General features: G+C 45.3%; 4 protein-coding genes and 3 long non-coding RNA genes across 15 annotated transcripts; 2 read left to right on the forward strand and 5 right to left on the reverse strand.

Moving 5' to 3' along the window:
- Positions 1-2,917: 2,917 nt before the first annotated feature.
- Positions 2,918-5,155, reverse strand: LOC115614589. Its single transcript, XR_003993776.1, has 2 exons — positions 3,889-5,155; positions 2,918-3,418 (listed from the first exon to the last, which is right to left on the reverse strand). It is a non-coding gene; the product is annotated as an uncharacterized LOC115614589 (long non-coding RNA).
- On the reverse strand, positions 5,156-11,179 carry LOC115614588. The gene is made up of 4 exons (XR_003993775.1): positions 10,937-11,179; positions 9,557-9,907; positions 7,042-7,428; positions 5,156-5,553 (listed from the first exon to the last, which is right to left on the reverse strand). It is a non-coding gene; the product is annotated as an uncharacterized LOC115614588 (long non-coding RNA).
- Positions 11,180-19,406: 8,227 nt separating this feature from the next.
- On the forward strand, positions 19,407-28,528 carry CISH (cytokine inducible SH2 containing protein). The gene is made up of 3 exons (XM_030501354.1): positions 19,407-20,387; positions 24,722-24,948; positions 25,472-28,528. Exons 1-3 carry the CDS (start codon positions 20,341-20,343, stop codon positions 25,972-25,974), a joined length of 777 nt encoding a protein of 258 aa, XP_030357214.1. The 5' UTR covers positions 19,407-20,340; the 3' UTR covers positions 25,975-28,528.
- A 26,529-nt stretch (positions 28,529-55,057) lies between these two features.
- LOC115614289 lies at positions 55,058-76,536 on the reverse strand. Its single transcript, XR_003993675.1, has 4 exons — positions 76,523-76,536; positions 75,464-75,468; positions 57,603-57,611; positions 55,058-56,299 (listed from the first exon to the last, which is right to left on the reverse strand). It is a non-coding gene; the product is annotated as an uncharacterized LOC115614289 (long non-coding RNA).
- A 12,829-nt stretch (positions 76,537-89,365) lies between these two features.
- On the reverse strand, positions 89,366-121,776 carry HEMK1 (HemK methyltransferase family member 1). Of its 3 annotated transcripts, none has more exons than XM_030500944.1 (11): positions 121,561-121,776; positions 119,036-119,446; positions 118,467-118,558; positions 116,427-116,520; positions 101,811-101,963; positions 99,781-99,845; positions 96,362-96,411; positions 95,247-95,352; positions 94,158-94,253; positions 92,247-92,360; positions 89,366-91,910 (listed from the first exon to the last, which is right to left on the reverse strand). In XM_030500944.1, the coding sequence occupies exons 2-11, from the start codon at positions 119,282-119,284 to the stop codon at positions 91,874-91,876; spliced, it is 1,056 nt and encodes a 351-aa protein (XP_030356804.1). In that variant the 5' UTR covers positions 119,285-119,446; positions 121,561-121,776; the 3' UTR covers positions 89,366-91,873. The 3 variants fall into 3 exon arrangements, with proteins under 3 accessions (XP_030356804.1, XP_030356802.1, XP_030356805.1); XM_030500942.1 differs by having other exon boundaries at positions 121,273-121,724; XM_030500945.2 differs by lacking the exons at positions 119,036-119,446; positions 121,561-121,776 and adding an exon at positions 118,727-119,022.
- A 126-nt stretch (positions 121,777-121,902) lies between these two features.
- On the forward strand, positions 121,903-133,650 carry C11H3orf18 (chromosome 11 C3orf18 homolog). Its single transcript, XM_030500954.1, has 6 exons — positions 121,903-122,004; positions 125,525-125,622; positions 125,709-125,901; positions 127,305-127,330; positions 128,945-129,074; positions 130,986-133,650. The coding sequence occupies exons 2-6, from the start codon at positions 125,531-125,533 to the stop codon at positions 131,064-131,066; spliced, it is 522 nt and encodes a 173-aa protein (XP_030356814.1). The 5' UTR covers positions 121,903-122,004; positions 125,525-125,530; the 3' UTR covers positions 131,067-133,650.
- A 934-nt stretch (positions 133,651-134,584) lies between these two features.
- LOC115614290 (high mobility group protein HMGI-C-like) lies at positions 134,585-179,754 on the reverse strand. Of its 7 annotated transcripts, XM_030500950.1 has the most exons (6): positions 152,279-152,486; positions 144,677-144,887; positions 144,046-144,132; positions 143,535-143,582; positions 140,578-140,668; positions 134,585-137,384 (listed from the first exon to the last, which is right to left on the reverse strand). In XM_030500950.1, the coding sequence occupies exons 2-6, from the start codon at positions 144,764-144,766 to the stop codon at positions 137,299-137,301; spliced, it is 402 nt and encodes a 133-aa protein (XP_030356810.1). In that variant the 5' UTR covers positions 144,767-144,887; positions 152,279-152,486; the 3' UTR covers positions 134,585-137,298. The 7 variants fall into 7 exon arrangements, with proteins under 7 accessions (XP_030356810.1, XP_030356811.1, XP_030356812.1 ...); XM_030500951.1 differs by lacking the exon at positions 140,578-140,668; XM_030500952.1 differs by lacking the exons at positions 134,585-137,384; positions 140,578-140,668 and adding an exon at positions 143,044-143,455.
- Positions 179,755-253,595: the final 73,841 nt, after the last annotated feature.

Consider the following 253,595-nt stretch of genomic DNA (forward strand, 5'->3'; position numbering starts at 1 on the left):
AAAAAAGGATCTAAATATGAACAGCCATTGTGAAAAATCTATCTCACTTTATGTTTACACCCTAGTTCAGGCAAGAACAACTTGTCAGGAAGTCACACCCTTACATGAAACTATTATGCAAGCGATGGACATTACCCAGAGCCACAGCCATCTGCAAAGCTGAGCCCGAAGCTCCTCCTCCCTCTCCTTGTACATCCACAGCAGCAAGGTGTAAAATACACTTAACACAAGAGAGGCCTTCTGAAGATCAAAGTTTCATTATTTAGCCTGACAGGCTTGTAATTACAAGTTGTAACAACATTATCCAGAAGCAAATTTGTACAGTATATTGAAACTATGGATTTTTAACTTGGCAATACTCAGAGCAGTGCTGCTCTCTCTCAAGATCTTCAGAGCATTGCTATCATTCACCTCCTGATGCAATGAAATTCACAGGTTAACTATGGATGAGAAAATACTTTTAACCAATGCAATTTTCCAAGGTCAACAGGAGCAAGGCTTAGTTCCCATCCTCAGGGGATGAGTGCCTTGGCAAACCCATCCAAGCAGGTTTAATCAGAGCAGGTCTCACATTACTGGGCAAGGTAAAAGGACCGATCATTTTTCATGTTATCATTCATGAGCAGACATTGAAGATGTGTCAAAAAGAATGGTGCTCGACTCTCCTGTAGCACAGACTTACTGCCACAGGTTTTGTGTGTCTGCAAGTGCTATTTTGTTCACCAACAAACTCTTTGAAAAGCAGAGGACAGAGAAGCGCCCTTCAGAACAGAGTGCTTGAAAGAACAGGAAGCTTCTAAGCATCAAGGAACCATCAAGCCCTGTCACCCTCCCAAGTGTCAAATTTTGACTGTAAATTGATTGGAAAGGGAAGAGTAGAACAAAATGAAAGGCTTTTACTCTTCATAGAGACAATGGAGATGTTGTACTGTAGCGTGGCTGCAGCAAGGGCCTCCACCATGGCGAGGCAGCTGAGCCAGCAACTGCAGCCCCCTCCCCTCCCTACCTTCAGCACTGACATCTTTGGGGTTACAGCCCCGTTGCCTGGAAACCAGACTGCTCTGACAAAGCCACATTGACTACCAGCAACATGTGGGAAAGCGGAATAAGGCCCAGAGAGAAATTCATCCTTTACAAGAAAAAGAAATACATTATTGGTTAAAAATGAAGCAAGTAAAGAATAGAATTTGTCGTCATTAGAATTACAGGCAAGCACCACACTGGCAGCTACAACAGTGCTGAGTGTCAGGCCTTGTGGCACTGCAAATGGGATTTTAAGGACTCTTCACCCCTGAAATTCACAGTAGATTTGGTGCTAAGGAGCCCCACCAGGTGTGAGGCAGCTGCTCCCTACCCAGTTCTTAACTGCTCTCCTTTGAAAACAAAACTAAAACCCAGCCCCACCCCACTGTACAACAGAAACCAGGAGCAGCTACAAATCACTGCTCAAGAGCTTTCGTAAGGCTCACAGCTGATCCACACCTAGGCAAACCACAAGTCTCAACCTAAATTCCACCACTCAAGACAGTTCAGTGGGTGAAGAGCATGAGTCACTCCACACCCTGCCCTTTCTAGTTTAGGTATTTGAGTGGTGCTGTCCAAAACCATAAATCTAAAAAGTCTTTGTGAGCTCTCCCCTTACAATGGGCTTAATAAATCTGCCCTGAGCCCCAGCTGACTCAGATCCCAGGAGCTGCCTCAGGGCCTGTTCCTTGGAACGCCAGCGTAGTTAGGAGAGTATTCAAAGCAAAAAAAATAATCCTGGGAAAAAGCCCATGGAGAAGAGCCAGAGTTTGAACTGGCAAGACTGAAGATCTGCGAACAGTGCAAGTTTAATAAGATTGGCTCCTTAGCCAGAACATCTGAAATCACTCCTAAAGATGGCACATTCAGGGTGGTTTGTTTGGGGTTTTTTTTAAGTACATTCAGCAGCAAACTTTTCTAGAGGAAAAATTAGTTAATTTAATATTTGCTTTTTCTCTTAAAAAAGGCCATGAAAGCCCTGGTGCAAAATGCCATCTATTACAAAGCTTCAGGAACTAGAGGGCCATGCATGATTGACATGCTGAGGGAGAATTCTCTCCCCCTTCACTCCTGAGGTATTAAAATGCTGGAGTGTTACAGCTTAATCTCATTTACGGAGCTTTGAATCATCTTAAGTACTTAGGAAGTCTGTGTAAAATACCACAATCCACACAGTTTATACACTCTAATCTAGACAGACTGCACCACCAGCTTTCACTGGCGATGATGGAAAGGCATTCTCATGGTTTTCCAATGAAGCAAAGAGGTCATCTACAACACTGGCACCATCTCTGCCACTTCCCTTTCCATAAATGTGGCCACGTCTTCTCACAGTGTAAGAGCCACAACACAAATCCTTCTCGGAACTTCACTGTACCCAAAGCAATGAGGGGAGCTATGCAGACAGCCGTACTTCTGCTATTAGAGTATTACACGAGCCTATAGCCTGGTATTCTAAAGACAGATTTAACATGGAAAAACTCTGTAACAAGAAAACACGCACACCATATGAGAAATGAGAACTTCTCAGGGTCAAGCAAGTACCAAAATGTAGAACATAATTAAATAATAAATCAATGATTGCATCTTTTTTGTTGTTTAGAAAGAAAATAATCACTAGATACGGTTAACACAAAACAAGTCTTTATGTGCAAGAGATTCATCTATTAACTTACTCAAATTCACACTGGCTCTTCCTCCCAATGACAGTGACATCTTCCTTCTCTATGCATGAATTTATCACAGCATGAAGATAATCTCTTTCTTCTGTTGAGACTTAACTGGCAGCAAGATATCATGAGAAGTCATTTATTCTCAGACCAGGCTGCTACCACAGGCAGAGAAAAATACACTAAGGAAAAGAAAGATGTGTGTGAGCCATGATGTTCAGTTGTGGCCCCAATTCTTCCAAAATTTTGAAAGTTGCTATCAGGTTTTTCCAGTTTGAGCATCCCTCTCAATGGTATCACCACAAGTCAATGAGGCTGAAGTACACTTGTCCTGTAAATTAACTTTAAAATGCTTTAAATTATTGTTCCCTTGCACTAAAGCTGATTAGCAAAACCTAGTTATCTGTGAGGAGTCTCCCAGTTAGCACTAATCAGCGAGGTTTTACTTCAGTTAACTGGAATAGGAGCATTTAGATTCTAAGGGGAGGAGGGAGAGACAAAGAGAAGGGCTCTTCTAGTCCAGAGAGGATGTCACTCCATTAGTCCTGTCTGACCCACACGCACATATGTTCTCCCTTTAGCACCTTCCTCACAGCTGAAATAAGACACATATCTACAACACTTTCTCAGATCTTTGCAACTGAAGGCAGGGCAACACACCTTGATCTTCCCAAGCTTTGCTGCTACACAAGTCAGGGTATAACTTGTGCCAGCTTGCTCGTAGACTGCAAGGGAACACAGAAGGTACAAAGCAGCATCAACATAGGGTGTTTGGTTTTTTTTTCCGAGATGTCTTATTGCTTTATAACATTTGTCTTTCTGCTTGCACCTTTTAGGCTTCATGAAGTGCCACTGAACCTTGTTAGAATTTACTACACATGGTTTTATTATTTCAGACCAAGCCTGTCTTCTTTTTATCTTATTATTTATTTGATCTATTTCAAATCAGAAGACCAGTCAAGAATATCAGATCTTCAAAGTAAATTGATAAAGTCCACCGTTTTTAAGTTAACTGGTCTAGCTAACACTCTGGAAGATGCCATTCTGGTCCAAATACATACAAAGTGCTCAAAAGACTCAGGTCTGGAATGACTCACTGGTTTAAAAAGCAACTCTTATAGCAGTAGAAACGACCCACTTTTTAATCGACTGGATGTTATTTTAGGTGTTTTATGCATATTTACGTAATACTTACCAAGATTGGCAGTGAAGGATAAAATTCAAGGACCAGTCTCATGCTATCCATGTTTCAGGTACTCCTCCAGCCTCGGGGCTGCCATTTAACTAGGACTTTTCTGAACTCGTATTCATTCTACACCATATCTGGCTTTGATCTACAATACACGGCTCCTGGAGTTTATTACTCATACCCAGCTGCATTACTGACACTGAATGTACCGTAGCATGAGATAAACCAGTATAAATAGGCTACAGGAAACACAGTAGGTAAAAGGGAACTACAGAATACTTCACTAGAAAGTGCTCATTTCCTCCAGAAACATACAAGCACTCCACTAAAGCAAGAGCTCCTTCATCCAGCACAAAAGCTTGGGTCCCTTGAGTTCCCACCTCAGTTCTAGCTTAGTACAACATTATTCCTCCTTATTCTAAAGATGTTGAAATGTTTCATTCCTAATCTGGCATAATTTTCTTCTCTTCTAAAAATGTCATCTATAGCACCTAAGAAGATTGTTAATATTTCCTATTCTACAATCAATCATCAGCCTAAAATAACCTTCATTTTCACTGTATGCACTGCCTTCTCCATTGCTTCCTTCTTTTCCTTAAACACCATCTTATTTCAGGCAATAAACAGGGTATTTTACAAGTTAACAGCTATTTAAATAACTTACAAAACAAATACTTCGGACTGTACAGCCTCCCAGTTGTGAGCAATCATGACCTGACTTCAGGGTATACTAAATGAAAACAGACTATCCAGCAATTACCTTACATGATGTAGTATTATTTAATGTAACCAGAAACATTAAAGTTGAGTGAAAGGCAGAAATGTAGCTCTAGAGTAAATGAAATTAAGGTGATGAAGAATGACTACCTTTCTCCACAGTGACTCCACTTTGGAAAGCAGAACAACATTCTCTATATAATCCTATGTGTGCCTTCCAAGTAATTTCAGGACTTCTTTTTGCAAAATTTCTTTCTCTATTACCTGCTTTCCTTCCTTCTGATCACAAAGTTAGGTTAATACTCTTATGAATAATAGTAGAGCCTCCTACTCCATGATTAGAATTTGTATCATTCGCCAAATGTTCAATCAAATTCACCAATGTTAAATCTAAAAGGCAAAGAGCCTACTAATTTTTGTGTTTGCTTTTTGCTTTATTTAACATTTGGGCTTCACCTATTTGTCTTCTAATCAGCAAGTCACATACACTGTACTATTGGCACTCAGCAGCACAGGACGTTTTCCACGAGGCAGGTCATGGCCCAACTCATTCTAGAAGATAAAGCCTATGCGTAGCTGTTGCACTTTAAGACATCGGTTTGTGGTGGCCTTGGCAGTGCTGGGCTAATGGTTGGACTCCATGGTCCTAAAACTCTTTTCCAATCTAAATGATTCCGTGATTCTACAAACTAGCAGGCCCATTCATACATATTCCACCTTAACCTAGAAGTCTCAGATGCCTGGAAGGCAGCTGCAGTATAGGCACAGAGCTTAGGGGAGAAGTACTTTACACAGAGCTTAGGGGAGAAGTACTTTACAACTGCTACACTGTTATTCAGGAGAGTTTTCATACCAAAAGTACCAATGCACTCATAACCAGTGTACTTTGTTTTCCTGAAGTTCCAAGGGTCTTTGTTTTGCTGCTATGCCCAAATTGTCCTTCCTGTTCTTCTCCTGGAAAGAAGCAACATCTCTTTACTGCAGGTGAACAATGACGACAACATGTAACACTATTTTGACATTCTGAACCGTCCACCAAAGTCCTGAAGCTGCAGATGCAGAGAAGTCCCCATACCCCTGCAGAACACTCTCTAGCTCTCTTTTCTCAATCCCATTCTGAGTCCTTTCTATCATCTTTCACAAAAATTAAATAGGTCATCAAATACATTGGAATATTATTTTGACACCACTTAGCAGGAATTTGTGCCAAAAATAAAAAGAAGTGAGGGGATAAAGAAAGAAAGAACAAGAAAGTGTAGGTTGGGGGTTTTTTAATGGGAGGCAAATCCCAGGAGTTCACATTTATCCTCACAGGTAGTCAGCTATTTTGGTCTCCTCCTCTCCCTAAAAACAGGGAGAAGTGTGAAAAGCAGCAGAGAAGACTCAAGCAGATTAGAGTGTTAAAGGAGCGGAGGTTAAATTTTAGCCCCAAAAGGTAAAGTGAACAGAAGGGGGCAGGCTGGCAAAGAAGAGATAAAAATAGAGGAGTGACTAGACTTCACTTGACTGCTATTTCTGGATCAACTATGGGGAGAGATCCGAGAAGGTTTTCTATTTGTAAAAGAAAGAGAGACCAACACATAGCTGCCTTCTAGAAGGCCAGCCCTGCACAGCAGTTTTGTTTATGCTTCTACTTTTCTAAATCCCTGTGCTCTCACTATTTGGAAATGAGGCTGTTCAGCCAAAATGCCATTATGCATCTAAGTGAGCACCCAGATGAGATTTTCTGGAGCAGGACAGCAATGCGTGTGGCATTTCAATCTAAGGAAACAAAGCTGAGGGCACACCGGAAACACGTGTGGCAAATCACAATGCCAAGCAGAGCAAACTGAGCCACATAATACTTTGGGGGGGGTGGGGGGCGGCGGAGAACAACAACAAAGCCCTGCAGTATCTCTCAGAGGATGTCCTCTCTTTTCCCACTCTAAAATGATTAGTGACATTCTAACTGGTTCCAATTATGGACACAGACTAAAGAAGACAACAGGGACCTCCCGATTCCAGTATGTAGTGCTTGACTGACACATGGCTCTGGGGATGAATGTTTCTGCCTATTGGAGCCCTTTCCTCTTGAGTACCTCAGTTAAAATTCCTTCCATTGAGTAATTTCTATCCAGATCCTGGCTGTGCTGGCTTTGTTCCCATATAAAAGAAAACCTGCAGGCAGAAAGCAATGCCATCTGCCAAGTCAGAAGCTGCTTTAATGGACAAGTATGGTGTGAAGGGGAACAAACTATTAGGCTTTATCTTCAGCAGCAGGAGTTATGTTTTTCCTTTCCCAGGAGTAGGTTACAGTGAGCACGCTCACGCCTGAAGTAGTTGTCCACAAATATACATAGATATCAACGGATTCTGCACAAGCAGCATTGAGAGAATAAAATCCCATCCAGCATCCCCTTTTTTGTGTTAAACTTGCAATTCAATCTTTAAATTTCTCTTTACCCGTCATGCCAGCTGTTTTCTTCCTGCGACAGCTTCATCAGCCTCTACTTTCTACTCCTGTAAGTGAACAACAACCCTGCCATCACACCTAGGAAGTACAAGCAGTGGCAAGGCAGAAACACCAAGGCTCTACTGTCCCCTACGCAGAGAATTCTGCACTGAGGCTGTTTCTCAACATTCCTTTCCTAAATTTCTTATCCCTCTTCCGTAACTGTTTTGGCTGGATGGTTTGCTCTCAAATCTCATCTGGAGCAGGTCTGACTGGATGGTTTGCTCTGAAATCTCATCTGGAGCAGGTCTGGGATTTGTGCGGTACAGTTCAGGTTTCACAAGAAACAGCAGAAAAAATTCCTCTGAATATTCTCATCCTTGCAAATATCTCCAGGGCTAGGAAAAGATCTTTCTATTCTTGCCAATTAACCAAGCACAGTTTTTATCCTTCCTTGTTGGGTAATCTTCTCATTAGACCATCTTTGGAGAGAACAGTGGATTCTCTCTGGGCTGCTGGCAGTTTTACTTAATTGCATATTTAACTTTTTTATTCAGATCTTAAACGCATAATGATGAGAAATACATACATGCAAGCAGCAAACTATTCTCTGCCATTTAAACTCCCCAGAGAACTCATAAAAATCTCAGTATTTCTGTCCCTTTCAGAAGAAAAGCGCAGATATTCGAGAGCTGGGCAGGTGAAGATGACAAACACACATATAACAATTTCAGTGATATATTCGCCATCCCTAACAAAACTCCAGTTTGAGAATAGGGGTTACTTTGGTCCTTAATATGTATTAAAAGTTCTGAGAAAAGTCAGCCAACTCAACCAGTGCTAAACAGAAACTGGTATTAGAGGATCTGCTGCAGGTTCCTCCTCTCCACCAGGCAGAGGGCATTGTCAGGGCAAAGCAAAATTACCCCACTTCTCCCCCCAGACAGCTCTGAGCAACTAGTTAAGTATTTTATAGATGGTACTATCCATAGAGATTTATCTCCCATTTGATTCCAGAGCTACAGAATTTGCTCCGGAACACACTTGTTGCCACTGGATTGTGCTCTGGAGAAGCAACTTCATTTTAAAATGCTTCCAACCCTTATGACTGCAAAACCTTTGAAGTATGAACGGTCTATAATCAGCAACAAAGCCACTGAACTCTTCAAAACAGCAGAACAGCTTCAGTATTAACTATTACCCTTCATCACAGTATGCCAAGTATAGAAATTAATGTTGATAACACTTCAGACAGATCTGATTAATGGATCACCTCAGAGTTGTAAAAACCTGACATTCCCCCATGCAGGCACAAAACCCCAGTGGTTCCAGTCTGTTTGCCAAAACCTCCAGTATCCCCATGATAAACTTCTGTGAGTCAGCTACATGACGCCAATACAAAAACCAGTGTGATAAAGAAAATGAGTGCTGGGAACACGTGAATTAATCAGCATGTTACCATATTATAAGCTTTCCTAGTTCCTCTATTAAAAACCTATTCAAAACACAAACCTACCAGATATTTCCAGTTTGCTCCATCAAAGTTCAAAGGCTTTGCTGGGGATAGTTGTAGCCTGGTAAAGGTAAGACTTTACCCAGGTCCTGACAGACCTTTCAGCTGACCACTAGCAGATTGGTTCTGCTGTCAGCAAACATGGACTGTGAGGTTTAAGAAAAGGAAGGGTATCTGAAAGCCTTCTAGACATCCCAATTAATCAGACTAACACCAGCAAGGACTTGGTAACTTTCTTAAGTAATTCCCATGACAATTACTTCAGCTGGTTTTCAGTCTCACCATACAGAACCATTCTGGTCCTCATTTGAGCTGCCTTTTTTCTAATGATGTGGTTTAAAGGCATGAGGGAAGTCTTCAAGTTTAAAAGCTGCCGAGCAAAAGGCAGGTAAGCTTTATGTTCTCTAAAGAATGGTTATTGCCCCGTTTATTTAAGTGGCACTTATCACAATAAATATCTACTAAACTTCCTTGGCATACTGGTGTCATCAGTGCTTTGCCAGGTAATACCCTTCTGCAAATGGATCGCAAAAATAAAGAGAAGAATAAGCAAGTAAACAACTAGAAATGCCCCTTAAGAAAAGCCTTCAAAGGGAGGAAAGCCTGAAGACCAATGAGCATTTAAACGCTTCCCCATTTAGGACTATTTCATTGCACAAGATCCAAAATAGTATCCTTCCCAAGTATTGCATAATATGTTCATTCAAAATCTAGCAAGTTTTCTCACAGAACACACGACACTGTTCTCTCCCCCGCTTTTTTGTCTTTTAAGTATGAACACGAGAATTTCACAGCTGATAACATTCTTCTGGAAACTCACACAGAAAATTCTGGAAAAGACTCAAGTTTGAATTACAATGTTGTAAGTAATAGCAAACATCTCCGCATAGTCAAAGTCTTCAAGCAGCACTCTGTGAAATGTAAGCAACAGAACAAGTAGCTTTTACAGGGCTTTGGGAGTGAACTCTGGCCTCCAAACTATAAATAAAGAAGAAAAGAAAAAGCCTACATACCTTCAAAGCACATTTCTGGCCTGTCTCCTTGTTGAAACACTCGAGTACCTTGCCATTGATTCCTAACCCTAGTACCCGTTTGGAGAGTTTGTAGTCATCTGTAACTGCATGTTTTTTTATCTCTAGCTTGACATGGGCCTCTCCCCCAGGCAAGGATTTCACGCTGCTCTTGCTATCCACGTGACTCTCCGGCTGCAATTCCTGTTCACCTTCACTTTGTTCCATATCAGGGAAGAGTCTGAGATGACAGCGATCCCCAACAGATTCCCTGTAGGGTATCCTCAGCAGAGTCCCTCCTCTTAGGTGATCAAACCAAGTGCTTCAAACAGTCCATCTGCTGGCCATTTAGTCCTGAGTAAAAATGTAAATGACTATTAGTAACTGATGTCAAGTAACCGTTCTCACACCCAACTGCTTTTCTCTCTCCCTCTCTTAACAAGATGACCAGACGCTAGAGAGACCAAAAGTGGAGGTTCACCACAGGAAAGCATACTTGCTTTAGCTTTACAGACCAGTCACTCCCATTCCAGTACACACACATATGTATATATCTCAGTCTGAAGTTATACATTACTTCTTTTACTGCAACAAGTGCCTGTGCTGAGTCGTGGACTAAGGTCTCACTCAGCTATGCTCTGTACAACAGAACAAAGATAACCTCTGATTCGAGGAGCTTATAAACCTGCATCAACAGCTTGTTGCCTCAGCGTTTTAGGCAGAAACCTCCATGACAGCCCCTGCCTTATCCAGGTTACGCAAGAGAACCACAAATACCTGGGTTAAACCCAAGAAGGGCACTGCCTGGGCAGGCATCAGACCAGATGCTGGGCCAGCACTTACCAAATCTCCCTGCTCCACAGAGCGGGGGGCAGGTGCTGCTTTACTGAGGGGACCATCGAACCACCCAAGGAACTCGGGTATGTGGAAATGCAGTGGCGTGGCTCCCCGAGCCGAGGAGCTGCCGGACACCGCTGGGGACCTGAAGGCCCCGACCGCTCAGGACCGCAGCCCCGCGGCAGGAACCTCCGCCAGGCCCTCCGAGCCCCGTTAACACGGCTGAGCCACGAGCAGGCGAAGCGGCGCGGGGAGCCCGAGGCCGCTCCTCACGCCGGGGGGCTGCGGGGCCCGAGGCCTGCCCCGCACACCGCCGCCCCGGGCGGCGGAGCAGCTCCTTCAGCAAGGGGCGGCGGCGGGGCGGCTCCCTCAGCCCCCTCTCGGGGCGGCACAGGAGGGCGGGAAAGCCGCGAGGCGGGAAACCCTGAGGTGAGGTGAAGCGAGGCGAGGCGGGCCCCGCGGCGCGCAGGGGGAAGGCAGCGGCGGGGGACGGCCGGGGCGGTAACGGGGGGGCCCCACCGCCGGGCCCCGCCGGAGGACGGTTACCTGCCTGTGGCGGCGCAGCGCGGCCCCAGCCGAGGCTTCCCGGTGCGGAGTCCCGGAGGGCGGGGTCTGCCTGGGCCCGCCCCGGCGCCCTGGGCAGGTGCGCGCCGCCTCCCCCCCGCGCTGAGGGGAGCCCCCACCGAATCGATCCCATCCCGGGAGAACCTGGCGGCTCTCTCGGGCTCGGGCCAGATCGGGCCCCGGCGGGCTGAGGGGGGAGCGGGAGGCCCCGGCCGGAGCTGCCTCACCCGCGCGGCTGCGTGGGGCAGGACGGGCGGTGCCCGGGGCCGGACGAGCGGGCGGTGGGGAACGTGGTGGCTTTAAGGCACCGGCCACGTTATTCATTTACTGGGGGAAGCGGCCCTGCTAGAGGGGGAGCGGGGGGGACGGAGCTGCCTCGGCGGCTCCGGGCTTGTGCCGCAGCGCGCCCGCGCGGTGGCGGGGCGGGAGGCGAGGCCGGGCCGGGAGCACCGCGGGCGCCTTCCCCCTGCGATCCCTTTAGGAGCAGGAAAGCACCGGCACGTTCCCTCCGAAACCTGTTTCAGTGAGGCTGTTGCTATGGAGCAAAGCCTGGAGACTCGATAGTGGACACAGTGTGATCCTTCATGCACTACGGCTACCGAAATAGTCGGCGCTGTTATTAAGAGCGACCTTTTCTGCCAAATAAGCAGTCGGTATTTCTTGGAGCTTCTGGATGCACAGTCAGGATATTAAAAGTGATGGTTCCCACAGCAACTGTCGCTCCTCACTGGTGCACAGGGTGCAGCTACAGGGATGTGAAACGCTGAGTTTTTCCTACATGTGAAGATGAGTCATGCGTTGAAATGGAGCTGTGTTTGTATCACTGGAAAGAGCTTAAAGTTCACATGCTTTACAAGTTAAAAATACATTTGTCATTTTACATAACATACTGGCATCTGGAGTTCTAGTGGTTAGGAAAATAATTAAGAGGGCTAATGAGTCCTTTCTCCAAGGGATAAAAACTAGTTCAACTTAGCAGGATGCAGATCTGCAGCGTATCGCCACGTGATGTGATGCTACAGCTATTCTGCCTCAGGTTTCCTTCCAGGTGTTCAGCAGTTCACCTACTGGAGGGCATGGTCCCCTAATTCTGTTCACCTATTCTGGGCTAATCAAATCCCAGAGGAAAACAGCTATTTCCAGCCTTTCCTTCTCAGGTTTGGCTTCCAGCCTTCTTAGGCTTTGCACCACCTCCCACTGTGACATCTCAGAGAAATGTATACGTAACTGTAAGCTCCCAGGTTGCAAACCTTCAGTAACACTGTTCTGCAGTCAGCAGCTTGCTATTATTTCCCTTCCCACGGCTTCTGTCTGTACCTGCTGCTTTATTTGTCCTGGATGGTAATTTCCTTCTCTTTGCAAGAGGTAACTATAGCTCTCTAGCCAGCTCTCAGTCACTGGGGGCCAGACCCTTCAGAAAACTTCTCAATCTCTCAGCTCTCTTCTGTATTATATAATTTGAGAAATATACTCGCTCACACTGATGTGTAAGTCCCATTCCCACCCCACTTCTGATCTTTCCTTGTAACTCTTACACAGAAGTCTATGGCCGACCAAAGCAAGCAGAAGTTACAATGACTAGCACATTGGAGTTTAGCAGAAGGCAATTCATGGCCCTATTCTGGGAAATATTAAACACTGCAAAAAACTCCAAACACATGTCTACTCAAGGGGTTGCTATTTTTTACAGAGTGTGTCAGAAGCAAGGAATTTCATTAAGAAATTATGACTCTAACTATTACAAGAATGAGTTCCGACAAAATAAGCTTTGCCTAGAAAGAAAGGAGGAAAGATGAGAGAATGAGGCAGGATTCTTCTGTGTGAAGATACTTGGTTCTACATGTCTCAGTTACAGTCTCCCACTGAGGAGAGTTCAACTGGTAGGATACAAAACACATTTTTCGGGTCACTGCTGGAAACAGAACCTTCCTGAAAGCTGTGCTTGTTTGTGTACACTACTCAGCATTGTCTGTATATGCTCTTAGCAAAGTTCACTGTTTTACCAGGAACCCGTAATAAGTTTAAACAGGGCAAAGACCTTAAAATTCCAGTGTGAATCATGGTTAATAAGGCCTTACAGCAACCCTCTGCTAATTTCACCCACCATAAACTCTGAAAAAGTCTTTCCAGCACCAGCCCAAGGATCAAAAAGCCTCACCAGGATAACCACAGCTGAGGAACAAAGAGCAAATATATTCCCTTGCTTTCTGTGTTCAATTTTTGTCTTGGATAGGCTGTCCAAGCACAAGGCATATCTCTACCCCAGGCACAACACGACTATCATGTGCAGAAAATCTCTAAAACTGCTGACTGAGAGTATTTCTCAATATCTAAAAGTCTTTTCAACAGAGTGTTTTCACAAGTAACAAGACGCAATCTGATACTGTAACAGCCAAAACCATCCCGTGCTCCTGTGCTAAACTTCAGAATCTCTGCCACCGGACATCTCCCCTGATCATGCTCAGCTGATACTGGTTATTCAGAGTTACTCTGACCACGCTGGGCAGCCCCAAGGCAGTCTGGTTTGGGTGCTGCACCAGTGAAACGACTGCTACGGTGACCTGGTGTGGCATCGTAGGGGACTGGACCTGCAGACCTGTGCCAGGTATGTGCTCTGAAGTTCCCACACTTGTAAATCCTGGCCTTTGCAATCCACGCACAGCTTGTACAGAGCCGAGAACATTCCTTTGTGCAATGTCCTTCTCTTAAGCTGCTTAAGGTTTTATAATTTCTCTGACAAGCCTTGGGAAGGGCCAAGCGTGCTAGGCCCAGGGACACAGCTGGGAGTTAACATCTGGGTTAACCACTTAGCCCCAACACCTCTGGCATCCTGAAGGCAAGCAAGCGCCGTGCGGTCACCTTGGCCACAGCTGCCCCCCGGTCTGGCTCCAGGAGCATTTCCCACAATGTCTGCTTTAAATGCCAGTTTTACATCTCCCTGGGAATTCCATCTCATAAGATCAGAAACTTACATTGTGAGTCCTGCAGCTTCTCTCGTGCTTGTGGCGGGTTAAGCAGGGTTAGCATCCTTTGGACATACTGGTGGAGGCCACGCTGACAGGCCCACTGCGGCTGACTGAGCCAGGGGACATTCTGCATTGAAAAGAGGCTCTTTATTTACTGATGTTTGCTTTTTGAAGTTAAAAAAACCCCCAAACATGGCACTATTACAGGGTAACAGCCCACTATATCAAAAGTTCTTTCATCCTCACAAAAATCCCTAAAACTGTAAATTAAATATTAATCCTGTTTTTACCAAAAATTCCCACCAGCAACAAAACAAAGTAATTTCTTTCAAGAGTGAATTCAGTAGCTCAGCTATGCCTGCCTTGCCCCGAACTAGAAGAGTAGCTTATAGGAGAAAATAACCAAACAATAAGGCCATAATCTTGCAACAAGATTTGGGGCAGCAGCCCCTTTTCGCTAAGCTAGTGTGTTAACCCAGTGCAGCTTTGTATTTCAGCCAGCACTCTGTTCCTCATCTCACAGAATCCCAGACTGGTTTGGGTTGGAAAAGACCTTAAAGCTCATCCAGTTCCAACCCCCTGCCATGGGCAGGGACATCTTCCACTAGAGCAGGTTGCTCCAAGCCCCTGTGTCCAACCTGGCCTTGAACACTGCCAGGGATGGGGCAGCCACAGCATCCTTGGGCAGCCTGTTCCAGCACCTCACCACCCTCACAGTAAACAATTTCTTCCTTATATCCAACCTAAATCTCCCGTGTTCAAGTTTATAATGCACTGGAAATCACAGGTACTTGGTTTACACACAGAAAGCACTACTGTTGAAATACAGCAGGTTAATTTTGGCTATCCCACTGGCTACTGTCACTGCCTTTTGGCCATGCTGTAGCAATTCAACAACAGTAATATCTGGGATCAAAGACATTTCAGACTTTCAAATATTGCATTCCTTAACAAAAATGAAATATCTGAGTTTGCTGTCATCTGGAGAGCTAGGACAGCTGATGTCATCAAATGTTCTTTCAGGGATAGCATATTTTGGACGAGTAATACTTACTGGAATGCTACAGTTACCTAAGTTTATTTACACACAGAACTGATTTACATGGAGGTCAGTCCTTTGATATCAGTGTCTTGTGGAAATCAATATCAGCTACAATAACAAATTACCACCATCAGCTGAAAATATAACGACTTGTTTCTCTGAAACACTCCTTTCTCTGAGTAATAGCTATAATTTTTTTTCTGGTGTTATGAGAAATCCACTCTCTGGGATGTGTTATATAGATGCCACCAAAGAGAAAATCCTCTGTATTGTCAGGTTAAAGTGAGGACACAGCTCTGCCTGACTGGGAGGCTGCAATCAGACAAAGCTTATTAAATCTCTCAGGAAGTTCTTCAGAAACTGCATCTGTGATACTGAATGAAAGGAAGGGCAGCTCTACAGAACAATATTGTGATATGAGGGAGAAGAAAAGCTTCTTGTAGGATCTTTAGCGTAGTCTGTCATGTACACAGTGGTCTGAAAGAGAGACTATATACGTGTTTTTTCTCCTGCCTTTCAGTTCTGCTCTCAGACTTACCAAGTCAAGAAAGATAGGAAAAAAAAAAAGGAGAAAGAAAAGCCCAACAAGCCAGAAACTGAAATAGTTTCTATTACCCAAACAACTGGGAAAGCTCAACAGCAAACAGAGCAACCTCTTTGCTCTCCATGGCTGAGGTAACACCAGGCTTATAAAGTTCTTTCATGGGCAGCGATGTTTACCTGATGCTTTGTGATCATCAAACTAGAACAACTTCTTTTTTATTCTCAAACCCTCTGCCCTGACCTGGGATTATAACATGGTTTCTAGGAGGAATTACAAATTTTAGCTATGAACCACCTGCCAGTGAAGGAAAGGGAAGCCTCAAGAGTCTCACAATCTCGAGAGCATGTTCCTCAAGATCACTTCCTCCCTGTGACTCCCACATACTCACCAGGTATTTTCCATAGAAATACAGATGAGGATAGAACAGTTGCTTTTATAATCCTGGCCTCAGACACCTTATTACAGATACCTTGTCTTGCGTATCGAGAATGTTTTGGGAGGCTCCAATACCTGCTCCTCCACTAAGAGTTGCTGGGATGTCAGAGCAGAAGGAGCTCTGGGACACAGCTTATTTACAGAGGAAGTCAGACATTTCCATTTCAGCAGAGAGAGAGAAAAAAAAATGACAGGGGTTTTCATAGAAGTATCATAAATCAAAAGCATCACAAGTTTTCCAATCTGTCTACAGAAGATGGTGCTTAATTTTATGCTGCAGTGGAACACAAGAAATAGGTCTCTCATTTGAAAAATATCCTGCAGCTAGTGGTATGACAACAGTGTCTGACAGTCCTGAGTGGCCTTCCAGGCCTCTCAGGAATACAGTTTTTGCAGAAACACACCATTTGATAAGGCAGAAAAGTCCCTAACAGATAATCATCTTCTAGGCCACCACATGCCAGCAAGCCTAGGGATAACAAATACAGTGAGTTCCTTACAGGAACACCAAGGTACCTGTAGTCTGAAATGAAGCCCATTACTGTCCCACACTTCTCACGGAGCCAGCTCGGATGTGCCTGCCTCCATGGCACAGCTCACCCACACCCTGGAGACTTCTCCATTACTCCACACCAGGTTGGGAAATCAAAACCACAACACTAAGTTCATCACCCTCTTGTGTCTTGATGACAGAAATTGGTGTGCCCTGCTCAATAACGAGATGGCCCATCTAAACAAGGACAGGCACTTATTACTGTAACGTATGTTGGGTCGCATGCTACTCCCTACATTACCACACAGGTGAGGGTCAGAGATGGCTTATGGCCACACAGCAGCCAGAGAGGCCACTTTCAGTCTTTCATATACAAGCTTACAGCGACGGCAAATCTAGTCTTCGAGACAACTCTCGAGAGTTATGATTTTGGATGTCATTTTTCATTTTCACCAACTCTACAAGGTTGCAGGAATGCCCAGCTGAAGCAGTGTGACCTGCCCGCACTGGGAAGGGGACTCTGGCCGCCTGCCGTCTGAAACACACATTCATCAGTAGATGGTGCTGTTGTGTTAGCGAACTTCCCAAGGCACTACCCGGCTCTAGATTTCTGGATTTTCCTACCTCCCTGCCTTTATTGTGAGCTTTCTTTAATACCTTTCATAATAAAGCCTATCACTCAACAGCATTTCTTGTTACTGCCTCTGCAATGTTCTAATTCTTCAACACTGAACCCTGAAGAGCCAGTTAGACCAGTATAAACTGCATTTAAACAACCGATTTGTTGAAATAGCAGCAATTTATATTGGCTGTGCACAGGTAACCAACAGCACTAACCCTGGGGCACGGGCACATCGGGCACACTGCTCTGTTTCCTATTTAGGGCATTACCAGTGCATGAGGAATGCCAGCGAGGGGCAAAATGGTTAGGCAGAGCGATGAAGTGTTACTGAACACTCCTGACTTAAAACCCATCACTAATTCTGTAGATAAAATAGCCCAGGCATTAGCCTGAACATGGGTTTGGGCTGGGCGCCTAAGAAAGCTTCTAGTGAAACTGAAAGCTCCTTTCATTAATACTAACACCCAGCAGCTACTTCAATTTAATGGTCATCTTTCAGGGTCCTGTAGGACTCATGGAAAGAGCAGCACGGATCCAGTGACTGCAGGGGGAAACCACTGCATCGGAACGCAGTGCATACTGAGCAATGTAGGATGTGAACACCTACACTGCTTCCACGGAGGACAAATACAGAGCTGCTGACTGAGGCCCCCTTCGCATGTGGTGTTTCCACTGTAAGTTATTGGTGTGTTCCTGCTCCCGAGATACAAACGGCTACTTCACCCATAGCACAGAGCCCGCACACAAAGACTTTTCCAGAAGATCGCTAGAGGGAGCCTAATTCTAAACACAAAAGCAAGTAATTCTCCCTTCTCAATGTCTGCGCTGGGCTGCAGTGCTCCTGTCTTAGGCACACTACAGCTCTCATCTCTGTGTCCCCTCCAAGGCTAAGGACAAAACACCTTCTGAACACGCAGGTTAACTACAGCTTGCAGGAGGCAGCACCCACTTCCTGCTCTCTAGGCTAGCTCTCTTCACATCCATTGTGCTGCTGCACCACCAACACAAGGTTTTAAATCATGCTGAATTGAGATAGGAAGGAGCACCTGCATGCAGGCATCCCCCTGCAACCCTGAGCCAGGACTAAGCCTCTGAACGATCTTCCGACTGTTGTGCTTGCACAGAGCAGGTGAGGACTGAAATTCCTCTGCCAGCTCCTCACCTCTCCTGCGAATTTACCCGTATCCAGATGAAGCGTGAGCTGAAGTCAGCCTCAGGCTGAGAGGCAAACTGGTCACAGGGGCATGCCTGATGACATTCTCATCCCACTGGACAGCTCTTAGAGGACAGCACCTCTCTTTGGACAGCTTAGTACTGATATCAGCACTGCCCCTGATATAGTAAAGAACAGGAATGGAAGCCTGCAGAAGACTAAGCAGCAGTTAAATGAAACAGCAGGAGGCAAAGGCTGAGTCAGGAGCTGAACTTAGGCTTCCTCCTCTCAGTCTCATGTCCTGCCTGTGAGAGCATCCTCTAAACCTTGTCCTTACCATCACCTTCCCCTCCCCTCTGTTCCCATCCCATCCACTTTGGTTCTGAGCAGCACAACAATTAGTAACATTTCTAAGTATTCAATCTACTTCAGTGGAGGTGACAGACACTCCACTCTCACATTCTCTCTGCTCTCTAATATGTGAAGAGGTGGCAACTCATGGCAGGAAAAGAACAATCACACTTTTGTTACAAAGCATTTGAAAAGAAAAGGTTCGACAAGGCTAAAAGTAACTGGAATTCTTCCTCTTGGGTCACCCAGTTCGAACTTGACAATGACCTATAAAGGCAGGACAAACTGGTGGGGGTGGTGGAACCTTTCCCAGGAGACTGAAATCCAAATTCACAGGGAATTCCCAGATAACCAAGGCATGAAACCACCCTGTGCAGTGAGACAACCTCCCATGGAACCCCCATGTTTACCGGAGTGGGACCCAGTCCCTGTTTTCAGCCCCATGGCCACCACCTTCCCCAGCACCCAACTGTGCAAACGCTCCCATGATCCAAGAGGCACTGCGGGTGCGGGGGGATGCTGACTCGTGGGGAGACTGCTAAAATAAGCCGAAAAAATTACAAATAAACCCAGAAACAGCACAAATGGATAAAACCAGATGGGAGTGTGTAGAAATAAACACGTGTGAACAAGTGAACGCTACAAACGGGCTGCGGGGAGCGCGGAGCGGGGCCGGGCGGGCATCGCTAGTGGGTCCCCACCCCGGGTCCGAGCGCTCCCCGCCTCCCTCCGCGCTCCGCCCGGCCGATCCCGCGCATGCGGCGGGAGCCGCGGCACCGCCCATTGGCGGGCGGGGAAGGCAGCGGCGGCGCCCATTGGCGAGCGGGGAAGGTAGCGGCGGCGCCCATTGGCCCGCGAGCGGCGGCGGCGGCGCCCATTGGCAGCGCCCGCCGCGGCGGCCCCGCGTTCCTGGAAAGTTCTTGGAAATGGATCAAAGGCGTTTCCGCGAACACGCGCGGCGGCGGCCCCGCACGGCCGCGGCCCGCCCTGCCCGCCGCCTCCCGCCCCGCCGCGCTGCGCTGCCTGCCCCGGCCGGCGGCGCTGACAGCACCGCGGCCGCTACGGACACAGCTATTTATACCCTCTCCTTCTTTCCCTCCCCCCCGCCCCTTCCCGCGTGGTTGATATCGGAAGAGTGATGTGAATACAATGCGATTCCAGGAATCCCTCACTTCCTGGAACAGATTAAAAGGGGCGCACAAAAGATTACCGAGGAGGCTTTTTCTCTTTTTCTCCCCGCCGCGCCTCCCCACTCGGGCAGGCAGGGCCAACGCAGGGCGCTGCGCTCCCGCTCTCCTCCCCAGCACCCGGGGACACCTTATTTATTGCTATCTATTTATTGCTATTCCAGAGCGCTCTGGATGGTTTTTTAGTACCAGATTGCTCTGAAGGAAGATTAGTTCCTCTTTAAACATATGTAATTTCCCTTTTCTCTGGTTATTTTTTAAACTTTTTTTGCTGTCCTTCTGTGAAAAGCAGAACAAGAACACTTCATTTTCTGAAGCACAGAGGGAGAGGGCACACATTTTCCTGGCTGAAGTTGCTGAACACTCTGTGAAGCCTCTCTCGGACAGCCCGACTCGCCTCCAGCTTAGCTTTTTCTGTGGCTGAAGCACCCCCTTCAGTAGAAGGGGTTTGCCGGGGCTCTCCAGCCTTCTCTGACTGTGAGCTCCTAACTAGAGGCTGGGACTAGCTTGCTCTGTCCAGGAAGCAAAGAAAAACGAGACAAGAAGAGAAAAAGAGAAGAGGAGAAAGCATTTCCCACCTTCTTGAAGACTTAATGCTTTTCACTTGGTCCAGGAGTGACATGATCCTCTGTGTTCAGGGGTAAGATACTCTACAACCTTCTTTTAAATGCTGTGGTTTGATAATCGTAATTAGTGAGATTCCCAGGGATAGTTTTTCAGCTCGTGTGAGTTGCCATGTGTGATTGTAATGGAACAGCAATGGCTTACACTAGCCGAGTGCTGAGTTCTCTGCGTGTCCTGTGTATCAGCTCTTTAGATTCCATGGCTGAAATCATGGGACCATGAAGTATTCCTGATTTCTGCTGACAAGCTACATGGTATTCAAAGTCTCGGGGGAGTAAAAATCAGTAAAACCTTGGAGTGTGTTGTTCAGTGGTGTGTGTAATACCAGTGGGGACACCACCCCGGGACTGTAGGGCTTCTCATGTCCCGGCAGCGACAAACTGCTTACAGGGAAACACTTCCCCACAGTTCAGATGGTTTTGCCTATTTCTAAGTAAATATTTATGTTAAACTCATTAAGTTCATTTTCCTATTGCTTTTATGGGTAAGATTAAACATATGTACACATATACAGACCTACCCATACACAGCTTTCTGTAGAATGAAAGCTATGGGGGGCACATGTATGGTACACCACTTTGGGTTGGTAAAACAGGTAACGGTATCAGTGTCTGGTACTGGTGTGCTGGCACTTAGTGCCTCTGTGACCAGCTAAAGCCATCAACATGCATTAATACCTGGTCTGCAGGAATCGTTCAGCATTTTTACATACACTGCGTTATTTGGAAGGTGTCAGCATTTGTTTCAGCCTGAGCTGTAGCGTCAGCATTGCCCATGCGGGTTTTCCACAGAGGCAACGCATTTGCCTTGTCTGCTTTAAATGACTAAAGCATGGGGATTTTTCTGCTATTTCACCCCCAAATCTGCTCCACAGACACACAGAGCTCATGCTTACCAATACTTTCCTACTACTCAAGTGGGATTGTTTTCACCTGCATTTGCAGTCTGCTACTGCAGTTCCTATAGCCATGGCAAAGGGAATTCACGTTTCAACTTAGGCTTTGTGAAATCCTTATGTGAAGCTTTTCTCCAGGGTTAACATTCCAGAGCTACTGCTTCCCTTCACCCACTAAGGACTTGTTATGTAGCCCGACATGTAGATGGTTGTCTCTTAATATCTATTTTAATGATAACTTATTGCTCAGTTTTCACTATCCTATAGGATTTCATATACCCTGGGCTCCATGCTCTCCTCCTATTCAGACCGATCTCCCTTGGGAGTCTTGGGATGTGGCTGATGGAAGGGAGAGCAGCTCAACACACTTTTTCTTGTACTATTTGTACTGTGTTGCAAAGTTTAGCTTATCAGCAAAGTAACTGCAAAGCGAACACTAAATGCTATCAGACATATCTGATTCTCTTGAACTTTCTTGGCTTTCCAAGGCCTGTAGAAACACTCATTGCCAAAGCACAAGGAAGTTCATTTGCTGTTTCTCTCCAGACTCCACAGAGGCTACCAGCTAGACATGCTGTATTTTGTACATTTGTTTTCTTCTGCATTCAGTTGTTGTACTCACACTTTACTCTGCTCAGTCCTGATCCTCCACATCTCCCCTCTAGTTTCTTTCATATAAGCGCTCCTTATTTTCAAGTACTTACTGTGCCCCATTAAAGGGCTGACTTTTCACGCCAGCACACCTTTTTCAACTTGTCCTTATCCCAGCAAACTCTTCTTAACCCTCTTGCAAATGTAACTGTGTCAAAACTTGCAGTCTGCTGTTACTCACTGATCCCTCTACTCTCCTGTGCTCGGAGCTGCTCTGTTTGGCCACAGCAGCAGTTCTTCTGTCTTCAACCCACACACAAAGTTGTTTAGGACACTGTTGCCTCGCAGTCTATGAGAACTTCCAATCCCCCCTCCCTGTTCCACTACATGGGGTCTGGGCTCCTTCAGCTTCAGGTGGCAGAATAAGGCAGCAGAGAGGGAGCACAGTGGGAAAACTCATCTCAAGCACACAGGCTCTGCTTTGGAGATCCGCAGTGGCTCTACTAAACAAACCTACTGAGAAATTCACACAGTTGACGTGTCTTTTGGAGGACTCAACTGTGAGCTGGTCCAGCCCTTGAAATGAACAACTTTCTGCAATGAATCAGGAGTACGTTTCCCTGCGTAGCTTTGCTACCTCTTTCTTCCTTCCTGGGCTCTTAGCCAATTCCTAATTCCCTCTCAAAAGCAGGTGTATATAAAAAATAGTTCCATGCTAGGAAAAACAAGAAAAGTTTTCTTCCTGTTCAAAACCAAAGAGTAATGAGAAAAATTTTCCAGAAGAAAATAAGTACAGAGAGATTTGGAATTTGGACTGCAGTGTCCAAGTTGTGGAGAGCAAATGGGCGGTGAGCAGTGCAAGACTGATTTTACCTAACATTGATCACTGCCCTTTTCAGCTCAGTGACCAGTTGGCATAAGAACACACCTGAGGGAGAATGCTCTGCCAACAGACCCTCTTTGCACAGCACAAATTGTTCTATTAGGTTCAGTACAGGGAAGGATCTGGTTTATAGACCTCTTTGCTCAAAAAGGGGGGAAGTGGAGAATCAGGAATCTCCTTTCCCCAGGAAGGCAAGCAGCTAGATGCTTGAGCATGACATTAAGATGGAGATAACCAAATATCTTTAAAAATGCAGCCCTCAGCACCTACAAATGTAGCTCAGGTGGGACTTAAAGGAGAACTCAGAGGTTTCCCAACAGCAATATCCAGGTAGAAAAGTCTATTCAGATCTACTGTTCTGTGAAAGCCACTGATAACAGTCTATGTGATCAAGGGTGCCTGGGGAAGGGTCAGCAATCATTTTTATTAGCTTTGACTTCCTACCCATTAATAGCAACTAAGCAATGAACATCAAATCCCATGAACATCAAGTAGATATCCTGCTTCTGAAATGTGATTTGACATATGGAAAATAGGGTTTTGCCATGTACTGCATGGGCAAGAAATGTCTCTCTTTAGAGCCAATTTTGCCAGTGGTTTTAAAAAAACCTTACTCCAAAGCTACATAGTTCTATTAGAAATGTAGTCATGGAACTGATTGTAGCTCTCAATCACAAATCACTGGGAAGTCATTTTCAGGTTATCTCTTATCTACTTTTCCCCCAGATTCCTTCTTCCTGCTCCCCATCCCATACTTAGGACAGTGGGGTGTAGCTGTGATCAGGGGCACATCAGTTGACAACACATTTATGTATGTACCTGAAGTGTCACTCTTCACATAAAGCACAGAGAAGAAGGAAGATGAGAAAGGAAGTGCTTATGACTTCAGTCTCCTTCCACTTCTCAAGGATATGGGATGATGTGGCTGCTGTCTTTGCAATCACCATCAGCTCCAGTGGTGCTGTGATGGTCTCACATTGAGGACTCTGCTTCTCTCTGGAAACTCACCTATCTTACACTAAGTGTCTGAAAGAATGTCTCAAGCGAGTGCATGTGGGTGACACAACACAGGGCATGCAGCAGTACAGGGCACACAGAGGCAAAGAGCCTAGGAGAAAAGACAAACCAACAGTTTTGTTCAGGAGCTTGCCTGGGGATGAAAACTTCCCTGGCCCCCAGCATCTGCCCTGCCCCTGGAGCTCTGCTTTCCTTTAGAATCCTTCTGCTGCAGAGAAGGAGTACCTATGGCCCATGAGAGCTCCAGGTTCTGTGAAACTGCACTTCGATGCTGGATGGCTACTCTGACACTCTTTTTAGGCCACAGAGGGATTAACCTTCAGAGCAGCCCAGTCATGGCAGAACCTCCTCCTGCTGTAATCCTGCAGGGATTACAGTTGCACCGAGATCTCTGCCATGCAGCTGAATACAAGGGATTGTGTGGTGAACAGGCTTGGCTAAAACAAGAATTGCCATTATTCTTCTACAAGATCAGCTCACCTTGATTTCTAACAGACACATTTAGGATCAGGTCACCCTTGAGCAGGAATCGGGTAGGACAAACCTGAAGCTATTCTCAGTTCTGCTTCTAATTATATTACAGTAGATGACTAACAAATCCAGTGGCAGAAAAAGAAATGTTCCAGCATTGTCATGATGCAAGTGAAGCTGTAATGATGCTGTGAACTTTATTGCCTCTGAAACTACGCACTAAAAGGCAACATCTAAAAATATCAGGTTTAAAATCAACCTAAATTGCAAGATAGATCACCTTTTACAAGGCAGAAGAGGCCAACTCTCTCTCCCTGTTTCTAAGGGCTCATCTTTAGCTGTGTAATTTTCTTCCCCTTGCCTCTCTCTATTTGGAATGTTATCATATTGAGGATCTGCTTATAAAACATAACATATATGTAGCATGCACTGAACAGACACTGCCACCTATTTCAAGGCAAGGAAAAATAGCAGAGTATGCTCTTCCTTTCAGACCTCATCCTTTGCTGGCGGAGGAAAAGATCAGGAGACTCTCACTCAGGGGCCTTGCGGTGGAACTGTCAGAGCCCATCATGCAGCCTCTCCCAGTCATGGCCTTCCAGGAGGAATCTGCGCCTGCCTTTGCAGCACCAGTTCCAGACAGCAACCCACCTCAGACACGAGACCCTGAAGAAGACCTTCTCTGTATTGCAAAAACCTTCTCCTACCTTCGAGAATCTGGTAAGGCTCAGCTCACAAAGTCACGGGTCAGAAGGCTACAGGGAGCCAACTCTGCAGTCTGAGCTCCAGCAAGAATCTCCTGATCCCACTTCAGATAGGAACCTGGCTCTGTTACAGCCATGGCTGGCTCGTGGATGCAGCAAATGTATTTTCAGTCTCTACAAACTTGTATCCTGAAGTAATTTATTATTAGTATAAGCAAAAGCTTTGTCCTTTATAACTGAATCAGGATAAAGAATTGCAAAAAAAGCCTCTCTGTGTAAACTGTAGTAGCTGCAAGAGTAGCCATCCTCACTGCCAGCCCCAGCATAGCAATAACAAGCATAGGTAAGAAACCCTTAGAATGAAGGGTTCCAAGAACCCTAAGAACTAAGAGATGGTCTGTTTCTGAAGTTCTTACTGAAACTGGGCCTGGTTACTTACCAGGTTCTGAGCTCAGTAGGCTTCAAGGCTTCCCTAAATATAGTGCCAGTCCTTTAATACATTCTTTGCCTCACGAGTTCTTTCTCGGATGCATTTCCAGGTTGGTACTGGGGATCTATCACTGCCAGTGAGGCCAAGCAGCATCTCCAGAAGATGCCTGAGGGCACTTTCCTGGTACGGGACAGCACCCACCCCAGCTACCTGTTCACACTCTCTGTCAAGACAAACCGAGGTCCCACCAACGTGCGCATCGAATACACTGACAGCAAGTTCCGGCTAGACTCAAACTACTTGTCCAAGCCTCGCATCCTGGCCTTCCCAGATGTGGTCAGTCTTATCCAGCACTATGTCATGTCCTGCACAACGGAAAGCAAGAACGAGGCTCCTTACCCGCCTCCGTCTCCTCTACCTCCCCTGCAGAAAGAGATGGCAGCAGCTGCAGTACACTTGAAACTCATCCGGCCGCTCGGCCGCAAAGACAACATCCCCAGTCTCCAGCACCTCTGCCGGCTACAGATTAACAAGGCTACAGCCGACGTGGACCAGCTCCCTCTGCCCAGGCGGATGGGGGACTATTTGAAGCAATACCCTTTCCAACTCTGAAGCATGGCCATTACATCTCAGGCATGACAGACAGGGACAGAAGTAAGAGAACTTTGTGTCTTTGTCCCGCTGAAGCATGGCATCAGGTGGGCACAGTAAAGACCTGATTATCCGCAGAGACTGCATCAATCTTTCCTCTCCCTTTCTTTCTAAATCCATTCCAGCGCCAGGGAGGAGTTGGTTGTTTCAGTGAACAACGGGACACAATACGAGCTCTGAACCTCAGGCCACGCCGACAGTGGCTGTGAGAAAGTGCTGTAGGCATGGTCACACTACTTGAATTTCAGAGCTGCTGTGACACCGGCAATGTTAACATTGTTATTTTCACTATTTATTTCCATGGCAGTTTCTCTCCTCATGGTATTTTAAAAGCACCTTTTACTTTATTATTTTTTTGTTTCTTTTTCTTTTGTGGAATTACAGATAGAAGAAAGTCTCCCAGACAAATGACAGCCAAAAATCTGTGGGAATTTGGATTCACATTCAAATAGTACCTGTTTGAACCTGTCCCTGTAACAGGTTGCAGGAGTCCACATCCAAGTTCCCCCAGACTTCTGGGGTATGTGGGACTCAGACCCACCTCTGCAGAGGTAAAGAGTATTTTTTTTTCCCTTCCTTAGCTCCAGGGCACTGGGTATCATAACCTCAAAGCACACTGGTAGCTCCCAGAGATGCATTCTGCATCATAGGTTGTAGACAAGAGACTTCTCCAAGGAAGCCCTTCCTCCTTGAGAGCTCTAAGCAGAGATTCTCAATATTGAGCTTGAGCCAGGGAGCACTCATCCCATTTTCTTTTTCCTTCCATCTTTTCCATCTCCAAAGGAAGTTTGTGACAAAACATTTAGAAACAAGTAATCAGAACCCCAACTTTCTTATTTGCAGGCAGAGGGATTTGGTTTCAGAGCACTCTGCATTTGGCTTGTGTTTTCAAAGTGCTGTTTCCTGACATTGCCCTTGCCTCACAAGACATGGGAGAGGTTCAGAGACGGCTCTGCTGAGCTGCACCAGTGACACACACAGCTTCAGGATATTTATTTATTTATTTGGGGGGGTACCAGGTTAGAAGCACCTCAGCAGAAAGAGCTGTCCTTCCTCTCTGCTAGCACAACGCCACGCTGCAGTTGCTCTGCCTCTGCCAGCATTATTCATGAGTCACGCAGCTTCGATCAGAGCGAGGCTCTAGCACACACTGGAAATCACAATTCAACTTTTCTGTTTGCCCAGGTCCAGACCTCTCCACTCCCTTTCTCTGACCTGCATGTTGGTTATCCTTATTAGATTTTTTGCTCTGGGTTTACTTCTCACACCCCTGCAAACAAAGCACAATGGCTTTACCCTTTGGTGGGTAGGAGGGACAAACAGCAGATGGGATCTGCCCCAAACTAAGCATAGACCCAAGTGGCCCCCTCCTCTTAATTCGTTTGATCCCGTCGCCTTCCCAGCCTGTAGGAGCCAGTCCACACCATCAAGTGAGAGCACAGAAAGGAACAGAAAAGGTCTGCAGAAATTATTTTTCAGCTTCTTTTGCCCCTAAGGCCCCATAACTTGATCACACTTGAACCAATGTTAAGGATTCCTCATTCATTCCCCCCGGGACTGTCTCTCTGAGGCTCTGTAAATTAGAATAGACAAATCCCAGCTACACCTGAGGGTTGGAAGAGGAGTGGAAAAGGATGGGATGGTGACCCAGGAGACAAGCTCAAAAAATGGGTGCAATTTTTCCACCCTATCTTGAAGCTGCCCAAAGGGACAAGATGGCCTGATGTGCTTAGTCACTGTCCTTCTTTTTTCACCACATTTATACAAGTTTGTGCTCTTGCAAGTTTTGGTTTTGATACTTTGATGATTGACAGCGTGCATGTGTGATGTCAGGTTTGCTTTTTATTACATCCTTCCCCCTTGCCCCATATGGCAGTAACCGTGGGAAGGTACCGAATGAGAATGAAAACTTAGAAGTCAAAACAAAAAAGTGTTTTGGGTTTGTTTTGTTTTTTAATGATATAAACCATAAACCACTGAAAAGGCTTCCTCTTATCCTAACACCTCTATCTGCCTGAGGACACTGGGAACAAGAGAACCACAGCTCTTGAAGGAGCAGCAGTGATCTCAGGAAGCCCACATGGCTCAGCCACAGGCTTGCTGTCTACAGCATGTGAAAAATCAGCTTGAGAAAGGGCGAGTTGTTCAGCTCTCTGAAACTTGCTTCCTATTTCATCTGTTCTCTGCTGGGGTAATGAGGAAATCAAGCTTGCAGGTTTGGCTTCATTGCCCCAGGAGAGCCCAGCTAAAATGGGAGAAGCGTGTGAGGAGAATGAATGTCTGTTCCACCCCCAGCAGGATGATGAAGAGGCTGAGCTGTAAGCTCACATGGGCAGGGACCACCTCTGTTGTATGTTTGTTCCGCATCTAGCACAATGGGGTTCTCTAGGTGCTACTGCAATACCAAGAATAAACAATACAGTTACTCCAAAACCTCAGTTTCTTCTATCTTGAGACAGTTTGTTAAAAATCATTTGACTTGGATTTTAAATAAACATTTTAAATATATTTTAAAGCCACTCAATGTAAAAGTCTTTGGTAACATCCAAATGGATGAATTCATTTCCTACTCACAGAAATCCTCCCAAGGAAGACTGAGCAAACTCTTGACCATTTTTTGAAACAAGACACAAAAACCTTTAACAAAAAGAAAAGCCCTTCAGATACTGGGAGTTAACACCAGAATCATCATCACCAGTGTGGGCCCGGTTTCTACCACACACAGATGAGTGGTGGCAGACCACAAGTCCCAAGTCAATATGGGCTGAAGGAACATTCTTTAATGATGCAGAAAAACACAGCAATGGTTTTTGCCTCGCTTCTGCATGCCATAGAAAACCATTACAATCTAGGGGAGAGGAGACAGAACGTAACTGGAAGTTTGGCAACTTGTTTGGAGCAGGCTTCATGGTGGCCCCAAAGAAAAATTCTGCTCATGGTAAATGTTGAAAATTAAGTCCATAAGGAGTAGATCATGCCTTGGGTGGGAGACACACAGCATCAGCCTTGCCCCATGTGCTGCTGCTGGGCCCCAGTCTCCCCGTATTTGCAGTCTGGCCCAGCACCCCTTCCCCTCCTCATCACCTCATGCACCAGACACGCAGGTGGGGAAACCACCGGGAGCTGGATCCGCCCTATGGTGTCAGAGGCCACTTCATCCCTCCCACCTCTGTGAAACGCAAGGAATACCCTGAGGCAACCCTGCTCCATGGCTCCACTGGGGCCCCTTTGCACTCACTTCCCAGGGGAGATGCTCCTGCCACAGTGCTCCCATCCTGCCTGAAGCAAGTCACAGCGTGCTCTAAACCACTGGAAACACCAAAATAAGCTCACAAAACCAAAAAAATTCAAGTTCCTCTCTGTCCTTCTCCCTTTCCGAATCCCCTGGCTTCAAAGTTCAACATCCTGGTTGAAAGTGTTCCTAAAGCAGGTGCTGTCCTTCCTGTGCCAGTCATGGGGCAGGCATTCAGTAGCAAACATTGTTTCCACAACCTCATCAACCTGAGTCTGTGGGTAGATTTCCATTACACACCAACTAGGAAATGTTGGCAACGGAATAATCTGCTCAAGTTTAAGTTGTTAAACAAAAACAATCACATCCCTCTTGGGTTTAGCGGAAATGTGGAAAGCAAGCTAGACAGGGTAGAAACAAAACACAATAAAGTAAGTGGAAAAATGAAAACAAAAGGAAGGAAAAGCTGCATCCATCTTTGAAAGGGAACTTTGAAAACCCTGGAAAATACTGCAAAGAAAGATGCAGCATTTCTGACAGGTTATTATGTGATTTCTTAATTTCTTAGCTGGGCTAACTCTCCCCCCAGCTACATACATGAAACCCTACTGCTCTTTTCTACAGGCTGAAGGCAGACTCGATTGGCACGAGTCAAGTCAATACATAACTGCAGTCACACATGGTTTTACTGCATCACTGTTATCTTTACAACTCCCACTCCTGCATCTTCAGCACATTTTATTAAAGCAAACAGGCTCATGTTCCGAAAGCTCCTACGCTAAACCTCTGTGCAGACTGAGCTGATTTTTACAGTAGAGTTCCACATCTCTGGAAGCAGGAACATGCATGGAAATGTAGACTGACCTTTATCATCATTGAAAGAGAGCTGCCACACCTCTCCCAGTGACACCTGCGTAGTTTGCTGAGCCCATGCATGTGATTTGGTTGGATTCTCTCCTGCTTTGCAGTTTCTGACTACAGATAGAAGTATGGACATGGAGCCCTCACTGAGAGTGGAGGAAAAGCAGGCTGACAGGATAGGGAATAGAAGTCCCAGTCCATGACTGAAACCATGCTACCATGGCTCACTGCCACAGCACAAATACCCTGCAGCTTGCCAGGCACATATGGTAGCATTTTCTGTCTAAAATACTCAGCTTTCTGAAATGGCAACACAGGCAAGGGAAAAATAACCCGTTTATGTGCACATGTTCCTATCCTCTCCAACTTACTGAAATCTTACTCCTTTCTCCACATCCTCTCAAGTTAATAACTTCCCTAAGCCCAAGCCAGATGAACCAGCAAGAAATGAAGTGAATCAGCAGAGTGTGTTTAATTCTCTTACGACAGACGCTGTCAGGTGTTGCCAAGTATCCACCTACTCCATGGCATTTCTAGTCCAAATTCCATTGTCAGTCTAGCCTGCTACCTATGGAATTACGAAAATGAAAATCAGAATTAACTGGATACTGTATGTATGGTTCTTCTGTTCTGCTGGATCTCACGTTCGTATTTGTCAGAAGCCAGTTACCACAATCCCTTCCTGCCTCTCCTTGCTGACTGCTGAAGCACTTGCAATCCTCATGGAAATGCACTGTCCTCTTCCCCACCCCTGAACTCAGCAGCAGTCCAAAGGTCTGGAGCACGTGGTAAAGCAATATCCAGTAAAGAGGTGCCAGAGCAACTCGGGATGACAACTACCATCTTCCAACTCAGTTGCTACAGCATGGTCACAACATTATATCTCATTCAGTGAACCCCACCTATCATTCACAGGAGAAAATGAAAGATAAACCCACCAGACTAGGCAGCTCTACATGAAACAAACCAGCCAAAGGTAAAAATTAAGATTTTATTTAAAGAGATCTGCCCTGTCCTTGGGCAGAAACATTCATCCTTTTGCCTTTTTCTGTTCACGGCAACGTACCACTGAATTTGAAAGAGGGAGTACTAGGGAAGCCAGTCCTGCCACTATTGCCTAACGGCGCAATAGCAGAGAGGGCTTTGCAGTTGCTAAGCGCTTTGATAACACGTTCAGACTCCGACTCATTTCTTTTGAGACATGTCTATTTTCTGCCCACGCCCAGTCCTGCCTATTTATGTTTCTTATAATCACGGGTGCCAGGGAATGTGCACACGGGGAGGCACGGCTTTATCTGGAGGCTAACGCTGCCTCATGTGAACCCCATTTCCATGTTTTACTTCTGCTTCCTGAGAAACACAAGCGCGTGGCTTCTGCTACACCCTGCACAAACAAGTAACACAAGTGGCCCTCAGGAGCAGGCATAATGCTGCAACATCAATCCGACAGCCATCACCACCTCCGCTACACATCAAAAACCAGGTTTCAAGAATAACGACAAAGTGGGCCTAGGAATAAAATGAGAGTCTTTCAGTATTCACGTCATGTAGACTGATGAGTGCAAACAAACATACTCTTTCAAATTTTAGCAAGAACTAGGTTGTTTCGAGGTTTTTCTTTTCACCTTAAGAAAGATTATTTTGTTCAGAGGAAAAGGGTACTGGTAGGCAGGAGGTAGGCTAGATGGAAGAGAAATTATTTTAACAGCTTCACTGTCAGCCTGGGCATTAAACTTCAAAGGAAACTATGAAAAGTAAATAAAATATAATTTGGATTTTACATAATAACACAACAATTAATCTTAACGTAATAATGCAGAGGGCTTTTTAGATTGAGAAAGGAGAGGGAATGCAAAAAGATGAGACTCAATGAAAAAGGAAATTTTACTGCAAATCATTCGTGGCTTAGTCCTTGCAATTTCCTGTGGCAGTGGTCATGGTCACAGCTGGAGACAAGTTGTTGGGCTTGATGGCCACAGGTCAGCTCCACATAGAGCTGGTCTTGCATTCTGGCAAAATCATCATTTGAATGATTTAAATACAGAAGAGACCAGCCCCAGAGAAAGCAGCCTGCCCCAGCAGAGGAAAGCATCCAGTTGGATGTGCTCCCACCAGATACACCAACCTAGATTTGCAGAAAAGGGTTTCCCTTTGTGAACAGGAACTGCTCTCACCCTTTTGCTCTTCTTTCCCAGCCCTTATTGGGAAGGGTTTTCTCCTGAATGCCATTAAATACAGCGTAACTGCGCTCTGCAGCAGCTCAGATTTGAGTTGCAAAAATGAATATAATGTCAGGTTTTGTACAACTAGTTATTTTAAGAGAGCACAATCAAGGCAGGAAAGGCATTTACTCTAATGTACCCCTGTGCGACTGCAGTGACAATGAAAACTTGCAATAATACTGGCTACTGCAGTGTTAGATTGTTCAAACATATAATCAGAGACTTGGTATTTCTCAAAAACCTGCACTATAAATCTGCCAGATGGAAGGACAAAGGAAGAGCTGGTCAACCAAAACTCAGTGGCAGAGCTCAGCCGGGACCCGAGCTTCTTGGCCTCCAGCCTGGCAGCCTGCGTGACTCCATCATGTGATTGCCTTGATCTAGAAGATACACTGCAGCTTTTCCAATCGCGGCCATTGGAGAAGTGCTGCTCTTACAGAAACAGCCCTGCCCAGGAAACCTGCAAACCAAAATGGGCTGAATCCCATTCACTTCCCACTGAGTGTGGTGGGAATTCATTTATGCCACGGCTGAATTTGGTCCATTTCATAGTCCTAGTTTTACCGACAAGGATTTTATCCCTGGTATAATTCTGACATGAATTTGTCATTACAGGATAACGCAACACTGAAATGCAGCTTACTTAGAGCCTTCCTTCACACACTACCCTGCCAGCATGCATACACCATAGCCTGGACATGTCTTCCTTAAAAGCAAAAGAAAAGCTCATCATGCATTGTACAGTTAAGTTCTGGCTTTCCTTGAATTCACCTATAATATGCCTGTCAGAACATCTGCAATGCCACCTGGGGATGTAAACATTAGTCCACGGAAAACTGAGCAGACAAACCTGGATTGATCTCAGGCAACTCATTTCACGTTGGCTAAGAGAGAGCTCCCAGTGAGAACTCCCAAAAACCACAGATCTGGATTATATTTGTGAAAAAGCAACAGCAAGACCCAGTACCAAGCTCCAGGGACACGCTTCCCACCCAATTGTCCCTTGCTGCTTGTTCTTTATGGCCTCGCTCAATGCAAACCAGCAGAGAGATTTAATAGCTGATCAGAGACTGCCATAGCTTTTAATGTCAGGAGTGTCTCTTCCCTGGAACAGTTTGAAATGCAGTTTACAGAAGGCAGAGCTGTTTTTATACTTGTCAGAAGTTACCCAACTTGGCAACGACTCTTCCCATCATGCAAGTGTCATTGCAGTCATTGCCAAACACTGCAGAGGCAGAGTTCAAAACACTACCTCCAGGACTGTAAATATGTTGAAGAAACATGTTGCACAGTGCACATGTTATGTGTTTGCACTTGTCTGAAAGTGTTAAGTAGTAATAAAAGGTGTTGTTAAGATTCAAATGTGAATCTGAAAAAGCCTAAATCATGACCTAATATTATTGCCAGGGAACTTTTTGGAAAGTCTATGTAACTCTCTTTGAAAATACCTTCTTCTCTTCTAAGCCTTTGGATTTGGAATACTCCTTACATTCTTTTAAGATACTTTGCAACTTACCTCTCTTTAAATCCCTTCCCTCCAGTCCTGTGCTATGGAAGTCATCTTGGCTGGGAGGCGCTGGGCAATATTTTGGAAAGAATGTGTACAAAATGCACTGCAAGGCAAAAATCAGCTGGGGACGAGCAGTCCTCACATGGGGCCAACATAGAGACTGCCTATTACTCTTTTCTCTCCAAGAATATAGGAGATTGAAGGCTTCGCTTTGGCATGCAAAACGTCTTCTTGCCAATCAAACCCTTAGGAGCGGGGTTAATGTGACCTGCCAGGCTACTGACTCAGGGGTATTCACGAACAGCAGTTTCAAGCAAGAGTGTGCAAACAGAATGACCTCAGTGCCTCAGGATACTGAAAACTAGCTGGGAGGCAGAGTTTGGTCATTATGGTGGAGGGGAAAGCATTTTGGTACAGAAGTCTCTGATTCTGTCACAAAGTGAATAGCTGCACTTTCCACTTTCAATGTAGACCCCTCAGGTGACACAGACAGGACTGGTACACCACTCCTACAGCTACCTGTTACTCGATTCACTCCATCTCTCTTCATCCACACCGTTTTCCACCTGACATACTTGTGCACCCCCAGGCTGCATACAGCCTTCTAGCTTGGCTCTGGGTTAGGGGAAGAATTCCACTGTGCCTTGCCAGTCTGTGTGTTGGGCAGGGAGGAGGCCAGATCCACACACTCCCTAGTACGAGTCCCTCTTGTTCGGATGTGTCGAGCACAGAAGGTACCTGAAGACTACTATCTTTTACATCCCTTAGCTCTCCGCTGCCTGGCTGTACAACACAGCCTGTCCTACCTGAAAAGATGAGCCTTTTATACACAAACCAGCACAAATCAGGCACACAGCTGAAATCAAAGAAACTCATGTCAAGTCAGAGTGACATGGACTCGTGTAGTACATAAAAATGCCACATGCTGGCTTCTGTTGTTTCCTAACATAGAAGTGTATATGCAGGTTTTGACACAAAATATGCATTGAACATCATGTTGGTATTACTTCATATAAATCATGGTTTTGAAGGGAGGGTCCATCACAGCTACTGGAAGGGGAAATGCTCCACTCAGTCTTGGACGGGAAAAGAGACGAGTTCGGAAGGAGATGTGTCCAATCTACACCACTAGATAATCCCTGCCACATGTTATCCATCCAGTCCTCCTTGACTAATAATAAAAAAAAATATATTATCTTGCTTACACTTCTTACCCTGTTTGCAGGAGGCAACAAGCAGGATTTTGCATGTTTAGTTTGTTTTTTTCCTTTTGGCCTATTATTACTCTCATAATCACCTCCTTTGTCTCAGCTTTTCTTAGAGGAATTAGCTGATGGAAGAGCAATACATCTGTCAAAGAGCTTCTTAAACCAAGGACAACCCTTTTCCTGTGAGCCAAAGGAAGCATTCTCTTCTTATGCCTGGGTTAAGGGAAATACGTAACAGTCAAAGAAGTTGTTTCCTAATTATGTCTTCCCATTCCCCCAGCAGCAGCAGCCACCAGCATCCCTCTTTGGTGGAATTAAACCCCCAAAGACTTACAGCAAATACTGTATATGTGTTAGAGATCCGTGCACCTAGCATCATTAATTCTTACCAGAGCAGAAACAGAAAGCTCTCAGAATTCTCTCTGCAGTTATTGACAAAACAAATGACTTAACGAAAAGGAACACGTTACAGACACTGGTAGATTCCAGGTAGCCGGCTATCTCATGTAACAACCCAACAAATACTGGATGACATACCTAGCTGAGGTCAACACTCCTCACAGGGCTTACCTTGACCAGCTACAGAGATATAAATATTCCCTGTGCCTTGCTGTTCCACTGCGTTTGCCTTCTAAGATGGGCACTTCGAAAGATGGTATCAGAAGAAACCACAGTATAAAGGAATTATTTTTTTACTCCTGCCCTCAAACCTTCCTATGGCTGATACAATCAGTACAGCAATGCTGTTTCAGAAGCAATTGGTGATGAAAGCCTGCAAAAGGAAGCACTTCAAGTTATGTCAGGGAACACTGATTTTTACATGAATCTTTCATCTCACAGAGATGGCTTTTTGATGCAAAGGGAGATGAAGTCAAATGAGATGCACGTGTTATGGTATCAACCAAAGGAAATGGGGGAAGAACCAGGCCCTTCACCATCTCTGTCATTAGGCATTCATGCCAGCTGGAACCAGTGCCAAAGCAAGCACACAGCTCAGTATCACGAAAGACACCCCAGAATCATACGCACCTGTGTGTGTGCAGAAGAATGCTAGTCATGAAATACTGGTCACATAGGCTCTCTCCAGCTTCATCTTCCAACCCCAGTGTCTAAACCTCAGGATCAGTATGTATGCCAAGATAAGTGCTAAAAATCCACACGAAACGTGTTCTGAAGTCTTACTGCATGGACACAAATCTCGTAAGTCACTCCCTGTCCTGAAAGAATCATGGCTGTGATACTTTCTAACAGCAACAAGGAAAAGGATGGTGGTGCACAGGTACTAGCAAACCTATGAACAGTTACAGCAATGGAGTCAGTATAGCCAAATAGCAAAGACCCCAGCAATCTACATACAAAAGTCTCTGGAGTTTATTAATTTTTTAAATTGTTTGAATTTATGAACCCCAGCAACTTTTTTTTAGGGTTTTTCCCCCCTCCTTTCCCAGCTGAACGATGTGCATGTCCAGGGAACGTAAGGTGAACTGGAGGATAAAAGAAGTTTCTTCTTTTAGGCAGAAAGCTGTTGGGGCTTTGTGTGACCCTTCCATGGCCTCCAGTGGGGAGGCAGGAACTAAAAAGCTGAGGACACAAGGACTGAGTGTACATCTACACAATACTTAACACAAGTACCTGGGCGAGTGGAGTTTTCCTATCACTCCTCCTCTCTCTTCCCTGTACTGCTGATCCGCTTCCCCATCATTAGAAAATGTCTGAGTGATAAAAAATTATCAGTGGTGACCAACCTGACCTTGAGACACACAAAGGCAGCTACAAAATTCAGCAGCTGAGGACAAAGTGGGGCTATTAAACATACTTCAAACCCGACACAGTTACCAAGTAACAATTTGACATCTGTTTTAAAATGACAGCTCTCCCTGCAGAAAGTAGGTCATTCCTTCAATGTCAAATTTGAAACAGATCCACCATAGCTGTGTTTACTCAAACCAGCTATTCCAGCTATCAGGCAGCTCTTATTGCTATCTTCAGATAAAATTAATCCTGTGCACAACCCAATCCTCTGAACAGCCCAAGAGCAGAGGCTGTGTTCAAATCATTCCTTTATCCCCAGGGATGACACAGCACTGCATCAACGCTTCAGTCAGTGGATTTACAAGCGGTGGTGCAAAGGCTGCCTACGGGTGGCCTGGGGAGGTCCCCTGGGTGACGGGCACAGGGGACCATGCTGAGCTCGAGTCCCCCAGACTTTCTCCTGTGACCTAAAGCCGCAGCTCGAAGCCTTGCGCAGAGCCCCGGGCGACGCGCCCGGCTGGGAACCGCCGCAACGGGAGTGCCCTTTATGAACAATGGGCAGAAAGCCCGTCACCAAAGTGAACGCGGCTCTACCCAAGCCTGAAGAGTCTCCTGCAGTGCAATGTGAAAACAACCTCAAAAACAATTCTGGAGAAAGGATTCCGGCCAGCACACAAAGGGGTTGGTTCTCAGAGCTGCTGCCCCTGCTGGGGCCAAACAGATACAAGTAACCTTAACAAAAAGAAAGTCAGGCCCAAAGCTACTCTGTACAAAGGTGACTTTTTCTTGCCCTTTGCAATGTTGCCTCAAATCTGAGCAAGAACGGTTTGTAAGTGGCCCAACCTCCCTTCTTCCCAGTGCTGCCAGAGGACAGGCAAGTCCATCAGACTGGCAGGACGATAGAGGAAAGCACAATGACTTAACTAAATCTTTCCTCTTGTCCATAGGGCAATCAACCGCATAGCCCCATGCAGAGAAAAAACCCACATTTCCAGTCCAGGAAGTAAAGCTGTCTCTTGGGCTCCAAACCACATACAGGTCTCCCCTTGGTCCTTTCCCTCTCAAATGGAAAACACTCCAACTTCACCTCTCACCCAACAGCTCGCACCCCATGCTTTTATCGCTCTTGAACAGACAGAAGCACTCTGCTTGCTGGAGTGCTAAAGACAGCCCGCCCTTCCCCATCGTGGTGGTGGGTCAGTCAGCTCGCTGCTGACTGGGGTGAATCACAGTTCCTCTTTGAAAACTCACTCTAATTGAGCAGGAGCAGTGTAACATTCGAGTACCTGAACAGGTCTGACTCCCCATGTCAGCTAATAAGCTTTTCATGGAAAGTTGGATTCTGTTACTAATTACATCTAGCTACACCCTTCTGATGACAAACACCTATTCCACCCTGTGTTTGCTTGACAGATGACTAAGATGATTTGCTTGGAAAGAAACCAACTACAAAACAGCATTTCCCTCCTGCTGTCTTCATACACGTATCTGAGTAGTTTCATTTCCCTGTGCTGTTAAATGTCAAGTACTTCTGCTATGCATACGCTTATTTTTTTGAGTCTCCAAAGCAGATCAAAGGAGCTTGGAAAGATTTTTTTTTTACTGTAGACAACCTCCCCTGCTTGGAAAGGTACTTTCTGCCCCTTACTATGGTGCACTAATTTTTCGTAACCTATGGACGATACTTCAGGTTTGATTTTCCTCCCATGTTGTGGTGAATGCAGTGCAGCTCCTGGCTAAGTCACCCAAGCTGTGGAAGTGTGTGTGAAAGGGCAGTCCCACCCACTACGTGCAGTAGGGACTGCAGACAGCCCAGGGAAGGGCCTTGATGTGGGAATGGAGGAGCCAGTGGGGAAACTCATGTTACGGAGCTGCTCATGCATCCTGGGGTGGGAAATGAAAGCAGAGCTGTTTCTGTCTTTTCACTAGCCAAGAAGATGAGTTATATTTGCTGTGGTTGAGCAGGATCCAGCCACAGATCAAGCGTAACACCAACAGCAGCATGCCTCTTTCTTCTACTTAAACTCTGAAGAACCACCTCTGCAGGCAAGAAAACAATTTTAGATCTTGGTGCCAGCAGAGCCTGCAGTCTGAGGTGATGCTCGCCCTACACGACCAGAGTGGGAATAAAGCCTGAGTGGGTTGCTTGTCATGCCCAGAGCCTGGCAGAACCTGCAGGAGGGTGGCATAACCCTGCACCCACAGAATACCTCAAGTCCCCCATGGCTCTGGTCTCAGTTTCAGACACAAGGTAATTAAATCATTTCAGCAAGTTATTAAGTAATATAAAAATCGACCTCTTGAAAGACACCACGAGTACAAGGAGAGCAGCAAGCACACTGTAAATGCATGCACAGGCTTAGTGCACTCTGAGTTCCTGATAATGACAAGCTCTTGAACTCAAGGCAGTTGAAGCTGTAGGCTCCAAAGGTCTGCTGCCTTCCTGCTGTGCAGCACACAGCAATCAAGACTGCTCTCATGCAAAGCAGGTACATGCACTTTCCTACACAGCAGTCTCAGGCTGACAGCACCAAAGTGGGAGCACCTTCCCCTGCTTGCTCACATCTCAGGCTGCACCAAGGACACTGCTCTCTCCACTCACAGGCATCAAGCTGGGGTGGAAAGCAAGCCCCAGATCTTTCCTTTCCACCTCTATTTCCAGATTGTAGCATAGGCAGATTTTTCATTTAATATTAATTCCCTTAGGCCTCTGCTATAAGGACTGAAGTGGTATTTTTCCCTTCTTCTCTGAATGCCCTCAGACACTAGGCAAAAGGCATTTGGTTCAGATAAAAGAAGATAGAAGCTTTAAGTGACTCTCTAAATACCAGAACATGTGTGACAATAATGATCCAAAAAGATGAGAACAGGCCCTATTATCAGACCAGCTCAGAGGCACAAGCCAAGGAGAAGACCAGATCACAGCTATGAAATTTGCAGTTCATTTGGTTCTTTAAAAGCAGGGAGGCAAGTACAGTGCAAGTAAAATAGCGAAAGGGAAGGAAAACATTATACAGATGGGCATATGATCTAGAAATAAGAATCTATAGTGTAAATAAGGAGTGAACAAGTTATCTGCTGAGCTTCTGAGTCTCCAGGAACAAGAAGGATGCTGTTAGTACCCGCAGGTGCCCTGTGGCACACAGCAACATCAAGGAAGGACAGCCCAGTGCCTTTACCTGCACAGTGCTGCAGGGAGCATTCAGACCCTACCGACACAGGCTGTGACTGAAGCTCTGTGCAGCACTGTTGCTCCTTCCATTTCTCTATCAGTCTGCAAAAAGGAAACTAAATGAGCTCTTAAACCCATCAAGCCTCCGTCAGCCCTCCCCCAGACTGTCAGGTTTCTGTGGAAAGCCCATTGCTCCCCAGGGTCATTTTCATTGCACTTCAGCTCTTCCAGGAACTCAGACATGCTGACAGCAGTCCCTCCTCTGCCAGACACCCAATCAGAGCTCCGAGGGAGGCTTTTCTAAAGAAGCTCATTGCACATGTTTTATTAAAAAGAAAGAAAAAAAAAATAAATAAGTGCCACCCACTGCTTTGCTCTACGGGCAAATTCTGTGAAACAGAAAACCCAGAGGGTAAGATGCTAGACGCAGGATCAGCTGCAAATCGTGTTTCTAGAACCACACAATGCTGACGACGAACTTTCCCTGGTAGCTGGAATGGACCCAAGACCCATACCCGCCCTGCACCTTCCACCTTGCCAAAGGGGTGCCTGGGTTTGGGGATCGATGCCTGGAAAAGCGGTGAGGTGGCAGTTTTATGTGCTTTTCAGGGCGAGCGGTGGGGCAAAAAAATGACTCAGAATCCATCATGTGACAGGAACTGCTATTGACTACGCAAACCCATTGGCAGCGATTAGCACACCAAAGTGGTGGCAATAAGGCCAAGGACTCTGAGCACACACTCTGTATTTGTAGAGCTCCAGTTGCCCTCTCTGTGCTGTAATAACTCATAAACCAACCTATCTTCCTGCTGCACTGGGTTCCACAATCCCATCATTGCAAGGACCTAGAGCACTGCAAGGCTGGGAGAGTCATACCTTGATTACCTAAAATGTGGAAGGGGATATACAAGATGACCCCGTTCGATCCCACCTATACTCCCCCTACAACCCCACTCAGAAGTGAAAGGCTATCTCAGAATGGACCAGAGCACACATGGGGCTGAATGGGAAGGCACCCATCAGGCACTGGCCATGGTTTTATGAGCCTGAGGACACAGGGTCCCACAAGAACTATGGCGCTCTTGGGACCCAAGCCGGTATCATCATAGCCATGTACTGAATGGATGCAGGAGCTCAGATGAGCTCTGGTTTGAGCATCTCTGCAACCTGACTTGTTGCAGTACACAAACATCTCTCTGGACTTTAAAAAGCGACTATGTTGCTCACTGCTGTAGCTCATGGGTATGGATGCAGACAGGAAACAAGCTTCGAAACCTCTTACACATCATAGCTCTCACTGCAATGGCAAGATAAACAGAAATACAGCAACATAGCACAGTTATTTATAGCAATTGGCTTCTACAGATTTTCCATCTGAGGTTTTCTAAAGGCTTTATGAAAATGTGCCAGATTCAGCACAGGTGTAATTTTATCATGGCTAGAAATTATCCTTAATCCACGTATTAATGTACAAATCACTAAAGGATATGTAAGAATTACTCCATACACCTCTATCCTACAAAACAAAGACAACAATTCCTTACTAGGCAGCACCGCTGAACTCCAGTTTGGAACTGGAAGCCAGGAAGTGTTCACATGGAATTTAGGGAGGTGAAACACATTATCCATAAACATAGGCTGGACAGGATGTGAATATTATTGCTCGCTTTTTTACATTACACTGTCTTGGGCTCTTTGCCTAGAAGTTCACATCCCTCCCATGTGAACAGTGGATTTCCAGTGCTGTGCAAGGTGAAGAGCTCGTCAAGTGGAAGGATGAACAGAGTTGAGATGACATCTTCAATGTCTCCCTGATACCTTCTATTTATGGGATTAAATTCACACAAAGACTTGTGTAGCTGCCAGATTCATGAATTCTATTTAAATTCCTCCAGCAGTTGGAGCTAGAAAACAGCACTAGCAAATTCCTAATATTTCTGAGCAGGAAACACCCCAACTGGCCCCTTGCAGATGTAGTTGCCCTCCCCAGGAAGGCGTTGGAGCAGGGAAGGAGAGCTCAGTGCAGATGTTCTCACTGTAGCAGGTTATCCAGCTGCAAAGGCACCAGCCCACACTGCATGTGCTCTCCTGCTCTGGTCTGCAGGCAGCATAGCTATAGCTGGGGCACCAGCAGGTCCTCCTGCTGAAGTGAGTCGCTGCTGGTAGGGTGGAAATCCTGCAGACACCCCCTGTTTGCATCCAGGCAGTTTCAGAGGCTCAGTGTTTCCAGCTGTGGGGTGAGAGAGGGCTGCACTAGCTCGGGTTCAGCCTCTGCCTTGTGATCTGCTGTTATCACAGATGGTTTGCAGTCTTCAAGATGCTTAAACATCTCCTTTGGACTGCGAAGCACCAATGAAGACAACTGCTACTGCATTACTGCAGGATATTAGGTTGTTCGTAAACCTTTCCCCTCCCTCTGTTGCTCCAGCCTTCTCCCAGATAGTCTCATGCAATAGGAGAATAAACTAACAAGTGAGAAGGCAAACAAATAGGGAGAGATATGCAGTATCAGGAGGGAATTAATACACTGGTACTAGATCATGTTGCAACCATATGGCACTGTGAATACTTTTGGAGGCTTCCCACCCACTGCTGAGCAAGAAATCTGCACAGGCTTCCCCCAAAATCCACCCAAGAATCAGTTTGCAGGGAAAAGCCTCTTCCAATGATAGTGCTAATTTCAGATTGGACAGATGCCTCCCATGGCTAACAGAACAGGGAGTCTCACCCTTCTTAGACCACCACAAAGAGACTGGGACAGTTTTTAAACCTTATTCTACGACTCTTCCCGCTACTTTCCAGTTGCTCCAAACTCTCTGCTGCCAGCCCGCAGGTTCCATGGAGCCCAGCAAGCAGGATTTTCCACTGCAACTCTTGGCATGCCAACGTGGCACAGAGAACACCCGAGAGGAGAAAGGGCAAAAGCTGTTTTGCTCAAGGAGCCAAAATAGCATCTGGTACAGCTCAGTTAACCACAGTGCCATGGCTAGCCAGGCCAAGCTGCAGAGGATGCAGCCATGCTCAGATTCCCAATTCCAGGCATTGCTCATCACTTGCAAGGAAACTTGCTCAGACAGGAAATAATGATGCATTTAATGCCTGGAAGAGAGGGGGCTCTTCTGGCAGGACAAAGGAAGCATTATAGATATATTGTATCTGTATGTTTGGGGCGTAGGACCTGTTTACCTTAGGTACCAGTTTCCCATAGGAAAAGCAAGCTGAACATCTTATCCTTCAGATTAGATAACAAGTTCATAAAAAGTTAACTCATTGACGGCTACTTTGAGGAATCACTGCACAGCTTGTTTGAAAGCTAAGAGATGGGAAAGATGAGACTTGTTTCACCTTTTGGAGATGCACATAATGGACAAGTTATGCCCCAACTTCAAACCATCCCTTTCCTAGAAAGAAAGTAAATACAAAATCCAAGAATGGCTGGATCAAAAATCATTCAAGACTTCCTAAGTGAAAATGATAACTGCTCTACTGACTCTATCAGAGCAATGGCAGCAAGAAGTTTCTGTCATCCAAAGCCCCCTCTACCTTGGCAGTAAGTAACATCTGAAATGCAGTTTCTATCCACTAAGCACTAGCTGCTGACATTGTGTATAACTGAGAGAATAATGACATGTGGCACCTGCACCTACTTAGGCCAGTTGCAGCAACAGAAAGAGAGAGAAGCCATAAGGATTTATCTTTTTTTAACCTGGTAGAGAAATTCTCCCTCAGCTCCATGCTGACTCTTTGCTGCAGCAAAGCAACAAGTCACAAAACCAAAAAGAAATCCTGTGTATTTTAAACATGTGCCCACATCCAAAAGAAGAGTATTTGGTGAAGGAGGGAAAAAATAAGAGACATGAAAGAAAAAGCTACGTACATTGTTCTAGCTACATTCAGTTACAGTGAAGACACCCTAAAAGGCCTGGGAGTAACTCCATAAGAGAGTTAAGCAAAGCATCTACAAACAACCCAAATATATTGCTCTCTTAGTACCTCAAGGACTTTGCACAGAAAGGTCACTAAAAAGAAACTGAACCTGTTAGGAGAAGAAAGAAGATTCCAGATGAAGAGTCTACAGGCAGCCTTTGAAAGATGGCTAAGTGTGTCCATCCTCATTCATCACAGCTTGCATCAACTACACACCAGCAGACCCTCGGGAGACCATGAAGAAGCTGTGACAAGTAATCACCCTCTAGTAAGCATTACCCTCCAGCCCAACAGGGAGGAGGCATCAGGTACAGGGAGATGGCTTGAGGGAGGGTGGACTCCGGAGGGCCTGGATTCAGGATTTGAGATGAGCACACGGAGTGCAGGACGACCCCCACACCACGGGCAGGGGGATGCTCTCAGTGCAGCCAGCAGAGCTGCTCCTGCCTGGGGCACCGCAAGATTCCCAAATTCCAGTTTGGCCACAGGGCACACACCCCTCCCAGCACCTTCCTTCTACACCCTCCCCATGGCAAGAGCCTGCCCACATCTTCACAGAGCACATGATGTTATTAAAGGGAGATTATCTCAGCACAGCACTGCAACCCTTTGTTATCTTTCTAGGAAAGAGCTAAGCCTTTTGATCTCCTACCAAAAACTAAAAAGCAAATTAAATGTTAATAAAACCTTAATAAAGAGCTACTCCTCTGCATTTTAATTAGCTGTTCATAGAAAGCAAATGCCTCTAACAGACTAAGAAAATGAAAGGCAAAAAAGGAAGTTGCTATGGCTTTGATGAAACAGCTATTCCAGCAGCATAATCCTGTGAATCCATTAAGGTCTTTTACATAAAAGGCAAGGACATCTGCCTCCTCCCAAACACGTGCATATGCTTCTTCCCAAACCAAGGGCATTATGTGAGATAAAAAGATTTTGCTAGCTCTTTCTGAAAGTTTCTCCACAATGGAAAAATACACAGGAAAAAAAAAACCCAACAAAAAATAGAGAAGAGGAAAGGCTCAAAAGCAGTATCAGAGCCTGATCAAACACTAGAAGCAGAATCACAATAAATACATGGGAAGAAAGAGGTCTGGAGGCTGACTGATGCCTTAGAAAGACATTAAATGTCAAAGCAAAGAAACAATCTGCTACAGTGTCTAGGGAAAAGCTGGTGGCATTAAATGAACAACCCCAGAAGACAATGCAGTCGCTGGCTGGAGCACAACATGACAGAGCTGCGGTTATCAGCTCGAGTCAAAAAAGAGCAGCAAAACTCAGGGTCAGAGTTGGAAGAGAGTTCACAGGACTTGTCCGAGAGGAGTGTGCAGAGTGATAATATCCCAATAACATTCATGGCACTGATTAGGTCAAGGCCTAAAGGACCCATCTGGTCTGGCCTAGGAGAAGGCCAGAAAACGTGACTCCTTGCCTCTGCGCTTTGAACAGCTCGCAGGGAGTTAGACCACTTCTTCCAGGAAAGCAGCCCTTCCATGTGTGCACTGCACGAACCCAGGCAGAGCAGGCACTATCTGCAGCCTGCAGCATTGCTACAGTGACTTATAAATGTATCTTGCAAGCCAATATTCAACTTCAACACTTCTTTTCCTCAAATCTCTGCTCATTTGAAGTCGACCCAGAGCAGCTCAGTAGCTGCACATATACTATGTATTTAAAGTCCAGCGCTGTGAGAAATTCACTCCTCCCAGGCTGCCAAGCAGCATGTGAAATCATTTTATCTTGTAAATGGACAGCAATAACAACATTAATTTGTCAGTGTCACACTGAGTATTTTCCTTAGAAGCTCTGCAGGGCTTGGGAGAAAAGTTCCCATCGCCTCCTGCTTTGGAAGGAGGGAACATGCAGCAGGCCTGAACCCGAAATAGGCGAATGACTGATGAGAGCCATGGCACTGGGAAGCACAAAGTGCAGCACAGAAGCACAAGCCAGGCTCAACCTCGATTTGCTGCTGCTTGTTTAATTTATTCAAGATCATGTGGTTGTGAGAGGTTTCAGGGTCTGGAAATCTGTCTGAGCTTCTGGCACCGTCTCCAACTCCTACCAAGGAGATGATGACTGATGGCGGGAAATTTTGACCTTTTAACTCCATATCCCTTTTCTAAATTCCTGTGGTCACTACTGGTATCTCCTGTGTAGCAAATTCTTTCTCTCCCCCACGAAGCCAAACAATTTACTGTAGTACAGTTCTAAGTGGGGCATAAATCTCCAGGCCCTTATGCCTCTGGTAATACTCCCAGCCCCATGGCATGACTCCAGATTTTCGCCCCCTGCCGCTGGGGAGCCCCAGGTCACTGGACGAGCTCTTTTGCCATCCTTGGAATAGCAGCGAGAATTCCCTGAAGCGTCCCGCGGGGCCCAGGGCCGCAGTTCCCGGAACTGGCGGCTGCTGACTCTGCTCAAGCTCTTCCTAGAACCGCCGGGCCTTCGCTCACCCCCCGGGCTGGGGGGGCTCCGTGAGAAGAGGGGCAAAGGAGGGGGAGGAAGGGTGACAGGGAAGGCGGCACGTTGCACAGACCCCTCAGCTCTCCAGGCATTCCCCTCTCCTTTCTCATGTGAATCCCAGGAGGATTATTTTTACCTTGTTTTTAAGCACCGGGGAGCATGGGGATGAGCCAAGCTGCAGGCTGTCTGCACTGTCAGCTGGCAGCAGCGGCTCCCACCTCTTCCCCTGCTCCCCTACCTGGTGCTACCTCCCTGCTCCTGCCATACCTTGGGTTTGCTTTCAGGAATTCCAGCTCCTGGGTTTGAAAACGACTCTGCTAGAGGTGGCAGCCATGGCTGGTATCACACTGAAATGCCTTTCCAAGCGTCAGCACACATTATACCAAGAAAAGTCAGCGGTAACAAATATAACCAGGAAGGAAATTTTCCACTCAGCGAAGTTTAAACTAGACTAAGCCTAACACTGGCACCCCACACTGGGAATGATGTCCATCACCAGCTCCCTGCACGTTGGCTGTGTACAAAGGCTGTATGGTACTGCAGTCGTGCCATCACACTTCTGACAGCGTGCTCATTTTATAGAACAGCTTTTCTACATCATGGCTTTTCCGAGCATTCGCATGGAGCCACCTCAGTTCCTAACTCTGCTCTAAGCAGCTGTGTGCGTAGCCCATTACACACCTAGCTATAGAATTCATTTCTAGGGAATAGATGTCTATAGGGTGAGCCAGACATGCCTGGGACCAATTTCTTTTCTTAGCTAATCACATGCAATTCCTCTTGCTTCAAGAAAACTGTGCCAAGGTGATGGAGAAAGAATTTGGCCTGCAGTCCAGCTTCCCCCAGCACAGCATGTAGCTGCAGACAGACAGCGTGTTCAGAAGGAAGCTCTCCGAGTACCTGGCTGAAAAATAACAGCCAGAAAACCCCAGAACACGGGGAATGAAAATTAGGAGCTGAAAGACGGTAAATAAATTGAACAGGTTTCCTTGCTCTGACAGCACACATTTTTCCTTCAATCATCTGCGCTGCAATGAAAGGTGATGATATTGCTCCATTTACAGAGTTTTTCCTGGCCTGTCCCCAAGGCCACAATACACTGTGTTTATTTGGTTTTCATAAGGTCAAAGAAACGTATTTGGGTAACACAGAAAGTTTACTATGGACTTTCACCTTCACGATCTTCAAGTGTGGCTGTTGCCATGAAAAATATTTACTGCTGTTTACATATACTGGGGGGGGGGGGCTTTTGGAAGAGAGAAGGATTTCAGTCTCACTCCACATCCTTCTCAACAGCTTCTTAAAAGATTATTTATTACACTCAAGAGGAAAAAGAAGAAAATGCCAAGATCTAGACTTTACAGTGTTCCCAGAGCACGCTCCTGGTCCTCTCGAGCCACCGATCAGAGACAAGGCACACCCAGGTTGTTGTTCACGCTGATCTCTGTGGAAGAACTCTAGCAATAAGTACTGTTATTATGGATCACATACCAGGGCTACTGTGTTCACACCCATGTTTCAGTAGGTAGACAGAAGCTGCAATGACCAAGTCATGTGCAACACTGCCTTTTCCATGGGACCCAAAAACCCACCGGCATGGCTTGTCAGCTTACTTTACATGGAAACCTCAACAGGATGTAACTTCATGGACTCACACTTACAAACTGCAGTTTGTAAAAACAGGCTATCAAGTACACACACTATGCAAAAGGCATCTGTCCTACTGTCCTTGACCCCAAACTCCATGGTCTATTTGGTGACAGTCCTTTTTCTGTTTGTAGTGGCTGCACAAACAGCCAGACATCAAGAGGATCAGAAGCCTGACAGTGGTCCACAACTTGGTCTCACTTTTCCAGAAGGAACAACTGCCAAGGAAACCATCCCTTCAACCCAAGCAGAGAATGATGGGCAAAACCCCACACTCCTGAGACACCCCCTGAGGTCAGAACATGCCGGATGGGGAAGGACATGAGCTGGTGCTGAAGTTCCACCAACACTGTCTCTGGACAAACCTGCACTGGCTTTGACCCAGCAGCACAATGACTACAGTGACCACACGGGAACGGAGAGTTTGACTTCCCTCTGATCCAAGTCTCTTTCTGACACAAAAAAGGAAGAAAAGACATCAGAAAATACATGCTGATGTTACCAGAGGCATCATCAAGCTGTCTTATGCTTACGTGGTTTTCAAGCTGCAGTCCTCAGAACATGGGGGGTTTCCATGGATTACTGCTAACATCCATGAAAGATGACTAATTAGAGGAAGCCTACTGTCCGGAGGACTTTCTGATGGAAAGGTTTTGAGTTACTCATGCCAGAACTGTTGACAACCAGGACCCTAAGTGATGAGCTGCAAACAGTTTCTCTGAGTCTTTGAATGCCTTGGGAGGGGAATAACAGGTGATGGTCTTCCTTCTCCTACCTACATACTGAGCTATATTCACTCCTTCCTAATTTAGCTCCTCCTGTTAAATACCAAGCAGCTTCCTTCAGTAATCATCTCTAAAACTGAGACTACAATACAACAGGTTCTAAACTGTTGGAGATGGCAGACAGGTGAAAAGGTTTAACCATGTTCTTAACTCCCTCTGACTGCACCAACATGATGCAAGCAGAAATCCCTTTTAGAGTGGCAGGAGAACAGCATCAGGTGAGCTGGGCAACAGCTTTAAGGACAATTCTCTGAGAAGGTGGCAGCTGGGCTGCCTCAGATCTACTACAATGTGTCCAGTAGTAACCTACCCGTTAAGTACTGACGTATTGCATGTGAGGTATAAATATGTAATACTTTTAATAAGCATACAGCTACACAGAAAACACCTTAAATCTGCTGTTTAAGTTACAGTTGCTGTAACTCAAGCTGCTATTAAGTTATAGACAATAGAGCAAAATTAACTCTTGCTTGGGCAAAGCAGGATTGGTAATTCTATTGATATAAGAGAAGATGCAGGAAGCACTCCCAGAAAACCATTTTTTCTATTTAGAAAACCGGCTATTTCTTATGCTTGCTCTTCACCCCAATTCCGCTAGCCAGAACAGTGCAGGTTTGAATCCCAGCAGCAAAATGTAAGAAAAACAAAGCAGATGTGATCCCACACTCCAGGCAACACAAAACCAAGTACGTAACCCTTCCTTCGTGTATCGGCCTCTTAATACAGCGTGTACCATCGCTGCTGCCAATTTGCACATGCAGCCGTACTCAAGTCTGAGAAATGGCTGTCCTTAATTCCTTCTCCACAGCTTTAATTGTGCCGCTGCTTTGTGTTGCCTATGACAGGACCACAGGGCTTCCACCTTTTCTCAGAGAATGGCTGATCGGCTGAACAAGATGTTCCTTCCTTTCTCCTTAGTTCTGGATGTACTGTTTTTGCAGCCATAAGGCCTAACTGCACAAACTAAAATTAATATTTAATCCTCAAGATGGTGTTGAAACTCACTCATTATTGCTACAGCATCAGAAACCTGCCTTTTACACTACATCTCATGTGATGGAGGTGTGAGAAAGGAAGCATTTATGAGAAAAGAGTAGGTCTGCAATAGACTTTAGGAGCCCTGAATTCCCGATGAGCCAGCAAAGACTTTGCCCCCAGCACAGAGGATGGAGCTGTGCCCTGCCAAGGACAGCAAGATGCTGTGAACATTCACTGAGGCCAAAGCACCCAGCCCCTGTCAAAAAAGCTCCCGCACATTTACGCACAACGTAAAGCTCAGGAAGGAGCAAACAGTCTGACATTAGCTGGAACCATGGAAATCAGTAACATACAGAACCAAACGAAAAACCACATCAATTCACGCACTTCTGCTGCTTTTTTTGCCTGTTTTATTCAGGCTATATTCCATTCACTCTCTTCCTTCACAGCTGCCGTTTTCACCCTTTTCACTTCCTGTATTATTTTTACTCTTTCTCCTCAGTTGATTTCTAGACTTCACAATTCCATCAGTTTCTTAATTCTTCTATCGCACATTCCCTCCCCATCTTACCCATTTTCCACAGAGGACTTCCAATATCCTTTATTTCCCCCTCAACTATTTGCCCTGTTTTCTTCTGGTCCCAACATAAATGCACAAACACATTCTAAACTAAAAAGGAACAGTCACTGCAAATGCAGTCAGTCATCTGCCTGATCTCATACCACTGCATGGTTAAAAATAAATGAATAAATAAACCAACAAAAAGCATCTTCCCCTTTCTTGCTGTTCTCCGTGCCTCTCCCTATTTCTTCTGGGTTCTCAGAGTTTGAGCACGAAACCCACTGAAAGTCTGCCCAAAGAAACACAGCCCATTGCTCAGTTAACTTCTTCAGCTACCACTAAGGTATCTGCTGCAACTTCCCAATAAACTACTTGTGTCACAGCCTCATCTCTTGAGCTTTAATTACTACACATCACATACTTCTGTCCAGCTAGCATAAAATGCAAAGCTATTCCAATCCTAACTATTCTATGATTTCCCATAGACCTGGTTTCCAAACAGGGTTTTGATTTTCCTTTATCAATACTCAGAAATTCTCTTACTTGCCCATTTTCATCTCCCAGCTACAACTATCATAGCTGGGCAGCCATACGATTTATCACCCCAATTTCCCCTCTACTGTGACAAACTGCAGTTCACCAGTGGGGTTGCTAGGACCAGGACTTGGGCTAAAACCCTTGAAAGCCTGACCCAAGCCAATTGCATCAATACTCAGCGATGGCAGCGTGCCTGTGCTAATTACTTCACTGCCAATCAGTTTATCAGAAGCACCCAGCCAGTGTGCTCATCTTTCAAGTCCTCTCCTGTCTCCAAGTGCTCCACCTTCCCTTCTCCACTGCTGAAACAGCTGGGTGGCACCTTCTCTTCTCACAGTGCAGTCTAAAGAGACAACAAAGGCTCTAAGTAACAGCATAAGCTCTAATGAAAATGCAATGTAAAACAAAGGAAGAAACCAAAGTATAAAGTGTTAAGATGCTTTAGATAGAGACCAGAGCATCTTTTCTGTTGCTCAATATGGAAACATTGAGCTAGTGCCTATCTGGAAGGGCAAAAGGCAGCTGGATCAGTGCAGTGTTGGAGAGCTGCATTCATTCTCCTCCCTTTCTTGGGAAGGCTGGGGAAATCCAACTAGATCCAAGAACTCTTTCTTCTCCATTAACTACCACCAGCCTTTTTTCAAGGCAGTCCCTCCCATCCTCCTTCCTGCGGTCACTTCAGCCAGCAGCCAGGCTCTTCCAGGAAATCAGACAAGTCAAGAACAGAATCACTCATCTGCCAACCACTGATCATACAGCAGGGGCAAGAGGTTGTAAGAGGAAACTCATTTTTTAAAAAGAAGCTTTTACTGTTTCTTAGGATCTGGCTTCTGTGTAGTATGACACATAAAGTAACTCTTACAACACATACACAGTGAGGAATTCAGATTAGGGAAGTACAGAGAGAAACAGACAGCTCTGAATCAAGATGAAAACTTGCAGATCCTCAAGTGAGTGTTGTAAGATGAGAGCAACAGGCTTGTACTAGGAACTGGAAGAAAAAAAATCATCCCCTTTTAAATGTTCCTATTTGAGAGGCTGCTGAACACTCAGTTCATAATATCTCCTTGATTTGAACATTTGAATTTGAAGTGGGAGGTGGGAGCAAACGACCGCCAACGCAGCAGAGCAACTCAGATCTCACCAGGGACCATCTTGAGTAACTGACTATGAATGGAAAAATGAACTCATGTATTTTAAAGGGGTGAATTTAATTCAAAAATCTCAAACCCAAAAAGAGCTATAAACTCTCACACCATTAATATCTCATAGACTTCCTGTTCATATTGCATGCATACAGAAAAAGAGTGGCAATGCACTTTCATGATCTTAAATCTCTGAAGGGTTAAATAAGAGCTGGTGAAAAGCCTGTTACTATAACAGCTTGAGCAGCAGTACTGCCTTGTGCTGTGTTGGGAATGCTTATTTACAGGTTGCTCCCTGTAGCTAACCTAAAGAACAAGTAATCAGGGATTATAACTCACAGGACTCAGACAAACTTGCATTTGATTTACTAAGCAAAGCTTTCCAAAGCTGGTCATGAAGTTCTGCTTCATCTCCTCCTGGGTCATATGCAGCCAAACACAGCTACACCTGAGAGTGCCTTTGCCATCCTGTGCACAGGCTGGGATTCAGCTCCTAAACTGTCAAAGGCTGCACAGTGTTCCTAAGTGCACAGAGGGCATATATGCACTGATCTGAACTGCAGAGCTAGGAAAGATGAACAGAACAGAAAATATGGGACAGTTTACTAAAGGTTTGGTCCATGACTCAACAGTTTGTAAAGTTTGCCCAGGAAAGCCTGGCAACCTGAAACTGATGTAAAAATAGTGCCTTTTTGAACAAATCCAGAGTCATGTAACCAATCCACTGAACTTCAGGTTGTTACCGCACTGTGTTGCGACACTTTGAAACTTCCCAGAACAAAGCTTTTATCCTCAGGACAGAGCCATTTGAAATGAATCTGCTGCTGCTAACAGAGTGAGCTCTATGTGCACACACACAGAGACCACTCCTCCTTCGCAGGCAGGAACGATCCTCACTTGAACATCTACACATACGCATGCAGCCCCACACAGAGCAAACTGCATGTTAGGCGCTTATTAAATTGCACCAGCAAGTGCTTCAGTAAGAGAAAGTTGCGGTCATAAACTCATCAAAGCAAAGCAACAAAACAAATATGCAGCGTAGCTCTTCGGGGAAGAGGGCAGGGAGAACAGGGAGCCTGCAGATTAGATTTTCCTGGGCGCTGATGACTTTATGGTAGAGACAGGTGAATTGAAACCTGACTAGGGTAACTTTAGCCAGAGAGAGTGAGATAGAAATAAACAATATAATTCCTGGAAAGAAGGGGTAGTAGCTGTCCCTCTGCCAAAGTGCACTCCAGTCCAGGGCCTATTAGCTGTGGATTCCTTTCTGTGCTCCACCTCCCAGTGTCAGGGCAACAGTCCCAGGTCTTGACGTCAAAGCTGCCTTTTGTTTGCTGCACAGACTTTCCCCTTCTCCAGGTTTAGGAGACTGAGACATGGAAGCAGCTGGGCAAAGGGCTCTGTTCTGGCCAGATCTGCAAGATCAACGCAAGCCTCCAAGGAAAGTCCTCTCCCCTTGTTACCAATTTCAACCTTTCCAGTGAAAAAAACATAAATTGGTTCAGTTTGTCTAAACTGTTTTACGTCTAAGCTGTCCTCTCGCTAACCTTTCCTGTGATTCGTGCCCTGTGTTTTATCTGTTGTGGTTTTATCTTGCATTATTTAGATTGCAAGAGCTGCCAAGCAAGGACTTTTTCCATAAGCATAAGACAAGAATGTAAAACTACTACTTTAACTCTTAGATATATGAAGAGAAAAATCTTCACAGAGACAGGGGATGAACTCCCAGCATTCCAGTATAGTACTTTGGAATATCAGAGGGGGGAAAGGAAGAATGGACCAGGTGCTATTATGAAATCCTTCCACCTCTCTGAGCGTGGGACAGCTAGAGCAAAGCTGGTTGTTTTCCAAAGTTAGCAGAGGAGCCTCTCCTCCGCTAGTCACATCCAAGCCATTCTCTACCCTTCAATCCACCCAACTCCCACACAAGCTACGCTGTGGGAGTACAGGGGAAGAGGGGCCTGTTAGGTCAGGCTTCTCCTCTGCCAATCCCAATAGGAATTCAACACTCTATCCTATAGCATTTTTTGTCTAAAGGCCAAAGATTGTACGTCAATCAAAGAGAGCAAAAAGAAATGGAAAAACACAGTCACACAACACACACAGGAACGGGCACAGTAATCAGCTGCTACGTATTTCCAAGAGGAGATGCCAGTCTTCTCACATGCTCAGTGTTAAGATCTGGTCACATGGGTAATCCCTCCTTTCAACAGTGATAAACCTGACACTCTCTGGGATATTCCACAACAAGCCCCTCCTATTCCCCTGCAGCTGAGACTCCCCAAACCATCTCCCTTTGCCCAAAGCAGAGGCCATTGCTCTTTCTCCTGTTCTCCAAACACAGGTGGGCTGCAGGCTCCCCTTTTCTCCCCTTCCGAAAGCTTAAAGCTGGGGAACCTTTGGCGTCTTTCCTTCTTTTAAGTCTCTAAAACCAGTACTTGACTGTGTGATTCTTGTATGAGTACAGTTGCTGGCTTCGCACACCTGTAACTGAGTGGAAAATACATGACTATTATCTCCTGGCTAAGGCAGAGGGACATCACTGCTGGGATGCAGCATTCCTGGGCTAGTAGTAGCTAACTAGATGAGCAGTGTATGCTCCTGCTGTGGAGGTGTGTGGGAGGGAGGGCAGGGGAAGAAAAAGAGGAAAGAAAGAAGAAAACCCCCTTCCTATCATCTCTACTGTCAGAGTAACAGAAAACTCTATGCTCTACCCACTCCAAAGCATTTCATCCCTTGTAAAGAGTTTATTTGTGAGGCAGAATACAAGTTGAGGCCTTGTATTCTGTGGGGCCTGATTGTCCCATCTCAGTGGGGCCCGGTTGTCCCATGACATCCTACTGACCTGTACAGAAAGCCAAACTTCCCAAGGAACTAACCCACATCCAGTTCCCTAGGACAATTTATTCACTAACTAGTGAGTAAATCTCTGTTCAACACCACACGCCCTGGGTAGGAGGGAAGGAGTCCCAAGGGGAGTCTCATACAGTCACACTTCCATCCCCTGTCTAGCAGCCAAACTACAAGCACGCAAATAAACACAGGAACCGGGTGTCACATTTACTCTCTTTTAAGCTCCTTCTAGTGTTTTCAGAGAAGTCATGCTAAAAAACACAGAAAGGCCTCTTCATTTTTATGTGTCCTCTAACAGCAGGGAGGAGACCCAAGCTAGCAGGTCAGTAGGATGTCTTTATATTACTGACTTAAAAGCGCACACGGGTGGTATCAGCGGCAGATGTCAGGAAGTCCGCCAGCTGCTCCAGTCTGATCTGGAGCTCTGCATGGGAGTGCTACACCAAACCCGGCTCTGACTTTCTATCAACGTGTCCTGGAAACACACGCTGCCAGTCAGGTTACTGCAAAGATAAGCAGCACCTTTTAGGCCTCATACGGATCCTTTTTCTCATATAAAGGCTTGACAAAATTGAGCCCTGGGGATGACTAGCAACTTGAACTTCATTTTACATCACACGGTGCACTCCAAAATTAGGCTGTGATGCAGAGAGAAAGAATGTTTCCAGGTATTGAAGAGACAGCTATTCCAGTAACTCAGCACTCTCCTCCCACTCCACTGAAGTAGGTGAGTGAGTGACACGAGCATTATTCCAAGTGCTCTGAACCCAGGAGTCAGATCTCAAGAAATCAAGAGACTGAAATGCTAGTAATAGAGGTGTCAGGGTGGAACGGTTGCATGTGGCTGGTTATTGGCCTTCAGACTGCTGATCCTTTAAAAGTCATATTTTCCAAGCTCTCCCTGTCACTACAACAGCTGAGAACTTTGTTAAAAATAAAATAAAATACAAAAAAAAAAATCATAGACCATCTCATCACAAGAGAGAATTACAAATCCGGAGCCAGAGGCATGAAGAAAACCAGTAAGTATGCAGAGAGCTAACAGCTACCAGAGCATCCCCCTGATGCTGCAGCCAGCTCTCAAAGAGCCAGCAGCAAGGCAAGCTCACCAGCATCGCCCAGATCATCTGCTTTGGGCAACCACCTGGGTCCTGGGGTAGGATTTGTGCCACAGCAGCTCTGCCCATTCCCAATGCCTACCCCTTCTCTCCGTTCCAGGCTCAGATGGTACAAGAACAAGCTGCCTATCCTAGGAAGGTGATCATTCATGTGCATGTAATTTGTAGATATATGATGGGGTGTTTGCAAGTCAAAAAATACAAACCAGCCATGGAACTGAAAACGTTCTGCTAGGTCCCTGCTGTCTTAGCTGGCCAAATAAAACTCTTACCACCTCCCCAGCACTGAGCAGTGAGTGGCTCTTGTGCACTGCCTGCTGAGCAGCGCTGCCTTCCACCCAAAGTCAGGAGAGACAGGGAGTATGAAACAGGCACTACCATGGCTTGGAGGCCACGGCTGCCCCAACTTCTCTGTCTCTGTCACTCTTTTTTGGCCTGTGATGTTGGTGCAGAGATCTAAGGAAACCTGGGAGGAAGTGAGTCAGGAAACCTGTATGTGTTTCAGGGGGAAGTATGACTCAGAGGGCCTGGTGCTCTCTGCTCCCTGGCACCCTGGAGGAGGTGATAAGATTGTGTAATCCCCGAGATAACTTGCTGCACATCCTAATTCTGCTGATCCTCCCAGGGGAGGGGTGCGTCTGCCGAGTACTGTACATTAGCTGATTTCTTAGAATAAACCGCGACAGCTCCCTGTGAGCTCATCGTGTGGGAGGGGGATGCTGGGCTCCCTGCCCGCGCCGGCAGCAGAACCGGCAGCTACAGAAGCACTGAATTTATCAGGAGCACAGCAAAGACCTGGCAAACCTCTTGTTTAGTCTATTTATTCTCTTTTCACAGACAGAGGGAAGGGACGTAAGTACTTGAAAGCTGCAGAGAAACCAGCTATAAAGCAGAGGGGAAGGCTTTCACAAAGAGAGAATTCGAGATAGAAGAGGACAAGTGTGGTGGCAATAGGAGGGGAAGAGACTGGTGAGGGGACAGTCGGGGAGAGCTCTATATAAGATACTGGGAGGAAAGAAGCCAAGAGTGCAGGCCAAGCATGGGGGCAGAGAGGACGAAGGAAAGATTGTAGGGAGAGTCACCTCAGAGTGATGAGGAAGGTACAGTGCAAACAAAATGCCCCTGGGATTGAGAGAACAAAGAAACGTTACAGTTAGGGAAAGAGGCCACCATTTGCTTTGAGTTCTCACTACACGCCAGAGCCAGAGTCGCCATTTCTGAGTCTGTGTGTAAAGGCTATTCCTAAAAAACAACCAGAGCCCTAAAGCAGGGGGGTGGAACATGACACAAAAATCACTCTTTTTCAGCCATACAGGATTGTCCCTATTTCCTCACCATGAATGCAGGGACAAGCAGCATTAGCACTCACAAGCTCAGCCCTTTGCCTGTGTCAGTACAGAACCTGGTGCACAAAGGTCTTAGGACATGAGCAGGCTTCTGGAAACTTCTGCTGTACAAGTAAAGCTCTCAGGCACCTCTGGGAGCTTGATGCCAACTGAACTTCCAAACTCCAACCCTCTGCTCCCCGGAGACAAAACCATGCCTTTGCAAACTAACTACTGACTGACCAAGGAGAGCAAGGAGGGCTCGCTGTCCTGGTGCAGGCATGGCCGGCACAAGGGCACACTGCTGCTACCTGTGGGCTTGCACAAAAACTTGCTCTGAAGTCAGAAGAGGCCCCAGCCTGTCCCAGCTCGCTGGTGTCAAAACCCACTAAGAAATCATGAACACAGCATGAGTTAGGGAAACCCAGGCCTTCTCAGAGACATAATCCACTCCCCAGAAGTATCACTTTCATAAGGGACTGTTCTGTGCTTCCAGGAGAGCTTCACACTCCACCACACAAGTAGGCTCTGGGGCTGCAGGGCCGCAGATGCTCTGCCCATCTGAAGTAGATCTCCCCTGTATTTCAAGCACTGTTTCAGAGTCCTAACCATGCACAATATGGCACTAAAAAATACTATACAGTCTTTCAACTGCAAATTGTTATGCTCTTTATGTTTGAGTTAGGAGGCAAAAGTGATCAAACCACCAGTTTCAGAGACTTTTACCCACAACTAAGGGACAGTGAAGATGCTGGTGAGACCCAGAAGACCTAAAGCCTATTTTCATTTCTTCCCCAACCTGTCAGCTATCCCAAGACAAACTGCTGTTCATCCTTGGGCTCCAGGTCCCTTTTCCCCCCTTTCTTTGCCTCGCTGGTATGGAATGCAAGTTTCCTGGGTGGTGGCTGCTGGACAGTATATGCCTGTAACATTAAATGCATCCCAAACTGCAAAATGCTGAGTAGTTCTGTAATGGAAATAATAATGAGTACTTTAAGGTTCAAGCTTGGTATTTCTAGGACAAATGTCACAGCTCATATGACCTAATGTCCCAGGGCTATTGAGCCTGGAAAGAAGAGCTGTGTATAGGAACTGCATGCAGGGAGCGGGCAACCAGGCAACCAACCCTACAGCTTCTGCGAACAAAAAGGTAACATTTTCTTGTAAAGCTCAAATCAAAGGAAATTCTTATTCCTCACCCATCAAAATTCAAGGCTGATGGAAAACCAATTTGGTGGAAATTTGTGGTTGTTATTATGGGTTCAGTGAGATCCTATGCTGTAATTCCTTATTTCGCTGTGATCAGAGTGTTACTCAGAAACAGGAGCATATTTTGTTCCTGTAGGCAGCATCTGTAAGGCCACAGTGCAAGGACCAAAACTATTGGTAAGACCACGGTGCAAGGACTGAAACTATTGATGTCCTGCTTTATAAGCATGTGTTAGTTTTTCTGCCCCATGCAAGCACTCGCCCACCTTGTGGGCACACTACAGTGATGAAGCTGTGTCCAGCCAAGCAGGTACTCCTGGATTTTTGTTTAAATGCTGCTTTGTGAGCAGGGCTCAGCTGCTGACACCTCCTCCTTACACAGGATGTCTGCACTCTTTTGCAGCAGCTCCATTTTCCCCTTTGAGTCTGTGCTGATAGCAAAGCATCAGGAGGAAGAGTTTATTTTTCTCGTTACTGTTTTTCAAGATGCTGCCTGGCTCAGATCAATTCCAAGAACTGAGGCAGTCAAACAAAAAACTTCTACAGTCTCATCAGCATCAGCACCATCACTGCTCTGGCACCTTCCCACGCTGCAGCAAGAATTTGCACAAACTGAAACGAGACCACACGCAACAGAAGGGCTGAGCAACGCACGCAGTGAGCTGCCCCAACAGCACCTCAGCACCCTGCAGGTACCGGGGGGGTGGGCAGCCTCCAGCACCGTGCTCTGACACTGCCCCAGAATGTGCTCATGCAGAAAAACCTCCCCACTGCTGTTTGTCCAGGCAGCTAACCAAACCACAGTGCTTCCTTGGCGGTGGCAGGGAGGAGGCAGGAGATAGGGCCGTTCACTCAGCTCCCTCCCAAGAGGCCAGAGTCTTGGACAGAATTCACACACCACAGCCTCTTCTCTGCTTTGCAGTACTACAGGTTGCTGAAGTGTGAAGCATGAAACTCGAACAGCAGCAAGGCAAGCTCAAGTGAGGAGTCTAAACCATTTTCAGGCACAGAGGGAAAGGAAGAGATATTCTCTCTCCCCTGAATAAAGCAAGCCAGAAACATTGAAAGAGAAAAACCTTTGGACTACTCATTTACAGCTATAATCGCATCCATGCAAATAGCAATAGAAATGCCCACATCTGCGATGTTCTGGTCACCTTAAACTGTTTTCTGGACCTTGTCAGATTCATCACAGGCACCAAACTTAGATAAATTTGACACTGGGGCTAACAGCTGTGACAGTCACAGCTGTGGAATAATAAGCTTTGAGTCAGCCTAAGAAAGAAGTAAATGAGCCAGTGCCTTTCCAATGATCCAGTAATAGCTTGTGTTTCCAGAGAGCTCTCTGCCTGGGGACCCACAGGCATTTATAAACCCTCACAACCCCCAGCTGAACCACAGTTATCAGTACATCCTATACTGCACAGGGGAAACCAAGGCACTGGAGAACAGCACTTGGTCCCAATCATGCAGCAAGGAACAGAATCCAAATGACAAGATTATAAACCACAAACTCCTCCTCCCTATCTGTAACGCAAATGCAGACCCTCACACAAGTAATTTCATTTAACTGACTGGAATTTACCGTACAGCAAGCATGGTCTTTATGTGGTTCTAAAAGCACATTATCAAACCTTTTGTGCACCAGTACCCAGCACCATCCTGTAATTACCCTCTCGAGGTATACCTTAATCAGGACAATTTGGAGGGATTCTGTGGCTGAGCAGTTCCTTGCACCCTAAAAGGCACTTTCTTTACTGAAATGTGGAGCCCAGGAGGACATTGGCCACTGCCTGGCTGAAGAGCTGCTCATGCTACAATTCTGATAGGCAAGGGGAAGAAATAGTAAATGAAAGAATAAATCTAGGAAACCTGAGTTACATCAGGGATACATTTGGCTGATGATGTGACATTGTATTTCAGAGCAGCTTCCAGGCACGTGGCCTCAGTGAAGGAAGAAAGCCGCTGTCCCTTTCTAAGAGAGCACATTCTGTAGCCTCTGTAGCCTGTCTTGGTGCAGTGAGGGTTAATCCAGGCTAGCGAACAAGGGGGATGAAGATCAGCTCATCTTTTCCATTCAAGCAGAGCCTGCTACAGAAAATGCTGGTTTCTAGATGCTCAGTGTCTCGGTGACTTCCAGGAACAGTGAGCTAAACTCAGCTGCTCTTCCCAGCACCAGCTGAGGGGGCAGCAGGGGATGGAACACAGCCCTGTTCTTGGAAGGCAGGAAAAAATAAGGCTCTGGCAGAGCTGTGCAAACTCTCCTCTCTCCCCTCCCCAAAAGCCTCTTTCAGCATCTCTAATTCCTCACAGTACAGCTGGGTTGGTTTTTCCTTTTATCAGATAAACATAAGAGCAACGCAAGAAAACTGCAGGCAATTCTTAAGCAGAGAGAGGTTAAGTTAATCTAATCAATAAATGATAAGCTCATCTCCATGAACTCCCACATGCCCCATGATTTTGCTCACTTTAGTGCATGACCTACTGTACTTCTTAACATTTTCTTGTTAGATAAACACAGAAAGCTATAGAACCATCCAGCTCATGGAAACTATTTTTGGCTGCTTTATCTCTATGCAATACAAATTCCAAGGGATGATTGGATATTTGGACTTCTCCCAGCCTGGCTGACTGTGAAGGGAGCAGACGGTAACCTCATTGCTATTCTTCTGTGGAAACAAACATCTTTTAGAGATGACAAGTATCTGGCTTGTAGGTACAGTACTCTGAATGAGATGCAGGGAAATAGAGCAGTCACCAGCTGCGAGGAGAGCCTCGAGGCACACACAAAAGGAAAATAGGAATCAGGCTGAGTTTGTTCCTCACAACCTGCCCTTGAAATACAAGGCAGCAGCACGGAGCTGTGAACAGAGGGAGAAATCCTGCTGCAGGCTGCAGCGTGGCTGGAGGAGAATTCACACCATCTTTTATACAGACTCAAGTCTCCTTGCAAGAAAATAAAAGAAAGCCTGTGACGTGTGTCCACAGGCCCCAGCTGAGCGCCCAGCAAACGGGCTCCCTTGCCAGGCATCTTGGCCAACAGGCCAGGAATGAATGGACCAGGCAGCAGCTCCGACTGACAACTGGTCACCCCAGGACAGGGCCACGGCTGCGACAGGCCCTGCAGGCGGAGCTGCTCCCCGAGATACACAGTAGCTGTTCAGCAGATAAGACGTCTGTCTCCAGCACAATCAGTCTCTCACCTAACACAAGTGCTCCATGCACTTCAAATGCTGTGCTTTTCTGTTTGTTGGATGGGTTTTTTCCACCTGCTGGACAGAAGGAAAATGCAGATCTGCATTTACACAGGACTCTGAAGCTCCCTGCAATGCCCATGTTTAGAAAACAAGCAGGCTTCATTGTTATCTTTCATGGATTTTGGGGCTATAAAACCAAAACCCAGCCAGGGAACAGCACAGAAAGCAATGTAGAGCCATCAGTGAACTACAGGTTGTTAAACATTTTCCACTTGCTGATTTCTAGGTTCTCGGACACCAGCTAAGACACTGAAGCACTCTGCTGTTCCTCTGGGACTTCTGAACTCCACCAGCATGACACACCATTTATCTCTGCCACCTTCAATTAGAAACAGGAAGCAAAGACTTGGGCACTAGGCTCATTTTTAGCTGTGTGAAACTGTGATGACCCAGCTACTTGCCTATAAATCAATGTAGATGTGCCGATTTACACTCTATGAGAAATAGGTTCATTAGCTAGAATTAAAAAGAGGCCCAAGCCACACAATTTAAATTCAAACAGTGCTCTTGAACACCCTGTTCAGCCCAGGAACTGGGATTTGCTTAGTGCCTTCCTATATTTAGCATACAGTAATGTAACTGAAGCAACAAAATTAGACCCGCAAATAGACTCATTTCTCAGTACTTAATCAAGGACCTTTTCCTAGAACTACAGAGGGCTGAAATTAAAAGAAAGGAATGTGTGGTAATCAGCCCCATGGAGGCAGGAGGAAACCACCATGAGTTTCAACTCCAAACACTCATCCTGGCCAGCTGAATAAACCCTTGTTCACATGAAATGTGGCTTCAGTGACCCAAGCTAGGGATTGCATGGAACACTTCAGAGAGCACAGCCCACGCACAAGAAATTACTGAGCAGATACAACTGTCATGGTCTGCAATTCACTGTACAATAATAATGCCCTTGAAGCCCTTATCCTTAATAGATGAAAGAAATGACCTGTCTGAAGTACCTCTGCAATAATGCTAACCTGTTTCTGTCAGTGGCTTTTATGAACAGCAACGGGTACAGAAAGCCGTGACTGAAAGGCTAATCCAGTGTATAAACTGCATACAACAGGCAGCAACAGTGCTGCAGCAGCACTTAACAAAGCAAGGAAAGAAGGCAGGAGTTTGGAGCTCGTGGCACTGCACTCAAATTCACTATTAATAGGTCTTACAAGATAAACTAGAAGAGTCCATTTTCTTCTTCTTAATCCTCTAATTTTTACTGGGGGCCTGAATAAGAGAATTACATTAAAAACAAATCTTTTTTTCTGTCACTAGCTTTCATATTACTATTAGGAAAATCTCTTCACATTCTAAGCTAAATGCTAGAAGAATAGGACAAAGAAAATATCCTGTAAGCAGAAACAGTCAGACATTTCAGAAGCGCTGAAATGCTTCAGAAACTGTCAAAGCTTGCAGCCGACAGTGAATGCAAGCAAGCATCATTTTTATGTATTTCTATAGTATCAGCACCTCAAGCCTCACAGTGCCAGTTAGGACATGCAAAGATATCAATGCAGAGCTAAGTCACAGGAAAGTCTTTTAAGATGTACTTTAGAGCTGTGTTTTCCAGCTTTAGCAATACCCTTGAAGAGGTCAGTTGTACCTCCCCATCTCTTCTGCTCATGCTGCCTGCAACTGTTCTGCAAACAGATGTAACAGCCTGTCATGCGCAGAGCGTGTCCCTAGAAATGTCCTCCAAACAGCTTCTGCCAAAGACATTTTAGGATTGAGTTTACTTCCCACATGTAGAAGCTACTGACTTCTCTTGGCAAAAGTCTCCTGTGTAACGTGGGATCTCCACTGGATCAAGAAGATGAGGTAGAAAGATTAAGAGCTCCCCTGCACTGCTTTCATATTCCCACCCCCTGCTATTGCAGGGGGCAGAAGGTGAGAACAGAGCAGGGAAAGTGAGAAAGTACAGAGAGAAATAGGACAAAGGAACCAGGTAACAGTAGCATAAACTTAAATCAGCCTTTGTGCCTTTGATTCACCTTGAGGCAAGACATGAGCAGGAAGGGCCCAGCCAGCTCTCCTTCATCACCTGCAGTGGAAAAGCAGCACTGGGCTCTAAAGCCGAATCTAAGAAACACTCACTTAAAGCTCCAGATACTCAGAATTGATTATGTAAAGCCACATCAGGGAAAGGGTTTCTTGTATGGTGCTGTTCAATGCAGGTCCACAAAACACTACAGCATAATAAAGCGTTCATAAATATTAATAATTCCATTTGTAGTTCCATTTCTAGTTCTGTTCCTTCCATTCATCTAATAATTAATACTGCTTTCACATCATCATTGCTGATACCAGCTTGATAGGAGGAACAAGAGATTAGGCAGAGAATCGTATTAGTGATGAATAATATCAAGTGCAAATTGGGAAGTGTAAGAGTGCACAAATGGACTGCCCTAACCCCTGCGCTAACCTCACAACACAAAAGCCTCGCTGATATCCACAGATACTGGCATTTCCGAGAAGAAATCATTTACTCTTAAATTACAAAACACTCACTGGAGACATAAGTACATTTGAAAAATACACGTCAAACGCAATTCAGGGAAACACACTCCAGTGTTTTAAGAAAAGCCAAGTTACCTTCCTAACCAAGGGAAGAGTGAGGAAATAGAAGCAGAATTACCACTTCTGCCATTGTGGTGAACCCATTTAAGCTGAGGACAGCAGAGCTGTACTAGAGGGTGAATGAGAAGTTGTGAGGCAAAGCCAGCGGGGGGGCAGGAGACTATACAGACATATAGATAATAAGTATCTCTTACCATATAACTCGAAGCAGAATCAGCATGTGAACTAGTTGAACACTTCACCCTTAGCCCTGCCTTCTTTTTCTGCCCAAAGGCTTGCTGTTCCTTTGAACAGGCTTTTCCTTACTGTTGCATGCTTTTGCAGCAAGGAGCTCAAATGCACCAGCTGGTAAGTGGCATTCGGGCATGTGCCTGTACCTTTGGGTTCCTGGGGCAACATCTCACACTTTTATGCTGCAATTTGTTAGGCAGGAGCAGTCTGGGCTTTCATATCTCATCCAGGCCTTGAGCCCACAGCAGGCAAACCCCCTTTAACATGTCCCTGTGGAGACACAGCCAGCACATAGAAAGACCTGCCTATAGTTCTTCTTATAAATCCTTTTTGGAGAAGGTGCAAAGGTGGAAAAATTCCCTCAGCTCCCAGGCGTGCTCTCTAGAGAGCATCCAGGCCCTGCAGATGGACAGGGCCATGGCATACACCAAAGCTCAACAGCAAGCACACCTTTTCTTTAGCAGGGAGGCTTGAAGCTGTACAGACCCCATGCTCCCTTCCCAGCCCATCAAAAGAGGAATTACAGTTTCAGCATCCCCACTATCATTCAGAACATTTCCAAAGGAAATCAATTCATAAGTTAAGCAGGAGCTTAACTCACCGGTGAACAGAATATCCAAGAATAACCACTGGGCTACCACCTCCCACTGCCACTTAATCCAAATTGATACTGCTTTGGGGGATGATGGCTTTGAAGCTCAGCCAGTTCACTTCCCCCTCAAACCAGCAGCACACTGTGACCTTTTTTTGACCCAGACCTTTTCATTTATTTTATATTTTGATTCAATGGCTCTGAACAACCTATTTCTAAAGAAGCTGAAGCGTCATTCTGGCCTGCAAGAGTCATGAGAGGCCTTAAATCCAGCAGGTACACAGAAGGATAATCCCCAACCCCAGAGCTTGTCCCTACAGCCACAGAGAAGGAAGGAGCCAGAGGAGAAGTTCGTCACTCTAAACTCCCCATATAATTGTTTTGCTTGACTAATCCCTTTTGGCATATTGAAACCCCAGCCAAAAACCCAGTGTCCTGGATTTCCCCAGTATTAAAAACTGCCATGTACAAACCACCTATCTTCTTAACACCGTCGCTGGGGCTCTTGTCTGCAAGTTATCTGAACATGTACTTTCTAAAAAGCTTATTACTAGTCAGTGTTTTATAATACTTTTTTCTTGAGGCCTAATAATTTAGAAATTAATTCATTATCTTCCTGTGATTCTAGCGTATTATTCTGCTGTCATCCAAAACAGATCAGAACTACTCACTAAATGCTTCTACTTATTTTCATCATCATTAACAATTGCACCATTTCCATTTCAAAGAGGCCTTACACAATTCTTTTTCTGTTTCAAGCAGGATGTTTAAATTCTCCCTCGTCCTTGAAGATAGCAGCCAAGGATAATTTTACATTTTCCTTTTCATTTCCAGTTTTCTGAACTCCATTTCTCATTTATATTAACTGCACCTCACTCTCCCTACCCTTCTACATTGCTTTTACTTTTCTGTTCCTAATACTCTCTTCACCACAGAACGATGATCAGCTTTCATAAAGATGCCTCTTTCCTGAGGGCAGAATCACAGTTCTTTTCATATAAGGCACTGTTCTTAAAGAATATCTGATTCTAATATTATTTTTTTTTTACTATAAATACTCCCCAAGCTTAACTGAAAAAGTCTTTCAACTTTGGGTAAATTACATGTCACATTATTAGCTGGGAAAGTCTTTTTATTTAGATTTATCTTCAATGAGGTAACAGTCATGCAGATACTCCCAGCTTCCAACCCAGCTTTGAAATCCTTTGCTCCCAGATGTGCTGGGTCTGTTACAACACTATCCAACGATTTCTTGCAAGTCACACAGCACATAAATCCTTCCACTCTGAGAGGCTGCACCTGCTGATTTGTGTAACCATCATGCACTTATCTTCTCTGGATGTGGATTCCTGGACTCCAATTGCACAACAGCCACTGAGTCAATGTGCCAGCAGGGACTTACACACACGTCCACCGCCACCACCAAATGAGAACTCTGCTCTCCTTGGCATGCAAAGCATCCTCCCACTGCTTTGACTGGGTGCTGGGCTTAGAGTTAGACCTTAGAAAATGTGCTTATAAAATGGGTGTGAGAGAAAGGGAAGAAAAATATTATGGTTGGAAAATAGCAGAGAGGGACAATGTAAGAACCTGAATTCTGCCCAGTGCTGATCATGATGCAGGCTGGCAGCTGGGGATTGAGACCCCACTTTGCCTGGGGGACTCCACTAAGGACAAAAGGAAAGGCAAGGGAAGAGACCATCAGTGAAAGGAGTAGAAATATCTCACTGGGTGTCTCTTTTGGGGCAGAACTCTCCTAGGTGGAGCCCAGAAGAGAAAAGAATGGAAAAGGGTCAGATGAACAACTGCATTTACAGAAAAGCTTTTAAATCCTAGGAGTGCAGATACCTCATGCTACCCAATAAGAAATTGTTGCTTTTAGCATTCAATTAAGTGTCTGGCTGAACTGCTCCCCCCAGCACTTTTACTGAACCATCCTGTGCAAAGCCAAACACAAACCCCCTCTGAGCTGCCAGCCCCAGCTGCACCAGATACCCCCAGTGGGCTGAAGCCAGGCCCATCAACCCTTCTAGCCAGGAACCCAGGGTGTTCACTAAATCTCACTAGGGGAACACTTCCAGCCCCAACCCAAACAGATACTTGCCTACACCTCTTGCTGATATTCCTAGGTTAGAGCCTGAAATGATTCTTCAAAGTTCTTCTTTGAAGAACTGCATTTTCTGGTCTTGGAGAAGGGTAGAAGGAAGTAGAAAAAAATCTGGGTTTGGAATCTCAGTGGGCAAATTAGTGGTTTCATCTTAAAGAAGTCCAGGCACTTGGTGTGTTCAGAACTAACCACAAATATTAGGGTAACTTAAAAATCACCCCCCAAATTGCCCAACAAGATCAATGCTACGATCCAGCCGAATCTTTACCCACATCTGACAGTTCCCAGGACTTCAAAGGGAAGTAAAGAACAAATAAACAAAAGTCTATTATGTATAATTAAGGGAGAGGTTCTTTTAAAGGCTTGTCTTGTGCTTGGACCTTGACTCTTCTGCTTTCTCCAGCCCCCTCTCTCCTATCTTGTCATTTTTTGCACAAGAATTCACAAAGACTGATCCTGAAGAATATAGCAAAGATGACAGAATACACCCAGTTGCTGAAAACTACCATGGAGAAGATTCAGGCTTAAAGGTAAAGACAATTGTCAGCAACTAAACAAAGGCTCTCAGCCTTTTCAGTACATGGCCAGGCACTAAGTGAGTGCTACAACCAGCACTAGAGCAATCCACTATGTCTGTCACAATGTAATTGAGGTTGGAAGGGACATCTGGGTTTCATTTAGTCCACCAATTTAGCTCAAAGCAGGGATAACCTCCAATGAGACCAGATTGCTCAGGACTTTATCCATATGAGTTCTGACACATCAGGTCTGCAATTAGTTAGGCTGCAAAAGAGGAGACATATACAAATAGACCAAATACTGGAACGAACTAACAAACTGTGGCATTTGCAAATGGGCTCTTCCCATTTGTAGAGTGAAAGTATTGCCACAAACCGGGACAACTGTTTAGCCACAGTTCTTGAAAGCCAAACTGGTGGTTACTCTGGGATGTGGAGAGCAGCCTGCCAGGAGGGAGAACAGCCAAGGGCTCCCTGATGACCTTTTGGCTTCCTTCAGTGGTTTGCAAATGTTACTCCACACTCACAGGCCATCCATGCAATAACAGAGTACCAAATAAAATTGAAATTTTATCTGTTCAATGCTACATACATCTGAGTTACAGAAACAGCACAAAGCCACTAAAGAGTTCTCAGATTAACATACTACACAATCACATTTCTTTTAAAACCTCCTCAGCTCCATCCTTTACTATACAAATGGAGAACTCTTCTAAACTCTGAGTCAATCTGCTGCTGTCCTTGACATGTTTGATTTTCAATAGTTTGTTACTGAAGAACTAAGTGGAGAAATAAACCCACATTTGGTGACGCTGCACTCTGACTCTGAACTATCAAAACCATGGATGCCAAGAGGTAAAACTTTCCTTTGCAATTTTAATTCCCTGCACTAATTACAGTATTAAGTACAGAAGAAGATAAAGCATCCAGTCCTCTCTACACATAATTACCCAGATAAGTTCTGTGGATGCTGTACACATTCACTTATACGCAAAGTACATCCTACAGCATGTATGGCCTGCCAGTGCTTCAGTTCAAACCTTCAAGTTCTTTTGGGATGTCATATAGCCTTATAAGTCATTAGAACATCAGTTTTCTCTGGATTGGTTGCCCACATTATCGAAGGTAACCTTAAAAGAATGAATAAAGAATATTGCACTACTCCACCTCTGGAAGCAAGGATCTACAAAGCATAGTACCCCATGAGAAGCTTTATGAAGAGTAAATAAGGTTTACTTCACCACAAAACATCTGAGCTATTCACCCTGTGCTGCTTTGAAGCTGCAGGTGTTCTTTTGAGAAGCCTGCTTTGCAATGCACCATTCTTCACTCAGGCACTGTCCTTGAGACCTTTCTCCTGTGCAGCAGAGGCTGTTAAAGAGGTCAGAGATCTGATGAGGATTATCTTGAAAGATCTGGCCTTACCCTGGGACAAGAGAGACAGACCTTCCTACTTTCATGCTTTACTAGATGTAACTGCTTGTCTGTATTTTATGAAGATATTGTCTTCACTGTAATCCCCTTTAAAGCTTGGAAAGGTGGAATACAGGCAAACAGAAAGCTGTTATGCCCTTTGCTTGAGAGCATTAGTGCCTGTCCACTGTTTTTATTTCAAGTCTGTGCTGGAGTCGGCTCACCTGTATATACTTAATAAAGCTGTTAAAGAACAAACCAGCCCTAGAAAATCAGGAAAGGGCAACGTGGCTTGATTTATTTTCAATGTTTTTTCACTCATCACTGTCTTTCCCACTTACCAGTTACATTTCACCCCAGCCTGTGCTGTTTTGATACCTCAGCAATTCATTTAATTCATTACTAATGCAATGCAGTTTACAAGGGATGCATTTCTGGCACTCAGTGGTTAGTGTCTCTCTGCAAGGGCCTGGCTTAAAATAATCTTATCTCAAGGGCTCTGTGTAAAACCCACAGAGGAACATCTCTCAACTGGATCCACCTGCTGCAGGGAAAGAAGCACTCTCCCAGAGAGAAGAGGTAAAGAGATCACCTCGATATGTTCATGAACACACATGCCAGTGGTTCCTAAGCTGTGGAACTGGAATCCCTGAAGGAGTAACTACCCAGGTCACAGGGAAGATACCTCCATGAGCACAGTTACAGCTGATGGAGATGGGGTCTTGTAAATCAAACTGCTCAAAGAGCAGCGTGGGTCTTGACTCAAGAAAGGGAGGATGGGTCCCTCTGGGAAAAAATATGGTAGCTTAAGGATTAGGAAAGTACACGATGGGAGGGTGCAAATGGGCGGCACACCTCCCTATAGGCATGGAACAGCACATATCCAGCAGCCACTGTCTCATGATCTGCCCTTGACTCCAGTACTGACAATGATGGCTGTTGCTAATACCTATGGCTGCTACTGCTACCACCTGTGCATTACCGCAACACAAACCTGGGAACCCCTGGCACAGGTTACAACCACAGGCTGAATTCCTCTTTGATACCACTTAAGCCAATATGAGTTCTGAGAAACTGTTGCCACATGTTCTCTCCATGACACACTGCTTAACGAGCAGCTCTTATTTTGTGGTGGCTTCAGTTTCAGAGTGATTTCAATGTTTGGTCCCATCTTCAATCCTTTGCAGCAGAGTAACTTGGAGCTGGGTAACTGTGTCAACACCAGTGGCTGTGAAGACAGCTATATGCTCGTGTAGCTACATATGAACAGAAACAATAGTACTCAGGGCTGTTCCTATCTACTGGAAACATTCACCTATGCAACAAAAAATCCATGAGGAATACTTACATCATCTGGGTGTCATTTAACTTCTTTTAGCTGACAGGAGTCTGTCTCAAAGTCCTAAAAATCCAACACCCCTCATCTCTGAGACTCTGATGACAGCCTGGCTTTAGCAAGCAGCACCACTCAGGTCAGGTTGGCTGGCTGACATGTTACCCATGATATATCCTTACTCACACTCCATAAGACGTGAAGGGCTGCTTTCACCACTAGTCAGATTCACCATAAAAATCACAAGGCATCTTCCCTTTCCCCTCACTGGCCATGGCATAGAATCAGAATGGTTTTGGTTGGAAGGGACCTTAAAGCTCATCCAACTCCAACCCCCTGCCACAGGCAGGGACACCTTCCACTAGAGCAGGTTGCTCCAAGCCCCTGTGTCCAACCTGGCCTTGAACATTGCCAGGGATGGGGCAGCCACAGCTTCTCTGGGACCCTGTGCCAGTGCCTCAGCACGCTCACAGGGAAGAATTTCTTCTTTACATTTAACCTAGATCTAGCCTCTTTCAGTTCAAAGTTATAGACCACAGAAGGAATGAAGCAATATTGACAGTGACCAGGGGATTCTGTGCTGTTGCCCACAGTAAAAAGCAGTCTTTGTGGGTAAGTTTTTCTAGCTCACACCCTGATCCTTCATCCAGGAGAAAGGCAATTAATTTGCGTTATGTCAGGTTCCCTTCTGTGCAGAGGAGGGAGTGATGAGAGAATGCTTGTGGTAGTGGGAAACCTCTCTGAGGAAACCAAAGAGCTTTTGTCCTTGTTTCAGGACCCTGTCTTGTTCTCTTCTGGCTAACTGGGTCTGATGAAGTTTGAGACATGCTGCAGAGTCTCCTACATACCAATGCTTTCAGGAAGGAAAAGTCTTAGAAGAAAAAGCCATTCATGAGAAAAGATGGGTTTTGTGGGTGCTTACTGAGCCACAGCACGTAGCCTTTACGGTATGTGACTATTTACTTCTGCTCTAGCTGTACTGTTAGCTCCCAGCAATGACAGCTACAGTCCTTTTTTTTCATATAAAAATCACTCAGTGTTAAATGAAATAAGTTTTAACTTGAACTGCTGACTTCCAAGAGGAGGAAGATTCTTTAAGCAGCATTCACTAACCAATCCCGAGAAGTCAGGCTAAAGCCAAAAGGCCCATTTCAGCTTGTCACCCATGGACCCATCCTGTTCCCATGGAGTCTGCAGCCTTGCGAGCTGCAGCTACTTCTAGAAGTTCTTCTCTTTATTTACTTCACTGTTTACCAGTCAGCCAACAGTATTACAGCTTAAACATATAAACTCCATCCTCAAATAAATATGCTTTCATTTTTTACCTTTACAGGTACACACAGAATTTGTTAAAAATTCAGAGCTTTTTGAGAAACTGGGAAACAGATTAATTAAATTCACTCAAAACCTCCCAGCCAATCACATATAAATGCTCTTAAATCTTTGTTTAAAACAATTACCCTTCAGTCAGATTGTTTTTTACCACTTATTGCTAATTCCTGGCTCCTCAGCCAACCGAACGCAACCAACAACTGCTGTTCAAGAGGTATTATAACACAGCACCAGTATATTGCGGGTTTTGTGATGCTTTGCTGCTGCCTTGAAATGTCCTGTGCACAGAAGTAGTGCTTTGGAAGGAACCTCTGTTTTATCCACATATCTTTATTTCATTGTGATACTGACCGGAAAAAACTCTGCGGGAAGCATGTTCACTAAATCCGATATAAGAAACATGGATGCAGAACAAAGCAAGAGACAACAGCCAAAGACAACTCCTGGGACACAGCATAAAGAGATGGGAAAACCTAGGACAGACCCCCCTCTTTCCTTGCATGGCATTCTCTTATTTTTAAGGCACTCCTGGGAGTCCCCTTCCAGCAAACCCCATCTCAGAGGGCAGCATGTAGGGCAGGAGCTGCGTACCAACTATACATCACATTAGAAACAGTCACAGCAATTTCCACCTGCACACACAGCTCACCCCAAGCGCTGCGTTTCATTTGTGAGCACCCCAAGGTATCTTTGGCCTGCTGGGTCCATCAGAATAGAAAAGGCATAAAAGAATGTCATTGTCTCCCCAGCACCACCGGTTTTACACTGTTACCACAGGGCACAAAGTACAACGCTAACGGTGTAATGCTATTAAAGCAGGGCAGTGACTTATCTGGGGTGAAATTCTGAGCTGAGAGAGGATTCTGCCCAGACTTGTGCATCACTTCAGCTACATTCATGTCATTGAAACTGGTTTAAAGAAAGCAAAGAAAAAAAAGGTAATCTCACTCTTTGGGAATATGTTCTTCCAGGAAAAAATGATTCACTAAACACATTGGACTTTTTTCCCCCCTTTAATTCAGCACAAGAGTACTATAAGCCCTTAATGCCTATATTGATCCAGCTAAATGCAGACATCTAACTGAAATTCTTAGAACAGGAGCTTCTTTAAGGGTCTTTAATGGAGACAGAAAGACACATTCTACTCAAACCTGCCCTACCATTTGCAATCCCCAGACTGCTCTGCTGGAAGATCCAGCATTTTTTAAGTTTGTAGGCTCATATTCTATGACTCTACCAAGTTTATTCTGCTGTCCCTTCAACCATCAGAGGCAAAGAGCTTGATCTACCTGGCCTGCTTGGAAAAAAATCTTTTTAAGCCTCTTTCTGCCCCTTTCTCCATGGCAGCTGAGCCCATTTTCAGCAGCTCATTGTTCAGGGCCTGCTTCTGCCTTTTCTAGACCTCATAAATGTCCCTGGACTGGGAGGTAGTGGGAACTCGGGTTGCAATTTGCTGTATGAGATGGACAATGGCTACTGCCCCATTCTGAAATCCAACATACTCTTTTCTTGCTTCTTCCTCAAAGTGGAAAGAATTAAACACTTGTTCTGGGTGAGGCAGCAGCTCCTGACCTTGCAGGAACCGGGAACTGTTGCCACACCAAAGCTGAGAACCTGCTGATGGGCTGTGAAGAAGGAGTTGCAATACTTCTGGAACCACATCCCAAACTTTCCCTTCCCCTTCACTCTGTCCCTGCTGTGCCTGATGAAATCCTAAGAGGATAAACTGTACTTGGCAGCTTCCCAAGCAGCGTGAAGAACAGGCTGCTCTGACTCAGAGCCGTGGTCCCGCTCGCTGGCACACTGAGACAAGCCGTGCGGTTCACTGGCAGGTCCAGCCGGTGCCTCCTGTGCTGTGGTGTCACTGAATGCTGCACGTTTATGGCCACCACCAAGGCCTTTGTGTGTGACACAGCTTCCCGAGGCAGCAGCAGGGCTCTGCTGTCTACTGCTGTGGAGGCTGATCAACCTCAATAAAGACTGGAGATGTTCTCCCCATTTGTATGAGCCCTGTAAGCCTCGCAGTGCAGGACTGCTCAGGCACTTGGCCTTTCCTTGTTTCCCTGTTCAATCCAGGTGCTGGTACAGGGCTCAGGCCACTGTTGGATCATTTGCTGGGGAAGAGTTTCACTCGTGGGCTTCAGGCACGACCACCACTGGCTATATAGCAGCCTGTAGCACAAAGAGGTACTTCCTTGGTAAAAAAATGGGATCTAACAACCTCATGGTTTTACATCTCAGTGCCTCTTTCAAGTATCAAGATTCAACCACCATCACGGCCATATGAGGATTATACATATTTTTGTGAGTGATACAAAGCACTGTTCCCTTACAGAGTACAAGATTGAGCCTGCCCACATTTATGGGGCCACAGTATTTAATCTGAAATAAGACAGGACAAAGCAGCTCAGAGGTCCCCACTTTATCAGAGATGTCTGAGATACTATTTGAAACCTGGGACCACACTCCTAAACAAAACATGCTTGTTCAAACCCAGCAACACCGTGCAAAGAAATGGCTGCTTAGATTGTCATTCCACTGCCACAGAAGGGAAACTGGTGTTTTGCCACACAATCCTGGGATGTCTTTACTTTCTCCTACAGATATTTTCCCTTTCCCAAAGCTTTCAGCACAGCTCATTTTCATGCTCCACTGTAAACTGGATCACTGTGTACCCTATACCATTCTTGTTACATAAAAGCTCTACTGAGCATATTATTATTTTACATATTACCTCTTCTCTTCTATATCTCTTATCAGATCACAAAGAATAGAGAGTTGATCTCAGCTATCAAATAAACACAAACGCCCACTGCAAGTCTGAACCAGGCTGAGGTACAGTTATTACAGATAAGCAGAGCTCTGAGAGATCCAAGCTGCCATAACCATCTTACAGTTCAGTGCAATGCATAACGTGCTGTTCAAACCACAAATTAGCAATTATAGGGAAAGAATTCAAGTAAAAAAAAAAAAAAAAATCAGAACTTTGCCTTAAAGAATGGCCTTTTTAATCAAATGTTTTCAATTCTGTGAAAAATACTTTTCTCTCCCAGCATTTTTAAGGACTATGGTTATTTTTCCACTTCCTGTGCAGAGCTACATAAAACCTTTTTTACATATATTAAACCCCAAACATTTCAGTTTTCAAAGGTAATCAGGGTTGGTCTTGCTCTCCTTTCTGAAGAAATAAGTGAACTGCATTTAAGTCTCATCTTTCAGACATACAAGTAAAGCTGGATTTGTTTCCTTTTAATGCACATGGAACAGTGAGACAAAACCAAAATGACCTTGTGCTGATATAGCTGTCTTGGGAAGCCCATGCTTTCACCTATGCTCAGTTTTAGAGAGAGAAGAATGCTAGGAAAGGGAGTACATTCACTTTTCAGAGAACTCTACAATTAACTGCTACACTGAAAATGAATATTAAGCATAATTCTCCACTTCCTCCTTCCTTGCTTGCATGGGAACAGTGCTAGCATTTGGAACAAACCAGCACAAAGTGAATACACCACCATTTTGTCAGCACACTGTTGCAGCCCCATCCCACCACCGTGCTGAGCAGAACCAACCAGTTTGCTTGGCCCTCCTGTCACGGTGCCTCTCTACCACCCTGTCACTGAGGAAAGGTCAAACAGATGAGAAATTAATCCATACCTACTTTGAGACACCTTTACTCTACCAGAGAAACATAAAGAAGCACTGCTGCAAACCAGACCTGTGCCCAAGCTGCTGCACATACTCAGGAGTCTCCTGATTTACATGTAGCTCCTGCCCGGCTATGAGTAACACCTGCATGAAGGGCAAGCATTTAGCAGGCCTCACAGCCCGGTGAAAAGGCCATTTGTCACAGATGCCCCAGTTATCAATCCAATCACTTAAATACTTCACAGATGTCATCCATCCCCAAGATGGACCAAGCTCAGCACAGAGCAGTGACAGAACCCAACAGACACGAGCTCAAGAACCAGAATATTTTCAAGGAATCTGGTCAATGTTTCTGTTGTCCCTTCAAAGACAATGAAAAAAATCCCAAACTATTTGATGTTCAACCTATGACACAACATGTAACATCATAAATACAGCTTAAAGATCCTTCTGCTAAAGTCACTGAAAAGCTTGATGTGAGCTGTCAACTTCCAATCTTCAAATAAGATGTCTCCTGGCAGAAGCAGGAGTTTGGAGACAAGCACCCACATGAGGTGGTGTGATCAGAGCACGGCATCCTCCAAACTCCCTTTGCAGAGATTTTATCAGAGCTGTCAAGACAGGCAGGTCATTAGTGACTTGGCACGAGTCACGCTTACCATTAACCCTCCCCCAGCAGTATTAGGATTTAAGGTAGAAAATTACAGGTGTGTAACAACCTGTTGGGTAACCAGGTCAATCTGCCTGATTGCACTTCAGGTACTTCCAACAGGTGCCAACGTGAATAGCTCAAGAATGGTGAAGGTGTAAGCACTTCAGAAAAGCAGTTACACCAAGAAGCATAACACCTGCATAGTAATGGATTAGAAGAGAAGCACCTCTGCATAAATATCACTGGGATATCTGCAGCTAAACTTAACTTTTACAGATGATGTCCTGTCTCTATATGATATCCCTTATCCTGATCCAGTGAAACGAAAGGCAAATGCCCCATCGCCTGCAGGGACTGTGTAGCACTGCACCTCTTGGTCAACAGCAGCCCAGAAGAGCCAGACCAAAAGGTGCCACACTGAGGATGGTGCAGTTCCTGATTTTGGTGGTTTTTCTCAGAGCATTACATCATGTTAGTTTGCTTCCTCAAGTGGATTTCCCCTCCAGAGTTCGGCACTACTGCCTTGAACAGTGACTTCAGCATCATAGAAACATCCCTTCCTCCTCCTCCCTGACTGTTCAGCTACTTTTAAGTCTAACCTTTGGGCAACAGACAGCACGGAATGCAGACTCACTTGCATTCAGATGTTAAAAAGAGGTGTCATTATCCATTATCCTAGATAGAGAAGTGGACACTAAACACTGTATCCACCTCAGCAGTTGGACCATTCTTCTCAGCTAGGCACTGAGCTCTGCATTAGAGTGCAGCAGCCTCCCCAGGAAGAGGGCAAGATTGGGGGAATCCACACTGCTAGCAGCCTTCTTCCTCATTTTATTAAGCCATCTTCTAATGCCATCTGCTCCTCTTTTTGATTTGCTGCATCCTCACAACGAGACTGCAAGCAGTGATTGAAATGAGCATTGGAGGCCCTCCACATCCAAAAGGGCCAAGATTTGTCCCCTCAGATATTTCTAGACAAAGTTTGATGACTGGTTATAATTGACATATTTCAAGAACAGGCTCACATTGCTTGAATCTGAACCAAGCCACAAGCATGTGCTGAGTTCCATCCTGCCACGCTCCCATCCACCATGGAGAAAGGTATTTCTAAAAGTCCCTCACAGCTGGCTTGTCTTCCAGAGAAGGTGGCAAGGTCCAGCCCATCTGGTGTTGGAATTCTGCAAAGCAGAAGCAGCACCAGGCTCCTAATGCCTTACAGATGATGGAAGAGCTTGTTTTAGTTCATAACCTTTTCCTTCATGACAGCAAGAAACCATCTCCGCTTGAGCAAACACGCTGCACCGGCACAAAGAATGACCCCAGCCTAACTGTGGAGACAGGAACGGCTGACAGGAGGATTGGACAGGAGATGGGGTGTCCTTGTATCAGAGCTGCACTAATGTCCTAAGTAAGACCACAAGCAGGGAATGTGACTTCCAGGATAAAGACCTGTCATTACTAAGTGCAGGGATTTTATCCTTTTAATGGAAAAATCTTGATAACCATCAATAGGAGCATTCAGATGACAGGGAAACTGTGGCTGGGTTTTTCAATACACCTTGTGCAACACACTCCAAACTCAACCAGTTTCTTCGATCTGAATTTATGAACACACTCTTTGGGATTGATGTACTCCACCCTTCACTACTTATTGTCAGGTGGAAGCTAGCGTAAGGAGAGCTGAACAGGTTCAGGAAACACCTCTTTGCAATGACCCCCCACCACCGGCACAAGTAAGCGGAAAGGCTGAAACTCAGCTTGAGGAGGGTGCTGAGTGTGTCATTCTGACAGGATAAGCAGGACTGTGCTCGGGTGTGGAAAAAGGACCCCCTGGTTAGGAAAAAAGGCCTTGAAATTTCTCTCAATCCAGCCATCTCTACTAACTGGCAAATACCATTCAACTTTCTTTTCTCATTGGAGAAGTCTGCTCTGGTTGTTCCATGCATGTCTGCTTCTCCTTCCAATTGAGCCAGGGGGTTGATGATACCCATTTACCAAGCACCTTTGCTTCATTTAAGCTATAAGTGAAAGAAGAGAAAGAATGGAGGAAAAAAGGAAAATAAATGGAAAATAAATGGGAAGAAATCCAGCAATCTGCTTTGACTATTCCCCATACAGACTATCCTCTACATTAAATTGACAGAAAGTACAAAAATTTCTGGAAGATCTCAGAAGGACATAAATTTATCAGTCAGAGTCTCCTGAGGTTTTCAACTTCCCAGTGAGCAGCATTTGTATTCACTTCCTCTATTTGCCAACAGAGAAGACTGTGAGCCAAAATGCCCCTATGTTGCTCAGGCAAACAACCTAAGACAGCTTAGAACAGAGGTACTCTTGTCAGATCTGAACAGGCATTGTTGGGACAATTGAAACAAAACTACAGAATAATAAGTCTCTAACTCAATTTTTCAGGTATTGCAGAAAAATAAAAGTGAAAGAAAATCCCTTTTTCCTGCAGACTACAGCTCTAGGTCCTGTGGCATCCAACCACAGCTTTTAACTTCTGGAAACCAGAGAGAAATTCAGACTTATCACAATGATATCTGGAACATTTAACACCCCAAATATTCAGAAGAGTGAGGTAATGTGGTAGGAATTATTCCATTAACAAATTCAGACCATTTAAAGTTGATGACCTTCAGCTGATAGAACAGCTCATTGTGCCAGTCACCTAGAAACTTGTCCTGACCATCAATCTTTATTTTTTTAATGTTGGAAGACAGTGCTGGGAAGTGTTATAGAGTAAGATTGCACTAATTTCCAGATAGGATATGTTAGAATGTAGTTTTGAGCAACTTGTTGTCTTCATTGATAGTAGGTAAGGCTAGGATTTAACCCTATCTCTCTTGATCTATCGGGTCATGGGGACAAACATCCCTCAAAGTCAATAGCAGCTGCAGGTCATGCATCCCTAAGGCCTGGCTTTAATCACACCATTTCTGTGCACCAGAAGAATATGAAACCAAGGTAGTGAAGCAGCATGAGCACAGACAGTTAACTTCACCACAAGCAGGCCAAATAGTCCAAAGGCCAAATGGTCCAAAGGCACTGAAAAGGAGTAAACTAAGAGCTGAAGCCTCTGTATAAGGACTGCAGGTGTCAAGTTGGACCAGCCTTGTTGTCCTTGCCAACTATTAGATCACACTGGTGTCAGTTCCTCATGATTTCCTCTCCCCGTACCAAAACTTGCTGCTGTTCCCATGATCACTTGAAACTGCAAGGACAGAAGGCTTTAATGAGCTGCAGCAAGAGAAGCTGGCAACTTCTGACAGACCTATGACTTCTCACATCATCAGTAAGAGCCTCCTCTGGGAAATGCAATTTCTATATTAACTTTGTCCCTCAATGCATTGACTCCATCGATTGATGGCAACTTCCCAATGCTCTGCTTAGTTTTCTGCCAAGTCAGGATTGAGCTGGGGGACAAATAAGTAAGGTCTATTAGTAAGAGAAAAAGGCTGCACAGAAAACCAAACTCAGCAGAGCTACACTATGGAGATTGCAGCAAAATTCAAAGCAGCAGCAGACTTTTTTCTTCACACGGGCAATAATGCTCATGTTTCCATGAATAAGAAGTAATCTCTTTGCCCCGAATGCTCCTGTCTGATTAGGAGCTGAAAAAATGATACATACTCTGCCTGCCCCACCAGACCTTCTTGCATTCCTCACATTTCTGTCCATGTGCATCTTCTGCTTAATGCTTGCTTCTTGCATTCTCCATCCCAGTTCCAAAGAATTGCCATTTCTGGGAATATCCTTCTGTGTATCACCATTAAGTTCTTATTTTAGCTGGATGGCTTTTTGCTTATCTATTTGCATTTCCCCCTCATTTTCTACCCTGAAAAGTTCAGCTTGTCCTATAGGCGAGTGTTCCTCAGTTCTGACCTGGAATAACACTGAAGTTTTGAAAACAATTTCAAGAAATGACTTCATTTTCCCTTAATCCAAAAATTTACCAACACAATTCCAAGCTTCCTGCAGCCAACAAGCTGGTTTGCAAAAGGATCCCAGCACCTCCTCTGACAAAGGCAGCTCTGAGAAACTTTGCTAACCTTCCTTCTACAATTTCATGTCAAAAGGCTCTCTTGGGAAGTCTCCAGCAAAATTGGAGGCATTCTTAAAATATGGCTTAAAACATATCCTAATATTTTATGAACAAGGAATTAGGAGCACAGAGACAAAGCTACTGCAGGTGCAACGTAGACCCATGCCAAAATGGAGCAGAAAAAGGCAGCAACTGGAAAGTAGAAAGGGAAGATTTAGCACAGAGTCCTACTGTGCAAGTTTTGGTTCTAAAAGATGCTGTGGAAAGGCCCTAAACTTACTCAATTTGGTGAAGTTCTGTTCTCAACCACCAGACACAGCCGAAGCTGGATATGTGCACAGCTCAGCTATCCTGAAACTCCCCATCTCTTGCAGCTGACGTGTAACTTTGCTGCTGAGTCTTAATTACAGCTGCTGACTGCTTCCACCTTCTGCTGCAACTTGCCCTCCTGCCTAGACTCTGGGTCAGGCTGTCTAGAGCATGCATAAAATAAAATGACAGTGTGTCAGAGATTTAATTTACTCTCCCTTCACTACTGCAGGCTCCTCAGGCTTCCTTACAAAGGTAGGTTTCCATTTTTCCCTTTGAGAGACTGCTCCAGAATCTCACTGCTCTGGTGGTTGAAAATCTAATTTCCAGGCTAAGTGTATTAATAGCAAATTTGTACCAATTTGTCCTTGTGCCAGCATTGATCTTTATTATAAAGACTTTTTCTTCCCCTCTAGTATTTATTTTGCAATGAAGTGTTTACAGAGAGACATCACATTCCTCCCTGTCTTTGTTTTGCTAGGCAAAACAAGCTCATCTCTTTCAGTTTTCTCTCATCTGCTAAGCTTTGTGTCCCTTTCTCATCCTCCCAGCCCTGCTCTGCACCTGCTCCTGCACGAGCCGTACACAGTGTTCTTGGCACACTCTTACATCTTGAGTTTAAACTTCCCTGTTTGTAGTGGGACTGTCCCCTTGAAACTACCCTGCAACCGTCTGAGCCCTGACACTTCTCCACCTGACACTTCTGGTGGAGAATCGCTGTCAAAGTTCCTCTGCTGCCTCCAGCAGCCTCCTCAGCACTGACCTGGATCATTCCCTCCTCTGTTCCTGCCTGCCAGCACCTCATGCACCTCATGCACATCATTCGCACCCTGGCTGAGGACACGCATGGTGTGAAGCTGGTGTCAGCACAGCCCTGCGCCCTCTGTGCTTCCCTAGGGCTTTCCCACACACACTGCAGGTACTGCTCCTTGACTTTAACACAACTCCCACAGAAGACTCCCATGATCCTGGGCCTCCTGGGTCCCCCTCCTTTGCTCTAGGTAGTTCTGAACATCACTGACTCACTGGCTTTCGACCCTGGATTAATACGGCTCAGACAGTGCTGACAGATGGACAGGGCCTCCCTTAGACCCTCAAATCTCTGTCCTACTTAGAAGTACAGCGCCCTTAACTAGACTCTGCAAGCTCTAAAATGCAGCCAAACCACTCCCTCAGAATGTCCAGATACACCCACTAAATTTTCCCTGCTGCCATGAACAATGGGAACATCATTTTCCTAACACGAGCCAGTTCTCCTCAGGCTTCCCTGCTAATGAAACACCAGTTCCCTGCTCATGGGCAAAATTCCTGCTGTCCTCATTACACTGGGGCTTCCCTGTAGCTTCTCATGTTGTAGAGGTAGCTGGGTGATGTCTCCCAGATGACAGCCTTCTGCTTAGCCTTTCAAAGATCTACTTTCAGCATAGAGCCAGACAGGGCAAAAAGGGCATACAAAACACCATGCAAGAACAAGCAAAGGCATTTTCATACTTGCATAAAGAATCAATTTGGACACAGCTAAACCCAGATCTTCACCCTAGGGAATAAAGAATTCTTCCATTTTCCAACCCTCAATCTAATTCTGTGAACTGGGGCAAGCAGGGACATCCGTTGTCTTGTGAAAATGAAATTCAGAGGAGCACACCCATGGGAACTTGTCCAGGGCTGTTTCAGTGAATGGCTCCTCAAAGCGCCCTCACGCCCTGCCCTCACGCACTGCTCCCAGGACCTTGCAGTAATACTGGCCTTAAGGTCACACAGCATAAATCAGTTCATGAAATCTGCTTGTCCTACACTAACTCAGAAACTGTCACTCATCTTCTTATCTTTGCATTTGCAACAAAGCTGTCAGCATCTTTATTTCTGACTTCAGGAGAGCTTAGTCCTCCCTGTTAAATCAGATAAGTTTCTTTCATTGATACTATTAAAAAGAAGGAAGTCTCTAAACCAGTGGGGTGGGATGAACATGGCAGCTATATCTTCTAAGGGCAGGCCGGATTTGGCAGCACACTGCTGACTCACGCTTCTCTGCTGGGATACTTCGCATCTTAGAACTACTGATGCCTGGGTTGTCTCCCAACCCCCATGAAAATACCCTACTTACAAATCCCATTGCCACCACAGCCATTGCCACAGCCCTCCACTGTGAATACTATTCCCAAATTGAACATGTTTGCTCAAAACAAACAAGCAAACTCCTCCTATGGTATCAGCTTGTTTTCTTTAACTATAGGGTATAGCAGCTGCATGGATTTAATGTAAGACTGACTAACTCTTCATCTGTTCTGTGAGCCACACTGGAATTTGTTTCCCCAATCCGTGGCTTCCCACCAGTGTCTGCAGTGATAAATGCTGAAAGCCAGCCGCAGGAACACCCTCCTCCACAAAGGCAGCAAAGGCCCACCCACCAGTCATCAAATCTCATGATTTGATCAAATCATGTCACGCACAGCATGACAGGAAAGGGAACTTTGGCTCTATTAATTCTGTGGCCTCCTGGTCATGCAAGCTATCTTCCCTGCTCAGGCCATCCCGGAGTTTCTTTGGAACTTCTTTGTGTTGTTTGTTTGGGCAGCACCTTGGAAAGGAGAAACAGGCATGACATTTGTCATTTCCTCTGCATGGAGGGAAGCCTCCATGGAAGGGGTCCAACAGAGAGAGCACACTGCCCTTTCCCTGTGTGAGGGGCAGGAAAGACAGCAGCTGTTTGACCAGCATGCTCCTGCCTCAGGATAAGGAGAATTATTTCACACCTGATGTGATGTGTTACAAGCAGCACAAAAGCAGCATGGGAGCCAGAGAAGGGCAGCTTGTGAGAAGAAGGAATTTTTAGGTCTCTCACTGTGGAGACTTGGGTTTAAGTCATAGTGAGAAACAACTTGGTCTTCTCTAGTCACAATGGAGCCTAACGAAGAGTGCCTTTGCTGGGACAGAAAGATAGCTAGTAGAAAAGCACCACCAAAACATCCTTTTGTCAAAAAACTTCTTTTAAGAACAGGTTGGGTGCAGCTTTGTTTCTGGCAGTTCAGAAGCTCTACTTCAAAACTTCCAAATTGTACATATTTTATCCTGGAGGTTTTTACCCCACATGCAGTGTCATTACCTTGCTCGAACATGACAGAAGCAGTGAAATATTTTATTACTTTTTAGATCATTAAGATGAATCACTACTTACTACAGATGAAATGTTACCTGCTTGTCTAGATGAAGGCATTCCTGGGTGTTGTAATGGCAGTGCCAGACTTTCATTACATTGCAAACAAGGAACTTCTTGATCTAGAGAGTAAGATAATATGTTTCAGTCATATTAAGCAGCAGCTGTTCTTACTGATTAAAAAAAGGAGGTGACTAACTACTGGGTTTTCTTACATTACATATATATATGTAATATAGGTCACATACTGTGACCTACTACCAGTCCTTCCTTAGCAAAGCAGCAGTAAGCATAAGCAGTGGAACTCAAAACAAGAATACAGAAATCCCAGAGTAAAACATTTCTAAAAGCCCAAACCTGGGACACAATGTCCTCATAAGAAATGTTAAAGATAAATTATTTCATTCTGATTAAAGGGGCGGGGGGGGTGGGGGTAAACACATGACACCAAACAGGCTTTACAGTGTCAGAGCTTCCCAGGAAATGGCAATTCTGAGTTAGGCTGATGCGCATTAATTCTGAGAAGCCTGAGCAGGATTTTTTGCTAGGGACAAAGTCCAAGAGGCTCAGGACAGAGGGAATTCTGCAGGGATCCACGGCACAAACACAGAGGTTATGGGAGGTCAGGCTCAGCTGGGTGTGAGAGCACGCCAGGGCTGAGCAAAGCTTCAGTGGAGGACTAAGGCACTGCCAGAGTAGAAGAGCAAGGGAAAAGGGGGTTGCTTTCACTCTTCTGCCTGCAGCAATGCAGCAGGTCAGACCTTGACAGGGAGAAGTGTCATGGTCCTGTGTGGAACATACACCACTATCCATCCATACATGGATGCTCGAGGCTCTAAGGGCAAGTGCCTGCACCTTCTCAAGGGGTGCTCAGGAAGAGGCACAGCATCCACCACGGATGGTGCCTCCTTTCCTGCTTTTCCAGAGCTGCATTAGCAGAGGAGGGTGCCAGCAAGCACCAACCACGGCAGGGACGGAGCTTCCAGCAGTTCTGTGATCAGGACACCAGCAACGGGCCACGGGGCATTCATCCGGATGCACTGATCTTTTCATTTTCGTGCTCATGACTCATGACCATTCCTGCTCATGACCTGCCCTGGCCTCAATCCTGGCCCTACTTAGTAACAAAATCACTTAATTACTAAATTAAATACTTAGTTTAATACTTGACTAATTTCATAAATTATCCAGCTCCCACGAGCTGCAAAGGCCACCTCTCCACAGACAAAAAATTCACTCTCAAAGTATTTATGCCCCTTTTCTTTCCCACACAGGCAATGATGGGTGGAAGAGCCAAAATAAATGAATAACTAACTACCTCTATAGTCTTGGCTTTATTGCTGGTCAATAGAGCACACAAAGAAGCCATGAAGTAGAACAGATGATATATTTGCTGGGCTTATGGAATTTACCGTGGAGTTTATTGCACAATTCAGGATCTGCATCACGTGTGTGTTGTGATGCTGAACAAAGGGCTACTATCTGCTGACACGAATGAGACAAAAAACTCACTGACCTGGAAGTTAAAAGTACAAAATCTACTTTCAGCCTGAGTGCCCACTGCCCATACACATTAAATGGAGAAGCCTTGTTTGAGCAAAGTATGAGTTTATTCTGCTCTTCTCAAGCAAAGAGAGCACATGCCAGTGCCATGACTCCCACCCCAACAAACCCCAGCAGCAGCAAAATCATGTGAAGGAGAATGCAAGAACTGCCTTTCAGATTAGGGTTTTTCAGTCACAAGGTTACTCCAAGTTATCTAGCATAGAGAAATTTATCAATGCAAGCCAACAACGTTGGCAGGGGGACAGTTACACAACAAGATACTGGCAGGGGAATAGAGTACTGAGAGCTTAGAGATGGAGCAACCTGTGAGAAAAGCTTCTAAGCACTATAGCAATACAAACACACCATGAGCTGCAAAGGCTCAGAGAAGGGCTCCAGAGAGGCGGCAAACTCAAAGTCAAAAGCTATGGCAAGAAGGTAACTCTAGGTAAGTGGCACAGCAATATGGAAAAGGATAAAAGATTTACCAGCTTAACAGCCTCCAGTCTCTGGAAAGGTTTAAATCAATGACTGGATGCTCGCTTCAAAGAACACAAACACCACATATCACCAAGTGAGCCAACATCAACCCAACTGGCGTGAGTGGGATGACTCCACTGAAGTCAAGAGAGCTGTAACAGCTTACTCTGGATTTACAGCTGGAACATCAAACCACTACACAAACCAAAGTAATTAATCATAAACCAAACGACAGGCCAGGAATTTTATAATAATTCAAGCCTTTTCCAACAACTCAAGGAATTGTGTTCACATTCTTGACAGTCTTGGATGAGTATTTCAAACAAACAGTGAGGATTTTGATGGCAGAAGCCACTCTTCTATCAGCATTGCTGGGTACTGCAGCTCTTGCAGCAGGTCAGGCTGCCAGGCACTCCACTGCACAGGCACTCTGCAGTCACACTGATGGGCACATCTCACTGTGCACATGCTATAGAGTACATACAAAACACAGGAGATGAGCTAACCATGGAGAAAGGAAGCAGCAGCAGCTAAAACTATAGGCAGCAGCAGCATAAAGTGGAAATCAAAATCTCCCATGTAAGAATTGTTGAAGACATCCCACTAGAAGCAGAGTTCTGCCTCCCATATACTCCTACCTAACTGTGCAGTTGGTGTTGATAGAAACTTGGGCAGTTGCATCCTTGTGACACACTGAGCAGTGCTCTGCTCCTGACCAACAAAGCTCCTCAGAGTCCTGTGACCTGTCCACTGTTGGTTGCCCATCGCCCGTGGTCCACCAGAAAGCCATCCACACTGGAGACGGGGCTCCACTCACTCTCTGAAGTACACACTTCAAGCAGAGATGCTTAGAGTTTGCCTCCTATATTTAAGTCCTCAGCTCCACACTTCTACTTGTTATTCCAGAGTGGCAAGCAGGAATGTGGCAGCACAGACCATCCCTCCGAAAACCTCAGCTTCATTTTAACACACCCTTTCTCAAGAAGCTTGTCTTCTCTAGATGAACTTCATGTAATGGTTTCTTCACCACTCCCTTCTTCCTCCACCACATCTGCCATTTGCTTAGGTCCAGGTCCTGCAGCATTTAGCAATGGCTGTGCCAGTAACACAAACTGAAAATTACCCTCATGTCATATGTCAAGGCCGAGACTCTCAAAACTGCACATTTCTCTGGTCACACTCCCCCAACCTTTCTTCATGCAAACAAGGAGGAATAACAGCAACTGCTTCCTACTTTCGAGGCCCTCTCATCCTCCCAAGTGACAGCTGGGATGCTTCACTATTTAAAGAAGCTGTAAAGGGAAGAACAAGTACAACTAGAGCTAGGTTGCCAGAACTGCCATTAAGAGCATTTGTGCTCTTCCTGTGACTCTGCCATGACTCTTTCTTTGCTGTGCCTCAGTTTGCCACCACACCTGTTGGCCCCAGATATTTAGATGGCAAACTCTTCTTGGCCATGCTGCAAATTCCAGCCCAGGAGCAGAGAATCCCTGCAACATCTACTGATGCTCCCTGCCATGGACAGGATGATTTCAGAACATCCCAGCTGTCACAAAAGAGAGGATGAAGTCTGAGGCTACTTATGTAGCCCTTTGAAGAAAGCTGAACCCAGAGCAAGTATTTAATGGGGGCAATGCCTCCTCCCCAGGCAGCAGTTTGTCCATGTGCAGGTCTTCTAAGGGTGCCTATCCTGTGGTAACCTTGCTCATGTAGCCATGGTTATCAGCATAACACTGTTGGGCAGCTGTGACTGAAATGACATGAGGATGCCCACTCTGCCCAAAATGCTAGGATGAGCACACAAGACACAGAAGAGTGACCATTCAGGTTTGCTGTGGAAGGGAGAAGATGAAGCAGATCTTTAGAGCTAGAAGCTGCCACTTAAAACAAAGCTACAGTTCTGACATCAACCACATAAAGGAGACAAACCATGGAGACCGCAACACGTGGCAGCACTTCTCTCCACCTGTCTGCTCCAGCAACATATTTGATGCTCATGCACTGTAAAAGCACCAGTCACGTTTTGAACAGGAGGCACCAGTGTCACCTGCAACACATCTGCAGCACAAGATCCCTTTACACCTCGCAAGCAGGGGGGGAATGATGTGCAAGTGGCCAACAGAACAAATCAATGTTGGTGTTCTTCCCTCAGAAATGAAACCTGGGAACAGACTGCCATGTGGAAGTTGCTGTAAGCAGAGAGTCAGCTATTCTCCACCTCAGGACAGAAGTAGCACTCAGCTTTCACAGCAGCAAGGAGGAGTAGGTACAAAGGATAACTTTCTAGAAGATAGAACAACAAAGCACCAGAACAGATTGCATGCAAAAGTCCTTATCGGCACTAGAAGCGTTTTAAATCACGCTGGGCAAACATTTGTCAGGAATGATGTAAACCAAGTTGATTCTTACTTGGACAGGGAAATCAGGCTAGATGACTGTCCAGTGCTCTTCCAACCTATTTGGATCTGTGGCCCTGTATCAAGGAACTGAGTGCTGGCCAGCAATCCACACAAATGCAGTCACCTGGGGACCCACAGATGTCCTGTGCCACCCCAGTGGAGTCACTCTATGTCTGTCGGTTCCTTGCCTGGGAAGGAATCTCGACCTCACAAGACCACAGGCTCTGCTGAGAGCACTGTGTTATAAACACGTTTCTTCAACTCTTAAGGCCCCTGAGAAAGCCCTTTTCACCCCACATCTTGGGTGAAAGACTGCAAACACAGATGGTATTTGCACTTCAGGGTGCTAACATGGAAATTACACCAGAATAAGAATGGTATCCATCTCTGTCCTCTAGTATACCAGGGATTGTCCAAAACCATGGACTAATGCAGCCCTAGGGGGACTTCAGGCTTCCCATTAACAGCATGAGGCACAACCCCAGTCCTGTGCCACAAGCTGTGAGGTTCCTGCACTGAAGCTCTGCTTTACTGGCACACGGCTAGAGGTTAAAGCCCCACTTTGCAGCTGTGTCTGCACTGAAGCCCTGTTGACTCGAGCTCTCTCACTGGGGGCTGCACCTTGCCACGCTCCTCGCACAGCGGGAAGTGGTGGCAGAACTGTTCTCCAGCGCAGACACAGCTAAGCTGGGACACAGCACCATCTGCAGGGCTCTGCCAAGGACCAAGCTCCTACCAGCTCCTCAGGGAAGGCCAGCGTTATCCTAGGAGACACTTCACACTCAGTAACTCTCCAAAACAGACACCTGAGCACACACACAACCACCCTCTTCAGGGTCCTAGAGCAAAACAAAGCCCTCCTCTGAAAGCATCACTTCAGGAAACAAATCGGTGTTTTGATACAGCTCCAAAGACCCGGTAAATTCCCAGAAAATCAAACGCATGTCAGATCCTAGATTACGTAAAGTGATGACTGAAGCACCAGCCTTGTGTGGCTCCAGGGAGCAGCCACGGGCTATGCCTCTGCAGAGAGCTCACATGCGCAGCACAGCGCTGGCGTCAGCCGAGACTCTGGCGCACAAGGACAGCACAGGCACGGCCCAGTGCTTCAGCAAGGGTCTGCCAGTGCCTGTGGTTCCTTCAAACCACCAGCTCCAAAAAGCTCTGCAGTGCTTCTGTACCAAAATTAGCCTGGGCCAATCTGCGTAAAGCACTGCAGAACACATTGTACTGCACCAGCGCATTCCCTCAGATGCGAGAATGACAAATAAATCCAGCCTCTGGGGAGGAAGGATAATTTGTCTCCTTTCTTTAGGAGAAGGTCAGCAGCACCATGTGATTTTCTGAGACATATAACCAGTGCACAACGCAAACCCACAGAAATGCAAGAGTTTTTATTACTGCTTCAGCTATAAATATAGGAATTTAACACTTGTCCTTCTGGATTAGACCAAGAGTCCGTCTCACAGGGAAAGTGGACTGCTCAGAGCTCGGACAAGTAATTGATGGTTCCCAGAAAAGGCACACTGCTTTCTGCAGCCCAGCCACCAAGAGGGACATCTAACTCCAGCCTGCTGTAGGGAATCAGCGTACCCCTTGAAGAATGCAACATGATGCTGTTTCACACTCTCACAAGACAGTAAATCACCCAGCAGAAGCTGTGCATGTTGTAGTTTCATACATAAACATTGCTAACACCCACAGGAAATCTGTGAACTCAGTTCTTCCAATCTCATTTTTAAATCAAGTCTGACAAACTGGGCTTAAAAAAAGACCCTAAGCTACTATTTAAAAAATAAACCCCTAAAAAACCCCAAACAAAACCCCCTTTTTGACTACAATTTGTACTCTCAGCTCTAACAGGCAAACCTGTCAGAAATCAGCTGTGCTGGAACTTTATTCCTAAACCTAGAATCAAGTGCATTTTAACTGAACTTGTTTTAGTTCTCTCCTCCCCTAGATTTCCTCCACCGTCTTTAACCAGGGCAGGTACTGCAGTCCAGAGAGGCTCATAACTTCAAGTAAAGAGTGTGTGGGACATGGGGAACTACTGGGGCTGGGGTGCACAGAGTGGTAGGGTGGGTGAAAGGCCACTGAACAGAGCTGTAAAAGCCCTGAGGGTGATGGGAAAGGATCCAGTCAGAGACCTGAGCACTGGTACATCAGACAGAGCTCGGGCATCTGTGGAAAAGCAGGGCCAATGTTCAAGAGTTAAAGAGCAAATGAAAGAGTGGGGAGTGTGAGTGTGGGGAAGGGACTAGATCTATCAGTGCTCATGTAAAGTCCTTTGAATCTGCTGCAGCCTCCCAAACAGATGCAGTTTGCTGATACATCTCCTACCCAGTATTTTGGCTACGTACTGCAGTTCAGCCTGGACAGAGCACCTGATAGCACCTCCCTGGCACATGCAGACTGCAGAGGTCACTGCCTGGACACTTCCACCCCTACCCACTGCTCACCTCCACTGGCCCAGCAACTGCTTCCATCCAGAGTGGTGAACCAGATCATTCCATTTACTTTCCTTCCTTCCCTGGCTAGCTATGGTGAGTAAGGGAACTTGTAACACTGGAAACAGCAGCAACAAGCAGCAGCTTGAATTTAATCCTGCCATTATCTATAATGTCATGATGTTGACTGTCCATTTCAGGGACTTCTCTCAGTGTTGCTTCAGGCAGCCCTACTCTTGAGTCATCCTTCCCAAAGAAACAGACCTCAGCTATTCCACCACTGTCAAGAGACTGGGTCCTACTCCAAACTCAGCTTGTTGTCAAATTCTGTACAAGTCATTTCACCTCCTGTTTCTCAACTTCTCCATCTACAAAACTGGAATAGTGATTCTGGACTCCCTTGTAAAGTCTGGTACTTAAAAGCCTTACATGGAAATTAGGCATCTCTATTACTATCAGAAGCAATGTGCAGGTGCCAGACGTTTACTCAGATCTGCCAGCATGTTTTAAAACGTAACTGCACAGCAACTCTTGTAAGAACACTGAGCTGAAGCACTATCTTTATTACAATGTTTTGACGGTTCCTGGCAGCATCCATCAAGTGTCAGGTGCTGTAGATTCAGGTGGTGTAACATGTGCACTGATCCTTCAATGACATGTCACTCAGCAGGACTGGGAAACAAAAGCTGCTTTGCTGTTGGAGATCTGCTCCAGAGCATCAGGACCCTGGAATAGAACTGAGTTTGAAATGTATAGGTTACTCGTGTCCTGTTATATCTGCAAATCCATGTGCCAATACAAAGCAGAGTTTGGACCTATCAATCATCCAATCTGGTCACACTCTACATAAATTTATTTCCAGGCAAAAAGACCCAACAAAAAAGTGAAGCTCTTTCTCGGTGAAATGGGTGATCTGACATGTTGCGAAGTTGGGTTTTTAATGAAATAGCTGGAGCTGTGAACTCTTCAACGAGTCACATTAGAGAGCAAACTAAAAAGCTTCACACAGTTCCCCAAGGAAAGTGAAACACTTCTACATGCTCTGTTGAACTTCTGCATCTCTGGATGAAGTCTGTATCAGGTCTGCCACTGCATGGAGAGGTCAATGCATTATCATAGAATGCCAAGGTGAAAGGGACCTCAAGGATCATCTGGTCCAACCTTTCTTGGTAAAGCACGACCTAGACTTAATGTCCCAGCACCCTGTCCAGCTGAATCTTCAAAGTGTCCAGCGCTGGATGAAGTGGAGTTTTGTTTTGCCACGCAGTTTCCAACAAGCTCTTCAGTAAAAAGCACACTGCAGGAAGAGTTATTTCTGGTACAGTTGTCACCTGCTTTGTTTTTGGATGTGCAGAAACCTAGGCCTGTGGGAAAAAGAATGACCAGAGCTTTTTTACTAGGGAGAACATGCCTCTACTTCCATCCTATAAAAGCAGCAATGATAATATCACCAGAGCTAGTTACCCCATCGGAAATGCTTACCTGCATCAGAATTTGTGACTCAGAAACACTTGCCAGGCTACCTCAGGACATGAGAAGGCAGAGATACTTGAAGGGACCCCCTGTTTTGTTCCAAGATTAGCCTCAGCTGTGGACTTTCTCTGGCTGAGTTCATTCAATACATCAGGGTGTGGGGACATGACGTACAAAGGACACAGTCCTATACTCGAAGCAAAAATCTGAAGGTAAAACAGACTTACTTGCCACAGAAGTCCTTGTGAATGGCACGGAGGACAAGTAGTAAATTGGGGTGTGCCTGTAGCCAGTTCTTCACCATATCTGGGTGTCTGGGATCAACTTCCAGAAACATGCTCCTGAAAGGACAAATTTGGGAGTAGAAAGTGGGGAGATAGATGCACATATTTAGGTTGCTAAACTGATAAAAATTAAGGTCTGTCTTTCTGGATGACTCCTACCAGCGTAAGAAAGGAGAGGGTCAGCAAACACACTGCAATCCACTAATCCTAAACCAGATCACAGCTGTCCACATAAGATGCAGATCCCAAGTGCCTCCTTCAGGGGGAGAAAGTGTTGATTTGGAGGGAATTCTCATGGTGCTCCTGGGTGTGAGCAGTTAAGCCTTTGTATGGAGATGGAAGGATCCCTTCTGAACCCCATGCAGAGATACCACCAGCTCTGTCTTCCTGAAGCCCCCAGAGATTTAAGGCCAGAATGGAGTTTTAGGATACAAATGCATCAACATTGAGCACTAGACTGGCAGCATGAAGTTCTGCTTTGTTCTAAGCAGGGTGACATTAAGTCCCAGCAGCAAGTCATAAAGTATAAGTTAGTACACACATTTTCCCACAGTAAACGTCTCCATAAGTCACTTACGAAAACACCATGGGCATTCAGACCTACACAAAGGACTGTGCACAAGAGAGTGCAGCAGGGATAAGGGAACTAATGAGACAAGCTCAGTTAGTGCACCAGGACTAGCCCTGGACACTTCAGGGCTAGTTCCATCTCTGCTGTAGCTGGACTTTATGACACTGGCCCATTTCTGAGCCTCCACTCCATGATGAGGCAGAACCGCTCTAGCTTACAGGCACGTGGAGACGATAGAACTGGTTACAGCCTGCGACAGCACAGCAAGATATAAGTCTAACAAGCAAAGAACAGAGGTCAAAGCCCCAACCATACTCTCTCCAGAGAATTCCTAAGAAGTCCCACACTGAATATTCCCTATAAATTCACCAAACTAACTATAAGCTGGGTGTGGATCTCATTCCTGACCTTAAAAAACTTCCACTCTTCAACAAGGGCTCCATCTCATAAAACAAGTTAAAAGGGAAGAGGAAAAAAAACCAACCCCATGAGACCAATCTCAGTTGCTGGGAAGTTCTGAAGAGCATCTTCTGCTCTCATGGTCATGCACAGCAGGAATTAATTCTCTTGCAAGCAGTATGCCTCTCAATATTCCTGTTCCTCTTCTCAAAAGAACAGATTTTCAATGACCTCTCTTATGCTGGTAAAATGTCAGGAATCTTTCAGCAGGATATGTGAATGCCCTGGCACAACAGACTTTTCAGTATCAGTATGTTGATCTTTAAGCACAAAATGGATCCCACATGACAGAGAACAGGAACAATCAGTCTTGAGTATCAGCCATGGAGAAATTTAACATTTAAAAAACTATCCCTGGCTGATCTTCTTTCTCCTGGATATTCAGCATTGTATCCTGGCACAATAACAAGTTTCCCCTAATTAAAGGGTGGGAGAGAAGTAGAAATCTACATCCATTCTCACAGAGTTCTATACTGCTTCTCTTTCAATCAGTTATTCTGCTTAGAAAGCTTCCATTGTTCTGCACTCCCTCTTTCTCTGCTGCTCTCTTTCATGTTCTTTTGTTGCTGCTTTGACCTTTAAAGATTCCCACTTCACTAATGACCATGAAACACCACCACTGGTCAAGGAAGGCTCCCTTTATTAACCAAATTCAAACTAATTTAGCTTATATATATATGACATTTTTAATACTGACATTATTAAATGGGACAGGGAGGGACATTTCTGCAACTCTTTTCCCTGTACCTTCCTGTTTGAAAAGAACACAGGAGTTGTAGAAGTGAATGGACAAAAGACAAATTCAAACAGGGAACAGTGCTTACCCAGAATCTTTCAGAAGAGAAGGAGCCAAAGCCAAAATTGTTTTGATGACTCTCATTCCATCATCTCCCCCATCCAGTGCACCAAGGTCCTCATAGCTGGGTGTGGGAATAAGAAGACATTAAGAGCAATTCATGTGGCATGAGGCACACCCCTGAGGATGCACTGCCTCACCTTCCATGGAGAAAGGTGCTCCAAACACACCTGAACTCCAGCACTCCGACAGCAGGTGACAGCACCCATTGCTTTTGTGTAAAATACAGGGAGTAAGAAGGCAGCTGCCACTAGGCTGAGAAACTCTACGCTGAGCACAAGGAGAAAACATCCCCTGAACTCTTCCTGAAAATTATAAGCCAACTGCAGCCAGGATCACACAGTTCCAACCTGTGGATCTGTTCTCTCTGGGCAAGCTGGACAGGGAGAGAGTGGGTTGTACAGCAAGGGATCACTTGCTTTATTCCAACCATGCCAACAACCAGGCTGGGCTGCCTTCTGACCCAGCAGAGCAAATTAGGATGCAGAAAGCTCAGCTTTCAGAATCTGCTCCGGTGCACATCTTGTACAGAGGTGGGTGCAGGCCCTTGTCCTGACATGCATGACAATCAATTCTGAGGAAGAACCAGCACACACAAAGCTGTTCCACACCCCAAAAAAGCTTATTCATGTTTGTGTGGGTTTGTTTGCTTAAGGCAATCATTGGGATGAGAATGGGTTGCAGTGTTTCCAGCCAAGCTTTTTTCCATCACAAAATGCTGCTCAGACTACTTGTATTTCCTTTCATAAACTCACACCAATTATTAAAAAAAAAAGCCTAGCAGGAAAAATATCCTGAACCAGCCTGGGATTGGGAGCCTGTAATTTCCAAGTGTGTGCTTTTTCCATTTTTCTAAGTATTTAAAAGGCTTTGGTATTGTTTCAGACCTGTAAGCAGTATCAAAGTAACACTGCATTATTACATACTACAGAAACACACCTACACTATGTACACGTATACTACATTTGCATGTTTCATGTGCAATTGTGTGTAGTGTAAGAAAACAGACAGAAAACCTGGCTTCATGGAACAGGAGAGGAAGAATCTCTTTGATTACCGGAGGATTTCCGCATCCAAGGAAGCCATGTCTTCATGGAAAACATACGGGGGGTTACTGACTATGAAGTCTACAGGGCCCCAGAGTAGCAGCTGCTTGGCAGAACCTGGAGAAGAAAATAATCACAACCAGCTCTTAACCACAGCAATCTCCCCTATAAGCTCACTGCCAAAATCCTACCCAGGAAACTGTCTCCAGACACATGCCCATGTGTATTTGGCTCTGCTTTTCTCTATCAGAATGTTACTCTATTTCTTTTGGGGATAGCCTGGCCTGCTCACTCTCCCACCTTGAATGCAAGAGTGATACAAAGCTAAGCACAGGCAAAGTTATCCTGTTTTCACATCACAGCCCCACTTAGCAGAACACGTTACAAATCACAGGATTTTGATGCTGGGGAGCTTTGTGCCCATCTGGATCTTAAGCAACAACTGGGACTTGAGAGAGCCCTCAAAGACGTAAGTGGCAGATTAGACTAGTTGTCAGGATGCTTTCCTCTCACCAGAGCTGCATAAGGACCTCTAATGAACAAAAGAGCCAGGCCCTCTCAGCAGTGCCAACCACCCAATGGCTTGCTCTTCCTCGAGCAGACAAGGCTCAGCTCGCTGTGCTCATGCTACTCTCTGGACTGACACATTCGAGCCCTGAATCAGACATCATGTAATATGTGAGTGTGGACCTGTCCTCAGGCCAGCCTCCTAGCTGGGTGTTTAATCTAAGCTAAATATCTGGGCTCCCTCTAACATCAATAGAGAGACAAGCACATACATGTTTATCTAAAGCATCCATGTCAGCAGGGAATGAATTACACTCTGTATACATTTGCCTCTCCCCAGTAACAGTAGAGAGTACCTGGACACAACCTTTAGACACCTAAAACCAGGAACCTTCTGATGTAGGCAGAGACTTCTCTCAGCTGAACATTTGGCCTGGAAATCTCTGAAGGGAAAAGCTTCACTGGCTCACTTCTTACTAACCTTTTTCTCCATTAACTCCAATACCCTTATGATGCCTGCATTCCAAAGGGATCCCCTTAGCTGTCTCTCATGCCTGCCTCCCCCAGCAAAGTAAAAAGGGAGAAAGACAAAGGGGATTATAACAGTGAAAAGAGTTACTGTATGAAACATCATGGTGCAGGACATGGATCCTCTCCTGGAGTTGCAGCCTGTAAAATTCCAGAAGCAAGAACAAAAGGAAAAATGATTAGGAGGAATGTTTGTGAGGGTTCATGAACAGCACATTCTATGAACAGTTCATTAAATGTCACATCTCTTATGTGATCCACGTATATCCTACCCCACTGACTGCAGCTGGATTCCTCTCAAGCCACAAGGGAAGTTTAGGATGTGCTCTTTGCACAAGGAACAAAATTAAAAGCAAAGAGTATGCTGTGCACCCACAGTGATTCCAGGGTGCAGCTTCTGTGCACGCAAAACATGCACGTATCACCCCTTGCCATACATACAGCAGTATTCCCCCACCCTGCTGCATAATAACTCCATCCCCAAGGCTTTCCCCAGGTAAGCTCATCATCTCTGGAAAAAACAAAATGAACCAAACCAACAAAAAACACCCAAACCCAAAACACCAAAACCCAAAAAACCCTGCAGCAAAATCACTTCCTTCAAATATGTAAAGTGGAGACAACATAGAATCATAGAATAGTTTGGGTTGGAAGGGATCTCCAAAGGTCATCTAGTCCATGCTCAAGTATGTCATATTCTCCAGCCTCCTTGATAACCTAGATCTTCACAGTGCTCTGGCAGCTGAGTGTATTTTCTAGGCATCTTTGGATCTCACCTCACATGCCGAAGTTAAGGTGATGAGATGTTTGCATGCTACTGGGAGGCCAGCACGAGTGCTGAGCCAGACACAGAGCTGTCCCCTTTAGGGACAGCTCATGCACAGTCTGTGCAGCATAACTTATTTCAAATGTACACTAGGATCTCTCCGATCCTAGTTTCTAACTTTCTTGTCCCTGACATCTCTGCGCACGTAAATGTGAAACGTGTTACGGTCAGTGCCTGTCACCTGCAGCCAGATGTCCCCAGGGTGCTCACACGAGCAGAATCCCTGGAGGTACTAGAAGACAAAAACACCTCTCCTTTGCCTGTGACAAGTGAGCAAGGAAGCATGCTGGCTTGCTGTTTTTAACAAACAGGTCCATAGAGACCTCAGTATTTCTTAGGGAGAAATCTTGGCCAGGATTCTCATCTCTCTCACTACACCAATCCAAGGCAGAACAGCCTTGACATTGCCCGACTGCCACTGCATGGTGCTTATGGTGCTCCAGTCTGTCCCAACCTGGCACAATCCATCCCCAGCTCCCAACTCACTACAGAATGTGCTCCCTGCAGGGAAAAATAGTTGACACAGTGATCACTTTTGGAATCTGAAGAAAAGCTCCCTTGATGCTCCTGGTACAGGAAAGAGGCGAGTCTGAAAGTAGCCTTGCTGCTTGGTAGCAGCCTGAGAGAGGTCACAGAAACAGAATGAGACAGCAAGGAAGGAACAGAACCTCTAGCTGCTCGGCTACATGGTCCACCCATTAAAATATCTTTATTTTCTCATCTGTTTTGCCTTTGGCTTTTTGAGCAATGTCAGAGGAAGCACTCTGCAAAGTCAGAAAGACAAGGCAGGTCAAAATCTGCCTTTGGAAAAAGACTCCAAGCCTTCCACAGAAGATGCCATTCCCAGACCAGCAACAGCACATTGTGGCTGAATTTGCACTGTCCCCTAGCTCCTGTCCTCAGTCGATGTCTACAGAAACCAAAACTGCCCAGCTCCTCCCAGCATGTTCTCTCCTCTCACCACAGCGGCAGTTTTCCTCCCAGCTATTCAGTGTAACAGCTCCGGGGTACCAGCAGAGTTCATAGAGCATGCTGTGACAAAGAAAACCTTTGTATACCTTTGTATACCAGGAGGGATTCCTGCATCTGTCTGCAGTGTGGCCAGACAGGCCATCTGTCACTGGGATTGTCCAGTGAGAGCAAGACTCACGTAAGCATCTGGAAAACACAGCTGTGAGAACACAGCTGGGATAAGTGGGTTCTGAAAGGAAGGCGCAAACCAAGTTGGCTTCAGTCAAAGAGTAACACAGCTTCTCCTACTGGCCTCTCTCCCAAGAGTACAGGGCATCGTGGCACAGACAAGATGACAACGATGCAATGAAAACATCCATGGAGAAATATGAGGTTCTTCGGCATGGCATTTACACTCCATCATCCACTCTTGAGCCAACAAACAACATTAACAAGCAAGATGATTTTTCCCAGATGCCAGAGCAACAATCTACCAAGGAAGCAAAGATCTGGGAAGCTTTTATTATATCTATGAAAACTTGCAACAGAGCTTGGTTTGACATTGACACATCAGAAGGAAATCTCTGCTCTCCATTCCCTGTAAGTGGACTAGGAGGCTAAGGGGAATAGTAAGGTGACAAGTTTGGGAAGGGCTTGTTCTTACACATCATTTCAGATTCACTTAAGAGCTGAGACTGAGTTACAAGAAGTGAAGAGATGCAGCTCAGTGCAGCCAGAAACAGAAGCAACCTGTGTCAGTAGCCCCAGTGCTGGCAGCAGCTTCGGAAAATAGGGTACATGGGCCCTGTGGCCAGAAATGTCAGTTAATGAGCACCACTTCAGCCTCAGCTGTGCTAGACTCCAGAGGAGGCAGCAACAGGTATTCTTTCTGAGACTGCTCTAATTAATGTCTAGGGCCCAGCAGTTACTGAGGACACGAATACATAGTATGTACCTTTCACAATGTCTACAAAGATTGGATCCTGGACTTTAAGGCACACAGAGATCCTAGCTCTGGGGCTTCCTATGTTAGTGACAGTCCAGAATAACCAGAGTTAAGAACCACGTGAGGGAGCAGAGCCACTAGGAAGGACAAGGTCAACCTATAGATACAGATCTGTCCTGACTTCAGGCACAAGATGTTTGATACAGCAGCTCTGAACATCCAGCCACAGCACAGGCCTCAGCAGCACCATTCTCACTAAACCCAAGGTGATGGTGCAAGGAGAATGCTGAGGGATACCACACTAGCACATCAGAGTAAAAGTGCTATTTGAGTTTGCAAGTTTGTATGTAGAGAAGCAATGCCAGAAACAAGCACAGCAATAATGATGAAGGGAGTCAGAGAGAGAAAGGTTCAGGCTATACTTGTCCTTAACCTCCTAAGTGACATACATTACTACCACCTGCTGCCTTGAGTTTCCCAAGGTCACAGAAAAGGGAAAGAGTAGTTACCATGCAATGCTTTGAAAACCCTTGGAAGACAGCCAGCCTGTAAGTACTATTGCTTTATTTAGGCTGCTGCCTTTGCAAAGCACATTCACAAGTCAAAGAATAGAACACTCAAGTAAACATAAGCTTTTTTCTTAATTCTTACACTTTAGATGTTCAACCAACTAAACAGTCTCTGGTTTCCAGTGGTGATAAACATGAACCACATGTCCAGATACTGAGGACTCTTGGTTTTTTTCAAACAACAGTTTACAAAATATGGGTAATATGTGGGTTTGTACCTATGTGCATTCTCCCTGGTGAGATCCACAGCAGCCTCCTCTTTATCCATGGCTATCACCCGGCTCTGGCACAGGAAAAAAACAAACCACCATCAGCAAGGTTCCTGGACAGACATGTTCTGCCAAAAAACACATGCAGGATAAAAACTGACAACTGGCTGTTCACTCCTGGCTCCTAAAAGGAACAGCTCATGAAGAACGCGTCTCAGTGCACTGAAGGGATCTCGAGTTGCTTCCAGTAAGGTGACAGAAGGCACTCTGCTACACTGCCAGCACCCTACCAAAACAGACAGGCTCCTGAGCAAACCAAAGCTGACAACAATGGAGGCACACAGGCTCACATCACCTGACATGTTCACAGCTCCTAGCAATGTGAGACTCAACACTGGCTAGTCTGGGTAGACGCAGATTAAAGGAAGATCTCTAATGCAGACAGAATCCCTTCCAGCATTAATACAACCACTTGGACAGAGGTTCTGGTATTTTCCATCTGTTACACAGACACCTTTTGTCTAGATACTCCACTGCAGTCCTTACACCACATTCACTGCATATATTGACTGCACATACCTGACTGTGTGTCAAGTGTTGGAGAGTCCTCTAGTGTTACTTAAGATATAGGACTACACAGTTAGAGATTGGTTTGACCTTCCATTCCACCTTGGGCTAAGTGCAGGCAAAGGTCTGACATGGTTTTGCTTTGCTTAATGTTTTTTAAACACAGATGTTGGTAAGTATTTACACGGAGAAAGCATGCTTAAAGAAACTACTTGTCATCTGGAGACGATGGTGTGACTGGCCATGATTCCTGAAGGGATTAATTTCACAGCTTGAGACTAACACCCACACACACGAAGCTGACCCTGAAGGTGAGGACACAGCTGACTCCATAAATGAAAGGTTGCTATTGTTTTCTCAGTACCCTTCTGCCAAATTCTGCCTCCAGCACCAAAGAGCTCACACGGAGTGTAAGCTCCGCTTAGCTGTCAGTGTGGTGACCACTAACTCTAATCAGTGAAGGCTCCTTATTTCTCTGGGCACAGCTGAGAAAGGACGGCTATCAGTAACAGGGAAAGACTGACACAGCTCTTTAACTTAACAGGCAAGGAAAAGAGCGTGAAGTGCAGCTCAGGAAATCAGAGTAATTACACTTCGAAGTCATGAAGCTCAAGTATTAACCTTATCATGTCACTGGGAGGAGGAACAAAGACATCAGCCTCTAATTTTTACACACCAAGTCTTTCATTTCTACAGGAGTAGGGGCTGGCCACAGCAATTCTATTCATGAGAACAAACTGACTGGTCTGCAATTCTGAGGAAAGGGGAATATTTTTCCCTTAACCACATGTGATGAGATCTTAGATCCACTTCTCTTTCTGCTTACCAACAGTACCTCAGTAAGCATGTTACATGACACAATAATCAGGACAAGAAAGGCTTTGGTCACCCAGATCTCAGTCCCCTTCCTGCTCTTTTCACTCTCTTCAAAAGGTGTGGGTTGTTATCAGGGAACAAAGAGTGGTTTGGCAGCATGCCATGTGCTTGTCATATCGATCCCAAGTACTGACACTTGTGTGGTAATCCCTTCCCTGTATTCATTTAGTCTTCAGTCTCCTAGAGACAAATCTTTTGATTCACAGCAGGGTGATTTTTAGAGATGACTGCCCCATAAATTTGACTAATAGAGTGCGTGCTCATGCCTCAGCCCCTCCTGTCCAAAGCCCAGAATATCCGCTTAAACCAACACCCACCAGTGCTTCAGGCTAGCGTGATTAATAGTGGGCTGTGCAGCTGGAGAATGAGCATGTTTGCTGCTTTCATTCTATGTCTCTGCTACTCCTGCAGACAGCTCCTAAATAACCCTCTCCTATCTAGCATGAACATATAAAGCCCGACTGTCAGAGACCTCAGCTGCCAAAGTCCCATCAAAACAAAGAAGTTTGTCTGTGAAGTCTCAATGACCACTTGGAGAGTGGGACTGTCCCATAACACAGACATGTATTGTACCATGAGCACTGAAAAAAGCTTACCTGTGGCAGTTTGCACAACAGACTCAGAGCAATTGCTCCAGAGCCACAGCCAATCTCCAGGATCACAGGATGAGCGGCAGAAACCGGGAAGCAGAGGCCTGAATTCTTCTCGTACTTCAGAGATTCTTCCTCCACAACTAGAGAGACGAGATCCTAACAGAATCAAACAAACAAAACTCTAAGGGAGCTGATTTGACTCACACCTTTGTGGTCTGAAGACCACAGTTTGAATTTCTTGACTCTGTAGCTCAATGGAATGTATTTTTGGTGCTAATATTTAAAACACAGATGGGAGCACTGGAACTGACATGCCAGAAGTCACTTAAGCTCCATCTCCCCTACAGGGTGCTTTGCTTAGTAACCAAATCCTCAGGATACAATTTCCCACAGATCCACTGAAATCTTCTAGCACTGTTGGGAAAAACAATAACCAAACAGCTGGAGCACATTATCCTCTGCAACACCATTTTATTTACTCCAAAATTCCAGCTTTCAGAACTTATAAGCTTCAAAATGTAAGATTTCTGCACTGTCTCAGTATGGTATGTAATCTGGAGGTAGAGGTACAGCTCCTAACAGCATCCAAAACAATAATCCAACCTACAGATGAAAAGCAAAGGCAATTAATTACTAAATGATCCAAATGAGCAGCTCCCTGCATGGATGTCAGATTGTGGACTCCTACCACATCTTGTTGATATAAAGTCACATGGAAAAGATTTTCATCCATGCTCCTGGATCCACACATCTCTGCCACCACTGCCTCCTCTCTCCCATCAATCTCCTCTTTTTAAAACCCTTCACAATGTCATATAAATTCCAACACAGCAGGAGAGGTACAAAGACACACAGTTCTATTGTTTGAAAATGAGTGACTAGCTACAAGAGAAAGCACACATGTGCCTCCCTCTGTCTGCAACATGAACTTCCCTTGCTATTCACTGCTGAAAACTAGTGGACAGAAACCTTATGAACTCCACGAGTGCATCAGCAGCTTCAGTAGGTGCTCACAACTCCCCACAATCCTTATGCTTTCATGGCACACCAGTACAGAAACAAGGCCTTACTGCCCAAGGCACTCCTACAGTGGCTGGGTTTTTGCTTGAGAGGTCTGCTCTTGGACCTCCTCTGTAAATCCAGAAATTTACAAAGAATAATTGGCTTGATTTTGCCAACAAATGAAAGACATTACCAGGAAAATCATCAACCTTCCATTTTTTACAAGGAATCTTGCATGTTCTTGGCATTAGCAGGAATACTTAGAGGCAACACGTCCTGGCAGGCAGGTCAGCTTCTCTTCAGTAAAGCCAGGGCCTTTTTCAGGAGCCAAAACCAGGCAGGTTTGTACATCAGGGCATAAGCCCTTCCTTAGATATACCACCCTAACTGGGGTGCAGTGTAATAGATGCCTTGGGCAAAGCTGTAGTTTTTGTGAAGATATTTGTTGCTGTTGGTGATCCTTCATGCTAGGCCAATTTGCATCCGTAGTAAGGAGGGAGGAAGGATGCAAACAGGTATGAAAATGAAGCTTTAGAGTAGATGAGCCTCAATGAAACATCCCTGGCAGCAGAGCACGAGCTGTTTTGTCAGTATTTTCTGAGATATTCCACAAGATATTAACTGCTTTTAAATATACTAAAGTGCTGTGCCCCTGCACGCAAGCACACACCCTGTGCTTAGAGAACAGAAGTGAAGTTTGTACTACTTCACAGCCTGGGATGGCATAGTTCAACATTGTCTGGGCCTTGCAAAGCCAAGCAACTTCCATTTTAATAGAACCCCTGCCTGTAGATTGCTCCTGCTGAAAGAGCCTGAAAGCATAAGTGAAAAGGAAAGGTTTGCTTTATTTGAAAGTGTAAACATTCTGTAGTTGTTCCAGTAACATTACTTCTTCTTCAGATCAGCTTTTCTGAGCCTTTGCCATTTCCAACTCGGCTGTGTTAGGCCTTGCTGCTTTTCCAGCAGGCTGGCTCTGCCAACAATAGTCCTTCCGGAGCCACTGGCTCCTTGGCTTTCTTCAGGCTCCCTTTCACAGCCACAGCCTTTTGGGGCCTTCAGGGGATTTTCAGCAACAAGCACCTTCAATTGTTTTCATTGTTTTCTCTTAAATCTTCTCCAGATGTTGAGCTGGGAAGAGCCAGAGATGTCCATGCCTTTGCTCACCACATACTCAATGTCAATAGACTTCATGCTTTCTCAGATTGTACTCTCTGCCTTCCACAGCTTTTGGTGCTCGCTCCTCAGCAATGAGCTCTCTGTACTCATACCCGAAAGCCCAAGAGGAGAAGGAACCCCGAGGCTGGAGGGTGCTATTCCAAGAGGCCTCTCTCAGAGGCGTGTCGTCACTGCAAAGTTCAGTGACTGATAGCTAAGGCAGCCTCAGGCAGGTGTGAGGAGCCACACTGCAGTGCACTACCCTGGTCACCACGTTGTTACTGGCACTGAGTTTTGCTAAAAGCCTCCAAAATCATATATTCCTTGTTGCTGCTCTGGGATTCCTTTCCTAGACAACTACGGAGGAAAACATTCTTACAGGCTCCCAACAGGACTGTGGGAAACCATTAGAGGACTGGACTATCAGTGCTCAGATAACATCAGGGAAAAATAAACACCTTATCTACCCACTTCAGTGCAAAATTGGCGTTTGCCTTTCAGCAAGCAGCTCCAGACAAAGCTGTATGAAAACACTTCTGCCCTGGAGACAGGCAGAGATTGTAACTGCAGCTGGTTTGGGGAAGCAGGTGCTGTGATTCCAAGACCACAGAAGAAAAGCCACCCAACAAAATCCTGCTCAGCTACTGAATCACTTTCTAAATCCCAGTCATTTCTGGTCACTTACAAACATTTCCAGGAAATCTGTACAGGAACTCCTCAGAACCATCTGTCTCCAGGGCTGATCACAGAGTAGCACAAGTTACTGATTACAAATGTCCAAATGTAACTTCCCTCCAGTAGAACTATTGTCACCATTGATTAACTTCCTTAAGGTTTACCATTAATAATTTCAAGCTTGGAGGTTTTAATGGAACTTCTACTTTAGACATTCCACAGTGAAAGTATTTTTTAGAATGTTCCTATTGAAATAGGACTGATTTCCATTTTTACCACATATTAAAAGAGGGATGCTGGTATTACTTAGGCTTTTGTATCCCACTTCCTCACTCCTTTGCCTTATTGCTTGGGCTATTTCATGTACTTCTTACTGAGGCAAAGGCTAGTTCTCTCATAATACACTTGTTTATCATAATAGTTCTTAATTAAAATAAATTAATGTGACAACCTAAGGAAACTACAGCCTTTTCCAGGTATTGGTATCTCACTACAACCAAAATGTTCAATAATTATGAAAATAAATGCATTTATTAAATAAATTCTCTTGGCAAACAAACCACAAGGTTTGTTCTACCTGGAAAATTAGGAAAATAAATTACTAGTACAGATTATTCAATGTTGAATTAAATTTGCAGTTATGCATTAAAAGCAAGAAGTAAAACCACACCCAAATGCACTAGAATAAGCCATTTTGTGATACCAGAGCCCTTAACTTACAGCTTTCACACAAAACCCCAATGTCCCCTGCATCTGCAGAAGAATCAGGATACCCCAGCAAGCATGATCCAGAGTACGTGCAGGTAGCTCACTGCCATGCCACTAGGTTTCCTTTTCAGAAGTCATGAACGATTAAGTTATCCAAAACTGATTCAAAACAGTATTCTGCAGATTATTCTCAGTATTTTTCATCTTTTAGTAAGCAATCCAGTCAAAATCTCCAAGATGTCACCACTTGAAACTGATAAATTGCAGCAGTTAACAGAACACAGCAGAACCACTTTCAAGTCTCATCTTGGGAGATGAAGTATTTCTGGCCATGCATTACAGTGTTCATACAAAGGCTACAAAATACCCTGCAGAGACATTCCCTACCTCTGGGCAAGAATCTGACTAGAACCACAGCTGGGGAGGAGCAATTGAGGCAGATGGTGCTCAGAAGAGATGCCAGTCCCAGACACAGAGAAACTGGGACAACAGCAGATGGCCAAAGGCTGTGGTCTTTGTGTAGGATACCCCACATCTTCTCAGACTGAGCAGATCCAGAGCACAAAAACCTGCTAATATAATGCCATCATTGCTAAAAGCCATCTTAACCATCAATTTGATCACCAGCTCTAAAGGTTAAAAATTCCATTGGGAAATAAAAGCACTTTGGCAACCAAAGGTAATTAATCTTTGGAATGTGTTAGGTAAATTCTCCACAATGTGGCACTCTAAACTGAATGGGCAGGTTGTCCAAAAGGGCTTACTGTCACCCACACCATTTACAGGATTCAACACATCCTTCACTACAGAAAAAGGCCACTTTGGATAAAATAGTGACTTGAAAATCACTGTGTCTTTATAGTCCCTAAAACCAGGAAAATGAGTTAACTCACTCAGGTGCCTTGTCCCTGCAACATGCTGAGCACTTCAGTACCTTTTAACACTTTTATCCTCACAACTCCCATCTTCCAGAGGAGCAGCAGTAAACCAGTGACTATCCCATACTCCTGAGGGACTACAGCAGAGCAAAGCACTGAACCCAATGCTCCAGAAGCCTCATCCAATGGCACCATTTTAGACTATAGGAACGGGTCCCACAGGCTCCAGTTAGGAACTGGCAGGTCTACAGCTGGGTGAGGGCAACTGACCTCCTGCCGAAAAACAGAAGTCACAAAGATCAGAACCAGATTCCCACATCATCTAAACAAACTGTTCTTGGCTGTGCTTGAATTGTCTTTTTGGTTTTATTGGTGTAGATAAAAATCTGTAAATATGAAAAAAAAAACCCCAAACCCAAAGCACTGCATTAAGGAGCAAGTAAAATCATAAATTAAAAAGCATCTTAGAAATATGATCCAGTTCCATATGTGCCCAGGGCATGTTAACCACTGGATAGGAGGAATGCTCAACTCTGGAGTTATTCAAATTCACATTACTGCTTACAGTCTGTGTCGTTATTGTCAGCAACAACACAACCTACACTGAAAATCCTGCTAACCAGTGCTACAGGTACTGGCAGACCTACTTCTATCCTGGAACCTGGTGTACACACATGTGGGTGTAAGTGTGGTATTTCTGTCGGAGTGGGGAAATGGAACATTTTGTAGATCTTTTCTCTCCCAGTCTCTGCAAGAAGCAACTCACCCCAGCAAAGATAGACTTGGAAAGAGTGGAGGGACTGAAAGGCAAACAGAACCAGAGAGAAACTAAAATCCTCTCTCTGCACATTTCATCCAACAGATGGGTGTACACAGATGCTCAAGCAGCTGGAAGGAAGAGCTAGAATCCACGACAAAGGTGAGCTCAGTAGCCACTGCTGTTCCTGGGACCAGATGTTATGTATGGTTAACACTGCTCCCCAGCCATCCACAGCTTGCAGGATTGCCATGTGCCCCTCCAGGGCACACCAGCAACTCCAGCCTGCTCCAGGGCCTTTTCGTCATCTGTTTCAGGCAGACAGCATGACAGTCAGGGCCGTAGGCTGGGCTTAAGAACTGGCCCAGCTCAGAGCTCTAATAACTTGTAGAGTTATTAGTGTGACTGAATCCCAATCTCTCTGCTTGTTGCAAACTCCCCTTGCACAGTGATAACCAACGAACCTCCCCTTCTAACCCATTTTAAGGATTTTGTGTGAATACTCAAGAGGATGTCAAGCACACCAGCCACCTCTGAAACCTGTGTGTTCATGAGGCTGGTAAGATAAGTGCAAAGTATCAGGAAGGGTTTTTGCATTGCACTGGGCTGGAGGTGATGCAGGCATCAAGTGATGGGTTTTCAGGGACCTACATTGTGTTGCTTAGAACAAAACATAGTGGGGAGAAGGTATTTAGACCCTCTATGTCTTTGCCAGAAGTGAATTTAGTAATCTACCAGGAAAAATGCAGGACATCCTTGGGAGGGAGAGGGATATCTAGTCCTGACTAGCAAAGGAAGAGCTTACAAAGACTAGAAGAGACCTATTAACTGCAGTTCCATATACAGGGGACACAAACAGTTACCCCCCATGCTACTTAATTTCAAGCACTCGGAGGTTCTCAAGCTTTTGTCTTTTAGCCAAGCCACTCACAGCCTGCTCTCACCTTGTGATTCCAGGAAGCCTTGCTTCATTGCCAGGTTCGCCCTGAGCTCATGCTGTCATTTATTTGGTTTCCCCCCCTCCCATCTTCTCTGTTGAGCGAAACACAGAACTTTGCAAACACCTCCAGCTTCCCATGAGCCTCTGCCTCACCCTTCCACCCACAACTCCTGGTCCCCAACCTCCCCCCCCCCAGCACACACTCATGTTCTGACAGGTTCTTGGTATTACCCCCCCTCCCTGCGGCCAGGTCTCTAGTTCGCTGTATTTCTTGGAACCACAGCTGCACAAAGAAAGCATGAGGACAGTGCCTGCCAGCACCCAAACCACAAGCTCCACAGCTGCGCGGCTCTAACCAGCAGACAGAACAAGGTCAGGCAGCTTTCAGCACCAAGACGGTTGGGACGAAACAGCAGAGATTCTTGGGGCTCAGTGGTGGCTGCAGAGCTGTGCAGAAGTCCAGAGTTGAGGCAATCACGTGCCACGGTCCAACAACAGTGAATGACCCATCTGACGTTTCTGTGATTAAAAGTACAAGGCTAAGAAAAACAAGAGGAGGGGAGGAATGGGAAAGGGTGGAGGTCACAAATTCACACTGCGCTCCCCAGAAGCACCCTTTCCTTGTTCCCTGCATGCACTGGGGAAAACGGGGAAGACAAGGTTCCAGGGGTACAAGCCAGGGTGGCAAGACGCTCTACTTCTCAGGTTAGCAAACAGGACAAGGAAAGCAAAAGACACACGAAAACCTAGGTAACCTCTCTGCTGGTACCCCTCTACTCTCGCACCCTTCCTGGGAATGTTTTACTTATTTGTGTGCTTTCCAGAAACTTCTGTTCTCAGAATCCAGGACTTTCCATAGAGCCTGATCTGATATTAACTGAATCACCCCACCCCTCCTGTTTGTCCACTTGGCTGCCAATCAGCACATGACAAAACACTGGGAAGCCAGGCTGGAAATGTAACTTCATGGCAATGGCCCTAGAAGATCACTGCCACATACCTTCCAAAACCAAGCCGTAAGCCAGCCCAGTGCTTAGTGGGCACGCAGGCTATGGCAGTTTTGTTCTGGGCTCTTCTGCCTCGCACCACAGTAGAGAAGAGAAAGTGTTGCACAAAGCCCATGAAACTCCCCCTATACACACAAAGCAGACCACCAGAGTAACTCCAGAAGGAGTCACTGATCCCGAAAGAAAAGGCAGCTTTAGCCAGAAGCAATGACAGACAAACAGGTAAAGGCATGTACTGAGCAAAGAGTTTGGCTTCTGTCACACAACTAGAGCAGCTCCTGAAGTGTCAGGGGCACATGTCAAGTGCTGTTTCATCTGCTGGAGGAGAGGCTGTGACAGCACCCAGAAATGACCGTACCAAAAGGCAGCAACCTTTACAACCCATACAGAGAATCATAGAATGGTTTGGGTTGGATGCTAGTGCCCAAGAGAAATTACCGCAGCTGTCACATCTAAACTTGACCATGGCCAAGAGGGACAAGAAGAGTGGACCAAAGGCGGTGTAAAACAGCGGTACCTCAGGTCTCCAGCACAAACCTCTCTCCAGAAGCAAGGCACCTTGTTTCTCTGCAGATACTGGGACTGATCACTGCCAGATACAGCATCTGGACAGATGCACTGGTCCAGCTCACTAATCCCTAGCTCCCAAATTCCAGTTACTTGGATATCTGAAAGAAGCTGGGGTAGGAAATGTAGTTTTACCCCCTGTTCATGTGGGAATCTGCTTGAGTCCTGTCCTTCCCATTACAGCCATTCTATACCTTGTTTTTCTCCAGTTCCTAGTCCTAAATCCTGCTCTCACTGCTGATGAGTTAAGCTACTCAGCTGAAACTCACAGAAATAGAGACACTCGTTGAATCGGAAAAAGGACATTAAAAAGCTAAAGACTTCCCAGAGCTCTTTTAGGGCCAAAAAAAAATGAATGGATTAACACCACAGAGATCTGTGAGATCGTACTAGGAAAGTCTATATACGTTAACCTGGGGAACAGGTTTGTGCATGGCTTAAATCAGCTGTTGCTTTCCCTGCTTTCAGCACAGATTTTAGCTTTAAATTTATGTTTTTGAATCTGTCCTGGAAATCACCAACTTTGAAGTAATCCTCTGCACTAGCACAGCCTTTTTTTCTCGCATAGGAAGCCAGGAGAAAGTACTGCCATAGTTCATCTTGGCCAGTTAGCCAGGAATAACCCTGTTACTTCCTTCATTTCCATTTGAACAAGAAGAAATCTGTCCTGGGGAAACATCCTGTCCTGATTTGAAAGTGGCCAGCAGCAGAATCCTGCTAAGCTCCTTCAGGAATTAATAACCCTCTCTGTTATAGATGTGCACCTTTTCTTCTGGCCTGCATTTACAGTGCGTGTTCTACACTTGTCTATGAAACCAAAGAGACTTCTGTTACCAATCTTCTCTAATTAACCCCTAAGATTGTCTTTGATGAGCTAAACAGTCTTTCACAACAAGGCAGATTGTTCCAGCTGTTAATCCACCTACTGGTTCTTCTCCAAACCTAGTTTTCCATTTCTTTCTCAACCAGTCAGTAGCAATTTAACTGGACATAATATTTTTGTGGCTATTCCACTACTGCAGTATACAGATTATTTAATCCTGCTACTTGTACTTGGCAACCCCGTTAATACACACCAGGATAACATTAGCCTGCTGAGCAGCCCATTGAAAACAGTTGCTTGTGGTCAGCCAATATCCATTAAAGCCCCAAATCTGCCTCTGAGCACTTCTGGCACTGAGAAGAGCTGCTTCTCTGGCTTCTGAGAAGCCCCTCGGCCACGAGGCACAGGCTGCACTATTTGTCTGTGCATATAGAATCCTGTTAAACACTTGTGCCTAGTTCAAAGGGCAATTCCAACTGCCCTGCAGCAGCAACAGACTCCCTTTGTCATTGCCATTCCCTGGCCTCTGTGCCACAGCCCACTTTCAGAAAATACGTTTTCCCCCAACAAACTGATACAGTATTGCCTCTCACACAGGCAAAATCTGATCCAGGTGAGGCCACAACAGCAACGCTCCAGCTTCGGCACATGTGTTAACAGCTACATTTTGCAAGTAGCAGTTCCTTTCTGATGTATTAAATAATGCCCCATTGCAGTTGTGTTCAATGTACTGTACAGGAGTCTATATATATTTTGAGAAAGGACCTTATGCTCCATACAAGACAGGGAACCATTATCCTTTTCATTTCCCAAAGCCAGTGACTCGGAAAGAGGCAGCTTCCTCTGAGGGCACAACAGGTCAGAGGCAAAATCATGAAAGAAAGGGCAATCTCGTGTCTCTGGATCAATGTCTGTACTCACTGAACACTGTGACCTTTTGCCCTTTCCAGAAAGTAACCACCTGTGGCAATGAAATTAGAGAAATGAAATCGCATTCTGCATCAAACCCTTCCTTTCAGCACCGATTAAAACAGGAAATGTGTACACTGCGTTGACATAAAGCACTAGAAAAAGGCCCCACCTTGCACTCTGTAGATTTGCATATATATGTCAGGAAGCCAAAAGCCTCCCTTCTCTGAGTGCTTGACCTCCTTGAAAGGTTAACGATTATGTTTAGCTAGAAGTGAGGTTAAACTTCATGAAAGCTTTCTCTGAGCAAATCTTTGACTAAAGTGCTTTCCTAGAACACCCCAGCACAATGACTGCCCTTCAGCTGACAGATGCAAGCACACAGCAATGGTTTATTGAGCACCTTATCAAGGGAAAGAAACAATCTATCTTGGGAAACAAGATAAAAGCTTGAAAATCATAGCTGGAAAAAGAATTAATTAGACAGCAACAGGACTACAAGTTACAAATGCTACAGAGAGCATCAATGGTTTACGTGTTATGCAGTAAGCAGTAAGGGCTTTCCTGTTCAGTGAGCAGGCAGCATCAGAAACACAGAAAATACTCTTCCCACTTACAACACAAAATTAGAAAGCTTCACTGTCGGATGATGTCGTGGAGGCATAATCAGACACAGATGACTCAAAAGAGGATTAAACAAATGAATGGAGGACAGATCCGTTAGTGATTATGAAGCATGATGGCCCCACATCCAGCTTTGGCTAAAGCCAGCCCTTAACTCCTGACTGTCAAAAGATGGGGAGGATCCTTCCATACCTATCTTTTCCCTTGTAATTTTGCTCCATCTGCTACAAGTCCCAGTCACACCCAGCACATTGAACTAGACTGAACTAGATCCCTAAAGCCTGACGCACTAAGTCTTTTTTCATGCTTTCACAGAAGTTTGCAGCCACGATCTGTTTTGCATGAATGACTACTAAAAACTGTTCAGAGTGGCACAGACTTGCCATTTCTCTCCCTGAGATGTCTCCCAGGCTAAACATTCATCCTCACCCTACAGTGTTCCCCTCACAGGACACAGCCACCACAACAAAGCCAAGACAGAAAAATTACATAGGGCCTGAGCTTGTGTTGAGATCACGACAGATCAAGGAGGTGTTACAGGGGACTCCTGGCTGGCCTGAGGGTCAGAGCGGATGGTGGGACTGTGACAAGCCTCCCAAGCAGAACTGGAGCTCTCCTCCCAGCAGCTTCCCTCCAGCAAAAACAAAACCTCAATGTCCAAGAACCTGTCTCTACCCACACAGTAGCTGCAAGGCATAAAAAATGACCATTTGTTTCCAATGAAGAAAATAAGCCTTCATTTGCTTTAAAACACGGCATCGGAGAGAGGAGGGGATCAGGAACACCAAAAATCCTATCCTAATTAACAGGAAATAGAGCCATCAGGAACTCCGCGAGCCTAAGCCTGGAGTGCCCTCTAGGGGTAACAGACTGGTGAGACCCCAAACTACCTCCTTCAGAAGAGTCCTGGACCAACCCAAACCTTTCCTTAATGAAGTCATGGTCAGGCTTCATTTAGCCTCTCTTTGCCTCGACAAAAAAGGAATTATGTATCGCTGAGTTCTCCTCTTTGTCCTATTTTTCCTCTGATCCACAAGGCTGATGCCTCAGTTTTAGAAGACCTTGCTTTGGGAAAAGAACTTTCTGTCCCATTAATACAGTGACTAAGCAATGCTGAGACAGGGATTCCTTGACATTACAATAAAAATCACATAACAAAGATAATTCACGAGGCTGAGCGCACTTCTAAACACCTCCCCAGTGGACAAGCCTTGGTCTGATGGGCACATGAGGAAAGCAGGCATGACACCGAGTTCCATAAGCCCTCACAAACCCACTGAGCACTTGCAGCAGTGAGTCCAAAGCTTTGCTCACAGAGCGCTGAGGTGACTGGGGGAAGGTGAGACTGAGGGCTGCTTACCAAAACTGTTTCTCAGCATGGCTGTGCTCACAGGAGTATCTATCAGTCCTGTGCACCAAGAAGTTATAAGTGAATGCAATCAGCTTTGTTATCCCACTCCCAGAGCTTGAACAGGAGTTGCAAGTTTCCTCATGTTGGCTGCCTGTCCCTCCCCACCTGGATTCCCACAGAGCAGAAGATCGAAGCCACATGTGCTGAAAAGATTTTCCCAGAGGAAGCAAACAGGAAAGGGCTCAGTTACCAGAGAGAACTTAATAGACTCCGAAGGGGCAAATTTCACACAGGGCAAAATTAAGCAGACAACTGAGCTTCTCTTTGCATGTGTGTCTCTGTCCCCAGGACTGAAACAATGCTGGTGGTTTATGTCATACTGTGTTTAACTTCATGCCATTACCAATGCGTCTGGGAGCAAGTCATAAACGTTCTGTTGTAAACAGAATAAAATGTGCACCATAAATACGGCTCCTCTTCTTTTCAGACCCAGAGTCAACAAGCAGCAGCATTTGCAGAAGCCACATAAATGTAAGTAGGAAGCAAATTTTGCAGCTGCTTGTGTATCTGCACTAACAAGTCAATTTAGGGAGCCACATTTACTCAGCCAAGGGCAAGCCAAGCCATGTGGCCTGTATGCGCAGTCACAGATAAGCAACTTGACCCTGGGCGACCAATGTTGATAATGAACTGCTTCCTAAAGAGCAAGGATTATTTACAGACATCAGCACTATTGGTTTTAAGAATGCTGCAGACAAATCCTAAATAAGAAGAGAGCAACAGATGCAACTAACTTCAATATTTTTGAAAGGAGCTATTTCCACTGCTGTTTTAAAGTCCAGTGAAGCCTGGAAAAATTACTCTGATGAAACAAAACACGGGCAAACTCCAATCCAAACACACCACACACAGCTTGTAAGCAGAGATGATCAACCATTCCTTGCTAGCAGAAGGAAAGGATCTGGACACCAACTCACTCTGTGCGACAGGTTACACACAGTACAGGGTTCCTGGAAGCAGCACAGGCCTAAAATAATGTCCTGCTAGGTGCTGCTCAATAGCTGGATGTTGTCCCTGTGCTCTTCTTGTCCAAGTAACCACCCCAGCACCACATCACAAGAAAACTCACAGTTGTCAATAGAGCTCCATTCCTGAGCCATCCTCAGAAACTCCTGGCCTTCAATAATAAATGTGCTAAAATGTGCCTTCATAGTAAGCACCGTGACACACCAAATGAAGTTTTCCCAGAGAGACAAGGTTTAGGTCAAGCTCCTTTATGCTACATTTTTGCATCAGGGTATGTTATGTGGTTTCAAACACCATGTGTTACACTGCACTGCATTTCAGCATGGGCCAGTGGAGATGCTTTTACCAAAATCATGCTTATGGGCACAATAAACAACATTTTCAAGCATTAGCCACCCGGCTTCCACTCCACAGGCCTTCCTTTGAAGCCTGGCACTGCATGGAGAGAACTAGAGCACAGCACCAGAGGAAGCCTTGCCAACAGATGTTCTGACTTGAAGAGCATGCACGTTCTCCCTTGTTTTAATGCTCACGTTGAATCCATGAATTAATGGGGAGTTAGAAGCTGGAAATAATACTCTCTTGAATCACCCCAAGCAGAAGTACTGTTCGCAATAACAAAGCTAACCATGGCTGGGCTCCAACTGGCAAAACTAATTCCTTAGAGTCTTATCTCCAAACTTAATCACCACAGAGTGATCACAGCGAGACACAACAGAGAGCTCACACCTTCTCTGGACACAAGTGTCACTATGACTTAGGGCCCAGCAGGCTCTCAGTGAGGTGCTGCTGATGCTCCGCATTACACCTAGGCTCTGGTTCTGAGTATTCTTGTACAGACCGAGATGAGAGGATGTCTAAATGTTGATTCCCACTAAATTGTCCAGAACCCTCTAATGGATTTTAGTAGCACCCTCTCCTTCAGAGGGCACAACGGAAGCAGAGGCTGTCTTTGCCTTTTGACTTTTGTGTAATAAAAGCTGTCAGATGAAGGATTCTGCAGACTGCATCCTCTCCAGTGAGCCACAGCTTTCTTCACACATTCCCAATACTATCTCATCCCAAAAAAAGCAAAGGCAGTCTTCCCATCTCAAAGCCCACTCAGTCCTTGACATCTCTCCTGATACTGTCAGTAGGGGACATTCTGTCTGAATGAGCCTTTTCATTCTTTTGACAGCATGAGCCCCTCCTTACAGACACCAGCACATTACAGCAGTCACCAAGCAGCAGGCAAAAGACTGAACAAATGGCTGGTAAGCTGTAACAGGTTGAAGCTTATGGGACTTCTAAAAGGACAAGCCATGGAGACCCCTTCATCTGCAGAAGTTAACACAGGCTCCAAAAGAAAAATTCTCAGAAGAAAACCAAACCAACCAAACAAAAACAAACTCACAAAAGCTAAAGCCTCCTGAGTCCTAGTAAACAGAAAGACTTCCTTGCTAGGATGGTCTGTGAGCTGAAAGTTTGGCTACTGTCTGAGAAAGCATCATCATGTAGTTCTTAAGAGTTTTCCCTAGCAGCAGGAACACTGGGGAAAACGGGAAAATGGACGTTTAGCACATACGGCTGCCCTTCACATTCTTACAACTGACATTCATATTTCATTCCACCCCAAGTCAGAACTCACCCTTCAGTTTCCAGCGTTTGTCTAGAAACCACTGTGGAGCCTTCAGACAGGTGGTAACTGCCCTGTCCTACCAGCCTGCACTGTTTTAGTCTCCACATGGACAAACAAGTTCTCTGGAGTCTGTTGCCATTTTCCAGTAGCAGCTTTCCACTACTGCAAGATTTTGCTAACAGCCTTTGGACAACTTTGAGATTCTTATCCTTGTACCAAAGTACTACACCACTGGGGATATAGCAGCATAGGTTTTGAACTTCCAGGAGTCATTACCACAGCAGAAATAAGGAAAGACAGCGAAGTCATGGAAAGAGAGCCACCAATGGAGATGGCTCTCTATGTAATTAAGTGATACACTAGCTTGCAATATCTCTTGTTCCGAGCCAGGAGGCAAAGTCCATCAGTTCCAAATCACAAGCTAAGAATCCCTCTCTATTCTACAAGTGGAGTGATCTGACCTCCTCATCACTACAACCTCACAATATACAGGATGCCTTCACAGCAATGCTATGATTGCACTGTATGATGCCATTCAGAGATTCAAGCCCACCCCCACCACGTTCCCCACATTCATACCTCTGTTTCAGGCCGAGGAATAAATACTGGGGGTCTCATCTTCAGAGTCAGGTCCTGAAAGTCCCACTCACCAAGTACGTACTGCACCGGCATTCTGTGGCAGGCAAAAGCAAGTGTGAACACTTCAGGACTACACCCCCTAACACAAGAAAAGCTCCCAATACCATGCTTAGCTCATTACTAACATGTCACCCTTCTGAGGGTGAGCACCTAGGCACCCCTAAGGCTCTCAACTGTGTGTGCAATGTGCATGTGCACTTTAAGGGAGTTCCATTTCTACAAAAGAGTTTGCTATCATGCACTGGACCTGGGAACTACAGGCCAGTCAGCCTCACCTCGATATTGGGGCAGGTGATGGAACTTGTCCTAGAGATTGTTTCCAAACATACTAAGTACAGGAAGGTGACTGGGAGTGGCCAGCAAAGGGGCAATCATTCCTGACTACCCGTTAGCCACCCATGACACAGTGACTAGCTCGGTGCATGAGGAAAGAATAATCAAAATTGTTTATCTGGATTTTCCTAAGGGTTTTGATATTGTCTCCCATAACATCCTCATATACAAGCTGATGAAGCAGGGACTAGGTAAATGAGGTGGGCTGAAAACTGATTGTACTGCAAGGCTTGAAGAGCTGTGTTCAGCAGCACGAAGTCCAGCTGAAGGCAGATCACTAGTGGAGTACCCCTGGGGTCAACAGTGGGGCCAATACAGCATAACATCTTCATTAATGACCTGCATAAAGGGACAGAGAGCACCCTTGGCACGTCTGCAGGTGACAGCAAATTGGGAGGAGTGGTCAATAGGCCAGATTGGGTGTGCTAGTTTTCAGGGGGACCTGAGGAGGCTGGAGAAATGGGCTGACAGGAATCTCATGAAATTCAGCAGAGAGTAATGTGAAGTCCTATAGTACAGGAGAGACGTGGACATACTGGAGTAAGGCCAACAAATGGTCATTAAGATGATTAAGGGATTGGAGCATCTGACATACAAGGAGAGAGACTGAGAGCTGGGACAGTTAAACCTTGAGAAGGGAAGGCTTGGGCTGGATGAGCAGGAGAAGGAAACCTCTTTCATAACCATATGTATCTGATAAGATGGAGCAAAGAAGACAGAGTCTGACTCTTCAGTGGTATCCAGTGAAAAGACAAGCAAAGGGCACAGGCTGAAATATAAGAAAATTTCATTTAAATCTACGAACTACTTCCCCTTTTTCTTTTTTTACATTGGGAGGGTGGTCAAACACTGGAACAAGCTGTCCAGAGATGCTGTAAAACACCTATCTCTGGTTATATCAAAAACCAAACTGGACACGGCTCTGAGCAACTTGCTCTATTTGATCCCAAGCAGGAGGCGATGGACTAGATTTCCAGAGGTCCTTGTCAACCTCCATGACTCCATGTCTTTATGAATTCTGGGGCCATGTTTTTAGCTGCTGTGAGGCACCATACCTCACTTCTTCATGGAGAACAGCAGAAATTTTTTGCAATCTTAAAAGCACTTAAGACACAGCAGCTTTCAAGCCTGATTCCAGGTAGCTCCTTTACAGAAAACCCATTTAATTTTTGCAGTAAGAGAACCCTTCCTTCACAGAGCAAGCAAATGGAGGCCAAATGGAGACCAAAACTACAGCAGCCTCTAAACACCGAGGAAATCCTGCTTCAAAGCCCAGAAAGGAAAGCACAGCAACCCCACAAACCAGTATAGGACTGGAAGCTGAAGACAGGAGGGGCCAGGGCTCAATTCTGTAAGCACAGAAGGGCTTAATGAAAATGTACCCAACTCAGAGTCAGTATTGCCAGTTTCCTGCTCCTCTGCAACATCCCTTAAACCCTGTTTGCTTCCAGACAGGACAGATGGGTAATTTGCTACCTGACAACAACAAATGCCCATCACTTGAGTCACCATGAGGACAAACACAGCATTGTTACTTGACATGTCAGCTGCTAATGGTCTTCTGCCTTCTCTCTGCTGCCATTCTTCTGGCTCATTAAGGCTGAAGGAAAACCCTCCAAAGGAATGACTGTAAGAGGATGCTCCTACCTTTCCAGTCGCTTGTTGCTCAGCTGCTGGATTTGCTCCTGCTGCGCTGCTGTAAGTGGAGTGTGGAGGATTTTGGAACTCAAGCTCTGAAACTGAAGACAAGGTCACATTAAAACCTGCCCACTGGTGCCACTAGGGCATCCTCTGCACCCTCCCAAGATCATCCCCCAGGGAGACTCAGTATTCTGACAAACACATGTCAGGGACTGTTAGAAACCACAAATGATTAGGCGAACCCATCCGCATGTTTAAAACCAAACCTGTACAACTGTTCCTCTGCTAGTTTTGTGGCTTAAAAGAATAAGTAAAATGAAGTAACATTGCACCAAGTAAGTCAGGGTACAGTGTGGGTGTGTATGCCATGGGTTACGTTCCATCTCTGCAAAAGAGGGCATTCAAGAGAACCCAAGTGTTCTATTGGCATAAATAAACCATGCCTCACCCTCTGTGCAATCTAAGGAAGGAAAAGTTGTTCTACTTCCTGTAAGAGATAAAGAAAGGTAAGGGATTCAAACAAAATGATGAAGTGAGAGGCACACACACACCATATTATTTTCCTATTACTTAACTGTTTTTGCTCCCAGGACAAATGACACAATATATTCACTGGATTCTCGTGCTTCAGGGATCCCATTTGTCTCAAACACCTTCTGCCAGTAGTTGACCACATCAGTGGCAGTCACGACCCCATGGTTTGCACTGCAGCTCTGCCTCAGGAATGACCACTTTGGAGTGAGGATTTGATTCCATCTCCCTGGCATGCACGGAGGTGAGAGACATGACAACCTCCTGAGCGGTGTGTGCGTGAGGCATCTCATTGTTGCAAAATCAGTTCCTGCCACCAGCTGATCCAGTCAGTGCTGAGGCTCACAGGACACTTAGTGCTACCACAAGCCACTGTGGCTGAGCACCAGCTGGACAGAGTCAGTGGATCTCCTCACAGCAGCATAAAAATGGCACTGGTTTGTGGTGCTTCTGGTCTAGAAAAAGAGACAGGAGAACAGCCTGAATCCCTCAGGCTAGCAATCACTGGTTCCCCTCTGACAAAATGCAGAGTGCTTGCTGTAATCCCAGCCCACAGGTACAAAACCATTACACCCTAAGAATAACAAAGGATTACCCCACCAAAAGACTCAGGTGACAGCTAACCAGCTCTGCTGCTGCAATCCAGTTCTATGCAGAGCTGCCCATCTCCACAGGCCAGAGATACAAGGAGGCCAGTCCGTGCCCCTGGCAGGGCAGAAGCGAGCGTGCCTACATACAGGCACAGTGCTCTGCGGGTCCTTGGTCCCAGAAACCCACAGACACACCAACCTTCAGCTCCAGCCCTTGGCTCTCCACCCCACAAGTGGATCATTCTGGTTCCCTGCAGGAAGACCTTAAGTCTCTCCTAGATTCTTTCTTTTATTCCTCTCTCTGTTCATCAACCACAAGTCCTGCCTTAGCAGGTTTGCCCACAGAAGACCTTGACTCCACGGGTCAAGGGTCTTCCACACTGTCACCATCCCCAGACAGCAGACAAGGGGCCACAACACCAAGGCTGAGCTGCTAAGAGCAGAGGAGAAAGAAAAACTCACAAGGTACAACTAGAGGAAAGGGAAACACTTGAAAGATACGAAGGCCAGTAAAGGCAAACCCTGCCAGAAAGAAGTCAGCCTCTTAAAGAATAGAACAGGCAGAGCCAGACAGAAGGAAAACAAACAAGATGACTGCAGGAGACAAAGGAGATGAAACTTTACAAAACAGCTGCTGCATATCACACTTGGAACTGTATGAGACAAACAAAACAACCATCCCACTTTTCTGCTGTGATCCATCAGAAATGAGGGCCTCTCTCCCTTCTGACTCACAGTCCGTGGGGCCACTGCGGCTTTCCCTGAGCAATCATTCCCATACCTCTATTGATGGCTGCTTTCTGTCACCCTCTCAGAAAAGCCACAACCCCCCCTCTTCCAATTCCTGCAGAAAACCACCACACAAACAACTAAACAGCCAGGCTGCTGCCCTGTAGGAGTGATGCTGCAGAGAGATCTGGGGGGCTGGGTCAGCTCCCACCTGGGCAGATGCCTGCACTCATCCCCTGCAGCAGCCCTGGACCATGCTGCATGGGACACATGCACAGGCAGCAGCGTGGGGCCTACCCTGCTCTTGCTGCACAGCAAGACAGTGGGAAGAGTCAGACCCTCCTTTGCGAAATCAAACCAGAGCCCAGAAAGACAGAAGAGGGCATACCCTGCAGTGAAGGTCTCAAGACTAGCTTATCTGCTACCTCCTGGCAAGGGGTGGGTGCTCAAAGAGCCTGAGGATTCCCTCCTTACCATCTTCAGTACCCCCCAGCAGAGATAAGCAGCCCCTATGAAAACTTGTCTTTATGTTATGCATAAGGAGCCTGACAGCTAGGCTTCACCCAAGCAGCACCCCACTCCAAAGCTCTGTTTTGGGGATACTACCAAAAGAGAAACACTAAAGGAATAAAATATTAACCATCAGTGTTAGTGAGGCAGCTAAATCTTTAATTTCCGACGGCTGGAACAATGCTGCCATGACTATCATTACTAATAAAGGAGACCAGCTACTGATGGGAGGTCCCTTGCATGCTACTCTTGGTGCAAATATGTGTTTGCACACAGGCACAGAATAGATGTTTTCCCACAGTTACGTGGTTTGGTCCCACTCAATGAAGCCCAACACAAACACTGGTGGCTGCTGAAAGGCTCAGCCTGTCCCACTCGGGCCCTGCCCCACGCTCCCTGTCCTGCTCGTAGCCTCAGGCAGGGTGTGGGGCCTGCACCGCACAAGCCGGTACCTTTGTTCCACGGGGTCAGTACTCAGCTGGGCCGGCCCCTCACACGGATCCTACGGCCCGTACCGGGATGGGGGAACGAGGCCCCACCTGCCGGCCAGGGAGCTGCCCATCCACGCCTCATTCCGGTGACCGAGCGGCTCTCGGGCGGTAAACGAGCCCCACAGAACACCGCCGGGACCGGAACCCGGCTTTCCTTCCAGATATCCCGGCTCTCCCTGCAGATACAACACCCTGACCAAGGCCAGGCAGCCCGCCTGGCATCGCGGCCCTGGGGCGGGGTCCCTTTACCTGGGCGGCGGCAGGCCCGGGGGCGCTCACAGGCGAGCGCGCCCGCACAGCGACGCCTCACCTCACGGCTACCGCCACCGGCAGGGCTGGAGGCGCAACCGGCTGCCCCTAGAAGCGGGGCCCCGCGCAGCCGCCTCCCGCACGGCGGCGGGGCTCAGGGACGGGGTGTGAGGGACGGACCGCGCAGTCCCGCCGCTCCCCGCGCGCTCCCGCAGCCGCCTCACCGCCTGCCCGCCGCCGCCGCGCGCATGACTGACAGGTGCATGAACCAACCGCGAGCCGAGCCCTGCGGGCGCCGACCAATCGCCTGTGGCGCCGAGCGGCGGGGCGGGGCCGCCGGGCGTGCGGCGGTGCGCGCGGAGCTGCGGGGCCCGGCCGCCCCCCTCCTCCCCCCACCGCCGGCGGCGCTCCGGGGGCACCGGACGCCTCAGCGGGGAGCGCTCAGTAAGTGCCGGCCCCGGTGGGCAGCGGCCGCCCGAGCGCGGCGCTGAAGCGCGGCTGCCTCCGGGGAGGGGCGCAGCGGAGGGCCGGGCCGCGGGCGGGGGCTGCCGCGGCCTCCCGGCGGCGGGGACCCCGGTCCCGTCCCTGTGCCGTTCGCCCCGGCGAGGCCCGCCCAGCCCCGGCCGGGCGAGGCGCAGCGCTGCGGGTGGCGGAGCCGCGGGCGCGGAGCGTGGCAGCAGCGCGGCGGGGAGCCGGCTGCGAGCCCCGGGGCCAGTCCGTCCCCGCCTGGGGAGCGCTGCGGAGCGGGAAGGGCCGTATAACCCGTTATCCGTCTAGAAACTTCCCCTGGGATGTGGAAGCATCCCCAGCCAGCCGCGGGCGGCACTGCCCCGACAGGGCTCCGGCTCCGCGTCCAGCCGTTGCTTGCGTTTCTGTCAGTGCGGAGCCGGAGGAGCGGGGACATTGCTTGGGGAGCGCCCCCTCGTCTGTGCCGGGGAGGGCTGGGACCGTGACACCTCTGGCAGCGGGAGGGCGGCGGCTGAGGTGCTCCGGGGCAGCGGGCACCCGCGGCTCGGGCTTCCCCTGCCCTGGAGACGGGTCAGCCCCACAGCAGGGCGAGGCGAAGCCACAAGTTCACACACTGGGAAGCCACATGCCATAGCCAATAGCAACCCGATGCTGCTCACGCTGCTGAATGACTAGAGACACTTCATCTCAGTGAAGTAATGCAGAAAAAATACTAGTTATTGTTTGCCTTCTTCATTCAGAGACCCTGTGACCCATCTTCATCCCTGTGACACAACCCTCTATTCCTGGCATACCCGAGAGGAAGCTGCAGCAGAGAGAGATTAAACCCAAGGCTCAGAAAAGCCAGCAGCCTCAAGCTAGTGCCTGACATCATGATCTGCATCTCAGAGGTGTCGGCCACCGCAGCACTTCCCAGAGACTGGTTTGGAAACGCTGGCTAGGAGAGAAACAAACATGCACTCCTTTCTGCCAGACCCAGCAGAGCCCAGCACAGAGCAGCCCTGGCTATGTGAGAAGCTCTGCTGGTGCTGGCAATGGAAGAATGCCAGCAGCAGCTGAGGATCTGGTTCCTCTTCTGTTCTATTTGTGCATGGACTATGCTGAACCTGCTAGCAATAGGTAGTAGCAGTCCCTGACCCTAGAGCATCCATCAGAGACTTGGGAGTGTGCCCAGCTTGCAGATCAAACTTCCAGCACCAGGATGACAACTGGGGAAGGAAGGTGGTGGGAAAGATCAACGATCCCCAGCCCTAGTGTTGTAAGCCATGGGCCCTGTGCCATACTTGCACTCAGCCTCCCCATCTTGCCCTCTGCAGCCAGGAGCAGAAGGGGCTTGGGAGCAGAAATACCCTCATCTGGACGTAGGACTGTTTGTCTAAACCATGTCCTTTCACACAGGACTGCTTTTAGAGCCAGGTCTCTATGCTTGGGAATCCATCAGCATGGACAGGAGCCCTCATTCCCACTTTGAACAGATTTTCTGCTGTCTAGTTCTACCCTAGCCTAACTTTATTCAGAGGAGCAACGCACAGCAGCTCAGCGTGTGGTCCATACAAAAGAGGTCTAACCCAAGGCTTGGTATCAGCTTCAACATCCAAGTTCCCGTGGTTTTCCAAAACTAACACCACATTAAGATGAAGGAGTAACCCATTTTGTTTCCATAATTCAGGAGCTGTTGAAGATCTAGAGCCATACTTTGCAAAGCCATTGGGCCTGCTTCACTCCTTTCACTTAGGCTCTTTTTCTACTTTTCAATTTCTTGGTTGTGGCTTTTTTAAAACTCTGAATTATTGTCATGGGAAGTTTCCCTGAATAGCACAAATCAATGATTCTCCCTGAGCAGCTGCTCCATCTGCCCAATACCTGCTCAACAGTTCCTTCCCTTTCCCTGCTGGCTTGCAGATCCTGCTGCTGTTGTGGCACTTGGATTTCAGATTTGCCATCTTTGTGCCTGAGTGTCTGTGAAACCCAAGCTCCACTGTGGTCAGAAATGGTCAGGGACATCCTGGTGCCACATGGTTTAAACTCAGCATGCGTGGTTTGGCAGTCAGTGGAGGACATGGTCCCTTTCAGCTGCAATGAACTCGGGTCTCAGGACAGTTGTTAGATGGGATCAGACCAAAACTGCTGTCTTCACGTTTCTCTTAGAAACTCCTGGGAGTTTAACAACTCCCCCAGCAACTCCTGTGAGACGGATGCTGCAGGTGTGCCGAGAGATTTACCTGCTCAGGGAGTTGCAGGATGAATGCTGTGCAAGTGGAGGTGGCTACTCGTGCTGCTGCCTGACCACAGCACGGGCTGGTGCTGTTTGCCCGGTGTGGTTTCTCTGCTGCAGTTGTTAGTGACACATGTTAATCACACTGCTTAACGCGGTTCTGGGCAGCAGTGAGGCGTCACGGTAATGGGAACTGCACAATAACCTCGCCTAGAATAGAAAAGAGCAGAGCAGAACAATGGCTCATGTCTCTTTGCAGGCACATCTTTTTCTATTCCGAGCTCATTAGCCCCTGTGTCCGGCTACATTCCAGTCCAGAGATGTAATGTCTGCTCAACTGCAGAGAAATTACCACAGGACTGCTACAGCAGTTCTCGGGGTTGGCACTGCTCTGGTCCAGAGGTAGCTGCATTTTCTTCTTCTGAGGAAGCAGTTGCTGAAGTGATGTTATATACAGTAGGTTTATAAACAAAGTTTTGCAACTAATTCCCACAGGATCATCTCATGGTGTTTTGCAATTCCTCATCATTTGCACAATAGAAGCATGAAGCAATTAAAGCCTTTCATGTTTTCAGCATGAATAGATCCATCAAATTTCACAACTCCAAACCAAAATTGGACTCATTTTAAAATTAATATTGATAATAAGCAGTGCATGACTAAGCTTGAGTGGGTGCCTTCATGGGGGACTTGAGAAATACTCCCTGCAACCCACTGCTTTAGGGAAGCTGCCTTTACAGAGTGCACGGGGTGAGGCACAGTGGGGCGATGGATAGTGCAGTGACTTACCAGTCACCAGTGACTACCACAACAGGCAAGTCCTACTTCGGATGTGATAAAAAGCATCCTGAGATACGGATGCTTCACACCCAAGTGCCATTTTATGGGATATGTTGCCACTGATAAGGGGATCTGTGTAACTTTCCAAAAATTAACAGCAAGAGTCAGAAGCAGGAAAACGCTGTATCTCCTGTGGTGGAGAGAGGCCTCCTGGCTCAGCCTGGAGCAGACCAAAGATGTGGGGTTCTGAGGCTGTCCCCACATATATCTGCCAAGTGCCTGCAAGGAGGCAGAGCTGAAGCAGTAAGGGGAGAACGCATCACTGACTTCAAGGAACGAGGCATGGCTTTGGGGGCTCTTAGCACCCCCGAAAAATCTTACTCTGAGTGGGCATCTGTGAACTGCTCTCAAAAATTGTACTAGTGCCTTGGGAAGCTTTGGAAAAAGTTCTGCCTGTCTCTAAGAGCTCTGCACTGTTCATTTGTTCTCATTCTTTCCTAGGTTCCTATGAAGAAAACCATCAGTGGTGATGCTACAGGACAGGTCTCACATGAGGGGCCTCGATACGAAGGGCAGCTCTCCGCTTCTGTAGCTGATGGGTGAGGACAACAGCTTGTTAAAAGGAGCTACCAAGAGCTGACAGGATGAGTTACAGCTCACCCTCTGTGCATGACTTGTATCACAGCACCACCACCACAGCCAGGCCAGACCCAGGGACTACTCTGGATGTGACTGTACCAGAAACAGCTACCATAAGCCCTGAGGCTACCAGTTTCAACAGCACCAAAATCCCAGATGTGGCAAGCACTGGACCCAGCCTGAGCACGATGCTGCTGTCCTTTGGGATCATTACTGTGATTGGGTTGGCTGTAGCTATGGTAAGAGAGCCCTACTAAGTATTTTGTGGTCTGTTGAGCGTGGAGGGTGGCAAGGGGGTTCTAGGACTGGGTTTGGGTTGAATAATTTATTTGCATACTGCTAAGGGTTCACTCAGAACTGCTGGGAACTGATTGTTCCTGAGATCCCTTTCTTTATAAGGCCTTTATCCAGTGCTTCTGTATTTCTGCACTCTCCTTGAGGTCTAATCCAAACGGGATGCTCAGCAGGCCTAGAGGAAGCCATATGTAGCACCAGTGTTTATTTTTAATAGCAATAGGAAGTTCAGTTAAAAGAACACAAAGCAAATTCTGTTCTGACTTAACTGGAACAGCTGCGTTGATTTAAACCTTGTCAACACTGGGGCCCTGCAAGAAAGTTCATGCAAATTAACTTTTAAAGCAGACTGTTGAAAACACTTATCTCCTCTATGGTCATGCCTTTTTTGAATTAAAACGCCTGGATTCATTTTATTTAGGCTCATTCTGGGCTGTATTTCCAAGGTTCTACTTGCTGGGTATTAGCAAAGTGCTTGAGGGTTTGTTGTGTAACTAAACCTGCCATTAATGCTGAGGCAGAAGCTTTCAGAAACTATAGTTCTGGGCCTGACACGGGCAATGCAAGTGCTGCATTTCTTCTTCTGACATATAACTACATCATTTACCTGCCAACAGAGAACAGAAGGTAGCAGCAAGCTCCCATTCCTCGTATGAGGAAGAGCTTCACTAATACAGCCATCAGAGGAGCCTACAGAGAGGGACTACTGCAACATTTCATTGCAGGCCCAAGGAGGAGTTATTCCAAAAGCCCTTAAGAACCTGGAAACATTATCCTGGAAATGGTCATAAGTTCCCAAGAGCAACATCCAGCGTTCGTAGTTCTCAGAACAAGGCTCTGGAGGCCAAAAGCCTCACTTTCTTCCCAGCACAGCCACTCTTACTGGCTGACACGAGGCAAGTCACTGAGCATGCCCTCTTTGCTTCTACCCTTCATGCTGGGGAGGGGGTTACAGCACTTCAGCACTGTAGGGAATTTACAGATGGAAATCACAAAGAGAAGGTTCTTCATCCACTCTTAAACTGCAACACGTGTCCTGCAGCCACCACAAATGTGCTGAGCTACACCTAATAATAATAATACTACACCTAATACTCTTACTACTACTAACACACCTAATAACAGGCCACTCGAGCACTTAGTGTCAGACATGGTGTGCCACCAAGCTTACACTGATGCGTATGGAATTTCAGTTTTGGTTGTCACTTCTCCCTTCCCCCGGTTCAGTGTGCAGTGACACCAGACTTGCTGCACCTCCCTTCAGTGTGCTCTGTGCCCAAAATTTCTCTTCCCAGATGTTGCCCATCCTAGTGGGGCTGTTGTAATGATGGTTTTCTTTCTCCTTCAGGTTCTGTATATCAGGAAGAGGAAGAGGTAAGTTACATCTGTTGTTGGCTGCAGGGAACTCAGTGCCCCTCAAAATCCAGAGAATTGGGAAGGAGACAGCGAGATGGGGAGAGTGTAAGGGATGGCTGACCAGGGAGTGTGTGAATGAGGCAGGGGTAGGGACACTGCACTCATGGTACTGACCCACCTTCTATCACCAAAGCTTCAAAGACTCCTCTGTAGCTTTGGAAAGGAAAACATGGATGAGCAGGAGGAGGTTAGGGATCCTGCAAACTCTTCATGCTTATCTATGGGATGCACTAAAACAGAGGGAAGGATCACAAGAATACAAAGAAACTGGGAACTCTGTCATGAGAGGTGCAGATCTCAGGTTTCAGCCATTCCCAGATCCCTGTGTTTCCCAACACCCTGGGCAATGACACTGGCCTTGCGAGGCTGACAGGCTGTTTAGCCTGTCACAGCAGCTGGCAGGAGCATAGTGCAGAGGTGCAGCTATCTACCCCAAAACTTAGTGTCTTGATTTCCTTGTTAAGCTACTGGCTAGAAATAGAGATGAGAGCAGCATGCGGGGAGACATGTCTTGATTCTTTTGTCTCTGACAGCAGAGACACTGGTGAAGAAGACCCATTAGATATGGTACCTTCTCCATGCTTGACTCCTGGTGCCAGGCCTGGCCTGGCCATGGACTTTTAAGAAGTGCTGCTGCCCACTGTAAAATTCCCAAGCCAGACTCTGAAGCCCAGGTCTGGGTACTGCCACAGGAGCAGCTAATGCTTGGCCTGTGAACACAGCACTGCTGGAGATAATGGTTGTATTGGCAAACCCATACAGAAGCAGGGAGGGAATGTGTCATCCTTACACTTGCCAAAATAGATATTTGTGGTGACACTGCCAGTAATTACTTGTGTGTTTCCCACCCCCAAAACTCAGCTACAGCCTAAGGCAGGGCTCAGTGTTTTCACAGGAGCATGCCCACCCATCCATCCTCCAGCTCTGAGCTGCCCAGTATTGAGGAAGACCCCATGGGGTAATAGTTTATAGCTCTGTCACTTGGAGCAGTGATACAAGAATAAGAACAGTCTGTCCATAAGCATCAGCCTCCTGTGAGAAGCTCTTTCCTGTTTTCTTTTTATTATTTTCTGTTCATTTTTATGTACTTCAGCCCCAGCATTAAAGTACTACTCTTAGGCCACTGGAACCAGAACGGGACTTCTACTGGTAGACTCAGCGTAACCTGGCAGGACTGGCTGCTGTGGGCAGGAGGACAGGGAGAAAAGTCACAAAATGCCTAGGCAGTATGTTCCACTGTCTTTGTGCCTCCACATAAAGCTTGATCTTTTAAGGTTTGCAGGAATTTAAATCCATGACTGATTCCTCTGTGCCTAATGCCTGCCAGCATAGATTAGTGCTGGCAATTAATCCCTGTAACTGCTCTCTGGGTATCTTCCACTCCTGCCAGCTGTGTGTAGTAGGTTCTTATCCTCATCCCTGCAGGACAGGACATGACACGACCCTTATCCAGCAAGAGCAGAATCCCTTTACAGCAGGAGAAACAGCCTGCAGGAAGCCTCAGCACTGGGCAGGGAAGGCAGCCTGAGCATGTGTCCTCAACCAAGCCTTTCCCTTCCCTCCCGCGGGCAGGTTGGAGAAGCTACGGCACCAGCTCATGCCCATGTACAACTTTGATCCCACTGAGGAACAGGATGAACTGGAGCAGGAGCTGCTGGAACACGGGCGAGATGCAGCATCTTCCCAGGCCTCGCAGAGCAAGGTAGGCAGCAGGGACCAGTGAGTCTGTTACTACAACCACCAGTCCCTGCACTGCTTTTGTTAGAGTCAAGGAGCTTTTTGTAGGGTTGTTGGGTAAAGAAATCATGTGAGACCTCAGGAGGACTTGTCCCATCTCTGCCAGCCCTGGAGATAGGGGGCTTGAGCATTTTGGAGTGCTTAGGATAGACTGAAGGGTTAGGCAACTAGGACAAAGAGCTTGAGGAGGCAAAGTGCTGGCTCTACTCAACTAGGCAAGAGAAAAGGGCAACTGCAGTAATTAAGAGTGAGTTTACTACAGTTTACCACCCAGGGCACCACAAGGGAGCAGTAGGATGAATGGCATTTTCTGGGAGATGGGGTTTCAATGCCCTCAAAGTATTGAGGTTCTCTTGTCCTGGCCCTGAAAAGCAAATAATTCCCACCCAGTTTTAAGGTATCCCAGCTTTGCCTAAAGATGCAAGTGTGTAACAAGGCCTTGCTGAGGGAAAGCCTGGAATCCTAACAACTAACTGTGCTGCAAGCCCTGAAGAACACAGTCAGAAAGCCTGTACATTATTGTGGCATGGCACATCTGGTCTTGCCAACACCTCCAGGCCAACATTGCTGGGCACAGAGCAGGCATGGCTCCGAAAGAGAAAAGGGAGGAGAATTCTCTCTTTAAATTTGGGAAGAGGGGAAGAAGACTGCTTTGACCACTTCTGAGCTTTCAAAATCATACAGCATGTTGAGAAATTATAAGGTCATTATTGACCACTGACTTACTACATTTGTGAGTTAGGAAGGAGCTTAATAACTTGGCCAGTTGTCCACATGGGTCTTTGACAAGAGACTATCTCCTTCCCCAGTGTACCAAGAGTTAGGAGAAATAGGGAAGAAGGGCTTCTTGCCATCGTTTGCAGCCAACTTCACAGTGTTTTCTGTTTCCTTTGTCGCCACCACCACACAAAAAGCCTTTCTGAAAGCCAGAGCCAGCAGGCGTGGTTGGAACAGGTATGTCTTTTAGCCAGTGATGCAGCCTCCCCTTAGAGTAGACATCTCTCCTTTCTTGAATTCTTCTCCAGCTGCTCCGTGTTGCCCGTGTCTTCCCTTGCTTTTCCAGTTCCAGGAGTTCTCCCAAACAGTTCTCAATTTCCCCACGCTTTATACCTTCAGATAATCTGTAGCAAGCTTAGTGTGGGCAGAAACAGAAAGAGGAGATAGTAAGTACAACTGTAATTATAAAATATTTACCTTAAGACATGCTTCCCAACGTGCTAAAGAACAGAAAGGAGATGTGTGTGTTGGAATATGAAAGTCAACATATTCCATACACTGGTCTGGGAAAGCAAGAAATACTGTTGTATAAAAGCAAAGGATCTTATCCTCCTGAGTAGCACATACTGGGAAAACATCAGATCCCTCTATTAGTACACACAGAGAATTTCCTTTCAGGACATAAAGGGAGAAATGACACAGCCAGAGTTAAACCTAGCACAGTAAAAGCAGATCCCTCCTATACAGGGACTGGCCAGCAGGATACCTTTGATCCCTCCAGAGCTTACTAATGCACTGCTTGGAAAGTCTCAAGTTTAAAGGCTTAACATAAGAGAGGGAGAGTCTAAAACAACAAAGTTCAGTCTATGGCATGTTTTCAGGCCTTCTTGGTGTTTCAAGTCTTTACCTTCTGCCTTGATATAAATAAACAGACCCAGTAATCCAGTGATGTGGGGATTTTGAACTGGCATGGGTGTGCTGACTTGCTCTCTGGCCTGTTGTATTTTCCCATCACAGCCTTGTTAACGCCACATTAGTCAGCCAGTCTCCCCTTAGCAGGGGCAGAATGTAGTTACAATCCTGCGCAGTGTGTGCCCAAGCACATGCACCTGAGCGAAGGCAGACTTGCTGGGTCTCATCTTTCACTGCTTCAATGCAGATTCTGCTGACAAGTCAAGGAGCCCTCCAGAGACCCAGCCGCCTTGTGTTCACAGACGTTGCCAATGCCATCAATGCATGAACAGTACCTGCCCCTGCCCTGGGACCCTGCTGAGACTGGGGAGGATGAAGCCAACAAACCAGTGACTTCCCACAAGCATGGCCGGTCCACTGAGCCCAGCCGGTCACCCCGTTGGTTTGTGTTACAGATGGGCACAAGCACTGGGAACTGTGGTCACTTGGGGAAACAAACCCTTTGTGATGGCACCAGTGATTTTTTGGTGTGTCTGTTACCACTAAAACGTCCTGAGCTGGTGCTGACTGATACCATCCACCAAGCTGCGTGCTTAGGAACAGTGCCTGCTTTGTTGTAGATTAACTTGTCAGAGCACATGGGTGCACTTTCTGGGTCAGGGAAGGAGGTGCATGTTTCAGAGAGTTTCCCTGTTGGTTTTGTGCCACCAGACCCCGAAGAAAGTAATGAATGAGCCTCTCTGTACAGTGAGCACAGCTTTGGCAGATCCTGGAGGGGTGACTGGTGGCAAAGCCCCTTTGAGCAAGGAGAGCTGACTCCCCTGGCTGAGAGCAATCAGAGGCACGCCACAGAAAACATACACCATGGGCTTATCCCCCTTGTGGCACGTTTGCTGCTGATAAATATGCACCCAGGATGATGCTGAAGTGTGGGGAAGTCACTAGCTTTAAGCACTGAAATGGTGAATATTTGGCTGATTACATCTTAACTGAGGAAGTGGCTGAATATCCCAAACTAGAGCTGCCACAGAGAGGAGAATTCACAGAGCTAGAGGCAGGGGGTGACCGTGTCTACATGACTTGCTGCTGCTGCTGCTGATCTAGAAATAATGGTGCTTGGGCCACAGAGAGGACTTGAGTAGAGCTGCGGTTCCAATACCATGTACCCCCTCCTGCTTTGGCTCAGGAAAGTCTCTATGGTGCAGAGTGATATCCAGAAAAAAAGATTAAGCCTTGAAATACTCTCTTTTAAATAAGGAAAAACATGCATTGACCCAACACCATAACAGCCCCATGTGTGCCCCCAGAGGTGACTGAACAACTGCTTCATGCTTTCTTACCTGCCAGGACCTGCAGCCAGAGCCTTCTCTTCTTCCTGCTGAAGGACACAGAGCTTTGTGTTAGCCCCTGCTGATGCAGAAGGTGAGACTAGGCAGGTAAGCCAGGAGTTCCCTGTAACCCTGAAGCATCTCTGCCTGTGTGTCCTTCAGGGCTGCAGGAAGGAGAGAGTGTAATGGGGTCTCTGGCCACCTTGGCATGGGGCCATCCTCTGCAGAGCCTTTGGTGGCCACCAGCCCCGCATGCTGCAGAGCAGGCCAGCAGAGCCTGCACACAAGCATCAGTGCCCAGCCATGCACTGATCACCCGAGTTTTTTGCAGTACATGCATTTGCCAGATCATATCCATCCACAGCACCCACAGGTGAAATCAGGGCAAGCCAGAATTTGAATGCAGATCTAAAAGGTAGACTTATGCAAGGAGACATTTCACTGAGTGGCAATTCAGGCATCATGTGCTTTGTTGCAAGTTTGGACCTGCCAGTTAGGTTTTGTTCTCCCAAATCTCGTTATTCCCCACTGTGATTTTGTTGGTTTCTTTTCCATATTTACTAAATGCAGACTTTTTCCTGGGCATGTGCCACTGACCCTGCAGTGCACAGTTCCTTTCCAGCCCTCCTTCCTTCACTGACACCTCATGGCAGTTTTAGAGGGTTAAGTGGCTTTTTCAGTATCCCTCTTTCCTTTTAAAAATCAGGGAGTTCTGGGAGCCTGTTAGGGCTCAGAATGTCATTACCTGTGGGAAAACAGCCCATCCTCCATACCCAGGGCTATCTGGCAGGAGGCACTCCAGGAATGCTGTTGGAAGGAAATCGTGTGGGTAAAAATACTCACTGTAATCTGGCTTAGAATTTGGACGCTATTGGTGGGTCTCCCCAGAGGTTATGTCTGTGTGACCAGCTGAGAAACACGTACTTCATCCCCACACACACACGCACACTTACCAGCTCCTCCAAGTGCTCGGTGACATCAGATGTCTCCCTTCAGCAGCTGGCATGTCGCTGCCTGTCACATTCCCACACTCTGCAGCAGGACAGGGATGCAAGCGGCACCAGGGGTGCGTGGCTGCCCTGAATCACAACGTTTCCCTTAGAACTCTTAGAATTGGAACTTCATTTGTGGTTTTCAACTCAATAAAAGACAAACGTCAGCTGAGCTGTTTCCTCAAACCAGCGGCCTACTTTGTGCTCTTTACCCAAGCCCATGTGCTGCACAGGCAGCTGCCAAGCAGTGCATCTGCCAGCTCAGGTGCAAACACTCGCACCTTGTTCCACGTTAATGCTCAGATGTATCTTGTATAACAAACACCTTCAGAGGAATTCTCTTGAAGCATTCTTCCTGTAATGCTAGGCTCGGTCCTGTGATGACTGCCCTTAGATTAAAGAAGTACAGATAATAAGACTAAAAGAATATTACGGGTATTTGCTTGCCTGGTACTGGAGTATTCTTTTAGTTCAGTAGCACCTCCTCTCACAGTTCTTGGAAGTATATATGTACAATTTTGCAGAAGCATTATGATGTAATTTAATTCAAGTGTTTTAAGCATTGAAATCTAATTAAATTATTTACATGAAATCTAGTGTGATTGTCTTTTTTGCCCCCCATCATTTTCATTTTCCACAGAAAACTGCTGGAGCGTATCCTCGGTACCTGTTGGTAATTTGTAAGCAGTGAATTCCCCCACTCTTTCAAAGACTGAAGTAAGTGTGTAAAACCTTGGAAGGACAAGCTCTTCGGGGTCAAGGTTTAGTGCTCCCCAGCATGGAACCTCAGAACTCTTCAGGAAGGCTTGATGCTTAGTGGAATAGTCAGGAAAGCAGGAGCTTCCAGCCTCGCAGATCCTGGGCATCCCCAGTGCAGAAAGACAAATTCCAACTTGTCTGTTTGCCATATAGCCCTTAACCAGCTGAATTCCTGGACAAACCAGGGGTTCATCAGCTTACCTCCAGCCCACAATAGCCTGCCCACACCGGAGTGAACACTTCAGGCAGTTTAATGATGATACTGTTGGTGTATTTCAGATATGCTTTGTGCCTTATATTCTGGCCCACAGACCCCAAACTTGGAACTGATTAGGAAAGCTGTCAGATTAACTGAAGAGGCTATGCCCAGGAACAGAATTAACTGTATGAAAAGCTAAATAGCTGTATGGCACACAGAACAACATGGGGCATAAACAGACTCAGCTGTGGAGGCTTCTGGATATACACATGAAGCAGAATAGGCTTGTGTTCCAATCGAGCCAGTTATGAGGTACTATAAGACATACAAGAGGATGGAATTAGGTACTAACATTTGGGCTTAAGGGCCTGTCTGTTTTCCTCCATGTGTTTTCCTCATGTTCATTACTCCTTGTTTTCACATAGATCGGTGGGTGCTTCTGAATGACCAAATTTTGGTTTAGAATCCCTAAGACACCAATTCAGATAAAGAGAAACTCACCTTGGCTGGTGATATACGTGTGCCGAGGTTGTTGCACATGAGGAGGAAAAGCAGAAGCCTGAGGTGCTACGTTTTATCCCTTTATTAAAAACAAACTCCAAGGCTAATTTGCAAGTTGCCAACGTACTTTATGCCTTCACCAAAACCATTTATGAGAATCTTCCAAACTTTGCTAGATAACAAACCTCCTTCACCTCCCATGTTTCGATCCAACTGTAATGACCTCTTACTTTCGACTAAGTCAGACCAAAACTGTCTGAGTTTAAAAACACTTGAAATGCATGTGCTTAGAGGTAGGATTTGCCTACACAGAGAAGGTAACTAACTATATGGGAAATAAAGAGTGTTTTATCATTTCAAAAAAGAAAGTCCAGGCAATCCAGTGTGAGATCCAGCTCTCTGAAGTTGGCTGCTATTCTGCCCACCTTTAACAGGCATTGACTTTCATTCGAAGTCTGCACAAACATGGAAGCTGAAGTTACAGATTGGGATTTTAACTACACACGGATTATCTCCTAATAGTGTGGAATTCTGCTTGTTCTCCTTGAAACTTCTATTTTTATGGAGACATGTTTTCTATTGTGGCTTCCCAACAGAGTATTCAGAGGTAGCAAAGACCATATATTTTAATTTTTAAGTACTTTGTATGCATGTCCCAGAGGATACAGCTGACCTAAAGCAAATGGATTTACTATCTGGTTGAGGCAGCTTCCACCCCTACTCCATGCCACCAGCTGAGAAAGCTCTGACTGGTGCCATAAGAAAAGCTTGAGTCTCTTACAGATGCAATTCCTAACCCATTTAGGAGAAGCTGAAGTTCCAGTCTCACACTGTAACAGCTCTTACTCTCAGGTAAGAGGGGTTAATTAAACGGGCAGTACAGCCTTGCAAGCAGGGTACTAAACCTGCCAATTCACCTGCAAATCAGGTAAAGAAGTTGGTAAAATAGCTTGGTCTGCCACTGGAGTGGCCTCTGAATGCAGACATGAGCTGCTGCTGAACTTGTGTGTTCACTGAGGAAGAGCAGCTCCGTAAGCTGAATTCAGAGGAGCACCACTTGGATCATCTCATGGAACCATCAACAGTTACAGATTTGTGTGCATGGTGTCCCACCTGGATTTATCCACACAGCAGGAGCAGGGCGTCAAACTCTTCCCATACCTGGCAGCACACCTCATCCTACAGCTTAAGATCTAGGTCAGTCCCTGTGATCTAATCCATTCAACCCTTGATTTCTCTTCTGTGTGGTAGAGGAGGCACAAAGGTTATCTGTGATGCTGTTTTCTGCTGAGACCACCAAACTCCATACACAAGAAACTACTGCTAGGACAAAATGGGCAGAGAATTAACAGGACCAGGACTCTCATCACTGCTAAACTGGGCAACCAGAAAAAATGACCTAGAGGGAAAATAACCTTTTTTTCTTATCATCTGTCTGCAATCAGCCCTTCCTCTGAAGTCTGCATACATTTTCTTGTGTTAAATAAATACCTGCTAAGGGAACAGACCTTTGATGAAAGGATAACAAATGAACTCAATATAAACTGCCATTTCAAGGGTTTCTGCTAGGCACTGCCATAAATTTAAAGCCAATTATGTTCTGTTGAAATATTTAACACTGTAAAGCTAGCCAATTTTACATCTTGTCAAATATAACTGAAATACCCACTTTGTCCCTTTAATAGGCAGGCAGAACATCGACAAGATGGAAAACACCACTGGGATTTCACTGCTTGCAACTGGATATTGGAAATATCCTCAACTCCTCAGAATTTAGCAAGATGAGCTCGGACACCAAAAGCACAAACCTGCACACAATGTGAGACTGAGAGCAGGCAGCTACAACCTCACACCACTGGCTGCTGCTGTCTCCCCAAACTAAACTGTATCACCAAGCTTTTATTTGCATAACTGCAACACTAGAGGACCCCACACACGTACCTTATAGACTGAAGATACAACTAATCTAAACCGAATCCTGAGGCTCTGCAAGGAAACAATCCTGTGTAAACTGGTTCTTTACAGACACGCCTCTGAAGTGGTGAAATCCAGTGGCTGCGACTAAGCTTGCCAGCACTGTGCACTTAGAGTTGCTATCACATTCAGGGGGAGTGCCACCAGGCTGAAAGGTAGTTATAGGAGATGGCCCTGAGTTGATAATGTTAAGATAAACATTTCAGAATCAATCCCCAAGACATGATGGTGGGAACTTTCCTCTAAAGCATCCAAGGGGTCAGCATACTGACCACCAGAGCAACAGCATTAAGCAGGCTGGAAATGCCATGAAGCTTTTTCTTTCAAACATAGTAAAGAGAGGACTCAAAAAACTGTCTTTCAGATGAAAACCCTGTACACAACTGTGTAAAACTTAGCTCTTGGGACTGCTCCATCAATCTGCCTGAGGTGGTATGATACAGAAGTTCAGCAATGAGCTGTGTAAATAGATTTCCATTACTGTATCTGCATTACTGAGTCAATGCCATCTTTCTGTTCAACTCTTGCTGTCCATGGCAGGCCAAGGCACCATGTTATCCAAGTATTTTTAAGAAAGATTAATATGCCTACAAAAGATATACTACAAACTGTGAAAGGCATCTCTCCAACAAGGTATTTGCCATTTCTTCCCCTGAGTCCCTGTTCGGATGTTTGAGGTAAGGCAGCAGGAAACAGGAGAGAAAGCTTGGCTGAAATTATCACAAAGGAAGAATCTGAAATATGACATTAAAAATCCTGTTTGCTTCCCAGTCCTCTGGCTTCAGCAAGGTGTGAACAGGTGGAATACTACTGAGCTGTGGCAGGGATGTTACTCAGAGATCTCCTAAGACCAGTAGTTTTGCCAGGCCTGGAACCCTCTTTTCCAGTGATGCCTAAAAGGAAAGATCATGGGAGAGAGAAAGTTAGAGCTCTGGCTCCAGGAGCCTACCTGCCCAAATGCCCCATTAGTGAGTCACTGCAAGGTTAAAAGGTGGCAAGGACCCACTCCCAAACAACCAAAGGTCTTAACAACATTCCCATTCTTGTACCAGCTCCAGGCTAAAACCCGACAGAATGGCTTCCCCGGCAGCAGGCCTCAGCATGAGGCTACTACTGACAGCCCAGAAGTTACACTGTGTGTGAAATTCCCTGGCCTCTGCTATGCAAACATACATGAGCAACCTCTGCTGTGAGCAGTTATGTATTTCCAAGTGCAACTCTCAATCCACACAAGACACAAAGTACCAGAAGTGCCTTACCCAATGTCATAAACATTGGGGAAGTAGAGGCACAGGAGGTCTGAAAACAGCAAGTGGGGGACATCACTGGCTACACAGGCTTGCTCTGACCTGCAGCTGGCCCCTTGCTTTCAGGAAAGCTGAGGTGATCATTGGGAGGTGACCCAGAGGGAACAAAGTGAGACAAAGGAGTTTGCAGCTGCTCCATCTCTCAAGATACTGAGAAGAATGTAGAGAAATAAAGAAATGCAGAAAGGAGCATGATCCCGAGGCTGCTCCTGGCTTTAGACTGAGTCTTAGAAACTTTGCCCTGAAACAAACTCTTTCTCTCTCATACCCATACTTTCTTAGCCAAACAAAGTTACTGAAAGAAACCAAGGCTGCTTTTGTGGCTTAGGAGGTATGGAATCAGCTTCATCGATCATTCAGTAGCGGTACTCATGGAAGAGAAGACACATACTTCTTTGCCCACACAAACAGAAAACTTTAATAACTGAGTTGTGATTGGCAGCATCTGCAGGCAGCAACCCAGTAAAGCCTGAACTGTTAACAAAGCCCTGCCTGGTCCTGGATAACCTAAAGTCACCATAACCAGTGCCTTGGGAAAAGCAGAGCAGGCTTTCTAGGTAAAGGCCATGGGAAAACATCAGTCAGCTTTAGAGCAGCTCTCTGCCCCATGGCAGGCTTGCAAGTCTTGCATATTTCTAGTTCAGTTCTCCCTGTTTCTTCATTTTTTCCATAATAGACTGATGGAGAAGCAGGGAGTCAGTCAGAGTTTATTTCAGCAATTCTTTCTTAATGTTGCAAACACACAACCCAGGGCAGAACTCTCTCTCAAAGCTGTACAGCATATGAGCTTCAGAACAAGCAAGCACCTGTATCCTCCCATGTCCTCTCTCTAGCACAGCACCTCAAAAATCCTCACCTGAAAGGAAAAAGCAAATTAACAAACCCCACGATGACCGGGGGGGGGTCTGTCTGTGCCTATAGCAAGAGATTAGTGTATGATTACAGACTCCTGCTAACAAATCTCAGCGCAGTAGCCTCCTGCGCAAGTAGCACAAAAGCTTGCAGGCATGTAATACCTTGCAAACAAGCCACAAGATCTACAGTTTCCAGTAACTCAGAACACTAAGTTTCCCCTTTCTCTTTTTACTCAGAAGTTTCTAAGACAGGATTATCACTCACTGCATCTCAAGCTTCTGAGCAAATAACTATTATGAATTTTTCAGAGGATTGCCAGGTTTCATTCTGCACATGTTTATCCCCCCTGATTTCCTGGCTGTTTTCTTTCCTTACAGAAGCACACGCCTTCCCCAGCAGCAGCCCCCTGCTCCATCCCTGGCACTAAGCGTGCAGACACGCAGTGGTTTGGGCTGCAGTATCATGTGCCTCACTGCTGTCTCCCACTGACCGCAGCATCCGCTTATCCTGTCACATCTGGTTCTACCTCATTGCAACAGGAGGGAAACATATTCCTCATGTCACCGCCCTAGGTCCCACTCAAACTGAAAGGAAAAAGAAAGTCCCCACACAGGCTGTGGTTTTGGGCGATGCTCAAGAGCAGTACCAAAAGGCAGGGACGGGGCCGGAGGTGAGCTCATCACCCGTGAGCCTGCGGCCGTGCCGATGTCACCTCACAACTCAGTGGCAGGAAGTGATAGGGGAGCAGGAGCCCGAGAGGAAACTGAGTTGAGCAGCTGAGGTTAACTGCTCTGGCACTGTATCATGTGGCTTTTCCAGGGACTTTCTAAGAACCTGAGGCTGGGTTTGGGTGCCCAGTGTCAGTTAGCTCGCTTCACACGCCACGCTCAACAGTGCTAACGGCTGCGGGATGAGGGAGCAGCTGTGCTGACCACATGGCAGAACAAGGCAACATCTGCCTCTCCTGGGTTGCTGGCCTCTTCCTCCTCAAGGGAAAACACTCAGTGAATAGCTTCCTATGATGCTCACTGAAGGTAGGACTCAGCTGCATGGAAGTTTTCCTGGCATCTACCACAGAAAGAGCCCTGAATGGATGCGCTGGACTTGGATTTGCACTTTCCCAGGGTTGTAGTGAGACTGGGGCTCTGGGTGGTACAGCTCTATGTTCCCACAACTCCAGCCCTGGCAGTGTTCAAGGTCAGGTTGGACAGAGCCTTGGGTGACATGGTGTAGTGTGAGGCATCCCTGCCCATGGCAGAGGGTTGGAAGTAGATGATCTTAAGGTCCTTTCCAACCCAAGCCAATGATTCTATGATAACAGTTATCTGGCCATCTCATCTCAGAGCAGCTTAGATAACTTTGCAGCCCTAAATAGAAACTTGCCAGTGTCATCATTCCCTGTGCTGCTGATGTTAGCAGCTGGATACTAGTGCAGAGAGCACTGCCCTGAGTACAAGCCAGGAAGGAGACAAGAAGACTATCATGGAGGCATGCTGGAGTTAATCCAGAATACTAGGGTGTTCCAAATGTCAAAGGATCATCAACTTTTTTCCTCAGGTAAAGTTAAGACATTTGTGATACATAGAAAATGAAAATAGCCTAACACAGCCAAACAATTTTGCTGAGCCTTACCTATAACAAGGAGCAGAATCTCAGATACATGACTTCCTGGAAAGACACAGATACTCTTCCCATTCCTCTTTTCTGCCTCCACTTCTGTTGAAGTAGTCAAAACCGAATTAGACGGAAGGAATGTGCTAACCCTCCTGTTAGAATGTGCCTGGAAGCCTTCCAAATTCTCTTGTGTCTGTAAAAGTTAACCAGAATGACTGCAGCCAGTGCTAGAGCTTTGTATTTGCTAGAGTGTGGTTTGCTAGGAGCATGGCTGCACAGTTTAGTCTTGTGTAATGATCTAACTTCAAACCTTGTGTGGCTGGCGCTGAGTTCAAATTCAAGCCACTGCTTCCCTGAGGACTTCCTTCCCGAGACACTCTTCCTTCGGCCACTAGTTGAGGCTACAAAGACAAACACCAAAAACAAACAACCCCCCCCAGATAAAATTAGGTATCAAAAGACAAAATTGCAAAGACACAAAGTAGATGGAAAGCAAAAAGCCTTTGATCAACGTTACTTAAATCGAATGGCACAGTCCTGAGAGCGTGTCCATTTGCCACCACTTCCTATAACCAACCATAGCCAAGAGCAAGCACCAGTGTGTCCACACACATTCATGAGCATCTCTGAATGTTGTCAGAATCCATAATAAGCCACCGTTAAGTCCCATAGACAAAGAGCCCCACACTTCGGGAAACACCTCCTCATTACGCAGCTGTGGAGAAAGATTTTCATCCTTGAGAACACTTTCTATATTTCAGGATATTTTCCTGTCCTGGACAACTAAACATTGACCATCAAAAATGAAAACCAAATGGCTGTTCTGTTTCTCCTGCTTTGGTTTTACCCCCAAAACACCCCTTGGCTGTTAAATTCATTTTGAACTGAAACATGAGAATGCTTCACTAACCAAAGTTAGAATGACACATAAAGAAAAAGCAGCCAGTGTTCAAAGAGTTTTAAATTCAATAAATTGGCATAAAGCAAAGATTTCTTTAAGGTTTTTTTTACAAATTATTCTGCAGCTCATTGTTTACAGTAACAAACACCCCAACTTCCAGCTGTGGCACACAACTGAATTACTTTAACCACAAACCCCCAAGCCTAACCCTAGAACTGCAGCTACTACAATCTGTTACAGAAGAGAATGGCTGGAAGAGTCTTTTCCAACCTCACTTGTAGCTTGTTACAGATGAGATGGCTATAAATTATTTCTAGTATGCTACAGGGCAAATCCCTGAGCACCCTGATCCAATTAGACCTGCTTTGAGCAGTGGTTTGAACTCCAGGATTTCCATTTAGGCCCTTTCAACCTAATTGATTCTAAACAAATAAAAAGCAGCAGCAAAGGTACACACACAGCTGAGGGACACCAGGCATTTGGTATCACTATTACTACATCCTGGGAGCTATCAGGATGCTCCAAACTCTTGTCTTGCTGCTTCTGCGTGGCATAAATGTCTCAAGGAAGTGCCAAGTGAATTTATAAGGAAGTGTTTTAAACAGATTGTTATAACAGAAAAATAACTTCCATGGAAAATGTTTTTTTTTTTTTTTTTAAATTGCACTTCCACCACCACCAACAAAAAGAGAATATAGGACAGAAAACTATCCCAGCTGGCTTTATTGCAGATGTTAGCTTCTGACAGCACCCCCATGGGTGTTTGTGCCCTAAAAGATGTCAGAGAGCACGTTCTCAGCACTGCCCGGCTGCCCCTATTTCCTTTCCCACTGCAGGAGCCTGTCTCCAGGAGGGAAGGGGGGTTTCTCTCTGCAGCCATGTCAAGCACACCAAATAGCTACAAAGCAGGGCTGAAGCCATCCCTTTGTCGCTATTACTGTCAGTTTAACCACAAACCAGCCCTACCAGCATCTAAACTGTCCCTTGCTCTGAAATCCTTTCTCAGATTTGTTCTGCATAGGATCCTCAGCTTTATATAGTATGTACTTCACTTCTTTTGGCTTTCCTGAACACCGTCCTTTATTCATGCCCTTCTAGGCCTCCTGCTTCGCTTTGAGATTTGTCAGCCCATGAACAGCACCAGCAGAACTCACTGGTAAGATGGTTTGGCCTCCAAGACACAGCAATTTCTGCTTCCGATGCTTTTCCATAGAGCTTGAGGATCTCAATTTGCAAAGCTGGTTGCTTTAAGTACTGGTAACATACCAGATGGCCTTACACAGTGTATTTAAATAACATACTATAAGTAGGCTTAGAAAAAGCAATGGCCTTCTAGCAAAAGCTAGGTGCTGAACTGGATTGTGACCTTCTCATCTGGATTTCAAAAGAAACAGCAATTGGACAGGTTTATGGAGTAGATCTTGCCTGGGAGATTCAGTTCTGCACTGGGTTTGCAGACAGATTCCCTGCACCACTATTCAATAAGTATTTGTATGCCAAGGTCACTGCCACTTCAGAGAAGTCTTCGAATCTCTCCCACGTCCTTGCACATCCTCCCTGATGAAGATTTCCTTCCAAGTCTCCTGTGTAGCCCTCACAGACTGCTCTATCCCTGCTGAACCAGACAGTGCCTCCTTTCATCACAAGCACTCCTGTGGCACTGCAGCTGTGGAACAAACCTGCGGATTCCTGCAGCAAGTGCACAGCTTGGGTTTGGTCTAGAATTTTTTGAGGTAACAGATACACAGTAAGTAATGGTTTGTGGCTGTTGTGGGATTTTTTAATCACTCCTAATAACAGATAACAGGCCATGAATTTTTCACAGGACTGAATATCCTTATTGATCAAAAGCTTTAATCTTTTTTTCACGCCTGAAATGTTCTATCTTCATTTATTGATTCTTACTAAGCCTTTGTTTGCTGCATAAAAGAGCCTCCTGCTGGCAGGACTCAAAGTTTCATCTCAACAAATTTCTTTCTTTGCTTAATTTTAAGTTTCTTCTTTTGAGACAAACTGACATGCTAAGCTATCACTTCAGTCTTTCAAGACCTCTGGGAAGACAACCCCTCTGTACAAGAAAGGATGGAATCTCTGGTCTGACATTCCAAGCCTGGGAAAGTGCTGTGGAAGACTACTAAATCTTTAGCTACGTACAGCAGCACTCTTGGGCTCTCAGAATTCTTCAGGAACTGAATTTGAGGGTGACTGGAAAGGCAGCCAGAGCTTCCCTGATGTGCTAGGTTTCCAGGCCAGTTCAGCTGAAAGAATGTCATTGCAGATGAAGAGCCTGAGAAGAGCAAACACAACTGAAAGTCTCCCAGGATCTGTGACTGGAGAAGAAGAAAAGGACTAAACCCTGTACTCACCCACTTGCGGGGCCTCCCTCTTGGCCTTTTCCCAGCAGAAGGTTCTACCTTTATTGAAAACAAAGGCAAAAAAACTATTTTCAGCTCTCATATTTACTGGGAACGGCGACTAATACACTGAACCTGGCCAAGGGGACCTTTGTGTAAAGTCCTTGTCAGACAAGCAGCAGCAAACACAAAAGCTGGGGACAGAAGACAGTTGAGGAGGAAGCGTCTGCCCGACTATGCTGGTTGTGATTATTTGGCAGCAGTGGAGGAGAAATGCTAGAAGGAAGCTGCTGAACAGGCAGTGGCAACACAGGAAGGTTGGGAGGTGAGTTAGGACTCATAAAACCCACAATAACTGGTTTACCCACAGTAGCAACTAAAGCTGAGCTGAGTTAGGGGCAACTTTCACTGCCTGTCTTTAAGCTAAGAGAAACCTCCCTGCTTATACCTCTAACAATGCTTCGAAGGAGGGACAGCCAGCTTCACTGTCCTCCATTAAAGAAAATAAGCCATTTACTCTTACCATTTGTCCAGACACAGTAGTCATTTTCTTGCTTCCTTTCGGCCTTCCTCGTGGTTTCTTCACTGGCAATGGTCCTACAGCCCCCTCCTGGGATAGAAGGAGAAAATCATTTAGGCAGGATGATCTCTGGAACAACTTAAAGCTTCTCATTTTAATGTGTGTTAGACTATCTTAAACCAATAATAGCACCCAGACCACTACCTGGTTGTCTCTGCTTTTCCAGCTGTGAAGTGCACTAGAAGGTGGACAGCAATATCCCTACCCCTTTGTCTTCTGGGCTGGGGAAACAAATTCCCAAAACTCTGACCATTGTGCCTGGAATGAGGAGAGAAAAGGTGTTGGCCTCCTCTGCTGTATCTAACTACTGGTGCAGAAACAGAGGGTGATGACACTTGAAAGTCTCCAGACTGCAAGAAAGATCTGGCTAGCTCCTCTCATGCCATTTCCTGGCCTGACACATTAGAAGCACCCCTGAAGCCAGGGGCTGAAATGCTCCAGGGTGCACTTACCACAGAACACCTTGGCTTCCCTTGCTCTTTGCTAGCAAGCTGCTTCCCAGGGCTGCCTGCAAATCCTATTGGACTGATGCCATAGCATCCTCAGGCAGCCTCTTAGGATGATGTGCCCTCACCTGTGGCTGCTTCTTTGGTCTTCCCCTCTTTCTCTTCAGGCCCTCAGTGAGGGTAGATGAACCAGGGTTCATGGGCCTCTCGTTGCTCATGTTGGCACTTCCCACAGTTTCCAGATGATAATCAAACAGGTTATTTTTCCATGGATGGGAAAGAAAACTTATCTCCTCTTTCTTTCCCTATGTTGTTATGGATTCTCCTCTACCTGTAAGACTGAAAAGATGAAAGAGAATCAGGCAAGACAGCTTGCTATTGTTTTTATCAGCTGGAAGAGCCTGGAACAGAGCACATATTTAGAAGCATAACCATGCTTTATAAACATTGACATTGTCTTTCATGGCATGTTCCTCAGCTTCCTGAGGCTGTTGGCCAAAGGAGCTGATTGTTCCAGGAGCTGAGCATGTTGGTACCTGCATCTACCCTTCCCCCCTTGTTGCCCAGTTTCACCTGAACTCAAATGTCTTCAGTTCTCTGAACTCCCCCCTTTGCAGGCTTCCTTTGCCTGAGGAGGAAGGAGGTGGGAGACAAAGTGCTGGTGGTGAGTTATAAATGCCCCATTCAAGGGTGAAGCTTCATTTGGAGCTCCTGTATCATCAGATACCAAACCTAATTCTGAGACCCAAATCCACAGCAAAGACAGCCTTATACCAGGATGCTTGAGAGAGCAAGTATTGGGGTACAAAGGGTACCTCATTGGGGTACAAAAATCTTTCAGAGGTGAATCTGGCTCTGGAGCTGCCCCTCAAGCATTTGTTCCTTATCACTGCTGTCTGGGGAGATGGCCTGACCCCATTTCAGAGCACTCAGCCTCTGGTTCTACATGAGGCTCACTGTTTCCTACAGGACAAGTTACCCAAACCTGAGTATTGCTTGGATCCTGAGCACTGGTTTGTCTACTGGAAGTTTTCTATGAGCAGACTTGCCAGTCAGTCTTCCCCCTGTCCCCAAGCTCAACTCAGCGCCTGCTGTGGTTGGAATGAGCCCTGATCTGACTTGTTTGCTCTAAGAAATCACCAAGATCATAAGCTGTTGAGGGTACATAGGAAACCAATGACTTTCCTTGCTTCTGCTTGAGGTTTCTCCTTTAGCATGTCTGCCAGAGAAGGTGGCAGTCTGATTGTGAGCCTTTACACCCCCTCATTCCAAAGCAGGAAGAGGAGGGAAGAGATCTTGACCTTGACTCAGCTGGCAGCTGAATCCCAGGCACATTAAGAGATGTGGGGCCATAGATCTTGCTGCATGTGAGGTTAACCTTAGCCAAGGATCTGAGATCAGCTCCCAGTCTGCTGATCTCGTTGAAAAAAGCACTTGCAGTCTCCCCAGACCTTGGCCCTTCCTTTTCCTCTTGCACAGCAGGGACAGCTCAAGATGAGAGGGGCTGAGGAGCCTGGCTGGGCAGAGGCCAGCAGTGCAGGCTGAATCCTCTTCTGTCAGTAATTCTTACCACAAAATAAATAGATGAGAATAGCATGGTTGGGAAAGCAACATCACTGTTTGCTTAGGGAAGCAGGAGCACATAGAGGAACAATGCATTTCTACCTTTCGTGCATTGCTGCCTTCTCATCTAGACGCTACAGGTGTAGTCAGCCTTGCCTTTAGAAGCTCTTCTACCTCCACCTGAGAAATGGCTTTTGCAGCTCTCTGCTCTGTTTTGTTTCTCCTTTCTCACTCGTTAGATGGAAGGTAATAACAGCGTGCTTAAACAGCTCTTTGTCCCATCAGTCTCCAGTGCTGCTGGGTCCCCAGGTCTCTCCAGCAGGCTCTACCTGAGGCAATAAGGGCACTATTGCAAGAGCACAGCTGCACCATGCAGAAGAGTGTGACTGCTTCTCCACATGAATGCTGGAGGGCAGAAGCTGGGTTCAGTTCCAGTTCATGCACGAGAACCCTAGCTAGTGAACTCCCTGGATGTCCCTCTGTGCACGCTGTTGGGACCCGGCTCACAGGTGCTGCTGCACACTTGGCTCTTCTATCAAAGCCTCTGATCAGAGGTTGATGCAAAGAGCAGAGCTCAGGTCTGTGAATTCAGGCTGCAGCTGGAAGGCAGACGGTTAGGAAAAAAACGTTTCTTTGTACTTGCAAGCCACGCACAGTTGTCACCAAGTCCCTGAGAGACAAATATGAAACACTTCTGCAGTCTCTTTCAGAGAAGAGCTGTGCTTTTAGAAACTGTTACCAGAGCTTTGTAGTTTGATCAGATGTTAAAGTTCCAAAGATGAGAGGGCTTTAACTGAACATAACAGAATCACAGAATGGTTTGGGTTGGAAGGGACCTTAAAGATCATCTAGTTCCAACCCCAACAGATATCCTGCCCTCTGGTCCAGCTACTGTTCTCTGTGTCTGCATTTACTGGTCAGAATCAGGGCTCAAACAGGCTGGTGCTGGCATCTGGGGCTGGCTGAGGCACGATGCAGTCACTGATACACATGGACCCTGGACTGCCTGAGGAGCAGAGAAGCCTTAGCGCCTCTTCCCAAAGGAAGTCTAGTCCAGCTCTGGCTCCTGCTGCACACATCTGCTGCTGGATCAGCCCGGAGTGCCGCAAAGGTGGATTGAAGCCCGTTGAGCCTGAGCCTCCTCTCAGCTCCCTGTGGAAAGGGAACAGACATTGCCATAGGAATGGACATGCGTGAAAGTGCTGTCCCAGCCAGGTCCCTGAGAAGAGATTAAAGCTGCTTTGACACAGCTTCTCCCTATGGATCACAGTAACGTGAAAGCACAGGCTCAGCACTTCTTGGAATTCAAATCCTAATGCTGATATGTGGAAAAGAGTTATGGAGGAAATACAAACATGTCCTTGAAAAGTATCATACCTGCATGTTTTTCCCTGTTTTGCCATGGTGATGGCTGAAGCATAGGGAATGGGATGAATGGTGGCCTATGACAAGTATTATCTAAGATAACATCTGATGTGGTTGTACCTGGGGGAGGCTGTGCAGATAGGAGGGCTGAGTTAAGTGTTTGTATTTTCTTTTTCAGTCTCAGATTGCACTATTTGCTTGGTCACTTCAGGCTGGGCACACAGAACCTGAGAATGTCACTGGCAGATGCAGCAAGAAAACTTCCAGCCTTCACTCCATATCCTAAGAAAACGTATCCACTGAAGGCATTGCTCTTAGTGACACAGCCTCTCTCCTGGGCTCACTGTAACTGAAACCTGCATTAAATCCAAATTTTGCATGTCACAGCATATAGAATTCATCTTCCCCCAGATGCAAAGAAAGTCAGATCTTGAACAATGATTGTTTTCTAAATCTTGCTAGACAGATACACTCTACAATGTCTTTCTATCTGGCAAGCTTTCTACAGCCAGGACTGCAGAGAAATGCACAGACTGCCAGGAGATAGGAGTGTCTTTGTACATCTCTCTTCCACCCTCCCATCGCCAAGCACATGCTTCTTGAAGCCTAGTGCAGAGAGGGAAAAAAAAAGCCACAAGCAAAGCTATACAAGCATCAGTCCTTAAGGCTTTTGTAAGCTTTACATGACTCAATGCAAGATACAAAGCAAAAGCACTCACTGCAATTCTACTTCAAATCCCTCAATGATAGTTTTAACATATATATAAAACCCAATCAATATTGAGTCCCAGAGTCACTGCACTCCCTGCTGGCAGTGGAGCCAGCAGGGCTCAATTCCAGTCCTATACACTGTCCACAAGGGCAAAAGATCTAAAAAACATGTCCAGTGCTTGTGGGCCTTAGATCACCTTTATGTGAGCCACACACAAAGCTTTGCAAATGATGCAGATAGGTGAATACATGGTTTTGGCAGAGACATCACCTAAATCTCCTGCCCCAAAAGCATTCCCAGGCTCCCGGCAGAGGACAGGGGATTCTCACAGTTTAACACTTTACACCTGACTTAAGTGCTAAGTTGTATAAAGCCAGTTCTTCCACCACACCAAATTCTCAGGAAAGAAAAGCTCCTCTGGGGCAGTGTAGTTGTAGTTTAACACAGGGTGTTGAATAGTGTTCCTGGGACTTTTCCCTTTCCACAGACCACAGAGGAAGCCTTGAGGTGAGCTTGCTGACTGGGGCAGGTAAATGGCAGAACCCCATCCAGTTTGTTTCCTCAGGGTAGTTAAGTTTGAGGCTATGTCCTCAGGAGAAATACAATATGACATAGGGATGTTTGAGACATCATCCTAAAACCCCCAAAACTGTGGGCATGATTCACAGTACATGCTGCCAGCAAATGATTGTCTAGCTGCAGTGCCCACGTACCAAACACAAAGCTCACAAAGCCTTTTCAAAGCATAATAGGAGTGTGATTGTGAGAGACCCTTCATTACAGCCTTAACTCTGCCGCTGTCTCTATTATAATAGGAAAAAATATCCACAAAGCACAACTCCCACTTATTAGCACGGTGCCATTGTTCTGCTGCCACATGTGACAAAGTAAACCCAGGGTAACTTCACTGATGTGAACATGGTCACTCCTCAGCCCCCTGTAAAAGAGGGAGTGGAAAAAATTGGCCTAAGCTCTGCATCAAGTGGAAGAGGATAAAAGACTTTGTTAGTCAAGACATCTAAAGAAGGGGCCTAAGAAGGCCAGGCAGAGAGAACCCTTTCATTCCAATAACTGTAGCATTAACGCTCTGCACTCGCACGATGAGAAATCACTTTCACCTTCTGAGAAATCAAACGTTCAGGTCTCCTCAGATCTCGCAGCAGATCAAGAAATAACACAGCTTGTTGTGGTTCCCCAGGGACTGTTCCACCAGAAAAGCAGGATAGCCAATGCTGGAATACCTCCCTTGGGAAAGCGCAGTGGTAGTAACACTCTGTCACCTTTTCTGCCAGATTTTTCTGTGAAATAAGGAACTTAGGGGCTACCAAATCAAGCTTGTGGCAGCAGCAGGTAACTGCCACAATTTCATAAAGCACATCTCAAAACCATAAATAACTTCTCTAAGTGATTTCCCTAACTACTTTGAGTAGCTAAGTCTAAGCCCAAGTCTGGTCTCATGCTTAAAAGTCTCCTAGTTCCTTGCCTGTTGTTTTTTTTCCAATGAGCAATTTACTGCCACTGGTGATGCAAGGACTCTGATGATGAAAGAACAAGAATCCCCCATCCTGCCCGGATGAACAAGCCAGGGTGTTCCCGTTTCTTGGGATGCAATTGTACCTCCTGATCATTTTGACTGTCATTCACACCCTTTCCAATCTGAGCTCAATACTTATGAACATGACAAGGATTCTTACTCTCAAAACTATTTTCATTGAAGGCAGCTTAACCTCTCACTTACCTGGGAAGCATGAGCGAAGCAACAGTTCAGTGGGAAAAATTCAGTTCCTGTGTAACATCAATAACAAGAGCTTCCAAAGTGATTCAACAGCAAATAATTCCACCACCTGCAGCATATCCTGACTGATAAAATACCCAGTTCAGAACACAGGAACTATTTAAGCTTACAGAGGACAAAAAAAATACAGGAACTATATGGGCTTCCATGCTCCACATAAGTGCTAGGGACCAGCTCAAGGCCTGAACAGGAACTTCTGTAGCTCTGCCAACTGAGTTACATTTCCAACTCTGTTGTAGAGTTCTCTGTAAGCCTAATGACAGCGCCTTCGTGTGTTTCAGTTCCCCTTCCACAACATGATGCGTAGTTCCCTGACTGCTGAGCTCTGCTGGTTATGGGGCTGAGGGAAGAACCTGAGTGAGACAGCAAGGTAGGTAGGTGGTACCAGCTGGTACAGGAGCTTTTGGACTAAAGACCTACCTTCCGACAGTGCTAGAAGCTTTTATACGTTAGAGACATGCACAGCTACATGGGAAAAAGACTGTTGATTCCTGAGTTTCAAGTAATGATGTAGACATGAATAGTTTCATATTTCCCAGATCCTGAGCACCCAATTTCAGCACAACATCAATATCTGCAAGAGCACTCTTGAACGAACCTACACCTGCCAACCTACTTCTCTTTGTCCAGATACCTGAGCCAGTTACTACTCTGAGGAATCCTGCTCTCTCTAATCCATACCACAACTAATCATGGAAATACCACCATGGCTCTGCTGTAGCGAGCCTAAAATATTCCCATTCCTTCCTCAGAAAGGTGATGCTTTGCACTTTCCTGTGGGATGAGTCAGGCCATATGTGTGGAGCCCTAGCTGCATGGAAGTCCTATTCATTTCTGTATGCACAGGACTTTCCCTGAAGGTTGCCACATACCTCCAAAGAGAAGGGCTCAACCTCAGTCCTACCTCAGTGCCATCAGCTTCCAAGCCCTGCCAAGGCCCCATGTTTCTTATGGTCAGTGCAGGCAAAGCAAAGGGGCAGTTAGCCATCCCAGGGAAGATGTGGGAAAGCACCACTGAATACCAAGACCAGGGAAGAAGAGGGGTCTGGAATCTGTTCCTGACTCTTATCTTGGGCAACTCATGTTGTCTTTCTGCATTTCACATTTTTTGCCTACAAGATTACGGAATAGCACTGGAAGTATTAACACTTGCACTCAACCTGGGGTGGAGGGACTGAGAATTAAGTCATTCCTATTTGTAGAGTAACGCTAAGGACCCTCAGCAGAGAACAGAGCAAGGCATTATAAGCAGGCTGCACCAGCAGCCTCCCCATGTTGTCATGTTCAGGAGCACAAAGGAGAGGCTGTCACAACTCAAGAAATACAGCCCAGGATTAGCCACATCCTGCTGAGCAGCACAACACACCCTCACTCTCTTCCCCCAGGAAGATGAAGGCTCATGGGACCCATTTGGCCAAAGGTGTAAGGTGGAGTTCCCTGCTCTGGGAACCTCGCACAGAGCGGCACTGGAGCATGAGTTGAGGTTCTCAGAGCTGCTGCACACTGCTGAACTGCACAGCACTTCTCACCCACTCCCAAACCAGAGCAGGTAAGGGATATGGGACCCATTTCACCATCTCTGTCCAAGGAAACTCAGGTATCAAATTCAGGACCCGAAGTCCTGAGGCCACTGCCTGAGGTCTTAGACACCCTTGCAGCACTTCTTCCCAAAGTATCAAGCCAGATCAGTGATACTTAATGCCTCTGTGTGGACTGCAGACTCCCTAGCATGACACACAAAGAGCCTGTTAAAATTCTCCCTTGGGGAACTTGCCCAAAGACCCAAAGGTTTGCTAAAGGATTCTTCCTTCTCTTGAAGTCCCTGTCCAGACACTTTCACCAAAAAGCAAGTTCCACAAGCACTGCAGAGTTAAATCAGTGGAGAAAAACCAACACTATTTACATGGAAATAAAAGGATAAGGAGAAATCTGTGGTTACTAAAACAAAAATCACAGTCAGCTCTCACTTCAGATAGCATCATGCCTTGCTCCTCTGTGGAATTACTGTCTTGTTCAGCCTAACTACTGGCATCTGCAAAACGCTGTCCACTTGCGCAAAACCAGGAAATGGCCCTCTGCGCTTCCTGGTGAGGATAGGCATTTGGCACCTGGCTCGGGGACACAGAAGACACTCAGTTTTGTGCCTTAACCTACTTCCAAACCAAGTCTTTCTCAATACCGAGACACAATTTATTAACCCCTGTGCCTTAATAAACACCAGCATCTTGCAGATGAGCTTTGCATATGCATTTCAAACACAGGCTTGCTAACGTGTAAAGAAAGGAACATGATTACCTGTTGAGAAGTTGGGCAGCGCCACTTGACCCGACTGCAGCAGACCCAGCAGTGAAGGCAGGAAAGGACAGAGGTACCCAGTTGCTGATCCTCTCTTTGCGGGAGGGAAGCCACTAACCGAAGTCTCTGCACACATTCATTTCAGGAGCCTTACAACGAGTCGAACTCTCTTTACTGCGCTCCCAGTTAGTAATATGGAAAGCAGCACGAGCACCGCCAGCGATCTCCTTCTGGTGGCAGTCCTGAGAACCGACAGCAAGTGAAACTGAGCTCACTTCAACCGCCTGGAATCTCACACTAAAGTGGCAACAACCAAAAGGAAGAAAAATCCCCAACCAGAGCACTTAAACCAGGCAGCTTGTACCATTGCCCTCCTTCCTAGAAATAAGGCCAGTTTCCAAATGTGAAATGAATGATCTGAATAAAGGGGACAGATCATTTCACGGACTTCCCGCTTTACGAATGCTAGAAAGAATCATGCTGACCCTGTTTCAGGAAAGAAAAAAAGACAAAACAAAGAAACCCCATATGGGTAACCCCAGGAAGGCTTGTGATGATGAAGTGGTTATTAATCCGAGTGCAAAATGCGCTCGGGGCATTTACTATAAGCCACAAATAAAAATGGGAAGCTGACTTCAGTTGAGCATAAACGTATTTCGAAAAAGGAGATGTTGCATGGCTCTAAGTTAGGTATGCTATATTAACTATGTGAACAACCATTAGAGCTGGCAAAAGTCCCCAGAAGCATTCTGCAAAGGAGAATGAAAACTTTTTACATGACCGACTTGATATATTTAAGACATGTATATTGGGGGGTTTTGGCACATCACCATTAGTAAAACCAGAGAGCTAAAATATCTCAATCTGTACCTGCAGAAAACCCATTACAGTATCTTAAAAGACAAAGTCTGAGACTTCTTTATGTCAGGTAGTGAACTGCTTACAGAGATAACACAACTGAGTAAACTGAAGGCATTTCTTTTTCCTCAGAGCTGCCCATATAAAAGATTTGCCACCACTTGACTTTCTCAGTAACATCCAAAAATGTCAGTAAAGCACCTAATTCACTTACTGCACTCTGGAAAACATTGGTCTCAACCTTATTAACATGGGAGTGATGATCTCCTGGTTAAAGATGTACATGGGGGCTCAGGAAATGTGGCCAGCTCTTGGGGCTGCCGTGTGCTTCCTCCGTGATCTCAGGAAAGTCACCTTTTTTTCTTCATACTCAGTTTCCCACATGCAAAGTGGAGATAACACACAAACCAGGTAACATCTTGCTTACTTAGACAATATTCTCTTTGGGAAGAGATATATTTTCCACCATATGATTACACAGGTGTTACGCAAAGTGGCTTAAGACTTTATTTGGAGCTCCTAACCACTAATAAAACAAAATCAACATGAAATGTTAAGAAAAGCCTCTGATCGTTTCTGCAACAATGTCTAATCCAACAATTAGAGTGTATGAATTCAAGTACCTGAAAATTATTATCTTTTAATCTAAATGCTTAAATATACCCACCATATCAAAACTCCTGCTGCCTCCTGTATCTATGGAAATACACAAACTTTTTTCTTTTTTTTAACATTAAAAATATTTTCATATTATTTTTTTAAATATCACTAGAAACAAAGCTGGATGCATGCTGGTGCAAACAGGCGAGAATCATAATGACTACGTCAGAACCTGAATTGTTGTGCTTTGCATGAAATGAAGAAATCTACACTTCATACGAATACTACCTGGCAAGGAAGTATTGACCTTAACTCTACAGCACTAAACCAGAGACAGGTGACTGCTGCAAGTGCTAAAGAACATTATTAATATTGTGGAAATTAAACTTCTAGTTAGGAAATGTCAGATATAAAAACGGCAAATGGAGTCCTATTTAATCTTTATTGGGCATATATTGGAGGATAGTGTCTTTAATTTAATATCCACACTTCATAATTTCATTAACATTTAAGGCCAAGAGATATGATTCGATCATTCTGTATATAAATGTCATTTCATTGTTATGCTTGGAATAAGCCCAAAACTTTTATACTTGATGGAAGCAGGAGTCTCAGAAAATCACGTGTTCTTGATTTAAAGACATCATGGGATGGAGAATGTACCACTGCCCTTGGACACGTGTTGTGGTGGTTAATCCCCTTTAGAAAGGGTGCCCAATTTACAATTTGATTTGTGTGCTTTCAGATTGCAGGTTCTTATCGTACTTTTCTCAGATAAGCACCCAGCCTACCTGCTCCCTACCTCCCCTGCTCGGTGATACTTTACACTGTTATCAAGCCCACTCACACTATTCTTCTAAAAAATTAAATAGACTGAGCTCCTTAAGTCTCACACTGTAAAGCTTTAAACAACAACAACAACAAAACAACCTCTCCTCATCTTCTAATACTAATACCTTTCAAGAGAGGTACCAAAGCAGCATTGCCCTACTTCAGTAGCTGACTTGACCCCCATTAAACCAGAGGTAAAATTAATTCCTCTTTTCCACTCCTGTGGCTTAATAGCCAAGGATCACAGGAGCCCTTTAAGAACATACCATGATTTTTAATACAGCATTCCCATTCACTTCACAAGCTGTCCCATCCAGTAAACATTGCTGTTTCTCTGTACCCTTTTGGCCAGTTCTTTACTGCTCTGTGCAACGCTTTTTCAGAAGGTAAAGTTACCTGTTCCTCCCTGGAGTTTACAACAGTGGTCCTTACCATCCTATTTAACTGCTTCACAAACATGAATTAACCAAGGGGTCCATTGCCACTCTATGGTGTGATAGTAGTTGTGTGTTTTGTGAGGAAGGGGAATTAAGATCAGTATCTTTAGACATCAATATCAAAGTAGGATGTTGTCAGCAGAACAGTTTAACCACGTGCTGATTCCACCCAGCTATGTACATGAGGATACTATCAAAGCTTCCCTTAGACAGACTGGTCCCTGTTCCCTCTACCCTGCATTCAAATCCCAGGATTTCTTCCCCTGGGCGGCCTCAACGCTAAGAGGCAAGCTCTGAAAGACAAAGGTTTGAGCTGCCTGTTTTCAGTGTACACCAAACCAGCAGAGTTCTGTGCTAAACGCAGTCTGGATCCTGGTTGTCAGATGCAGAACAGGACTGCCTCAACATTGTCTATCCTGCTTCTGTCCCCAGAACATCTCAGAGAGGCTGCTGTGGAGAAGAGTAGTTTCTGGCCAAGGGCTGAAGCCTGTTTATAATTGTACCTTTTGATGAAATTTCTCTTTTGGAGGTCCCATGATGAACAAGCATGGACTGGACCAATCAGCAGGAAAGCAGCAGCAGCCAAATCCAGAGGACAGGGGCCCTTCAAATTCCCTCTGCTTAGGGGGTGGTGGGGGGGTGGTGTGTCAAATTAGCAGGGTTTCCACTCCTGACTTGCTAAGATATTGATGTCCTGAGAGGGTTTTGTGTGTTTGCAGCAAGACTTGCCCTACACAAGGGCTACCTTGTGCTTGCAAGAATGAGTTTCCTACAGAAAACATGGAGATTTTACCACAATGCAGTGCAAGTCTCTGCCTGCATTCCTATTCCTTATCGTCACTCCTCCAGAAAGCAGACCGGTCACTGTAGCACCGTGCGATACACGTAGGCTAACGCCAACTGTAGATTCATTTGTGTATAATCCCTTTCTGTTAGACAGGTGTATACAAAGAGCTTCATTCACTGCTATCCTGATCTTGTCAGAACCTCTCATGTGCACAAACCTGTATCTCCTAAGTGTAATGAAAGCTACTTTCACAGCAATTGTTCTATACATGCTTATTATTCAGGCTGTATTAATGAATATTGCAACTGGAGATTAGGCTGAGATGTGATTTCCATTAGGTAAGAAACAGATTTGTCATGCTCTATTTTACCATTGTAATGGAAGTGTGCCCCATAATATTGTATTTTTTAATTCTCATATTATGCTCAACAGCAAATTGAACTCTCTCGATGATGCAGCATTACAAAATCTCACTTTGAGAAAGTCATGGACTTGCTGGAACGCCTCCAAAAATCAAAGGCTTAGAAAACATGGCCTGTGAGGAAAGACCGAGGAACTGGGTTGTTAAACCTAGAGATAGGAGAACAGAAAGGACATGATAATGGGTTTCAAATGCACAGAATAGTGCAGTATCGAGGAAAGTAATAATGTGTGGATGGGATAAAAAGTCAATTTAAATGCAGAAGGGAAAGTCAGGTTGAACATTAAGGAAAGTCTAATGACTTAATGGTCAGGACAGCAAGGTACTGGAATAAGCTACAAGTTTGTGGAGCCTCTTCCCGTGGAGAAGCTAAAAATGGGTCTCACACATGTGCTAGGATTGGTAATAAGGCTCCCCCTAGAAACAAAGTGTGTTTGGCAACTTCTTGGGCTGCCTGCCAGCTCTCTTTTCTGTGACATTAAGTTTCTAACTAGGTGCTGTTAAGTATGTTCATGCAGAACTGTATCTATCAAAAGGCCAGAATAGGCAATTCACAGGGACTAGAATTAATTTCTACTTGTTCTCCATGGCTGCAAAATCTCCTGAACTGGCTGGGTATTACTTTAGAGTCTTTGGAATCCAGCTGGTCCTACAGCTACAAAGCTTGTGATTCACAGTGGGGAACCTAAAGGATACTTCACTATTTCAGGCCCAAAATGCTGTCAATTAATTACCAGAGGTGGTAGAATTTGGTTCTTGCAATGAGAAGGATGAATCCTGGTGAAGCAACACCATAAACACTAGCACCTGGTAAGAAGGCTGACCCTTTATTACCTTTATAGTAGGAGTGAGTTACTGTTCCTGACAACGTGCAGACAAGGAAGGTGAGAACTGAGAATGAGAAGTGAAGAGGGAACAGCTTTGCTGCAGGCAAGAAAGGTGCAGCTAGAACTAGAAAGATCTCACGCCTTGCCCAGTACAGACATGCGGAGACATTGTGAGTGATGGCCTGGAGGTGGTCTCAAAGCATCTTTGTAACACAAAATGAACCTTCTCCCAGGAGATAGCTGAGTTTGAATGAGGACTAGATCCCAGTGGGAAAGTAAAAGCTGGATAATTCTCATCTGTGACCAGAGGCAATCAAGAGCATCAGCAGAGAGACCCATGGCAAGTAGTTCGTATCAGAGGACTATCCCCTAAGATGCAGAGCAGGAAACCTATGGCTGGGGAGCACAGACTGGCAGGTGTAGCAGGCAGCATCCCAAACACTGGGGGTTAGGTGTACATATGGAGGAAGATGTATGTTTTCATGGGAGACAGCTCAGGCCCGTGATTATTCATTAGGCTGCCATCCAAAGGAGTAGCACAGCAACACCACATAAAGGTGAAGTGTTGAAAGGAAATGCAGTAGGTCCTCATGAAGTGATATTTACAGCTTCCCAAGGCTTCTTTGCTGGCAAGAGGATTTTACTAGCATCCCAGCTGGAAGGTCCAAATTTCCGTAAGACAGAGACAGTGCAAGACAGACAAAATCTGTCTTTTCCACATCTGAATAAGGCCATTCTGAAGATTGCAGCATACATTTCAGGAAGGCTCTTGTAGTGATTGTGTCCTTATTCCAGTGTTCCTCTAGAAAGTTATCAGGTAGATGAAAGGCTGGTGTGTCCCCCAGCAAGAGAATCAGAGCAGTGTCCCAGATGCTATGTCAAGTAGATTCATGCTAAAGAAGCAACAACAGCAGTGCACACCATGCTCCCTTCCCTGATTTTGCAATGTGTATCCCATGTGCAGCTTCAAGACACCATCACTTGAATCCTTTTAGGTTTTGGAGGAGTGAAAGGGGGAAGCTCACATGCATTTCTAAATACTACCAAATTTCTTATGATCCAGCTGAAGAGCTCATGAAGTCAGGCTATTTTGGAAAGATGTCTGCGAAGAACCAATAAGCATGCTGATGGATTAGCTGCAGAGCCAGTGCCAGACTGACAGCATGGGTACAGCCTACAGGCTATGCCCCTGGCAAGGTGCTTCCTGCTTACTCTTTCCTTTTCTGTTCAACCTTACAACAAACAGCAGAGCTTTAGATAGAAGTGTTCCCTTTCCCAGAGCAGAACCAAAGCAAATTAGCCACAGCTAAAAGCATTGAAAATCAAGGACCAAGGGGTGAGACCTACTTAGTAAAGCCAAACGACCAGGTTATAAGGATGCCAGGACAGGCGACTGAGAAGACTTCAGTCTCAGTATGAGCACTGCGGGGTGCAGAATGCACGCTGGAATAGAGGAATGATCACAGTACCACCCCAACTCAGGTAGGAGAAAGCACAGCCCTAAGTCCCTGAACTTGTGTTGTCCATGCCTGAGACAATTTGCAACAGATTGTTTGGAGAAAACAGCAGGACATGGTATATTATCTGTATGTGTTCTGTCCTTACCCCTTTGCTATTCCTTGAGGAAAGACACGAGTTAACACACGACTGGAAAGAATACATTTTGCCTTACCTTTGTCAAAAGGCTATCGGGAGAGAGCAGGGAAGGAAAAAGAATAGATCAGCAAAATATAACTGCCTGAAGTGTTGCTTCTTTACCTGGCAGAACTCAAATCCTGGGGAGAAATCAGGAACACCTCCATTAACCTCAAAGAGTTGCTCTTTTAAACCCTCGGTGACAAGAATGACGTTTTCTGTGTCACCACACAGTGGCACTCTCCCCACACATTTCCCAGAGGTAAATCTGCAGGTTTTTTCCCCCCAGTTACCAAGTTACCTATGAGCATAAATGCCACTGAGCAGACAGGGTTTTCAGAAACTACTAGCGACTGAAACACATGCAATTTGGAACCGGCAGAGATAGTTAAACACCTGCTTTGACAGCACAAGGATTAGCTGATTGCAAGTTGTTAGAAACCAAACACTAGAAAAATCTGATTTAAAAATTGCTGGTAAACCTATTCTTAGGATCCTTTTGTTTGGTTTGTTTCCTCCCATCCTCTTATAGAATCATAGAACCTCTGCACACTTTACTTACACTTCAGCATTCTGGATTCACCATTTTGAGATCTCAGGTACTTTGTGCCACTTCTATCTTCCATAACTCTGGCAGCACCACTCTAAACTCTGGTAAAGCATTTATTCTTCATGGCTTCCCCAGAGGAAAAGCCCCAAGGGCTCCCAAGCAAACACACATTCACCATAACACCTCACTGCTAGACACACTTCACATGTGGATTTATTCAAGGTAAGAATAATGGTGTGTTGGTAGGACTGAAGCAGAGAAAGAGGACTAAGCAAGGGGAAGTAATGGAAAAGTAGGATGAGCCAGAAAAGAGCCATTCACACAGGCCTTCCTGATAGGTGTTGATTTTTCTCAAGTGCTAAATGTCCAGGGACAAACAAAAGCCCTCATCTTTATGACCTAAACATTACACACAGCTCACACAGAGGCAAGGTATCGGAGCTGATTCTGTAATGATGCACATAAAAGAGAACATGATGTTAAGAGTCTTGCTCAGCCCTCCTAACAGACCTTTGGATGGGGCCATGTGCTATTGCAGGTGGGAGCCGGCCTGGTGGTGATAAAATACCTGTCCACCCCAACGCTTTCCCTGAGCCCTTTAAGCCACACTCTGATTATCTGGGATTTGCAAAGAGCAATTCAGGTGTATTTAGCCTCCAGTAAGACAGGCTAAGGCTGAATATGCACATGCTCTGAAGTACACCTTGAGCCTGCCCCTTCCAACCTTCTCACTTTCCCACTTACCCAGCTTTTATGACAGGTCTTGTCTAAGATGACAGAGATGACAAAGGGGAGTCTATAGTAATGGAAAACACAGCAATAAAGCATGCAATACCTTCAAAGTACAATGGGAAGAGAGGTCTCCAGGAAGGGTCCTATCAATTTCTGGCTATTTCTGATCAGTCTTGTCGTGGTTTGAGCCCAGCCGGTAACTCAGAGCCACACAGCCGCTCGCTCACTCCCCCCCCCCGCCCCCCCCTTCTTCCTCCCCCTGCTCCCGGAGGGATGGGGAGGAGAATGGGGAGAATGTAACTCCCACGGGTTGAGATAAGAGCAGTCCCGCAACTAAGGTATAACACAAAACCACTACTGCTACCACCAATGATAATAACGATTAGTGAAATAACAAGGGGAGAGGATACAATTGCTCACCACCCGCCGACCGATACCCAGCCCGACCCGAGCAGTGATCTGGGCCTTCCGGGTAACTCCCCCCGGTTTATATACTGGGCATGACGTGCTGTGGTATGGAATACCCCTTTGGCTAGTTTGGGTCAGGTGTCCTGTCTCTGCTTCCTCCCGGCTTCCCCTCCTCCCTGGCAAAGCATGAGACTGAGAAAGTCCTTGGTTGGAATAAACATTACTTAGCAACAACTAAAAACATCGGTGTTATCAGCGTTGTTCCCAGGCTGAAAGTTAAAAAACACAGCACTGCACCAGCTACTAAGCAGGAGAAAAATGACTGCTATAGCTGAACCCAGGACAGTCTCCACCTTTCCAGCTGCCAGTTCAGATGAGCTGGGCTAGCTGCCAGTTACCCAAGCAGAAGAAACCCAGATGCCTAGAGAGATCAAAAGGATCATCATACATGTATGGCATAAACACTAGTGACAGTGACTCATCTGGGTGAGGAAACTCCCTCCATAGCCAAACCCTTGTCTGCAGGCTGGGCCAGAATAGTGAATCCATCACTTACCACATGGAATTTTACCTAGGAAGACTGTGTCTTCCCTTTTCAGAAAAGGGACTCAGGTAGGAAAGCAGTATTCCTTAGGGCAGGTGATTCCATTCTACATGAGAAAAATCACCCTAGAACATAAGAGTTAAGAACAGTCGTGATGGTTCAGGCCACAATTTTCTTTGGAAAACCCTTGTTCTTGCCTAGGGGAAGACAATCAACAGTCAGTCCCTATCCATGCTCTACCATCTTTGCTCTACTTCTCAGTCATGTCTCCTCCAAGTTGAAGACAACTTCTCATTCAATCCAATATACATGCCATTCTTGGCATTTTCCCATGTCTAGTATACTCCTTGAGGATTAAGAAAACAAAACCACATTTTGTATGTAAAGTGAAAGCATACTTTATTAAAAGAACCCCAAACAAACAAAAGCCCCAAAATAACCCAAAACGAAACACAGACACACCACCCAGAACACTGCAAGTGTTTCTGGTTTGTGTTTCTGGTTCGTTCTTTATTCCTTTCCCTTGGCAACATCCTTCCACTGGGATAACTTTTCTCTCATTTTCTCCTACCTTGTTTCCTATCTCTTTGCCAATTATTTATACATCATCTCAGGACCTTCTCTCCTAGGCAATGCTTGCTCAGGTTCCCAATAAGGTATTTCATAACTTTGCCAGAAGTCTTACAGAAGTCTAGTATGAGCTGTTTCACTCTTATCTACACACTTTTCAAAGAACTCCAAGAGATTTGCAAGACAAACCTCTTGCCTTTACAGAAATCACATTCACTTTTCCAAAACTCATTGTGTTTATCTCATTGTCAAATATATTTTTCTCTATTACAGCTCCTACTGGTTTATGTTCTATACATCCCAGGCTTACCACCAGCCTTCAGTTCCTGGAGCCTCCTGAAACCCTTTTTTACAAGATTGATGTTATATTTACCCATCCTCCATGCTTCAGGTGCCAAGAAATTTTTAAGAGAAATGTTACACGCTGCCTTCGGCAATGCAGCTATTTCATCCTTGAGTTCCTCAGGCCTCAGGTGGAACCTCCCAGCCCTGGCAATTTGTTAGCGTTCAATGCTGCTCAAATGTTGGATTCTGGACCCAAACCACGAATCTGTTTTGCCAACATATGTTCTGTGACAGAGTGGGGGAGCAAGAAGGTGCTATGGACACCCTCACCAAACAGCCAGGTGATAGAGCTCACAATGAAAGGTCTAGTGAGAGCCCCCCATACATCCTCCTACACAAACCCCTCTCGCATACCCTATGCAGCAGAGTGGACCTCGTTGCTAATGTATCACTGGCCACTGGACTCAAGAAATAACAGTGAAACTAACTGAGCACCACGGTCTCATGCTCCCACCATCACAGAGCAGTAACAGACACAAGAGGGACATGCTTTCAAGCAGTTTAATTGTCCATTCCTTTGGCCAAATGAAGCATTTTACTGGGTGCTTATCTTGGAACAGATGGGTATCACCGGATTAACCCTTCTAGCCTGACCAAAATCATGTCAGACAGAAGAGCCCTGGTGTGGTCTTTGCCAACCACCACACTGAGGTGCTAAGACAAATGGACTAAGGGAGCACATTTGGAAAAGAAAAGGAAGACAACAGAGGTTGGGTTTATGAAGCTTTCATATTATGAAAGGCTGAAAGAGGTGTCACTCACCGCAGAAATGTGATGAGAAGACTTCTATTTGCATACCAAGACAGTTGGGGCAGAAGTTGTGATGACAGATAGAGCTTTGTCTTCCTTATCCCTCCCTCACCACAGATACAGCAATCAGCACAGCCACCACCATAGGCAAATGCTACAAAGACAGCAAGTTACCTTTAAGCAGACATTTCATAAACAGGATGTGAAAGAAGGTTCATCCATGCCCCTGTAAGATTTCTCCATCTCCCATCCCTACCCTCATTCCCAGCATATGTTAAGAGTTCTCTGCAAATCTTCCCTTTCCCTTTTCACACCATGGGCTCTGGGCATTCTCTGTTCTTCCAAAGGAGTCTATTTACCCTATTTCTCTTCTCTGACACATAAACTTCACTTGTATCCCTTATTCCTTTGCCTAACCCCACTTTGTTCTCTCCGTGTTTCTTTACCAGGGCTTTCATTTTCTCTCTTACCAAGGACTTTGCATGCCCTGCATTTCATTTTATTTCATCTCACTGCCAGGACCACAACTGCTTCCTGTGCTGAGGAGCCTTGGCCTCTTTTCCCTCTTCTGATCTTGAAAAAACCAAACTATCAGTGGCTTTCTATCCAGATACCAGTCCTGAATATTACAACTGATCAGATTCACCATTCACTGGTACCTTGCCCCACATAGATAATACAGAGACAGGCATCGTCTTACTCTTTCACCCTGCTTCTTTAACGGCCAGATCAAAACCTCTAACAGTGTCACAGAAATGAAAATAAGGTTCCTTGAGATGTATTCATTAAGCAGGTGGTAGGTGTGTCCAGGATTTCAATGGCATGGGGTTTGAGAGACAGCCTTTGAATTTTGATAGCAGTGGTGCCATTTCAATCAAGGTAGAATTCAGATTCTACAGATATCAAAAACGTTCAGAAGAAAAAAGTAAAAGGAGCTAAAAGAACAATTCTGCAGAAAAATCAACCTATTTTGAAAGGCACCTCTATTTTGAAACATCATCTCAGCCAAAGCAGGAAATGGAGTCTTCAGTCTGTTATCCAGCTTTGGACCCTGCTATCACAGGAAGAAAGGAGAGGCCGAGGCATAAAGCACAAAGACACATGGAAGCTTGAAGTGCCCATGGATTGGTTGCAATACAGTGTTGAAATTCCGTAGCTCCAGGTTTGGAAAGTCTCATGCTAGCAACAAGACTGAATAAAAGAAACTAGTTTTGCAGACTTAGCTGGCTGTCTTGCAGACTGCTTGGAAGTTGAGGAAAGCTGGCAAACATGTCTCTCAAAGCAATCTGTTTTTCTTATAATTATCTCCTGTTCCCAGAGAGTTTCCTCAGGGTTTATTAGAAAGTTAATAGCATCTGCCTCTTTGGAATCAAGTTCAGCCCTTACTTCTGCAGTATTCACTTGGCTAATTGCTGCAGCTCTGAAAGCCTGATGTCTAGTATCCTGCAGGCCACCAGGAGACAGGGATGCCTTGCTTGAGGTAACCTGGATAGAGAGGTGATCAAAACAGGAAGGGACAGAGCAAACCTGACAGTGTGCACATGGGAGCCAGCTAAAATTTCAAACTCTCTTCTCAAGGACATCAGATGGACATCAGCCTTGGGATTCGTCTGCAGGGGAACAATTGGTTTTTCTTATGTGGCCCTCCATTCCTATAGCACACCTGTGACATGATATCCACCTCTTCATCTGCCTCTCATTCCAGATCCAAGACCTCCGCCCTCCCGCACAAAGCTACACCATCCCACCTTCTCTCACTGCTCCTACGTGTGCCCATCAGAGAGCCACAGCACGGGCACTTGCTGCAACTCCTCATTATAGCACAAAATTTTCCATTGCCCTTGCAGCCCTCATGGTTATTATACTCCCATCGCCTGGGCAAGTGAACTCAATCTTTGCTTTTCTGATTTTCTATTGTCTGTTTATTAGATGGACCCTTTGTGAACTCCACAGTTCACACTCTCCTGTGGTGCCAAGTGTAAAATTAATATTGACTAAAAAATCTGGGCACTTCTTTCTGGCCAGAGAGGAGACATTTGGTATTAATGGGAATGTTACAGTGTTTCACACCCACTGCCATCCTTCTGAAACCTCCAACTCTTGCAGCTCATTTCTAATTGCAGGCATTAACTCTTAATGGGCCTTGTCTGTTCCGGGTGGGTGGGTGCCTCCCTCAGCCAGCCCAGTGCTCACATGTGCTGGGCTGGCCGAGCATGCCCGGGTAGCCAGCAGAAGTGGTGGTGTATCAAGCAGCTGCATGGCTCTTCTGTTGCCTTCACATAGCTGCCAGGCAGGAAAAGCCATTGGCTCTCCCTCTTTCATGATGTCCTAAAAACCTAAAGAAGGTGAAGGTGTTTGGCTGAGAGCTCTGCTGGCACCGAAGGGACATAGCCCAAGCACCGCTTTCTATCATGCTGCTGGTGAGCTCCTAAGTTGAGCTGGCAGAAGAGTCTCAGAGCAAAGAGATCATTCTGTCTCCACGGCCTCAGTTCAGCTCCCTGGCTGAGAGGCAAGCAGCAGCGACTGAGGGTACAATTATGCCAACTGTGGTAGACACTGGGGTAAGTGGCCTACTTGGTTTACAGCTGAGACCATAAACTTTTTTGCTAAATATCACCAAACAGCCCCTAAAAAGACAGTAGTAACTTTTACTAGCTCTGAAATTACTGAGAGGAAAAATCCTGTCAGCTGAGCACATGCTACAACTCTTAGTGTGGACATCCATGCCAGAAAGCCCAGTTCCCATGCCTCCCTCCAGACATTGCTCTTTTCCACAGAGAAGTGCCAATATTTTCTAACTGGCACCACTGACCCAGCCCCACAGCATCTCATCACTCTTGTACACTTTGTGTAACAGTGCCACTGCTGTAAAATGCCACCTCTGGTGTGGCGTACACATTCACACACAGAAACACTGAAGAGCTGAGCTTACAGTGGTCTTCCCTACCGCATGCACGCTGCAAACCATGACACGCTGCAGCCAGATCAAGGGAGTATTAGGGAAACTGAGGCAATGCATTAACCCACCAGAGATAGAGACTCTTCTCTCACTCAGACTGACTGACTTAGGATCTCAGAGGTGCTGGAAATCAAGGTTTTGGTTTGGCGTACTTCCACAGGCAGTTACGGCTCAGTAATAGCTTGGGCTTTTCTACTGGTGGCTTGAAATTTCCCAAGGGGGTCAAGAAACACAGTCCAGGGAGGAAAAGAGCATTAGAGAGATGCTGAACATGCAACTACAATCTCAGGCAAAAGGAATCTTGCTCTTGCATTCCTTGCACACCCTAACCCTTTATAGCCTTGGTTTTTGCCAGCCCCTTAAACATATAAAGCAATTATACTGGCATAACACCCTTACCACTAGTACCTCTGTGCACTTGCACAGCAAGTATAAGAGGGGAGAGTTTACACTTTATTGTTATCACTTCAATTAGTGTGCCAATGTGAAACATTTGGGAAACACTGAGCCAACAACCACAACTGATGTTTTCCCAACTTCCATTAACTGTCCCAGCCCATGCCTGCTATGGAAGACTCCAGTATAACTGCTTTTACTTTCAAAAGGAAGATAATAGTGAATAAACTTTTATTCTCCAATAAAACTGAACAAATTAAAGAGGCCAGATGTACAAGTCTCTCCTGGTCACGTTAAGCACACTGTAGACTTCCAACCATGTTACAGATGGAGGAGTAGTGCGGTATTACTGCACGTGTGAGAGAACGGAGGCAACAGAGCACAGAGAAGTGCTTGTAACATCACATGCCACTGGATGACCAGGAACTGAGCTCCCACCTCCAGCCACGACAGATATAACAAAGAGTTCCCCTTTTTAAAAGGAAAGGACACGTGGTCTCTAATGCTTCACCTGTGGATACTTCAAATAATTGGATCTGGACAGATTAAAGGCAAATGGCAGTTGCTCAGATGAATATTAGTGTACTGTATGGAGCTACAAAAACGGCCAGAAGTACTTGATTTTCAGATTATACCAGCCGTAAAAAAAATATGGATCACAGAATGCTGTCAGGAGAGGACAGTGACTGCTTTCCAAATGAAGTGTCAGCTTATGGCAGCTCAGGCACTAGCAAATTGGTGAAGCTGATAAGCAGGGCAATGTGTAACGAACCCCCTTGCCCAGTACAGCTGAGCTGCAGGTGTACAACTGGATCTCAAGCGGAGCCAGCAGAAGGGTTTGCAGCAGCACAGATCCACATCGGATTCTGTCCTGCCCTCCCTGCAAAGGTGGAAAATCTCCAAGTACACGATTGGCTCAACTTTCCTCACACCACAGACAACAGTGAAGACCAACAGTGACAGGCTTTGAAATCCTCATCCTGCAGCTCACAGAAAGATCTATAATAGCGAAGGCACAGAGAGATAAAAGCCTTCATGCAGTATGAAGAATTTCACTTAACCAAAAATTAAAAAGCTCATCCTTTGAGAAAGACAGCAGGTTCTTCTTTCTCTGGAAAGATCCTAAGGAAATGGAAGAACATGCACTTCAAGCTCTCCATCTCATTAAGATAAACCAACCTAAGGGACGGATTCTTCTCTTGTGTGGCCCCATACAACCTGCCAAGTCATCTCAGCAACATGGTGGAAGATGGGGTGAGAACAGGCTGGTAGCACTTACCCAGAGTGCAGCCCCATGTGGTCTGAGCAGACCAGCTCTGCTGCACCCCTGACAAAGACCCTTCTATTGCCCTTCATCCCTGTGCTTCCAAATGCAAGGAAAGTGAAGCTTTGAGAAGACAGATCCAGCCCTTATGCTAGAAAAACATCTGTTAGTCTGCACATTAAATGTGTGAGTAGTCCCCAGCAATATTGAGCTAAGCACGAGTGGGTGATCGCAGGATCAGACAGTTTGTCTTGAAATGTAGCTTATGATACACTGATTCTCTATCTTCAGATGAAGGCAAAAAAGGTATGATGCTCCTTACCTCTGCTTGTGTGACTATTACTATTTAATAGTGCCAGCTGAAACTTCAGAATGTTTCATTTGCTGATACTTACCTCAGTCTTTCACGAAATGGCCACAACGACCATTATTATCGTGCCATTTGTCTAACAAAAATGTAAAAGGTGCATTTTACTTTGCAGTTATTTATGACTGTGACAAAAGTAAACTTCTTCAATAACCATTCAGTAATGATTAAGGCATGTTAGAGTTGAAAGCTCTAGATTACAATAACCTTTAAAAACAAATTGTTTTCCTTTGCATTGCTGCAGGGCAGAGTAAAGGTGGTTAAGGTACCTTAATTGCATTTCCACTCCTAGCATGTTTTTAAATCATGCTTGGACTACAATTCCAAAGGTTCTAAAGCTCCAGTTGGAGGGAGTTGGAGTCTGAACTTCAAAAAAGGGAAAACAAATAAAACCAACCAAGAAAACATACACATTTCCCAAAATGAAATCTCAGGCAATTCGGGTGCGTGTGACACTCAGCAATGATACGGTGCAAAGACAAAGGGGTTAACATCCACACAGCACAGCAAAGGATGGAGGAGCTTGGTTTGATCCAGAAAGCTACGAGAGAGCATCTAAGTGGTCCTGGCACAAAAATATTTCACCTTGGCAATCCTGCTTCCAGTCCTAAATGGTTCTTCTCTAGCTCAGGCACTTCTGCACCGCAACGCACAGCGCTGGCACTCCTCACTACACACCCACTCACGCTCCCCCCCCCCCCCCAAATCACCTACCAGCTAAAATCAAAACCCAGACATTGCAGGTGGTGTGGGCAGGGAGAAGGAGACACAGAGCAACGTGCTCCCCTGATCACTGCAGAGCTGTTGACACAGCAGGCTGGAGTCAGATCTGTTGAGTGCAGCCCTGAGTGACTCATTACAAAGTTTTAGCGTGTTAATTCAGAGGGCAGAAGTTAATCTGGATTCCACTGGCTGGAGGTAGATGACAGCATTTTTTTGTTCCTTAGATGGGAGTGGTTGCTTCAAGCACAGGGGCACTGTATTAGCAAGCCTGTTTCTCACCACAGCTTTAATAAGACGTATGAGAGTGCAGCGCTCACTCTCAATTTGTAGGAAGTGGTTTGAAAGCTGTTCTCTACCTCCCGGGCTCACGTGTGATGTGGCTGGGATTTACAACCTTGGTTAACTTCCGTAGGTTTTCCAATTTGCATCTATTTCCTGAAAGATTCAAGCCTAAGGAAAGTGGATGCTAATGTAGGAGCCTGTATTTGGATTGGTGAAGCAGATAATCCAAGATTAATTTCATCTGACAAAAGGAATCTATTATTACAGTGTCAAACCCCAGCGTGCTGCTAGTAGCTCTCAGCAAGACTGGGGATGCGACTCATGCACACAGGTGCTATTTGAAAGTGCCTGGGGAGATTGGAGTGATTCTGACAGGGGCAAAAGTCTCTCTGAAAGGAAGGGCTGAGAGCATCCTATCTCACCACCTGGCTTTTGGCTGGCTGGAACACTGAGCCTGTGTGTGGTACTGCAGCAACTATCAAACGTAAGACTATGCTGGCCACTGATAGGAGGTTGATTATAACCACAAAGGAGGAGTAATCCATCTCTAGCTTGGGTTTGAGGTTCTGTGTTTCACAGAACCACACACAAGGATCTGACAGGGAGACCCTATGCTCTGCATTTCGTACACTCCCTTACCATAGTATAAAGTGTGGCTTAAAAATAAGGTTTTGATGCTCATATAAACTATGGGCCATGCAGGACAACAGCAAATGGGTTCAACAGTCCTTTAGAAAACTATGGATTCCTCATCAAACGCAGAGGTCCATTCAAGGAATCAGCCACCTCATTCGGGTCCATCACCTCTGTTGCCCAACACTCATCTCCCATTACATCTTCGGCTTGAGAAGAGATGTTACTTGGCTTTAGCACTTATGTCAATACTAGCTGCCTCTCTGACACTCAGAAGTGGTTGCTAGTGTGATCTCTATTTCACTGAAGATGTTTTCTTTCATCTAGGCATATCCATGTGCTCATGCAAAGCCTTGAGCAATACTGCCATGGCCCTCAGTGCCACTCCTGTGTAAAGACAGTAATGCTGACCCCAAAGCCTCTGCAGAAACATCTCTGAGCTACCTCAGCTGGAGATGGACGCAGTAGATAAAAGAGCACCTGCACTTCCTATACCCTAGCTCACCTCACTGCAATATGGTTGTCATGGTTTAGGCCTGCTACAGCTGAACCCAGGACAATGGTCAGGATGGCCTCGCAGGGAACAAGGCTCTCCACAGCTCATGCAGCCCTGGAGAAGGGTTCCCAGTTCCTGATATAACACCCTTTATTACCTGACTGTTGGGAATTGGGTTGTCATCCAACCCCCACAGCATCAAGACTGATTTCTAGTTATTGCATGTTGATGACAGGGGAACACTGAACAACAAGAACTGGGGGAGAAAGACTTCTGGTAGCACACTTCGAGTGAGCAGTTTTTCCAGTCACCTTTGCCAACCAGATAACACTGGAGTGGTTCCTTATTCTTAAGATCAGCTCTCACGTACCACTGAGGTTTCTGAGCTGCACAGCAGCAGCAAACCCATTACCCAGAGGGGAGAACCCAGCAGAAAACATCCATAGAGAAGAAAAAGAGAAAGTATTCAGCGATAGGATGGAATTGTGGCCCCAATGGACTCACTAGATCTAAACTATGGAATAGGCAAGCTTCACAACTGGCTCTGCAACACCGGTTACCGGGTGCAGAAAATGGCTACCTCCTGGCATCATGCTGGGAAGATACTAGAACATATGCACCCATCCTTTAGCAAGAGAACTTGGGCAGGCCCAGAGGACACACCAGTATATACCAGTAGGATCCCCCAGTATAGGTGATCACTGGAAAAGCATTAATGCTATTTGTCACAGATTGTTATGGTCCATTAATCTTTAGCACCCTGATTCCTGCAAGCTCAAATATTTCAACCTTCAGAGTAACACAAAGCCTTCACACAACCTTGTGAGGGGTGGAAATGACACCTTTCCAACCTCTGTATGCAAACAGCTTACACACCGGAGCACAGGATTTATTCATACCCATCTCTGCATGAATAAATGCCAGATCTAAAGCAATTCATCTTTCAGACTATGGCAGAATGAGCTGGTTCAATGACCTGTTGGGGCAGCAACTGCCCCTTGATGGTTACAGTAAAAGCAAGTCCTGTCTGATCCATGCCCTGAAGATGATTTGAATTCCCCTTGCTTGCCTGAGAGAATACACAAAGTGATTACAGGGTTAAGCCATCTGTGTTGGGGTCCTAACTCCTCATATATGCCCCATGGTGCAGAAGAAACATGCCATGAGACATGACACTGTTCCTCCTGTCAAACTGCATCAGTCTCCTTGGAAGCAACAACTCCCCGTGACACATCACAACTGCATAAAGATGCAACACTACCAATATTGTAATGATCCCTAAGTCCCAAAATAAATCTTCAGCCTTTGTGCTGGAAGCAACAAAGACCAATGGAAAGAAAAAAAAACCCAAGGACCCTCCTTCACATTGTGGAGAAAGTGACAGCTCAGAAAACAAGCCCTGGGAGCCTTGGAGAGTACCCAGGAAAGGCTTTTAAAAATGACCCACAAAAAAAAAAAATCACCAGGGTCTGATAGAGATTCTCATCTCCCTGCATTTAGCTTTCATGTCATGTTAGCTCAACTCCCTGTCAAAACAAGTTCTGTTTTGCTGCTGTCAGCACAGTGGGCTTAACGTAGCTTAAGAAAAACATCTCACACTATTCTTCATACTTCATATATCATCTCCAACAAGGCAGATAGCAGAAAACAAGCTGCTACAGTACAGCTGATTATTGGTGATCATGTACACAGGCAGGCCCAATGATGGAAGAATACTACTAAATTTTGCTAAGATCTGGTTTTAGCTATGCAGAGAGGCAGTGAGCAACAACACAGGGGGAGACTTCAATGCAGGGAAACATTCAGATTATTAACTACAGAATCACAAACAACATTTTCAGCATTAACAACTGCACCAGAGAGCACCAGTCTGACAAGTTCCTCTCACATGGTACCTGTTGTTATGAGGCACTTTTACATGTAAGGATTATCTGCAGTAATTTAAAAGAAGAGTCAGAAGAGTTGAGATGGAACAGACGCTGAGAACAAGTACTGCTATTAAAAACATTAAAGCCAAATCTGTCATTTGGGCTTTTCCTTTCTCAAACAGTTCGGCTGCTAATCTAGTAGAGATTAAGTCATCCCATTCTTCTTAATTATCCCATTTTGGTGAACTCCATTCCTATAGATGGTATCTGTCTCTGCACATACAGTAATTTACGACAGCTACTGGCATCAGTCATAGAATGTTAAACAATTACCTACTTTGTTAATTGCAGGAAAGCAGACATTCTTCTAACAGCATGGCAATAAAAACTTGGGGGATACATCCCTGAAATAACTCATGTCAATTTACTAAAACATCAGCCATCTAATTTAGGAGAATCCCAGAAGATATGAAGACGATTTCCTGATACCAAGGTATTCCTGCCAGTGTTTCACTGGGAACATGTATCTGTTTTGTTTTGCATATCCACCCTGTGATAATACCTCCTCATCATTTTCCACTGTTATTCAAGAAGGATCCTTTACTGCTCTCAGCAGCCAGCATTATAGCCATCATCCTCTCTGCTGAGATTTGATGGTTCATTTCCTCTGCCCAGACTAACTTCAGATTGCCAGTATTGCCCTGCAGTTCTGTAACAAAAGTACATGCAAATATACTTATTTGTACTTAGAACAGATAATTCCTCGTCTCATAATTTCCTTACATAGCAAGCCAGTGGTGATAAAGCAGGTTTAAACCACAGCTTAACATTAAACACCGCTTCGTCTTCAAAGCTTCCATGCTAAATTCTTGGTCATTCCCAAAGACACGCTCCAAGTGGTCTTGCCCCACCCCTTGATGAACAAACCAAATGTAGAACTGAAGCTTATTTCTCACTGCTTAGTATGTAAAATGAAAAAGTATGACCTGGCTTGGAAGGGATATTCCATGTTTCTGGGTCCAGGCCCTGCTACTATTGGTACTCATGCCCTGTAATTGATCAGCAACATCCTAGACAATTAAGTTTTTCTCTCCACTGCTCCTACGGGAAGGGCGCTTCACAACCTCACTCTGATGGTCAGAAGCATTCTTCTCATTTGCATCCTCAATTTGTTGAGGACTGGGTTATACAGTCCTCTTACACTGGCATTTCCCTTCAGCGTCAATAACACATCTCCTTCCCCAGCACCTTTTCTTAGCAGACAGCTCTCCCAGATCCATCAGCCTTCTCTTGCTAGTTACACCGAGCCAAATTTTTAGTATCCGCTTACCAGAGAGGGTTTCTCTTCCCCTCCAAAGCAATTCCAGCAGATGTAGTTGTCTCCTCTGTCTCACCAGAATGACGCACCTCAGTACCCCACTGAGAAAACAGAGTTGGCACAACCAAGTTAAGGTAGGTGAGATCCGAGTGCTGCAAGTGCCTCTTGCAGGCAGGGGCCAAAGTACAGAAAACTGGTGAGCCCAAGTTCACCACAGCCTGTTTGGATGCAGCAGGAGGAAATCCACTTGAGTTACGGGACTGTGAACACAAGTGGCCCACACCAAGCAATACACTGCGCTTAAGTACTCATGTAGGCCCAGTTAGCAAAGCAAGCTAAGAATTTCTTAAGCATAGAAGCACTCCTTGCCCCCAAAGAGGCCATGTTCACAGAAGGGTGGGAAGAAGCAACTCCTCTTCTTCAATCACTCTCTAGCACCTCAATCCCATCTCTGCAGAAGTTCAGAACCACCTCAGATGTACCAAGACAGACCATTCCAGTGTTCCAGTTTATTGCGTGGTGACAAATAGCCAAGAAGGCAGTGGAAAGTATCCCTGCCCATGGCACAGGGGGTGGAACTAGATAATCTTGAAGGTCCCTTCCACCCAAACCGTTCTAGGTTTCTGTGAATAGGAAAGTAGTAAGATGGCTTCAGCACTGCCAACAACAGGGTACGTTCACCTCTTCAGAGGTGGGCGCCATTAAGACATAGAAACTCTAAGCAACCAACTCAAAACAGGACTGATCTGCCTGTACGGACAGCACAGCTAGTTGTCAGGGAATCCTCATTAAACTCCTTGTCACTTCACTGGACAGAGGTGATATGAGCTACCTGTCCTTCACACATGCTTGCTTCACCTCTTCTTTCATCCAGGTATTCATTAGGCCACAGAGGGGAGAAACCATTTCTTGTAGGATTCAGCACATGCACCTCACCTTCCTCTTGTAGGTTTTTCACCTTGCGTCATGTCACTGAGAAAAGCTGGCTATGAAACTGTTAAATGCAGCATGCTAAACACTGTCAACCTGTAAAATCCCACTGGGCAACTGCTGTACACACTTATCTCTGCAGCCAGGCTCTGCCATCTTGCTGGCTTAAAAGAAATGTTAATTTTTCCCTGTAGAATGTAGCTGGATTCAATCTCTATTCCTGCCCCTTTCCTCTCACTCATTCTATCACCAGCTTTTCTCCCTCTTCATTTGTAATCACATGCCTAAGGCTACAGCAACATCCTCGCAGAGCCTTGAGGCCAGACAGTCCAAAGCTCTCCTGAAGCCTCAGCAAGTTTCACCAGTTTCCACTGGAGTAGGGCAAGGAGTCAGGACTGTTCCTGCTGATTATGGCACCTCCCTTTCCCTTAAAACAAGCTGCCTCACTGCTAAAACCCATTTCACATGGAGATCAGCCCAGTCCCAGTATGGAACTCCAGACTAGAAAAACAGGGATCCTGAGCAGCCAGCAAGGACAGAACCTAGTGGGGCACCTTGTTGTCAGTATTAGCAAAGTGCCAGTGTTCCATCTTCTGCCCAGCTGAGCAATGTCAAGTGAGTGAGGGACAGAAAACACTTTTTGATTGAGCAGCATTTGCAACTCAAGCATTTCCTAGGCATAATTACTACTGTTGTCTGGATCATTCCAATTTTCTTGGAAAGCATGAGGCAGCAAACATCTCCAGAGTGACTGTTCGCATTAGGCAGCGGTGGTAACCGCACAGACCCTGTAGCAGAGTACTCTAAGAACAGCTTGTTTCCTTCTCCCCTACCTATCTTTCCAAAAGTCCCCATATCATCAATGATAAATACCTGCCTTCTGCTCTCCCTTGGTAACTAACCTCTTCCATTAGAAAGGAACAGAGACAGCAAGACAGGCTGTACTGCAAACCTTAACCCACATTTCAATCCTTTTCTTCACCTGCAGGTAGGGAAGGAGGTATGACCTTCTGCATCCTTAAAAAAGCTCACAACATTGCATGGGTGTCAGGAGAATATGGCAATAACCACAGGTGCCTAAAGTCACCCATGTTGCATGCAGCAAGCATCACGTCACATCACACTGAGTTCTTGCAGTCAGGCCCTTACACTTGGTCAGGCTTCGCAGTTCACACTGTGACAGACCCATCCTGAAAGAAGAATTTGGTACCAGACAGTAGCATAGCAATGTCTGTGTGGTCTTGCTGTAGTGTAACATCATTGCAATTCAGAATGCTACACCAAACAGCAAAGAAACAGCAATTAAGAGCTGGATGACAGGAAGCAGAAAGTTCGCACCTGCCACTAAGCCTTTCAGACCAAACTGAAATAACCCACTTGGATTTAATCTCTTCTTCCTAAAGACAAAGCCACGACTCATATGTTTCCAGTCTGCTGATGACAGACGGGTGATCTTGTCAGAGAGCCAAAGTCTTAAGTACAAAACTCCTGATTCCTGTTCCTAATTCTCTCTCACATTGTCTTAATCAAGTTGCCTCATCTTTGCTGCTCAGCTTTCCCTCCCTGGTGGGGTGGTGGTGGTTATACTTCACCAGGTTCTACTAGTCTCCATTCTTGCACTCTGGAATCCATCACTGCTACCAGAGAGTAACTTCTGGTTTATTCTTTAAAACACTGGAAGGAAGATAAATTAATACAGACACACAGAGAGAGTAAGCTGCTATCTAGGAAGCCATGTGAGTATTTCATCCTACTGCAGGAGGCAGGCAAGAGCACATGTACAGCATGAAAACCATGTTCTGGGTGTTCCTTACGTGTCAAAGCCACAAGGGTACCTGTGTTCTTGCTCATCATATAGAGCGGAATGATTCTGTCCCAGCTTTCAGCATTTCTTTTTAATTGCACTGGTACCATCTCCCACCCACCTGCAAACAGCTCCCCCCTGGTGCTCACAGTGGAGAGAGAAGACTGTCCCCGCCACGCTCTCTCCTAGGGAAGGTGGTCAAAGAGCTGCCAGTGCTGAGCATGTCACCAACACCCTCCATGGCCCAGGAAACAGAAACCCTGAGCAAGCCCAGCCCAATCCCTTGCTATGCTGGTTTTTTGACAGATGTGTCTGGAATCACTCCCTGCAGGGAGTGGGGATGTTGCTTATTCTCCTGCAAGCAACACTGAGAACTAAACAAGCAGAAATCAGAACTGCCTCCATTATACACAATACTGGTGTCCAGCAGTTGGACTGGAGCAGTCACCTGTGTTCAGCTTTTCCTGATGAGTTCTTACCTGATCTAGTAGGACAACGGCAACAAACTCTTTTGTTTCCCAATGTCAAACATTTTTTAAAGCATGGTTTTCTGTCCCAGTGACAGCTCAAATCTGTGCTTCTATCACTGCTGGCAGCAGCACCAGTTGCTCAGTATCGCTGCTCTTGAGAGCTTTTTAGATCCTGTCTACTTTCAAATTACAGTAGATATAAAATAATGCCCAGCTGCACACTAAACAGCCATTGCCAAAACTGAACCTTCCAGCAGGCAGCACTCTATCAGGCCGCAGACCAGCAAGGTTGGTCTCCTCTTAGCATTGTCCCTGCCTCTGTGCCATCCTTTCCCCTCCTAGCTTTCATCCAACACATCTATCTGATTAGAGTTTGCATTTTGGTTGTAGACAGTATATGCTGCCATACTGTAAGGACAAATGGTTTTATTTGTCAACTGCTATAGAACGGCTTGCTGCCATGCTACAGAGGTTCCAACAATCCTGAAGTGCCTTTTGCAGACTTTAGTTCATTGCCTTAATGGGAAGACAACACTGTTTGGGGTATCCATAACAGAAAGAAAATTATGGTGGGATGCATCAGAGTTGTGTAACACACTTGTTAGACCTTGTTTTCTCTTTCCAGGAACAGAATAATGCAACAGTTTGTATTTCTCCAGCTTGGAGTCTAACTGCATTTTGCAGAAACAGGCCATCCCCTGAGATGTCTGGCACTTCTACCACCAGCTGACCCTTTGCTCCCTGGGGAACGTTTGCAGAACAGTCTCAGGAGAGTTTGCTGCAGTTTCTGATGTGAAAACAACCTACCAGCAAGGACTCACTTCTGGCAGCTGAACTACACATGTTCACTTCCAAACACGGGTGCAACTTCAGACCTTTCATTGCAGTCAGGGCTATAAGGCTGTCTCAGCTCTCCACAAGCTTTTGGATGATGAACACAATGACATCTGTGCCACTTGTGGAGGGAAAAGTACAACAAAGGGAAAGCTCACAGTTGTAACACAGAAGGCTCTGCCCCTTATAAGCCCTGCAAAACTCTAATACCACATGGTGTGCTCCGGATTCTGAGTGGCCTCCAGACCAGACCTGGGAGGCATTAGGTGACAGGGTGAAGCAGATATTTCTTACAGGAAAAAAGATTCTCATTGTCACCACCATAACACTCTGCCAATCAGCAACATCAGACAGGAATGAACACCAGGAATTCCTGGCCTATGATCCTACTTCTTCTGCAGAAATCCATTAGTAAAGAGCACATACCTGAGGCACCCTTCCGGTATATACATGACATTGGAATGGACACAAGTTGTTTTGTGGATGCAAAGCCAATGTGTTTGTACATCCACTTCCTACACTTAGGTGTCAAGGTCTAACACATGCAGACAAACACAAGCACACACATTTTAAAAGCTGTTTCAAAACCCAAGTGTTTATGCAGCTGTGATCAAGTCACTTTAATTCCACCAGAGGAGAAGCGTGGCACAGCCATGTGATTGCAGTTTCCTTGGCTTAGCAAATTCCTGTGTGTCCGCTGGGCTGTGGCAACGTATTATTCACACTCCTTTAATTCAGCTCTAACACAGAACAGGACATTTTGGTTTAAATCACTGGGAAGGTAATAGCTCTTCATTCTGGTAGTTTAAACAAAGGCAGTTCACGGCTCAGTAAGGATAACATGCATGTGGTCATTCACTGCCCAAGCTGAACTTTATCTTGACCACTTGCAATTACACAGTCGTAGAGCACAGAATAATCTGTCTAGACTATAGGGAAGTACTACCTGTATATGAAGTTGCTTTCTTCTGAGTACAGCTCTGTTGCAAACACCTTCATGATTTTGTTTCAAACTATAAAACTGCCAGGGTTTATCAAAACCTTAGCACAAGGTCCAAGACCTCAGTGCAGAGAAGGGGGCCAGTAACCCACTCAGTAGCAAGCAATGCTTCAGACACATCCAGCTGATGCTGTTGGATGTCAGAGTATCCGGAGCCAAGCTATGGACTCCTACACTACATTAGGACTTTGGCTTGCTCGAGGCTGTTGTAGACACAAAGACCACCAACTGGAACAGTTTTGCCCACTTGGAAGCAAAAAAAATCCTACCTTTATCTCAGTGGTCAGTGTGAGTGCTTGGGAGCAATGCCAAGATAATATTTATCAGCCTGGCTGGAAGGTTTCTAGCTCAGCTGTGTAAGTTCACATCAGGGAGGTCACCCTGATACAGCAAGCAGCCAGCCTGGGAGTACTCAGCATGCTAACTCTCAGACTGTTTCATTTGTATTAGTTATTAGGCACACGTAGGAGAGTTTTGAAATGAGCTAACTTATGAACTGAACAGCTATCTGCTTGTGTGTACATGGCAGGCCAGGCCAGCAAAGAGAGGAATCAGACAATATACCTGCCACTAAATTGAGGCAATTCACCAGTGCCTGGTTATCCCCGTGCCAGGAGGTATTGCTAGCGATGGGTGAGAGAATCGCCACAGCAACAGATCTAGAGAAAGAGAAACTGAAAAGTGAGGAGTTCAGTCTCCAACTCACCTTCCTCTGGAAGCAGAACCACACTTAAAACACATTTCCAGCCTGGCTGTGCCAGTTTTAAAGACAGCACTGCAGGATAAAGAGCAGGGGTGGCTTTACACTTCAGCGAAGCAGCAGCTGTGCAGAAGGGCTGATGGGCAGGATGGCTGTGGACCCTCTGTATTCCACGGGAGTCTTGTATAACCCGAGAGGCTGCTGCTGAAGAAGAGACAGCATACATAAAGCCAGTGACTTCTGCTGCCAATGAGTGTGTGGAGGGAAGGCCTTTCCCAGAAGCTGCAGTGGACTTTTTGATTTTCATACTTCTTGCGACTAATCTCTGTCACTTGGCTGAGCCTCATCCACTGCCTCACTTCACCCAGCTCAGCTTTTTTCTTACACCCCACACTGCAAGAGCCACCCTGCATCACCCTTCTCCTTGGGTCAGCAGAATGCAGTTTTATCTGTACTGCCAACTAATCTCGAACCAAACTGCCAAAAAAGTTGCATGTGCTACCCAGACTGTTCAGTTCCAGGGAAGAAAGGCAATTTGGTTTAAATCTATTCCCTTTCACCTCAAGCTAGTGCCCCATTAGAGTAACAGAAAACTAATTACACATGAACAAGGTAAATAATACCAGCATAGCTGTCCCCGTAGCAGTCCTTGCTTTCTCCCACCTTGGTTATCACAAAGTGCTAACATAAGTGCAGTGTTCACCAGTGGCTCCAGATAGCTGAATCACTGCAGTTAGGACATGATTGAGCCAGAAGGGATGGGGTGGGAACGCTGTTATTCCCACATCCCACTAGTGTTATGTAGCTGGGAGCGAGCTACCTACACCCAGCTGTGCAGATATGGATCTCCAGCCTCTTCAGCACCCTGGTAAACTCATTCAAAAGTTATAGAAAAAATACAATTACAGTTAAAAATTAGCAAGTATTATACTATGCACAGCACTTGTCATTTTTCCTTCTGCTAGAACTGCACTCAGAACAGGCTGAGATGAACAGAACACATGTGGGTCAGTGCCTGCCTAACAAGGACAAGATCTCACCTGGGAACTTCCAGAGCTAAAGTAAACCCAGCAACCCATTACCTTGGCTCTAGCCTAGGCTGTTGACCTGGTATGTTCCCTGACATCACTTCACAACTGAAAGGAAAAAAAAAGGAGGGGATTAAAAATATGTCTTTGAACCTCTAAATCCCAGTTCTTCCTTCTAGTCCTCCCAAAAAACCAAGCCACTTGCTCAGGAACATCTCACCAACAATGGTCACAGTTTGAAAGCAAAAGGCCCTGACCATGATATCAGCCTCACTTTATAACCCAGCGCCATCCCCGCAGGAACCAATTGCTCCAGCAGGAGGCTGGAGGCAGCAGATAAGCCTTAGCTGGGTGATAGGGATCAGCTGCCCGGTTATCAAGGGAGTACAAAAAAAATCAAATAGATTTTGATTCAGTAGTTACAGCTTTTCATATATCCTGGGAAAAGAGAAGAGAAGGACCGGGGAGGGGGAAGGGGGAAAGAGGAGTCTTTTCCAGGGTGTTATGATGTCAGATCTTTTTAGCAATGAATTTCTAGGTTAAGCAGTTACTGAGACATGCGGCTGCAGAAAACTGCAGTCAGCGCAGGCGTCTGTAGGAGGAAGCTGAAAGTGGTGGAAGAAAGGCAAAGCATAGCACATCTGAGGGCTGCAGACCCTGCCTGAAGCAAGACACAGGATAGCAATGACAGTCACCCCCAACAGGCGCAGAAACAACGAACGGCAGCACCGTACCCTCAGAGCCACTACTCGCAGTATTACAACTCAGCCATGCGATTCAGGTGATAAGTTAACCTACTGCTTCTCCCAGATGTGACCCAAGCTTTGGGCTGCAATTCCAACCAAGTGTCCATTGGCCTCCATGCTCTATGTCCAGCTCTAATTCTTTGGCAGGAGCAGATCACCACCAGCATATTAGATCAGCAAACACCAACTGTGTTGCTGTTTTAAGTCCAGAGGCAGGCAGATGAAGATAACAGACTGGATTTCAGTGCCAGCAACAGAATAGGCAATGGGTGGCAACAGACAGCTAGGCAGAAAGCAGTAGACAGTGCAGCAGAAAGAAGATGATCCTTTGATTACATGAAATTTGACCCAGTAAGCTTGGGATTCAGGTATAAATCTGCTCTCAGCAAGGACAAGGGATTTACGTTTGTAAATCTCTGTATATTCAGCTAAATATTAGCACCTCTGGCATAAGCTTCCAGTCAGAAGTTTTGGAAGCTGCAGCCATTTCAGTCACGAGGAATCTTTCACATAGCATATGAAAAATATTCTTGAACACACAACGGCATGCAATTGGGCTTACAACCAAAACCTACAGGAATTTAAGTCAGAATTTTCCCTGGCATCACGGGATCAAGGGCACAAAGGCGGCCAGGCCACTGGATTCCTTTCTCCTGGCCCCTTGGCAAGTGCCAGCAGGATCTCACCTCTGCTGCTCAGCCCACAGAGCACTGTGCTGGCTGCACAGCACCTGGGGACAGCATCCAGCCCTGTGAGGACTGCACCAAGAACCAGTGGCATGTGGATCTCACGTGACTCAGTTAGGATCAAACAGGGAGACAGCATCTCCACTGTGCTGCGAGAGAGACTCATGGACCTCTCTTCCATCTTCAGTGAGCTACACGCTGTACCTGTACTCCTGTATCTACTTCCTAGCTCATCTCCACCCGTTAATTACTGTCACAACAGGAGAGTTTCTGGCCTGTCAAAGAATGGACTTTCTTATTAGGCAGAAAACCAGGAGGAGATAGCAGGCAGGACAACACACACAGAAACTCCCAGAGATGCTCTCTCCTTTCTGCATGGCACTGTCCATGGGTTTCCCTTGGTTGATGCACGACAGAAGGTGGAAAAGCTGCAGTAACTGGTACGGAGCTCCCAGTCTCCAGGTCTCCATCTAGCCCCTTAGGAGGGACTGAGGTCCATGGGGCTGGGATGCTGGCTGTATCAGTACCATCAGACATCTTATCTGACTCTTCCTGGCAGGGAACAGGGTGAGGAAACCAACTGCAAGGAGTCTGGATTGAACCCACCATTGGCCAGGGCATGCCATAGGGCAAAAGGGCTAGGTCTGGCAGGAGCTCCAAATTATTCTAGACTTCTCTGCATTAGCTGCTCCCAAGGACATCTCTAGTCCAATTTCAGATATATCTGCTACTGAAGCGAACCTTAACTCTGGCGTTGGTTGGTATCTTATATAAATCTGGCTTTTGAAATAACTGGTCCTCCCTGAATCAGCTGAGCAAGACCATGACATCCTTAGGCAGATAAAACTGCTCTTTTCAGTTAGGACCTGCTTCCTGGCAGCCTTTCCAGACTCAGATTTTAAGCACTTCCTATTGAACAAAACAGGTTATTTAAATGGAGAAAAAAAATGTAAAAGCAGAGCTCTCTCTGCAGCTCATTGTCTTTGGAAACACAGGACTGGAGGCTGCTGTCCCAGAAGACTGAGCTGCCCTTATCTGAGGCACTCTGTTAAAAGACTTGGAATCACTTATTAATTTAGTGAAAGCTCCTTAATTTTGATTCTTTGTCTGCATTAATTGATTTGCTATCAATAACCTGCATTGATTAGGCCTCCAGACCTGGCAGCTGCTGAAGATGAAGAGACAGAGACTCTTTCAGAGCAGGAGCTCAAAGCCTGAAATGATTAAAAAAGACAGCACCAAAACGGCTGATAAAGAAAAAAAGTGTCATTCTTCTTCCATGCGAGTATGAAACCATGTGCAGTTAACCCTTTTGTACCTAAAAATGTGCTCAGGTCTAAGGTATTTGTGTAACCTCAGATATCCATTAGATTCATTCCATTTTGCCATTTTAATTAAAATATTACTGATGCACTGAAATACCTGACAGGATGAGAGCTGAGGGAAGAAAATCTTACCTGCTTCAGCCACAAAGAGAGCTCAGGGAGGCTGGCCAAGTAGCACGCTCAGATCCCTTCCAGCAGATGGCAATGTAAAGACCAGTTGAGGAAGTCAGATTCAATTTGCAGCAGATCCAAACCAAATGCAACAGTAAAATTTAACAGTCATCATTTTGACAATAAAGTTTTGAGGGCTGAGAATGGATAGCTAGTCCAAGATGCCAGGAAACCATTAGCCAAAATAGCTATCTGTCAGAGAGGATGCTGTCACACAGCTCTGAGCTGTTCCTGGTTCAGTATCTACTTTGCATGAGCTGCAAGAGGGGCAGAAGGTATGGATGTCCACACGTGCTATTCCTCCAACAAGAAGGCGGCACTGCCTAGGGAGAGCTCTTAGGCCATCCAGGAAAGGATGTCTCAGGACATATACGAGGCATGACAGTTATAGCGGGAGCACCTCAGTTACCCTGTGTGCGTCTGCAGGGTGTGGGGGAAATCGCAGCCAGTGCACATGGGGTCTCGGGCGGCTTTGGCTGCTTCAGATTCCAGATCTCCAGCAATGGCTTGTTAAACAGCACAAGCCCAGGTATTCACTCTAACCCAGAATGTGAATAAATCCAGATGGCCATTGCCCACCAAAGCCACTTCACTGATCTTTGAGACATCCAACTACCATAAGAGCAAGGCAGTGTGGCTGGCACTTTTTTCACCCAAGCTGTGTTAACAGCTCTGATCACCACCCAGGTGTGACTGTGACAGTGCAATCCCTAACAGCACATCTTCCTCCACCTGCACGTTGTCCTCTCAGAACCCATTTCACTAGAAAAAACCCATGTCATTCCTCTTACAGTGTGTTCGGTGGCAGCACAGTGTGGATAAGGTACGGCACAAAGGAAGAGACAGTTTCTGCCCCGCAGAACAAGCTATCAGCTGCTGGTCCAGCAGAACCATGCTGGACGACTTTTCGAGAATCCTACAGAAATGCAATGTGAATTATAAGCCATAGTTGAAACATGCTCTGCCTGACAGCTTCCAGTTCTCATAGCTGAGCTTCTGCACAGGGAAACCAACACCAACACAAAATGTACTGAGCTTCTGCATTTCTGTTTTGACAACAGCATACAGCTACCAGTACTCTAAATCCCTTCCTATGCATTTCTGCCTCTCTTCCTTATGTGACTGTTTTTAATATCCCTCAGTCTGTCTAGCATATTTTGCTATTCCTTCCTCTCTTTTTCTCCCTGTATACATTACAGGTGGGCACTAAATATCACTCGTTTATTTACTGCATGTGTCATGCACACATCCAGAAATCCAAGAAAAATGGACAAAATTCCTAAGTTCTAGCTATACAAAATTTGTGGGAGAATAAGGAATTGAGTTGGCATCCCTGCTCTGGCCTTGCAGCACAAGGAGGGGTGAGCTCCTGAGTGCTCAGGCTCACAAGCAGCTCTGGAAATGGGGATTTAGCAGCTGCTTTCTTCAGGCACTCAGCCTCTGCCACAAAGCACTGTGTGCTGGGAAGGAGCCATCTTTCACATCCCAGGAGAACCAGCCCACTGAAATTAAAGATGCTGTATTTTCAAGAAGTCCCTTCCTTTTAGTATGGAAGCTATGTCAGCTTTTGTGTCCTCCACAGATTAAATGTGGATAATGGTTAGGACAGTTGAGCATTGGAATAGACTGCCCTGGGAAGTTGTGGAGTCTCCATCATTTGAATTTTTCTGAACGGGCTAAACAGTCATCTGTCAAAAAATGGTTTAAGTATTAGAAGTCCTGCCTTGGGGAGCAGAGGGAAAGGAAGAAATGACCTCCTAAGCTCTATTTCCTATTTCTGCATTTTAAATATCTCCCCATGGACTCTAGAAATTCTGCTTGCCCCCTTGGCTGACCACAGCACACCTTCTCGTAAGCCCTGGCGTTTCGTGTCTGTGTGTTACCAGAACTCCATTCTATAGTAAGGGTGGCCTTCTTCATGCAGTGCTTCAAGAGATCTCTTCATAATAGTTTCCTACATTTTTGTAAATGCTGAGGGATGGATGGAAAGCACAATGCTGTAAATACATCAGAATCTCCATGTTTTAAAGAACCACTTTTATTCCTACTTTTAGCACATGACTAGTAGATCAAAGTAATTGAAGGCTTTCTCTAGTATCTCCCAGATACTAACACCGGGTGTACATGTATCACGGTGATGTGCACAGTATGAGAGCGAGGGAGGTAAATTCTTTCCACCCACAAAGAACAAAAATAGTCTAAAATAAGTCATTCAGAATAAAAGCCTAAACCCAAGAAAGAACAAAAGCGAAGGCTTGGGGAAGTGGAGTCTGCACCCGCTGCTTATTTTAAGATGCTGCCCTGACTTCTTAGAAATTTAAAGCTGCAATGCAAAGAAAATAAAATCAGATCAGGGATGTTATATAGCCCACTATTTCCAAATATCAACCCAGGATCTTCGAAGCAATAAAGATTCAATAACACTCCACAGACTCCAGTTCTGAAAATCCAAAGGGAAAAACTGTAACAATTAAGGCCAGATACAGATATGTAATATACATTGCACAGATGTTTTATTTCCCTGCAATTATATATGTGTCCTCAAAAAAATAAAAACCCAACCTTCATTAACTCAACATTACAGTTGTTGTATATTCCACATGAAAAAGAATCAGCAGAAGTGAAGGAAAGCACTCATCAAGATAGCATCAGCATCCAGGCTAATCACATACACGTTCCAGCAAATTAATTTCCTACATGTTCAGATCCTGGCCTTCCATGAGTAATTATTACACAAATATTTCCAGTGTTGCCTCTTCAGTCTCAGAAGATGTACCTAAAGTAAATATTTTTGGCGTGAAATTGGCAGCATAATTTTACACACCTACTGGTAAGCAACACACATACGTCCTTTGGGGATACACACATCATATAATCATTTATGGAGAACCCAGACCAGCATGTGCAAGCCTATTAGGAAATGTAAGTTCATCATCCGTTAATGAGAAAATCTCTGCTGAGGACACAGCCTCCGATACAGACTATTAATTTCAACCTCAGCACCTTAAGACTGCTTGCTAAGACCCACAGGCAAACCAGCAATAACATAGCAGGCTGTACTTAAGAGGCATGCATCTGAGTGTGACTGTGGGGAGGTGGATATGTATATTACCCTGCCAACACATTAATACTGTCCAACACTCCTGACGTGCCGGTGGACAGCAGTAACTGTGTCAGCAGCAGGCAAACTGAGCCACAGAACATTCCCATTTTCTGACGAGCAAAGGTGAAAAGCATTCAATTTAATCTTCAGTCATTTTACTTACTGATTGGTTCTCTCAACCTATAGCCCAGAAATTCTCTCTGCTTCAGAGGCAGAAGGATCCCAAATTCCATTGTTCCTGGAAGTTTTTTTTCTGACCCAAGGGAGAAATTGGTAGGAAATAATTTCATTTGATAACAGCTGGTTTTCCTTTCTTGGTATCCCACGTGGTGTTTGGAGAATCGCTCACTCCAGAACCAGCCTAACCCTTAGCAGCATTCAGCTTTAATAGCAATTTAGCTGCAAGACCTCTGACTGCTCAAAGACTCAGAGGCAGAGCAGTAATGCACACTATGTTTAGTTTTCCTCTCCAGCAGGTGTTTAAAGCAGCTCACAAAGGTATTTAGGTACCTCAGTTTGCCTTGAGCTCCCAAAAGAAGGTAGTCAGCTAAACACCATCCAGCTCTGAGCTTAAAAATAAAAACAAACCAAAAAATGATGAATAATCTGCTTTGAGCTAAAACCCAGTGCTGAACTGCAGCTTCCCTCAGTGTTAACACTATGGATAGGCCAGCAGAGACTACATTTCACCACACAAATTAGCAGGGGCAAGCACTAGGTATGCAGATGATGTATTGCTGTTGCATCACCTTTTGTTTGATTAGTGATTACAAAGTAATCACCCCCCTGCCCAAGAAATGAAATCCAGTAGACTCCTTCTGAAATAAACATGGCATTTACATATATTCCTCTAAAAGCTATAAAATACTTTGGTCTCCAAGCAGTGTAGTGCTAATAGTCTTTGTACATAGTTTGATGCTATCCCCATGCACAGCTCGTTAGGCAGTAAATTCTTTCTATCATCCATACAACAATCTAACACAGATGTCCTCCACTTAGCAGATGCAAAATGCTACTTCAGTGAAAGGTAATAATAAAGGAGCTTGATTGGGTTAATGGAGTGGCATATGGGGGTGGTGTGGACCTTGAGCCCATTCCCCCCCAGCTTTGGTTTCCTCTCATATCAATCCTTTCTAGGAAGTGGGGGAACAGCAGCATGGAAAGGAAAAAATTCAGATTTGTTAGCAGACCTGACATTTGGGGATGAGAATGCTATTAATCACTGTCACTGAGACAAGATCAATAAAAACTTACAGAGATCACATTTTCTTACGTGTACACATTCCAGGAAACACTGACAGCCATACCAGCATCATGATACTGAAATAAATCCAATGCTTTTCCTCCCTCGAGTTTTCACTTTTGTCTTTTCATCCTGCATAACAGAGCTTACAATGGGCATGTTGCTGAGTGTCTCTTGTGACTGAGTGCACTGATGCTTTCCACTGACTCCAGCAGGGTGCTGCTTGATACATGCAGGGTTTGGGATATGGAAGGTTTGACAGGATAAGCAAAGGGGAAAAAAAGAAACAGAAAAAAGTATTTTGCTGTGATCAGTGCTCAGACTCGAGGGAAGAGGACAGAAAAGGTAAGAAAACTACAGACAGCAGAGTTCTGTACATTTCCATGTTTGCTTTGTTTCTTGATCACTGTGCAATTAACTCATGTTCCCGAGTGCTGTAGGTCTCACATGGGGAATGAAACAAGCGTCTTCTCACTGGGGTGCTCATGCCTTTTTCTTGCTTTAGGTCCTTTATAGCTAGACCCATCTGTAATGAGGCAAGAACAGTTGCCCTCGCTTGTTGAAAAAGGCACCATTTCCTGCATAAAACCCCATCCCTCTGGAGCACAGGAGAGAGGATACTGCTTGTGACAGTGGCCTCCAGACTCTTCCTACAGAGCCTCAGCAAAACCCAACCCCATTAAAATAACACAGCTCATCTGCTGTCCCCAAAAGTCTGCTCCTTCCCTCAGACCAAACAGCCTGCCACTCAGAATAACATGGTTTTGTGTCTACTTATTTTTAGGGTACAGCTGAACTAATGATATCAGTCTAACAGACTGTGCACCCATTGCACTGGTCCTAACTACAGTAAATTCACTGGGGAGGAAAGGAGCACGAGAAAACTATCCAAGCATACTCCCTAACACGGCACTGTCAAATCTCACCTATTTTACCAGGCACTTAACCATATCTGAGCCTTTCACTGAAGTTCCAATGTCTGGATTGCATAAACAGCAACTTCATTTTAAAATAAAATTTCTAGAATACTTAATTGAAAAGGAACACATTAAAAAGCCCATAGTGAGTATGTCTATTATGCTCAAAAGCCCTAAACATATATAATCGCTGTGGTTTCTATAAATGTGCATGTTTGTAAAGATCGGGATTTTAAGTCTGTATGTTGATTTAGGAAACCTAGCCTATGATGTTTTGATGCAAACACCTGCTCCAGATTAATATTGCTATGAAATCCTCAATCAACTGTTTTCTGTTCTCAGGGCACATTGCTGCCTGAGCTACAGCTTAACCTCTCTTGAGGAAATAGTCCCAAATGGAGCAAAGGAAACCCATTCACAGCTAAATCAAATAGTGAGCATTGCCAGAGCATGCACAGACAACCAGTTACTCCTAGGAAGTGAAGGCTCAAGATGCTGCTTGAACAAATGGCTTTCCTGGGCTTCTAAAATGCTAACTATGCACATGCTTATTATTTACATCCAAGCTGGTTAGCATGCCTAATATTTCAGGAGACACATTGTGCAGCTGTAATACAACTCGAGGAACACCCTATATTTCACTGTTATGAGGTACCAGAACAGCTGAACAATACAGCTCTTTCTGTACACGCTGCTAGCACATTCAAAGCTGGGAAATACTTTGTTGTTGTTTGCTGCAAACAGGCTTTTCTTATCTATAAAAATAGCAATAAGCATGATGCTTTACACTGCCCTAGAACCTCCTAGCCCTTTCAGGGCACTCAACACCTATCTCTTCTAGTTGAAACAGTGCCGGTATCTCCACAATTCAGACAGCAAGTAGAAGATTAAACACATTTGTGAGTTAAGACTACAACTTGGAGCTTCTTCCTGCTGGGTGCCTGACTTTGTAAAATAGCTATTTTTTTATCGTTACAGAGGTGCCAGTTATTAGAAATTAAGAAGCTTAGTAATACAAGACAAATATGATACAAATGTGAAGGACATTCTTAATTAATATGGAACATTATAAATGTGGCAAGTATTATGGTTGTATAGACAGTTTTTTCACTCTAGCCAAGGTAAAGGGCAGATACATTGCCAGAATAACACTTTTAATATTAATTAGACCCTTCTAATCCCAGAAGATGTTACTTTAAAGCATACACCCCTCCTTTAGCAGACTATACATCACCACGAGGCAGGAACCTACAGGCTGAGGAGCTTTAGAGCTTCACTCTCTACACCCCACTTTTTGATCTGCATTATTTCTGATGCAAGTCAAAAAACCCCAACACAACACAAAAACCACCAGAGAAACAAAGCACCATCTCTTTCAGAGCAAACAGAGGAGAGTATCAAAGCAGCTAAACTTGCTTACCAGCCAAAGAGAGGGCACAAAGCAAACAGGAACCACTTGCCACATGGCTACTTAAGGCCTCCAGCTGCTTTGCACGGCCACATTTAAAGGGCCAGCATGGAAAGGGTTGTGGGGCTGAAGTAGTATTTTCTTCTATAGGCAGCTCTGTGTAAGGGGGGCAGCCTCAAAGGAGGCACTACTGGCTGTTGTGTCCAAGCAATGCATCACACACTAAGTCTTACAACTTGCCCTTGGCACATGAGCTTCCCTGAGTGCTGTTCACCCATTATATTAATTCTCTGAATCCACACTCATTTTATTTGATGAGCTGCAGCAGCAGAATGGCTCCGGGACGAGATGGCTTTTTCTAAGCATTAAGTGACACTGTAAGGAAATGTACTAGAGATGGATGCTATTAATAGTTAAATCACATACACCTCCTTTAGACACCAAACCAGAGCCCCAGGCCTTCTAAGCCAAAGGAGGATTAACCTGTAGCTGGTGTTAGCAGAAGATCCCTTTCTGGCACATAATGTCAGAACGACTCAGTTACACGTGCATCAATTGCATTTCTATGCAGTCATTAGATCTGTCTAAGGTCACCAAAGTGGAATGCTCATCCCATAAGGCTGTTCTGGTCTGGTGGTTTATGCTGCCTTAACCAATACTGTATGCTGCCTAAAAGGCAAATCACTACATCAAAGCCATTCACATTTTGCCATCGTGTGCATCATATCTGAAAAGATTGGTGCTTACAGTAACAGCAACGGGACGCTGAGTTTGTGCTCAAAGCTGGCTGCAGCAGTGTTTTATCCCTTCCAGGAAAATGACTTTAGTGCATGAAGTGCTTTTGTTGTTTCACGTTCCTAGGCAAGAAAACTGATGAGCAACCTGCAACCAGAATTGAAATGGTTAGCAGCTGGAACAGAAAGTGAGACAGGGAACAAGATGAATGCCTATAGCTTTGGTAGGGGCAGTCAGAGGGAAATGCAGCAGTAGCTTCCCCTACCACCACACAAACAGCATCTCCATGACATGTTCCACAGCAAGCACATGGGGATTTTCTAGGTAGTGACAAGTTTTGTGACAACTGTTGCCAGTGCTTTATCATTGGAGGATGTGGAGTTAGCACCTTGACCAACATGGTAGCCTTCTGCTACCGGCTTCCATTCAGCCTCAGAAGCCTCAGGGCAGCCAGCACAAACACAGAAGCTGATGTGGGCCTTGCAGAAGTTGTAAAGACCACATGGTGCTCACATACTCCATTTAGTTGGGCAGCATGGGGAGCTGAAACAGCCTATCCCACGTAAGGCAATTGTCATTTGATGGATTCAGCATAGCAGGGACATTTCAGACTCAGATTGAGAGAGAGAATGAGAATTGTCTGCAGCATCTGTGACTGCCTTTCACTGTTCACCTCCACACTTCCTTTCCCCTCCAACTATACCATGCTCATGTGTACAAGGTTCCTCTGTGAGTGTCTGGAAAGGTCAGCTGCCCACTTCACTGGCTCAACTTCAGTTGAGTGCCTCTGGCAAATGTGAACCTCTGACAATTCTCCTCTGTCTTCATTAGGTGGTTGATGATGTTGTTCCTTTGCCTTAGCAGATGAACCTTCATGACCTCTAATGGCCTCTCCTTATCACACATCCCTGAGATGGGCAGCTCTAATCCTCTCTTTAGAACTTGGAAGTTAGGACACAGAGACTAAAGGCAAGTTTTTAAAGATCCTTAAGAAGCCTACGGATGCAGACTTGGCTAATACACTTCTCAAACACATGAAACGCATAACTGCAATTCAAACTGCTGAACTGAGAAGCCCTGAGGAGTCTATTTCTTTTTGATTGGTTTCGATGGGAATTAGACACTGTTTCTGAAAATTGTCATCTTTAGGTATCTAAAAGCCTCACTCTCAGCACCTTGTCTAACACATAGCAGGAAATCAAGTCAGACTACTCTAGCCACAAGTCCCCTTCTCAGTCCTTGCTTCCTTTTTTTTTTCTTAATGAAAGTCACCAGCCAGCCTGCAAAGGAGATACGTGGCACCATCACGTTCAAAAGTTACTAAAACTTGAACTAGACAAATTCCAGACCAGATCCACAAGTGGATACTGAAAACTGGGCAGGGATGTATCCTCTAGCACCCCTGATGCACCATTTCTGAGCGCTGTTGGCTAACAGCACAAAGTGCCATGCCAAGGCTCACAGGCTCCCCCTGAAGAGCGTGTCCTTTTGCTGTGTGGGAGACAGAACACTTGTCCAGATGGGCCACCAGTCTGCTCCAGGAAAGTATTTATCATGTTCTGATGTTCTTCTGTCTTAAGCAGTCTGTGCTAAGGGCAGTATAAATGCACCAATAACCTGTACCGAGCACCAGCTTCTATCACTCTGCAGCCACTGCTTCTGGTGCACCTCTCCTGGCTGGACAGGAGCATGTGGACCTTGAATTGCATTTTGCTATGTAGACTGCTTTTTGTCCTGATCCCATACATTTTTAAATTGGAGTCTGAGCTGGTTATCTTCTTTTCAGCTATTTCATTGCCACAGTTCCAAACCTGTGAATGCAGTCTGCTGTCTCTTTCTTCTTCAAACTCCTTTGCATTCCATTTTTTTTTTTCCCTTCACAGCACTGTTATTGTGGCAGTGGCTGGCATGATTATTTCTACTTACTCCCAATCCCCCAATGGCAGTGTAATACCGCTTTAATTGGGTATTTCTCCCTCCCGACACTAATCTCCTAACAAATGCCGATGCTGTGTTAGATGCTGTGTGGGGATCTCTCATCACTATCTCTTTAAGCAGGCAGTTGTATGTGGAACGGATGCACAGTCACTCAGCATGGATGGATTTGTCCGAGTCCCTGTCAGGTCCCTGTTTTTGTCACTGAAATCTTGCATTGCAGATCCGGATTTCTACTGCTTTAACTTTTTGAGGCAGATTTATCTCAGCCCCTGTCAGATCAATGGGTTTTGTCACAGAAATCTATGTGACTTTGTTCCCTGTGGAGATCTGGCTAGTCAAGTTTGTGGAGGCTGATTTGGAAAACTGAACCCGAGGCCCTGTTGGCTAAGTCAGGAGGGGACAATAAGAACTGAAAAGAGCAGAGGCCTAGCAACCATGAAGACTTAGCTAGAAAATGCAGCAGCTAAAGAAAGAAAGTTCACACGAGACAGACCACACGTACCCCAAGAGAGCACATTCCTTTTGCAATACATGCACACGTGTGTTCTGTAGGCTCAGGGCTCTCCGCCTCGCATGGTAAGCAGCTGCCCTCTCTGCTCTGACTGCAGCCGTGTAGCAGTGACGCTGCTCTTAGAAGGCTGCAGGTCTAGGCCAGCTCAGCCTTTGCACAACAGTCCTCTGAGAATGGCTGCTCAAAACCCCTCTGGCTCCAGAGGCAGCAGGTCCGTACGATGCACTCTTCCTTTAATGCCTCAACCCTGTATTAGGATGCACTGTGCTACCAGAGATGATCTTTCTCAAGGGATACAAGCCCAATTTTGTTTTTGCCTGTAGCCATCAGACCACATGGCTTCCTGACACTGCAGTGATGCCAAAAACAGAGTCTTCCAGATAATCTCAGCTTTAGTGAATTGCAAAGTGTCCATCTTGTCTCCTTGGCTGATTCACAAATTTCCACTAGCAGCTTCACTAAATGGAAGTTTCCTGATGAAAAGTACATTTTTCAAATAATCTTTTGGTTGGACTGAGGAATAACATTATTTCCTCCACTTATTACTACTTGAAGGTTTTTTGACAACGATTATCAGAGTCGAATCTGACCATGATCAAGGTTTGAATGAACTTCTAAAACAAAGTGGTAGTAATAATAATAATAACAATAACAGGAAAGCAGGTAACATACATGAAAGGAAGAGCCTGGTGTTGCCTGATAAAGACTCAGACTTCACTGGAACAGCCAACTCAACCTGAAAGCTCAACACAGCAGGGATGTAGTCTCTGTTGGTGAAACTGCCTCCGTTTTGTGTTTGAAGAGGAACATTTCAAAAAGAAAGGCTACCCCAGGAAAGAGGAGATTTGGGGAAGGTAGCCATTAGCATCTCAGCATTAGTACGAAACGGTGCAAACTCTTGGGCATGGGTCACCTCATTGTTCTCTTTGCAATATTCCAGTCATGGGCTTTCTTAGCAGCAGACGGTCATTTCTGTGCCTGCCTTGTAGTCATTCCCTTCTTTCTTTTAAATGAAACTCTCCTTTTGTTGTTTGCTTTTCTATTTCAATTTTACCTCTGGAAATTCTTCATTCCCGTTTTTCACCTTCTAATCCTTCTTCATCCATTCTTCTCTCCCTGCCTTATTTAAACATTCATGTTTCTGTTTTGCTTCTTCCTCTATGTGATTATCTATTCTCTTTTAACTGGTACCCCTCCTTAGTTTTTTCCCCTTCCACCCTTTCATCTCTCTCTCTCCCTTTTGCTCTCCCAAGCTCTCAGCTTGCTGCTTAGGAAATGGTAGTCCTTAGATATGGAAATGACATATTTAGTTTCTGCTTGTGATTCTGTGCTAGATATATCTGTATGTCGGTGCAGTTTTGGAGAGTGTAAGCCGTGGTAAATACAGGAAACTGAGGTGGAAGCAAAGCTGAGTAAAAGGTTGCTTACTTGTGCTTGTGATTTGTAGCTGTTTAATAATGGCCTCCTGATTAACAGAAACTGCAATTCCAGAAATGCCACAGTGATAGATACTCAATATATACCTGAACAGAGATACACAATTGCCTTAACATTTAAAGCCAGTACTGATACACCTATTATCTTGTAAGTTGTTCCCGCCACTGCCTGTGTGTGTACTGCTGGTAAAACACAACTTGAATTCTGCATGGGTCTCTGAGGACTCACAGGGTGTTAAATGATTGTTATTACACGCCGCTGTCACCACGTCTGCAGCTTTATCAAACCAAAAGAATTATGTTGTGGCTTTTATGTTTTCACTTCCGAACAATGCAAAAAAAGTATGTCTTTAATAACACCACTGAAACTGTGCCCTCATAAGTCATCTTGTCTGCTACAGTAACTGCTTTTCGCAGAGGTCCTCCTATTTTATCTGGTTGTAGTTAGTTAACAAAGAAGAGTTACAGGGCTTAGCTAGACAAAGAGTGATGAGATACCTGTAACCATCCTATTGCTTTAGTTCCTCTCTTTTGGTACATGTCAATGTGCAGCAAGGTCACTTCAGTAAGGAGCTTTGAAATACTTGTTATTGGTGCTTTCAGGCTCGCTTCCAGAAGCATGCAAGATTACTTCAGTCAGATTACCCCTCTCTGGTCTCCTTCTGCAGGCAATGTGTCCATGGGATGACCTCCCAAGCAGACAGAAAGAACCAAAGGGCAATAGCAGGTCAGTCATTAGTAAGATGGTCCAAGAGCAAAGGCTGCCTGTTCTAGCCTAAGCTAATTGTCTGTCCTGCCTTCACCACAAGCATAAACCAGGCTGATTAGTTCAATCTGCCATCCTGGTTCAATAAACCAAGCTGAGAATTGCTATTTCAAACTCTGCTAGGGTTGTAACTATCATTTAGCAATGATCCAGGTCTAGGAATGAGGAGGTGCAGAGATGCATTCACAAAGATGACCTGGACTGCTGCAGTATTAACTGAGAGTGCCTGTGAGAGCACATCTCAGGTGCTGTTACATGTCAGAACCTAGAAGGAGATGTATGAAAACTGGTTAGGAAAAGGGGCTTTAGCACAAAGTGTGGGAGCCCACATTTGGGAAAAAAAATAACTAGACTGAGTTGCACCAGCACAGTTGTAGGAGGAAAACTTGCACAATGCCTTGACTACAGCCATGGCTGCTTTTCCTCACATTCGTGGGCTCTAATTCTACATAAAATAACAAAAGGGGGAGTGAGAGACAACACTGCATCATCTTGACAGTCCTTTCTAAGCATATAAAAGATGAGCTGTAAGTTCCTCAGCATCTTGCTACCATAGAAGCAGGCAACAGCAAATTGCCATCTCTAGAGCCATGCAGGACAATGACAAATTGGTGCGAGCCAGCCCCATGCTGCCAATAGCAGTGACCAGCCATGTTTTCCAATAGCTGGCTCATTAGTAAAAATAGAGATTTCCAAGACAGCCAAAGAGATTAGGGAGCTCTGTAAAAGCCTCGAGGCTGGCTATGAGACAAGTCTCAGAGGACTGGGATATAAAGTCTTTGCATGTGTGCCCCTGATTTTAAGCTGACAGGGATCAGTGTTGGACTAAAGATCCAATGGACATTTATTATGGGAAACTGGATGGTGGTCGTGGTCCAACTTCTACTGGATAGCCACCCACGCTACTAAAGGAACAGGCAATCAGCTCGTGTTTCCAAATTTGTGGGCATTCAGGCTAGCACTTTAAATAGACCATGAGGACTAAGGTGTTTTGGCCCCCTCAGGAGAGATGTGTCCGGCTCAGGACTGAAACAAACTGGCAATGTGTGGAGAGAAGGAGCTTAGGGTATGTTGCTTATGCTGTACCTGTCCAAAAAACAGGTGAGGACTCACATTTCTATGCCCGTCAGCCCGGCATACTTCCCAGGCACTAAAATTCTGTAAACATCAGAACTCTGGAACGTTCTCTTTAAATAGCCAGAGACACTGGTTGGCAAAAGGTCACTGGGGGAACAGAAACATTAGGTTATAACCAAAAAACAACTTCAGCAATAATGGGAAATGAGGTGGATATACTGGTTGTACTACCACAAAAATAGATTTGCAGGAGTTGTAGCTTGGGACAAGATTGCATAGCTGTGACTGTAACTTAAGCAGTTGTGTAGGGCCACACCTTCCCCTTGAAATGGGTGATAGACATGAAAGAGGTCACCAGATGGTTGTGCTCAGTGTAAAGCCAAATTAAATTCAGTTAATACTTGAAGAGATTCAATCCTTTCCAGTTTGGAACAAAACAACCCATTGTAATTAGCCTTGTGTCAACTACTTGCATGAATACCCAAAAGAGGTCTGATTACTTGTCCAGAATACCTTACATCTGGAAACTGGGTCAGAAATCAGACTCTCTTGTCAGATCATTAATTTTCAGGTTACAGGGAAAACGTAAGGATTACTTTGGACATTATAATCCATATATATTACCACATTCAGCTTCTTTCTAGCCCAAATCTCCATTAGGCAATCCCATTGTACCTTATCTTGTTCAGACTCCCCTTTAAGATAAAGCCTACAGCTGAGTAAATGTTGCATTGTTTAAAACTCAAAATTTTATGGTAAGAGTGAGGAGCAGAATCATGAGGGCTCCAGTAAGATGCTTTGGTAAGAGCCTGCAGTTAGTTCTAAGCAGCAAGGAAATGTACTGCATGGAAGACAGCCTCCAGCAAAACCTGGGCTCAGGTCAGGTGATGCTGTATACACAAAATCTGTTGCTTTGAACTGCACTCTAAGGGAAACCAGCAGCTAACGCTATCGACAGAGAACTGTGATTTCTGAAACTACTGAGTGGTCTTTTAAAGCAGTCCCATACAGAGCCTCCATTACAACAGATAATCAGAGTAAGAGCTTCTTCAGAAAGAAGAGGGGCGAGTTCCTTGGCAAGTACTTGGAAAAGAGCATTTCAAGCTACCTGTGCAGGGAAAGATCAAAAAGAAATAGCAGATTTCTATTCTTGTTAATAAGCAACTCAATAATAGAAACAGTCCTACATGTTCCAGCTACTTCTCCAAGAAACCAGCACTAGCTGTCTTGTGTCTAAGCTTTAGCCACTTGTACCCTGGAGCTGGGGGTGGACAGAGATGGGGGACACAGTACAGCAACAGTGGATGCAGCTACATCACTTTAGGCCTATATGGAAAATTTTCCTTGGGATTTTGGCCTTAGACACAAAACTAAATGCAACACAAGTCATGTTCCCAGACAACATGACGTTCCTGTTAAAAGAGGAGGGCTGTTCAGCACTGTGGCAAAATGTGAGAGGTTGAGTCACGCTTTATGGAAAAACAGCTAAGGACACTAGAGCACAGCTCCATTCTGCAGCTGAAGTAATTCCCCTCCTGTTGCCAGTGTGAAGGCCTCCAAATCAGCTAGGCCAATCCTCAGAGCAAGCACACATTATCCAGCAGAATCATTAGAGGGCGAGGGCATACAGAATTGTGCAGTCCATTTAAGAGGGACCACTATTGCATTTTAGGTTGGAAAACTCTTTAAAATTGAATTATTCAGACCACCTTCATGTCCAAGTAGAACTGTATCTCTCAGTGATACTTCTGCTTGGAGAACCATATGACCTTCGGGAAAAGAGAGCTTAGCAAATTATTGCTTCTACATATTGAGGATTTGGTGGGTCACCTGCAGAGATGACTTTTGGGGGTGTTGAAATGGCAACACAGATAGGCCAAAGGAAAAATCCCTCCCCTCCTCTCTGCAGTGTTAAGCACAGTTCTCCAGTTGTTTGGGAACCAACAGCATGGGACCAGTTCTTGTCTTCGGTAAAACATCCCTCCCCCTCTGTAGAAGCAAGTTTATCACAGATAGATTCCCTCAAGGTTAAACCTAATCAGTCAGGGCCAGCTGCTCTTACAGCCTGCTTTTAGTTTCCAACATTTGAGAGATCACCTGTAAGTTATCATAAAAAATCAGGAAAGCAGCAATGCTGGAAGCAGTTCAAGCTGAAAGTCAGCCTAAGTACACACCACTGCAGTCACAGTCTCAGGTGGGAACTCTGATAAAATGACAGTGTAGAATGACAGCTTAAGAGGAACCTGTAGGCGGGTAGGCATTAAACCTGTCCCAGACAACAGACTCGTCACCTAAGTCACACAAGATGAGGTTGGTGAAACAGCACAAAATTATCTAATTGTATTAGGAAGAAGAGCAACTTATCTAATTCATGTGTTGTGCTGCCAGAAACCCAAAAAGAGCTCACAACATGAGAATTTTGGATACCTTAAAACATGGAGCAAAGTGGCAGATAAACTCTTCTCATCTGTATTCAGGATCAAAAGCCACTGGATTTTTTTGTGGCTGAATCACAAATTCAATACAAATGAAGGAGAATGAGAAGTTTGATGGTGCCTTGCTCCTAAAACCTTCCGTACCATAAACATCAGGGCAACAACATCTGGTGCTGGAGAGTCTCCCAGTCTAGATGAAGCAAAATCAACAGTCCCAGAGCTAGGTGAAGCAAAATCAACACCATGACTAAAGCAAAGTGAAGAGGAGCTTGCCATGGAGCAGTTTTATATTTCATCATGGTTAGTATTTGAATTCTTCATTCCTTCCTATACCTTAGCAATGCTCTGTAGAGAGAGAATATTACGAATGCATAGTGCCACTGCTTACTGGAATAGTGAACTGTCCTTTCACAGACAGCTCTTGCCCTAAACTTAATGTCTTTTAGCACCTAAAAGTGCTAAGAAAACCACTAATTAATTCTTGAGCCCTTGCAAAAGGTCACCTTCCTATTGTTAACCTTCTTTCTACAAGAAATGCAAAACTATCAGGGCTCTGCCTCCATGAGGGGCCAGGCATGGTGAGACCATGATAAAACACTTGCAATGGTCCTGGCCCTTCCTCTCACATGGTGCCCAGAGCAGCTGTTCCTGTAACTGTTCCTGAGCATCCAGAGGGATGTTTTTTGCCTAAGCTACAATGGGGAATGGCAGTCCTTGCCACCTGCGATCAGATGGAAAGGTTGTATCCTTCGCTGCTCTCAGCCACACTCTCTGCTGACTATAGGCACCTGCCCCAGAAGAGGCTCGCTTGGCATGTGGTGCAAAGGGATTTACAGTTGGATTAACAGCTATACCTCACAGGAGAGATTGTCTGGAAAGGGCAGGCATTGCAAGGGGACTGGCAGAGCCCCCTAGCTCATATGCACCAAGCTCCGAATGCACTAGAGCCATGGGAAGGACCAAGGAACATTGTGCTTTCACAGTGATTTATTAAACCAGGCTCCAAGAAAAGCTGCAATATTGGGACGTGCTTCCATGGTTGTTTATGTTCAGTTTTTTCTTGTGACCTCTCAGCAAACCTGTTTCAAAGGCTTTCCTGTGTCCCACTACTCTTTGCCCAGCAACAGAACTTCTCTGGACCAACTGTACAATCATCTTTCTCAGTTCAGTGAAGGGATCTTTGGTAGCCAGTAATCCTCTGACTTTGCAGACCTTGGTCTAATGTGAATAACACACTGTTCAGTGTGTTTAGCTCACTTGACATGTACTCCAGTGCGAAACCAGTGTCCTGAGCACATAGAAATCCAGCCTCTGAGAGGACGGATAGGCTGTGGGCAATGGGAGGTGAGCTGCATACAGATGCACAAAAGGATCACTGCTCTCCAGAGAGCCAGCATGCAAAGCATCTGCCAAAGGGAATCCTAACTTCCTGCCAGGGGGTGAAAAGGAATGACACCATGACAGAGTGACAAACAAGGAGTGACAAGTGTAGATTGGTAAGTGTGGAGCGACAAGTGTGGAGTGCCTCACAACAGGGATTGATCTGTTGGTAATGCTCAGAAAACCCCTGATCCCTACAAAAAGGAGGAAGGACAAAGAGCCTCCACCAAAGTCATCGCCTTCACAGTGCCCAGTATCCTTTCCATATACTCATCAGTCACAAAGCCACATTCCAGGCAGGCAGGCTAGTAACTCTGGGGTAACAGTGTACACACTGACATCATCTGAACTCCCTAGGGTATATCTGTTCTACAGCTGGGATCCCATTCAGAGGTTCTCACTGATAAACTAATTCCCTTAATCATGAGATTGTACCCTTTCTCCTCTACAAAGATACAAAGAATAGTCCACATACCAGCAGAAAAGGCCCTGGACACTCCTGACAGATTCCTTCCAGTGGAAGTGATTCATGTCTTTCACATCTACGTGGTGATAGTTTGCAACTGCAGCTTTCTCATTCTCTGTCTCTCTGTTTCATTTTGTAGGATGGCCATCACTGCTGTAGCTTAATGCCAACACTGAGTTCATGCCACCTCCTGCAGTCAATGTACGCCTGAGGAGACAGAATGAATAGTTATTAAACCTACTCTAGATTTGCTGTCATATTGTAACTAGGCACTGGAAATCAAATAAATGTATTATAGAAGATGAGCAGTTAAAATATCTACTGAAAAAAACAGATTCAGGCAAAATGGCTTAATCTGCAGCATTAATGAGTAACAGATTGTCCCATCAATAGTATATGAGGAGCAGCATGCAAAAAGGCAAAACTCACACAAGCTCCCAGGAGCTCATACCCTCGTAAAAGGCCCAGTTCAGAAGAATACTCAAGAATATGATTAAGGTTAGGCATGTGTTTAAGTCCCATTGATTTCAGTGAGACTGAGGTACAAGCTTAAATGCTTTATTGAACCAAGGTGCTTTATTGAATCAAAGAATATTCTGTGCATAAAGTTTAAAGTCAGAAGCAAGAAGAGCTGGGAAGACAGAGCTGGCCAGCTATGCATCGATGGATACATGCAGCTATCCTGCTACCCCAGCTATTGGAGGGTAGTCATAGCTCTGCAGCCTAAGATCCTTCCCTATGATGCACCTCCTAAATTAGCCTTTACCTATGCCACAAACTATTGTTTTTTCTAATGTAATCCTCAAGATAAAGAGAAAAATGAAAAGGGATCCTCAGACTTTGCCCAGTAGCAAGTGTACATCCTGACTTCTTGCCTGTGTGGCACAGCTCACAGAAGCATCACCGCACAGCCATCCATGCTCACTGCTGTGCAGCACGTGCACAGTTGCAGACGATCAGTACCAGTTCCAGGATCCAAACAGGACCAGGGCCACACTTCACACGAGCATAAAAAACTAGCTTCTTTCTCAAAGAGCTTGCTGACTTAATGAATGCTGACTGAAAGAGAGCAGGGGAATAAAACAGAGAAAGCTCAAGGCCTTTAAGGACAGAAGGGGAGCCTGAGAAAGGGAGATAGTCAAAAACCAGACGGATAGTATTTCTTCTGTTGAATACATGCACCTAAACCCCAGCAGAAACAATAAAAGGATACTAATTTGTGTGTGCAGCTCTGCCCACCAGAAGGGCCCATGCCCATATTAATTGAGTACGTCTGCAATGCCATTAGCTAGACGCTGCAGAGAAAATAATGAAACTGCTTCACAAAAGCAATGAAGACAACTGGCCAGCTCTTGCCATGGCTAATTCAGGCAGGCTCTGTTTTTCTTATGTGTTATTATTCAGTTTTAACTTATTCCTTTATTTCTTACGTCCGATCAGGCAAAGCAGACATAATACTCTCTTCCACATGCACACTATAATCTGTTTCTACTCCCTTAACAAAAATCTGTGTCATTCTGCTAGCAGCAAGGGTCAGCGTGGACAGTGGTTAGGAAAGCAGCAAAAATCAGTGTGACTGGTGCTAGTGAACGGCCTGCTCTTTCCATGAATGCTTTGCTGCCTCAAGCTTAAGAATATGAGGTGTTTAAAGAGAGGAGAAGATGTCTATTAATTGGCAAAGCCTGCAGAGCCCAGGGCTTTCATCCAGATGTTACAGTGAGGTGAATCAAAGTCTCCAGGGTGTTCATAGAGGGCTGGAGCTCACAATTTTTCTTCTGTGACAAACAAGTTAGGTAAATGTGCACAGATATGGGGAAAGGGAAGGACATCTCTGCCCTGCTCAGTGCAAAAATCCTTAATTATGCCTCCCTGGCAAGACCAATTGTCTTGATGTTTAATCTCTTCATATTCTTTAAACAACCCAGTGGCATTAAATCCAAAGCAGCTCGATTCATAGCAGGATTTCTGCAAAGAAATTCCTTAAATGAATCTGCTGCTATTCATACCATAGACCTTCTTTAAATCCCTCTGGGAAAAGATGACTGAATCTGCAGTCTAGAAGCAGAAGACATGGATTTCTTCTTAACTGCAACTAGAAATCATTGCAATGACCTTGGATGAGTACCTGGTGCTTGTCAGGCAAGAAGGGAGCCTTACTCACCTCCATGGCAGACCATAAGGGTTGGAGCCAGGTATTCTGACCACGTCCTTTGAAATTCTGGAGTTAAAGGTTTCAGAACAAGACAAAGTCATGGTCCTCCCTCATCCACACCTCTGTGCAACCCACCCATCCCATGGGGAGGTACAATGACACGGCCCATTGGAGCAGAAACTGCTGAGCTGAGAGAAGGACTCACATTATGACCGTATCCTTAATTACAGAGGTGTGTGCCTCTTGGCTGGCATCTCTCCACCTGAACAGAGCGCGCTCGGTGCAAGTGCTAGTTAGGAGCTTGCAGACGTGCCAGGAAGCTGCCTTGGTTTGATGCCATGGAATAGACACGTTCATTCCCAAGAATGGCAGCACACAGTTATGAGCGCAGGTGTTACTGGCAGGTGTTTTGTTTCCGAGGAAGCTGCTTTCTGGCTGAGCTGCTGCCAGCCCATCTATCCGCCTCCCCATTGCCACACAACCTCGCCTCCCCCAGGGACTTCCAGGCAGGCCTATTTGCAAACAGCAGGCACAGGCAATGAACACATCAGGTAATTAAATGGCAGATCAATTCGACTTAGCTTCTCTTGGGAATATAGCCCTTGGGAGACAGAAGAATGAGGCAGCAGGAGACAAAGGCAGAGAGAAAAATTGAGAGGTAGAGGAGGGAAGGAGTAGAGCAGAAGAGCAAAGATGGAAACACAGCAGGCAGAAAGGGCTATGCACAATGCAGTGTGAAGCCACAACAGCAGGCAGGAGGCATTCAGGGGGAAAAGGGCATAGCTAGTATAGGCACCATGAGAAAGACAACATTGCAGGGAAGACATAGGAAAGAGAGAGATGTCTAAGGGAAGGTAAGAGCAAGATAGATTAAAAAGAGACTGGAAAGAGTGGGATAATGAATACAGCAACTATAGAGAATGGCCCCAACTGGCTACCTGGATCTCAAGCGCAATGAGTCCCCTATAAATGTTTACATACCTGTAAAAAGGTAAGCTTTATACATTTGGAACCACCAGCAAAAAGTGCATTTGTAATTTCCTACCCACTTTATTTAACCTAAGATGGAGAATCAGTGGATATTAACAGAGGACTTCCCTCCCTGAAATGTGTCATGATCCCAGGAGAATTCTGCTACTAATATGAAAAACAGCCAGTGGAACTGACAAGAAGGAGAGAAGGAAATTAAACAGTTTGGTATCACTCTGACCAGCTGAGTGGAACACTAGAGAAAAAACATCAACTCCTAATTAGTTTTCAGGTTCTATCTTTAATGATCTGAGATACTGGTAGTACTAGCCCACTTAGTAATGCTAGTCTCAGCCCTTCAAGAGTCATGAGTAAGGTACCAAAAATCTGAGAGCCTTTTCTTTTTAAAAGTCACGATTCTTATTTTCCCCTTCTTTGAAGCAACCCTGGCATTTACATTTTCTCTTTTTTTGTCTGTAACAGGGGTACTAGAAATGTAATTACATATTGAAAAGAAAGATGAACTTCACAACTGTAACCTGACTTTAGGAGAGGGAGAACACTAATAATTCGGGCACCCAGAGAAAGTTTGAGAGTCAGCAACACACAGGGACCTTTCGCTGTATGACCTTCATCCTGCCAGACTCCCAGAAGTGGTCTCTAGCAGTCTGCCTTTGCACTGCCACCTCATTGGGAACAGTGCAAATGCCTCTCTCCCTGCCTCCAATCCACTGCTGCCAGCTCTGCAGGACGCTGCCCCATCCTCAGGGTGCGCTTCTCACATTCCTTTTGCAGCACCGCAGGACCCAGGCACAGGAGGGACATCTGAATGTCAGGGCTTGAAAGTGCTGTGACAAAGGACAAGTGAAAATATCTCCTAGTGACTCTAGGGAAGCCATGTCTTTCCAGGATTTTGGCTAAGGCTCTGTAGTATCATGCTATGCTCTTAAAAATTCCTTTCTTCATGGCTTCCATCCAAGCATATCAAGGCTATTTACATACACCCACCATATTTACAAGAGTGCTGTGAAGAAGCAAAAGACAAAACCATACCAAACCGTGCAATGAGTCAGCAGCAGAAATGCTAATAAAGCCAGACTCCTTGCTGCCTCCTTCTTCTTATTAGGTAGACAAAACTGCCTTTCTCCTCCTCCCTTCAGCTCTCCTGTGACTGATTTTGAAGAATAAACCCATGAAGAGTTAATATTCCAGTTTCTGCTTAGGCAGAGGAGCCAAGAACATTAAATCCAACATTAGGGATGACCAGATAACAGGTAACCAGTTGGGAAACCCCAGGCCTGCCTGCTTCCCTCCTCAAGGCCAGCACATTAGAAATGCTTTTTTTCTACCACCTTTGATTTGTCTCTTGCCAGGAAAAAAATGAAGTTGCTGAGTATAAGAATGTCTGACACCAGTTTATCCTACACAGTGGAATCTGCGCAGTCTACACTGCACTTTGAAGCAGAGTATCAATGCCTGGCACTGTCAGGGCCCACAGGTAGCTGCCACAGAGGGACTGAGGATGAGTTTACCAGCCAGCAGCCACCCTCTCTAATCTCAAGCCAGTGATCTCCATTGCCAAAGCACAGAATGGAATTATAGGCTGCATTACAGCTGGGAGGGAGGTAATCACACAACTAGGAGGGTGGACAGGAAAGAAAGCAGAAAAATTTAAGCTAACAAGAACTAGGAGGGTGGGAGAAGATGGAACATCTGGTCAATTGGCTTGCTCTCTGGCCTGCAAGCACATGCACGCAGGCAGATGGCATATACACACACTCCTCCTGTCTGCTAAATCTGGGCATCTGGATTTCTATCAGCTTGTATGGCTAGCTCTACACCCCTCCTCAACATAGGTTCTTTGGCTACCAGATCCTGTGAAACAAACCAAATCCTCATGTGAATGACACAGACCTGAACAACTATCTGAAATCTGCTTCTTCCCAAGGTTTGAGGCTGTAAACAATGCAACCTTTCAGCCTCTGCTTGTCTGTCCTTGTAGATTTTCCACAGTACTTACAGTGTAAATGGGAAAGAGCACACTGGCAGAAGAAGCTGCAACCTCAGCTCTTCCCTCTTTCTCCACCAACAGAAACAACACATGGATTAGATGCTGCATGCTCCATACAGGCCAGATTGCACAGTGGTCGTGCTGGCACAGAGCTCTTTGTCACAGACCTGTCCCTAGCACAGACCCGAAGGGAGCAGCACGATGGCTTCAGCAGCTGTGGCTGCATTGGGAAGGCTCTCCTAGGGCTGGAGTGGAAAATCTGCACAAGGGCCTGGAGGAGCCTTAGGCAAGCCAAATACTTCCATCTCTTCTGCCCTGCTGCAGCACTGGCATGATTTATATTCCTAGTGCACAGCTGGAGACAAGCCATAGCACAGCACTGGAGAATCAAGCAGCAAGTTCCTGCAGGAAGACAGAAATACAGGAGCTGGAGGTAACTAGAAGGGGGAGATTAAGTCCCCCGAACTCTCAGTGAATCCTCACTTCCTCTGTTCTTTGTCATGAAACAACAGGGCTAGCTGGTACCTGCCAAGAGGATAGCTAAGAGGAGTCCTAGCCATGCTTTAGTGGCCTTGCTCGAAGCAATCAGCTCTTTCTGATACGAGTTCTCTTTTTTCAAACCAGACATTTTACTGTGTCTACACTGTCATCAAGAGTCACTCCAGCACCTCAAAATATACCAGAAAGGGTTTGAACTATCTTGCTACTCTTTTTCATGCAATATATGATCCAGCTGCTCACATTCCCTCTTCCTGACTTACTGAATTACTGCTCCTTCTTTCACTTACATCATGAAATGAATTCTTGTATGGAACCCCAGTCTGGCTTATTCAGTCCAGAACGCTGGACACCATTGATTTTCTCAGCACCGTGGAGCTATATCCAGTTTTGATGGGATTTAATGGATGCTCACTCCCAGAAATCTACCACATTAAATAAAAGAAGCAGATAAATGTGATAAATATTAAATGAGGAATGTATCTCCATGTAATAAAAGCTGACTAAGCGTTGTAGACATTAGATGTATTAGCTCACTTCTGTGAGGCACTTAGTACAAATTAGAGGTTGCTCAAGACTGTCTCACTCACATCAAGACCTACAGGTTTTTCAAAAGGCAGTTCATGGAGATATCAGATCTCTAAACTGGAGGAATATGGTAAGAACTTCACATCTGCCTTGGTGCTGGCTGCAGGAAAGCCATATTGTCTGTGTTCTGGAAATTAAAGATCCAGAATCCAGACATCAAGTCATTAAAAAAACCCCCCAAAAAGTCAATAATTAGTTGGCTTTTAGTCTGTACATGTTTGTGCTTCCAAGTCTTTCTTCACCAGTAGGCAGGTTAGAAACTGAGACTTTAAAAAATGAAAGCAGAGACACACATAATTGTATGACCCGAGAGCTTAGGCTTTAACATCAGATTTTACAAGGCTTATAATAAAAGTATGGTGGCTGGTAGCATGGGGGATTCACATTCCTTTCTTTGTGGAACAAAGAGAGAGAAGAACATGCACATTCCAAATACATTCTGCCACCTGTATTCCTCTTGATCTTTTTGAATTTATTGAGCCTGTCAACTGCAATGGAGCCCAGTTCAACATGTGATCCCCCAGTGGTAACGTTCACAAAATAGGCTTGCAGTGTGTGACACCACCCCTACAATAAATGCTGTGGTTTATGAACTATTCCTTGGGCAGCTGAAAAGGAGCACTAAAAATTGATATAAAGGACACTGACCACTCTGCCTGGCTTTATGTCCTGGCTTTTTATTCCTCCCCTCCCTTTTTTCTTCAGTATTTGTCTCTTTCTAAAATCTTTACCTTCCAAAAGTTCTTCTGTATTTTCAATCTACCTTCAGTCTCTTTTCTCTACAGTGATTCTGATTTATTTTTGTTTCTCTATCCCCTCTTCTGACTCGTTCCCTTTAGCTGTCTTTTAGCATTTTGTAATGTATAATTTTTCTTCTCTGTCAGGTTGGCACCAGCTGAGATGTGATCAAATCTTTTATCCTGAGGGATGCAATGTCTCTGTAAAAAGACTTTGTGCCCTGCCAAAGCAGAAAGATTCTCTCTGCACCATAATTTCCAGACGTGCCACCCTCTTGAGCCCAATTTAGTTTCTATGTTATCACCTTTCCTACAATCACTGCCTGTGGTCACAATATCTACATGTCCCTGTTCTAGTCACTGTGACTCGCTGAGCAACAAGTGCAGGGGAGAAGCTGGTTGTTACCTACTGCTGCACGTGGACCATCATCCTGGATTAGGGTTCTTCTGGTCTGCCACCTAGCCCAGATCTATCATTTACAAGTCTGTCCCTGTCTTACGGACAGAGCTGAGGAGTGCAGGACCCAGTAACAGCCCAAATTGCCATATATTCATTCCTACCTACAAAGTGCTTTCCTGGCCCTTTCTCAGTTTTTAGGCAAAATAATTCTTTTTTATCATTTTTATCTTGCTGAAAATTCCTAATTTCCCAATGGAAATTTCCTTCCATTCTCACCTTTCTGACCAATTCTGGAGAAGCAAGCCCTTGCACAAGTCTAGCAGGGTAGACTATGTTATCTTCCTGAATCCTGATCAGTGAGTTTCTGGACAGAAAAGACAACCCCACGCTCTGCGAGAAGGCAACTGGCAATTATACAGACATTCAGCTTCCTGAGGGCTGCTGCAATGGGGGCCTGGGGTAGGGAAGTGACTCTTAGAAATCCAAGATCATGGTGATGATCAAGATGATCTTAAGGTCCTTTCCAACCCCAACCATTCTATGATTCTATGACTCTATGATCTGGAGTCTTAAATTCCAAACTAATAACCACTGCATGGTGACCTCATAGCAGCCTTCCAGTATCTGAAGGGGGCCTACAAGGATGCTGGAGAGGAACTTTTCATCAAGGACTGTAGTGGTAGGACAAAGGGTAATGGGTTCAAACTAAACCAGGGAAAAGCTCAGGTTAGATGTAAGGAAGAAGTTCTTTACTGTGAAGGTGGTGAGGCACTGGAACAAGTTGCCCAAAGAGGTGGTAAATGCTCCATCCCTGGCAGGGGGGTTGGAACTAGATGATCTTAAGGTGCTTTCCAACCCTAACTATTCTATGATTCTATATGGCCTCCCTGAGCCTGCCTGATGTGTAAGTGGACCCAGCACCCTCTTCCCTTGCTGGTTACTCCCTGCTGTGTGGTACTGTAATACCTCATCCAAGCTGTGGAGCATTCTCACCTCCCAGCTGAAGCAAATGGAGGCACATCTCAGGGCCAGGCCTTTGCTGCCTGCTGCATTCTCTGCCCAGCAGCTCTGCTTCAGCTCTGGAACAGGCTTTATAGCGGATGCATTGTATTTGCATAGGCCATTGTCATTCTCTGCGCGGCTCCTTGCAGCTGGCACCCTGAACTGGAGAAATATCTTCTTTAAGGAGAAGCAGGAACGACGCAGCTAAAGATAAAAATAACAATAATTTTACTAGATGAAACTTCATGTTAAGCACTTAAAAAGCAATAAAAAGTCAATTTTCTTTCTTTCAATTATTTTGGTTATTCAATTTTGGGGGGGAAAAAAAAAGGAAAAAAAAAGAGTGAAAAGGAGAAAAGTTTCCTAGTTATAGAAGGTCTGTTTTTCTCATCAGCACCCAGTGTCTTCGTGATTCCTCACCCCTCTCTCCTCAGTGCCCCCCAACCCTGCTCAGGTTCCACTCCTGGCAAACATGAAAACAGCCATTATCAGTCCGGGCTGGGGCTTCCTGGCACGTACAAAGAAAGGGAAAAGAGAACTGATAACTCAGGAGCACTCGCTGCCTCTTTCACACACAAGCACCTTTTCAGAGAAAGCCGAAAAGATAAAGGCAGAAATTACTGCTCTTGCACAATATATGCCAAGTTCATAAGAGCAGCGTTTAACACTTAATCAAAATGGTTTGACAATGTAAAAATTAGGTTTTCGAATGTCATTAGTGCCTTATAATAGGTTCAATTTATATCATTCCCATCCCTGTTTTTTCATCTCTGCTAATTGTTTTTATTCATTTCTTTCATTTTTTACACTGTTGTCTTGTTGGTTTTAATTTTTAATTCTCAGAAGACTTTTTCTTTTACCTTGTTAATTGCTCTGGGTTTGAAAAGCCTGGTTCTGTCATTCTTCTTCTCCTAGGGCAGCTACAAGGGATGTTTTAGGCAGGTTCTTTTCCATTGGCAGGCAAGCTCTCATCTGGGATAATTTGGGCAAAAAAGCCTTGCTTTTAGGTCAGTATGAGCACCTTTTTTTTTTGTAGTGTGATTCACAGAAAAGCTCTCTTGTATTGACCTGTAAATTTCCTTCTGCACTGGCATGCAGGAGTCATTTGGTATTGGCATGGAAATTGGACCTCTGTTCTACAGTCGATATGCAAACTCTTTTCTATTTGGAAGAAGATGAAAGCTCTCTTCTGCTCTGGCTTGCGAGGTCTTTTCTGTGTGGGCTCTCCTTTTCGTCACCCACCCAAGACAAGCACACCCCCCATTTCTTTTCCCTTTCCATGTACAAGAATGTTCCAAGTCTTGGTTATCACAGAGCTGCAAGATGTCGTTTGCATGGAGACATATATTGGCATCTTGTTGATTTTCTTCTGCCAGTGTAAATGGAATCAGTTTAAGTAATTCCACTGACATTTCTGGGGCAGAAAACCATTTTGGAAATGGCCATTTTTCAGGAAAATGCTGAGACTTGCTTGGTTGAACTTGGCAAAGGAACATACCTCGGGTCTTACGAGGAATCTGAAAAATGAAAACAAAAAATCTAGGCAAAAATACAAGTATTGGGGAAACAATAACTCTCTGACTACTCTCACTCATAGACAGATGAAGAAACACTTGCAAGGGCTCACTCCAGGGTGACTTCTTGCTCCCGGAGGTAACCAAAGCTTGTAAACGTGGAAACATTTTAATCTCTCCCCCACCGCCAGCAAGAGTGGGCTGTGGTTTCACACCAGTAAAGCTGCATTACATTGGCACTGCAGGGACACTTGGAAGTTTATTCTTACTCTCACACCCAGTCAGTTCAGTCACACTGACTGCAAGATCCTGCTGGCGCTGGTGCGCACCGACTGCTCAGGAAGCCGTTTCGGTGTGCTAACCAGGCAGGAAACTCTTCCCTCACAAGGAGACCATCTTAGCAAATCAGAGAGTCCTGGTAGAGGACTCTCATCTTAGCAAATCAGAGAGTCACAGCAGTAGTGCTGGCAGAGCTCAATCTTGCTCTCCACCATTTGAGAGGGAAAAGGTCAGTATGATCACAAGTTACAATTGCTGACGTCCAAAAGGATCTTCACATCAGCATCTTTTGTATGGCAACCAAAGGCCTCCTAGCCAAGATATCAGGCGTGAGCTACACCACAGTTTTATTCATTTGGCCTTTAAGGGTGTTTTTAATTCTTCCTGCTGGGGAGATTTGTACTCTTGCACCCTGCCTAGAGGTCTACGTTGTCTCTACTTCTCCTCTACCCGCTACAGCTCATGTATTTTACCCCTCAGTGGATACAAATGCAGAAGTTTCTTCCTTCCTAGTTAGCCTCAAGATCCCCTGTAAGCAACACGGTGCAGATCTCAAATGAAACCTTCAGTGGCAACGCTCATCAGTAGAGCCCTACCTGACAAACTGCCAATGTGCTGCCTGGCCCTCGGAGACCTCTCTTAATTTAACATACCGCTGGCTCCAGGCAGCTTCTGCTCCATGACAGACAGGCATGGCTTCATCAAAGGTTCTCCAGAGCTTTAAATCAGGAACGATACAACCTGTACCTATGAGATGCCAAGAACCTACAGTGATGCCTGATAAGAGGAAGGCCTTTTCCTCACCTCGCTCTATATTTAGCATCATTTCCAGGCAGTGTTTCTAAAATTGCCAGCTGCAGTAATGTGATTCATACCCCCACCACCGCCAGCAATGGATAAGGGGAGTGTAAATGACATGCAGGAGAAAACCATGAGCAGTATAGCCCAAATCAGGGCTGTAATGGTATATTCTTTAGCGCTTGTATTGACATCTACGCCAAGCTTTCAGAGAAAAGCAGTTATCTGATCTCAGAGCCTGTTCTCCCTCACGGCGGCCAGTGGGAATGTCCCAAGTTGCAGGATACTCACCTGCAGAGAAAAGGCTTGAGGCTGTTCTCAAGCCATGTTTTCGGGTGAGTCTGGGTACAGTCAATAATGACAAAGATGTGCACAAGTTGTTTTCACGAGGACGCTGTGCTGCTTGGGATGGAATGCTGTCAATGGAGCAGGCTCTCTGCTATCTAAAGGTCTCCATCTCCAGCAAACTAACAGCAGGCAGGCAAAGCATCTGTATCAGCTGAGGGAACCCATTCCAGAGTCAGAAGAATGACTGTTGTGATGGTTGTCACATCCTGCCCTGAACCAGTCTGGGAAGAGGCATTACTGCGGAATCAGTCCAAGAGCTGGAGCTGTTACAGGTAAATACCATAAACATTTAAATCTTTTAGGAGGTTCAGTCTGCATACCTGGGCCATTATGAGACATTAGCTAAAATGCTCATTTGAAAAATTATCCTGTGAACCACTACAATGTAGCAGAGGAGCTGTTTTGCTCAGATAAATAATAATTGAAAACTGAGGCAGAAACCTGCAGCCATATCCATCTGCGTTGTGATCTTGTCAAATCTCATCACCTAATTACTAACAGGCCTTGCTGGTCCATAAAGAGAGACCTGCAGAAGAGACAGAGAGCCTCAGAAAACAGTGTTGATAATTCTGAGGGAGAGTTCTTCTCTCAGAGTTGGTGCTGAACCAATCCTTCAACAGAATTAGAGGGAGCTGTGCTTCTAGCAATGCTTAAAAGGAAATACAAACGCTGATATCCTTAATTATTGTTGCCACTTAAGCCCCTTGTGCCATGATGAGGCATTTATCCTGTTTGCCCTCATCAACTTAATATTTGAGAATTACTTATCACCACCATGAAATATCCCTCCTTCATATCATCTATACAAGAATTCCAGAGGTACACTGTGCTCTTCCTTTCTTCGTACTTCCACACACATTTCCCAGTGCTTTCCAATGGCTGTTCCACAGCCAGGGAGTGATGGTTATTGCCACACAGATTGACAAAGCATGCTTGAACCCTTTAGGATAAAAGCATATATGTTTACTCTAAAAAATTATATCACTGTTATCATCTACCATTGTGACAAGTTGTTAATGATCAGAAATGAAAGCAGTAATGCAGTTAAATAGAGGAAAGAGATCTCAAAAATATACAATCATAGAGTCATAAAATGGTTTGGGTTGGAAAGGACCTTAAGATCATCCAGTTCCAACCCCCTGCCATGGGCAGGGGCACCTCACACTAGACCATGTTGGCAAGGCTCTGTCCAACCTGGCCTTGAACACTGCCAGGGATGGGGCACTTACCACTTCTTTGGGCAACCTGTTCCACTAATCTGCACTGGATGGATATACACAGAGTGGCATCACTTGACTAAGAATTTGCCATCCAGAGAAAGGGGAAACAAGCAGAGAGGAGCAATGACCTTTTAGCTCCACACAAAATGCCCCTGGCAGACAGGGGAAGGAGTCAAGATGTCCAAAGTCCTTGCTAATAGAATCATAGAATGGTTTGGGTTGGAAAGGACCTTAAGATCATCTAGTTCCAACCCCTGTGATAGGCAGGGATGCCACACACTAGACCATGTTGCCCAAGGCTCTGTCCAGCCTGGCCTTGAACACTGCCAGGGATGGAGCATTTACCACTTCTCTGGGCACCCTGTGCCAGCGCCTCAGCACCCTCACAGGGAAGAGCTTCTTCCTTAGATCTAACCTGAACTTCCCCTGTGTGAGTTTGAACCCATCACCCCTTGTCCTATCACTACAGTCCCTGATGAAAAACTAAACTATCCAAACCTCTTACACGTGCTGCAGACTATTTTGCCAGCTGGACTCTCTTTGGTAGTTAGTTTTGGTGACCAGAATAAGTCCATATTCATCCAAAGCCACAATGGCCATGGGCAGTACAGGCAAGGAAGGAAGTCCTCACTGTGCACTTCCCAAAGATCTTGAAAGAAGTTCAGAGCAAGATCTATATCCACAGAGAAGCTGCATAAACCATGTGCACAGAGAAGCGTCATTCCAACGGGTGGCAGCAGAGCCAGGCAACATTCTACATTAATACTCTGTCAAAACCTACATAACAGCAAAGTCATAAGAAGAAAATGATCTCCATTTCCTTTAACACAGGTGAAGGATATGAGTGTGATGGAAAAGGGGCTGAGTTCTTAATATTGAAGACAGCAACCCAGTAATCCACGCTCTCACCCTCTCTCAGTAACGTTTACAGTGTATGCACTTTCCTTCATGATATTTCTTCTATTCAGATCATTTTCACTGTCTTCACAGAAATTCCACATATTTTCTTTAGGGATTTTATTAATTCCCACCCAATCTCCCCAGCTCCAAACTGGGTAGCAGCTAGAGAAGGCAGTGGTAGCCACATCAGGCCCGGAACAATGCAAGGGTTAATAACTCCTCCCCAGAGAATGAGATTGGGGGCATAATTTTAAAATCAAAGTGAAATACAGTTATGAGGCAATTTTATTCTCTATTAACCCAATCAATGGAAGGTTCCCATAAGCCATTAGCAAGGAGTTCAGATGCAGAAGATGTCATGATGGGTTAGGTAAAGACGGTTCTGTGTTCATCAGTACTGACAGCTCAGGGGAAGAGAAGGAAGGAGAGAAAAAGGGTGAGAGAGAGGAAAAGGAAATTCAGGATTGGGACAGAGGGAGAAAAGAAATTACGTATCAACATCTCAACTGTGTACAATTCCTGTATGATATACTAAGGCAGTGTATTAAGTCATGCACTAGCGACAGGAAACTATGCGGGCCAATATCCCAGGCCTCACCCTGCTCAGTGGTGAGTTGGGGGTGACCTTGCTACATCAAATCCCAAGTCACACATGCAAATAATGGGATGGCCATGCCCTGCATCTGGCCCACAAACAGCTGGGCCTCCAGCAAACATCAGTCCCACAGCAGAGTGATCTGTACTGAAACTTACCTTCCCTGGTAGAAAGCCACTAGGAGAGGCTGACACAAGGAAAAGACCTCTCCCAGGGAGTTTTGGTAACCCTTCTCACTACTGTATGGAAGTCTAACCAATATCATCTAGCAGTTTGTAAGTCTTCAGATTCACACACAATGGCAGCAGCAGTCAACAAAAAAATAACTCATTTATAAAAGGAAGTTCAATTGCATCATCCATCTTCAGTAAAAATTCAGTATTTCCCAATATGAGTTGTTTTGATTTAATGAATGAGGAAATCATCCCTTCCCTACTTCCTGGCATGCTTATTTCTTCCAATGGATCCTGCATCACTGGAAAACAGGAAACGTTAACAGAAACAGTGGGAACTGCTGCTAACACCCTCTGGGAAGCATCCTCATGGGATAAGGAAGGAAGTGTGAGCAAACCCTCTTTGTTGCCCAGGTGTCGAATGCTCTGCTTGTAACCTCAGCCTTCCTTTCAGCTCTAAACTGGAAACCTGGGTCCTATTTCATGTTATCAGCACAGTTTCCACTGTGGAAAGAGACCAGAGATGTGTAAGGGCTTTGTAGTTGGGAGAGGAGCTGGGAGGATGGAGCACGGAGTGATGCTGGTAGGGAATAGGATGTGGCTAGCTCTTGGAGAGAATGCTCCCTCCTGATCCAGATCCAGAGGTTTTGGTGACGCGAGCATAGCTCTCCCTAAGGAGACAAGACCTCTCTTTGGTCATTTGGGTGTGTTTAACTTTCCTGGAAACCTCCCTTTTCCCTCCTGAATCCTTTAATTTCATACTGTTGTAGCCTCCTTGTGCTGTTTACTGACCACATGCAGGCTTGCTCAGGACATGAATAAAATGCCTGCCCACCCATGCAACCAAACACAAAGGGGGCTGCTAATGGCATCTTCCTTTTGAAGTGAAATCCCAAAGCTTTCATTTGGTTCATGTTCCTCTCTGATAAAACTCTCCTGCCTCTGTCTCCATATGGGGCACTCTTATCTAGTCTCACTTGGGGGTAGCAGAAGCTCTGAAGCTGATGTGGGGAGTGCTCTACCTCCCATCTGGTGAGGAGGAAAAGCCAGCGACCACAACACACATGAACCAGATGTCTCAAAGGGGACATACGACCATCATTATTCTTGAGGCAATAAGGAATGCATATAATAGATGAGAAAGGCAGGGGATCCGCCAGCCTACAGATGTAGAGAACTGTTTGAATATCCCTAGGGTCAGCCTGTGAGATGAATTTCGGGGACAGGGATCCACAGACAAATCCTGGCATTGCAATGCAGCTTTGGGACATGGCAGCATTGTAGTAAATACTAAGCTACTGTGTTTACACAGACAGACAGATACACTTTAGGAGACAGACACAACTCAGAGAATCGTATCCAACACTTGCACCTCGGATGCTGACATGGTAGTCAGTTCTGCAACTATAAGGCATTTGTGCTTCTCAGTATTTCATCAAAACCTGTAACACACTTGTTGGCCATACAGAAAGGCAGCTGACTTGTGAAGCTGGGGCAGCATGCTACAGAGGACATGCACACTGTGATGTCTCTGACCTGGACAATTTGATTTTGTACTTTCTTGTTTCATTCTCTAAAGATTGCAAAATCCTTCTGTTTTTTCTTTGGCAAGTGGAGAACCAGAAGAACGGCATCAAAGCACATGTCATTTTTTGTAAGACAGTGCTTCACAACATGAGATGTTGGTGGCATTTCCCCTGGGAATCCACTGGAAGAGACCCAACGATGGGGGAAAAAAACGCTCCTGGTTGCATTGTCTTGGTGCTCCATCATGATCTCATTTGACTTCACAGATGAAGCCAAGTAGACAGGGATCTTTAAGGGATTCTAATCCAGTTTAACAGGAATCTGAATGGCCACACTAGGGAAGCTTCAGTTCTTCAACATAAACACAAACCATGCCATCGCTAGATGAACCATGAAAAGCCCATTCTGAGAATCAGGTGAACATTGGAGATATGCCTAACTGCCAGTGAAAAATTAGGACTCCTTTAAGAAATATCCATCTTAAAGAATCATTAATACAGTCCATGTATTTATGTAGGGGTTATCAGCCTCCTGGCCTGTGACCCTGTAAGGAACTGACTGCATCCATTCCCACCTCCAGGCAGAGGCACCACTCCTGCACCCCAGAAAGCCTCCATGAACACAGGGAATGTGGTCTCTAATGGGATGGGAATGGGTTCTCCTTTCCTACCACGCTCCCATGGTTTCAGTCTTCCCCCACTGAGGCCGGTGACATGTTTCCATTGAGTTCACTGATTCAGCAAGATCGAGCCCTTGGTCTTAAATAACTAAAGACTGCAAACTGAGTATTGTAGCCATGGCAACAGGCAGCTCAACTTTAAACTCTCTGATATATAAAAAGGCAATTTTCTTTATTTTTTCTCTCTGCATTTTTATATTTCCAGAACTTACAATGGTAATAATGGCCTCAGGCCCTAACCTCCACCAGCCAGCCATTAACTTCATGGAAATGCCTTCTCCATCAGCCCCTATTGTCAACAGTCAGCACCATTCCACAGAAACCATAGGGTCTCACCACACTAACATGACTGGATGTCTCATCTATGCCACAGGCCTTTGCAAGCCGGCTTCTTTCCTGATCATGACAAGTGAACTAGGACTCCATTTAGAGAGGCTGCATGACTCTGCGGTGCTCATAACTTCCTCTTGGAAAATGGGGAACAAAATGTCTCTCATCAGACTGATTGCCATTGTGTCCTGCACATCAGCTCATGGGTAGGTGGGATATGCCTCAGCCTTCCTCCTCTGCCTTCCAGGCTCATCCAGTTGAGTGTCTCCCATCTGTCTTTCTCTGAATGGAGCAGGAACACTTTCACATCTCAGTTTTATTTAGTTTCCTGTTTGCGCATCAGAAGTACTGTCAATTCCATTGAGAAAACATTGGGAATGATGGAAATAGTTCTTTGCTAACTGCTGCTAAAGCAGAGCCAACAAAGGGAGCTTCTGCATTGTAGGAAAGTCTTTTTTTATTCTTTCCAAAACTTTCCTTCAAGAGCTAAGGCTGGATTAATGATACAAGTGAAGTGTTTAGCATGTGTAAGACATTGCTTGCCTATTCATAACAGGAACAGAAGACCTCAATACTTGACTCTGTATGCAGCAAATGGTTTGACTTCGGTGTGCCTCAGTTTCTCATTCTGTTAAAAGGAAAAATGACACTTCCACCTCTTCTAACAGTTGTGAAAATCACTTCACTTTTAATGCATGTGTAGTATCTAGAGATAGCAGGATGAATGGCAATGGTTGCAGGTATTATTATGTATCACTTTCAGAGGATAGCAATTTCTAGAGTAGGTTAAATTCTGGCCTAAAAAGTACTTGACTGTGTCCCTTTAAGGTCACAAGCTATTATGATGTTGAAGACTAAAATCCTTTGTATATGATCATGAATAAATGAATTGAGTATCACTGCCCAGCTATAAGGGATGTGGAAACGATACTGAATATCATCGGCCTGAACTATCAACATCCATCAGCTTTCCCCTTGCTCATCTCTCAGCTGTCGCAATACGAAACCCACTTTCCCCCGAGATTTCAAACGACTGGGGCTAAACAGCAAAAACATTCGGTGACTAAATTTGCCAGAGAAGGTCTCAGTCACGAATGACTAAAAACAAAATTATAGAGCAATCTCGGCTGACTGAGAGCAGAATGAAATGTGATTCATTTTCATCCACCCGGCAGGGACTGCAGGGGAAAAAAAGCCTGGATTAACCCCTTCCCTGCTAGCACTGCCCATGCTCCCTGGGCACATGCACTTTGCATTACTCAAATATTAGGTCTTCTGCTTGTTCTGTAAGGCAACTCATAGCATTTATTACTCACGTGGACCAGGCCAGTAGGTGGACTGTGCTAAAAACACTTAGTGTGGTACACTTTAATACCATATACAGTATATAGGAGCGTTAACTATAGACCCCCCTGCCCTCTGCCAAGTAAGACACTACTCCCTCCCCAAAAACCTCTAGTCTAAAGAGGAAAGACAAAAGCTGGACAATGACATACAGTGGTGGGATAAAACATTTGTCAGCAAAGCAGGCAAATGTGTCAGCATCGCATCACCTTGCAGGAGATAAATGAGAGTTGTGAGGCGGGGAACAAAGGAGGATAATGACAGGGCTCTCTGGATGCTTACAGGAAGGACTCTCACATGTGAAGAGCAGCAGAAGAGAAAACATGGAGACGGATGTCTGAAAGTTTGACTAGGATACAACGGAGCCTGCTCCGGTGGGGATATAGGTGGATGCTTTGGCTAGAAGCCATTGTCACAGGCTGCCTTTCTCCTTCATGCTGCGCTCACAAGCTTGGGGATCACCTCTGGGGAATAGAGTCTGCCAGTGGTGCTGTGTCCCCTTCCTTGTGCGGGAGCCTGGGGCAAACCTCCCCCTGCCATTTCTACCCATTATTAGGGGGCAGATGAGACACTTCTGGAGTTTAGTTCCCACCATGACAAACCCTGTCACCTGAAGGCTGTGTGGTAGCCACACACACCAGCTGGCTCTGCATTCTGGCTGACCAGCTGCTGGAAACAATCGATTAAAAGCATGTCTGTTGTCCCTAGCCCAGAACAGCTGTTTAAAGAGAGAAAGCAAAGTAACAAAGATGACATTTTTAACAGTAAAGAGCACAGATGATCATTTCTTCAGCATTTTCTCTGACACTTTTCCTAAAAGTAGAGTAGCTGAAGACTTGACGACATAGCACACAACACACACCCCCCCCTCAAACAATTAGTATTTTCTTAGTAAGTCAAAAGCAAAGGCTCTGAAAGGTCATCTATGGAAACAGAAATCAAGGACCTGCCAATAAGTTGACCTCCCCGAGGCAGTGTTGTTCCTCAGACTGAACTAGGATACCACAATTTGTTCAGGGGTTGTTCCTTGGGTGTCTTGATACCCTCCACGTCAGCACTGCACTGTAAATCTCCAATATAACCACAGCAGCAGTCATGATGCAGCAAGTCAAGCAAATGGATGATGAATGTGATACTCAGAGCGAAGTGGTAGCACAGGTGAAGTGCTGGAGCAGGAGCAATTTACTCAGAGCTGCAAAATGCCAGATAGAAGGCAGAGTCCCCCTGCCATGTTTTGCAAATGCTGGCTAGAAAGCTCCCTAAACAGCTCCCACATTAAATCAAGAGGTCAAGCCCTGGGCAGGATGACACAGACCAAAGCAGCAACTTCATGATTCAACAGCTTGTACAGGGTAAAGGAATAGCCCAAGATAGGCTTGGCTGATGCCAAATGCTTTCTGCTTTTGCACACTGTGGTACAACTTACGTGCTTGATTTGGTTTCCTTCCCTAAACAGAGAAAGTTCTCATGCACCTTTAAAAACCCCATTTTAAAATCATCCAGGTTTACTGCTTTAATCAATTTATAGTTGGTCAGTTCGGTCACATGACTGTGCTTTTATACATCAGCAAACCCCTTCATTTTTTACTATTAGCCGGTGGCAGTAAGAAAAAAGATGAAATTACCAGAATTGTAAGTATTTGCATTTGCTGGGGTGTTACAGGAACAGAAAGCTCTGTTAATATTGGAAGGTTATGGTCTGCCTGGGCCAAACACTCAGCTACGAGTCTCAGTGGAATTATCATAGCTGCACTGCTTCTGCTCCATAAAATGGCTTATGCAGAGCTCAAGTCTGGAGGCTTGGCATGAAGAAATATCCAAAGGATCCCACGCTGCATTTCCAGCTTGAAATCAGTTCTCTTCTCACCTCTCTTTTAAAGTAGCTCGTTGTGTTGATTAGATCTAATGAAAAAGCTTTGCCTTCCTTTATGGTTAGCAAAACACCAACATGCCTGTAACTAAATAATACTAGTAATTGGCCAAGTCCTTACACTGATAAAATGCCCCATGAACACTACAATGGTTGTTCTTTGTCGTACCCAAACAAATCCCTTCTCTTCAATGGAGGAGCACTTATATAATGCAGGGAAATAAAGGAATTTGGCCTAACAAGACTCTTTCAAGAGAAGTGACTGAGTAAAAGGGCTGTGAATTTTGCTGATTACTAGTTATTTTAGGAACCATATGCACAGGCGCTTTCTGACTCATGTTGCTGTCAAGGAAGGGCAGCTGTGCAACAGCAGACTGAGTCCAGGGGTCTGGTTCTGACTCTAATTCACAGCAGGACCTGCTGCAAACCACTTACCTCTGGGGTCAAAACACTCTGTGTGAAATGGGGTTGACAGTATTGCCCCTCATTATCCACTCCTCAGGAAAGGTTGTTGTGCTAATGCAAAACCAGGAGTCCAATCCTGCTTAGTCCATCCCGTCTAGTCTGAAGGGGTGGGATGAGATAGGTTGGACTGGGCTGGATCTGATGGTGGCAGGTCCAACATGGTATCCTTTATGAAGTATGAGACGTAGCAATAAAAGAGGATGAACAAACACTTGCCAGTGTTTGGCTTAAAATGGAAAGGTATCTGCAATTTCTAAATATACAGAGCATTTGTACATAATTTGCTTCACTTGCTTAAAGCCAAAGGATGCAATTAGGATTTCATGCAGATGAAGTTCTGTTATGTTTTGTAAAAAGAAATCCATTTCCTTGACCTAGAACCACACACCACAACCTGTTCACTGCATGAACTGGTAATATATTAAGTATTATGAACAAATAACATATAAGTAATAGAAATTATTATCAAAATAACACCCAGAATCACAATCAGCAACAATTCCCCCCACTAATCTGCACTGGATGGATATACACAGAGTGGCATCACTTGACTAAGAATTTGCCATCCAGAGAAAGGGGAAACAAGCAGAGAGGAGCAATGACCTTTTAGCTCCACACAAAATGCCCCTGGCAGACAGGGGAAGGAGTCAAGATGTCCAAAGTCCTTGATAACAGAATCATAGAATGGTTTGGGTTGGAAAGGACCTTTAGATCACCTAGTTCCAACCCCTGTGATAGGCAGGGATGCCTCACACTAGGCCATGTTGCCCAAGGCTCTGTCCAACCTGGCCTTGAACACTGCCAGGGATGGGGCAGCCACAGCTTCTCTGGGCACCCTGTGCCAGCGCCTCAGCACCCTCACTGGAAGGAACTTCTGCCTTAAATCTAACCTGAACTTCCCCTGTTTCAGTTTAAACCCATCATCCCTTGTTCTATCGCTACAGTCCCTGATGAAGAGTCCTACTTTCTGCCTTCCCAGAAGAAATATTTCACTATTTTTCCTGTCAGACAGTAAATTTACACAAAATAGTATTTTAGCAGAAGATTAAGAGAATAAAGCTATTGATGGCACTGCACTGAGTTTGCTAAGCATCATCTGCGGAAAATCAAGGGAGAGCTTTCAAAATGTCAAAATAATTTTTACATATTTTTGTACAAGCAGTTCCTTATTGCTTTATTTTTCCTGCTTAAGAAATTGTTTAGAAGTAAATAAGAAAGGGTTAAAAAAAAAAATGCAGGAGAAATGGACAAATAAGCTGAAAACTAAAGAAATAACATTGTTTGTTTCCCACAAATCCAGAATTTCAATTTTAGTGGGTTTTTTTGGTTGAGCCACAAAACCAACAAATTCATCATCTTCCCAACTCTGCTCCTGACATTTTAAGCCACGTGCTCTCTGCCGGAGAGACCAGTGCTGTCAGCTCCACATCATTACATATCCTGTAACCCTAGCGACAACACTGCTTGGCAAATCCTGCAGGGAGCTGCCCTGAGCACAGTTCTGCCATCGGGCCTTCTATGGGCCTCTCGTGCTGTGAGGAATTAATATTTCCCAATATTCATTAAATAATTACTTTTCGTCTGCAGCCTCCATGCTGAATAAAACGTGGGAAGATGGAGGGCAGCTCCTTCTGATGCCCAAGAACATTTGTGCAGCCAGGTAAACTCTTCTCACACAATTCATCCTGGTTTCTTACAGACCATGTCGAACTCGATAACTGACACCAAAACCACACTTGTGCTTAAAAATCACTTGCAAAATGAGTGGAAACTTGAAATCCAAATGCAAAACAAAATGATAAGCAAAGACGCAAAAGACATAATCTCTCTTTGCAGCCAAGCTGCAGTCCCAGGGGATCCCAGTCATTTAATTACCACACAAGACTGCAGTGAAAGTGTGAGTAAAGGCATATAAGTTCCACTTGAAGAACAGGTACATACTGACCACAGACAGGCCAGAACCAGCTGCAATCCTTTCCTCCCTGTGCTTTTTCCAACGTTCAGGCACACTAGTTTTGTGCAAAGCACAACACAGTGCCATGGTTAGCAGTAGGTGAAGACATGATGGCATGCACTGCACACATCCATTGTACAAGTCTGTCCTGGGTTCAGCTATAGCAGTCATTTTTCTCCTGCTTAGTAGCTGGTGCAGTGCTGTGTTTTTTAACTTTCAGCCTGGGAACAATGCTGATAACACCGATGTTTTTAGTTGTTGCTAAGTAATGTTTATTCCAACCAAGGACTTTCTCAGTCTCATGCTTTGCCAGGGAGGAGGGGAAGCCGGGAGGAAGCAGAGACAGGACACCTGACCCAAACTAGCCAAAGGGGTATTCCATACCACAGCACGTCATGCCCAGTATATAAACCGGGGGGAGTTACCCGGAAGGCCCAGATCACTGCTCGGGTCGGGCTGGGTATCGGTCGGCGGGTGGTGAGCAATTGTATCCTCTCCCCTTGTTATTTCACTAATCGTTATTATCACTGGTGGTAGCAGTAGTGGTTTTGTGTTATACCTTAGTTGCGGGACTGCTCTTATCTCAACCCGTGGGAGTTACATTCTTCCCATTCTCCTCCCCATCCCTCCGGGAGCGGGGGGAGGAAGAAGGGGGGGGGGGGTGTGAGCGAGCGGCTGTGTGGTTCTGAGTTACCGGCTGGGCTCAAACCACAACAAAGTCCTAAATATAAAGTTGGGCAGCTGCTCTACTTTGTGCCCTGCACTGCTGCCATAGAAGCATTGCATATGTTTGCACAGATGCAATTGCACCTTACTTTTACGTTCAGATACGTGTTACAAGTGTACCTGTGATTGTGCAAGATATATTGCACCAGTTCATGAATAGACACAAGCAAGTCCCTGGGCTGCTCCCAGGGAGACAAAGCTGACTGATTTCACTGTTAGCATCACTTGACGCAGCACACACATGCCGTGCTGTGTTGCTGCTATCTATAAAGCAGCTGGGTCTGGTGGTCAATGCACTTGTCATTCAGCCTGTCCTCTGCTTCCCATGCCTCAGCTCAGCACCAATCAGGCATCAGGCTTGGTCCTGTCAGGTTTTGGAAAGGACTGATCACACGCAAGCTCAGACCAGGGAAAACCCACAGTATCTGGGGGTGCAGTGGGACTGTGCCCGTGTTACATGTGTAGTTTCACACTTGGGGCCCAAGAGCTTAAGAGCAAGAGATGCTGGAGGGTAATGGCATGGCAGTGAGGATAGAACTTGGGCATTACAGGGCAGTGCAGGCTGGTCTGCACTGGTACCAGCCTCCTCTCTCCCCACATTACACAGAAATATGTATTTAATTAGGAATCATGTGCTGTGCACAGCTCTCCTGAGAGATGGGCTGGGGCTCCCATGTAGCCGCCACACACTTAAGGAACAGAGGGCCTCGTGAGAAGGATGGAGCTTGTTTCCTTTTCCTCCTTACCTGCAGCATTTCCATCTCAGCCTACCTAATTTAAGTGCTTCCAAGCCAGTGCTCTCTGCAGGCCCGGCCCCATTCAGCTCACGGACAATGGAAAACAATTTAGGTCTTGCAGCTACAGCAGGGCGATGCAGCTGATAACAGAACTTCAAGGTTAAATACACTGGTCTGCGGACAGAGGATTGGGAAGGGATCTCCACAGAGCCAAGGAGCATGGTGGGGAAGTACAGGCAGTGGGGAAGGGGCAGGATGCAAACACTTCCCTGGACCCAGAGAGACTTCCCCAAGGCCATAGAAAAAGAGGGCTCGAAGAGCTGATTCACAAATAACACCCTATTTTTTGTCACTGCTGTTGTGCTTTGCATAAGGGAAAGCAGAACATCATTTTTGGCTGGGCAGCAGTATAATAAGTGAAAAGTAAAGATTTTTTTTTTATACTTTCATAACATCTTCCAGACAAAAAACTTGCTGTGCTTTAGTCCTACCATTTCAGTGATGCCAAAAAAAGAATGAGGAAATTTCTGTATGAGGGGATGTGTTCTCTGGAACATATTGCACAAGCTTTGTCACGCAAAATGACATTCACCCCGCAGGCAGGCAAACAAACCCTTTCAATCAGGCAGTCCAAATGCAATGGCATTACAGATTTCACTTATTTGCATGCCACATCTACTAGAAGTTTTTATCATCCAACACTCTGTCATCACACTACTGTCCATGGGAAGGAGAGTTATTATCCTCACATCACATGTAAGGAAATTCCTGAGGGAATAAGCACCGTGTTTACTATAAAAGTCTAGGAATGGACCTTAGGGGTTGCTGCTCAATTCTCCCCTCTAAGTGTCATATTCTTCCATCATAAACAATATACTTATCTCTGCTTAGCAGGCCCAGAACCTAGAGGAAGGCAAATCCCAGTTTTAACTGTGCTACCAGCCATGTGACTTCAGTTGGACAGTAAAGAGGAAAGGGCACTGTTGTGTTAAGACATCGGTAGGGACTGGGCAAGCCTGTACTTTCCTACAGCCTGTAATCATGCTACTGCTATTTCTCATTTGCTTGCTGCTAGCAAAGAGTAGAGCTTGCAAGGTGCATCCATCCTGCAGGGAGCCAAGATGGAGTCTTGCAATTTAGGCTTCTCTCTAGCAGAAATATCATCAGTGATAAGGAGTCTGGGCCTGATGGTAGACCACCATTGAGGTGATCTTGATTGCATGTGACAGCTTCTTGTTTCCTTTAATTTCCTCATGCTGTTATCTTTTCCATACAGAGACACTGATGTAAGAATGTAGTCCTTGAACTGCCTATTTGCTAGGTTACCCTGGCACTACAGCTCCTAAGAAAATTGTCAGTACATTATATAAAGTGACTATACAATAACTCCTGCAATAAATGAGTCAGGATGGCCACTGGCGCTGTCCTCAAGACGATGGGAGAACTGGGAGATTGCAGCCTACCCACAGGAGATCTTCTAAATTGCCATAATTGTGTATAAATAGAAAGAAATGCAGAGGCAACTGTCAGCCAAGGTCCTGCTGACTCAGTGCCACCTTGTGTTTTTACCGGGAAGCACAGAAGCACATGAAAGATGGTCAGTGAGGGGCAGGGAGGGTTTCTGAGTAAGAACTCAGCCTACTTTCATCTGCGATACTCTGGATTCACTCAGAACAGCCACTGAACAAACCCAAGATGCCTTTCTCCCACAGGAATGCTATGGCTCTCAGCCATCCAAGCCTTCCTGGAGGAGAAACTGGGGCAGCAGGAGGCACAGAGGGGGAGGTTTCTGCCCAGCATCACAGCCAGTCAGTGGAGAGCTTTGAAGCAGGGATTTGGTTTTATAATGGTGACCTACAAAGTCTCACCTCCATTCCAGACTCCTTTGAGACAGAAATATGTGGGCAGCATTAGTAAATGTCATTACACGGACTTGCAGGATGCTACAGAGAAGAGTAAACTTGTCCAAGTTCCTTCCTTTTTTCTTATGGTTGGCTTTGCAGAGAAGCAGCCCAAGAGGGCCATAATGGTGTCACTCCTCAGGAGCCCTGGTATGAGCGATGAATCCCTTGTTTGTCTACTGTGCTTCCACTGAGGTAGGAATACACTAACTCAAATGAGAGAGAAAGAACTATGTCTATCTTTGCTCTTGTCTTCCCCAAGGAGAGGATGACTTGTGCAGTCTTACAGCACTGCAGCTCTGAGAGGATGCCCGATGGTGCCGGGAGGGCACCCAAGCAACTCCCATCCCATGGAGCAGGCTCTGCACTCAGTAGCACTGAGGAGAGGCTGTTGGCCCTGGTACCCTCCCCTCTACTGCTCAGGTCTTCCTAAGTCACAGATCATAGAATCACAGAATGGTTTGGGTTGGAAAGGACCTTAAGATCACCCAGTTCCAACCCCCTGCCATGGGCAGGGATGCCTCATACTAGACCATGTCACCCAAGGCTCTGACCAACCTGCCTGGGATGGAGCATTTACCACTTCTTTGGGCAACCCATGCCAGTGCCTCACTACCCTCACAGTAAAGAACTTCTTCCTTATATCTAACCTGAACTTCCCCTGTTTAAGTTTAAACCCATTGCCCTCTGTCCTGTCTCTAGAGTCCCTGATGAAGAGTCCCTCTCCAGCATCCTTGGAGGCCCCCTTCAGATATTGGAAGGCTGCTCTGAGGTCTCCATGCCTTCTCTTCTCCAAATAAACAGATAAAGCAGCTGAGTGTCAGCTTTCATTTCAGTTCCACTCCAATTCTTTTAAAACTCATGAATAGTTTCAACTTCAGCATTGACATTGTTCCCTAAGTTAACTTTGCTGCTTCTGAAAAGAAGGATCTGCTGACTTCGCCTGGAACTGTTGCGTACCAGCCCTGCGGCTCCTGCCCACGCTGCACAATCCCGGCCTGCACCATCCCACCTCTGCCGGTGGCTCTGCCAAGGTCCTGCACGCAGTGTGCTAACCCAGAAGCACTCCTGCTCTCCCAGGCCTGCACACCTCTGCCCAGCTTTGCCCATACTTCTCCCTCAAAATCTGAATACAAGCCTGCTGTTTATGAGCAAGCCTGCATACTGATCACCTCAGGTTCCAACATCCCTTTCATTATCTAATGCTTCAATTACTATGAAATAGAGAGATTTAGACACAGCTTTGATATATAGATACATAAATACATATTCTTGCTTCATTGGAAACATGGTGCTATGGCTTTTTTTTTCCTAGCCTAACCATAGCAGAGAACATTAACAGAAAACCTCACTTTTCCATTTAGTACACATCAAGTACACAGCACCAAATCTCTCCCCAGAGTAAGCTTGCTGAAGTCAAACAGAGCTTACAGCAGAGATGAATTTGGCACTCTGTTTTTACTCAGCTTTACAGCAGAAATTCAGACATATTCTCAGGCATATTTCCACTGAACATGCTGAAAGTGTGAGGCCATGATCAGGAGAGGAGTGACATCAGAACTTTGCCACCATTTTCATGACTATGTCCTTTGGATCAGCCCATCTATCTGATATGCCCTTATCATGGAGGACATTAGGAATTGTCTGCAGGGGATGATAAGGACACATCTTCCTCACCGTAAGGCAAGGCATCTATGTTTGTACAAGAAATTGGAGAAAACACAGGATAAAACACAGCCTACATGAGAAAGACATCCCAGATCTCTGTTTTCCACAAGCAGAGGCCAAGTTTCACAAGTTAGAGCCCAGTATACTGAAACTGAGCACATCCTTAAGACTCACCCAAGCCCTAGCCACCAGTGGGATAAACTCCTTTACTAGAATAGATTGCTAATACACACTGGCTTGAGCTAAACTCCCAGAGAGAAACCTTTTCTCTACTGAAGCCAGCGGAAGCTTTGGTATTAGCTCCAGTTACACCAGAATTTCATGCCTCCCACCTGGTTTCTGTTCTTCACTGTAATTTGCTGTCAAGGCACACAGGATGAGAAGCTTTCAAGTTATAATAATAAATGGCTGCACATCAGTTGAACCCATAGGAGCAGACCCTTCTAACTGCACAAGGAGCATGGGGACATCAATGAAAACCTGTCAGATCCTGTTCTTCTAATATTAATCCTAACAGATTTGAAAGTAGTTAAATGGATATGCACAATCTGGATTTTCTATTGTACCTTTTTGTAAATGGTGTTTTCTTATTACAGATGCTAAAAGTGAATCTTTCTGCTATGAAACGCTGATTTCACATAGAACTTTCTGTCCATGGGAAGAGAGAAGCTCGTTATAATCACCTGAAAAAATTTCTCTTCTGGGTTTTGATTGCTCTTGATAATTTCATTTAGTCAGTGCTAGTTCATTAACTTACCAAATACAGAGATTTCAGCATTTCATCAAGCTTTACATCTTATCAAGCTGCAAAACAAATTCCTAGGAGAATCAATCTGCCAAAAGGCTGGAGATGGGGTACAAGCCCATTTCATCCAGGGTCTGTGCATCAATGCGACCTCAGCTCAACTTTACCAAACACAATGGTGGCAGAACGGTCTGTGTGCAGTACGCCAGCAATCCCCATCTAGCTCTTCCCAGAAAAGGATCCATATCAGAGAAAGCCACCATCAAAAGCAGAGAGTAGAGAGACTGACCAGACATTTAAAATATACCTATCAATCCACCCTATGGCAGATATCTCTAGTTCAGGAGCAAATCACGTTGGAGGAGAGATGGCAATCGGGAAGTATCTCCTGTTCCTTGTCCATAATGCACAAGTTTTGTCACTAAATAAAGAACCTCATTCCCCAGAACCCTTCGAGCCAGGACCTTTCACCCAAAGTTAATCAATTTTTAAAGTTGAAAGCCCAACTTTGAGATGGAAAAGAGAGTTTATCACACTATTTCATTCTTTCAGGCTGTGCTACAAATGGCCAACACCTGGGGGGGGAAACATTAACTCCCAGGACCCATGAAAAGCTGTATAAATCACATAGCAAAGCATCTTGGCCTAGTGGCTACTAACCCATCGGAGATAAATCTAGGAAAAATCTGCCTGGATATTTTTTTAAGAGAGAAGCAATTGTAGAAAGCAGTTTACTTGCTATTTTTTCTTCAAATTCAGCATCACATCTCAGGCAGTATTATGCTATCTATACAATGCACCTTTCCCTACATCCATAAACCACAAAAAATTATCATATCCCTTATGTTAAGCTGTAAAGCTGTTACAGAATTCTGACATTTCAGTAGCAACCTTGTACTGTCTGGGTTTGCATTCACGCTTCCTAAGGGTATGAGCTTAGCAAAGTTAGAGGAGATAGAGTATACAGATAAACTGTAGAGAAGAGGGCACCTAGGACCACTTTGGGAGAAAAGGCAGAAAAGTCTGTGCCCAGTAGCACAAAATTCCTTTTCAGAGCCCAGAACATAATCCAGGATTCAAGAGTCTCTCTCACTGTCTCGTGTTGTTAGCAAGCATCTGTAAAACTCAGATGCAAAATGTTTGCCTCATTCCCTTCTGTATGCTGACCTACAAGGAAGATAGCTATGTACTTCTGCTATCAGTTACTCCCACAGCCGGGGCAGTAGAGGTCTATACAGCATGTACAAATGTTCCCACGTTACTGATGAATCACCCAGGAATGAATCTGAACTCACACAATGGAATTTCTGAAGTTTCCATTACCCTTTTTCTTTTTTTTTCCCCTTTAAACACATGCATAGACACGTAAGAGAAGCAAAGCACTGAAAAAAATGCTGATACTAGTAAGTCATGTATTTACAAGACAGGAAATAGCAGGTGCAAATTTAACATGAAGACCTAGTAAATCCAGTTCCTTCGAACATATTTCTGGTGATCTGGTTCTTTCTTATCCTATCACATACTATTTGCTGATAGAAGACTGACTTATTGTGCAAGGCAGACCTATTCCTCAGCAGAACAGGAGGTTATACTGAAGGAGGATGTTGTCTTTAGAATCTCTATCATTTATTGCCAAGATGGGAAGGTGTACTGTAAATGAGGCAAGGAACTGAGAAGAAAGAAGATGTGGATCTCAAGATTAATGTAGCTGAATGTCTAGAGGGATGGATTTTCTCCTGCCTAGTAGTACAAATGTCCTTTGTACAAATGCCTTGGTTTAAGCATCTTGCTTAAACCAAGTACCATCAAGGGTCACTCCTTGGGTATGCCCTGTTTCCTTGAATCCTGACTTTAGGCCTGGGCTGTGATTTATAGACATCCTGAATATAGCTATCTACAACAAACAAAGATGGGAGCTGTTGTTTAAATGTGTACAGTGCTTCAAAACTCCCTGCTGCAATGTCTAGTCCTCAGTTTCCCAAACAGGAACCCATCACAATAGTATGCCCTCATCACCAGAGCTGTGGTACTAACCTTGTTAATGCCTGTGCAGCAGCCAGCCATTATAGTGATGTGTGCCACAGAAAAGTCTGTGAGAAAACGTTTTCTCTCCAGTGTAGGGTTTGATCTGTGTCCAGCAAATAAAGCCTGGAGCCATATGCCAAACAATGAGAAGGAAATACAATATTGACTAGCTGCTTATTCATAAAGCTCCACCTATGCTATGCACTGTCCCGAGACAGAGCTGCTGGGTAAAAAGTAGTACGAGAAGATGCATTTAAAGACTTTATTGTATACCCAAGAGAAGACTCGAGCTTGTGTTTGCACTCGACAGTGCCTAAGGTTTGAGGCTTCCTTTGCAGTTTTTGAGATGTTCATAGAAGAGCATGTACCTGTGCGCAGGAGTGTTTCTATGTTACCCTGGGCAGGATTATATTCAGAATTGGGCCCCTAGTTCTTTTAGATTTCAATTGTATTGGAATCTATTAACAGTAAAAAACTGGTAAAACAACATTGAGAGGCAAACTGGTAACTTGCTTTAAAACTGCAGGTGGCTTCTGCAGTCAGGGAAAAATACTCTTTCTCCCTCTGAATTCCTAGCTGGACCTGCTGACAAGGCAGATAAATGCCTCTGAGGGTTATCTGTGCCTCTTTGCATCCCTCTCCTCCTCAGCAGGTATGTGTGTTTTCCACAGGAATGCTCTCTGTGTCAGAGAGTTAGAAATCCAAGAGCAAAGGTTTCAGCTAACCAGCTGTGTAATTGGAAGGACAAGAGGTCAGGGTCTCAGAAGGGAATACAGAGCAACCCCGAGCATCTCTGGGGAAAGCAGTGGCAAGACCTGCACTCCATTTCTGTGCTCCTGACTTTAATGAGCTTTGCCAGCCTTTGGCTTCCACTCTGCTGCCCCTTGGACAAAGACGAAGGAGCACAGTTAAAGAATTTACCTACGGCCTCTATCACAGAAGCAGAGAAACAAAACCTACAACCTCGAAACTGAGAGAGGAAGAAACAATTGCTTGTCAGCTTCTAATCAATAAATTCTCCTTGGACGGTTTGTAGTTCACCTGAGCCTGATCAATATCCATTGGGGAACCTTCCAATGGGACCAACTTTTAATTTATCTCCCAATTTCCTCTCCAGAGCCCAGGCATCACATCTAATTACTGGGCCTGTTTACTCGTTTTGTCTGAGCGCAATGAGGATATTGCGCTTCTTGATGGGGAAACAAAGATGTTACAGTGCAAAGGAAGAGCTCAGAGCAAGAGCCCTAGATGCCACATGCAGATAAACATTTTTGGCCTTCCTAAGCAAAGGTGAGGGTGCAGGAGGAGAGCCAGAGAAAATTAGTCACTGGAGAGAAAACACCAAACATGAGATAAATGAGATCAGACACTAGGAAGGTGCAGACAGGTATATGGAAGGACACAGAGAATCCAGTTCTTGGGACTGGTAGACTCAGAGACAAAAACACACACGAGAACCAACCATATTAAATATGACTACATCATGAATCTACCAGTTGTTCCTCAACAGCTTTGTCTTGAGTTGTTAAAAGTGCCTAAGGCACTGCAAATCTAGGGTATTTGAGCATCTAATCCACTTAGTTCCCTTTGAAAATCCTGGCTACAAATCCTTACTCCTTCATGTCTCCATGTAATGTACAATAGGGACACTTTGCAATGTAATGAAGAAATGAATAGCTGACAAGGTTCCCTTGTCTTGGCACTCACTGGTGCTTTAGAAATGCAGATAGCTACTGGTTATGGGACTTGGACAAATCTGGGATGCACCATTTTACAGCAGAGGTAACTTTTTATCTGTACAGCTAAACTGAAGCCTTTACCAGAAGGCTGCCCAGACCTCAAATTTACAGATTACAGGAACGCTTCACTTTGTCCTTCTTACTTGGGGATTCCCCAACCAGGAAATCAAAAAAAAGATGGATTATAGACTACGTGGCAAGAGGATGGGGAAGCAAAGGAGTATTTACAGTGCAAAAGAAGGCCTTAGATACATTAGTGCTTTAGCCTTAGTAATGCCAAGGGCCTGCTATTTGCAGCTCTATAACCCTTCACTTAAGCTGTCAAGGCAGTGCTTTCCCAGAGTGTCAGTATTTTCCCTGTACTGTTACCATGCTATTCTCATTCTTTTCTCCTTTGTTGCTCTCATGGCCTTGCACCTGCTATGAGAATCTGGGACCTCATCACTGCCTCTCCTGGCTGGGCCCTAGAGACGGTTTTCCCCTTCCCTTTCTCTCTGGTTTTTATTCAATCCTGAGGTAGATTTGCTAGAGCTGATGCATGCCATCAGCCAAGGACACTGCATGTAAGCCTGTCTCATGATCCCTTGTGCAACAACAGCCATGACTGACGTGCCACTGTCATCAAGGGTGGTTACTGTGTCAACCCGACCACCAGAAAAGCAAAGAGCAGCTACCAACAGCAGCAAAGCCACTAGTTAACTGGGGACAAGAAGAGTACAAACACAAGCTGTATGCACACTCTTTCTTAACTCAAGTACTACCCTACTGGAGATGCAATTGCTGGATACCCACTCAAATCAGATACTGCTGGTTTACGTGAAGAAAAACCATGCTGCTGTCCTTCTGGACCTGGCAGTAAAGAAGCTCAAAGTCTCAGGAGAATATGAAGAATGAGGATGCAGATGCTGAGGACTGGACAGAGCATTAGAGTAAACAGCAGGCATGCAGAAGTTTACCTGACAAACAGCAGCCTCAAAGAGCTGGGGATATGAAAGATAAGAGGTTCATTCTCAGCTGGAAGAGGTAAAGATGTGTTGAGAGGGGTGCTATTTGGTGGAATGGCAGGTGCTGCAGAACAGAGCATGCTTGTCCCATGAATTATGAAATCCAGATGAAAGCTCAGAAAGGGGGACAGATGCTGAGGGAGACAGAATAGGAAGGACAGAAAGGAAAAAAAAAAGAAGATTACTGAAAACCAAAGACTTCATCAAAATCCTGCTGAATTTGATAGGAGTGGTGGTCATGCTTTTATCTGAGTGCAAACATGAGGTGAAGACATCAACACTCTTGACACTGGAGTCCAAAGAATCGGCTTGGTCTCAGCGCAAGCTACTGGCATGAAGAGCCTTGAACTGGAAAGAACAAGAACCTACAGTACAATGCAGTCAAGAGTCCTGGTCCTTCTTCTTCCTCTTGAACTGACACAGTTGACATTTTAACTCTCTGTGGAAAATAATTGTAAGTGTCTGGATGTCAAGTAGAGCAGGAAAGAGCCTTGGCTACAAGCTCCTACTTTATTCACTTTGGTTTGCAGCATTCTGTCCTCCTGATCTGACAACTTCTACCACTCTGTGTTTATGTGCATGAGTTAGAGATGATGTCAACAACAGAAGACACAAGGGAAAGGTACAGAGGCATGATTATCTGGCTGGAAATGAAACACAGTTTGCAAACTTCTTGGGGATCTCTGTGCATCTCCAACAGCAGAAGAAGCTATCCTTGTACTTAGTGTTACTGTTTCGCTTACTGAAAAATGCTGCTTTACATGTCTGCATAAAAATGCAGAGCAAGGAAAAGAATCCAAAGAAGAGAGTTCAGAACCTGGCAGAGAAGGTTGGAGGTACTGTTCAAACCCAATACCTGTTACTTTCAACAACCAAATCGTGGGTGTTAAAAATAACAGATGAGTTTGCTGAGCACTTTTATCTAGATCACCTGAATAACTCATTTCAGGAAACGTGATTTTATATTTCTACAGCATCTTTCAGGAATCTGAGAGAATTTCATAAGCACCAAATGAAGCCTCACAGCCCTCACGTGAGACAGGCTAGTACTGTTATTCCTAATCTACAAACCGGATCTGAGGATTTTCCAAAGCATTGCTGGGGATGTAGGCAAGCATTCTGCATCATGTGAACAAGAAAAAGAATCACAATCCACCCAGCCTCTTAAGAAGTGAATCAGCTTAGGCAAATGTACACAGCTAAGCTATGGCATACAAAACAGGATGCAAAACTGTGGCTGCCCGAGTCTCCTACCTGCTCCTTTGCTTCAGAGCAGTCTCTTCTCCTCATGTGAGGGCAGAGGAGGAGATGGAATTTTCCTCCCACAGGGAATTGAAAATAATTTTGTTCAAGTCTGAAATGAAGAAAGTCAAAGATCTGGGGGAAAACAGAAATGTTACGATCTAGACATTTTGTATCAAACCAGAACGATCCAACAACTCATTCTGTTACGGCATTTTTAATTTGGAATCAACATTTTGAAGCAACAACAGAAAAAAAGAAGTCATTTTATGTTGAAATGTCAACCCCAAACAAAATATTTTGTTATGTTTCTCCCAGCTGGAAAAGCATTTTTTTTTTTTTGTCAGAACTGACATTTTCTCATTGCAAATTTCAGTTTAGGTGAAACTACATTGTCTAATGGGAAAACATTGCTGTGAAAAGATGTTAATCAGCTCTGAAGTGACTATGTTTTCTGACAAGAAAAAGAAGACATAAAATGCTGACTTTAAAACTCTGAGGAACTGAAGTGTTCCGAACAAAAACGATGTGGGAGGCCCCTGAACCGGACTGAAGTGCTGATTGGAAAGAACAAGTAAATTGTCCTAAAAAGGATGTTCTGAATGAAGCAGAATCAGCCAGCCAGATAACTGAATGTAGAAATTAGAGTGGGGTTTTCGTAACGGTATAGAACTTACTTTTCTTACACTCTGGAAACCAAAGTGGATTATATAACTGGGTAACACATGCTCTGGGAGGGCTACCAGAATTGTTTCTTGGCTCAGAGAAAGATGGCCTCACCTTGTAACAGACTTTTATGACAAAGCATGTACAAAGTACATACTCCTTTTGATCTTGAACCAGTAGGTATGCTTCATGTCTTGAAGCATACAGGTTTATACCTCTTGTTATATACAACATAGTTCTTACTCAATGGAACTTGAATTTGTAATAATCCAGGTTTCCAGGTTATTTGTGCTGTATATTGGATTGTAAACAGCAATGTGTGGTAGTAGCTTTAATCACTCGCTACCCTGAAACATCTCTTCAGGTAAATTTCAGCTGCTGACGGGCTGCTTGTTTATTTGTCTGGTTACACAACTTCAACACTCCTCTTCATCATCTGTGGTCTCCTCAACTCTGAACTGCTTGCTGCAAATTGGGGGTCTATTGATCACCTGGCCTGCAGCTCACTAAGAAACCCAGGATAACACTGCTCCCATTACACAACCTGGCAGCTCCCTGCTTCTGGAAACCTTTTTCTGTTGAAATTAATAACCCATTTTATCCTTCCATTTTCTATGCCTTAATTTTTTGAATGTACAAGTAAATTGTTACTTGGTTTTTCCTTGCTTCACGTTTGCAAACAGGAAGACAAAACGGGGGCTGATTTGTGAAGCACAGCTTTTCTTTGCATGTGGAAGTTGCTTCGTCTCTATCAAGCTGCTCGCCCCTTAGGAAATTTACAGCACTGCTTCTATCTGTTGCTTCAGTCACTCTAGTTGGTTCTGAACTGAGGCAGGTGCAACAACACAGTTACATTATTTAAAAAAATAATTCTTGATGCTCTTATCATGCAACTCACTGACTTTGGGACCTTGCCCTATGGACCCCACTGGATGCGAGACCATAGCACAGCAATTTACTGGTGTTGAGTACAGTGCCCACTATTGCACACAACCAGAGCAAAATTCCCTTTCATTAACTTCTTTTTAATAAATTTCACCTTAAATGTAGTTGTTTGCCCCTGTTACTTATCCAGCTGTTCCATCACTCTTCTCTCAAAATCTCTGCATTTCCAGCTTTAAAGTATACATAGTGAGGTCACCCCATTTCTTCTGGTGTTTCCATAGCTTTTCTCTCACAAGTATACACCACCATGTATTTAAAACAGGTTTCCTATCTTCTTTACTATTATTATCACACAAGCATCTAGAGGTCCAATTAATACCAAGAATCCTCCAGGCTGGGAATAATCCTTCTTCTGAAAGCTTTACAGTCTAAGTATGTAAGACAATGAGCAACGCTGCAGGGAAGCGAAAGGTCAAGTAAATCATGTAACAGATCAATAGCAGTGCCAGGAATACCTGGGTTTCCAGCAGGTCCTCAGCATCCCCTGCATTTACACTATTTCCAAATGAGAACAAATTCCTAGCTGTAATTTCTCACCTTACCCACAACAAACCACACAAGCACGCATGGATATACATGTCAGTCACATCCACTGTCTTGTCTGCACAAACAAAACCCAGGCTTTGGCTTCAACACACAAAAAATGCCCTACAGCTTTCAAGGACTACCTGGATTTGATAGAGAATGAGGGCTCTGCATCTTATTGCCAATATGTGCAGTTATCAGTATCACCACTGAGACTAATGAGGCTCCAGTGGTTTCATCAATATGCAGCATCTCAGTCACTGAAACATCTTTGCACCTCTCTTATTCATGGAAAGACTTTACTGGTTGAAAAACCAGTATTCTTGTCTTAAAAACGAATCTCAAACTTCTTTATGTTAAAAAAGACAGGTTATTTTGATGTCTTGAATATTTCAGCCCTTCCATAGTTGCACATTCCTCCATTGGACACATGTAAGTATAAAACCCATCAAGTGGAAACACAAGCACTCAGGTAGAGACAAGCAATTTTGGTTTGTCACACAATGCGCAGACCAAGGCAGAGGCTGTGAAATCCTGTCAAGCAGCCTCAGCTGCTTTCTGCCCGCAAGGACTGGGGTCAGGGGTGCTTTGTACCAATATGAACCCATCATTCCTTTCATCTGCACCATAGGAGGTTCCTTCTCATGCACCCAAATCACTCCAGCATAACTGGCAAAGCAGGTATGAGTGAGAGCTTGCTTGCTCCTTTAATACCACAAAAATGTAACTCAGTGCATGGACGCAAATCCACACGGCATCGGTGTCTTAATGTATCCCCTTTTCTGGGGTCTGTCTTGCTTGTTAACCTCAAGGAAATGGATGTCTCTTGAACTTGTCCTTCACATCTCCTTTGTGGTTGCTACTCTTTATTTCCTCTCCTGTTCCTTTTAATTGGCCAAAGAAAAGCATATCATTCGAAGCTCAGGCCTATCCACCGGCTCAACAACACACATCCCTCAGCAGAGGCACAGATCCTACCTCCCGGTACAGATCCCAACAGATAACCCCACACAAGGGTTTTCTTTCTAAGCCTCTATTTTGCTTGCTTAACAATTTAATACAATGCTTGCTTACTGACTGCTTGTCTCCAAGATAAATCATTCTCAAAAGATTAATAAATACCTATTTAATTATTTTATAACTTTATCTGTGTCTTATGAGTGATAACAAGATTCTATTGGTTTGGGTAAAGAAAAAGAAGTTTAAAATACCATTTAAAAAAATACTGTTTTTTTCATTTCTGAGCTCTCATTTAATGGCTAAATGGGAACACAGAGCTGAGCCACCACTGCAGGATCCCGAGTTCATGTCTCACAGTGCTAGAAATGGCTGGTTTGGACTTTAAAATACTAGAAATCTTTAAAATAAAGTCACCCTCTGAGCTCACCGAGTTCAATCTCTGATTTTCCGTCATAGTTCAGACTGTCGACAAGGCTACACCTACCTCCCAAGGCTAGTCCTGACCTAGCAAATCCCTTCAGCACACGCATAGGCTGAACAAGGATTGCAAGAGGAAACTTGGTTTCTTCGTGGAAAATTTAGCAAGTTATTACCCTGCTCTAATACCATTTCATATTCATTATCTGCCAGTAAGAGGAAATCAAGAACTCTCTTCAGAAGCACAAGAAAATAAGCAATTAAAGTAGGTGATTGTCTCTCACGGGAAAGAGTGTTCCAGTACTCTTCTCTTACATCACACCTCTCCCAAACTCCAACCAACATGGTAGGTAGGAAATATCATTGTAAGATACACATTAGCATATTATGAAGAACGCAGAGCTGAACATCTGAAACTCTGAGATTAAGTTCAAACTCTTAGTGTCAACTCTGACCATGGTACAGCCTTACTGCTTATTTACAGGCCACACAACACCAGGTCATTTTTCTCCTGAAGCCTTCAGTGTACACATAGAATCTGGTGCTGTATCACCTAGTCCAGTCAAGTAATTGATGTGAAAAGTATGAAAAATATTTGCCATCCTTACTCAGCTCACATACTCCCCTATTCTGTGAGAGACCCCAAGAGGAATTTATAGGATTATTCAATGAGTAAGGTACTATTCATGGTGAGTAAAGGTGGCAGAATCAACTCGCTACTGATTACAAGCCGCTTTTCCTCACTTACGCTGCTGTAAATTTAAATTAACTCCACTCAATCAATGGCGAATAATTGATATAAAATCAGAGTAAGAGGAGAATTAGCCTATGTCTAGAATGAATAAACAGTGAAAATTTGCTGGCATATATAACTCCCCCTTGAAGCTTTGCTGCAAGGTTACTTTTATAACTGATTGTTTCATTCTCAGAAGTGCTGTGCTGCTGCTTGAAAAGGAAATAAATACCTTTAGCTTCTGCATGCTAAAACACCCCAAGGTCTTCTGTTTGCTTGGGTGGCATGGAAAGCCCACAAACCCCACTGAGCTTAGTCGAGGCCATGGGCACATCCTAGCTAGCAAGGGCAAATAGGTCTTCTGGTAGCCTATGAGCTTCTGCAGCCTATGTATACTGGTGTGCCCCACAGCCTTGGATTTCCACGGGAGAAAACTGCACTAGCATGGGAGTGGAGTGATTTATACATCACATCTCGTTTTCCCCTCAGCCTATTCAGCAGATGCTCTACAAAAGCAAACAAAAGCGCAATCCCTGCCTGCACCACGCATGTTCTATATAATGCTGAAGCCCTCCTAGGGTCCCATTGCCTTTGTCTTCAGCTAGGAAGCTTCTGCTTCTTCCTCTCTCCCCTCTGCTTTATAAATGTTTTGGAGCAAGAATTATCCTTAACTATATTTGTAGAGCAATTCCCACAGCAGGGTTTGGATCTGGTCAATGCCTCTAATTACTACTGCAACACTGATAGTATTTAATCTGCAGAGACACCATGGATGCCTTGTGGGTGGTGTAGTTTTACCACCCAGGACTATTGCCTGGATATTATTTAATTTTAGCTCCACCCATAAGATTTAGAGCCTTCCTCCCTCTGCGATGCTGACCCATCGCCTGTCCTCACCTTAACTTCTGTTATGGCTTTCTCTGTCCCACTTTCCTCTCCCCTCCCATCCCCATGCAGCAGGTTGAGGAGGGTGCCATCACCTCTGGAACTTGCAGATTAAACGGCAAAAAATTGAGAGTAAACTGCCAATGGCTCATTTACTGTTGACAGTGAGTCAATCAAAATCCTGCTTTCACACTGCTTCCTGGCTTTCCCATCTGTGTGAATTCATGACCCGGTTTCTGATGTGTTCCACACTGTTACATTTTTCCCCCCTCAGAGTTTAATTGCTTCTGTTTCGCATTTGGGTGCTGAAAAATTGACAGAAGCTGCACAATTCCCTCCAGCAATGGATCCTATTTATATTGCTGTAAACTACGTTTCGCAGTCATATGATTAGTAATAAAAAGAAGAAAATTAAACAGGAATTAGCATCTCTTTATATAAACTCTGATTATCGACCAAGTTTTACTCTAAGGGTCACAAGAAACATTAACGTTGGTAAAGACCCGCCACACTGCAAGGAAGACATCAAGTCCTCACAGCACATTGTGAGGGCAGAATGACAGCAACTTGCCTTACACCAGACGTAGCATGTATCCAGATAAGTGTCTGTCTCAGGACCGAGCATTTGCAGCCATAGCACATGCAGAAAGAAGGAGAGCAGGATGAGGAAAGACTCTTCCCAGAAAAGTCATCCTGTCCATTTCCTATGCTCTCACAGAGGACGTCTGGCCCTCTCCCCACAGCACAAGTGCTGAGGTAACAGCACGTGTGAGGAAGCTCTGGAAAGGACTGAGAGTGCTGTGAATCCACAGTGCATGGGGAGAGCTGCCCCCAGACTGCTCCAGTGTGACGGCTCCAGCGGTGCGAGGCTCCAAACCTCCGGCAGCCACCTCGAGGACATGGCACAGAGACTCCAGCCGAGCGCTCCCGACAGCCTGCTTCAAGTTAGGAGGGAAGATTGTGCCAGCAAAGTTCCTGTGCTGTGAATTTCTAAGGATGTCAATAAGGTTAATACCTTTTAAAAGACCCATCAGTATAGCCAGGAAAAAACCAAAAACAACGACGACAAAAGTTTTGGGGCACATAAGCCCATCTTGAATGACATTTCAACACTCTTTCCTTCTCACAGGTTTGAAATAGACCCATTTCTTCTCTGTCAGGAGAGTGCCCATGACATTTTTGTCAATGCTTTTCTACCATTTTTGTCTTGAAAACACATCTGACCTTTTACTTGCTGAATACCATACATTCAGCAAATAAAACCTGCTACATAAAATTATCAAATGTTTTGTTTACTAAAACATATTCATGGTGAATATACTTGATGGTAATTTTCATACTATTTTCATTATATTTTAATTTTTTAAAAGGTGACTGAAATGACGTGGAGATTCATAAGAAACAGGAAGCTCAATAAACCTTGATAGACTGGTGTTTTGTTAAAGGCTCTTCTTTATTTATAAGTCATTTTGCCTGGGAAACCTTTGCACAAGGTGCTCTTGACCTACTCTACTGAGATAAACTCATTGCGAGAGCAATTGTTAGAGCTTGACTCAGCCTTACCCGCAGCCAGCACTGACTGATTGATACTTTCAATCCTTATGAGATTGCTGCAAAATGCTGGACTCTGCTGAGACGCATTGTAGGAGCAGAGCAGGGCCTAGGAGAGAAACTCAGTTCTCCAACCTTTCAAATGTCATTAGACTTTCCCCATATAGGCGAGGAATTTATGAGCAGAGCAAGGGCCCACATTCTTTTTGCAGTCCTAAGTTTATTTCGTCATGTAATAGATAGAACATCACGTGCAGCTGGATAATAGGCAACATGTCAACACCTGCTAGAGCAAGACCTGCTGCTGCTCAGTCAGCATGGTACTGGACTTGGGCATCTTGAGCGAGGATGGTATTAGGACAAAGCCAGACAAAAGCTCTCTGAAGTGGAAACATGAGGGCTCTGGCCATTGCAAACGCTGGGGAGACAAGGTTTGACTGGACACACAGTCCATGTAACTGCCAGCTATAGCCAAGTACACCACAGGGATGCTATCAACTTGCATAACAACAAACACAGGCTTGGAGACACCTTAGCAAGTGAGCAGTGGAATGGTCCTACCCACCTTCATGGAAGCTGCAACAAAGTCAAATAAAATAATGCAGAATTGTTCTCCAGAAACCCCTGCTTTTCCCGTGAGCAGTTAATGTTCCCCACAAACCAACCGGCGCCCAACTCCCTGCCCTTTTTCCTCCCTCGGGTAAAGAGAATCTCTTAGCTGCTTCCTCTTCTACCAAGCCTCCATGAATGAGGAAACTGTTCAGCATCAGAATGGCTGCTGTATCGCTCTGATCAGCTTATTAGGAAACATCCTTGTCCAGAATCCCTCTGCTAATAAACCACAAAGCAATGCTAATACCCGCCTCGTTCTCTCAAGCAGGCAGCTGCTCCCAGAGGGGAAGGAGTAGCTTTATTCTGCCACCCACAGCACACCCCAGCAGGAAGTTCGGATACTGTTATCATTCCAGCAATTTTTAGCTCTCTTTGCAGACGGTATTTGCTGTGTCGTGATGTTTGTGTATGGCTGTATGACTCTGCACATGTCTGCACACATCTGTAACAGGCAGACACACTGATATGCCTCGGAGCTGCTGCATGGTGGCATGTGAAAGCGTATTTGCTCGGCCTAGAGCAGCCTTGCTCCTCCCTGTTTTAGCTACAGTGATGTTAATACATGGAGGTATATAGCATCTCCTCACTTCATTGCCCAGTAACATAACACATCCCTCCAACATCCCGAATACAATTTCACTCACAAATGCAGAGGTGAACATTCTCATTTACCTTTGACAGATGGGATCTGAGCTGTCTGTAAAGAATGTTTTTATCCCCCTGCCAGAAAAGCAGCAAAGTTACCCACACTGACCCACAAGTGGATGAGATGGGAACGGGACAGAGAGTCTTGTCCTGTTTGGTAGAAAATCTACACAGCCCAGTGTGACTCTGCAACTATCGATACCTGGCTGATCATTCAAAGGCAGGTATCTGACAGTATCACCCCACTTACTAATAGATAGATCTTTACATTAAACTTACATTAAATGTTGTGCGAAAGACACTTAAGTCAGGTCCTATATAGGAAAATGAGTCTGATAGTAAATTGTCTGGTCTTTGATTCAAACCAATTCTTTTGGCTTTAAATCAGAGGATCTGGTTTCATTCTCCTTGGATGATGACCTGGCCGGGGAGCATCACTACAAATAGACCAGGAGCAGTCGGCACTGAGTTGTGAAGAGGTAATGTCACCTTTTCAAAAGATTAGTGTCACAATGGCAGCTTCTGACATTTGTGAAATTTCTACTATTGTTTTAGAAACTTGTTGGGTTTTTATTTCAATTCAAGGCTGAGATCCTGGAAACTACTCGTTCATGTGTCCAGAAACTCCATTTGGGTTGTAATGCCCTAGCAGGGATGCATATTCTTAACTCTGGAAATGATGCAGTCTAACAGAGAAGAGACTTTCCTGAAGAAAAAAGCAAGCTGCCAGTAACACAAACAGGTGTGGCAAGATCCCCTCCGTGAATCTGAGCCAGTAACTTCATCTACTTTGTGCTTTTATTTCCCTGTTTTGGAAATGGAAGTGATGCTTCACCAGGCTCTTTAAAAGGGAACATTCACAAATGACTGATGTGCTCAATAAACCATGATTGAGCTGCACAAAACTGACTGAGGACCCAGCATAAGTCTGCTAATTAATCTGGCCCAGCTTCTGCCAATGCAGATTTCCCTCTACACTGTTTTTCTCACTCCTGTACAAAAAAAAGAGACAGTCTTAAATATCTGATAACCCAACGTGTAGTGGAAGTGCTTCTTAGAGGCAAGGAGCAGAAGCTAGGACTCCTGGGTTCTATTTTCAGTCCTGCCATTTACTCACTCTTTGGCTATGGACAAAGCACACACCCTCCCCGCACTTCAGTTCATTAAAAACAGATCAAGAGGGTATTGCAAGGTTATTATTTTTCTAATTACCCCAGAGTCCTTCATGAAAGGCCTTTCATGAAAGAGGAGATTTTTATGGAAAATAGTAATCCATCACTTAGTTGCCAAGAAATGACAAAACTCTGCAGACTGAACCATGAACAAGCTGTATCACTGCAGCTTATTTCTCCTTCTATGTGACAAACACCTGAGCAAATCAGCTGTGGGAATAAACATAATCAAAGGTTATTAGTTAATAAGTACTAATCTCCCACAAACACTTGTCTACTAAAGCAGACACCTTCAAAGCACAGGCTCCTTTACAAAATGAATTTTGTTAAACCAAAGTTTGGTTTTTCTTGCCTATCGCCCAGTAGCTCTCAGTTGCTATTTGAGTATGTGCTAGAAGATGCATCCTAGGACTTCCCACCAAACCAAAATCCCTTTTGTTTATGTCCATTGCTCCAGCTGCTCCACCACTCTTCAGAAGCAATGGTGTGGTTTGACCTGCTTAGATGACATCACTCATCTGGTTAGTACTGCTCAGTTTGCTGTCACCCACCCGTGCCAGGCTGAGTGCACTTTCCCTGCTACACAGGCCGAGGCAGAGAACGCAGCTCTCTGGTAGTTCTTGCACCAGAATGTCACATCCTGTGAGTTACTCCTGCCACACTCCTGTCCCCATTTGTGCAACCAGGTTGTTCCACAACAACATGACTAACCTTTATCTTTTCAGTGATATTTTTTACATTTGAACCTGGGAGAAACTGCACTGGCAAAGCAGAGGGAACTGTGTGCTGCACAACCTGGCCTGTGGTGACTCTAGGTGTGAATGGCATTCACCTTTTCCAACACTGAACAGAATTGGAGCAGAAAATCCTCAGCACTATGGACATTCTGGTTAGGTGACAACTTTCCTGACATGCATGTCCTTTCCTTCCCCTGTCCCCAGAAGCAATACCCAATGAGCCACTTCTGCATAACATCCCCACTGTCGGTGCAGCACGCTGTCAGAACACCATACGGTCTGTGTGACTGAGGAGAATGCTAGGTTAAAACTGTTGAACTTAAAGCTTTTAAGTGGGTTGATTTGTCCTGTTAAACAACTATTGCACTCTACCTTGTACTGGGATGCATTCAGCTATGACAACTGTGCTTTAGGGTGTAAGATACTGTACAGAAAAATGCTACAACCAGTAGCCACAAAACTTTCATTTACTCCTAAGAAGCTGCAGTATCAAAGCCATCTACTACCAAACCCAAGAGCAAAGGGGCAGTTAAGTGCCAGAGGGTTCTGAAGGCTCAGGGCAGATGTTCTAAAATCTGGATTGAAATGTTCAAGGTGATTTGAGGAACTGCAGCGCCCGCTGAAATCTCATTCTTGAGCGTCTCCTCCCAGTCTTGTACTGATGCTGTGTGCTTCTGGGATATTCAATGTCTAGAGAGTATTTGCTCACCTCTGTTCGCTACTTTGAGAACTGTTTGTACAAACAGGGTTTTACAAATTACTACTGGAGTAGCAGGTTCGAGCAGCACTGACACACCTGCCTTTAACAGAGTGTGTAGTCTCACTGCAGCTGACAGGACAACCGAACATGCTTCAAGTCAAGCGCACGCTGAAGTAGTTATTATGTGAAGTCCCACCACAACTGAAGATTGTCTAAGTGATGAAGTCACCCGTCCTCTGTGTCTCAGGCTGAAACACTCAGCTGCCAACAAATGTGGGTATTCGGGGAATTAACTCAGCTAGCATCAAATAGATTTCACTATCTTTCCATAAAATAAGATGATGGTAGTGGGCAGTGATTCTAATGCCATTTACCAGCCATTAGTTTATGCTCACGTGAAAACCTCCTTTCTTGTGGATTACAGTCAAGCTGAATTTGTCAGAACTGCAGAGAAGCTGGGGACTTCTGCTTTTGATTTCTGATCACAGCTCTGCCTTCCTCCACCAAGAAAACAGAAAATGATTAGTCATGTAGTGCCTATTGATTTAGTAGTCTTCATTTTAAAAATTATGTTTCCCCAGTATTGTTCTTTTTTTATTATTATTACTGAAGCAAATTGTCACACACTGAATTGGAAATTGGTTAACTCCTTCCTCTCTCCGCTTTTATAGCTCATTTTCTCTCTGATTGAACAAAAGCCATAAACTGGGAACTGTTTTCTCTAAACATCGGAAATAAAAGACAGGCTTCATAAGAACGTGTCATGCTGAGGGTACTTGTGCCTCTTTCACCCTCACCATCCCCTGGGTTCCTTCCCTTCCTTCCCAACCCTTTAACAGAAACTTTCTATGAGAATATCTATTAACAGAAGCATACAGTAGCTAACTGCTGATAGTGAGGTGATGTGGCTAAACTGTCACATGGAAAGTGTTTTCTGCTCTGTGACAAGGAGTGCAATAACAGCCTGGTTTGTCCCTGCATCAGAGAGGCACTAGCTAATCTCACAACATTGCTCCCCCTCCCCTACAGGGACCCTCTTGCTTTTCAAGGAGTACTGCCATTAAGTGCAAAAGGGAGTCTCAGTTGCCTTCTGTGGATGTATAATGATTCCCAGTGGGGTAGGCTCTGGAAAAGGAGAGAACATCATTGAAAGACAAGAGAGAAAATCTGTAAAGATACCTGGCCTAGTGTGTGTCCCACCCCAAAAAAGGTGACATGAACAACAGATGGTCATGAAATCCATTGCCTTAAATTGTAACTAATATGTCATATAAATCTTAAAATCCTTTGACTATCAGCCCAGAAACCACTGCATTTTCCCCCTTGAATGATCTCTCTAGTGTTCCTTTCCTGAAATATCAACAGTAATCAGGCTTTGTACTGGGACAGTAGAAGTCGGAAAGGTGAAAATAAAATAGTCTTTGTGGAACTAATACGTGCTCTGGGCATAAAAGAGGGAGAGGTACAAATTTACTCATGGTGGATTCCTGAGGCAAGAGGATGAAGGTGCCAACCCACATCAGACTGAAGCGGTGGCAGATGCTGCCCAGGAAGGAGGAGAGGACTCCTGCTAGAACCCCACATAAGAACCTGAGTAATTACAGCATCAAAGTAAATGGGTGTGGATGGAAAAGGGCTTCCGACCAACTTTGTAAGAATGAAAAGATTGTTGCTTTGGTCAGTGATTTAGGACTGTGGGGATCTTAGAGGTGAGCTCTAAGAACAGCAAAGTGTGGCTTCATCATCAGATAAGGGGTTTGGCTGTGTTTCTGTGCTGACCTTCCATTCCACTAAAACCAGACTCCAAGAAGGATGAAGGAGCAGTAACCTACAGAATGAACACTGTGCTTTCAGTGCACTGTGCAGGAGTTGCAACAGTTCACCAACAGGTATTAAATTGCAGTCATTGTCCTGGATATTTGCTCAAAGCTTTGCTAAGCTGTTTTACTTCTTTTCAGTCTTTGCCCAGTGACCTTCATTTAGCCTTTTTAACAGACAAGGTTGGGACAGCCAGGCAGATATCCCCTAACTGGTAAAGATAAATAGATTCATAGAATTGTTAGGTCTGAATTGCATCCACAGCATGTGTGCTCTAAAGATATACACTTGAGCTAAGCCAGAAGTTACGGGCTTGAAATAGGAATTTCTGGGTGAAATTCTCTGGCCTATACCATGCAACAAGCCAGACACAATGATCTAATAGACACTCCTGGCTTTAAAATCCACGGATCTGTGAAAAAAATCCCATCTGTTCTATGCTTTGCTTTTTCTGCAAGCCCATTATCTCTCCAGGCTATCCATATTCAGCTTTCAGCAACCTCGGGCTTGAGGAGTTTTAGTGATTATAATTCTACCCCCATTTTGCACCTCCAAAGCTTTTGCCAGGAGGCCTCCAGGGACTGGAGCAAGATAAAGTCCAGTTGTAATTCCAGTTTACCAGTTAAATACTAGGCTGACTGATTGCAATGGTACCTGCCATCGGCACGGAACAGCAGAGCTGACTCCTGAGAACAAGCCGACATGGAAACTTGTATTACTAACAGCTAGAAATGGCAGCAGAAATCTGAGTTCTTAACAGCAGGCTCAGGCTGTAGCTTCTTCAGTTTTTATTTGTATCTTGTACTTTTCATTAAACAGGCTTCCAGTTCAGCAGCACCTTAATAACAGCCTCTTATCCATGCCCTGGACCTCAACCTTAATACCTTGAGCCAGATTCTTGCTCAAATCAGTGATATTTCATTGCCTGAAATGGGACTACTGGAAATCTGCATCCGGAAGGGGAGAATCACAGCTCTCTCCTCCTAATCCCTGTTTCACCCTCCCAGATGCTCGTTTGTTATTATTTTTTAAGGTTCTAATTTAACCAAGCCATAGTTTCCGCTGCCTCTGGAATCAATATTTTCTCTGTCTTTTGACAATTTTTTGTATTTTATTTTTACATGCGGTCTCCAAAAGGGTATAATTTACAGTTAATACCATGCAATCAAAGACAATGGCAGCATTCCTGTGAGCAGAGCAATCCTGGCTTCCTAATCATGGCTCTCATGCTCTACAGAAGAATTACCAGCCTGCTCAGGGAACAGTGAATACCTGTTCCCACAAACACAAGCAGCTTAGGATTTTAAAGTTGTACTGAATGAGGAAAATTGATGCTTCTCATTGCTCAGACTACTCAAAGTCTAACCACCCCTTGGGAAAGGCACCATAAGAAAAGGAGATTCCCCAGCTGGGCACAGCATAACCCCCAGTGCATTTTGGGTGTCATTTGTGTTCAGGAAGGATACCTTCAGGTGTGCAAGGTCATTTTCAGCACCATTTGGTGACAAAAACAGCCATATAGCAACTTCAGTGGGGCCCTGCCTTGCTAGAAACTGGTATACGACTAAATTCACATCTCAGGCTGCTGAGTAATCACTATACCCAGCAGAGTAGTAATAGCAACTGTGCTTCCTGCTATATTTGCCCCACTCAGGAGATGAGTCCCACACAATACCTTTGACTTAAAGAAAACAAAGGCAGAGAAGGAAGGTAAGGGCTGCTTTGGTTGAGGTGATCCTGCAGGACTGAAATGAAGAGTGACCTTTGTTGGAAGTGAGAGGAACCTGGAGGAATCTGCCCTAAGACCTAGATGAACAGAACACACAACTTCGAACTCATGTGTCAGGACATCCCTAAACCACACAGGTATGTGTGTGAGGCCATCAGTGTCTCTGTGACTGAAGAGGATGGGAGGGTTGAACTTTTGGTTTTGGTGAAAGGAATGTGGGTACATCATGGCATTGATGCATTTTGTTCTGCGTTATTCTCTCTCGAGCACTGTCTTTCCCTACTTGCAATAGCTTTGTTGGAGGACAATTACCTTCACTAAATGAAAACGTCCAGAATGTGTCAAGGGTCAAGTAAAAGCAATATACAAAGCAGCCAGAAATAAAGGAGTATAGGATAGGAAGCAGTCCAATTCTTCACTTTCCAGGAGGAAAAAGGCATTTCATCTGCTGCTGCTATTCCATTATTTGTGGAATGGAGGGTACCAGTGATGTACTCTTTCACAGGATGAGATCACATGGAACAACAGCAGGGCAGAGCATCAGGGTGGTTCGCTCAACATGTGAGGGTTTATATACATTCACTTGGCAAATGGCTGGAGTTTTGAGAGGCTTCTACTCCAGCTTTTTGTCACTCTTCTTCTGCCAAAGCAGGCAAGGTTTAGAGCAGAACTGGTGGGAACTGCTTAGCCTATTTCGGAGCAAATCCATTGATTTTGCACATTTTAGGCAGCTCTTAGGCAAAACTGCAGGACTTTGCCCTGTAAGCTGTGGTGGCAGTAATCCTTGGAAAAGGAACCATAAAGACAAGACAAGCAACTTTCATAACTTATTTTACTCTACTCATTTACGAAGTCAACTTGTGGCCTTAGCACATTTGAGGAGAGTTTCTGTTCACACATTCTGAGCTCTCTTACTTTAATCAGTCTTTTCTCAATAAAACCAAAGTTTTTGAATCTTGGGAGAATGTGCAGTTCCTCAGTGAGATGCCATGCCTTTTTATCAGTGTCCCAGGAAGAGAAGGAAGTCTATTTACTTTGTCTCCCACTTTTCACCAAATATAATATGACCTAAAATCAAGTGGCTCCTTGGATTTGCCTTTTTATGTTCTCATAGGAATTTATAGAGAAAACAGAGTTCCACACACCAGAACAGAGTGTTCTCCTGCACTGTCAGGAAAATAGAAAATCTCTCTCACCTCAGCAGAGGCTGTCAAGCAATGAGGATGTGCTAGCTATTTCCCCTAGCCTTGCTATTCCTGTCCCAAACTCTGTCTCAAGAAGTGTTTACATCCCAAATTGTTGAGAATTTGGAGAATTATACCAAGAGAAAGATCACTCTGTACGTGCCCTGTTTCCTGTATCATTCCTTAGCAATTTGCTACAGAGTACTGTCAGAGAAGAACCAGTATCAACCACACACAAGTTACATTAAGTAACACAAGGGAGATGTAAATAAATTGCAGAGAATCCTCAAAAGGTGCAGCAGAGTTGGTGCAGAAATTCCGAGCTCTGGCTTTGAGATGAGTTTCAGGGAGTGGAAGTGTGTATCTCTGAGAAGGGCAACCCAGGGAGAGATGATAATGCTTAGTATATAGTGCATTCAAGAGGAACTGAAGGGGAACAAAGGCATGGCCAACAGTGTATCCATGTGCTGCAGACAGGCAATTACTCTATAAATCACAGTTAAAGAAGACCTCTACTAGCTGGCACTAACCACAGTCCCTTACCTTCTCCGAGGGTCAGCCACTGTGATCACAGGCAAAGCCAGAGATTTGGCAGGGCACAGACTGATGTACTGAGGTGGATAGGTCAGCATCAGCACTCACCCCAAGACCACAGGTCCGGGAAAGAGTAGGGGCACCTTCCGTGACTGAAGGTGCCTCAAGGGGATGAGTTCTAAAACGAATGCAGATTAGATGATGGGATACCTGACCTGAAGGGGGTGGCCACAAGGGCATGATGAGCTGTTCTTGAGAAGCACGGGCTAAACCACTTATCATGATGGTTTCATTGCAGGGAACAGTCATGCACTATTAGTGCTGAAAGACTTCCCAGCCCTAACGGCTAGGATTTTAAGAATCTATTTAACTTTGATAGTCTATAGCCCATCACTGGGAGTCTCCTTAAAGGTGTGATTGCTCTTCTTTGTATTGGAATTGCTGACAGATCCTTAACTATTATGGTGCTTACCAGCAGTAACCCATTTAAATAGAAAGAAAGAGGAGAGCCTAAACGGCTTGTGCTGTTTGAATTTGATTTACCCAGCAGCAGCAAAAAGTTCCATGTATAGATCCTTGCTACACTATCCAGACCATGAGCCTGCCTTGCTCTTTGTATACCAATATACTATAAAGTTAGAAAATGCATTATCCTGGAGGAAGGATGCTACGCCGATGGGAATTTTGGTGCTGGTTGTTTTTGAACTGCAATCTGTGGCATTGTAATTCTGTGTCAGTGATTTAAATGCACTGATAGAGTTGGTGACAGCTTAAATGGCTCCAGCCCCCAGCCTTCCCTCACCCCTCCTCCCTGCCTTGCAGTTCGTCTCTCTTGCAGATGGAAGGCTGACAAGTTCTGTGCAGGAACAATGAAGAGTGGGAGAGTAGGTGGAGAGACCGGTAATTGTTTAGGGTGGGGTTTTGCTAGTGTTGTTTTAAAATATGAGCAAATATGGAGACATTCCACATTCTTTTTTCGTGCTGAAGCACAACTAGCTGTGAATGCCAGGAGAGGCTGACTGCCTGGCCACGCACCCTATCACCCCTGCCCTCCGAAATGGGAGGAAGGAAGAGAAAGAGAGAGAAAAGGTGACTGCGTGGCCCTACAGGCTGCTTTCATCATCCTGTACCTGCTCTGCAGTGACAGGCTTCTGACAGCCGACAGCCATCTCTCTAAATCAGTCGTCTGCTTCCCTGTTCCTCATTCCCCTCCCACCTCCTGCTAGTACACAGCAGTGCCCAGCACACTGTGTGACAAAAGAGCCCTTTGGGTGCTGGATTACTGAAGGTTAGTCAGGTGTGCTGCTCTGTCTGCTTGTTCCCAGTCACTTGAAGGGATGTGAGGGTCACTACGCGGAGCATTAGGAAGGCTGAAAGACAAAGTGGGCATCTGCAAGTGCAGGTGATGAAAATGATCGTTGCTTCTCTTGAGATGCCTGCAATGAAGGCTGTCACTCAAACACCAGAGGGGCGAGAAGACAAGTCAAAGCTGGAAAAACACAGATACAGAACACACACTGTGCAGAACTGAACCCCACTGGGAAATAAGGTATCAAAGCATCTTGTTATCACTGCCACGCCTATTAATAACACCAGTGGCTTCAGGTACAACCTCAGCAACTCTGGAATGGACTAAAAATACTGAGTGATGGATGGTGCAGTACCAGGCTCCTGATTTGAATCTGTTAGAAGCAAACATCCGCAACTCACTGAGAGTAAATATGTGGTGCTGTCATCCCAAATGGGTGGGAATAAAAAATGTATTACCTTGCTCTTTATCATGTGCCCTGACTCTATTTACACTTTAAATCTCTCATGCATGCTGATCTGGATATAATGGAAATGGAAAGGATACCTATCAAAGAAAGGAAAAGTCAGTGACCCAGGTTAATCTTGTATCTTGAAAAAGTCAGTGGTAGGTGTGCTTACCTTGGGCATCTAGACCTCAGCACTTCATGAGGTCACTCCTAGCACCAGTTCCTTACTTTGTATGGGACGGGTTACTACAGAGGTACCAGATGAAAAAAAAGATGCCTTCTTTAAGACAGATGTAGGAGACTCCCGAGTCTGCCACTGTAACCTGTACCAGATTTCCAAAGCCCAGATTCATCACATGCGACTTCAGCTCCTTAAATTCAGCATCTGAGATGGAAACCACATCATGCTAAGCTCCCTCTCCAACCAGGGGAGACAGAAACACCTCCAGAGTGTAAAGCAGGTCTTCAGTAGCCTCTTGCTTTCCTCAGACCATACAAAGAACCTAAGACAACCATATTCCCAGTTGAAGCACCTCAGTTAAGTGCCTAAAGTTATGTGGGATGAATCTAGATCAGTATTACCTGATTTCACCCTTCAGGGTACCCTCTCTGTCACTTCTGACAGGCAGATTTTCCCCTCTGGTTAGCCCACAGTGCCAAAGCCCACTGCTCATTCACTATATTTACAAGTTCCTTCGTATTCCTTAAACTTAGGAGCAATTCCCCATAAATATCCAAAAAGGGACAGCATCATTTTCCATCCAATTCCTTCTTTTTCAAACTCTAAATTGTCAGGCAGGTTGGACTCTGGTAATAGGATGACTGATGTTGATCAGGTCTGTGTGAGGAAAAGTGGCTAAGTTAAGGATTTGCGCCCTTAGTGGAGGGACAGCAATGACTGCTGATGGAGAGAGGAAGAGGTCAGATGCTTGACAAAACACATAACATGGTCAGGGATAATTGTCAGCAGAGGATAACATGGGGAGGCTCTGGGGATGCTGAAGAAAGGGAGCACACAGCTGACAGGGCTGCTTCTGCAGCTCGAATAGGTCAGGGTTACAACTGCTACAGACTGAGGGTTTGGCATCTGTGACATGGAGCAGGGTGGACTGGCCAACCCTTGCCCAGCCATGGCTCTGGGGCAAGAAAAGCCGTACCAAAAAAGCTCTGCCAAACTACCTTAATGAAAAGACTGAAATTAGTGACACTCCCAGCTGCTTATTTAAAATGACAATGTTTTCATTAGTGCTAAAATAGAATGGGAAAGAGAAGGAGTGTTGTGTAAAGTGTGTGCTGGCCTTTGTGCCTGCTGCTGGGGGTGTGATCAACAACACCAGCTGGCAGCTCTTTGGTTAAGGAAAGAAAATAATCCAGTCCTGGAGAATGCAATGTGAACAAGAGCAAGCAGAGCACTCAGCACAGGAGAAACAGCTGGCGAGGGACCCAGGCTGTCAAGGCACAAATTGCAGTCAAAGCCAATAAGAATTTCCTCCTAATGCACAGGAAGTTCTCTCCATCAATCCAGCTTCCACACACACACTCTTTCTTGGCCTCCCACCACTCTGCTTTTGGTAGTGTAATTGCAGATAGCTGTGGATTCAAAGTCTTGGGAGACATGCTGCCCATACACACCTTGGCCTAGAACACAACCATGGGGTGAGGAGTGGAGAGTGGGCTCTGGCACACTCTGCAGGTTCATGCAAAGTCTTGGGAACTAGTAACCTGGGAGAACAGCCCATAGAGCAGGAAAACATACCTGGCCCCGTCCTGCAGACCCCCACTGCCATGGCAGCCCCAGGCTCCCACCCAGCTCTGTAAACCTTATTTCCCACACTCACAGCTCCACTGCCATTTCTGCCCTGCAATCCAATGCAGCTCAGCTCCTTTCACTCAGTTC

The sequence above is a fragment of the Strigops habroptila genome, chromosome 11 (assembly GCF_004027225.2).
Source record: "Strigops habroptila isolate Jane chromosome 11, bStrHab1.2.pri, whole genome shotgun sequence".
Lineage (NCBI taxonomy): Eukaryota > Metazoa > Chordata > Aves > Psittaciformes > Psittacidae > Strigops > Strigops habroptila.

Excerpts from the sequence above, each read along its gene's own strand:
- LOC115614290 (XM_030500949.1), bottom strand. The coding sequence starts at position 144,766 with ATGAGCAACGAGAGGCCCATGAACCCTGGTTCATCTACCCTCACTGAG. Across the intron at positions 144,133-144,676 it reads GACCAAAGAAGCAGCCACAG|GAGGGGGCTGTAGGACCATT; the intron begins GTGAGGGCACAT and ends CTTCTATCCCAG. Across the intron at positions 143,583-144,045 it reads CTACTGTGTCTGGACAAATG|GTAGAACCTTCTGCTGGGAA; the intron begins GTAAGAGTAAAT and ends TTTTCAATAAAG.
- C11H3orf18 (XM_030500954.1), top strand. The coding sequence starts at position 125,531 with ATGAAGAAAACCATCAGTGGTGATGCTACAGGACAGGTCTCACATGAG. Across the intron at positions 125,623-125,708 it reads TCCGCTTCTGTAGCTGATGG|CACCACCACCACAGCCAGGC; the intron begins GTGAGGACAACA and ends CTTGTATCACAG. Across the intron at positions 129,075-130,985 it reads CCCAGGCCTCGCAGAGCAAG|ATTCTGCTGACAAGTCAAGG; the intron begins GTAGGCAGCAGG and ends GCTTCAATGCAG.
- CISH (XM_030501354.1), top strand. The coding sequence starts at position 20,341 with ATGCTTTTCACTTGGTCCAGGAGTGACATGATCCTCTGTGTTCAGGG. Across the intron at positions 20,388-24,721 it reads ATGATCCTCTGTGTTCAGGG|ACCTCATCCTTTGCTGGCGG; the intron begins GTAAGATACTCT and ends TCTTCCTTTCAG. Across the intron at positions 24,949-25,471 it reads CTCCTACCTTCGAGAATCTG|GTTGGTACTGGGGATCTATC; the intron begins GTAAGGCTCAGC and ends ATGCATTTCCAG.
- HEMK1 (XM_030500944.1), bottom strand. The coding sequence starts at position 119,284 with ATGAGATGCCTCACGCACACACCGCTCAGGAGGTTGTCATGTCTCTCA. Across the intron at positions 99,846-101,810 it reads TGTTGTGCAAACTGCCACAG|AGCCGGGTGATAGCCATGGA; the intron begins GTAAGCTTTTTT and ends TTCCTGTGCCAG. Across the intron at positions 91,911-92,246 it reads CACAAGGACTTCTGTGGCAA|GCCTAGGTTTCTGCACATCC; the intron begins GTAAGTCTGTTT and ends TTTTTCCCACAG.